Genomic DNA, 288,358 nt, shown 5'->3' with positions numbered 1-288,358 from the left:
GGCACCAATAACACTGCACGCCTGCAGGAGGGGTGTACAATACCGTTTAATTGGTTAACTGGTTAAACAGTAGATGTATCCAGTTAACCAATTAAAGGGGAGGGCATCCGGAGAGACCATTCCAACCCAGGCTAAAGCAGCCTCCACAGCCAACTGTCCCCTACCCCCTGCCTGTGATGTCCTGGGGACCAGGGCTGCTCCAGCCTGTCCAGCTGCCCCTCTCCTGCCCCCTGGCCACTGCAGATGGGGACTGCTCTGGCTGGGCTGGAGCACGCCTGCAGAGCTGGAATAACCCCCTGCTCATGGTGAGTGGGGAGGCTGCTCCAGCACCTACCAGTTGCACAGTTAACTATTAACATGCCTAGTCTGAAGTCAGGAATTTGATAACAGCAAAATCGACCAGACAACGGTACGACAGACTCCAAGGGCAGGAAGTTGAAGACAAACAAATTCAAACTGGAAATAGGATGTGGTGTTTTTAACAGTGACGGTAATTAACCCTTGGAACCACTTCCCCAGGTCATGGTGGATTTCCCATCCATGGACATTTCTAAATCAGGATTGGACGTTGTCTAAAAGATCTTCATAGGCAGTCCTATGACTTGTGGTATGCGGAAAGACAGCCTAGATGGGGGTCAGCGACCAAAAGAGCAGGAAGAGCCATTTTTTCCAATTTTGTAAAAAAACTCAGTAATTCAAGAGCCGCAGCACAGTTGAATACAAGACAGTTCTTAATACATAATGACAAATCATACTTTTTGTAACCTCTGTTTTAAGAGCACCGTGCACAGAATGATTTGTAATGCGATACACGACTGCAGGACATTCACAAACTTTTTACCTGTTCTGCTTCCTCACACTTTACATGTATTTTTGTACCACTGTCTTCCTGACTTTCACTCCCAAACCTTCTCTCTCTCTGGAGGACACTAAGGGAGGGTTATTCAACATTTTGAGATCACATCTCATTTGCTATTGAGATAGGAGTTCATCTGGGGGGGTTAGACATTCATTGTTTCTCAAAATTAATCTGGAGGCTTTTTTTACTTTGCAATTATAATTTCAGGAGCCACAGGTTGCAGACCCCTGGCCTAGATGATCGTAAAGATCCCATCTGGCTTTATAATCTATGAATCCTCAGTGCCCTTTCAGGAACACTGAACATTGGGAGCAGTTTAGGCTGAGCGTCTGGGACTAGGAGGGATCCGGTAGTAAGGCTGTTGAGGATCCTCTTGGCTGGAAGCAGAATCCTGTGCTCCATGCTGTCTGTTGCCTGATAACAGCTTCCTGCATTCCATCTGGAGGGTACCTCCTCTCATTTCCCCAGCCAGCTTTGCAGCCAGAGTCAACAATGAAAGCAAATACACAGCTTTGGCTCCAGGATAGCATGAAACTGATAGGAGTGACTGGTGAGAAGGGCAGGGCTGAGGGAAGGGCCTCAGTGGGTGTCAGGGAAGTGCCCCTTGATGATGAGCTGGGCAGGGCATGGGAAGAAGCAGGGATCTCTCTCTTATGAGCTGGAAGCAGCTGGACGCCATATTGGGTGTCACTGTCTCTCACCCTTCTGCCCCGTGATGAGCAGATGACCTTTTGGGAGCCTTGTTCTGCCACTATGGGTAACACTTCTCAGAGGAGGAAGTCTGCCCAGAGCAGAGGGAGTCTAAATGTCTCTTCCCTCCTTTCCTCTCAGCCCCAGCCCTGCTCCATCTGTTTTTGTAGGTGGCATCTTTCTCTCCAGCTGGTACTCATAAGGCCCGTCACCAGGGCATCCAAGTGTCAAACATCTGACATTTGCATGCTGTGGCTGTTCGCCTCTCCCCATCCCTGGAGCTGTTCTTCTCTTTGAATTCCACATGGGGAGATGCTACTCCCAGGGAAGGCCTCACTGAAGACATGGCTCATGCACAGAGATCTGAAAAGGCTTGGTCCAAGCCTCTCATGGAAGATGTGTTGTACAGCTGGGGTCCCATCATCAAGTACACTCTGCCTGAGCTCTTTCATCCCTGGGGAGCTTTGTGTAATTCTGTTCTATGCGGGAGATTCTCCAGACCACTCAGGGCAATTTTGTGCCGGGGCTTCTTAGTCATTTGTTCCTTCAGTCCTGAAATTGGGCTTATTGCACAGAGTTGGGAAATTTCTGGTGGAGTTTTATAAGGGCGACATCCACGTCCTCACTCTGTGGAATCCTAAACACCTTAAAGCTCTGTCTCCGCTCCTGTCACCAGTGAGATAATGTTGTATTCCCATGGTGAACTGCAGATTTTACAGGGTTTCCATTGGTTAATCACCCCATCTTTGGAGATAAGAGGCTGTGGAAGGTTTCCTATCTCCCAGCTGTCATGGCACTTTACTACCAGGTTTTGTCTACTAAGGAGAGACCCTGGCACAGGAAGATGTACCAGGTCAGAATCTGACAATAGTGTCTTCTCCCAGGGCTGAAAGTGGAGTGAGTAATTGCTATTTATTTTAGGGTTTTATGGTGCCATTCACATAAAACCAACAGCAATGCCAAAGTCCTTAGCAGGCTTCATAGAGACTCTTGCATTACTTCTCTTTCAGGATCAAAACTCTTTAAGTTAGAGTGTGGGGTTGCTTTTAGGAAGTGATAAGAGTTTGTAAGGTGTGTGAGAGCTTGAGAAGAGAAGGGGGAAGCTCATACTGTGAGCATCACGTATTATGGAAAGGCCTTCTCCAAGAAGAAGGTTCTCGATTTGCTTGATCACCTCTGGAAGACCATTCCATGTTTTGTCCCTAGCCCTCCTATGCTTTGCCAGGGATTTCGAGATTTTTCTTGCCCTGGAGAAGTACAGCTGTCATGGCGATTCACAGTTGAAAATTTGATTCCTGATGTAGATGATCCATTAATTGTTTTGAAAATTACGACCAAGGCCTTAAACAGGCCTCGGAGTGTGTGGAGGGACTTGAGCACAGACCTGATATGCTCGTGTCATCCTATGCCATGAAGGAAGCGTGCAGCCACATTCTGCACCAGCTTGAGCCTCTGCATCATCTTGACATTCAGCTTCAGATACCATGATTTACTGTAACCCAGTCTAGAGGTGACAAATTAGGATTAGGAAGGCCAGATCCTTATCTGTGAGGAAGGGCTTAAGCTGCTGAATGATCTGAAGGTGAAAGATGACATTCTTGGAAACTGACACCACCTGGTGATCAGACAAGACTTTATACCATTCTGGCCAATGGGAGCTACCTGCCTTCAGAGCATTTCCTGTTTCCAACTAGAACTCCACTGGGTTTTGCTCAGGTTTCGCTCTTCGGCCAAGAACTTACTGCTTGTTGGCATTCAGATACCTTAGTAATGGCAGGGGTTGCAGCCCCTGAGGATGAGATAAACTCTTGTGTCCTTGGCATGCTGCTGGCAGTTGAGCCCATGAAGTCTCACTTAAGTAGTGAAGCAAAGCAGGGATACTGTGGATTCAATAGGACTCAGAAACGAGACCTTTGGAGTGAAAGAGCCACTCCCCCTCACCACTCTGGGTCTGCAGGAGAGGAATTATCGTGGTGCTGGGCTGACTACTCCAGCTCCATCACATAGGTGCATTAGTAGTGCATTGTAGTCCATGGTATCAAAGGCTGCAGAGAGGTCCAGTCAAGTGAACAAGGAGATCTAACCTGCATCCATGGCCATTAGGGCTACGTCTACACGTGCAGCCAACATCGAAATAGTCTATTTCGATGAATAACGTCTACACGTCCTCCAGGGCCGGCAACGTCGATGTTCAACTTCGACGTTGCTCAGCCCAACATCGAAATAGGTGCAGCGAGGGAACGTCTACACGTCAAAGTAGCACACATCGAAATAGGGATGCCAGGCACAGCTGCAGACAGGGTCACAGGGCGGACTCAACAGCCAGCCGCTCCCTTAAAGGGCCCCTCCCAGACACAGTTGCACTAAACAACACAAGATACACAGAGCTCACAACTGGTTGCAGACCCTGTGCCTGCAGCATAGATCCCCAGCTGCCGCAGAAGCAGCCAGAAGCCCTGGGCTAAGGGCTGCTGCCCACAGTGACCATAGAGCCCCGCAGGGGCTGGAGAGAGAGCATCTCTCAACCCCCCAGCTGATGGCCGCCATGGAGGACCCAGCAATTTCGACGTTGCGGGACGCGGATCGTCTACACGGTCCTTACTTCGACGTTGAACGTCGAAGTAGGGCGCTATTCCTATCTCCTCATGAGGTTAGCGACTTCGACGTCTCGCCGCCTAACGTCGAAGTTAACTTCGAAATAGCGCCCGACGCGTGTAGACGCGACGGGCGCTATTTCGAAGTTGGTGCCGCTACTTCGAAGTAGCGTGCACGTGTAGACGCAGCTTAGAAGTTTGTCTTTAGCGCTCCTCAAGCAGTCTTTGTACTGTGCCTGAAGCTAAACCCTGATTCTGAGATATCTAGTATGTTGCCTGTTGTCATATGTTGGAGCTGTTTTCTAAATGATTTTGCCAAGGTACAAGAGGTTGGAGATGTCATGATAACTGCAGAGATCTTCGGGATCAAACATTGGCTAGTTCATGATTGGGTGAAATATTGCATTTGCCAAGGGATGTGGCAGGCGTGCTTCTCTGAAGGGGCATGGACCATTTCCAATGGGAGTAGGCAGACTGGTTATTCTTTGGCTTGTGCCAGCCAGCCAGGGCATGGATATGTTTCTCAGGTAGAGGCTCTAATATGCTTCAGGGGTTTTTGAGCTTTGGCCTGCGTGAGTGGACCAGATTCAGTCATAGGTTGTGTGGCAGGTAATAGAAATCACATCAGGGAGGAATTTCCTGTCCCAATTAGCTCCACAGGTATTTGGCTGATCTTATCAGTGACGTATGCTGACAGCTTTTCCCAATGGTTAATGCTTGGCTCGGGAGTCTGGATTATGCAGTCTGGGTTGATTGGCTGGTTCACTGGATGAAAGAGCTCTGATGGCCTGGATCGTGCTGCATTAATCATTGACAAGCAGAAGGCTTGTTTCAACTCTATTACTCCAGTGGCCTAGCCCTGGAAGTTTCGTCTGTGTTGTTGGCTGAGAAATTCAGAATGTTTTTCTGCCTGTGTGCCTCATCGGCTGTCAATCATCTGTCAGCCAGACTGTCTTCTTGGTGAGTGCGGGACCTGAGGGGGGAGATGGAGGGAGTGGAGGGTTGAGTACTGACAGTAGTGGACAAGAGAACGATTAGTATCAGAGAGGGAGCTGTGTTAGTCCGTATCTTTGAGCACAACAAGAAGTCCTGTGGCACCTTATAGACTAACAGATATTTTGGAGCATAAGCTTCCTCTGATGAAGCAGGTCTTTGCCCACAAAAGCTCATGCTCCAAAATATCTGTTAGTCTATAAGGTGCCACAGGACTTCTTGTTGTTCTCTTAGCAGAGTGATTGTATTCTACTAACTCATTGGCGCTTTGGCCTAATGTTTGTGTGGCTTTTTTCCTAGGATGAGTTCAGGAGTCTTCAGCAGTGGGCCGGCTTTGGTTGTTCCTTACTCTTGTGAAATACCTGTGCTCTCTGCCTGGCTGAGGTAGTGGTCAGATGATGGTGGTGATGGTGACATCTCCAATATCCAGTTATAAAGTGAAGATAGGGTTCAGTATATGTCTGGTTACATAGAGAATTCCAGGGTGTCCATGTGGTTACAGCTAGAAAGGAAACTCCTTAGCAGATGAGTGACTACAGGCTGGTCTGTCTCTTTCCTTCCCTCCCTCTACTTCTGCCCAGGCAGCAAGCCAGATCTACACTATCCTTTGGTTAGGCAAGGAAGTGTTTAACGCTTCCTGAGGGCACGCCAGATGTACCAAATGCCTGGTGAGCCATGGGCCCCACTTCACACTAAACCAAACTTCACCTGGGAGTTTAGTCAGTGAACACTCACAGGAAGCCTCTGCCTTGTGCCCATTAAAAGCGGAATTGACGGACCAAGCCCTGGGGTGGGTTGTGTCAGCTCCACAGCTGCCAGATCCTCAGTCTGTGTAAACGGGCAGTTTCTTTTGACTTCAATAGAGCTCTGCTGATTTACAACCCTGAAGATATCTGATCGGTCGTTGTGTGTTCCTATCATGCTCTTCACAGTGAGCACTGATTGGCATCCACACGCCATTGCACTGTAGGAGAGGAGAGAAAGAAGAATCCTGGATCTGGTAGAAACTGCAGAGGAATTTGAGGAGGCACAAGGCCCCATGAACTGCCCAGCTTGGGGGCTGAGAACCTGACTCTTGTGAAAAGTACCACTGAAGGTTCTTTCCTGGAGTAAGATGGCTCCCACAGCAGTCACCTGACATTACACTAGGTCACTGATTTAACATCTGCCAAAGCGGGTCTTTGCCCACTAAAGCTTATGTTCCAAAATATCTGTTAGTCTATTAGGTGCCACAGGACTTCTTGTTTTTGATTTAACACGGACGTGGACAGCCAAGGGCCACCTCCTAAATCCCCAGCAACGTTTCCTGTAGTGTCTGGTTTTCCTTGGGTGGATTCTCAAGGAAGTCATTATAACCAAAGACAATGCTGCAGTATTCCCCACAAGAAAGCCAAGTCACAGCCTGCAGAAGTGTCCTGCATCTGGTTACAGCAGCTTCAGTGACGGTTGCTAGATTTCCCAACCTTCCCACTTTCCTCACCTGTCACCAGTGGAATTGGCTGAGCTCCATTTGTTAATATTTGATAGGGCATAACTGCTCTCTGAACTCAAAGCATTAGCTCACCAAGAATACTGAACATAATTTAGCTCTGTAATAAACTTGTGCAGCAATCTGCACCTTTGGTAGTTGGAAGGAAATTGCAGAAAGTGTTTAATTTGGGCTTCAAGAGCCAGTTCCATCTGGAACAGAGTAAACACTGCAATCAAGAAATGTATTTGACCCTAGCATTGGGTGTCCTGAAGGAGGAAACCCTACACAGCAGCCTTGAATGCTTCCTCTACACATCAGTCTCACCTGCATCCTAAGCCAACTGTGGGGTTATTATTATGATAGGTCCAGAGCCACGGTCAAGGATCAGGGCCCTATTGTCCTAGGCAGTGTAGAGACATGTCAGATAGGATACCACGGGCAAACAAAGAGACATACAGGATGGGCGGCTGCTGTAACAAAATAAATAGAGCTCTGGCCATTCCAGGCTCCTTCTCTGCACCTCTGTGAACCAACATCCCCATTACCATTCACTGTCCCCTTGTCTTTTTCTGAACTTGTCTACAGTTGTGAGCTACAAGCAACTTCTCTAGACATAGAGTTTGATAAGAAGAAAGTAGCAGTGTCACAGAGACACAGATTTTTTTATCGCAGAAAGGACTATTAAGACCCTTTAGTCTAACCTCCAGTATGACACTGGCCAGAGAACCACCCCCAATAAACTGCATCAGCCACTTAATTGTGGCATTTCTGTTTCAGGAAAAGATCCAGATCTGATGTGAAGACTTGAAGTGATGGTGAATCCACCACATCCCTAAGGCTGGTGTTCCAGTGGTTACTGGCCCCCATGTAAAAAATAGGCAGCTTATTTTTAATCTCAGTGCATCCAGCTTCATGGTCAACCTTTGGATCACATTATGGCTTTTTCTGTTAGAGTAAGGGTATTTCTACACTACTGGGAAGATCGACCCAGTTGTGGTCAATCTTCCAGAGTTTGATATCACGTGCCGGGCAGAGATATGTGAAATCAAACTCTCTGGGGTCAGCAGTCGATCCCTGTAGTCCTCAATATGGCGAGAAGTAAGGGAGGTCTATGGGAGATTTCCTCTCGTCGTCCTCCCTCTCTTTAAGTCAATTGCTGATAAGTCGCTTCTAGCTATGCAATTGCTGTAGCTAGAATTGTGTATCTGCAGTCAATTTAACTCCCTGGTGTAGACCAACCTTTTAGAATTGTCTGCTATCACAAATTTTCCCCCCATGTAGACCCGAGGAGGCTGTGATGAAGTCACTTCTCAACTGTCTTTTGCATAAACATAATAGATCGAGCTGCTTACCACCTTCATGTTTTCTAGACCTCCAGTCACGCTTCTGGCTCTGTTTTTTAACCCTTTACAATTTTTCAGCATTTCTCTTAAAATACTGACAGCAAAACTGAACGCACCATTTCATCAGTGGTCCCACTCATGCCCCATGCAGAGGTCATCTTCCTACTTCTACTTGTAAGCCCTTGTGTATACAGCTACAGTCATATCTCCTCTCTTTGCAAAGCATTGCACGGGGAGCTCACACACCAGTTGCCTCCCGTGAGCCTTCAGTCCTTGTCAGCATCAGTGCATTCTGGAATATGGTAGCCCATCATTACATGTGACCTACTTTCTTGGTTGCTAGCATGACTTGCAACTGGCTGTATTAAAATGCATATTATTCAAATGAGGCCTCTTTCCCAAGCAATCTGGGGTAGGCTGTATAACTGGTCTGTCCCCATTGTTATTTAGCCATTTTTGTGTCATCTGAAATTTTACCAGCAATGGTTTTGGCTTTGCTTCCGGATTATTGATAAAGCTATTTAACAGCATTTGGGCCAAGACCAGAGCTCTGTGGGCCCCTGCTAGGATCATCTGCATTGCATGACTATCCCTGTTTACAATTACTTTGTGAGATTATGATATAACCATTTTAAAAATTCATTTTATCTTCTGCTGCTGCAAACGGTGGTTGGAATGGGAATGACCAGCCAATGCAGACAGATCTGAGTTAGTGCCCTTTACAGACAAAATACATACTGTCTCCATCCCCGGCCTGTGTTCGGACGCTTACCTCTCACAACCGGCCTTCAAAGACAGTTTCTGCAGGTTGCTGCTAGCAGGACAATTCATTTGGAGCAGGGTGGTGCTCCTGAGAGCTCTGGGGCCTGCTGGACACTGCTCACCCTGAGCTCCTGGGACCAAGAGGCCAGATACCACTATGCCCTTTACTCATGGAGGAGGCCTGTCACCCAGCACCCCTGTCACCAGTTTATGCCTTTTGTCCTTGATGTGACTTCACTTTGGCCTACTGTTAACAGAGCTCCACGAGTGCTGACTTCCAAATGGAATGGACATCAGGACATGGTTATAACACAGGTGTGTCCAGGTCATCCAGTGCCTGTTTCCAGCAGCTGTTGCACTTCAGTCAGCTGCACTTTTGTCCTCTGTGATGCTGGGAGCTTTTGGTGACTTTTGTCAGTTGCCAGAACTCCCTGAGAGTTGTGTACTTTTGTGGCCACTCAGGAGAGATCAAATGCCACCCAGCTGATCAGCAGCTGGGTATTTTGTTTGTACCAGTGGTACACATTCACATATGCTTTGGGGCACATAAAATTTATTCTGCACACGGATGGAAAAAAATCCGCTGAGCTGGAAAAGATTAGAAAGACCACTGGCTGGTGCCCTGGGTGATGGGCTGCTGCTTTCTGACAATACCCCACAGGGAAAGGAGCTAATTGCAAAATCTCTAGGGCAACTGGGGGCTGCTTAGAACCTTCTGGGGTGGACTGTCTCACAGAATAAAGCTAGGAGATGCAAGTTACCCAGCTCCTGCAGGAAAGGACCAGGACTCTGGGCTGCAGATATTCTGAGATGCACAAGGAGCCATTTTAAGGCTTTTTGCCTGCCCCGGGACTCATTTGCCATATGCACACAACTTCTGAGCCCACCTGTTGATGTGCAACTTAGGACATATCCCATCTGGGCTCTTAGCTCACGGATGCACTGGGATGGGACTCAGCTTTATAATGACTCTTTTCAGTGTGACTCAGAGATCAGTGCTCCGAAACTGGGAATGCCTCCAATCTAGGGGAAACCGAGGCCCCTCTCAATGCTCTCAATCACAGTTAGCAGTGCTCTCGGGATGCCTCCAGAGCAGAATGCACCTCTAGGCAAGACTCTTTCCTCTGGGAGTTGCAGCATGGGGTTAAGGTCATGCCAATTAGTCTGAATCAGGTTTTGAGAAGCTGTGTTGGCATCGAGTGTGGGGCTGCTACGGCTCATAAAGGTCCCATTGTTAGGAAAAGAGTGGGATTAACTGAGTAGCTGCTGGAGTTTGGGAGGGGGGGAAAAACAGGCTTTTCTGCTGACGCATACTTGTGGGGTTTTACATGAGCTTTGTGTCACTGAGGAGGCTTAGGAAGGGGAGTTATCAAGTCCTTTGGGCTGGGTAAAGGCCCACAGGTGGGTGGCATCGGAAATCCCCCACAAACGAAATCAAAGCAGCAAGAGTGCCTGGGTGAGGAAGGTCTGGCCCTTTTGGCCCCCCTGCAGTCTTCTTACCTGACAGTGGCTGAGATCAGACATTAATGGCTGCTTTATTATTACCTTTCCAGAGACCGGCTTCTGGCAATGGCCACGTCAGTGGGGACCTTCCCAGCTGCTCAGCTGATGCCAGTATCGGTGTCCCAGCTGACAGCAAATACCACCAGTGAAAGTGAGGAGAGCTGCGTCTTCAATGAGGAGTTTAAATTCATCCTTCTGCCCGTGTCCTACGCGCTGGTCTTTGTGGTTGGTCTGCTGCTCAATTCCTGGGCCTTGTGGATGTTCATCTGGAAGATGAGGCCCTGGAACGCCACCACCACCTACATGTTCAATCTGGCTGTCTCAGACACTCTGTATGTACTTTCCCTCCCCACCCTGGTCTATTATTATGCTGACCGCAACAACTGGCCCTTTGGGGTTGGACTCTGCAAGATTGTGCGCTTCCTCTTCTACGCCAACCTGTACTGCAGCATCCTCTTCCTCACCTGCATCAGCGTGCACCGCTACGTGGGGATCTGCCACCCCATTCAGTCCCTCAGATGGGTGAAGACTAAGCATGCCCGGCTCACCTGCGTGGGGGTGTGGTTCATCGTCACCATCTGCCTCATACCTAACCTGATCTTTGTCACCACCAGCACCAGAGGCAACGACACCCTTTGCCACGACACCACCAAGCCTGAAGAGTTCGACCACTACGTGCACTATAGCTCCTCCATCATGACTCTCCTCTTCGGCGTACCCTTCCTGGTGATTGTCGTGTGCTACAGCCTGATGGCTAAGAGACTGTGGAAAACCAGCATGCCCGGCTCCAACCAGAGCATCCCCTCCTACAAGAAACGCTCCATCAAGATGATCATCATTGTAATCACCGTCTTTGCCATCTGCTTCCTTCCCTTCCACATAACGCGGACACTGTACTACTCTGCCCGGCTGCTCCAAGCCAACTGCAAGACCCTCAACATCGTCAACTTCACCTACAAGATCACACGGCCACTGGCCAGCGTCAACAGCTGCATAGACCCCATCTTGTACTTCCTGGTGGGGGATAAGTACAGGGGAAGGCTGCGCCGAGCTGCGGTCAAAATGCCCAGATCAGAGCACACATCCTCTCTAGCCTTTGCTGCACAGCTCAAAAAGAACGGCTTGTCCATCTCCCAAGGTGCCACAGACTCCAGGACTGATTCCTAAGTGAAGGGAGTGAAACTGACCTCCAGCGGAAGCAGTGAGGGGTACTGAAAGGGCCAGAGCCCAGGCAGTCAGTCTGCCTATAGGCCAGCGTGTGGGGCCAGGGTTAGGGACGCAGTGGACTTGCAGGGTTTGGCTCACTCCAGAACGGTGGTCTCCTCCATCTCCTCCTAGCCACAGTAAATTATTTCCCCACTGTGCTGTGTCGGCTTCTGAGCGTCATTCTGGCCCCCAGGTTTAGCCTCTGAATGGTTCTGAACTAGGCTTACATTTCTTGTCCCTGAGCATGCCCCTCCCCTCTCACACAGGCTGAACACCTGCGTCCGAGCCAGGGACATTCCCTGTCTTACCACAGCTTGAGAAGACTGCTCTGAGTAATGCCACTGGGAGGACAGAGAGAAGTGACCCCCTATGTCCTGTAACATCCACCCTCTAAGGAAGCAGGACTGTCAAAACTGAGAAGCGAATGAAAGCCTGACAGCAGTGATTTCTCTGTTTCAGACGTAAGTGGGGACAGAGCAGTGGGAAAAGAGGGGATGTGGTGGCACCGCTCTGATCAGAACCCCAAGGCTGAGGGCTGAGAGATGAAGGGTTCTCCCATGGGAAAGGAGCCAGCAAGTTACAAATCACTTAGGAAAATTAGATGTCTGCAAGTCACCAGGGCCTGATGAAATGCACCCTAGAATACTCAAGGAGCTGATAGAGGAGGTATCTGAGCCTTTATCTTTCATCTTTGGAAAATCATGGGAGACAGGAGAGATTCCAGAAGACTGGAAAAGTGCCCATCTATAAAAAGGGGAATAAGAATAACCCAGGATACTACAGGCCAGTCAGCTCAACTTCAGTGCCAGGAAAGATAACGGAACAGGTAATTAAAGAAATCATCTGCAAGCACTTGGAAGGTGGTAAGGTGATAGGGAACAGCCAGCATGGATTTGTAAAGAACAAATCAAGTCAAACTAATCTGATAGCTTTCTTTGATAGGATAACGAGCCTTGTGGATAGGGGAAGAGTGGTAGATGTGGTATACCTAGACTTTAGTAAAGCATTTGATATGGTCTCGCATGATATTCTTATAAAAAAACTAGGCAAATACAATTTAGATGAGGCTACTATAAGATGTGTGCATAACTGGCTGGATAACCGTACCCAGAGAGTAGTTCTTAATGGTTCTCAGTCTTGCTGGAAAAGTATAACAAGTGGGGTTCTGCTGGGGTCTGTGCTACAACCGGTTCTGTTCAATATCTTCATCAATGATTTAGATATTGACATACAAAGTATGCTTATTGAGTTTGCAGATGATACCAAGCTGGGAGGGGTTGCAACTGCTTTGGAGATAGGGTCATAATTCAAAAGGATCCTGATAAATTGGAAAAATTGTCTGAGGTAAACAGGATGAAGTTTAATAAGGACAAACACAAAGTGCTCCACTTGGGAAGGAACAATCAGTTTCACACATACAGAATGGGGAGAAACTGTCTAGGAATGACTACAGCAGAAAGGGATCTAGGGGTTATTGTGGACCACAAGCTAACTATGCGTCAACAGTGTGATGCTGTTGCAACAAAAGCAAACATGATTCTGGGATGCATTAACAGGTGTGTCGTGAACAAGACACGAGAAGTCATTCTTCCGCTCTACTCTGCGCTGGTTAGGCCTCAGCTGGAGTATTGTGTCCAGTTCTGGGCACCACAGTTCAAGAAAGATGTGGAGAAATTAGGGAGGATCCAAAAAAGAGCGACAAGAATGATTAAAAGTCTAGAGAATGTGACCTATGAAGAAAGGCTGAAAGAATTGGGCTTGTTTAGTTTGGAAAAGAGAAGATTGAGGGGCGACATGATCGCAGTTTTCAGGTATCTAAAAGGGTGTCATAAGGAGGAGGGAGAAAACTTGTTCTTTTTGGCCTCTGAGGCTAGAACAAGAGGCAATGGGCTTAAACTGCAGCAAGGGAGGTTTAGGTTGGACATTAGGAAAAAGTTCCTAACTGTCAGGGCGGTCAAACAGTGGAATAAATTGCCAAAGGAGGTTGTGGAATCTCCATCGCTAGAGATATTTAAGAACAGGTTAGATATATGTCTATCAGGGATGGTTTAGACAGTAGTTGGTCCTGCCATTGGCGCAGAGGCCTGGACTTGATGGCCTCTCGAGGTCCGTTCCAGTCCTAGTGTCCTATGATTCTATGATAAGTTACCACAGGACACAAAACTGGCCTCCAGAAGCCTTCTGAGGGAAGCCCAAGTAGGTTGTCTCAAGCAGTCTGGATTCCCGTGCCCAACGGCCTGGCCCTTTGCTGGCCATACGTTCAGCCAAAGCGGGTCTGTCAGAGCCGCAATTTTTCTGACCATGCTCAGAGCTCACTAGGTCATGGCCCAAGTCAGTATTTGTAGGGATTCGTGGCTGCCATGCCAGCTGTGAACTCCCTGTGGCAGAAGGGTATCTCTGGGATTACTGACCATCACTGACTTTGCCTGTTTTGCCTTGCTTTCCTTCTGCTGCACTAAGGTGGGGGAAACTGAGTCTGAATCAGAAGTGACAGGAGCTGAGCTGCTGGGGTTGTTGCAGGCACCCCACCAAGAGGCAGCCAGGGTAGGCAAAGGATCATTTTCCTGGCACTGGCTCTAGCAGTGCAGAAGAGAGTTTGGGGCTGGCTCTGGCAGGATGCGGCGGAGGAGGTAGGAATCTCTGTAGAGTTAAACCCTGCACAGCAGCCATCAGATTGTGTGCATGTGTTGTAGATGCTGTTACATGTCTCTATCCCTTTGACAATGGGAGGGCATGACGCACCGTGTAACTAGGAGAGAAGGCACCACAGCACATTTGTCCTTCACTCTCCTAGCTTCAGGTGCGTGGGCACAGAGCCCTGGGCAATGAAGCTGATGAGGGCAACTAACTGATCTGTGAATAAAATGTTCTCCTGAGCAGTTTTCCTGAGGCCCGGGAGAGGACCATTTCCCTTCCCAGGAAAGGAATAAACAGGAGAGAATCGGCAGGAGAATGTTTTAAATCCCTCATTAAAGATCCATTTGGCTCAGCCTGGCTGTGAAGTGTCCGTTACTGGAAGCTGAGGAGGGAAGGAAGGAAGGAATGCCAGGTGACACGTCTGCCCCGGCCCAGTGGCTTGGCCCACTTCTGTAGGCCCTCAGGAGAGTTCACAGCCAGTCTCACCTCAGGCCTCCTGGAAATGGCCGGAGTGAACTTTCCCCTGCAGTCGGAGTGGGGAGCTAGCTAAGGGCACAGCTGCCTCCAGATAGGTCTGGTAAAGGGAAGGGTATCAGAGGACAAGGCCCAAGAGGGTGGTTTCCAAGGCCTAAAAGAAGGTCTTAGGTGATTTGTGAAGTAGGTATAGTACTGAATAGAGACTCCAAGCTCACCATACTCTGTGCCTCCATTTCTCCCGCCGATGGTATTTCCCCAGCCCCCTTGTGGGCACAAATACTCCAGTACTCAAGGAGCACAAAGGCCTGTGGTGGGGAGGGGGCATTTCTCCTGTTGTTTGCTAATCTTTCCCACTAGACCATACTCGAAATGGGTGTCACCCACCACCATGCCCATCCTGTCTCCGAGCGTCTCTCCCAGCTCAGAATGGCCTTGTTTACACAGGTTCTGACATTTCAGCCTCTGATACGTGCCCCTTGGATTCTGGCTTCTTTCCCACTTCATGGTGAGAGTCAAGGAGCAAGGAAGGTTCATCACTTAATGTTCTGTTTTCCTCAGCTAGGTATTAGCCAAACTCCAGCAAGCATTTCTAAAGGCAGTCATCCCTCAGCCTGACAAGTCCCTAGCATGACCTGGCTTGGTACCTAGGTTGCTTAGGACATGTGTGTTTGCATTTAATACTAACAGTGCAACAGCTAAGCCAGGTAATTGGGAGTGTAAAGTACTTTGAGGCACTATCATAGGATATTAACAAGCTCTTTGGAATCTGTTGCCTTTATTGGTGTTTACTTTTGAAATGTTTGCACAGCCCTTGTGTTGACTTCTGCGGGGGCATTGGGTTATGCTCGCAAGGGAGTACCCAGGTAAGGATGTGACATGATCCAGTGATTATGCTGGATCCTTATGACTACTACAGGAGGTGGTAATGGAAAATATCTTCTGCACTCTGGAATTCATGAGCCCAGCCTGCCTGCTGCGGGGAGCAGATCTAGAGGAGAGAGAGGAGACATACACAGGGTAGAGCCAATGACAATCTGAAAGGGGAGCTGAGAAGCAGCTCTCCGCAGGATGAGGGTCATACCACTCTGCCTGGGCCCTAGGGTGATCTTTGCTTTCAAAACTGCTGCCATCTACATACAGGACACAGCTCAGCAGGATGCCCCCAGGCCTGAGCCCAGCACTGCACAGGGCACCACCCTATCACCCGATTTCCCAGCAGCAAAGCAAAAACTTCAGGCTAACAGATGGTTTTTGTCCCTCATGTTTTCTGCCATGGCGGCTGCGGGGTCAGGTGCAGAAGCTGCCTTCTGACCATGAATACTCCTGAAAGCCAGAAACAAGCTTCCTAGTGGTTTATAATTGGCCTGGTCCTCTCACTCCTGTGTGGGTGCCCTGCACCAGGTACTGCTGTTCTCGTCTCCAGAGATGGCTGCATTTCAGTGGGTGCACGGTCATGCAAATTGCTTTGGGAGCCCTAGGAGTGGGGGAAATTCCTACCATTCTTTCAGCCCTGTTGTCTCAGAGATTCCCTGAAAAGCAGTTCCTGAGCCGTGCAGCCTTGAGCCGCATCCTCCAGGGTTTAGTACCAGCATGTCCCATGAGCGGGGCTAATCCATGCATTACATTGCCTGCCATATGGGTGGCCTCAGACACTGCCCCACTCAGAGGCCCTCAGCAGCTGCCCTATCCAGCAGGCAGCAAGCTGAGGCTTTGCTTGCAAGTGGAGTGGAGCTCTGCAAGAAAGTTAATCCCAGCCTTAACGCTGGGCCATCCCCGTGCTACTACCAGCTGCCTGACGTTACTCACTCTGTTTGAGAAAAAAAACACTAAACCCTGGGACCTGAGCTACGTGCCATGGGCTGGGTAAAGATGCTCCGGTTTGGGGAGCTACCATGTGCACTCCCCTGGCATCATTAGAACTGTCTCACTGCAGAGACCAGAGTTAGGCCAGGGCACTCAGTTCTTCCATAGGCCGTCACTGTCCCCAGAGCTCCAGGCACGGCAGCAGAGCGGGATGGCCCAGCTGAGAGGCATGGAGTTCGCTCAGAGCAGAATTCCAGGGCCCCAGGCAATTGGAAAGGAACCCCGTAGTAGACACTGTGATCTTAGGATCATCCCTGGTATGCCCTGGGCTTGACAGTCACTTAGGACTTCCTCCCTCTTACCCATTAAGCTACTCCTTGCACACGGGCCCACAAAAGACCCTTTGTTATTTGTACAGTAGGAACAGCAGGTGAGCTGCCCCCTTGACTGCTCAAAAGAGCTGCCTTCAGCAGGGACCAGCGAGTGCACCCTTGGGCTGGGTGCTGCAGCAGCCAGAGAACCACACGTCCCTTCTCCTAAGAAGAGCAAGAGGTGTTGGACAGGAGTGTGTGCTCTGTGCTTGTCCCTATCTCTGTATGTCACCCTTCGGGTGTGTAAGGAGCAGTGCCAGTTTGCATCCATGTCTGCAGATGGAGGCAGACATCCAGGTGCACAGTTATGCTTTTAACCCATAGCTAGGTGTGTGGGCTACAGCTTGGTGCTTCCCCTCTTGCAGAATTGCCCCCTTCCTCACACAACATGGCCATGTCGGTAGGAGAGTTAACAACCATGTTCAACCCACACTTACAGAGGTGAGCAATAGACAAACCCCATTCCATTGGCACCCCAGCCGGAGAGCCACAGGAGGACCGGCCCCTACAGCATAGCTCGGCCCTTGTGTTTTGTCAGAGCCAGTATGGAACATCCCATGTCCCACCCCTGCCCTTGGAAGACAACACTCAAGCTCAGCACCTCTCACTGCCAGGATGTTAGCTAGCTCTGAGAGCATCTGCATTTTCTCTGGTTTCATTTTCTCTGAGTCACACCTGCCTTTACCCTCTGGCTGGGTCAGTGCCACTTGTGGGCCCCAGAATCGTTGTTTGGTCAACAGTCCCCTGGTATGCAGACTGCCTGTCCTTGCTGGGGTTCAGGCTTTGGTCCCTTGGCTTGAAGGGCAGCAGGTAGAAGCCCCCTGGTCCAACCAGGCTGAGTAACCTGTCCTTCCCAGCCTCCAGCTGAGTCCTGAGGCTACCAGGGGCAAGGAGCCCCAGACACTCCTTGTGGGAGTACCTCACCTCACGTGGCCTCCTATCTCTGATACTATTGATAGTCTCCTTCCCCCCTCTCTAACGCTCCCCTCACCTGCTCTAAGCTCATTTGACTCCAACCTCCACTCTCCCTTCCTTTTTGTGGCAAGGCTTTTAAAAGGCCCCTGGCAGCCTCAAGTGGGACCAGCTGGGCCTAATTGATTTATAGCAGCCTCTTCTCTCACTTTGCCTGTGATAACACCTGATTAGCCAGGGCTGTTTCTGCCTCTTAGAGCTGCCTCTCTCCCCTTGTAAGCTAGCCCCCTGGCCTGGCCCTGTCATAACCCCTAACTAACCTCTCACTCTCCCCAGGGAACATGTTTGTCAGAGGTTTGAAGAATTACTCCCCCTCCCCGACACACACACACTTTCTCTCTCTAGGCTTTCCCACCACACACCTGATCATTTTTCTTGCTCTGCTCAAATCCCCTGCCCCGTGGTTCCCAGACAGCACTGCATTCTCCCAGGTGTGGTCACCCCAGAGACTTGGCTATCGCTGTGCCAGGACCTAAGCGCATGTCCCCGCACAGCTCCCTATGCACTGGCCTTTCCTGCTGCTGATTCAGAGACGGGGCCAAGAAAGTGTGGGGCTGGGATCTATGAGGAAAGAAAGTGGTGGGTGGCACATACAGGGGATGGCACAACTCAGACAGGGAATAAGACGTGTGGGGAAGGGGAGATGCAAAGGGAAAATCTTGTGCATCCTGGCTGTATCCTGGCCCAGAAATCCCCTGCCTATACATCCCTCTGCAGTGTGGGAAGTCATGGCCCCATCTTGGTTCTAAGGCTGAGGCAAAGCTGCCTTTGCGAGCCACCCTAGGGAGAGCTCTCCAGCCCAGCACAGCGATGACACGTCCTATCAGGGGTAAACGGCCCGGCATGCCCACTACCGAGCTACATGTTCAGGAGACGCAAAATCAAACCCACCCAGGAGGCTCCTTCCTACACGGGCATCAGGACAGACACAAGGCCGCTGGGGGTGTAGCTGCCCAGCTTTCCTTAGGCAAGGAGCAGCAGCCAACTCCTCTGAGATCCTCAGTGTCAGGGTCTTGTCCTTCACAGCCCCAGCCCCTGCCCAGCTCCTCTGTGACCCTCAGTGTCAGGTCCTTGCCCTTCACATCTCCTGCCCCCTCAAGACCCTCAGTGTCAGGGCCTGCCCCTTACAACCACCCTGGATGGCACTGGTAATCCTGCTTTTCACATTAGCCACAACCAGGGGCAGTCCCTCCATTTTCCCTCCTCCCTCCCCTCTTCTCCCCCTTTCTGTCTGTCTCACCCTCCCTCCAGCCCTGCCCGAGCTGGAGCCGAGGGCAGAGTTTAGCCTGCAAGGTCGCATTCCTCGGTTGCATTAGCAGCAGCACAAAGCTACTATTTGTCTCCCTCCAGGGGAGAGGGGCCTGGGCAGAGGAGAGAGCTCCTCACACACATTCCCCCACGTCTGCCTGCTCATGTGCACCCTTCCCCTCCCCTCCAAACCTCAGCACTTGTCCTTCTTGTGCTCCTCCCTTCCCCTTTCCTGAGGAGACCTCGGGGACTGAGCAAGCCAGCTCAGGCCTTGCCATGGGAGCGAGCAGAAAGCACACAGGAAACGCTGGGCTACGACAAGCAGGGAGCTCCCGCCTTCCTTCATTCATCTGCTGCAGGGAACAAACAGAAGCAGTGGCCGGAGCAGCACTGAGGGGACACATGAGCGAGGCACCAGGGTAGAGGGTGAGCAGTAGCTGGGGCACAGCTGAACAGTATGTCCCTGAGAGCCCCCATCCTGTCAGGTAAGCTGCCATTCCCACCTCCAAGAGCAGGCAGCCCTTGAGAGTCAGGGTTTGGCTGCCCAAGGTCCTTTGACTTCTCTCTGGCCTCAGTCACAGGATCCTCAGCTCATCCGCCTCCGACAGGCCATACTTGGCTTTGTTCTCATTGAAGAGCTTGAGCAGGGAGCGGATGTACAGCGCGTGGTACAGATCCACCGTTTCGTGGCTCGGCTCCTGGATCCTGGGCACCATCACAGGTTCTCCTACTGCCAGAGCCAGAAAGAGGGTGGAAGAATGAATTCTAAGCGCCTGGAACAAATTAGCAGTTGCCGCTGGGGGAGGTGACTCCCTGCCCCTCTGGAGCTCGGCCTTGGAAAGCTAATACCAGACTTCCTAATGAGTGAACTGTTACTTACGGGCAGTACCACAGACACAGCTCCAGTGCCTGGCCACAGGCGTGGAGTAGAGAGGGAAGAGAACTCACTGTGCCCAGGATCGTGCCCACCCACTGCAGGCTTGCAACCCCCCCAGGCCCATTCTGCCCATGGCTGGATTTTACCCCTCACACAATGACGAGCTCTTGGCTTCCAGACCTGCCACAGACTCAATGGTAAGCGGAACCCTTGGTCAACTAAGACAATCGTAACCACCCCACCCCTGCCGGTGCTGGGGCTTTTGGAGCAGAGTAAGGGGATACTCACTGACTGTGGTGATAGGCTTGGGGTAGGGCAGGAAGCCTCGGGAATGGATAGACGTTAAGCCCCGTCCATAGAAGAAGCAGGGAGCAAAGCCCACCAGTTTCTGGAACCTCTTCTGAATGCCCCTCATCCAGCTGCCCTCCTCAAAAACCACCTGTCGGAAGAGGTCATTCTCGCCAAAGGAGAAGGCAGGAACCAGGTGCGCCCTGAGGAGAGAAAGCATTGCCACACAAGCGCCCTCTGCAGCCAGCACGCCTCACGCTCCTGAGGTAGCACTTGCTACCAGTGTGAGGAACAATCTCTGTGCCGGGGGAGCTGAGCACCATGGAACCAAACTATAAACTCTGGATCGAATGGAATCCACTCAAGCCTGGCAGTGTGGCCACACCCCGCCAGCATCCCTGCTTTCAGCAGCACCTACACCCACTGCTGCACGTCAGCATGATGGGACCCTGTACAAACCTGATCCTATTCAACCAGCCTTGCTGAGACACACACACCATCCAACTTCCTGGGTCTACTGGAAAGTAGTCCAGGGATGGGCAGCCTGAGGACATCCCAGCAGGGGAGATTCCAGGCCTTGTTCCAAGTGGCTGGCTTGGTGGATCCTGGGCATGGCTAGCCCGGCCCAGTTTCCAGGAGGCATTACCGGAGGAGGTGGAGGCCTCTCAAGACAGTGTCTGGCTGACAATACTCACCCATGCTGCAGCGCCATCCGAACAAAGCCTTTGCGGTTTTTGAGGATTAACGTGGTGAGCCCTGGCTGGCAAGACAGCGACTCGGCCGCACCTCCAATCACAATGGCCACAGCGTTCCCGCTGCCGTTCCGTGATAGCTGGTAGCCTATCGCCCGGCGCGTCACGGGGCACAGGCCTAAGGAGCAGAGAACCAAGGGGGCATGAGGAGAACCACAGTGGATAGCAGCTCTTGGCCCACCCGTCTGAGAGTCCGTTGACTCACCAGCTGACTTGAGGGACAGGCCCCTTGGCCCAGCCTCTGAATGAGTTTAGGGGCTTGGAAAACTGCCAATGGTTCAGACTGGGGGAGAACATCCCAGTGAGCGAGAGCAGGTGGATGATCAGGTGCCCTCCACTCAGGCATTCAAAAGCCACCGGGGAGTTATACTCCTTCCTTCCTCCCAGCACAGCGAGAGAGGAGCCCTGAACCCTGCTCAGAGACACCCATGCTGTAGAGGCAGATCTCTCTCTCTCTCTCTCTCTCTCTCTCCCCCGCCCCCCCCCCCCCCCCCCGCACCCAGGAGCCCAACATGTGGAATAAGAGCGACCCCTGGTGCCCACACACAGGAGCCACGGAGCCTCTTGCTCTGGAGGCTGCAATAAGCTGAGTGCAGTTTCCCAAAATAATTCGGCCACGGAACATTTTTGGCCTTGGACTACATTGATGGAACACATACAATATGTTCTGGGGAGAAGCGGGGGGTGGGGGGGCGTTTCTTACTGAAAAATTGCTGCACGTAATACTCAAAAGTTGATTTAAAAGAGTTAGGTTTTTAGATGTCCTATTTTACAAAGAACAAAAAATAAAAGAAAAAAATCTGAATGAACAACTAATGGCCTTCTGATAGGAAGAGGGTTAACAATGCTATAATTCAATATAAAAATTCAATATTGAGTATAAGTGCAAGACACCAATATAACAGCCAAAAGAAAGCGTGCTAGTGTCAGTCTTTTGCACAAAACTACAAAGGACGATATTGTTGATAAATGGACTGTCCTTTAAAGCTTAAAAAAACATTTTTATGAAAAAGAAACACAAAACAAATGAGGTATGGAAAAATATTTCTAAGTTTTGTGTTTTTATAAATTTTTTATTTTTATAAAAAACTGCTGGAAAATAAAAATAAGTAACATTGACGGGTTTTTTTTAAAATGGGAAGAGTGTTTTTGCATCTCTGTTTCAGCACGTCACATAGTAACAACTATAGTATTTTGAAGGCATTATAAAAATTAATATACAGTAAACCTTCGAGAAGCACCATTTCGCTTTACACTGAACTCACGTTAACGCAAGTTAAGTGCAAATCAAACCTGCCCCCTCCCGCCAGCCCCTGGCTCCCCCAGCTGGGAGAGCCTGGTGGGCACACAGCTGCTTGTGGCGTGCTTTCTCCCAGCTGGGAGAAACCGCAGTGCAAGCAGTTGTGTGCCCCCTCCCACCACCAGCTGGGGGCTGCTTGGCTGCCTGCCCCACTTCCCCCAGCTGCCTGCTCCCCCAGCCCGGGGACTTCTGGGGCTCTCCCCCTGTAAGTTACATGAAATATGATTTACATGGAGGTTGCCCAGGGCACAACCCCTGCGTAAATCAAGGGTTTACTTTACCTACATTCTAAATACTATTTAAATATCTTAGTGTTTTGATAGACCCATTATTTCTTATTTAATATTTTAGAAGGAAAAATATCACTAGCCTTGAAACTTTTTCACAGCACACCTATTCACCTCGCGAGTAACATCAGTGTTCCACAGAGCACAGCTTGGGAAATGCCGGCCTAAGGGCTCAGCAATGCAGAAGCTAAAATGGGACAGTCACTAAGTCCCAGTCCTGAATGCCCCAGTTCGCCAGCAGCCCAGGGAGGCTGTGGGATGCAGCAGCTCTGCCAGGTAGAATGCAGTTTTCCAGGACTGGCATTTTGGTGTCACTTTCAGTGACTGAGCCTGGGAACTGGTACTGGGGAGCAGAGGGGAGGGTATAAAGTAGGGCACACACCATGTCCAGGCCGCTTGAGACAGAACAGTTGCTCAGGTTTTTGAGCTTTCCCATGGAATGGTGCAAGGAACAACTCCTAGAGAAAGCCTCCGTATGCTCTGGCACACCCGAGCTCTGTCGCATTCCTCTGTCTTTCCTTCCCTAGGGCCTGGCTCTAGCTTGGAACTCCAGACTCAGCCCAGGCTGAGGGGCAGTGGCAGAGCAGGAAGGGGCAGGCTCAAATAGTGCTGGGTTTGAGCCAGGATGGACATGCAGGAGCAGAGCATTGTGGGAAAAGCTCGGTGAACCACTGACTGCACTATGCCTGGCCCAGGTAGCAGCATCAAGCCAACACTTTGGCAAACACTAAACTTTGCTTTAGTCTCAGGAAGCAAAAACAAAAGCCCATGAGACTAGAATTGATGTTGCCAGCCCTGGAGTTGGTACCCAAAGGGGCCGAAAAGGGCTTTGGCAGATGCTGCAGACGGAGAGGTCTCATGTGACTGGTGATGGAAATTAAAGGTGAGGAGCAGGCTATTTTCCAGCTCTGCTAAATTTCACATTTTAGCCACATCTGCAACACTTCCAGGGCACTATGCCAGGGACACCGTCTGAGCATGCTCACCCCCACTCATCAGGTATTCCCTGAAGACAGGCAGCCGGAAGTTGCCAGCCAGTGTGGCCAGGAAGGGCCTGATGCCAGGGAACTTCTCAGAGAAGCCAGTGGACTCGGTGATGAAGTTGCAGAAGGCCCCAACACAGAGGATCCCGTGGGGGTGTGCGCCGATGATATAATTGTGGCTCGGGAGGAGGCTGTGAGTCTTCACCAACTGGAGGGAGAAGATACACAATCAGCGAAGGGGGCAGGCATTTGGTGTGGGATCTGGATCCCTGCACGCCAACCCTGCTGGGGTCACAGGTCCCCAGGCCCTGCTGGATAAATACCCCACCTGGTCTGCACACGCCCTCCCAAACAGACGGACAAATCAGCTTTGCTCAGTAGTTTACTCCCCCGACTCAGAACAAAGACGTGCACTAACAGCTATTGAACTGCTAAATTTTGTGTCAGGGAATCAATTCGTGCAGAATCATCTGCATCCAGATGTGATCCTAAGGATCCCATGATGAGCAAGGGGTCTGTTTCAAATGTCCCCTGAGGGCAGCAGCAGGTCACATGAAAGTGGATACATGATGGGGACCATATTCCACAGTGGAATTCCCACCAAATATTTTTAAAAGAAATTTCTATTCACTTTACTGATAGCTCCATGCAGGATCTGACCTGGTAGCTACAAAAATTGCCTGTGCTGTTTCAGGAGTAGTGGACAAACAGGGCTCCCAAGAAACTGCCAGCAGCCAGGTTGCAGGACGTACAAAGAGAGACATGAGAAATTTCTTCAGGCAAAGGGCCCAACGGCTTGTCCAATGATAGCAAGGGCCTGGCACATTTGTCCAGCACAGCTCACCTGAACAGGGAAATAATCTCGGAAATGGTTCCAGATGGGCCAGTTCCGCACCCATGCAGACCTTCTCCCCCCTGCAAAGCAAACAAGAGGGAGCAGGCATGGGAGCAAGGCTCAGAACATGGAGCTCACACAGATATTGATGGTGTGAGGATAGAGTCTCTGCTCGCTGGTTATCCAGCCAATCCCTTTATCCCTTGCCTCTCAGCAGCTCAGAGCTAGTCAGGCCACCAGTGACTGTGTAATTTTTTTCTTTTCTGTCACAATTTGCAGAGCTGTGCCACTTGTTGGAAGGAGGGAGGAAAGAATGGGAGACATTGTATTGTGTGGCCTGAAGTCAAGGCCCTGCCCTGGGATGTGGGAGACCAAGTCCCCAGTTGGCCTAATTCAGAATGATCTGGAATGAAACACTCTGCTCTGAACTGGCCCTGCAGCAAGGTCTTCCATGCCACAGGCCAACTCGCTAATCGCAGCATGGAAACGCGTGTTCTGATATGAAGACAGACACACTGGCACAAGTCCATTCTACGGCAGTTATTTCTCAGTCAGAGGCATTGTCCTAAAGGTCATTTTGGTCCAGCTTGGAACAAGAACAGGTTGGAAGTTGCCACGAAAAGGCAACTCTAGGCCTAGTCTCTCACAGGGCCAGTGTCTCCTTGGGATGGTGTGGGCTGCTGCACTCTGGCATCATACAACAGCTCTGCTCTTCCGCAGAAGGTCCCACTAACTGGCTCCCTTTTCTTACTTTGGCCCCATCTCCAGCCCCTGGGTATTTTGCAGACGTAGCTGCGCCACAATCCAGGTAGGAGCAATGACAATGGACCACCACCACCAGCTGCAGCTTGGAAGTACAATCCCCAAGGAGACCTCATACAGAGATCATCATTCAGAGCCATGCTGGGGATCACTGAAAAAAAAAAAACCGGATGCTTTTGGGGAACTCCAGCTCCTCTGTAGCTGGTCTTTATCACTAGGCCGGAGTAATGAAGAGGAAAATGGGAAACTGACTCCTTTTGGGAATCTTAAGTGCTCTAGCAGCTTATGCCCCAGCTGATGCAATGTTTCTCTGTGCATATTTGACCCCTGCTTGAACAGATTGCCACTGCCCAGAACAATGTCATAGGCTCTGCACTGCTAACAGATAAAGGGGAGTCTCCACTGAAATATGTGCTTCTCTACTATCCCTGCCGCTGCTGCTGCTGGGAAGTTGCTAGGTGGTCATGGATTTGTTACAATAAGAGAAATAGAATAGAAAATAAATTAAACAGAGTTTCAGGAGCTGTCAGGACACATTTTAACCACCCATAACACTAGGCAGTTGTTATAGGAGGGCCAGTCACTAAAGACTATTAAATAAACAGGTAAATAATGAGAGGGGGAAACAAAGATAAAGAGTACATGAAAATCTTGGTGCACACTCCTGTACACATTATGGCTTCCGCTGCGTAGGTGTCTGGACCTGTTTCCTAGGAAATGCCTTCAGGGTGGGTGTGACCTAGGCCTGGAGATCTACATATACAGATCATATGCTCAGGATGTACATGCAGGGGGTTGGACTGACTCCTCCAGCTGTATCCCCTCTGTCCTGCTAGGCATGCATATACACAGTAAATTAGGCTGTATCTTCCCCTACCTTGCTCTGGGGTGTCCCAGTCAAAGATTATCCAGGCAACATAGAGTGCAGAGATTGGCCAAAAACTGGTGAAAACCAAATAAATGAGGAGAACCAGGAAGACGATTCCTGAGGGAATCAAAAGCCAGAGATCAGTGCACATATCCCAGTGTTGATATCTCTCCTCGCCACCAGGTCCCATTCTCTAGAGACCGAGTTTTCACTGCACCAGCCCATGATGGCCTGGTTCTACTGTGGGGTGGAAGGAGTGCCCACAATGAATCCCATCCTCCTCAGGCCAGTTCAGACCTGGGCACACCTTCCCACCCCCTCCAGAAAACAGCACATAACTGTCACTAGGTCCTAGGCCAAAATGCCCGCTCAGTTGTGTGCATTGTAAGCCTCTGTGCTGCATCAGCTAAAGCAGAATAATAGCCAGACTGGCTTTGCTCACTAGGAAAATTAGAGGCCCTAATTCAGGGTGGCCAACACATGGCCTGCAGGTCAGGATCCAGCCCACAGAGCCTTTTCATCTTGCCTGCGGAGCTGGCAGCGGTGCCATTTTGAAAGCTGTCTGGGTGGCTCTTAACTGCATGTGGCTCTTTAAGGCGCCATTTGCGGCTCCAGACGCTGCTGCTGCCGCTCACTCACTCCTCCTTCAGCTCCCTTCCCTCCCACGCTGGAAGAGCAGGACTCAGTTTAATTGGTAAAACTCAATTTAATTGGCTGGCAGGAGGCATCCGGCCGTTGGACCAATTAAATTGCGTCCCATTATTTCAGCGCGGCAGGGCAGAGCACCGCCTGTGCTGCACACGGGGAAAGAAGTAGGAGGGCTGGGGGAGCTGTGCAACCGTGGTGAGGAGGAGACGGCGGCCTGGTGAAGGGGCAGCAGCACTCGGAGCTCCTGTGTGAGATAAATTAATCCTGGGTTTGTGGCTGCGAGGGGTTAAGCCGGGGAGGGGAGGGGAGGGCTGCTTGGGGCTATTTTGTGATTGGCCCCTGGAACATGTGGCCCCCCAATGAAAAGAGGTTGTCCATCCCTGTCCTAATCCATTAGCTACGGTGCTCTCTGGGGAAACAGGCTATGGTGTAGCCAAGATCCAGGCCTTTTAATTACTGTCCTCTTCAACTGCTCTGGGCTGTCTAAGCACCCCAGTAGTAAAACCTCAAGAGCCTGGTCTGTGCTGGAGCCACGCTGATGGCGTATTACGGCAGCTGATTTTCCTAGTGTAGACGCAGCCGGTGTGGGAGCTTCCCCAGGTCAGAAACATGCTGATAGTGCTGAACATCAGCCTGGACAGCAGAGAAGCTTCCAAAGGGGACGTCGGGTCTGGCCAGACAGCTTCAGATAAGAGAAAGCCTGCGGAAGCTGAACCCCCTGACTCCCTCTGCTCCCCTGTATATCGTGTACGCGGACCACAGACCACTGCCAGCAAGCCCATGGAGCAACTGGGGAAAGAGCATGAGAGAGAGAGACTGCAGTAACCACACAGGCGGGGCTGTGTCACTTTGCTCCCCTGTGCCGCATGCTGACCCCTGGCTGTTCACAAAATGCTGCCTGCCCACCGCTGAGCCTAATGGTGGAAAGCTTGCAGAACACGTTCAGGTGCGTATTACCCTTTCTATTGCAGTAGAGCCTACAAGAGCCAGTCAAGAATCAGGACCCATTGTAGAAGCTCCTCTACAAAGATCTGAGAGATGGTCTCTTCCCCAACAATTTATGCCTGGGGCTTAGGGGCAGCAATCTCTCCTTGAGGCAACTACAAATTCAGTCTCTGAAAAAGCTGAAGTAATTTACCACTGACCCTCCCCTTTTCTTTTAAATCAATGATTCTGTAACAAGCATTAATTTGATCTGATTTGCAAGTCACAATCCCGAAACAGAATTCTGCAGAATAAAAAAAAAACTAAGCTCGCGGAAGGTTTGGTGCAGGGCATGTGTCCGTAAGTGAGCCCGGGCACCCCCCAGCCCCTTTGTAAAAGGGAGGCAAGTTGGAAGAGCTGAATTCCAGCTTGAGAGTCTGATCTGTTTCAACATTGGCTGTGCTCAGATGCCCCAGTCACACCAGGACCTTGTCCTTCAAAGCACTGTGCAGACACACAGAGAGTCTCTGCCCTCCAGATTCCACACATTCAGCTTTTTTGGGGAGGAGGTGGGCACACAGGAGAGGGTAAAAATTCTGGGCTTTTGTTTTCAGGTGCAGGGCAACCACATTGACTAGTGTTTTGGGTGCTCAGCATTTAGAAACAAACAAAAACAAACAAACTACCCCAAGACCCATTCCTATAACTCCTGAGAAGATGGACTGGTGCCAGGACCAATGTGAGTACAGCTAGGCCACACCTGTACCTATACCCTTTACTCCCAAAGCATTTGTCATTCAGCGAACCCTCAATGCAGCCCCAGAAGAGGAGCGCAGCAAATGGCCCTAGAGAGCGCACTCTGCTGCACGGCCATGCAGGGAAGAAGATGCTGGCTCAGCACCACACAAGACCTCTGCTCTTACAAAAAGTGCCATGGGGTGGTCTTATGAGGTCTCATCTGAAAAGCCTCCCCCCCGAGCAGCAAAGATCTCGTGCTCTCTTCACTCCCCTTGGGAAGGCAGCTGCTCCTGTCATTGCGGGACAGGAGGGGACAGTGAGCCTTGCACATGGAGGATCCCATTCCCTTGGGCCTTAGTGCTGCATTTTCTGGTGTTTTGAATTTTTGTGACGTTATAAACCAGTGATGTCTGAGAGGAATTCAAAGATGGCCACACTTGCGGTTGTCGTCTTTCCATATTTGTCACATTATAGGATACAAAACTTTATTAAATAATGTTAGAAAAATAAATACCGTCTGACCTTTGAATTTGCATGAATCTGTGAGCTGATGTAATAATCACAAGCACAAGTACGGCAGCATGGCTTATTGCAGCAAAGAAAGGCTAACTACAGAAAGGCCTGTAACAACCCCCCCCCCACCCCCGGTGTGGCTGGGAATGACACAGCTCCAGCTGTCCCCTGTGAGTAGCGCTCAGACGGTGGGGCTGCCCTCACACGCTAGCGGGCGTGATACCAAGCCCCCATCCTTGCCATGCCCTGCAGTGCTCCCACTTAATGAGGGCGCTGTCAGTGCCCGCAGGGGCTCCCCGCTGGCTGTCAGGCTGCCTTGCCTGGATGAGCGTTTGTGCTAATCACCTTGCGCACGTGTGAAGAATTCAAAGAATTCTTATTTCTAATGAGTTTGGTGTGCATGTGTTCGCCACAGCCGTGTCCTGTTCGCCATGTGTGGTGAGTAGCGAACATATTGGACACCGTGGCTCTAAACCGTGGCACTACGGATAAATTAAAAGATCACACGGACCCCACTGCAGAATGTGATAGGTCAGAGAGGTGGTGATTAGCACGCCCCCTGCTGCCAGCTGGGGCTACTCACCCATGAGCAGGAAGCTGAGGACCCACTGCAAGACGGCAAGGAGCTGGATACATGCTCGGAACTCCCGCTGCGAGGGCCAGGGCACAGTGAGCAGAGTGTGCAGGGCGGCCTGAATGCTGGCACGGCTCCCTGCAAAGCACACGCACCTTTGGCTTGCGCTTGTGATCAATCGCTTCCTGAGCCCCCAGCTGGTCATGCTGCACTTACCTACTGAGAGGCTTCTTCCCCCTCCCACTCCAAAAAGCACCCAGGCCCCAAAAGCACACTCAAGACCTGCACCACTGCAGCCTGACACACGAGCACCGATGAGCAATCATGTAGCACTTTAAAGCCTGACAAAATAATGTAGTAGATGATGAGCTTTTGTGGGACAGACCCACTGCTTCAGATCTACAGCCTTTACCAGAACAGGCTCAATATATAAACCACAGAGGTCCAAACACTGTTATCAAGGTTGAGAGATCAGAAAAATTGTTATCAAGGTTGGCAAATCAGATAGAAGAGAAGAAAGAGTGGAGGTGGGGCATGGGGAAGTTGAGTGTTAGGTCAAACATCAAAGTATGTGACAGAGTCCTTATAATGGGTCAGGTAATTGCTGTCCCTGGTCAAATCACGTATTCATGTGAATTTGAATATGAATGTTAGTTCCGAACACTCTCTCAGAAATAACCCAGACATTATAATCAAACCAGCTGACAAAGGGGGTGCTGTTGTCATCATGCATAAATCAGACTATGAACAGGAGGCAGCCAGACAGGTCTCCAACACCATATTTTAAAGACCTCTTTCCTCTTATCCCACTTTGCAATTCCAAAAGCAACTACACCACCTATTAAGGAATTACCTGCTTCTATTCACAACCTTATTCACTCAGACACACCATCTGAGCCCCACCCTGAATTATTCTATTTACTTCCTAAAATCCACAAACCTGGAAACCTCAGATGCCCTATCATTTCAGGTACTGGCACCCTTACTACCGGACTATCCAGCTATGTAGACTCCCTCCTCAAACCCTATGCCACCAACACTCCCAGCTATCTCCGAGATATCACTGACTTCCAGAGGAAATTACAAAACATCAGAAAATGTCTTGACAATGCCATCCTTGCCAGCATGGATGTAGAGGCTGTCTACACTAACATTCCACATGAAGATGGACTACATGCGATCAGAACACCATTCCTGAAGCTATCACAGCAAATCCGGTGTCTGACCTCTGTAACTTTTTTCTCACCCACAATTATTTCCGATTTGGCGACAACTTATACTTTCAGATTAATGGGCACCTGCATGGTCCCACAATATGCTAATATATTTATGTCTGACTTGGAACAACAATTCCTCAGCTCTCGTCCCCTATTACTCCTCCTTTATTTATGATACATTGATGACATCTTTATCATTTGGCCCCACAGTGGAAAGACTCTGGAAGAATTCCACAGAGACTTTAATGATCTGCACCCCACCATCAACTTCAGCCTTGACCACTCCACACAAAAGATACATTTCCTGGACACTATAGTACAAATCACTGATGGCCACATCAATACCACTCTCTACCAGAAATCCACTGACCACTTCACTTACCTACCTGCTTCTAGCTTCCATCCTGCACACACCACATGAGCCATCATTTACAGTCAAGCCCTGAGATACAATCGCATCTGCTCTGCTCCTACTGACAGAGACTGAAAACTACAAGACCTCTACCAAACATTCCTAAAACTTAATTACTCACCAGGAAAAGTAAAAAAAAAACAAATTGATAGGGCCAGATGAATACCCAGAAACCAACTACTCTAAGACAGGCCCAGAAAAGCCAATTAACAGAACACCACTCATTATTACCTACAGCCCCCAACTCAAACCACTGCAATGCATTATTAAAGACCTACAACCTGCTCTAAATCATGAGGCCACACTCCAGAAGGCCCTAGGTGACAGGCTGGTTCTCTCCTATAAACAATCTCCTAACCTTACTAGGATTCTCACTAGCAACCACAGGCTACACCATAGTAATACTAATCCTGGAACTTTTCCTTGCAACAAGCCCTGTTGCGAACTTTGTCCACATATCTATTCTGGAGATACCATCTCTGAACTTAACCGCATTAATTACAGAATCAGGGGCACATTTTTCCCATTCCTCAAATAACATTACATATGCCATCATGTGCCAGTAATGCCCACACCCCACCTATAGTGGGCAAACTACAAACACTCTTCACCAAAGAATGAATGGACATAGAGTAGTCATCAAAATCTCCCAATACACAAACCAGTCGGCCAGCACTTTAATGGAGTGGGCCATTCTGTTAGAGACCTGAGAGTTTGTGTTCTGGAGAAAAGAGACTTTAACAACCATCTACAGAACTAACATTCATATTCAAATTTGACACATTATATTGTGGTTTGAACAGGGACAGCCATTACCTGACCCATTATAAGGACTCTTTTACATACTTTGACCTAACTCTTAATGTTCCCACCCCATGTCCTCCTCTTTCTGCTCTTCTATTTGATTTGCCAGCCTTGATAGCAAGTGTTCTGGTTTCTCAACCCTGATAAACATTTTTGGACCGCTGTGCTTTATATATTGAGTCTGTTCTGGTAACGCTATGATCTGAAGAAGTGGGTCTGTCCCATGAAAGCTCATCCCCTTATACATTATTTTGTTAGTCTTTAATAAAGTGCTGCATGATGGCTTTTTTTGTTTTGATAGAATACAGACTAACACAGCTCTCTCTCTGTTACTACAAGCACAGCTGTGCACACACACAACACCCTCCAGCCCCAGCCACAAACTGCTCCACCCCCACGTATTTTCACCCCATTCCCCATACACCTGCAGGTCCTGACACACACCCAGAGCCCGTTGCACATGCGCACACAGGGTCAATCCTTCAGTGGTTGTCTCCTATAATCCAGGCTCTCAACGTGTAAGGAAGAGGAGCATGAAGCTCAGGGCAGAGAGGCTAGAAGAGACAAGCGCGCAGGAGAGAAGGCAAGGACCAGTGGGGCTCATGTGCGGGGATGCGGGTGAGGATGTGATGGGCTAATACAAGTGCTGCTGGGGGAAGGAAGCCTATTCTAGGCCATTCTCAGGTCCTGAGGGGAAATGGGGCCTCCTGCAGAGCCTAGAGACATGTCTCTTTGGGTCTGTTCAGCCTCAGGGGGAAGGAGTTTGGCAAAGCTGGCCAGACTCCCAGGGAGGCCAGATTCCATCCAAGGTTGGGGTCATGCTAGGGAAGTCTGAGTTTGGAGCCATGAGAAGCAGCAACAAGTCCCATCATGCAGAAGCGTCTGAACTAGTGACAAATGAGCCTAGATGTGCAAAGCTCATTGTCCCCCCTGTCCTGCAATGGCTGATAAGGGGGGCCTCAGCCCTGCCCCCGGCCTTGATTCCTGAAATAGTTCAACAGCACTGCATTGCTTCACTTCTCCTCCCCCCAGTTAACCCTGGTGAACGATTAACTCCCATGCACGGCAAACACAGTGAGAGGTTTTCGATCCCTCCTTCCCTCTGGGCTGGCCCCAGATCCCACATTTCATGTGCACAGCCATCCCCTCCTTTCCGTGGAGGGGCTCAGTGCCTGCATAGGGAATTTGAGCTGAGCTGTGAGAGCCTACAGGTACCAAATGACCCATCACACCAAGGCCTGACCACAAGGCTACCAGCTCACAGGACGCTTGGAAAGGTTGCACAGATCCACTGCCAGCCTTCATATGGCTGGGAAAATAGCTTTAGCAGGTGTCTAATTCTAAGGACACCTCTGACCCCTTCAACAGAGGTATCTACATGGCTAGGACAGAGGGGCCCTGACATACAAATCTCAGTGTTCGTTCCTTCCAGAGACAATTCCAGATCCTTGACAGGGGAGTGGAATTTAATTGAATATGAGATCTCTCATTGGGCTTGAGCACATTCTGTTCTTCCTGAATACAGTTTACCGAGTTGTACCAAACCATCAATTATCCCTGATAGATGCCAGTTTTCCCAACATACCACGCTAGCGCCCAGAAATTTCATACCCCACCATAATTCGGCCCTTTAGGTGATTACAGGCCAAATCTGACACACTTTACTCAGCTCTTACTCCTGTTAAAATCAGCGGGAATCTTTCTGGAGTAAGCGTTGTTAGATTTGGATTACATCTGAATTAGAACGCCATCAAGAAGGAGAATTTTCTACCCTTAGTAGCCCCTACGTTCGTGAACTACCTGATGTACATTTACGTCAATTTCAGAGACTTCATTCCTGCAGCTTTTGGGGGGATTTTTGCCTTGTTGCTGTTATACAATATTTATAAAAAGCCTTCATTTTATGAAGCCGTCTAAAACAAACTTATAACAACAAATACTAATCAACTGATCCGAAATTGTAACAGAGAGGTAGCTGTGTTAGCCTGTATTCTAACAAACCAAAACAGCAGAAACGTAGCACTTTATAGATGTGAAACATCTCGATGTAGACATAGACATGTCAGTCTATACTGGAAATGAGATCGATCTGAAGAAGTGGGTCTGTCCCACGAAAGCTCATCACTGAGTAGATCATTTTGTCAGTCTTTAAAGTGCTATATTTCTGCAGTTTTGTTCTGATCAGAAACTGGTAAGTCTAGAGCCTTATAAATAACTTTAAATATGCACTGCAATTTTCTTACCACTACGATTTTGGGAATAGGCTGCAATAATTGTTTTCATGTTGATGACAAGTTCTCGCCCAGACTTTGGATCCGCAGCTTAAAATGCAGGTTTGCAAATACCAGCCTGTGACACTGATTGTGTATTTGACTGCTTTGAAGCTCCACCGTCTGACTGAAGGTAAACTGCCTGCTCTGGAGGGGCGGTGGACAAACTCTGCCCTTCATTTGAAAAAGCAAGAAATAGTATATAGAATTAAGAAGGAAAAGGAGGTCGCAGAGGGTCCCAGGTGGTGGTTTCCATAAAGAATCTGCACCTTTCACCCACTTACACAAAGCTGGTCCTGGATATTTTCATCAGAAGACACTTGCCTGAGTCTGCATCCCCTACTCCTGCATGGAATGGTACTTTCCTGGGCGTGTCAAAAACTACTGCCCAGGGTTTTGAGATGGGATTCTAATTAACAGCACGTTGAAAATGCCAAACTGAATCACCATTTGGTGCAGGAATGTAGCCTTCGCCACATTGGCTTAGACAGTTGAATATATTGGGAATTGGTCAAGAAGGAACTGCCTCACTCCCTTCTCCTACAATGCACCTGGCAAATTGGTCAGGCTTCACAGAGGGAACAGCTCCTTCCTGCTCCCTGTAGCAGAGATTATACCTTGACGTAGAAGATCTCATTCCTTGTCCAAGCTATCCTTGAGACTGTGAGTGCTTTTCCTGTCACCTATCTCCTAAGGTGTGCTGGATGTACATCCAGAATCACAGAAGCAGAAGGAAGACACTATCTGAACCCAGAATGAGAGTTGTGGGCAGGGGTATCCCAAGATTGATCTAGCTCTCAATGACATCAATAAGGATCTTTCCAATGCCTTCTGAGTGTTGGAGTAGACTCCTAAGGATTGTATATATGAGATATTCCAGGTCAGACACTGCACAAAGTTGCCACCAGATGTTCTGGCTCTTGGCTGTGCTCTGCTAAGCATTCAGCTCTTGCTATTTCAAACTGTTTAGGTGATCTGAATACCTAGATGGACACTTATTGTTCCCTCTTTTTCACCTTATACTTCTCTGGAGCTCTCAGGCACAGAAGTTTCAGGTTTGCTTTTAAAATATGGCACAAAGATCTTCTAAACTGGCAGATTGTCAGTTCAGAAAAATGTCACCAGTACAAACAGAAAACAATTTCTTGTTAATAGGTGGAGTGAACCTACTGAGACAGTAAAAGTAGATTGCTCTAATGTCTCAACTGCTGTGTGTGGTACCTTTGTTTCAATGGCCAAAGGCCTAGTTAGTAATACCCCAGTAAAAGAGTACCCAGGTATTGGGCCACAGATCACTCAGGCTGTAGCCACACTTGGTCAAAACTTTGAAATGGCCATGCTAATGGCCAAATCCGAGGATACTAATAAGGTGCTAATATGAATATTCAGTGCTTCATTAGCATGCTTAAGTGCTGTGTTTCACACTCATGTTGCCAAGCCACACAAGTGAAATGTGGCACTTTCAAAGTGCCATGGCCAGCAGCATGCTAGTGGGGCACTGAATATTCATTTCAGCCCCTCAGTTGTATTCTTCGATTTGTCCATTAGCATGGCCATTTCGAAGCTTTGGCCAAGTGTGGCTGCAACCTCAGTGTTGAATAGGCTGCAGGTGCTGAAAGGGATAATGCTGAAGTACTAGCTATTGTCAGTCTTTGTTAAAGGATCTTTACCAGATAAATGAATCTCAGCATTTAGCCTGTACTGAGGTGCCAGAGACTCATCTTTGGCCACTGGCCGCCCTTCAGGTTCAGAACTTGAGACAACACTAACATGCTAACTCTTGTACCTTGGTTCACAGGATCCAAGAAAGGGGGAAACTATCTTGGTTCATGTTTTGAGTGATGCTCCTTCCTCCTCTAGCTTGAAGAAACTGATTCATGGATCGACTAGACAAATGGGATCTGTGCCTCAGAGTTCAGCGTGGAATCACAGCTTGCTGTGTTGCTAGCTGAGGTCGGGGACAGTGGGGAAAACTGAGCTGTAGTTACATCTTGATTCTCCACATCCCAGGAGGCTTTAATAGAGTGCTCCAGAAGAAACAACATGAGGTGGGAATCCCTTGACTTGGAAGTCCATTTAGGAACAGTGGCAGATAGACCAAAAAAATTTCATTGTGTGCACGGGCCGCATGCTTGAAACACATATGCAACTCTAGCAAATTGGGTATATCCTGGCACAGGGTTACTTTCTTATGATCCAATTGCGAATTTATAGGTCAGCCAAAGCAGCACAGTATTGAGGTAAGAAGTCCAGGTGTATTACTGATGACAGCAGCATGGAGCAATTCACAGATATGCAGAATCTGCTCCTACACTATCTACTTTAGTAACAGTGAATTTTGGACCTCTTACTCAGCTCCCCACCAGCACTCTGCCAAAGAAGATTAGAACTCTATGGCTGTGTCTACACGGGCACATATCTTCGAAATAGCCGTATTTCGAAGATTACTAATGAGGTGCTGAACTGAACATTCAGCACCTCATTAGCACTAGGACGCTTCCGGCCGTGGCACTTCGAAAGCACGCAGCTCGGTGTGGCTACACAGGGTCCTTTTCAAAAGGACCCAGCCCCCTTCGAAATTCCCCTTATCCCGATCACTGATCAGGATAAGGGGATTTCAAAAGGGGCGGGGTCCTTTCGAAAAGGACCCCCGTGTAGCCGTGCGCTTTCGAAGCGCCACGGCTGGAAGCATCCCAATGCTAATGAGGCGCTGAATATTCAATTCAGCACCTCATTAGTAATCTTCGACATGGCCATTACAATGGCTATTTCGAAGATTTGTGCCTGTGTACACACACCCTATATTTCATAGTTGGCACCAAAAGAAGCTCAAGAATGAACATAAGCCTTCCTTAAAGATACCTTTTCCCAAAAGGTAAGTGGAGACAACTTAACTGAGCTTTTTCAAAGATGAACCTCAAAAATCAGATGGAAAATGCCTAGTGGCCTGCTCTGTACCCAGGACAGACCATGCCAGCAGACATGAAGTCAACCAGTTATAACATGGCTTTCATTTAGAAACCTTTCGCAATCTCTGACACGCATGCAAGGCGAGAGGGCAGCGTACTACAGAGCTGCTGGCAAGCATATTCTCTTCTTAGAGTCACTACAAAGTAAAGCCACTATTGCAGTTGCAACTCCATGCCAAGCATTGGCAGAGTTGTTGTCACCTAATCTATCCCCTCTTCTCAGGCAGCAAAGGATCATTATTCCTTACACCTTCTTAAAAAATTCAATATTGTCCCTCAACTAGGCTTAAATAACCCAGGCAAGGAGGCCTCAACTATTATTTGTCTTGATGATCAACCTAGAACAGGGGTCAGCAACCTTTCCAAGGCAGAGTGCTGAAATTTGATCTTTTGACCACTTTGTATGGTCCAAGGGCCAGTGATACTTTTAAAAGTCACTAGTAGTCCTTAAGACAGCTCTGTTAATAAACTGTAGAGCTTTACCATTTAGGTGGTGGTTGGTAGCATTAGCTGGTCTTTAGTGAATCCTCAGGGGACGTGGCTTTGTGCAAGCTCCTGGCAGTATGGGGGAGAAGTGGGGCTGAGCTCCCGCCTTGCATGCCAATGAAAAACGGTTCATGTGCCATTCTTCGCACCAGTGTGGGGGCTGCTGACCCCTGGCCTAGAATTTCCCTTTAGTATCACCTCAAGTCTTAGTTCTATCTCTACATCCTCACAACTAACACTGTTCTCCCCTTGTTATTTGCCTTTATTTCAGTCATTGGTCAAAAGTGGGTCTTAAAACAAAAGCAATTCTTTTGTATTCTCTAGTGAAGTGTTATAGCCACATGAAGTCTGCATTCTGAATTTAAACAGATGGCTGCAGTGCTGCAGGCTGACACTGCTACTGTAGCAGCTGTACTGAATCTACTGAGACACTCTGCCTTCATTACAAAGCCTCTGTGTTAGCTCCCAAGGGAAGAATCAAGAGAACAGACACTGGAAGCAGCCCCACTGACTGGCTGGTTGCTCAAAAGGCCCTCTTTGTAACTACAGCCCTTCACAAAAGAGGAATCATATGTTGATAAATTCCTGCTTCAGAGCCCCAACTAATAACTTGCTGCTGCAAATTATCATCTGAACACTCACTATCCACCAATGGCTAGGACCATGAATGGCACACCAGCATGATGCAGGAAGATAGGCAGGGGAATGGGACTGGGGCAAAGAATTTTACATCAAGGATTAAGCAGCACAAGAAATTTTATTTTTTAAAATGAGAAAAATAAATAGAACCACCAATAATAAAAAGAGCCACTTTCAAATTAATACCTTCTGTGTTCCAGGTACTCCCTCTGATTAGGAGGACCAAGGAAGCTCTGCTCTGACCCCTCACACAAAGGCTCCCCATGTGATGAAGATTTGCCCCATGACCATCCCTCCATGACAACCGCACTCTAATATTTAACGTAAAGACAAACTGTGCTGTTCATGGTCCTTCTGCAGGTGACCCCCCACAGCGGAAACCAAGGACCTCCCCGCACATGTACAGCTCTACACCCCGACTAGATCACAAGGAGCGCTCAGTCAAGACTCTCCTGCCCTACTGATCCCTTCCATGGTCAGCCCATGTTCTGTCGGTTGCCATATCCCCTTGGATGCGTGTCTTTCCAATCATCCCAGTCTCGTTCTTTCTGGAGAGTTTTTTCATCATCCTCTTCCACCTTTTTCTCCTGCTGCTCTTTCTGCATCTCCTCCTCTTCAAGATCTGTGGAAGGTTAAGAAAGAAAGTGACTACTCCTACCCCACACAGTGAAACAAACAAGGAGAGTGACTACCCCCTACTTATGTTCTTTGTAGTGATGTCTCCTGGAGTAAAATCTTTAGGAACAAAGGACTTGCCATATGGAATCACCCTTGCAGTTCATCTAGCTTGGTAGCCTGTCTGTGACAGCAGCCAAGGCTCAAGGTTTCAAAGAAAGATGCCAGAAAGCCAGCAGGAGCAAAGGAGACACTCTGGCACAAGGGGTGGGGTTGTTACACACTGCCCCACCCCAACGTGTGGCTGAGAACCTTGGGGCTACAGCAGTGATTCAAAGAAGGCGGCTCCTACCCACTACTGCAGTGTCCAAGACACCTGCGTCCTTTTAAAATGATGGCAGGGCCACCTACAGTAGGGTGCGGAGCCCGACCCCCATTCTATTCCAAGCCCTCCCTCAAACAATGAAGCTGGGAGCAGAGCAAGCTGCATCTGGATCACCCTACTTCCCCCTGCTGCCTGTGAGTGCTAAGGCAGGCCTCACACCTGCTGCCAGTGCCAGGTACCCTGTGAGTCCTGCAGGCCACCCTGGGCCCTGCTCCTCCTCTCTCCCCCGAAGCACCGGGCCCTGGTGGATCGATGAACCATCCAATGGATGTGATGGCTCTGATCAGTGGGCCTTGGCACACCTGCCCCTTTTGCTCCTCGCCATCGGTGGCCCTGCCCATAGGGGATGGCAGCAAAGTTAAAGCATTACAGGACCCTGCTGTCAGGCCCTGCTGACCTGGGATGGGGGCCGGGGGACAAGATGGCGACTGTGTGCTGACTGGTTCATAATGGAGTGCTACACCAGCCCACTTTCACCTTTGGTCTAATCCTTTTCTAATCCCATTAAACTCAGAGACGATGTGGAAGTGAGTTCCAGCAGTCAATTATGTAAAAAAAAAAAAGGATTTCCTCACCAGTTTAATATGTTACTTCATAATTTATATGCAGTAGTGCCTACACTCCAGGATGTCATGGTGCTAGTAATTGCAGCAACATACAGATAAGTTCTTTGGGGCAGGGACTTTCACTTTACATGTTCCCTGTTATTGTATTAGAAGAATGAGCGCTCCATTATATTTCCTTTACTTATTGTGTATCTAGTCTTTTAACTATTACATCCCCTTTTATTCATTTCCTCTCTAAATTGCACCATGTACTTCTTCAAATAGATGCCTCACTAAAACCTTTCATCATTTTCATTGCCCATATACAAACCCATCTATTTTCGGTCAGTCCATTTCAAAACAAATGGAATAGTACATTCAGTTCTAAGAGAAGGTGTGCCTTGATTTATACCACAGAAATATGTTTTCATTATTATTTGCCCTCCCACTGTTTACACTTGCTTGCATTATTTGCTTTTGGACTGCTGTTGCACACTGAACAGGTGTTTTCATTGAGATGTCTGCAGTGATGCTCAAATACCTTAACTGAGTCATTAGTTAATTAAGAACCCAGTTACATGAATGATTCCTCAAATGATTCCACCTTACTTTTTCTACCACTCATCTACCATCGTGTTGCTCATTCATTTAGTTTTGTTAGGTCTCTCTGAAGTTTCTCTCAGCTTTTGCTAGTTTCTTCTTCTTCCTTCTGTTTTCCGTCTCAGCTTATTTCACAGCCAAGATAATACTTGTGTGTTACCACACCAAGTTTTCTTAAAAGCTTCTTGTGACAGCTTTGAAAGACTAGTTACAATGTATCTGGATTCTCAAAAACTGTCTGATTATTGTGTTCAACAAACTTATAGAACATTAGTAGAGCGAGATTTTTCTCTTTTCAAAAACTGGTTCAACTTGTCATCGTCACATGATGTTTATCTGTTTTATGCACAGTGTTTTATAATTGTGTGCAATTATTGTTTCAACCAGTCCTCCTAGTTCTGGAATAGTGCATCCTGGTTGGTAACACCCAGGATCATTTTACAGCCCCATTTACCTTTTCTTTACTGCTCCATACCTGTTGTTGACTGTGGTATGCCTTTATCAGGCAAGATATCCTGTTTGCAGCGCTGTTCATACCAATCATTTACTGTCATAGTAGGTAGGCTAGGGTAGCCTGCTCCTAAAACCCTACAGAAAGAAATAGATAGTTAACACAACTACATACACAGTTCACATTCTACGTCACATTAACCTTCTGATGCAGCCTGTTGTTGCAAGTAGCCACAATATATCAAGAGCACATAGTTTGTCCAGGGCAGCCCCATCTTATCAAGCACATTCTGATCACCCATTCAAATAATCCTTAGTCTGCCTGTTTAAATGTACCCTCATGTTTCGTACCATCTGTTATTTTCCCCTTTTATGTTGAAAGCACGACCCTGTAAGTTCTGTACAGGTACCAACAACTCCCACCACACTCCTGGTCAGAGAGAGGATTAGATTTAGTATGAAAACTTCTTCCCTTAAGGTACTGCAGTGTACAGAAAACTGTTTGGCTGATGATCTGCCCAGAACGTGATGGCATTTCAGGGGCGGTAGCTAATAAATTTGCAGTCATTTGGGATTTTTCTGCATAAGGAGTACATGAACCAGGCAGAAAAACAAGAAGTCCTGTTGCACCTTATTTACTCAATACTGCTAAATGCAGGACTTCTTGTTGTTCTCAAAGATATAGACTAACATGGCTACCTCTCTGATACTATGAACCATGCAATTATTAGAGAGGTGAGATGAGCTTCGGTCCATGCACATATCAAATTAACAAAACTGGCCTCAGAATGACAGCCTCAGAAAAGAGCTTACGACAGACTGCAGAGAATTCTGTCCTTGCACATGCTCCATTTCCAGTCAAAGGCCTCTGATCTAGTTAAGGCAACACAAATCATTCCAATTTCTCCACTGGCTTGACTGCCATAGTTTATAGTTGATTCTTTCAGGGTCTTTAAAGTGTGGATCATCCTGACCCTTGTGCTATTAAATATTTCCCTCTCCCTCAGATCAAACGTCTTTCATTTTCTTACGGATGAACAAAAGTGTCACCAAGCAACTGTGCTCTGGAACCCCACAGAGAGACAGCAGGGACAGACAAGGCCACTTTAGTCATCACTCAGAGTCCTACAATCTGCCAAAATCTCCTGTCGATCCTTCCCATCAGCACCTCATCTTCCCTGATCTTAATTCTGCAAGGACAGAGCCTAAACCACCTTCTCAATAGGTCTGTTCCACCAACTACCTGGATTTAACTTTTTGATTCCATAGCTTCTGGCCACAGTTGTTTACCGTGCCACCTTCGGAGGACGTGAATGCACAGCCTTGCTTTAACTGCTTCTCTAAAGAGATTTCAGATTCTCAAGCACTCTGCTAATGTTTCACTTTCTATGATATGGTTTTCAACTAATGTGTTCATTTTCTTAAGGCTCCTGGCCTGACAATATCCCAGGCTTGCTAGGCAAAGTCAGGGTGTAACTGACACAGGCTTCTGCTGTTTTTAGCTCAGTTTCATTTATTTGGCTTGTTCATTTTTGCATTTAGTGGGCATACCTAGCATCAATTTGCCCATGTAGAACACCAGTTTGGACACTTTCATTGTTTTCCCTTTCCTGTAATTTTTTCCACTTAGTAACTTTACACACATACCTTACTAGTTTGCTTGGTATACTGTGTCACTGCCCCGTCAAGATTATTTAAGCTCACTAGGAACTGCAAAGGGGCAAACACTGAGCTCTGGAAATGTTTTTCCCTCCTTTTTCAATTTTCCCCTCACAAACTGGGCATTAAGTAATACAGCTATTAAGCTAGAAATGTCTCTTCCTCCATCTCTTGTCTTGCTCTGTCCTACCGTCTATAGTGTAGCCTTGTGAAGTCCTTTATTTAAAAAAGCCCTGGTAACAGAGAAAACTGGTATTATACTACTTTGCCATCTTTAGGGAAGGAGCTAAATTATTCTAGGGTCTGCCACTATGGCTCAATGTAGTGATTCCCAACCTGGGGTCCATCAGGATATTACAGGGGGTACATGTGTGATGGAGTGGGGGGAGTGCATGTGAGAGTCAGGCTGGATGTGTGAGAGACAGGCAGAGCAGCTCTCAGTGGCTAAGGATGACCCCTGGAGCTGTAACCTAGAGCTGGCAGGTAACACCTCTGACCTGAACAAAGAGCAGGGAGGAGCCGAGCTCAGTTTGAATTGGAGGCGGCAGTGAGAAGCTGGGGGAGAGGGAACTTGAAGGCAGCCAGCCAGCCTGGTGAGGCAGAAAGCTACACTCCAGAGGGGCACCCCTTGGGCTCCTCTCCCCAGGATGGGTTGGAATGACTGTCTCTGATTGCTGCACTGACTGTTCTCTGTGCCTCTGTCACCTAATAAACTTCCTATTCTACTGCTGAGTGAGAGTCACTCCTGCCTGCGGACGGGGTGCCGTACTTGGGGACCCCTGAACCTCATCACAACATGAAAAAAAGATAAATGAAAATAGAAAATAAGTTTAAAATAAATTGTAAAGTTATACAATCAATTACTATTTTAAAATTAAGTATCTTCTAATAATGTTAACTGCTGTCCCGAAAATTTATGTTGTGTTTTCCTTTTATCATTTCATGAAGTATACACAGCAGCTAGAATTGGCTTTGATGGGGTCTGCGAATGGTTTGCGGGGGCTGATTGGTGGTCCAAAGGCAGTTTTTTGGGGGCTTAATTAGGGGGTCTGCACCAGTGAAAAGGCTGGAAACCACTGGCTTAATCCATAATCTCTCTCACATCTGTGAACTCCAGATATGGTGTTATTCTGCACAAACAGTTGCAATTAAACACTTCCTTGAAGGACTTGTGCCTCTCAGAAACACCAGTTCAAGCCAGTAATGGCTAGGATCTTCTAATGTGTGTTCAGATACACACACTGTACCTCGTTACAGAGAGGTAACTGTGTTAGTCTGTATCTTCACAGAACAAAAAAAAGCAGTCACAAAGCACTATAAAGAACAACAAAATAATGTATGAGGTGATGCGCTTTCGTGGGGCAGACCCACTTTTTCCAATCTGGAAACAGTTCACTTTCAGCACTATTTCCAGATCTGAAGAAGTGGGTCTGCCCCACGGAAGCTCATCACCTAATATATTATTTTGTTACTCTTTACAGCACTACGTTACTGCTTGCTTGTTTTATATAGTTCCTACTTTGGGACAATGTACATTTATCCCATACAGCTGCAAGGGATATAAACATGGTTTGCATTGGAACTAATAGGTGGCATCTACACTAGCTCTCAACTTTGAAGGGAGCATGGTAAGTAGAGTGTCGGGAGATTACTAAAGAAGTGCTGTGGTGCATATGCAGCACCTCATTAAGCTAATTCTCCCCCGCGGCAACTTCAAAGAAGCAAACTTCCAAGTGCCGGCTCACGTGTAGCACAGAGAGATGCTGCTAAGGAGGATCGTCTTCTCTGACTTACGGGGAGGAGGGTGCACAACAAAGCATACTGGAGCCCATTGGTAAAGGAGAAATTAAAGAAAAAGGAAAAGCGAGAGGCGATATCACACTTCCATTCCCCCCTCACAAAATAAAAAGTAATCATGCTGTAGTGCTGGTCTTGAAGAAATATTTCCTTTAGATGGGGCAGAGTGGCTTAACCCATCTGAGCCTCTTGTAAGCACATTTCAAGCAGCACAGAGCTCACTCTTTCCTAGAAAACAGAGCTATGTGACAGTGATGACACCTAATATTATTATAGTGAAACATACTTAGCCTGGATGGTGTCCCGGGTAAGAATGAAGGGTTTCATTGCAGTCCTGGGCTGCCGAGAACTTTGAGGAGACACTGAAGCCTTGAGAGGGGAAACAAAAGGCAAACAGATATATCTTCAGAATAACTTCCCCTGCATGTTCTCTATTACAGAGGATGAGAGAAGTAGCATCTTTACAGTCAGAGAAACATATTTAAGTTATGTCTAAGCTGCAGCTGGGAGGTGCAATTCCTGCATACAGTATACAGACTTGTACTACATGTTGACTCTCTCGAATCTGGAAGTCTCACAGCCGGCAAACTCCATAATCTGGCATGATTTCAGTTAGCTGGATGACCACGTATCACGGGTGTGGCCAAGATTCCCGTGGTCCCAAGGGTGTTGGACAAGAGAGGTTTGACCCGTAGCTCTGTTACTGTCCTGAAAACAGCACTGTGGGTGTTTTGGCACAGGAAGCAGCACAAGCTTCTGGTTCAAGTCCAAACCTGCTTGGTTACTCGGGTCCAAGTTCTTACAGCTAGCCTGTGCCACTCTAGTATTTAGCATACTTGCTTAAGCAGACCAAGTGTGCTTTGTCTGCTGGTGCTGGGAATCACATTGACCAACTGCAGTGGAGACGTACCATGAATTCCAAGCTTACCCCATGCCAAGCCATAAACTACGGAGTTGAACTTCAGCATGTGACTTTACCTCCCTGTGTCTAAAACATAAGGCAGCTGCAGCTGAGCTAGACTAACACGGAGGAAAGAAAGTTATTTCTTTTTGGGACAAAACATGGCATATTTGCCACCTAGTAAATCCTATCATGAGGAATGACTCTGCCACCTCCGAGCACTGTGGGGTTATGTCTACATGTAGCCAGACAGCCAGCCCCCTCTCAGACCAGCATTGCTGGGAACACAAGGGAGCCAAAACAACAGGGCACTTAACATAAATTCCAGCACAGCCTTTGAAGCTGTGAGAAGCACAGGTGTGCTGCTACAATGTGCCTCTGGGAACATATACAACGATTAGGCTCACAGCAGACAGAGAAGCTGTGACAGACATGGCTCTTAGCCCCTACTAAATAACGTGATGCACACACACCCACATCCTAGGTGGGAAAATATTTACCCTAATAAAAGAATGTCCAGTAGTCGAAACTTATTGTTTCTCTCCCTTGCAAGTGTAAACTACTCTTGCGAGAGCTGGCGTCGCCCAGACAGACCAGCCCCAATTTGGCATAAGAAAGGAGAAAGAGAATAAAGGAGTACAGAGGTATAAGTATGGGACCTACAGCACCATGATTTTTGAGTGCTTTTCACTATCTATCTGCTGGTCAGATAAGTGACAGCCTCCCAAGGCTTCTGCTGCTAAGAGGGTCCCTGAGCCTTGTCCCTTATTCGTCTTTCCGCGGAATTGAGTGACCGATCCTGGCTTGGCACCGCTGGAATCGAGAGATGCAAGGAGGGTAAGAAGCACCCACACCTGATCTCCTATCTTTAGTGTACACATATTTTGAAATAGAGCTCTATACTTTGTTTTTCTTTCTTTGGGATTGTGGCTTCAGCTTTGTAACTTGTTTGTGTGTGTAACATCTATACATTTAAATAAGTAGGCACTAGCAATTTTGTAACCACATGATTAGAATCTAGTTTAATAAATTTTGGTAACCATTTGTGCATAAGCCTGACTTGTTTCTCTGGTTTACTGTAAAGCAGCCAACACAATTAAAGAACCTCAGCCGTTTTGGCTATAAAGCCTGGCCATTAGGTGAGAGTACTAAGAGCCTAGCGTTGAGTTGTGCCGCCTCCACGGGGCAAACTCTTGGGGCGCCTGTCAGTCAATCCTGACTGCCCACTGCGAAGGAGCTCTGAGCTCTAGCAGTTAAAGTCACGGGTGTGGAAAGGCTCTTAGTGCTGCCATTGGGGCACCTGTCAGTCAGTGTTGACTGCCCACTGCGAAGGAGCTCTGAGCTCTAGCAGTTAAAGTCACGGATGGTATAAAACGGGCATAGCTGGCACCTCACCAAACATCCTTGGCCATCGGCTAACACTACACTACAGAGTTATTTCAAAACAACAGCTATGATTTCAAAATAACTTTGCAAGCATCTACACTATGCACACACTATTTTGAAATACATTTAAAATAGCAGGCACGTTGTTTCAAAATTGGTAAACCTCATTGCAGGAGGAATAGCACCCGTTTTGAAACAAACCATGATGGCATCCAACCGCACTATTTCAAAATAGGCACTGTGTCCCCAAACATGCTATTTTGAAATAACTGAGTGCTATTTTTAAAGATTTTGTGCACAGCTGTGTTATTTCATAATAACCCTATAGTGTATATGTAGCCTGGATGAACAGAGTGCTTCCACCCCACCTGATAGTAGAGGAATACAGCCAGGACGTTGAAGAGCACAAAAATTTATGTCCCAAATAAAGCTAGAACATTTTATGCAATACCCATTTAATGTGTTTCCAATTCTCAATAGCCAGTATTTTAAGTGAACAGGACAAAGCTTAAATTCAACAGCAGCAGCAATTTCCACGTTAAAGCCACTTCAGCAGCATGACATCTGTTACTATTCAAAGGGGTCACTCCTTTCAGATGCACCTGGACATTCTGAAAACTAAAACTGCATGCTTAAGAGATTACTTGATTATTTTAACTGTTGCAGATTTATCATCTTAAGAGGGGAAGCACCAAGTATGGAAACACAGAAAATCCTTTCCCAACAGTCCTTAATATACCTTAAGTCTGATGTGTAACACTGCTGTATCAAGCCTTGACTATCCACAACTAGAAAAGATCATGCCAAATTTGGTCCTCACTTGTTAATACAGACAAAGATCCATTAGGCATAAAACAAATAACTCCTCCCCAGTTGTTTGTGAGCTATGAAAAATTTCAACCCATGACTTGGCATATGAATGTACACTAAGCTCTGGCACTGAAACCATTTTGTTTAAATCTTTATGTCCATCATCAACCTCAGTTGCAAACAAAATCTGTGAGCCCCACAGCCCAAGACATATGCCAAAGCTCATACCTGTTTTAGTGCATTCCTTCCTCTCAAAATCACCATTTCCTGGTCAATGCTCTCAGTTTCTTCCAGGCTTATAGTGATCCACTTCTGGATATGCAGCAGATAGAATTCCCGTATCTGTTCCTCCTCTGCCTGGCCACTCTCCACAAAAGCTTTCATAGAGGCCAACCTGCTCTCCACCTCCTTCTTCTGCTTATATCTGTCTCAAGGAGGGACAGAGAAGAGACCGTTTAAGGAACAAAATTATATACAATATATTCATTTTAACTGAGGGTACCCTGACACACTTGACTGTAAACCCAAGAAAAGGCCAGGGTGTTGTCATAGGGCACATCCCAGCAGAACTACAGTAGTGGCTTCCTGGGAAAAGTATTATCTATTAGTAAAATAATATATTTCAAGTCAGCACCTTATGACCAGGCCACTCTCTGGAGACCATCAGCAAAGTGCTCCATGGTCTGAGAACTCTAACATGCAGTACAAGGAATGACACTCTTCCGAGCCCACTCAGCATCCACTTGGCACAGGAATTTACCTTCAACTAAAGATCTAAAGGCCCTCACTTTCCTCTGCCAGGCTACCGAGCATATATAAACAGTCATATGCATACAGCTCACTGAAAGAGGGAAATCTGCTTATTTCCCTTTCCCCTACCCTTCATTTGGTTATGATCCTACTTTGAGATGTTAGATCAAGTTTAGACTGCATGGTTTTTTAGAGAAAATATATATCTTCACCTACCACTGAGTGTGCCCAATTTGTTTCTGGTAACAAAAAATATACAGAAGAGAAGTTTTTGATGGCTCATTGCTGCAGCATGGGTAAGGACAGAACTTGGCTGCAGACAGCTCCACTTTGATGCTGAAGATGTATTAGACCCTTATTTAGAAGATAAAAAGGTTACAGAGGATCCTATAGGATGCAACACTTCCTAGCTAGAAAAGAGTTCTGGGCTTCAAAATCTGAGTCCTAGAATTCAAAGTGCAAAAGGACACGAATTAGAAAAGAGGGAACTGTTGGTCTACTTACCAGAATTATTTTTAAATCAAATGTGGTTCTAAGCCTAGCCCCTTCTGCCCTATTTCAGTGATTAACAAACTCAGATAGGGAATTGTTTCTGGGGTGCTCCGAATAAAACTGTAAGAACCAAGAAGTGGGAAACTAATGGGGTTCAAAAGGCAAATCATTCACTCAAATTGCTTAGAAAATGCTATACAGAGGAGTTGGAGAAGCACAATGCTAAGCAACAAAAAAAAGACTCCCAGCAGTAAAAGGTAAGTGACTCCATCCTAGAAAGCCTCTGTACTTGAAAGCAGGGCAGTCCTCTTCAAATAAGTTACAGTAAAACCCTGATATATGCGCAATCCGAGTCCACGTATCTTGGGTTAACACTACTGCTACCCCAAACAGAAGCAAGGAAACTACTCCTGTCGGGGCGGCAGCCTGACTCTGGGTGGCAGCAACAGTTTGGAGCGGTTACTCAGTCCCTGAGAACCAGGTGGCAGCCTGGCTCTCAGCTCCCCTCTGCTGGTGGCAGCTGGGAAACTGACCAGCACAATGCTCCTGTAAGTGCAGGGAGCTGCAGTCTGGCTTGCAGTTCCCCTCCCTCAAAGGAGATGTGAAACTGACCAGTGCTGTCAGTTTCTGAACTCCCCCAGTTAGGAGAAAATTCAGCTTACCCTGGGTTGCCAAGAGCGAAACGTCCACCTAAGTCAGGAGACTTCTGCACTCCAAAAATACATGTTTTATAATTACTACCAAGACACTAGAATTCCACCACTTTCCTGCCAGGTTATTGTTGATAGCCTCCCATTCACATTGGGAGAGAGACTAAAGGATGAGGGGGAAAGAGTGGAAGGAATATGCAGGTTTGGAACATAAAGAGGTGCCATTTGTCAGGACTGAGATTTGTTGGTGGATCCACATAAGAGAATCCTGTCCAGTTTGCTTGCACTATGCCTTTTTTTTTTTACAGAAGTCAACATGATTCCTCACTGTTGCCATCAGACCAATGGAAATGCCAAAATTCCCAGACTGAAAACAGACTGCAGCTTGCCCACTAATACTAACTGCAGAGATGATGTCAGTTTTTCTTTTCATAGTTTATATAGCTTTTTTGGTGCAGGTGAGTAGCAGGCATTTTTTTTCTTGGCGGGGGCAGAGGGGAAATCTAGGGCTGGGGGAGCCTGGTTGGGTGGGTCTCAGTAAACCCTCTGACTGAATGGATGTTTGGGTTGAATGGACACCCCTCCCCTACATTCGTCCATTAGATCGAGGGTTTACTGTACTGTTTCAATTGTTGTACTCCAGTTTATGCTGAAAATGCAGCACTACCGAGGATTCTGGTTTAAGTGTGTGGTGTTTCTACTTTGACAGTGGAAAAAGCTCTGAAAGCAACCGGCTCAGTGAAATGATATTATTTCATCATCCCAAATCCATTTCTTTTTTTAGAGTACGAACTCCCTGGGGCAGTGATGTCTTTGTATTTGTAAAGTACCCAATTTAATGGTTCCCAATACCACTGGATTCTATTGAAATATAATAATATTCTAACCCCTGGATTAACATTCTTGAATTGAAATATAGGCTCTGGTAATACTTCATTTCCTCTTGTTTATAACTTTAGGTTTCAAACTGGTAAATACTTCACAAATAGTTCCTCTCTGTGGAAGATGGGGTCGTAGTTACTAGTGTGATTATAACTACTTAGAAGTTGTAACCAACAGACCTATTAATGAATACTACAGTAAATCAAGGATTCTACTGCCCAGGGAGAACTTAATAGTATTAAACGGTATGTATGGTGAATAACCTGAAAACTAGAATGCATGCATTCAACAAATGAATGAGTAAAAACAATTTTTCCACTTCAATTACAATTCAAGCTATTCTCTTTCCTATTTTACGATCTTAATTTCTATATCGTAATGCACATTTTGTACTGTGAATTATGCTACTTGCCCACCCCTTACTTTGTATTTGCAACTGACTTAATAACAAAAGCCATGGCCCACCTTGCAATTTTTGCTTGTCTGTTAGATGCCAGGGCCACCAGACTGGATTGCCTGCCAGCTGGCCCAGCCTCAGAAGTACTCTCTGAGGGCTCATTTTCATTGGGACTTTCTGGTGTTGGTGGAAGGTGGAACTTGCCAATCTTATAGTTCTTGCAGAGCTTCAGAAAGTTCATGAAGTGGGCACGAGCACTCTGCACATGCTCTAGCCGCTTGCTGAGATTGACCTGTTTGAGCGTGAGGGCTCCCAACAAAGCAGGCAACAGCAAATACTTCAGATCAGCAGATGCAATCTCTTCCAGGTCTTCATTTTGGCTGAAAGACAACAGGCAGAAAGAGTGATGAGATATTCCTATACCTCTGCCCTATTGGGTTCATGTCTATGGCATATATAGAAATGCTGTAACCTCCACATCTCAGAAAACAGGGAAAGAAAGAGATGAGTAGAAAACATTTCCTCAGATGGAGGCAGCTCCCAGAGAGCAAGCTCGAAAGCCTGGTCTAAACTAAGATAAAAGATGAGTTTTTAGGAGGCATTAGCAAACAGTTTCTAATACCATGCCTTTTATCTTGGCCTATGCAAGGCCTCACAGTAGGAATGCTCACAGCAAACAATGCTCTTTAGCAACTGATTTGGGTCTTTCTGCATCATCACATTCTGTAGTTTGTTATGCATTCCCAAAATAGCTGTAAGCCAGACCACTGTTTAACAGGCCAGTTTTATTCTCTAACATAATTACTTGTTCAACAGGACCAGCAAGGGAATGGAATACAGGCTGAACATCTCTCATCCACCACCCTCGGAGCCTGACTGATGCCAGATGAGAGAATTTGCCAACTCATGGGAGGTCAATATTGTCTAGCACAGGGGTGACCAACAAGTTAGGGTTGAAAAGCCACAGATATAGTGCAAAGAGCCATATTTATACGCATTTATTTTTATCTATCTATAGATTTATATTTATACAGATAAAAATAAATATGTAATACATGCCTCAGTGCCCCCCCCAGAGCCAGGTACCCCCAGCCCACCCCAGCTCTAACTCAGTGCCCTCCCCATGAGTCAGGCACAACCAACTGCCCCATCCCCGCTCTAACTAGATGCCAGAGACTCAGAGCCACCACACGCTTCTCCAGTCAAGCACTGGGGCACATGCATAGAGTAGCAGATGGCACTCCCTGCATGCAGCTCTGAGGAGGAGCTGTATCTAATGGGTCAAAAACCCACACGCAGCTGGAGAACCATGGGTTTGGCCACTCCTGGTCTAGCACATTACCAAAACTTTCTCCGCTTACTGGGATCTTAGAAGACATTCAGGGGTAAATTGCAGCTAAACAGCAGCACAGAACACTGACAGCCAGGACTGGTGGCTGTAAACAAACTTTATGGGACACAGGGAAACTTGGCCACTCCCATGGGAAGAGCATGTCCAACCAACTAAAATTGTGCCAGATTATGGATGTCACCAGACGAGAGCAGTCAGGATTAGAGAGATTCGCCCTGTACTTCATGCCACTATGAAGCAATGTCTCTCAGCCACAAAGTGGTAGCTGCATTACAGGGTATTTTCTCTACTGCAGAGAAATGCTATTCGTATTTTTGTAAAACAATCGGATTTTATGAAGTTGAGCAAATACACAGATCTTACAATTGTGCACAAAGCCAACCTGCTCTGAGGCTCTTTGAATCATGTCTTCATCTTCTTTAAAACATGAAACACTAAACAAAGCCAGAGCAAGTTTGAAGGCGATGGATAAAATCTGGAACAGCAAAGTGATTAGCTTAGGAATGAAGCTGGGTGTATTGAAAACATGTAGATGTTGTACAGATGTAAGACATGGGTGATAACGAAAGATTCGAAGAGAAGCATACTAGCATTCAAGAGCAGATGTTATAGGAAGATCCTGACATAGGATGGATGCAGGTCACCAGGAAGAAATTATATAGGAAGATATAGCCGAAAGAAAACCTAATGCAGAATAGTAACAGAGAAGAAGCCATGCTAGTCTATATACTATCAAAACAAAAAAGCAGTCAAGTAGCACAATAACAAAATAATTTATTAGGCGAGCTTTTGTGGGACAGACCCACTTCTTCAGACCATAGCCATACCAGAACAGACTCAATATTGAAGGCACAGAGAACCAAAGATAGTAATCACGGTTGACAAATCAGAAAAAAAAAAGTCATCAAGGTGAGCAAATCAGAGAGTAGAGGGGCAGAAGGGGGTGGGGAGTCAAGAATTAGATTAAGCCAAGTATGCAAACAAGCCCCTATAATGACCCAGAAAATTCCCATCCCGGTTCAAACTGCATGTTAATGTGTTGAATTTGAATATAGAAGAGAGTTCAGCAGCCTCTCTTTCCACACTGTTGTGAAAATTCCTCTTCAGTAAGATGCAAACTTTTAAGTCATTAACAGAATGGCCCACTCCATTAAAATGCTGGCTGACGGGTTTGTGGATTAGGAGTGTTTTTATGTCTGTTTTGTGCCCATTAACTCTTCGTCTAAGAGAGTTTGAAGTCTGTCCAATACAGAAAGCATCTGGGCATTGTTGGCACATTGTGTCAACCCTGATTACCATTTTTGGTTCTCTGTCTCTTAAATATTGAGTCTGTTCTGGTATGGCTATGGTCTGAAGAAGTGGGTCTGTCCCACGAAAGCTTATCACCTCATGCATTATTTTGTTAGTCTTTACAGTGCTACTTGACTGCTTTTTTGTTTTGATGCTAATGCAGAATGTTATATAGTGCAAGTTACAGCTATTTTGGCATACCTTCAGAATGAACAATGAGCAAAAAGTTAAGACCCTGGTATTTGGCATAACAGAGGGCTTGAATAGGAGAGGCAGACTCCATAGACAATGGGTACATGAAACAGTAGGTTGGCATGGAACTAGTCTACACAAACTAAGCAACTCAGCACTGAACAAGGAAAGACAGAAGGAAATAGTGATGAAGGCATCAGATTTTAACAAACGCTGAGCCCTCGGCTGTTGATGATAATGATGACCAAGCTGCGCACAGAAGTAGGGTCTCTCCCACCCATCACAAACAGTCTTCCTGGGATTTTCCTTCACACCGGCTGCTGAGAACCCTGATGGTCTGAAGAAGCTGGATGCAGGGGCCCGAACCAGGGGAGTCCCAGCTGCGGACTCTGGCGATCTGGCCTAGGGCAGGGATACGTTACGGGGCGTTCCTGCTGCGGACGCACCGGTTCTGGTTCCGAGCCGCAGCCGCGCTGGGAGGGCAGCTGCCGCGCGGGAGGGGGGAGTTAAAACCGGGGAAGGGTTCGAGGTCTTAGGGCCTCCTCGAGCCGCGGCCTGGCAACACCTGCGCTCCCAGCGAGCCCCGAGCCCCCGCCCCAGGTTCGCGCACGGGACCAAGTGCCCCGCAGCGATCGGTCAGCACAGGCCGGGGCCAGGCGCCCTGGGGAGGGGGCCGCAGAGCCGGGGAAAGGGGTTCGGACCGGGGCCGTGTGCTCGGGCGGGCTCCCCTGCGGCCCCAGCCCCGGCTGAGGCACCTCTGCCGCGCACCTGAAGAGGTCGAGCTGCGCCACGCCGTGGGCTGCCTGCTGCAGGAGGTCGAGTCCCCGCCGGACCTTGTCCTGGAGCGCCGGGGCCCCCGAGGAGGGCTCAGTACTGGCCTCCACCTCGTCCAAAAGCCGCCAGCCCGACTCCAGCAGCTCAGGGAGCCGCGGCGGCGACTGGGCTGTCCCCGCCGCCATCTTGGGAAGGAAGATGCTGCTCCCGCGCAACCACTTCCGGGAGTGGCAAAGGCGCTCCCGGCCGCCATGTTAGTAGAGGCGACGCCAATGGACGCCCCGGGACGCCATCTTGAATGGTGAAAAGAAGCGTGTTGCCCGAGCCTTGTGCCTGTAAAGTGAGGATAATCTCACTCCCCCGTCTGTATGTGCCTGGAGCTCCTGGGCAGCGCACGTGGCGGGCCGGGCGCTGTGCTCTCTGGGGACAGGCCCAGGGCTGCCTTGCCTGGGAAAGTGAACTTGGTGCTGGCAGAAGGTGCTGAGCCCTCTGCCTCAGGGGCAGGACATGCAGGCCCCATACTAACACCCCTCCTTGGACTGCAACCACACCTGGAACAACCCTACTGATTCGTGGGTGTGCATGTCTGATGTGAACAGCTCTGCTAGCACGTGTTACTGTTAATTGTATAGTGGTTGAGCAAACTGCCCGACTCTGTGGTCCCACAAAATCTCCAGAAAAATGTGTACCTTATCTGTAAATTACCCATAGGAGCAGCAGCAAAAAGAAGACTGTCCTTTCTTCGGCTTTATTAAAAATCCTTGACCATCTTCACGTTAAGGAAATGTGACTTACTGAGCATTTTGGATCACTACCATGATCTAACAAAGCCCAACTGACAAATTTGCTTTGAACAATACACACACTCTTTTAGAAAATGTTAGAAGTATTAAAATGAAGTGAGTCAAAAACACTCTGAAGCTAAAAGTGAAATAAAATTCCTAGAAGTGGCTGGGATGCTGTTAAGAAAAGAAAAATTATGGACTCTTCTGCAATTATGTGTGCAGTACTGCTGGATAAAAAGGAAACCAGGAAGCAAGGAGGGAACCAGTATAGCTAAGTGCTAAAGTTTAAGAAGTTATTTATGCCGAAATGAAAACTGTAAATTTGTCTCTCATGAAGTCAAGAAACAGGAGCGTTAATTAGTCCACTTTATTAACTGGAGATCAGAATCAAAGGATCAAAAGGGAATTTGAAGAGCAAATAGTAAAATAATTTAATTTGTCTTAATATTTTAGAAGTAGGAAGTCTGAGGCTATGTATATGCTATAATCTTGAATCCACTCACACAAGGTCAAATTAAAGCCACTACAGTAATTACTCTAGTAGCTTAATAGAAGAGGGGCAATATGGAAAACAGACCCAAGGCTCAGTTCCACATGGTTTCCCAGAGGGAGCCTAGCAGCTTCTTGAGGCTTCTTGCCTCTATGCGCCCTCCCAGTTGAGAGCAGTGGGAAAGTGGCATGGGACTTTTTGCTTTTCCACTCAGTCATGAAATTGAGAAGAATGGCAGAAGAATATAGCATCTGTGCAGATACTGCAACCCTAATAATGTCAGCCTAAGTTTGCCCCTTCCTGAGGTGGTTTTATGATGTCAGCACAGCAGAGGAGTTATACCAACAGTTGGAGCATTTCAGTCTGTACACATCCACTATTTTGTTGACAAAAGCTGACTTTTGTTAACCAAATTGTGAAGTGTAGAGAAGGCCCAAGCAGAAGTCAATAGGACCACTGGCTTATGAAAACTTTGAGGGGATTGTTAAGGTAAGGACGTTACTGAGAAACTAAATGACTTCTTTACTTTAGACTGTGACAGTTTCAGAGTAAGCTTCAAACTTTAGCAGCCCCCACTGAGCTTTCAGGACTCTTGCCCTCACTTCTTTAGGAAAAGTTGAGACCTTGTTCCACACCCTTCTGAGTGAAGGGTTTTAAAGCTGCACAGCTGCTGCCTTACACTATGATTTCACCTGCAAGCCAGTCTGCCAGACTATGCTGTATTTCTACAAGGAGAAGGACCAGTATATTGTCATCAGTTACAAATGACTACACAGCTTTATTTGTCTATCAGTTACAAATGACTACACAGCTTTATTCTTAAATTGAAAGTAGTACAGAAAAAAAATGTATAAACTCAATAAACATACACTAAACATACCAGGATACATCCACAAGTCTTAGAGGCAGAGCTCTAAACAGATGCCAAATTTACATCTGCAGATATGTCTGTTCGTAGATACAAAGTGGGTATCAGAGGAGCCATAGGGCTCTACTAGGAATGGCAGTGGACAGCAGTGGTGAAAGCAGCTGCATGTCTGGGCTGCTGCTTGCAGGAGCCAATGCTTCATGCATGCAGCTCCTCCAGCCTGGTTATACCATTCCTTAGCCCTGTCCACTGGGGCAGGCACCAGCTTCAGTAGCAGCTATCCTAGTCATGTTAATCCAGGAGCATGCAAATCACTGAGGCTGGTGACAGACCCCAGGGTTAGGCCAAGGGGTGGTAAAACCACACCAAGGGAGATGTCTGCATGTTGGCTCCTGTGGCCAGATGCATAGCTATTTTCTCCACTGCAATTTCCAGTATATCTCTGCAGCTCCTTGGATATTTGCATCCACAGATACAAATGTGGTAGCCAAGCAGGGCTCTCTATATGATGCCAAGATCCTTCCAACCCTTCAGCAAAAGTGGATTTCTTTGAGATAAAAATATTGCTGGATCAGAAAGGAGGTCCAGGGACATTTTAATTCAGCCTTTTAATGTCCCCCGCTCCCTTATTTTGTCTTTTAGTCAATGGAACACCTGTTTTGAACTATTATATGCAAACTACCACAAGAGCTGGCACCTCTCTAGAGAGGATTACAGCAGAGGTGGGGAACCCTCTGGACCATGGTCTGGATCTGGACTGTGGCTTGGCTTGAACCAGACTCTGAAGCTCAAGGCTCCTCTCCATAGCATCCAGCCCACAGCGGGGTCGAGGATTTGGAACCCTGAGCCTTGTGGGCTGGATCAGAACTCCAGCAGTCTTGACATAATTGCTGGGAGACCTTGTAACAACTGCTGTGATTGGCCAGAATGCCAGCCAATCAAAGCAAAAGAGGGTAGTGCCTGGGAGCAGAGGGAGGGGGTTCTGAGCCATGTGCATCCAGGGATGAGCAGGTAAGCTGCACTCCTGTCACCCAGACCGTGTACCCCTTGACTGCTCCTGCGCTACCCTCCCATCCAGACCCCCACTCCCACCTGCTTCTTGCACCCTCCTCCCTTTCTCCACCCTGACAGATCCCACCATCCCGTCCGTCCTGCCCAGACCTTCCACCCCTCTCCTGCACCTGACTCCTGTCCAGACTCCCTACCCGCACCCTTTTCCTGCCTCCTCCCTCCCAGACCCCTCACTCCACCCTGATCCTTCCCTCCCAGATTTTTCACCTCCATCCTGAGCCCTCCCTTCCAGGCCCTGCATCCGAACCCTTCCTTCACTCTTCCTCCCACCTAGACCCACACCTCCTAGCTTGCTCTTGCACACTCTCCCACCCAGACCCTCATCCATCTCCTACACCCCCTGCCCAGAATCCCCACCCTCAGCCTGCTCCAGCATACCACTCTGACCTAGATCACACACTCCTGCACACTCCCTCCCACCCAGACCCCGGGGACCACCTCAGTGAGGTTTTTTTTTCTTCTTTTTGCTGCTCACTTGTGTGGCCACTGACTAATCTGTCTACGAGTCGGTGGCCCCCAACCTGAAAAAGGTTCCCCCGCCGGATTTCTAGCAACGAACTTTCAAACCCTGTCCCCTGCATACACACTCTTTTTAGTTCCTGGCGGAATAGAGTATAATTATACATAAATCATTCATGTATTTAATAATACAGTGGTCCCTGAAGGTACTGAAAGGGGTTGCAATCATCTGCTTGAGTGGAAGCTATGAGTTTTTGGAGACAGCTATTGTGCTCTGGAAAAAAAAGGACTATGAAGCCTGGGTAATTTAGTGAACATATACAAACCCTTTGTGGGTTGTTCTTCTAGAGTCCAAGATCAGAAAGACACAAAAAATGGGTGGCTTGAGTGTTCCCTCTTCTTTTTCCTTTACCATTTCTATGAAGGTTTTGGTTAAAATATATTCTCTAAGGGAAAAGGGACTTTTTTTGGCTAGTAGTAATTTTGGTGCTTAGGATGAAGTGTCTTTGTTTATTTAAAAATTTATTGTGGTACTGATAACATACTAAAGGGGAAAGTTTTGGATTATGTCCAGTGTCTCTCCTTTGTGGGAAGGCAAAGGATCTCAGAAAGAGATTTTGTTTTTTTATTTTCTTGTCTAATTATATTTCAGTGCAAGAAAGCAATTGAAACCAGCAAATACTTGGAAAACCCCTTGGGGATGTTCAGTGTCATAGACCAGGAACATCAGAGAAAGGCTGTTTCACCCCCCAGCCCGCACCCTTTTTTCTCCTTCCAGAGTTGGTTTTGGTTGATGCGCCTGACCCAGGAAGGAAGGGTCTTAGTTTGCCAATAGTCCATTTGAGGTTAAAGAACCACCCTCTTTTCTTTTCTTTCTGCAGTAGCAGAGACCGATATTCAAGGTCCTGGAAATCCCCAGTTATGCCCTTAGGTTCACTGAAGTGGAATATAGAAATCAACAGTATGGCTGCAATACCATGTATGGTACTAGTCACCCCATCTCAAAAAGGATATTGCAGAACTGAAAGCAGAGTGAGCGAAGAGCAATGAGAATTTTCAAAGATGTGGAAAACCTCATAAGTGGAGTTATTGAAAACACTAGGATTATTTACCTTACAAAAGAAATAAATACAAAAACATATGAAAGTACATAAAATAATCAATGGTGTAGGGCATGCAGATTGCATGCTTCCATCCTCCTTGTTTTATAATCTAAGAACAAAACAGTAAGTGAAATTAAATAGTGGGAAATTTAAAACTTAAAAGGAAATACTTGTTCACGTGTTTTTAACCTGTAGCATTCATTGCCAGAGCAAGAGATGGAGGCCAAAATCTTGACAAGATTCCAAAAGGAATTGGGAATTTATATAGCTATCAAGAATATTCAGTTTGTTTCATTACAATTATGTTTATGAGTTTACAGTAATCTCGAACTATTAGAAATCAGGCTGATACCTATGTGGGGTGCAGATAGCTCCACATATACCCACTGCAGTGTTCTTATGACATTCTCTGAAGCGTCTGCTTTTCGCCAGTGTGACAGGAAGCCTTGTTTCACTTTAGTGCCTTATATGGGGGCAGTGTATATACCTCAAGCCGTTGGCGGACATGTGGAGATGATCTACTGTGAACAATTTCAGTTACAAGCCTTGCTACCCATCTACTCATTTTAGGAAAATAGGCAAAGTAGCAGGGTACCCATCTTAAGTCAATGTAACTTTTAATGCAGGGAAGATCTAGTCTTCTGAAAACTAGTTTGCTTACCTTTCCCAACAATGTTTGCTCCGATTCCCTTCTGACAACTCTCTGGAGATGTTATTTGTTACAACATCACTCTCAATTTTCTCAATGAGGAAATTACCATACAAGCGACACCGTACCCTGAGTCCTGTTGTGTGATGGGAGAAGAGCAGGAATAGTTTTTCAAGCAACACTCTGTAAGACTGAAATATCCCATATTGGCTGTACTGAAAGCACATGTTAGACACAGACACGTGGTCCACTGACTTGCTTTGCCTGTTACCCTTCACCAGAGGGAGCTAATTCATTGCAAGAGGGAAAGAGCAGGAGATGTCCGACACAACTGCTGCTCATTGATTCCATGAGAAAAGCCCACCAAGACCAAAGCAGCCTTTGATACTGGTCTCTCAGGGTGGTGTAAGTCTTCCATATACTATGTCCCAGGGATTAAAGTAACGCTTGATATGGTGTGGGTTTAGATTTGTGGCTTCTCCCTTCCCTTGAAGGAGACAGAAACAACTATTTTAAGATGCTACAGCCATTTTACCTTGCTGCTGCTGTATTAGAGCAAGTATTTCTGCATGGAGTTACTTGGAGGATTTTGCTGTGCTGGATTAAAAATAATAAATAGCTCATCATCTAAATCAGACATAGATAATCCAGTAGAGACATAGATTCAGCCATGGAAAGGTATAGATTTTTTAAAAAGTAACATTTCTCTTTAATTTGTGTAACTTGTTCTCTAAACAAATCCCAAACCTCTTTACCAATGAATTATACACTCTTCAGTTAATCATTTCACCCACTGCATAAATGCAGCCATCTCTAGGGTGGGACACCCTAACAGACTAGGGCCTGGTCTACACTAGGAAGTTAGGGAGAACTCAGCTGTCTTAGGTAGATTTTCTAAGCAGTCAGTCTGTACTACAAGGTCCATTTCAACAACTTTGGCTGCGTCTATACTATGAGATAAAATTGATTTTATTAAAATTGATTTCTTAACGCTGGGTTTTATCCTTTCGATTTTGAGCATCATCTCCCCACATGCTCCCCACAAAATCGACTTACTGCTGCCACACACAAGTAGCTTCAATCGAGTGCTGCAGAAGTGTATTGTAGGAACCTATCCCACAGTTCCCTGAGCCCTGTTGCATTCTGGCCCCATGAGCAGATGTGGGTATATGACGACATCTTTCCACATTTCATTCCCCTCTTTCTCCTGCCATATTAAGTGTTTAAGTAGACACGGGTGCTACACTGAAACTCGAATGAATCATTCAGTTACAGCTCAGGGCAAGTAGAAGACCCCAGACTACAGCCTGGTTTGGACCTGCAAAAGAAGACCCTTAGGACAAGAATATTTCCCGCTGCAAGCCTTATTTCAACAACTGTGGTAAATGTACAGCTAATACATTATCTTCATTGACACACGTATGGCTCAGGGTGGCTAAAAGACCCTGGCTACAGCCAGTCCCCAAAATTATGACCTCTGAGGGAGACATCCCCCGGGCAGCTAAAAGACCCCCAGCTACAGCCAGCCCCCCAGAATCGTGACCCTCACCGCCCGCAAGCTGCCTGGCATCTTGCACAGCACGTCCTTTTACTGGTTCGGGGTCAAGCCACTTGATATGGCTGGGCGTGGGAATGTTCCAGACTGCGCAGCACCTCTGGGGGAGGGAACTGAGGCGGTGTGGGGGTCAGGCAACATGTAAACGGCTGAAAAGAAGTTTCTCATCCTACCAGACAAGCACGACTCCCACCCACAGCCTAGCTCACACATGGAACGGTGGGCAGCGGCTGGCGCCGGGCAGCACAGAAAAAAAGGAGCAGGGGTATACACAGAACCACAGACCCCACAGCTGCATTCCTAGCAAAGAAAAAGAAAGAAGATTTGTCATCCTCTCATGACCCTACAGCCACAAGGTGCCAAACTGTAACGGTCTTCTTGTTGCCTAATTCCTGTGCACCTGAGAGCAATGGAGATGTAAGGAGCCAGAGGGGAGAACTGTGGGGCACATACGAGACATCTGTAGAGGCTAATGAATTTGATGTAAAGACATGGTGCATCCTCACTACCCTTCAATTGGAATTTTAAATTCAAACTGAATGCTACACCCGTCGGGTTACTATTTTAGGATTTCCATATTATGTTGATTTTAGTGGTCCATAAATCGAGCTAATGGAATTTACAGTGAGGACAGGCACTTGGAAAAACCAGGCTGACTTAAAATTGATTTTATTTTGTAGTGTAGATGCAGCCTTTAAGTGCTCCTAAAGTTGATTTTGGTATTCCTGCTTTTCACAGGAGTAACACCAAATTGACCTTGCATAGTTGACTTCAGGGCAGTGTGGATTGAGCATTGTGAAATTAGACGTTGTCGGCCTCCTGGAGGTGTCCCACAATAACCCAACGTGACCATTCCGGCCACCACTTTCAACTTCGCTGCTCTCCATGTATGCAGGAAACACCTTGGGAAAATTTGAATTTCATTTCCTGTTTGGCCAGTATAGTGAGTGGAGGAGGCAGGCAGCACGTCTGGCCATAAATTGCCAGGGTCACAGATAAGCTCCAGCAGGAAGCATGCAGGAGAGCCAGGACCTTATTGCAGCATGGGGGGGATGAAGCTGTGTGAACTAGCTCTTAGTCCAGCTGGACTTGCAAGGGCCACTGATTTAAGGGTCAGCTTTGTGCACAAGAGCCCTTGTTTAGTTTTAAGAATACTGTTCTTTGGTCATGTCTCTTAGGAGCCATACGTGACAAGTCAGGCTGGCTACAAAATGAATGGGAGTCTCTTTAATCCTACCCCCCTGCCCCCCATCCCATAAAACACTTGCAAATGCAGCATCATTCTGCAACCACATCCCCTTCTGATTCTTATATATTTTATAATCTAAGACAGGTCAGGCCAACTCACTGCATGGATGAGAGCCCACCAAAATAATTCTCTTCCTGGTATTACAGTTAGTACTGAACCCGATTCCCCGTCCTGGAGCTGGGAGCGTGATGCCATTGAAGGTGCCAGTTTTCAGAGAAGACCTCAAATGAAACTCCTAATCCCTCACTGTACTTTCTGAGGAATCATCACGTTAAATCCACGGTCCTGGTCAGATTCCACTTGATATTAATACTAGCTCCCCACATGCCTCCTGCACGTACATTTGGCTAAAGGATTCTACTTTATGTCCTGTCCTAATCACATCTGCGTGCTGAAACTGTTAAAATGGCTATCATGCTCCACAGGTGGCTGTTTTTCAGTAATCCAGTCAATGATCCTTACATATCCTCAGCTAAGCAAACCTCACAGGACAGTGGTGTGAGGCTAACATAAATAATCCTCAAATCCCTTGGAATAGGGAGACAGAAATGGAGGTGCACATATGAGGCAGAGGGTATGAGGAGTTGCTTGGAGCCCTTGAAATAGAGAGGGATGAGACAGTGGCCCACAGGGAGTTTATGGCATGAAATGGAAAAATATGAGCTGATTGGGTGTACAATGAGCTTAGCCCACAGAAGCTATGAATTGTGAAATTACTCCCACCTATCAGTTCATAAACAGGCTCAGACTCCAAACCCACTGCAGTGGCACCACAACAGGACAGCAACCAAAAGAGGCAGCAACATTGCCATTTTCTTCCCTTTTCTTTTGGATGTGGAGATGGGGGCTTGGAGCTGCTCTTTCCTTTTCCTGATGTATATAGCTCCTTCAGCCTATTAGAGATCTGCATATTAAGGATGGCTCAGTAATGATGACCCTGTAATTTTATGTCCTGGACCAGCTGGACCAGAGAGGCATACATTTGGTATTAAGTTGAGTCCTTAATTTCTTCCACCTGGAAGAAGTCTTGTCTTTCTCCCTTCCTACAGTGAGGAAGCCTCAGCTGTTCTCAATTTGGTAGGATTTCCAAGTCTGTGAAACAACTGTCCCTATCCCCAAAATCAATGTATGTCTGAATAGTAGGAGCAAACCTTCCCCAAATGAAGCCAGGGAAGGTGCTTATGGAATGGATGTCACCATGGGCAAGTATTGTTCATAACAGAACCTGACCTAAAATGCAGTTGTTAGCATGTTGTAGCTGAGTTGTTTTTCCAAGGACAACTGTGTATGGAGAGAGGGGAGTTGTATGCAGAGCTGAAGCTTTCGGGAGGAGGGTAAGGGGCCTAGCTTATGTAGAAACCAGGAAGAGAAAATGAAGGCTACTCCCATCTTTCCTATCACTGGTCTTTCTGTGTCTACTAACTGGGACTCTTCCTGAAGAGTAAATCCCTTGCTCAGAACTAAAGGAAATCCTGAGATATGCATATTCTCTTTTGGGCTCAGTAACTGCTCACCAGGTCTACCACTCTGTCTTTGAAGTGGTGCTCAGACTCAGAGTACATGTGCTGGTGGTCAGAGGTTGAAGGGATATCTGTGCATGGGATGAGAATTAACAACTTGAGGTTTGTAGATGCTATAATTACGCTCACCTCATAGAGCTGGAAGGAACTGCAGGAGGTCATTGGGTCCAGTGCCTAGATTTTTTTTTTAAATCTATTTGCCCCAGGCCCCTAAACGGCCTCCTCAAGGGCTGAGCTCACAACCCTGGGTTTAGGAGGCTAAAGCTCAAACCACAGAGCTCTCTCTCCCTCCAATCACTGAGGAAGATGAGGAGAAGCTAGCAAAGATAGTGCAGGTGCTAAACGAGGAAGGGAAGCAGTAAGGACTGATTATGAATATTGATAAATCAAAAACAATGGTATTTGGAGATAAGGAAATAGGAAGGAAGATCAGCGTAGACGGGATTGAACTAGAGAATGTAGAGAAGCTCACATATCTGGAGAGCAACATAACATATATGATCTAGACTGTAAGAAGGAAATAGGAAGTAGAATAGCAAAAGCAAGAGAGAGCCTGAAGGCAACAGATAAGACCTGGAAAAGCAAAAGTGATTAGCTTAGGAACTAAGCTGAGCATCTTGAAAACGTGCATATTCAGCAGTATGTTGTAGGAATGTGAGACACATGGGTGATAACAAAAGATTCGAACAGAAGAATATTGACATTCGAGAGGAGTTTTTATAGAAAGATCCTGAAAATAGGATGGATGCAGAAGGTCACTAACAAGGAATTACATAGGACGATACAGACGAAAGAAAATTTACTGCAGAAGGTTATACAATGGAACTTACAGCTATAAGAGCATATTTGCGGAATGAATGATGAATGACAAATCAAGACCCTGGTATTCAGAAGAGTGGACTGTTCGAGTAACAGAGGCAGACCCCACAGAGAATGGGTACATGATATAGTAGATTGGCTTAGTTTCTGTAGACTAGCTCCACACGATTGTGCACTGGCCAGGGAAAGCTGAAAGGAAACAGCGAGAGAGGTATCAGACACCAATGGGCACTGAGCCTATGGTTGTTGACAGTGATGATGGTGGTGATGCTCAGGCAGAGACCCACTTCAGCATCACTCCCCTTTGCAATGTGTGTGAGCAACTTTAGTGTAGATTTTCTGGGGTGAGGTCAAACAAGCCTGGTGGAGCATTATCAACATTAGCCCAATTGATCCAAAGGTTAGATTAAAGGAAATAATGGGATGTTGATACTGTGCCCTCCCCTTTGAGTTGCAGGAGGCCTTGTCTACAGTGAGCAAGCATGTCTGCCCAGCAGGGTAGGCAGGATCCTACCTCTACTGTTGAATTCTCAAGAGTCAGGCCCTTGCCCTGCTGTGAATTAATCCTATTTTCACTTGCTTTTCAATAGGTCCAAAATGAATTTGATTTTCAGTGATGTGCTGAGTGAATATCTTTAATGGGATCAACTTCTGTCAATGGGGAACTCAAGAGGCCTCCTTCAGATCTCTTGATTAGATTTACAGACACTTAAAGCAGGAGTGGCAAAAGTATGGGTTACAAGCTGGATGTGACCTGCATTTCCTTTATGTTCAACAGACACAGTTACGACTGTAGTTATTAGCGTGAAGTGTACCTGTTTGAATAGAGACTGAGCACTGCTTAGTGAGATGTATCTTTGAAGGCTACCCCTTCATATTAAATATGGAACATAATACGCAGAAGCAAAAATATTCTTCTGCACATAAATGTAATCATTTCCCAAGCTCTTGTTCACACCATGAAAAGCATCCACCTGCACAAACAAACATATCTACAATTTGCTCTATATCATGCAAATTAGGGACTGTTTTAAGATTTGTGATAAAATGAGATTTTTACTCTGTGTCCTCCACCTGCAAACACATACAAAATTAGTTCTCTGGGTCTGTCAGACTGCCATGAGTGCAATGCGGAGGGGTGAGGACCATGGATCCACTACCACAGAGTAATTGATGAACTGGAGGCGGTGGGAGGAGAGACAAAAGCATGTTTACCTAAGTCAGACCCAGTGCAGTAGGTATACTTAGAAGCTGCCTACCAGATCAGGTCCCATTCAAAAGCTGGACAGAGGAGGTAGTGGGAGTGCCTGTGCCCACTTCAGAACCGTTAGGCCAGGAATTAGAGCACTCACCTGGGCTGTGAGAGACAGGTCTGCCGTTCTGCCAGTGACCCAGAAAAGATTTTTGAGTAGGGGGTCTCTCCAGGAACTACGACCATATCTACACTAGCAAAATCCTCTTCTTCCTTTCAGTAGAAAGGGGACTTCGAAGGTGGCGGTGTCCTTTTGAAAAGGACCTGTCTGGATGAGCTACGTGGCAGTTTCGAAGAGCCATGGCCAGTGGCAAGCTAACGAGGCGCTGAAATGCATATTTGCACGGCCATTTCAAAGATTTGTGCTAGTGTAGATGTAGCCTATGAGATATGGTGATGTGGGGCTCCCTCAACCTTTGGCTGAAACTGTTCCACTATGGTTAGTAGTAATGAGTCATTGGAGCTGGGGGACTAGACACAGGGTCTCTCACCCCCAGGCTGGAGGCCCTAGACCTTGGGCTACAGACATCTTCATACACTCACTCTCCGCTTCAACCCACGTGACAGCTACTAAGTCCTGTCACTCTTCAGTATTTGCACCCTTTATTCTGTCATGTTCCCCTCACATAAAACAACCACTTTAATCACTGCTTATTAATTAGATCCTCCTGCAACCCCTAGTAATTATTGCTTTTTTTGGAACTGTCCCCAATTTGCTAACATGTCTGGTGGGGAGACCCAGAACTGAATGATACCTTCAAGGTGCAGCTTCACCAGACAAGTTCACGATCCTCTAGCTACTCCAGAAAAGTGATGCCTTTCCCGATTAAGCACACAAGACTCTTTTGTTTCAAACCACTAGAAAGGCACATCTCCTGTGATTTTCTACTCACATTGCTAGCATCGCTGTTATTTTGCCATGCTTAGTGCATTTCACAGCTCCTTCCATTTTTATATGATTTAGTATTCACAGATTTCATTAAACACTATTGACTTGTATTTCCAGGTCAAGGTATTCCTATCGTAGCCATGTCTTCTGCTGGCTGGATCTGGTAGTTATTCAGCAGGGAAGTGGTTCGGGTGGAGGCATTTGAGTTCCTAATATTAATTAAGCCCCAACATTACCTCATTGGAATAAAAAGGAGTGTAGGTAAGTCTGGCTACATTTGCTTGCTGCAGGCTCAGAAGGCCCAGCAGTTCAGTCACAGTGGGAAGCAATGTTCTCTTTATGAATAAAGTTCTGCAAAGACACACACTGCACCAGAATGAGTTCCAGATTTGAAGCTATTGTTTAAAAACAGAGAGTTAAGTTTCTAACCTTCATAGCGATGAAGAAAACTGTCTATCTGGGACCTAAGCAAAGCAGATGCAGAGATTTCTGCCTGAGGCTGCAGAAATAATAACAATAATGGGTTAAAAATGAAATCTAATTACATACATTTCATTGTAAACAGCTATTTCACCTCTGAATATTTTCACTTCTAGCACATCTGCTCACCTCTAACTACTTCCAGAACTCTGCTGAGATGCAGCTATTCACTGTCAAAACAAAACCTGCAGCACATTTAGAGGATAGGTACAATCCAGTGTACTAACAGACTGCATGACACAGGGGACTGAAGCAATAGGCTGGTTCATTTCCATATTTAATTCAATTAAAAACTCACCACTTAAAAAAATAAATGTATCAGCAACTGTCACAGAATCCCCAGGGCCACAAGAGCTTTTGTCATAAAATTTTAATCTAGTTTACTAGTGTGCTTTACACCACAGATGTCCTTTTAGAAAAGAGAAAAATCCTTAACAGTCAGAAGAGGAGGAATCTCTGAAAGCCTCCGCTGGTGTCTTTCTGCTTTCATCTTGGCATTGATGCGTGTCCTGAGGGAACTGAGGCTCTTGGGGCTAGCACTAACTGGGAGTGTGACCCACAGACAAGAGGAGAGAGTTTGACCTGTAATTTATAAAGCTTGGAAACAGCTATGGATTCATTTTCCCACATGCAAGCTCACTGCTAACAGGAAAAAAAATCCCAGAAGAATGGGCACTTTGCTGGTATAGGTTGAACCTCTCTAGTCTGGCACCCTCAGGACCTGACTGGTGCCAGAGCAGAGAATTTACCAAGCCGCAGGAGGTCAATATTGTCTAGCAACATTAACAAAACTTCCACTGCTTACTGGGCTCCTAGAAGCCTCCCCAAAACCAGGATCCTGATGTTGAGAGAAAGTGTGATGCAGCAGAAGACAATAGACGTGTACCTGTTTTTAAATTGAAGCAGTTGGTGGCCTTGGGTCATCTTACCACCCCACAAGTGTACGCTCATGATTTCCTCAGCATGTGTATGCAGGAGCAGCACTTCATTCTTTCCCTACATCCACTCTCCTCTCTCCCCCCATGCTCTTTTCCATTCATGATGGCTGGATTTCACACTATCTTCAAAAGCTTGCCACAAAGACACAATAGCTGCTGGCAGCTCAGGGGAGAAAGATCTGTGCATAGAGAACGTAAACTATTTGTCCAGAGCTGGAGACTGAGGACTGGGACAAACCAGGTCAGCCCCAGAAGGCAGCCATTGGTCTCGCTCTGGAGCAGGTGAGGCTAAAGACATTAGGCCTGGAATTTTTCCCAGGAAATGATAATATGAGGACTTCTACCTTGGCCCCTTTTCTAGCCAAGCTCACAGACCTGTGAGTACTTCAATATGCAGACATGATCTGGAGAGTCTCAGTGCAAAGGTCCTTTAGTGCTTTCCCAGTGCATTGGCTGCTGTGGAGCCTCCTCCATTACTTGCAGACGTATCTCTCCACTGTCCGCTGGCACTTCTTGCACATCACATAGCAGCACCAATAGTACTTGCACTGGCACCTCTCCAGCACGCTCTCAGTGTAGGCATTGTAGCCACGCCCGCAGCACATCAGGTTGCAGCTGGCACTGCCCACCGAGGTCTTGTTACATTGCCTGCCCAATGGAAGCGGATGAGGTGATTTAGGGATGTGATGGCACAACTGTGTTAAGGTGCTAGTCATGGCACAGGAATTGAGAAGGGGATCAGTTTAGGAAACAATTTACTCAGCCTCCAGGGAAAAACATACGTGGGCACCAGAGAATAGTTTGGGAGGTGCCGTTTCTCCCTGAGGTCGTGACACTAGAGTGATGAGCAGTGCGATGGAGGAAGGATTATGAAAATATTAGGGTGGAGGACTAGACTATTCTCAAAATTTAGCAGGGAGGGAGGGTAAATGCGGCTCACTCCACTCACTGAAAAGCAGGTTCATATACCCTGCAGCAGGTCTGGGCTGAGGAATTGACTATATGGATCTCTATGGCTTTTACAGCAGAACACTGAATACTGGGGGGAGGGGCAGGGGGGAACCTACCATCCTGTACCCAGAGGAGATAAACAAGCTCTTAGGGATTCATGAGAATCCCCACAGTTGCTGGGTCTTCCATCTAACTAACTGGCACATGCTTGCTCCCCACCAGTCATTCAAGTTTTAATATCAACCCTAGTGGAACAGACAGAACTGTAATATGGATGGGGCCCAATCTACACCATGGGAGGCCCCTCATAAGATCATGCCAAATGACAAGGAGCATCCTCTCCCCTTCCTCAAATTGTCTCCAATCTGCTGTGAGTAATGTGATCACAGGGTTTGTCCATGGCAGGGTGTGTGTAGCAAGATAGGTGCTAGAAGTTTATTAAAGCTGATGGGGGGAGATTTCAGAGCCTCTTGCAAATACACCTTCCCTATGTACTCACAGCCAAGCTGACAATGGGACATGTCATGTGTGTTATAGCAGAGATTACACTACTCAGTCAAGAAAGGAATTATAAAGAGACTGATTCTAGGCTGGACTGCAGAGGTAGAAAGAGAACCACCTATGTCAGAGGAAAGTTACAACACCTGTAGCTGGTTCTTACCTGTCCTGAGTCCCCAGAGACCCCAGTTTAGGATTCTTTGTGCAGTAGTCTGGAGAACTGACTAGATAAACCAGTTCAGCCTCTCTCACTGGCCTGATGTTCAGTTCTCTGGGCACCAGCTGCTTTCTGGTCCCCATGTGCCGGTGGGTCACCTTAGTGGCTGCCAGGTACTTGGATTTGAGGTCAGTGGCTACTGCATTCAAATCTTGCAGCCCCTTCCAACAAGTCTTAACTGAGCAGGAGCCAGAAACACCATGGCATTTACACTTGGTCTCCAGAGAGTCAATCAGTACCTGGAAGGATAAAAATCAGTAAGGAACCCAAGTCTGGAATTCATCCTTCCCTTCCATATCCCATACAGCCCAAGATCTCTGAAGAGGATGCAGAGGAGGCTTCAGGAGATGAGAAAGCACTGCCACTCACTGGCACCCCAAGAGACCATACCTCATGCAGCTATAGGGCAGTGGTGTCCAATACGCCACACGTGGTGACCGCAACAGCTGGATGTGGTGAATGTGGCTCAGGAGAGCTGCACTCATAGGGCACTCCCCTGGCTGCTGTACGTATGCACCCCACAAGTGCATGGCAGCAGTGGCAAGGAGGCTTCTGTAGCTGGCTGGGGACGGGACAGCTCATGCGGTTCAGCCAAGCGGCACGGCTGAGCAGCTCGGGTGGCTGCGCAGCACGGCTCAGGGCATCTGGGCACACCTGGGCAGCTTGTGTGGTGTGGCTCCAGTGGTGGCCCTGGTGAGTCATCACCAGTTTGTTTGGTTTTTTTTTGGGGGGAAGGGTGTCTGGCAGGGAGTGGGGACATCAGGTGGAGGGGCCTGTGGCGAGTGATTAATTTCTTCTGCACACCGCCATAGGGAATACTTTTATGTGTTGCCAAATGAACTCCTGCATCCAGACTAACAGGGAATCCCGGGGCTCACTTACTATGATATATTGTCCCTCCAATAAGAGGGTATTCCTAGGGACAATGGGGCCTGAAGTTTACCCCCATTCATTAGGGGTGTGCTGTAGGCAGTTTCCCATCTCGCTCCAAGTAGTCTGGGTACACACAGAGAAAAAGTAGTCTCTGCATGCCATTTCTCCATAGTATTAAGCAGGAGGGGTAGTAGCTAGCTGCTCCATTTTTGCACATTTGGTGCCAGCTGTGGATTCCTGGCAAACTGGCAGCAAGGCCCTTGGTTGGGTTAGATTAGGTTTGGTTGCCACAGGTCCATTAGCAAGTCAGAATGGAGGTCTGCAGATACATGTAAGGCATGTGAGGAGTGTCTGAGTGCATCACTCATTGTAAAATTACTTTAACCCTTTGATTGCCTCTCCTATTTATTCATGTGTGGTCTCCCAACAGTCTGGCAAGAGGCTCTAGCCCTCCTTTGCACAACTCAGCCAGAACATCCCAGTTATTTCTTAAAGGAGGTGCCCTGAATGTGGCTCTCTTGCCAATTTCTGTGGCAAGTGACCATACCCACCTGTCGGCCCACTGCATTGTTATGTAGATTCATAAGCCTGGTGGCTTGTCCCCCTGCTTTGCTGGACTTCATGGGACCATCAGCAAAGGCAGAACCCATCTGGAGGCCATAGTGGAGGTTGTCCCCACAGCCACCCCACCTGAAGTCTGGCCCAGGCATCTCAGAGGGTACAGATCCACAGGAGCAGATAGGTAGTTCCCCTGAGGCACAGGCCCGGGCGATGGAATGACTGACTGCAGCAGCTCCCAATGCATAGACAAATGCAGATTCCCTGGTGCCTATGAAGAAAAAGGAAGAATTCCAGAGAGTCACGAATCCCAGAAATGCCTGTGTGGTTCCTAGTGCCACAGAGCTTTCTTCATACAGAGAACATCACCACGTACTGTTCACATCCATCCCCAGTGTTCATACGTTTGATGCTCACTATGTGTTTCACAAGGATCTCAGCCTGGTGAGAGTGGCAGCACAACAGCAATCAAAATTCAGGACCTGTGGCGAGGGGTCATGAGGGAAGCATCTGCCCTTGGCTGATAATGCAGGCAACACTGATGGGCTCCACAGCAAACAGTGGCTAGCTCTCCTCAGCCTCATCACCTGGGTGCTTTGAGAGAGCAGTGCTGTTTACAGTTAGTACCTGAGTTTTCTACAGCTTTTTCAGCACCACATCTCAGTGCACGCTTGCACATGCTGAAGCAGGTCTTTGCCCACGAAAGCTTATGCTCCAAAATATCTGTTAGTCTATAAGGTGCCACAGGACTTCTCGTTGTTAGTGAAACCTCACAAACTCTTCACACAACTGTGGGGCAGGTCAGCATTATTCTCCCCATGTCAGAGAAAGGGAAAGCGAAGTACAGGGAGTCAGAGCAACTTGCTAAAGTCACACAGCAAAACAGCAGCAGCTCCAAAAACAGAATCTAGGACGACTTATTCAGTGCTTTAACACTCACCACTATGTCTCCTCTGACAGAGGTATGATTTCTGTTATATTACTACATTGCCCCCTATTAGAGCCAAAGCCCTATCATATTAAGGAGACAGAGCCCTGTCAATACCTCCCAAAAGGCCTGTAATACTGGTTCTGAATGTAAACTAAAGCTACACCCCCTCACCCCACCAGCAAGTAGCTCCTTTCCCAGGAGCAAGAGTGCTAAATTCCTGTACCAAGTCAATAGCAGCTGGACAAAAACAAGTGTAAAAAATATACTTCTTTTGTGTCCCCTCCTGTCTGCATCTCACACTGAATCTATTCTTTTTGCTGTATTTTTTCCACCGTTTTGTTCTGTTCTTCACTTTCCCCTGGGATTAACTCTGCCTTTCTTTGTGCTGGGGGAGGGGGGGTGTCTCTACCAATTGTACTTTTTTGACTTAAGTCACCCAGACTGAGAGCTAGCTTGGAGATTGCACCCTGCAGTCTCTTTGTGTGCTCCAGGCCAGATTCTGATCTCAGTTAGACTGGTGTGAATTCTGTATACCTCTAGTGACCTCAGTACTGTTAATCCAGAGTATTTGACATCCGCATATAGCCCACTGACAACAATTGGAATTTTGCATGTGAAAGAACAGCAGAAGAATGAAGAACTAGAGACAAGCAGACAGAGTATAGACATTCTAGATGATAGAGTAGAGCTGCCTTTACCTTTCGTGAGGTCAGGGGTGAAATTGGGTGCATATTCAATGGAAGAGCAGTTCCACCTCATATCGGAGAATGTTTTCTGACAGACTCCCTTGGTCTCTTTGGCTGCATACACAATGCTATGCATGAGCTCCAGGTTTCTTCGGCACAGCTGCAACTGGTCTGGGACTAGGCCATCCAAAATCTTACAGTGCTGGGTCTCATTCCAGGCTACCCTGCTGCCATTCACCATCAGCCCTCTGTCATGAGAGCAATTACCATAGCAGAGTGAGATGGGGTAAAAAACCAAGGCCAGCCCAAGCTGTAACCAGAGATGTTACAGTGGGTGAGAGGGGAGATAGCCTAGAAATAAACCATGTGCTGAGTCCTGGTAACTGGTTACTGGGCCTCTCCTCTCTCAATCAGAAATCCGGTTACCCGCCAACTAAGTGAAAGCTGTTCTTTAACACCCCCAAAAAGGAAAAGAGGTGGTGCGTCTCAGAGTTGTTCCTGGTTGGCAGGTATCAACACTGATAAAATAAATATAGCTGCTACTATTTGCATCACTGCATAGACACGCTTAGGAGATGCATCTGGACTGAATAGATTTGACAGCACAACATCTCTGGCCCCTAGCAGCACCCTTTCCTATGAAGCCTGGGATACACTGTAAGCCAGCAGTGCATGTGTGAAGCTGGTCCTGCTGCTGTCAGTGCTGTAAGCTGAGCTGCAGGCTCTTCACCCTTACAAGTGTATTCCCTACTTCTGTGCAGCCAGTAAATGTGAATAGTATCCGGGGTTTAAAATCTATATTTCTAGTTTCCACTGATCAAAAATACCATGAGTGACCAGCACATCTGCAAACTGGGCTATAAACCACCATGTTGTCGTTGTTCTATATACGCCAAGGGGCAAACTGGAGTCAATGGTGTTTCCCACCGACCCACCCACAGGTTGCATTACCACATGTGACTCAGTGGCTCTGGGCAGTAATAAAGATCAGCTAACACTTGTATCCTGAGGGGCACGTCAGTTTGAGTTTTGAGGGCCCATTTAAATAACAAGACAGAAAAGCCATCTTTCCTGGCCCCAAAGGCAGCAGTGGCTACTCGGCCAGAAGGGAAAAGGGCCTGGAAGGACACAGGCTTAGGTTTAAAATCCAGCCAGGGAACTAGGACAAGCAGCCTTGGCGAGGAGCTGCAGCAGGGTCCCCAGCCTGAGGAGCAAGGCATGGGAGGTGGGCTGCCTAGGCGGCAGAGATGGCCAGCTCCCCTGCAGGGTGGGAGGGGTCGACCCCAGCTGCCCTGACCCCGGGGGTTAGCCCCGGCAGCAGTATAAGGACAGGGCTTGTCCAGCTGAGGTGCGGAGCCCGGGCAGGCACCGCTCAGCAGCCGGGGGCAGGGCGCGTTGCTGGGGGCTGCAGGCCGCGCCCCACCCCCTGCCCCAGGAGCTACTCACAGCCACTGGATCGCCGCGGAGAGTCGCAGCTGCCAGAGCAGCGCCAGGCTGAGGCTGAGGCGGAGGCGGAACGGCGCGGGGCGGCAGGAGCCCATCGCTGCAGCGGGCAGTACCTGCGAGGGGAGCCGGGCGAGTCCGGAGTACCCGGCGGCCATCGGCTCTTAAAGCGGCCGGGGCGGCGCCCCCCGGGGAGCCGGACAATGGGAGTTTCGGGTGCCATTCACACGGCGGCTCCGCTCCCGGCCGGACACGCGGGGTCGTTCGCAGCTTCGTGTCAAAGCCACACAACCCGCCCCTCCCTCGAAAGGCGGCCGAGCCCCCGCCCCGGGGCTGCAGCCAGCAGCCCCCCGCCTCGGCTGTGCCCGGCCGGGCTGGGGAAACGGGCGCAGAGCACGGGGACGAGCGGCCGGACACTGACCGTGGCCGGCGGATCCGGCGTTGGGAACACGGGGATCGGGCCGGGCCCGGCCCTGTACTGCCCAGGGCTTCCCCCAGCTGCTCCTCGTGCCGCGGGGCTCCGCGGGGAAAGCCCCCCGGGCGGCGCGGCCCTGTGCGCATTACCCCCCCGCCCCGGCACTCACTCGCGTCAGACGGCCCCTCTGCACTGGGCCGCTGAGCCTTATCTGCCTGTCAGCGGCTGGGGAGCCAGCCCAGCGACGGGGGGCGCTGCCCTCCCCGAAACCCGCGGGAGCCCCTCCGCTGCCCGAGCGACGTCACGCGGCTGCCTCTCGCCCCAAGTGCGCGAGCCGCCCCGGGCCGCCGACAGCCGGACCCCGGCGGCCTCTTCCCGCCGCGAGCACGTGCAGGAGCCCGCGGCTCCTCGGCGCTCCCGGGCCTTGGCCAAAGGCGCGAAGCGGCTCTCGGGGAGGTGCCCGGCGGGGGGCGGAAAGCAGCCGCGTCTCGCTGGCGCGGGTGGCGCGAGAGAGACGGGCCAGTTCAAGGCGTGCTGCCGAGTCCGCTGGGGGTAATGTGCTTCCTCCATTGCAGAGCCGAAGGTTTAGTTAATCGCCTTTTGGGAAGCTTCGGTTTCTACCTCCCGCTGTGCCTGACCCCCAGAGGTCCAGGAAATCATCGGGCTCCATGTCAATGGTGGCAAGCAGCGGGAGCTGGACCCTGGGCCGCGGCTGAGGAAGAGGCTTTACAGACATAGGAGGAGTGGCTGTAAAGCCCCTGGGAGGGCCGGGGGACCAGCAGCAGCCGTAGGAGCGGAGTTGTTACTACAGTCGTTTGTGCCCTGGTGGAGATGCAGATACACACGCTAACACTTCGTACCCTGAAGTTACTGTTTACAGTCTGAACAAGATGCATAGCACAGGAGAAGGAAAGGAGGGCGACAAGAAAAGGGCACATGGTTATGTGCGCACAGCTTGATGGCTCTGAATAATTTAAATGTGTTTGCTCATCAGTAAACACTACCCACTCTCCCCACCCCTGCTTCAATCCAGCCATAATTAATGGGTGCATTTCCTGAGGCTGAGCGCTGAGGGATTTGCAGGGAGGAGAACGAGGAAGTGCCCTTCCAAATTAGCTCAGGCAGAGCTGAAACTGCTTGTATTTTTTTAAAACTGATTGAATTTCAAGTTGATGTGGGGTCCCTTAGAGGGAGCTGGCCAATGCAGCAGGAATGGGAACTGAACTCCGGCAGGTCCGAGTCACAGCCAGAGTCCCTGTCCTACTAGATCGTCTGGAAGAGGTTTTGCATTCTTCCTGAAAGGAGATTTTTTGGATTAAGCAACAGGCACTTTATGACACAACTTTTGATTGCAGCCATTTATATAGCTATTACAGCATAGAAGCTGAGGGAATGTCTGTCAATGGAGCCATGGTCTGGCCTCTATATGGGACATCTAAGGGATGGAAAATTTCTGTTTCAACGTCTTTTCATTCACAAGAGACAAACCAGACCAGTGAGCAACAAAGCAAAACCCTAGGCATTTTTTGCATATTAAATAGGAAGAAATAGCTCAAAGGTATAGCTGCTGGCAAGGATCAGGCCCAACTGTCAGACCTTGATAGATCATTATTCTTGGAGATAGACCTTGAGGCCCAACTTCTGCTTCCTTTTCTTTTTGAGGCTGTTTTTTGTTTGAAGGATGTTCCCCCCCCCCACCATTGGATCCAGTACGACCTGGACATCCCTTTCTCTCTGCTGTGAGAACAGCCTCCAGGGTAGCTCAGTGACAACACTCAGCCCCAGTTTAAACAGCAGGACTATCCAGATACATGAGTCAGTCAGACGCATGAACCTTCTGAACCTCTCATGAACCTTCACCAGCATGGAGAATCCCAACCCCCTGGGAAAGACACATGGGGGCCAAATTACCACCAAAAGCACCAGCTCTGGCCCATGTTACCAATAAAAACAAGCTAAATCCCCACCTTAAAGGGTTGGAAAAAATGAGAGAAGCCCAAAGATCCCCTCTTTTGGGTTCGGGGCTAGGAGTTTGGGCTCCCCAGTGATACCCTTCCTGATATTCAGCATAGGGATTCCTCAGAAGCTGACTGAATGTGGGAAAGTCCTGCTAACGGCCATTAACTGCTCAGTGTTAACTCCTTCCCCTTTCTTTCCTAGAGACTCTTTGCTCCACCTGTTTGGCTTGCTTAGGACAGTGTTAAACTTTTTGAGACCACAGAACATGTGAAAATTTCCTTCAGAAAAAATTCAGACAAAACCCAAACAAACAAAAAACCAAACAGCCACATACTCAGCAAAAAAAGAAAAATGAAGTAATTTAATCAGGTATCACAGCAATGAAGAAGTAACACTGTATCTAGTTTTAATAACAGAAAATCCATATGATCAGTGTATGATATCAAAAAAGCATCAGATGCTCACAGCACACCTGCAAGTTGTTCACAGAACACCAGCGTTCTGCAGAACATAGGTTAAGAAACTCTGGCTTAGGGTATTAGGAGCCGCTTATAGGTTTCAAAATTGTATGAGGATCAATCTGCAGAAGTTGAGTGCGATTAGAAGTGCTACTTGGAGACACCTACTTAGGGATGTGTCAGACCAGTTTGGGGCAAATTCTCAGCATGCTGCCAGCAAAAAAACATTTCCAATCTAATCCTGTTAAAGCACCTTTCCACAAGCTGTGTGAAGGAACTGGGCTGCTGCAAAGCAGCTTTCACCAGAATGCTGGAATCTGTACTACTGGTACACAGGATATGCCCTAGCATGGAGAACAGGGATTCTACACAATGTACAGTCCTAAAACAGTCTGACTGAACTTCCTACATGATGTGCACCAAAACATCTGCCCACAGCATGACCAAACTCGCTATGGTGCTCCTTTTAGTTTCACAGCACAAGTAACCCCTTTCCTCCTCCACTGGCCCATACCAGCCACAAAAGAGCCAGCAATTATCCAGGCGAAGACGAAACTGTGGCTTTTGAACACAAATGTGAAGAGTGGGCTCTTGTATGGATGCGCGACCTGGCATACTAAAAAGTATTCAAATCACAAGCTGCAGATATTCATAAACAGATGCCTGAGGTACATCCTTCACATCAAATGGCAAGACTTTGTCACAAATGCGGAGCTTTGGAACAGAGCAGAACAAGAACCACTTGACATTCAAACCAAGTGAAAAAAGTTGGGGTGGCTAGGCCACACTCTCAGAAGAACATCATCCAGGATAGTCCATCAAGCTCTCACATGAAACCTGTGAGGAAAACGCAAAAGGGGATGACCTCAGACAACGTGGAGAAGGTCTACTGAGATTGAAGGACAACTGGGTTACTCCTGGAAGCAGTGAGAAGTTTTGTCCTAAGACAGAGTGAAGTGAAGGAGACGTGTAGATGACCTTTTGTCCACTTTCTTGTGTGGAGTATGAGGGTTAAGTAGTAGGAGTGGCAGGCAGGCAAATGCTTGACCAAATCAGTATAAATAAATAAATGGAGATACACATTTTGTAGAACTGAAAGGGACCTTGGGAGGTCATTGAGTCCAGTCCCTGCTCTCTTGGTAGGACCAAGCACGAGCCCTTTTCTTTGTTAAATCTATTTGCCCCAGATCCCTAAATGCCCCCACCCCCAAGGATTGAGTTCACAACCCTGGGTTTAGCAGCAATGTTCAAGCTACTGAGCTAGCCCTCCCTCCACTGCACAATGATGCTCCTGCTCTGATGGACTGAGTTCCACAGCTTGGTACCCTACATAAAATACCTCTGCCTCCAGTACCCCAGAGTGCACACTGGGAGAGTGACAGCTGAAGCCCCTCAACTCTGTGCAGCCGCAGCACCAGTAAATGGAGATCAGGGCAGGTCTTGAACCACAGGGGGCTTTCTGGATTAGAAGCAGTACGTTGAATTGCACTGCTGCAATAAGTGAGGCCCTCCAGAGCCATGTATGCACCTGAGGGTATGTCTACACTTATGGACAGGCTGGGGGTCGATCTTCCCAGGCTCAACTTAGTGCTCCTAATGGGCGCACAAATAGAATTTAACGATGCCACCATTGATCCCACTACTTCTGGCAGGCGACTTTGCAGGAGAGTTTCTCCATCACCCTTTTGCTGTGTGGACGGTAGCAAAATATCAATTTTATATAAGTTAACTCCAGCTACGCAATTCTCATAGCTGGATTTGCCTATCTAAAAATTGATTTTTCTTCCTAGTGTAGACCAGCCCTGAGTAAAAACCATACATATAAATTTAGAAAGACAAAAAGGGACAGAGAGGAAAAAAAGACATGGCAGAATATAAATGAAGACATGTCTTCACCACAGCATTAATGCGGGCTCTTATCCGCAACAGAGTCATTTAATATCCCTGTTCAAACAAGGGATGACGAAAGTATTGCCAATGGAAGAGATGTGCTCTGATGGAGCCAGCAGCCATGTGAAGTCAAATGCTAATTTCTTTGGGCAATATTCCCAGTTTTATGACTTCTGCCTTGCACTTCCTCCCTCCCTCCCTCCCTTGTTCTGTGATCACCACTTTAAATGGAAGGAATCTTCCCTTTCTGGGCCATAGTTAGACAGATAGTTAATATCATCCCAACCTCCTTTTGACTTGCCATCGTGTGAAATTAAAACGATGCCAGAGCTTGAATGGCTGACCTTCCCTGCTATTTCTGTGGTATGAAAAGGTATTTAGTGCTTTGTGCCTGAGCAATGATTCATGAGGGAGGTACCTATGGGGATGGGAAATGAGGTCACTCCCAAATAGAAGGGCTTAAATTGAAAGAGGGAGAGAAGGTACAGCTGATACTGCATTATTGCTGGAATCAGCTGGTTTCCATCTCATAGCCTTACTTCTCCTGGGCTTTCTTATGGGATTGGTTTTTGAATCACAGGGCTTTCAGGGAACCCTGGTGAACTGTGGAATAACTTTTCAGTAGAGAGGAGGGAGGGAGAAGAACCCAAGGAGGGGACTGAGAGATTCAAAGGGAGGAAAGCTTCTTTGCAAGGCTGCCCAAGAAAGGCACAGCTAGGGGTCTGTGCAAGGACCCCTTCTTATGGGGGTCAGCAGACACCTTCCTGCATGTGCATTTCTGCTTCCCTGTGTTCTAGGAGGAGGAAGAGTCTGGGCCAGCTCTACTCCTTACATCAGGGCACAAGGTAGTTTTCATTGACCGTGTGCTCTCCGCCTGATCTTGCTTTGGGTTCTGAGACTGACATAGGGCTGAGGGGTTCGTATCAGGGAGAGAATGCCTCTTCTTGAGCAGCAGAGACTTGGAAAATCCTCCTTAAGCAGGCGACGTCCTGGTGGTGAAGGTAGTTTTGTGCTGCAACATTTTGTAGACAAAATAGTGCCAGGCAGTGTGCTGGATCTGGCCTGTGCCACAGTCCTGCAGTTTAAATTCCACATTAAAGACTGGACTTTTACCAGAAGTGGGTGCTAAGCTGCCTATTTAATTTGTAAGTACGTTTTCAGTGACACAACTGAGAACCTTCTCCAACCTTCCCGTCTTTCCTGACTCCTCTCTAGCGCATGGTACTCACAGAACACTACAAAACTAGCATCAGACACACAGTGACATACGTTCAGTTACAGCAAGGTGGATTTCTTGCCCTTTTCACTGCCCTGCTCCACAGGATGGCTCGGAAGAAATAGAATGAGAAAGATAGAGAGACAAGTCAGCTTTTCTTAGACTGGTACTTAATTAACCCAAGCCACTGACCTAGGCAGAGCTCCAGCACATACCTCAATGCAGTCTCTTCCAGCGCCAGCCTTCACTTCTGCCCTCATCAGTGCAGCTCTTCTCCCACCATGGCTGTGTGGGTCAGGAAACTATAAGGGAAAGGGACCATCCAGCCACCCATTGATTGCTCTTCCTTATGAAAGGTTAAGACATTGGATAGGTTTTCAATGGCTGTATGTGGCCTGCTGGCCACATTTCCTTGTTAGAGGCAGTATAACCTACTCCCACTAACAGGAAAATGTGGCGAACAGACCGATGGCAGAAAAGTTCACCTATGAAAGAAGCCCTGATGGAAGGCCCTGGAAGGGAACAGGTGAGGGAAAGTTGTGGTCTGCATACCTCTGTGCATTTCCTAATCCAGACAGACCCAAGTTGAGTTCAGAGAGCCCGGTGAAAACAAAGACCTGGGGTTTCCTTATTGCTCTAGACGTATTCCAGGCACCTCAGCCTCATCTACATTTATCATACCTCCCTCAGGAGGGTGGCAACTCTTGCCTCTTTCAAGGCCATGACAGGTACATCATCTCAAGTGTGATGAGATTCACTGACTGGTTTCAGATGAAATGCCTGTAGGGGTGCCCAGGATGAGCTCTAATTCTTATCAAGAGGAAAATATAAGACAGCGTAAGGGGACTGCAGAGGACAAGACAGCGGGTTAAGCTGCTGCACAGCAAGAGATTCTCAGTGGATTCCAGCTTGTATATCTCTGGAGATCTGCCAGAGGGAGTCACCTCCCACAGAGCCCCATGGCAGCCATGGCATAATTCCTGGTTGGGGGATGGATGGGCTTCTTGTCAGAAAGAACATCCCATGCTCTGCAGGTGCAGGAAACATTTATCTTTCTCATTATTTGTAATAGTTTCAGCATCCTCCACTCAGCTGAGATACTTTTTTCCAATTAAAAGTCTTCTCAAGGCTATCAAAGGTAGCAATGTGCATGGCTGTCATTTGTTCCCCTTTACGTTTGGGCAGCAGTTGGGCATTGCCCCATGTTGTCTGAGGACTTGAATATTGTCGTCACGTGCAAAACCTTTTTCTCCATCTTGGACCTTTTGCTTCTATCACTTTGAATTCAGGGAGTTTATGCAGGACATGAATCTGGTCCATGAACTTTATCCTCTCTGGGACCTCTGAGAGGCAAATTGCATCCCTCAGTTCCATGAGACATTGGATAGTACAGACACAAAAAGATAGGCTCCCAAAAGTTAGAACTGGAAAAGCCTTATCTACCTAGCCTGGTCTCCTGTGGGCTGAGACAGGAATTATCCATACAGTATATCCTGTAGTGCTTTGTCCTGTACAATATTAAATTATTCAAGCAAGGCACTGCCATCAATTCCTTTGGGTAATAAATCCAAGGTCAAAATGGGGCCTGATTGCCAATCTACATTTTTTCTTTGCTCATTTCCAGCCTGTTGCTGCTTGTTATGCTTCTAGAGTCTGTAAATAGCTTTTCTCACACGCCACAGGCACACGTGTTTAGATAAAACAGCAAGGCATCCAGATGTCACTTTAAAAACGAATACATTTTTAGGGCCCTAATAGAATAGAATAATGGAAAGGGACCCTCATAAATGTATTGGTCTTTAAAGTGCCACCGGACTCCTCGTTGTGTTTTCTGAAGCAGACTAACTACCCTTCTAAGACCTGTGTTTAGGTGGTTTTTACTTTGAACACATCTCAGATGTGCAGCACACATTTCTCTTTAGTTATGCTTCAAGTACTTCATTCTGAACCACCCTTTTCAGTGTTTTTTAAAGAAATTTCCTCGTAAGTTCCCCTTTGAGCTCAAGTGCCGTATGCTTGTCCTAGGTCCAGAGGCCTGTGTGCATGGTGGTGAGCGGGGAATTTGAATAAACTCTCTTCATTGGATTTGGAATTTTCTGAACACGAGAAAATGGTTTTTCAGCAGTGCCGAATTGTCAGGGTGCTTTTTCATGCTGGTATAACTCAAAAACAACTGGGACAACTTGAGGGATAACTCGGTGGTTAGAGCATTGGCTTTGTAAACCCAGTGTGGTGAGCCTGATCCTTGAGGGGGCCTTTCAAGGTTGGGGTGCAGGTGATATTAAAAAAAAATCTGTCCAGATGGTGACGGGTCCTGCTGTGAGTGCAGATGCCTCAATTTGATGACCACTTGTCGTCCCTTCTGGCTCCATGAGATACATATATCTCTGTGTTTCAAACCAACTCAAATCCATCAGTTCCTCATCTCTGAAAGAGGTATGTTTTGCTGAGCTTGAGTGAGCCATGGAGTGATCAGCGAGTGAAGCCACTGCCCTGGTATGCCTACTTGGCTGTTTTACGTATCAGTGTAGGAATCTATCCCATGTAGCTAGTCCTGTTTTCAGAATCACAGATACCTGGAAAATTTCATCATCTCCCGACCAGTTGGCAATCCCCTGCCTCCCTCTGAGCCCCATTGGAAGGGGTGCTGTAGTTCTGGCAACCTCTGAGCTGGGGCCGAGCCCAGCCAATTTCAAAGTCATTGTGGTTATGCTCATGCACCCAAAGCTCCTTTGCTCCCAGCATCGTGTGCTTACTGGGACAGCATCTACACTGGCTCTGCTTTTCTAAGATCTCCCACTGGTGTAGGGATTCCTTGTATAGGACAGTGCCTGCTCTTTAATTATTGTGCCACCTAACCCAGCTCTGCCCTGGTTTCCATGACACTGGTACTAGGGAAACAAAAAGCAGTCAAGTAGCACTTTAAAGACTAGCAAAATAGTTTATTAGGTGAGGAAGTGATGTGCCAGGGAGAGGAAGGGTGGGAGATTTTAGGAGATGTGGCAGAGACCTAACATTACTGGATGAGTTCACCGGGCTCATTTCATAAGTTCCCTCTAACAGGGCCACCTAACCCCCAGGAAAGGTATTGCCACCAGCACAGTGCCTACAGCCCAGCAGCCCCACAGCCTGCCCCAAGAGCGTACACAAAGGAAGGCTTAGAAAAATACCACATCTGTGCTAAGTGGGAACTTCACAGGAAGGCTCCTTTCCCTCAAATCCTGGCTGTCGAGAGGAGACTAGATGCAGCGTTGGTGAACTGGATAGATACTAGGGTAAGGGAGAGTTAACTAATAACACCAGAAAACTGCAGTCCTGCAGCACCTTCAGTACTAACCCATTTTATTTATTAGGTAATGAGTTTACCTATCAGCAGCTGTCACTTGGAGAAGATGACAGAGGAGCAAGTTTCCCAGGGGACCTTGTGATGGGATTCCTAGGCAACGGGAAGTTAGTGCCTCATCAACATACCTCTGAGCTCTTTGTATTCCTGGCAAAGTGTGAGGCTGCAGGCCCACCCTGAACACTTGAGAAGGGGGTGTGAGAGAATTCCTTGCATTCAGAGGGAGGGAGCAGGACCAGACAGGAAGGAGAACCCTTGCAAGCTGCAGGAAAGTAAGCACTTAGGATGCTAAGTGGAAGGTGACTCATTCTCAGCTGCTGTGTACGGTGAGCCCTGCTCCTTGGTTTATGTGATTCTCAGAGAAACTCCAGGGGAGCTGTATAACTAGAACGAGAAATGAGTGTGACTATTAGGGTTGCATGCAAACTCTACCTTTATGGCCACTATAAAACTCTCCTCATCTCCATTTCAATGAGGCTGTAAAGCATGAACTGATGATCTGAGGCATAGCAGCTCCAGACCATGTTGTCACCAGAACAGATGGGCTTCTCCATGTCCTCAGCCAGGGGGTGGCTTATGTCCCAGACATGCATCTGGGCCTGGGGTCCGTGGCAAGTGTAATTACACATTGCTTTGTTCAGGGGTCAGCGCCTCAGAGCTCCCTCACCCTAGGCAGGAATTCCAGGGGAGCCCCCAAGAGTATCTGGTCAGGAATCCGGGTGTGATTTTTTTCACTTCTGGCACAGAGATGGTAGAATTAGTGAGAGAATAGGTGGGTTTGCATAGGTTTGACCCAAGGTACGGGAGAAATCTCGTAACGACTCACCAAAATTTGGTGCTGTTAAATCTACATCCAACTTCCAACCCTGATCTGGCCTAACTCAAGAACCCCAACCTAGTCACTCATTATCTTAAATTATGGGTAAGCTCGCTCCTAAGACACAGGCTCAGAAGCCATACAAAAACAAAGGTGAGGGTACCATCTAGGGGGGATAGTCACTTCCCCAGCTTTCCCAGCTGTTTGATGCTGCAGTCTGCACAATATCAATCAAGGCAAAATGGGAGTCCACTTGGTACCCATCAGCTAGTCCTGCCAGAAGCAATTGCGGGGCCCAGGACAGAACAGTCAGTGGGCCCTTTGCACGCACAATCACACCAGGCAGACACGGTTTGCCTGACATTTGGGCAGTGCTGGCTCTTGGAGGGAGTTTGGGTGTAGAGTCTAGTTTGTGGCAGGAGACTGGGCTGTAGGATGCAGCCTCTGTGGGAGAATTTGGGCATTGGGATTGAGCTATGGGCTTGGGAGCAGGAGAGAGCGAGGGGGTCAGCGCTCACCTCAGGTGCTCCTGAAAGCAATTGGCGCATTCCCATGTGAGGCAACCAGGGGTCTCCATGGGTCGCTGCCTGGAGGCACTGCTCCTGCAACTCTCATTGGTCACAGTTCTCAGCCAATGGGAGCTGAAGAGATGGTGCTCAGGGTGGAGGAAGCTCACAGAGACTCCCCCCAGCCCCAGGGACATGATGCCAGCTGCTTCTGGGAGCGGTGTGGAGAGAGGACAGACAAAGTCTGTCTTAACCCTGCTGCACCTCCAGTGGTGGCAGCTGGAGGCCCCGGCTCTTAAATCACCTGGGCCCTTCGGCAATTGCCCCAATGCGCAGGGTGTCATCACCTAGCCCTTCCCACTTTTACTGCACTTCTGCATTCAGTGCTGGCACTGGCCAATTGCAATTTATGGATCAAAGGACATTTTTAGTTCGTGCATTACAACTGGAGGCAGAGCTCCTGTTCCAAGCCCATTCCAGGGGGCACCGAAATAAGAACATGGCTACACAGAGAATTGTACAGTGCTCTGCATTTGAGGATTTCAACCTGTTTTGTATATAACAGACATGACATATTTATATCTCTTTCTCAGTTCAGGTGATTCTATCCCCAACATGCACTGATTGCAGCATCCCTTCCAACAGGCACAAGGAGCTCAGTCCAGTTTGTCACCTCCCAGGAGACGAGCTGTTCTTGGAGCCATCCTTTGGTTGTACTTGGAACAAACGGTCTTAGCTAAGTAGTGTTTGTCAAGAGCCAGGAGGGGAGCGAGATCTCAGACTGGCATCCTATGCTCTGGTGCCCTGGATTGATACCTGTTTGAGTCATTCTGGCTCAGATACACTCCATCATGGGTTTCACTCCACCCACACAGCCCAGGTACAGCTGAGCCCTCACGTAGCACTGAACTAACATTAGCTTATTCACATGTGCATCGGCTCTGCTTTGTGGCAGTATTTGCAGGCAGACAGGTCCTAGGGCTAGTTGAGACAGGGCAGTTTTTCATAGGCTTGGAAGTAGCTGCTGTCATTGGTTACTGTGCAGGAGCAACTGGCAAATGTTGCTTGTTTAAGTGCATATCTCGTCTATACATCCCAGGAGATCGACCCATTCAGGGCTGATTTTCTGAAGTTCGATTTTGCACATCTGGTAAAGATTAGAATTCAGAAACTGGGCTCGCAATTCAGCTGCTGAATTGTTCCCAAGTTCAGTCCACTGGAACGTGCTGCCTCCTGAAAAGGTGACTCTGTGCACCCTGCCTTTACATATAAATCTTGCAACGACTGTCTGACAAATAAGGGCTTCCTTCTCAACCAGCTGAGATCAGTTCCTCTTTCCAACCTGAGCCAGAGAACAAGCAAAGGGTAATTGCTAAAAATACCCAGTCCACTTCCGTGTCACATGCCAGCCGGAGAGGGTTTTCCCAGCTCCAGAGGGAGGCTTCACTTTCCTACATAGACTCTAAACAAGGGTGTTTTTCACAGGATGGAAGGGGCTAAGGGGAAGTCATGAAGAAAGTGAAACGGAACCACAATAACCACTGCCACCTACCAAAGCGGTTGGTGGTGTTCTTGTGACTGATCTGTTTGTCTCGTCAGGAGGGGTGGAAGAACCTGTACAGCTGGATAAAAAGCAGGGGAGGGAACACTTGGACACTGGGACTATGTCCAAAGCAGCTAGTCTGAATAACGTCTCCTAGGGAGGCAGCTGACGGACTGGAGCAGTGATCAGTCATTGGGAGATCTCACAGAAAGGCGAGCAGAGCAAACTGCAACCTGCCACTAGGCTTGTCTAGGCATTTGCGCAGAAGTGGCACCCATTCCTGATTAAACCCATGTCACCTCACACCGTGTTAAACCTGTCAAACTTCTGCATGCAGGGCAGGTCCTGCGTGATGGGCTCGATGAAATAGAAAGGAAAAAGGTGCTGAAACACCTGGACATTAAGGGAATTGTATTAATTAAACAGCATGGAGGGGGCTACAGAGAGATCCTGCTAGGTAAAGGCAATTGCTTCTGTGCAAGGATGATCAAACTACTTTACTGCTTTTTTGTATTCATAAAATATTTGATAATAATTCTCATGAAATTTTCGTTAGCACATTAATTACATTGCATTGAATAGGAAGACCAGAACAAAGGGTGATGGAGAACAGCTAATTGGGGCCCTTTGGGCTGCATGGATTTAACATTTTAGATGCCCTTCAGGGCCCTGTGTTACTCTCCGGCACACACCACTGGCTGGCTTGGTGCATCTCACCAAAGAGCATCCCTGTACACAGGAGGCAATGGGGAGAGATGAGCTGTGCTGCACAAGCAAGAGAGGGGAAAAAGAGATGCATTGCTGGGGCTCCTTCTCCCATCCAGCAGCCAGAAGGGACCTGGGGATGCAAAAAGAGTGATCCCCTAGCCCCTTGGTGACTAGCGGGAGGCTCCTGGTGAATATCCCATGAGATGGCAGTAGCTGAGGATGCTGTGTTGCAATGACGTAAAGTCACCGACACTCCAGCTGTGTCAGGCTGTCATGTGGTGGTGACTCTTCCACCCCCAGCGCTGCTCAGGAGTCAGGCAGTTCCCCCATCTCTGATGTTGTCCAGTCAAATCGTCTTTTTGGAAGTGTCTCTGTATACAAGGGGAAAGCATCAGTTTTCCCCTCCCCAGGCTCCCTGATGGGGAGGTAGGTGACCCAGCACAGAAGAGACCACAAATGTTCTAGGAGGGAGGGGCTGCCTCTCCCTCAGGGCCAGGCCTCCTTCCTGTTTCTGGTTTGCTAGATGAACTTGTGGCTTCACCACAGACAAGATACTAAGAAGGGGGCAGTGGGAGGCAGTGACCTGCCAAAACTGGCTTTTACAGATAAACTCACACAGGGACTAACTCATCGTCCTGAGCAGCCAGCTCACCCAGATTACTGTCACAACAATGCCCCCTCCCATGGTGTAGGCACCGAACGGCAGGGGACTGTTCCCAGCTCTAACTGAAAAAGCTGGAGCTGTTTGTAACGCTGCTCAGGGAGGGAACCCAATGGGATGGGACACTCTTACAACAAAGACACCACTTCCCACACTGCTGAGCCCACACCTGCCTGCAGCAGCACAATCTATTGCCTGAGCTACCTGACTGGTTGCTTCTTGGGGTTCCTGCTCAGCCCTTATAGTAGAAGGGCTGTAGTAGAAGCTCAGCAGGTAGGATCTAGTTAGGGAACACATGCTAATGGTAGGAGAACAATTCTGCATTTCCTGGGCCACCAGGCTGGGATAGTGAGTGAGTGAGATTTCAAACACCAGGAGGGAGATGCTCAAAGGAGACCGCAAAGCAGGAGAGACTTTGCAAATAGCTTTCATGCCAGTCTCCAGTGAGGAAATCTCCCTCCCATCGAGACACCGCATGGGTTGGGCTGTGGCAGGTTCTAGTCCCTACTGGGCCCCATCACAGAGGAAGGAAGTGCCATGAACAAAAAACCCCAGCACCTGTAATTAGAAACAGCTGTCGGGGAGTTTTGCTAAGTCACCCAGAACAAGCAGTGGTGTTAGGAGATAGTGAAATGGAGTGGCAGTGTACATGAGACGGAAATACAATCTTTCTCCCATTTACAGAGCATCCAGTGGGGTCCACTGAGCTCTCAGGAAGGAAAGCAAATAAATGGCATGGCAGATTCTCCTGTGCTTAATGCACAGAACAAACATAACCTGACTTAGAAATTCCTCATGGGAAGAACAGGTAAAATTAGAGGAAAAAGCTCATAATTTTTTTTTGCCAAGATCCTTTGATCCCTGAACATAGTAGGAGAGTCCTTCAAAGTCTCCCACTCACCCACCTCTGTCACCCAGCCTCTAGCACAGCGGTTCCAACCTTTTCCAGACGGGGACCCATTTTGACAATTTAGGAAAACTTGGTGACCCAAGGCAATTCAAAAATCGCAGCTGGGGAACAGGGCTGTAACTAGCTAAGTTTGCATTTGAGGCAAGAATATAAAATTGTGCCCCCTCATGTTTATATATTCATAGTAGTTATTTCACAGAAAGTGGGAAAATACATTAATAATAATAAAATAACACTATGTTTGTTATAGTTTATTATTTTATTATTATAGTTGATCTGAGTTGGGGGCGGGGAAGACCCTCACCCCAAACCGCTCCCCTTGGCTCCCCCAGCTTAAACCCCAAACTCAGGGGCTCAGGGAGTCACTCAGGCTGGAAGGGAACCCTCAGGGGCTGGGGCGGGGGGGTCACACAGAGTTTGGAGGGGCTGGGTAAGAGTCACACTTTGGCTGGTATCAGAGGGTTAGTTAGTCTGTATCTTCAAAAACAACAAGAAGTCCTGTGGCAACTTATAGACTAACAGCTATTTTGGAGCATAAGCTTTTGTGGACAAAAACCCACTTCATCAGATGCATGAATGTCGGGGGCTGGGGGGGCAGTCAGAGGAGCTGGAGGGAGATACAAACAAAAAATGAAAACTACAAATCAGCTACATAGAACAGAAGCTGGGGGCGGGGAAGGGGAAAGGGAGGAAGAGGGCGAAAATTACTTACTGCAAGAGTCTATTAAGTGGCTTGCCTGGGATGGCTACAAATATCAAAGGTGGAGAGGCTCTTTGTAATGCATAATTGCTTCTCTATTGATAGAGACAGATCTTGGATGTGGCAGTGTTAAGGAGCTGCTTTAAGAGCCACATGCAACTCCTCAAGCTGCTGGGTAGCCTTAAGAAATCTAATCATGACCCGTGCTTGGGTCCCTGCCCATATGTCGGGAATCCCTGCCCTAGGGAGTTGCTAAGTTGATGGAAGAATTTTGCTGCTGACCTAGTAAGCGCTGCATCAAGGGTTAGTTCAGCTTGACAAGGTCTTTCAGAGTGTGAAATTTCACACCTGTGAGTACTGTAACTAGACTGACCTGAGTTTTAGGTGTAGACCAGGCCGAATTTATGGGGGGCATTTCACATGACTCTGCAGACTGGGGAGAGAAAGGGTAGGGTGGGCTTCTAGCTTACTTGTCATTATGTTGTTGCCAGGTAACAAGTGTTTACTTTACCTACTGAAAGGGCAGGACAGAAGCCTAGAAAATGCTGAATAACAGTTCTGTGGAATAAAGTTCTGTTGTTGTGGAGATAACGGTCTGCTCATAACCAGAAGAGGATGTGTTCAGCTGTGGAACAAGCCAGTGGGGGAGAGCCATTCAAAAAGCATGAGGGGATTCTTTCTAAATATGCTTCCAAGTCTCCCACAATGAGCTGCTATCCCTGTGCATGCATGCATGCATACACTCACGCACACCCCAGGATGGAGCGATGGGCCTGGGATGCTACAGCGTATGTCTAGGCTGCTTGCCTTGAGGGAGCACAGCATATGGATTTGATTTTGAATGCTTTATTGTCTTGTTTGTGAAGTCTTTAAATAGCAGTGGAGGGCAGGTGCCTAAAATATAATAAATATGCTTCCTACTGTGCACTGTCCTATACTTCTGTAACACTGTCTGCTGTAATCTGTTCAGTCCTTGTCTCCTTATGTGAATGATAAGGAATGGGATCCACCCTATTGCTTTTGAATCCCAGATACTTCAGCAACTTCTGATGTTTTTTCAGAAGACAACATATCCCACAGATGAGAAACAGAAAGCACAGAGCCATCACCACCAGGTAGCTATTTCCTGTCTGATGAGGACAAAGCCATGTGGGCTTGGTGGCTATCTTAGCTGAGAAGTTCCTGTTCTTGTCCTGGTAAGAACACAGAGTTTCATTCAAATCCAACATACTCACATTGGCAGCTTGTAGAATTTCCAACCAGCTTAATGTACAACAGCTAAAGGGATTACCAGCTACAGTCAGATAATTGAGGCTGCTGGACCATCTCAAGGCGGAAGGTTTCTCTAAGGCCTGGAGGTTGTTACTGCGAATATCCAGGTTTTCCAGTGGAGAGCAGACAAGGTCAGGGGGCAAAACACTCAGCTTATTGTCCGACAAGTCCAACATTTTCAGCATTGTCAGACATGGGAACCCTGTTTTGTCATCTCCCATCTGGTTTCCTCTCAGCGAAAGCTTTTGCAAGGAGAATTCCAAACCAGCCAGAGCTGCTTTTGGCATGAACAAGTCTCTGTTCTCAGACAGATCCAGGGAGATCAAAGAGGTTTGGTTGAACATGTAAGGATATAGCCTCAAAATGTTGTTCTTCCGTAAACTCAGATACTTCAGTGAAGGTATGTCACAGAAAAGTGTACAGTTACTGATTTGAGCTGAGTTAGGACTTACTTGGATCTCTCTTGTATCAGCACTCTGGCTCTCACAAAGCTGGAGGTTGTTGGAACCAAGATCAAGTATTTCCAGTTTGGGCAGAATACCAAAAAACCACAGTGGCAAGGAATGAACAAAATTGCCTTGAAGATCCAGTGACCGCACTGACAGAAAGGCATTATCATGCCTCACCCCTGGCTCCTTGCTTTCCATATCACTAGGAGGGGACTCCAGAGCTATATTATGAATACAGTTCCTAGCCATATTGAGATTCTGGAGGGAACTCAGATTGTGGAGGAAAGTAACTGGGAACAAATGCAACTGGTTACTGCTGAGATCTAAGTCAGTTATCTTTGACAGTCTCCCTGCTGCATTGTAAATATTCAAAGATATATTATGTCTTGCCATCTCATGATACCACAGTCTGAGTTCGGCTTTGTTAGTGGAACTTGGTGTCAAAGAGACCATGTCATTATCAGAGAGATTTAAGTGTGTGAGGCGATGCAATGTAGGGAGCTCGGGAAAGTAGATCAGTTTGTTATGACTCAGATCTAGCACTTCAAGCTGATAGTGTTCCTTTCTCTCCTCTGTAACAAAGAACTCCAGGGCATTGTAGCTGAGATTTAAAATTTGCAGCTGTGTGAGGCTGAAACCCGAGATACAGTGAAGGGAATTCATGGCTAAATTCACCACCTTTAGACTTACCAGAGCCTCAAAAGCTCCTCCTTCTATTTCCGTGATGTAGTTGTTGTTAAGGTTGATCTCTCTCAGCTTTAGAGCTCCCTGGAAGATGCCCCCTGGCAGCCTGGTCATCTTGTTCCAGGAAAGATCCAGTTTCTTTAAAGAGGTGAGATTGCTGAAGTAAAAGGCTGCCATATCACTGTCCAAATTATTTGCAGAGAGTTCCAGGACTTTTAGACTCCCCAGCGACCTGAAGGCTTTTCCGTTGGTGAAGTAATTCCTATCAAGGTGGTTTGCAGCTAGGAGAAGAGAGTGAAGATGAGTTAGATGAGTCAAGGCCATTTCTGACACAGTTGCCAATTGGTTGAAGCGCATGTTGAGATGCTCTAGCTGCCCTAACTTTGACGTGCAGCTTTCCGTCAGGTTTTGGATGAAGTTGTCAGAGAGGTCGAGCTGCTTAACCCCATGGCCAGGCTTCTCTGGAAATGTGTGGAGGCCAAGACCTTGGCATGAAACCTGATCTGAACTCTATGGAAAAACAAGGAAAGCCATCAATGGGAGTGACAGAGCTCAGCCCACACCTCATTTCAGGTGCAGGTCTACTCCTATCATGTGCACCTTACTGCTGTCTGGAATTTGGTTGTGCACCTCACTACGTGCACCCTTGAGTTCAGCGTGTGGGCCATGGTGGGCTGAGATTAAGGCATAAGCTCTTTGACATACAGTTTGCAGCACAATCACAAATCTGACCTCATGGGTGGGAAGCTCTTTCAGGTCTGTTGGGTTTTTTTATTGTTTCTGATCTGGCTTTCTGAGGTGCACTGGGGTGCACCTCAGAGAAGCCTCTGGAGAACCCCAGGTCACTGGTTTGTGCTGTGGAGGTCCTCCAGCCTGGGGGATGCAGATGCACCTATGCTGGGCCAGCAGATCGCAGCTCAGGCTCAATGAAGAACCCCTCAGCACCTCTGGACCCTTCCCAGAACAAAAATAAGCCACAGGAAATGCAAGGAGCACCCGACTGCTAGGCCAGCACTGATCTCAGCCACCATCATCACTGACCATCATCAGGAAAGATCTGTGCCTCGCTAACTGGGCTGCACAGAGGTTTGCGACTGGGTGGAATCTGCCGGTTGCATCCCAAAATCTGGGGTGCATGTTCTGATGGCTCCTCTATGCTTTGCTCCCCCAGCACAGCCCTCAGACAAGCACATATTCAAAGAGGGGCTGAGGAGGGGAGAATAGTTCCCATCAAGACCTCTTATCTCACAACGAGATAACTACATCCCCTGGCAGCCACAATCCTCCCTCAAGTGTCAATTTATCCATTCCACCTCCTCTAACGACAGCTTATCACTTAGTGAGCAGGACAAACCCAGCAAAGGGGTCTGATCACCAAACAGGAGGCAGTGCCATGACCCCTACATCCCTTGTTTTAAACAGTCTGCTGTTCACTTCAGGGAATGGCTGGAGCCAACTTTAGGGTCTGGGCATAAAGAAAAAAAAGATGCCTAGTAGCTAGTGCTTGGACTGTCATTGGGCTCCTATTCCAAGCTGGCTGGCCACACTGCTTTGCTGTTCAGGCATGACACATGGGGAGTAAAAGCTGGATGGGTGGAAGGAGGAGGAGAAAACCATCAGTCACATGGACTGCAGAGGCCCAGATGGTTTCCCTCTCTCTGTGCTCAGTTCCCTACGTTGCAATTCTATAGAACCAGCGTTTCACCTGCTATTCCGCAAAGGGGAGCCACATAGGAGATCAGTCACAAAAAAAGTGGGGGAGGAATTGAGAATGCAGAGTGACAAGATGTGCCCAAGGTAGTTAGCATTTCCTGGCCCTATACAAACAAGCACCGTGTAGAGCCTTGCTCAGACACACGACATCCAAAACTATGTCCAAGCCAGTTTGTCTGGTAGAAAGTGCTGAAGACGAGGGGTAACGATATCGCAGGGTGACAAAAGAAAAGCACCTGGGTCCAAAGCTAATGGTCAAAGGGAGGAGATTACAAGGCAGAGAGGCTTGAAGACAAGGTCTCAAAGTCCTTCCAAGAGAGAGTCAAGAGCATGCAGAAGCAGGAACACTAAAGGGACAAGATGCTAACGGGTTGGCTGCCAGGCTGGGGAGGTCAGAGTTTGAGGTAAGATTTTTCAAAATCTGGTTTTAAACTTTCATTTGTCCTCTCACAATCACAGCAGGGTATGAGCAGCACCAGCATGCCCTGTCTCAAACCCAAGAGGGCATCATTTGGCTGTTAAACCACAAAGGATCCCCTGGGTAATTAGCCTTACCTGCTGGCATGGCAGAGGCTTTGAGCTCACCTCCGCACGAGGCTGGGCTTTGAGAACAGGGAGCAGCCAGAGCAGCAAATATCTTCTTTCCACTAGCCAGCGTTCAGTAAGCAACATGATGGGCTCCAGGAGCAAGCAGCTCCTTTCCACCACTTCTGCGCGCTCATCTGGGCTAAGGGAGAGAAGGGCTCCTCTATAAATAGGCTGCACTGCAAGCTTGGGGAAGAAGATAGTGTGTGGGAGTCCAGTGATGGTAGTGGGAAACTAAAGATATAAGCTTCTAATGGGGAAAAACAGTGAGCGAAACCACAAGGAAGGGAAAGAGAAACTAGCCGTCAGGGAGCACGGATACCCCTATACATGCTTCCAGGTGATCATTTGAAATCATAACGGAAATAAACACCAGAGAATGGAGCAGACAAGGCCCAGAGGAGGAGAGGAGTTTCTGTGGGGATTCCCCATTTGGAAACCACGTGGTTGTCCCGGGGTTTGTGCTGGAGTCTTATGTGCAGAACGTAGCCAAGGCACCTCCTGCTGTGTTCTGGCTCAGAACTCACAGCTAAGCCTGGTCATTTTGGCCCAAGTAAACAATTAGACACCAGAAGAAATGGTGGGCTCTGGCTAGCACCTGAGGACAGGGGGCTACCAGACTCACTGTAAACTGGAAGCACAGGGCTTCCTTTGCTCTCCAAGCTGGAATAATTACAAGGTGGAAGGTGTTTGTCATTTGAAGGGATTCAGGGAATGAAGTCTCTTGCTGTGGTAATACACAGCCCTGGAGTTGCGTTCAGCACAATGGGCCATGTCTTCGTCCGTGGCGTCGGGAACAGAGCAGCTGGGGAGGAGGTGAGGCTCGAGTGGCCCAAGAGAGGGAATTCCCTACTCCTCTGGGCTGCTGCAGCTCATGCAAAGGGGAATTTTCTAATAATACCTGACTGTGCTGGGGAGTAAATGCACCAAGGGTTTTACCATCTAGCTGCCATGGATGAGTCACTCAGCAAAGTCCTAAGGTGAAGTCCAACTCACACCCTCACCAGGGGTTTCCTGCACCTGGAGTATCCCATCGGGTCCACTGGTGCTTCCACTAAGGGGTGTCCAGCCTTCCTGCCCATGGCCTGCTTCTATCTGCAAGATCAGAGGGGCCTGCAAGGAGATGGAGCCAGAGTACATCAAAAGGGAGGACAGTGCAGAAGAGAAGGGCTCAGTGAGGTTTAAACTCCTGGTATTTCCTGCCATTGCCCCAGACCAGGGGTCTGCAACCTGCGGCTCTGGAGCGGCATATGGCTCTTTGAGGACTTATTTGTGGCTCCCAAAACTATAATTGCCAAGCTTAAAATAAAAACAAAAAACAAAACAACCCCCTCAATACAAACAAAAAAGTCAACAACAACCCTCCTGATTATTTTCAATAAGCGGTGAATGTCTAAAAGCCCCAAAATGAAAAAAATGCATCGAAATAGCAAGTGATATGTCATCTTGAAACACTGGATAACTCCCCCAGCATCACTGGTTCGAGAGTGAAGTCAGAGAGACAGTGGTACAAACACACATGTAAAGTGTACGGAAATAGAAAACGTAAAAAGTTTGTGAACGTCCCGCAGTAAATATGTATCACATAACGAATCATTGCAAACAAAAAAGTGGTCCAGTCGCACTTTAAAGACTAACAAAATATTATTATTAGGTGATGAGCTTTCGTGGGACGGACCCGCTTCTTCAGATCTGTCCCATGAAAGCTCATCACCTTATAAATTATTTTGTTAGTCTTTAAGGACTGTTCTTTGTTTTCATAGTATACAGACTAGCACAGCTTTCTCTGTTACTATATAACGAATCATTGTGTGTGCGCTGTTCTTAACCTAGAGGTTACAAAAAGGGTGGTTTGATGTTATGTATTAAGGTCTGTCTCATATTCACACGTATTGAGGCTCCTGAATTACTGAGCTTTTTACTGAATTTACTGAATTTTTTTTTTTTAAAAAAAAGTCTCTTGAGATTTTGGTTGCCGACCCCGGCCCCAGACAGTAACAAATATATCAAAAGGGAACCAAGCCCGAGCCAACCACGTAGCCTTGAGAAGCAGCAGCCACCTTTCATCTCCAGTGCGCTGAGAACAGAAGCCATCACTGGAGCTAGCGGGCAATGAGTCTGTAACATCTCAGTCCAGGGTTCAGTGAACAGGGCCATGTCAATTCTCGCAAAGTTATTTTGAAATAACTGCGAGCGTCTGCACTGTGTACACGCCATTTTGAAATAAATTCGACATAGCAGGTGCGTTATTTCCAAGCTGCTCCCGATAGCTCCCCTGGACCCTGCCCAGGGCCCTAAGATGCAGGCGCCTTTCTGGTCAGGGGAGGAGACCAAGGACCTCCTTGTGGTCAGGGGGATGAGACCATCCTGCAGGATCTCCAAACCCGATGCACAGGAATGTGGCTGGCTATGGCTGCATGGCGGACAGTCTGGCCACCAGGGGCCATATCTGCACCCACGAGCAGGTGCGGATGAAAGTAAAGGAGCTCTGCCAGGTCTGTGCATGGACAGGGAGGGCAAGTCCCAGTGTGGGGCAACATCCATAAGCTGCCCCCATGACACTGACCTGGATCGTTTCCTGGGGGGTGGTCCCATACCCACCCCGGTCCACAATCTTGGCCAGGACAGATCCATTGTTGAGTTGGAGGCGACCAGTGATGATAGTGAGGAGGAGGGGCTGGTGGATGAAGACTGGGAGCTGGACAAACCTAGCCAGGCAACCCTGGGGACTGCAGACCTGACTGCAGAGCCATCCCAGGTGTTGTTCGATGCAGGCGATGGACCATCCTGTGAGTGCCACCATATTAACCCCCATTCTCCATGGACACCCATCCTGCCCTGCCACCCCCATTGCAGGCTGGTGGCCTGGGACCTCCATACCTGCATGAGCAGGCCCCCGACAGTCGACTTCCAAACTGGTTCCCCACGGATCGGTACCTGTCGGATGTGGTGAGTTTCCAGAAGGCGATGGCGACACGCCTCTGGAGGGGGATGGCGGCCCTCTGGTGCATGTCCCATCATTGTAGGGTAGGAGCGAGCCACTCACAGAGCTTGAGGAAGGTGTCCTCCTTCATCCTGAGTTGTGGGGCCATTGCCAGTTTCCCCAGTGCTCCAGGATGACGTGGTCCCACCAGTCTGAACTGGTGTCCTGACACCAGATGCCGCGTTTGATCCCCGGCCTTTGATCCCCAGCAGGCAGCCTCGAGCAGGTGGATCAGCTCCCACAGATACCTGCGCAGGGTCTGCCACCGAGGCGTGGGGTGAGTTTCTTGTGGGTCCTGGGAGTCAGCCTGCAGCAGGTGCTCCGTGACCCATGGCACGAGCAGCTGGGGCCAGAGACTGGCTGGGGCCAATTCCGGCTCCACGGTAGGGAGTGCAGTGGTGTCCTGAGGCAGGGCGACTAGAGCACACAGTGACACAGTTTTGCTGTCCTTTGCAGAGGTAGTCAAGTGAGCAGGGAGAGCTGAGGAACGGCTGTCTGGGGTGCGGGGGGGGGGGTCCATTTAAGCCTCATACATAAAACAACTGCCGACCTGATGCCCTGCCTGAACTCCTCCCTAGTGGCCTTAAATATGATTCAGCGTCCAATGACCCGGCTACAGGAACTGGTCCTATCCTGGTGGGGCTTTGTATAGAGTGGAACCCGCCTGGGCTGGAGCTGAGGGGGTATGTGGGTGATGGGAGGGGAAACTCTCCCCTGTACTATCGCTAGATAACTCCTCCTGGGTGCTAGATGGTGAGACGCATGGCTGGGAAACAGGACTGCCTGGTATTTACACTGCCCTGGGGGGAGAAAGGGGAAATGGGAGATTCTCCTACTGCACAGTGCCAGATTATCTCCCCTAGTGCCTGCATAAGGCAAAGAAACATTTTTTGTAGTCACATATCCAGGGTCACTCTGCCTCCTACTGGCTGGTCCATGTATAGCACAGGGAGAATGTTTGGCTGCCGAGACAGCTCCTGGGACATTTTGCTAAGTGAACCGTTTTTTTTGCGTTTTACTCAGTGCTGTTGACTTCCCAGCAGCAAGCAGCACTCCAGAATCATTGCTGAGTTGCACACGAGCCTATTTTGCAGCAGTTGTTTTGCGGAGTCCTAGCAGGCCATCTTCCCAGCTCCTGGTATCTTTGGTGAAGGAGTATGGTGTGGTTTTAAAGGGAGGGAGTACAGTGGAGCCGAACTGAGCCTGCATGTTACATTTGGCTGTCCTCTTGCTGCTTTATATTGTGGGAAAGCTCTTTTGTTTCTTCAGGCACAATGCAATGCCGAGGCTCTGATATACCTCGGTGAACAGACAGCATTCTTCTGGGTAAGTAAAGAATCCTGTGCAGGTTCTAGTTTCCGGAATAGAAAACAAGATACAATGCATTTAATGCATCCTTAAGAACAACAAGAAGTCCTGTGGCACCTTATAGACTGACAGATATTTTGGAGCATAAACTTTTGTGGGCAAAGACTCGCTTCATGCATCTGATGAAGTGGATCTGTGTCCATGAAAGCTTATGATCCAAAATATCTGTTAGTCTATAAGGTGCCACAGGACTTCTTGTTGTTCTCGAAGACACAGACTAACAAGGCTACCTCTCCGATGCTTAATGTGTTCTTGTGGTCAATCCTCAGTGGATACAGGAGGACACCTGAAGACATCAGCTCTTCTAAACCTTGCTTAGGCTAGAGCCACACCACCATGGAAGATCAACTCACTCAGGGTTGATCTTCTGGGCTTTTGTTTCACGCATGTGCAAAACAGCGCTTTCCAGGGTCAAAATCAACCCCAAACTCCTTGCAAGGGGCAGGGATTAAGGAAGGTCGATGGGAGAAATGCTCCTGTCAACTTTCTTCTGTGCTGACAGCCATTGAAGTCGACTGCTGGCAAGTCGATATTAGCTATGCAACTGGCATACCTAAAATTGCGTATCAGCGCTTGACCTCTATGTCTAGTATTGACATAGTCTTAGTCGCATTGATTCTATTGAAGACCTGACTAAGATCAAGAACATGAAGGCAAATGCAGACCTTCGCGATAATAAGTCTTTCCTGTTTAGAGACAATCAAATGATGTCACAAAATGAGTGCACCTCCAAAAAACATGGAGTCAGGAGACACTGGCTTACAAGCAATTCCTAATGACCATCTAACACAACTCCATCCAGCTTCACCAACTTTAGCAAGCAGCAGAGAGGGAAGAGAGTACAGGGAAGGGAACAAAGTTTACCTCTCTACCGATCTAGTGATATGGGTGACATAACTCCTTAGCACAAGACCCGTGCTCTGTGCATCCCCTAGTCTTTTTCCACATCCCCAGAGTGGCAGATGGGGAACCCAAACAAACTTCTCTGCACACTTTTAATAGTTGGGTTGGGCCTTAGTGTGAAAAGTTAACTGAAAGTCCCTGATCAGGCTCAGGCACACTCATGCACTCCTTGGAGAATCCCTGGCATTTCCACCCAAAGGCTGGGAATTCCCTATGTCAATCCACATCATACTGCCTTTTGGAATAAGTAGAGATGTCAGTGCCAGCTCCAATGACAGCACGAATGGTGCTGGGCATTTCAGTGCCACCTGGAACACAACCATTCTCAAAGAGAACAGTGCCTGGGGTAGGCTCCATCCTGGGAAATGTCTTTGTGCCATCAGAGGTATCTTGTACCTGTGCTGAAGATAGAGCCATGATAAAAAGAAAGCTGCTTGGATTCCTGAATGCTGAGCCACAGGAGTAACATCTTTCACCAGGAAAGCTGAACTGAGCTCTCTGGAGTGGGCTAGAAGAATTTACACACACAGAGGGGATCCCATCTTTTTCCAGTATGTTCTGGATTGAAGGCGGATGTAAACACTGCTATGTGGAATCAAGCAGCGGCAATGTAGCCCACAGCTTTGAGACGGGCTCTCCAACAGGAGGAGGAATTGATGGTGGTGATGGTATCGCTGGAGATCTGAGCTAAGAGGGGTATGTGCCAAAGGCGACAGCAGCACTTGTAAGGAGTCCTCGAAGGAAATGTGTCAGTGCTGGAGAAGAATGGTTCCTGTTTTCTTTTCCTTGGCCTCTCCGTAAAGTGGATGCTTCCTCTTCTCCTTTTTACCCTGGGGCAGGGTCACATGGAGATCTGGAAGCCTGCTTTTTGCTTACAGCATCAACCAGCACCTATTCTAATAGGATTAAAGGAGTCTTCAGTGACATAACAGACCATTGTGCTCGTGTGAAATGTCTACATGGAACTTGTATTAGAGGGGTAGCTGTGTTAGTCTGTATGCGCACAAATAAGGAGAAGTCCTCTGGCACCTTAAAGACGAACAGATTTATTGGAGCATAAGCTTTCCTGGGGAAAGACCCGCTTCATCAGATGCCTCTGGGTCTTCGCCCAGGAAAGCTTATGCTCCAATAAATCTGCTAGTCTACAAGGTGCCACAGGACTCCTCATTGTTTTTACATGGAACTTGTAATACTAGGTGGTGCCAGATGGGAAGTTCAGCCCCTGCAGGCATCAGCCTTTGTAGAGTGAACCTTGGGCTCAGTACTGAAGGAAGTGACAAGGCAGGAGTGGCTAGGTGCATCTCTGGCCTTTTTATAGAAGAGCTAAGCACAGGATCTCAGGACTCTTCTAGGGGTATCAGGGCAGTCGGTTTGGATGCTTGCAGACTGAGCTACCTGGCTCCCTTGTAAGAAGAATACAACACGTCATGTCATGCACCAAGACACTGTGCGTGATTCTCCCAGTCAGGGACACTGGACATGTGCATCAGTCTCGGGGAAGGTGGCAGAGCAAGGCGCGCGTCTTTTGAAACCTATTTGGGATTTGAGATCAGACAGGGTCCTGGAGGCAACCCAAGACCAGCACGCCAACTAACTAGTTGCTCACAAAAAACAACAACAATTGGCTGGGACTATCTGTCTCATAGACCAGAGAACTAGGGCTGTTAATTCTCGGTGGCAGTGGCAAAGAAAATGAGGTGCTTGTGGGGCGCACTCCTTTATACAGATGGTGCCAGTGAGATCATCCAAGTACGAGTGTGCTACCGTCTCTACCAGGGGCCACAGTTTTTCTGTTGCAGCGCCGTAGCTCAGCATGAGAGGAGCTGAATCTCTTAAGTGGAGGTACGGAGAACCTGCTCTTGTGACCTGACTGCTTCTGGGTGTTTCTGAGCCAGAGCTAGACCAAGGTGGGTGAGCAGTATCTGGCCAGACATGCTATTTGGCCCTAAATCCTGGGTCTGGCTGTTCCAATGGTTTTAGCAATGCAGCCTTGACAAGGGAGAGAAAGGAAGATTGCATTAGTGCTGTCATGGGCCAATATGCTTTGCATACAGAAATAAGCTGCTGCAGCAGTGCCAACAGCCATTGTGGACCCCAGGGCAAGGTGGGAGGAGGGGACCTAGCTCCACACTCCAGAAGGAGCTGGGCCAAAGGCAGTTGGCCGTGCTCCCCCAGTCCCTCAGAGCAGCTGTGCCACAGCACTTCCAAGGGGCCCAGAGCTCCAGCTGCTGCTCACAGTAGTGGTGGTGGTGGCTGGACCTCCAGGCCTGGGGGCAACTGCCCCTTTTCCCTCCTCTATTACCAGGCCTGAGCTGATGACTTCATGTTTCCTGTCTCATCCCTCCTTCTCTGAATGGGTGACCTGTTGGCAGACCCAGGGTACTGTATAGCAGGGGTCAGCAACCGCCCCGAGGCGGAGTGCCGAAATTTGACCTTTTGACCTCTATGTATGGTCCAAGTGCCAGTGATACCTTTAAAAGTCACCAATAGTCCTACTTACAGCAGCTTCATTCACAGATAAATTAAGCTGCACAGCTTTACCGCTTCGATGGTGGTTGGAAGCATTAGCTGGTCTTCTCTTAATCCACAGGCTCTGAGCAAGCTCCCGGCTGCATGGGGGAGGAGGGGCGGGGCTGAGCTCCCTTGTTGCACGCCAATGAAAAAAAATCGGCTCACGTGCCACTCTTCACACCTGTGCTGGAGGTTGCTGACCCATTACACAGCATCTGTAAAACAGGAGCAGCACAAAATAGAGAGCCCAGATACTTCAATGGGACTCCCTCCCTGCAGCAAGTTTGAGATGCCCAACATGGTCCAGAGCAAGCAGCTGGGCCACACCACACACCATCACATCTGGCCCTGACTAGCCCCATTGCTGGCAGTCAGTGGACAGCCATGGAGACTGAGTCCCCCTTTCACACTGCAGGGCCCTTCAGGGCTGGGGGCAGAGCACATTGGCAGGGAATGAAATGTCCATCTCCCACCAGTTCAGTCATCTCACTTGCACTGGAAAGGCTCCTGCTTTTCACTAAAACCTCTCCCCCAGAACCAGGCTAAGGTTCATTTCCTTCTTTCACCTACTTAAAGCTCATTTGCATCTGGCTGGCCTCTACCTCTGAGGGCTGGGATTCCCCAGTCACTCAGAGAGCCCATGGGTGACCCAGGCTTCAAGCACAGGGAGCTCTCATGTACTCATCTGAGGGAATGGGCCATGAGTGCCAACTGTGTACTGCTCTACTTGAGCAGGTCCTCGTGCTCCTCAGGCCATGCATCAGGGAGTCATTGTTCATTTGAAATGGGCCAGTTATGCTTCTCTCTCAGGCTGGCTCCCATCTTACTAGTCACTTCCCAGGGGATGATTGTTTTCAAGAGTGGCCCTTGCCATTTTTGGTGTGCTCCTGCCCTAAGCGGCCAACCAGCAAACAAAAATGGCCTATCAGAGCTGAAGAAAACAAAAAGCCAAGTGGAATAGCAGTACTGTGTCCCCTGGAAGGGGACAGTGCTCGCTTGACCCTGAAACAGCCCTGCGCATAGTGTCCTCTGGCTCCACTCACGCCCAATAGAGGAGAGAGAGCAAAGGTCAGGACTCTACACCATTGCATCTGATGAAGTGAGTCTGTGTTCACAAAAGCTCATGCTCAAAACTTTTCTGTTAGTCTATAAGGTGCCACAGGACCTTTCGTTGCTGTTACACCATTATAGGCAGGGCTTTTTCCCCGAGAAAAACAGGGAGTGGAACTCAAAGTCCCAACCCCCGCAAATTCCTCCCCTGCCAGAACTGTCCCCCCAGGCTTCACCCCAAGCAACCACAATCCATACCTCCTCTTGCCCCCAGCCAGCTTAACACCCACCCCCGCCCAGCCCCAATCGCCCCCAGGCTTCACCCCCCGCATTCCCAGCCCCCCTCCCAACTCTAAATCAAGGCCCTTCCCTGGACCCAGGCACCCCCCAGCCACACCCTCTAACCCCAACCCCCTCCACTCCTGCAGGGCCAGGCACTCCCAGCTCCCCCACTCTAACCTCATCCTCCTCCCCACCCCCAGAACCAGGCACCCCCAGCTTCCCTCCCAGCTCTAATCAATGCCCTCCCCTAGAACCAGGCACCCCCAGCCCCGCCTAACCCCAACTCTTACCCCAGCCTCCTCCCCTCCTCCAGAACCAGGCACCCCCATCCCCCAATCCCATCCTCCTTCCCACTCACCTTTGCAAGCCATCTTTTTCTAGTGGCTGAGCTGGCTTGCCTATGTAAAGTGGCAGGGGCTGCTCACAGCACCCTGCTGTGCTGAAGCAAGGAGGACTCAACCTAATTGGTTTAACAGCTGGCTGTTAAACCAATTAAGTTGAGTCCTTGCTTCAGCACGGCAGGGCGCTGTGAGCAGGAAGCAAGAGTGTCAGCAGCAGCCCCGAGCCACATATCAGCTCCTTAAAGAGCCGCAATACAGCTCACAGAGAGCAGTTGAAAAACGGCGGCGCTGGTGCCAGCAAAAAAGGTGGCGGAAAGCCATTCCATGGCATTCCAACAGAAAAAAAGCCCTGCTTATAGGAATGCAGCACAAGGGAGCTCTAGCATACAGAAATCTTAAGGCAGGCCCCCAAACTGATGAGATGGACTTGACAGTTACATGATTTTAAAACTATAAATCCAGAAGGTTCTTTCGTCTGCTGAGCAGTTAGTTCACATTTTCCGTATTTTCTCCACAACCATAAACATTCATTTCTAAATAAAGCCGTGATTCTCATGCAGTCTCAATCCCCCATCGTTGGAGCTTTAAGAAGAATCTCAGAGCTGGAGAGACTCACCGTAAAACTGTGAGACCTGGCAACATAAACTGCTTTCAGACAAGAGACTCTTAAGAGTAAGTATTTAATGTGTGACTGAACTAGGTCAGACCAGGAAAAAGCTTTATTTGCAAAGAAAATACTGACAATTTACATAAACTTACATCCCAGTTTATATACATTATGTATAGTTTATATACAGATTGTGTCTTGAATGAAGATGCTGACTTACAGCAGAGCATCACTGTATCATGGTGCAGCTCACACAACAGTAAGATGGATGCTGAGATGCTGTATCTTTGACCACAATTCCTCTGCCATAACATTTTCATTAACAAGCCCAAGTTTAGTGTTGCTGGAATCAATGATTTCTAAAGCTTTCACTCAAAGGAAATGACACAAACTTCATTGTGTAGGGAGTACACTTGCAAAGGTATGTCAACAACAAAATACATTATTGCTTCCTGTTGCACTCAAGGGGGTAGAGTTTTGAATCCAGGAGCCAGAAATGCTTTTCTGCAGGGTGAGGGGGATAATAAAAAGAATGGGAGGTGGAGGGGAATCTAGCTGCATGATAGACTAAGGTTCAGCCTTCAAAAACTAGATGGCTGGCACTAGCGATGTAAAATCCTATTTAATGAGTCAACTGGTTAACTATGAAATGGGTTGGGGGCCGCAGACAGGGGCTGCTCTGGCCGCAGTGGAGCATCCCCCACCTGCGGCAGCTCTGTGGGACTGAAGCAAGCCCCTGCCCATGCAAGGTGGGGGCTGCTTCAGCCTCTACTGGTCAACCAACTAATCATTAACATCCCTAGATGGCACTGCTTATTCCAAGTCACCAAAGGCTTGTACCCAACATGCCCAGCAGGCACAGTCTGCCTTAAAAGAGAGAGCTGGAAGAGACAGAGGCACACTGCAATGAGACTTACCACACGGCTAGTTGTTTCAGCAGGGATGAGCGTCTGTAGGTAGCAAGTAGGGTCTAGTCTGCATCCCAAACAGATCTGAAAGCATCTCAGTGAGATGTCTAGCCTGAACGCAGCACTTGTGGATAAAGCTTCAGTTCAGTGGCATGACCTTTAAGACTACCACAGAATACACAGTTGCATCTCTTTCCTCTAGAAACTTGTCCCATTGTTGCTGTGTGCTAGAGAATAGCAGCAGGAGTCTGTTCGGGGGCAAGAGGCTCTGGGCACTAAAGCTGGAAAGACCAGTAAGTAGCTGGACACCTTTGGAACCTTGGCACTAATTCTATCCACGGTCTAGCCAAGAGGGACAAAAGAGCAGAATTTGTGGGATGGGGAGGATCTCCCAAACCGCGAGGACTCCTGTGGTGGTGAGCTTCATTGGTTTAATTCAGAATGGCTGAACACAAATGCTGGCGCCCTTCCACCTGAGCCTATTCACTTCTGTAAGGGGAACATTGCAAGCCCAGTGTTGATGAGCTAGGACAGTCAGGAGAAGAAGGGCCATTTGAGTCCTCAAGAGACTAACAAGGCTACTTGTTTATCTGTGGAAGAAAGGCACTTGGGGAGAGCAAAGGCAGCATGCCAAATCATCACTGGTAGCCAGCCCACAGCTAAGAGCATCTACTGCACATATTTGCTTCTTTACACAATGGTCTGAATGTAGCAGCGTTTCCAGTTTGCTCGTATGCTCATGTTACTCCAACATGCTGAGGCTGGAAGGAGGGAGATCATATCAGGAAAGGAACAACAAGGAATTTGCCATGCACTTATGGCTTAACTGCACCTCTCAGGGGAGTAGTAAGGCCTGAAGTCAAAAGCTAGTTTCCACTATGATGCATTTCTCTCATGGGCGAGCGCTCCTTGGAATGTGTTCTTCTCCTTATACAGGGCTGTCCCTACGAGTGATGGTGCTCTATGCAGCCCAGCATCAGCACACCCTGCCTTACGGGCAGAGCAGCCACTCCATGAGGGCAAGGAGGATGTGGGGACAAAAGCTGTAGGAAGGTCAACTCTCCCAGACTGGATGCCGTTTGCTGCAACAGCGCCTGATGCATTTGGTCCAGGAATGTTGGCAGCCCTGAAGCAGGGCAGATGGAGGCTTGCTTGTAGCCGCAGGGTAGTGGGCAGGAAGCTAGGGCAGCGGCAAGCGATGTAACCGTGGGCCAGAGGACGAAGGAGGAGCAGCAGGTGGCCGTACAGCCAGCTGGAGAAAAGCGGTGCTTTGAAGGGAAAACCCAAATTTCATGATGCCCCACACAATTACGCGTTTTGCATACAGAAAGGGATAGGGTGAACATCCGACCTGTACTGGGCGGGATGGTCCCATATCTGGGATGCCAAAAGGGCGTCCCAACATTTTTTAAAAGGGACGAATTGTCTTGCGGGCTGCTGCCCCGCACATTTTCCGCCAGTAGCTGCACAGGCACAGCTGCTAGCAGGAACCACTTCCCTGAGCCTCTGGGAAGCAGGGAGAGTATGGGCGGCTGCCATGTCTCTGCTGCTTCCCCGGGGCTGCAGGGGAGGGCTGGTGGCTGCCGCTTCCCTGGGGCTCCAGGAAAGAGCTGGCAGCTGCTGTCTCATTCCTGGCTCCTGGGGGCTTGAAGGAGCTGCCCCTCCCCTCCATAGCTCCCTGTCCCATATTTGGAACAGGGAGATATGGTCACCCTAAAAAGGGATGGCTCTGTCCTTATATGCTGACATCACTCATTATGAAGGGGGAAGAACAGTGAAGCTAAGGTACTGCAGGCTGAAGATTATAGGTTGGAACCTTAGCTGACCAATCCAATTATTGCCTTTGTGCTGCTGACAGAGGTTCATCTCCATATGTCAAGAGGTTATCACTGTTGAGTAATCCTTACTCATAAAGGGAAAGGTTGCACTAGATCGATTGTTCAGGATTTTCATCTAAGCTCCAAAAACTAGATAGCTCTTGCTAGAGATTAGCTTATCACCTCTTACTGCACTTTTTATGATAGAGGAAGGCAGACAAGAAATGAAATATTCTTCTCTAGCATAGAAAAAAATAAAGCCCCTAAAAACCAGCACATAATTGCCCGTAACACTGAAAAGATCTCCCTGTTTGCTTGTGTAATTTAAACCTGAAAGATCCATTTCAGGGGGTGCTGCAGAGTGTGTGTGGGTGGACAGCTGTGTTTGCAGCACGCTGCACTACGAAGCCTATGTAAATATTTCCTCATGCGCAACATGTGAATTTTGTAAAATCACACATTGCTGTTGCAATACCACCATTTCCAGGAAATTCCCATTAAGGCAACTTAAATCTCTGGGCATCTGGCAGGAGCTGGAAGTACCAGTGACACTAAAAGCTCTTGTGGTCGCGGCTGTCTAGAGTCTCAATACCGGGCTTGCAAAATGCAGAGAGATTTTTATGTTCACTATTTTATTTATGACTATGTTTTAATGCTCCTCTGATGGTCACTGCATTTACAGCCTGCTTCCACGCCTTATAGAGAAGCACTCAGCCTACTTATTCTTACAGTACAGAAGATGACTGTAAACACTGATTAGGGCTCATTCTCACCTTTCATACCTCAACACTATTGCCCTAAAGTAGGGTTCTCTCTCATAGGTGGAGAAACTCCGGTGGTTTTGTGCCCTTATCAGTGTGCAGGGGCAGAGGTGCATGAGCACCTAGACAGAACTCACCGGGAAGTCCATCTTTTCTCTCCTTCTGCCGCTGCCATGGGTGCTACAGCTAGTGCAACTTAAAAGCAGGAAACCCATATCACTCTCGCCACGAGCCTCACTGGTGAGGACCACAGAGCAGAATATCAGTGCAGTAATATTTAAAACACTGATACAAGAAATGGCACGCTAGCCTTTTTTCCTCACAATGGTTTCTCCGCTATCTTTCCAATACAAGCCTCCATGCAAATCACAGGTGACCTTGCTCTTCCTCTATCCACATAAAGAAATAAATAGCTCGGCATCAGTTTTCTTTGTGGCTGGATTATAGAACCCCCTCATACTTTTATGAACAGCAGCACTGTGCAGTTCTGGAAGACTCCATGTATATGCCAAGTTCATTTAAGATGTTGGTGCGTCTCCTAGCCGTATGGCACCAAAGAAAGTTGTTTGCTTGCTCATGTTGATGGAGATGTCAGCATGGACCATTTTCACTGCAATCTTCTGCCTGGCTTTGAGGAGACAGACCCCAGCTGTGTAGCAGGTGTTGAAGTTGGTTTTGCCTGTCTCAATACTCCGGGTGCACTGTAGGAATGGCTTTTCATCCACCACCACTTCATAGCTGGCAAAATCTGTGAAGTTTATGTAGTACACCTATGAAGCAGGAGGAAGAAATGGTGTTATGGAGAGAGCAGAGGTATGTTTGTGCACCAGAAAACCACCCACTTCTTGCAGCAAAATGTGCACCTTTCCTCAATTAAACATGGATCACTCCCCTAGTTCCTCTGTATCTTCATCTACAGTGAGCTTGCTCACTCAGATCAAGCAGCACATAGAAGACCTTTATATGCCATCTTCTACTCCCCAAAAGCAAAGATCTAGGTGGGGATCCTTACAGGGACCAGCAAACTCTCTAATAAAAGAGAAATGAAGTGATCCTGTAAAGTAAAATATATTTAAAATATGCCATTAACAGAAAACTACAACCAGATCTATCATTACAAATAGCTTCTCCTTTTAAAAAAGAGCCTATTTTAAGCTCAGGTTCTTCACCTTTCAGGATCCCAGAGTCTCCTATAACCTGCCATTAATAGTTCCCTAGCATGAACTATCTGAGGTGCTTCCAAAGTCATTTGCTGTTACTGAAGATAAACAGAGTCCTGAGCTCAGACCTTAGCAGGTAAATGAAAGGGAAAATTATCTTAACATTGAACATGTAATATTAATAGATCTGCCATTTTTAAGTCAACCTACTGATTCTGTTACTGATTTGGATATTACAGTTTTAACCTTGTTTTCTCCTGCAAAAGCATTTCCATTCCTTTTAAAATATTGATACTGAAGGACGTATGCTAGATGTTTGTATAGGGAATGGTAATCTCAGAGAATAATGGCAATGGATGATCACCTCCCTGAGGAAGGGAAACCAGGCATCCTGGAGACAGTGGCTATCTGTTAGTTTTCCATAGTCTGCAAATTTTCTCTATACGTTGTCGCTGAAAAGAAATCCAGCACTGCACAGACACTGCCGAGTAGAAGTTCACCTCCGCTTTGCAACTAGCATATTGCCCCAAATGAAAGAAAAGTTAGCTCTACTTTCTCCTTAACAGACTGCACAGGACAAAGTCTTCTGTGCTGAAACGTTGTTGCCAGCCATTGTTAGTGTGAGTTTAAGGGAGCAATTTCACTGCAATTTGCAGCCTATATATTGATGCACAACTCCACATTGCCTGGACTGATCGATGCTGGAGTCCGCAATGCATGCCCTGGAACCATTACATGCAGAGACAAGTCACAAGAAGATGCAGTTGATAACCCACGTTTGGAGTATTTTAATCATAGAAGCCCTTTTGCCAGCTGCAGACTGGTAAAATCCGTTCCAGTATCTATACAGCTTTTCTCTGCAGAGAACACTGATAGGGAATTTAGAAGCTCTGTAGCTGACTAATATCCTGTAGAGTTGGGGAGCTCCAGGACATGGGTTTTCAGGATATTGAGACCAATTAAACAATCCTTTTCTTGCATAACACTTGGGTGCAAGAAACAGTTCTCTGGAAGAGGCCATGTTAAGAAGCATACTGCATCCAGGAGTATTCCAAAGCCATTTTCATATGCTGCACCCATGTCTGGAGTGAACTGATGTAGCTGTTTAACAATGCACAGTTGTGCTACACAACCATTTTGGAAGAATACTGTATCTATGTGAAATGATAGGAATTTTGGAGGTGGAATGGAAATATCTGACTTGAAATTTGCCCAGGACACCAAAACTAAGGGTCATGCTTATATAACAGTGACGGGGGCTCTTAAATGATTGTGAGTAGTCATGACTTTGGTTTTACAATCTCTTAAGAGAACGCGCCACCAGCAGCAAAGTGACCTGTTGCTTCCTTCGGGGCTTGCTGTTCATTTCTAACTTGGAATGTGGGTAATCGCACAACAGAATGCATGGAGAAAAAAACGGGAGGATTTATGACACATGGAATTTTGTATTAAGTCTGCATATATTATCGCTATAGCCTGTATTCTGGTACAATACACGACCCTGCAATATCCAAAAATCAACATCTTCTTCACCTACTCACACCCCAGACATCACATGGTTAGAAGCACACAGGATTTCCCAGCCTTTGCTGGCTCTCTGGAGCCCCCTGGTGGTTCATGCAAGGCTTTATATTTTGAAGACAGGAATAGGAGTTAGGCCTAGGACCGTACTCACTTCTACCTGACTATAGATGAAGTATGTGCCGTCCACCAGTACCTCCAGTTCTCCACTGCGTGCATGCAGCTTAAACACCTTTGGGTTCATAATGATGCGAGACCAGTCATTGAGCACTCCACCTGAAAGATCTCAGTATGAGAAAATGGCAGTCACTCAGTACCCGTCAGAATGAAAAGCGCAGTGCCAACATAAACACAATTATACAGATTACAGATAGCTTACATACACAATAAATATATTAAAACACTGAAGTTGCAAAGTCAAGCACTCAAAGTTAGTAAATGTCAGAATTAAGGATGTCAATAGATTAATTCAGCTCCCTTCTGTGTCAGCATTAGGACTCTGCCCTGGGCCTTATTTGCTGCACACCATTCACAGTCTGAACTGACTACAGAAGGATGATTTCCTCCTAAGTGTGTCTGTGTCACTTCATCTGAGTTCCTCACAAACATTAAATTAATTTCTCTTCACAATACTCCAGTGAGGAGAGACGTTATTCTCATGCCCATTTTAGAGGTAGGAAATTAAGACACAGAGTGAATAAAGTCAAAATGGTCAGGTGTATTCTGATTTGGGGTGCCCAACTTGGGAGACCCCAAAGGCCTGACTTTTCAAAGTACTTCACATTGACGTAGCACTTCCTATATTTAAAGAACAGCTCCCACTGACTTCAACTGCAGTTCTGAGAATTCACCATTTCTAAAACTCAGGCTCCAGTTGTCTCATGTTGGGCACCTGGAGAATAAAGGACCTCATAATTAGTGGCCTCCTTGCTACAGGAGGTACAGTAGACCTTCTATGTGCGCAACGGTTGCATTCCCACAAGCCCTCACGCAACCCCAATTTCACGTAAGTCAGGGGAGCGACTTTTTCCCCAGAGGAATGCACGTTCTGCAGCCGGGGAGGCAGCAGGGGCAGCATTGGGAGCTCCTTTTGAAAGGTAAGTGCTAGGGTTGGTGGGGGGTAGTTGGGGAGGGTTAAGCCTGGCTGTGGGTTGGGGCAGTGGTGGGGGGGGGCAGGGAGGGGTTAAGCCTGAGGTGAGTTAGGGGGGTGAGGAAGGTGGAGTTGAGCTGAAGCCGTATATGGGGGTGGTGAGCAGAGCCCTGCTTGGGTGATGAGCTGGGCCACAGGGGGTTTGAACCGGGGTGGGAAGATGGAACCAGAGCTGCGTGCAGGGGGTTTGAACCAGCGGGGGAGGGGGGTTTGTGTGAATTGGAGCCACACGTGGGGGGCTGGGGAGTGTTGAACTGGGGTGGGGGGATGGAACCGGAGCTGGGGGGCAGGGAGGGGTTGAACCAGAGCCACACGCGGTGGGGAGGGGGTTGAACCGTGGCTGGGGGCAGGTGTGGGGGGTGAGCAGGGGCCATGTGCAGGTGGTGAGCAGGGCGGGGGTGTGTGCGCGCATGTGTGGGGTTAGGGTGGGGCTGAGCAGGGGCCACGTGGGCCAGAGTTGTTGAGCCAGGCCAGGGGAAGTGGGATTTTGAGTTGCGCTTAACTCATGTTAATGCGAGATAAGCACAACTCGAAAATCACCCATTTCGAGGGGTTCCTCTACCAGTTTGGTATAAGTGACTGATCCACTTGCCATATTTAAAGTCCCTGGCTGAAATCAGGAACCTCTCCATGAAAGTTTGGTGTAAGTGACTTAGCATCACATGGGAACACTAGCAGAGAGAGGTGGAATCCCATTCTCCAGGGCAGTAGTCAACTGTCTTTACAATGAGATCATGAACTTTTTTTCTTGAAACCCCCTGCCTCATTGTCTACAGAATTTCCAACTTCTGCAATAAATGAGGCAAAGTCCTACAGCTAACAGCCTAATTCACTACATCACCCTGATTCATCCCCAGAGTTGTTATATCCTTTGCACTGAGTGAAGTGAGGTCACGTGGAAAGAACAGAATGTGAATGTGATCAGTAAATAAAGAGTGCCTCTCAAATGCATAAGTACAACAGGGTCAAATTAAGTTTGTATGGGCAACTTTAATTCTGACATTTTCCAACTTCTGAATGCTTGACTTTGCAACTGTCACATTCTTTTTATGTGGTTCTTTTTGTATTTAATCGTTTAGACATCTTAAAAAAATCAAAATCAAAATAAAATTTTTATCATGTGGTACTATACTGACTAACACTTGAGTCTTTGGGGCTGGACCCTTTAGATTCATAACACGGATCTCTACCACTAGATCGGCTGGAGTAATTGACAGTAGTAGTAGGCTGTTATTCTGTGTGAGCTAGCCACCAAAGGGGGATGTGAGACACCACTTTACTGGTTGTTTTCACAGCTATTTGCTGACAGCAGAGGAGCACTGGGATCCACGAATACTGTTTCAACTTGCAAGTTCTGTGGGGGAAGTGCTCTACCAGTTATAGTCTGTTCTATTGAGCTCTCCCATGCTCTTTTGTCCCAGTCCCTCTCTGCTCCTATCCCCTACCCATCCAACGTGCTTTCCACCCTCTTCTCTCATCTATATTCAGGCTATGGTGTTTCTTCCCTCTCCTTGAGGCTGCTTGGATGGCAGCAGGGGAACCTTGGAGAGAGTCTGTTTGCTCTCATTTCTGGTGCCAGGCACATGGGCCCTGCAAAGCTAGCAGCATAATTCCTGTTCATAAGATGTGTGGCACAGAGCATGCTCACCGCAGATGCCATGGAGCTGTGTGACTGGAGAGCAGGCTGCTGTAGCTACTGTGTTTACTATGGCTGGCCTTGCTTAAATCACACTCTGTATGAGACGACTGGCAGACAACTAACACTATGCTGATCTTTTTAGAAATGCTCCAGAAGCGATCCTGGCAATTACAAACTAGTAAGCCAAACTTCAGTACCAGAGCAGAATCATCAGGCATGTGGATGAACACCATTTGCTAGGGAAGAGTCAACAACACAGGCCTTTGGGAAATCATGCTTATTCAAGCAGAATTCTTCAGTGACGTCAGCCATGTGGACAGAGGAGATCCAGTGGATAGGGTGCACCTGGACTTTCAGAAAGCCTTTGACAAGGTCCCTCGCTGAAGGCATGTAAGCAAAGTAAGGGGTCATGGGAGAAGAGGGAAGATCCTCTCATCGGGACAGGAAACAGAGCACAGTATTAAATGTTCTGTTTTCAGAGTAGAGAGGGGAAAATGGTGGGGGTCTTCCGAAGACCTGTACTGGGACCAGTGCCGTTCAACACATTCATAGAGGGCCTAAGAAAGCGGGTAAATAGTGAGGTCGCAAAATTTGCAGATGATACAAAATTACTCAAGATAGTTATGTTCAAAGCAGACTGCCAAGAGGTACAAAGGGATACCATGAAACAAACTAACTGGACAACAAAGTGGCAAATGAAACACAACGTTAATAAATGCAAAGTAACATGCAGTGGAAAACAGAATCCCAACTATACATACAAAATGATGTGGTCTAAATGAACAATTACCACTCAAGAAGGTGATCCAGGAGTCACTGTGAAAACATCTGCTCAATATGCAGCAGCAGTCAAAAAACCCATCAGAATTTCAGGAACCATCAGGAAAGGGAAAGACAGACAATATTGTAATGCCACTCTGTAAACCCAGGTATGTTCATACCTTGAACACTGCATGTAGTTCTAGGTGCTCCATCTCAAAAGAGACATTAGAATTTGAAAAAGTATAGAAAATGGCAACAAAAATTATTAGGGACATAGAAAAGATGAAAATGACTGGGACTAATCATCTTAGAAAAGAAAAAACGGAGGGGGATATGATAGAAGTTTATAACATCATGAATGGTGTGGCGATAACGAATAAGGAAGTGTTATTTACCCTTAACATAACACAAGAACTGAGGTCATCCAATGAAATTAATAGGTGGCAGGTTTAAAACAACTATAAGACAATACTTCAACGCACAGTCAGTCTGTGGAATTTATTGCCGGGGATGTTGCGAAGGCCAATAGTATAAATGGGTTCAAAACAGATTTATCTAAGTTCAGGGATGATAGCCATTGATGAACCTATTAGCCCAGATGGTCAAAGATGCAAACCCATGGTCTGGGCATCCCTAAACCTCTGATTGTGAGAAGCTGGGATTGGATGGTAGGGGATGGAGATGGATCACTTGATAAATTGCCCTGTTCTGTTCTCTGCCTCTGAAGCATCTGGCACCAGCCACTTTCGAAAAACAGGATATGGGGCTAGATGGACCACTGGCCTGACTCAGGATGGCCATTATTTTCGTATGGAGTATCTTGGAGTACCACTACATGGGAAACAGGCTAAGTATTCCAATGACTTGGCTTGGGTCCAGGCAAAAGAGTACGTAACATAGATTTGCTTCCCTCCCAACACGACCACATAAATTAACAGGGAGAATGGAGGCATCTGATGAATCTTGCGATCCTCCTAGAGGCTGAGAAAAAAAGAAGCCTTTATATAAACTGGAGAGAGATATAAGATTAGTTTTGATGGGGAAGAGAGCATAAGCTCAATTTTACTGCAGGATCAAAATTACTGGAGGGAACAGCAACACATACAGGATCAATTTTACCAGCAGAGGACAAAAGGTCAAATTTGCTGAGAATGATTAAAGGGAGAAAGGGTCAATATTCTAGGTGAGTTGGTGTGAACAGACTTAAAAGTTTGGGAGAAGAGAAGATCATCAATTGGTTGGATGGGAGAATCAACTGGCTGAGGAGTGGATACTTAGGACAGATGCAGATGGACTGATGTGCTTGATAGACTGGAGGTCAGAGACTTGGGGAGGATGAGGTGAAAAAGTATGTAGGTAGAGATTTGGTTTGGAGTCTAGGAGAGAGAGAGTCAAAGTCTGTTGATTGGGAACTCTAGGACGGGAACAAAGACTTGACTAGGGATTGAGAATGTATTGATGGGAGTGGGAGATGCAGAATGGAGTAGGGTGTTAATGGGCAGAGGATGGATTGTCAAAAAATGGAAGCAGACACAGAATGCATTCAGAGTTTAAGGGAGGACAGAAAGAAGACAGGGGACACAGGTGGCAAATTGTATGGGCCTGGAGTGCCTCAGCAACAGGAATATTCCTGAACCGGGACTGGGATCCAGCAAAATTCAGGGCCAGGGAGAATCACAGAATACTGGAACTGGAAGAGACCTCAAGAGGTCATCAAGTCCAGTCTCCTGCCCTTACGGCAGGACCCAGAACTGTCTATATCATCCCTGTTAGATAGTTATCCAAAGTGTTCTTAAATATCTCCAACAATGGACAGTCTACAACCACCCTAGATAAGTTATTCTAGTACTCAACTATCTTGACAATTAGGAAATTTTTCCTAATGTCCAACGTAACCCTCCCTTGCTGGAATTTAAGCCTTTGTGAATTGTCCTATTATCAGAGGCTAAGGAGAATAATTTTTTCACCCTCCTCCCTGTAATATCGTTTTAGGTACCTGAAAGCTGCTATCTCAGCTATCTCTCAGCCTTCTTTTTTCCCCAAACTAAACAAACCCAGTTCTTTTAGTCTTCTCTCATGGGAAATATTTTGTACATCTTTACACATTTTAGATGCTCTTCTCTGGACCCTCTCCAATATCTCAACATCTTTCCTAAAATGTGGTGCCCAGAACTGGACACAATACTCCAACTGAGGCCTAATGAGCGCAGAGTAGAGCGGAAGAATGACTTCTTGTGTCTTGCTCACAACACTCCTGATAATGCACCTCAGAATCATGGTTTTACTCATACTCAGTTTGTGGTCCACTATGACCCGTAGATCTCCTTCTGCAGTGCTCCTTCCAAGAAAGTCACTTCCTATTTTGTATGGGGGAAACTGACTGTTCCTCCATATGTGCAGTACTTTGCATTTGTCCTTATTGAACTTCAGCCTGTTTGCCTCAGACCATTTCTCCAGTTTGTCCAGATCATTCTGAAATCTGGCGCTAAGCAGTTGCCACCCCTCCCAGCTCGGCTCGGCATCATCTGAAAACTTGACAAGCGTAGTCTCTACGCATGCCCTAAATCAGAGACTCAGCCTTGCCCTCCTATCCTGTGTGCTCCACCTGTGTGTCTGTCAGCCCTGCCTGCTGCCCCAGGGAGATTTAAAATGACCCAGAGCCCCCACTGCTACCACTGGCAGGGCAGGTTAGAGTGGATTTCTGCTGCTCACTCCCTCCAGCTACCAGTATCTCCCTGCCGCCCACAGATGGAGATGACAGGAGAGAAGGAGGGAGAAGTGTGTGCATGTCATCTTCCTTCCTGGCCGCAGAGCCTCACCTGCTGCCAGCTGAGCAGCAGGAAGCTGTTCTAGCCCCACTGCACTGGTGATGGTAATGGAGAGGGTCTCCAGGGCATTTTAAATTGCTCGAGGGCAGCAGGAGAGCTGGGGGACACACAGGGAATGGGAGGGGGTAGGGGGATCACATGGGGCAGCAGACAAGCAGCAGCATGTGGAGATCCTGGCCCCCACAGAAGTTGCTGTCCCATGTAAGGTTGGCACCCCTGCCCACTCCCTCCATAGCCTACACCCTCTGCCCACTCCTTGTCCTTTCCCCAAAAACCTACACTCCCACTAGCCCCCAAACTTCCCCCCCAGAGCCTGCACTCCAGACCCGCTCCTACACCAAAACTTCCTCCCGCAGAACTCCACCCCCATCTCTCCTGCACCCAAACTCCCTCCAAGATCTTGAATCCCCTGCTGCACCCCTAGTCCCGTTCCAGCTCAGAGCCTTCACCCAGCACCCAAACTGCCTCCCAGAGTCTTACGCAGGATGGTGGGGGGAGTTTGTGTAGGGGAGGGGTGTGGGCTGTGGGCATCACCAAAATTTCTGCTAACTTGTTGCCCCGACTGGCTGGTCTGTAGAAAGGAGAACGGGGACTGAGGATTGTTTAATTGGTCTGAAGAGGCAGATAATTTATTTGGAGGTTAGCAGTTGGGCAGAGGATGGACTGGGACAGAGAATTATTTGAAGAAACTTGTGTTTTTAAGGATTGTGGAGAAGAGGATGAATTGATGGGGCTGGCAGCAGCAAAAAGTCTCACTGTCACCCTGGGAGGATAACAGTGGATCATATACAGAAGACCATGACTAGTGTCTTATATCATGCGGTATATTGCATAGAGAACCCAGCTATGAAACAGAGTGCAGGAATGATTGACAAACTCTTGTCATTCTTACCATTCTTCACTTGAATTGCTGACCCTTGGCCCTGGAGATGAACCACAGCTGGCTGCAAATAAGAGTACCACAAGTTAAAAGTATCCAGAGGCACTGCTTTATTCTACAAAATAACTTTTTTTTTCTCTGAGGAGTTGATAATTAGGACATAAAGTTGTCATTGCACACCTATAGAATACTGCTGGCTGTGATTGCCTCAAAGCAAACCTGTACACAAGCAAGCAGGAGGACTCCATTCGTTTTCTTTCTGTCAATTTGAGTGCATTAATTTTACATTCAAAAAGTACAATTCATATGCCTTTAGGGTTTTCTATCTGAAACTCCTTAGACATCAGGAATTCTTTCTGTAAGTGATGGAGTGGGTTAGAATAAACGCATGACAAGAAAATTTTTAAGGTATTTAAGATGGTGAGAAATAGTAGCAAACTATGCACTGAGAAGCAAATCAGGTGCCTCCTCTGACATTTCCAATGGTAAAAGTGATTCTGGTCAGTTATTTTAGCATTTGTGTGAGTTCAGTCACCATACAGCACAAGATGGTCATTCACTCAGAAAGTTACCAGAAGATGGACAGTTGGAATATGTATACCTATAAAATGAAAAAGAAAAAAGAAATCTAGGTGACTCAACAGACATTTGCTCCTAAAACAGAGTTAACCAACCTGTGTCTCGCGGGAGCCAGCTTTGTCTGTGGCACCTGCAAAATGCAAAATGCACAAAATAATAATGGCACTTGAGAAACTTCTGCAAAACCAGTTGTAGTAAATCTGCCTACTGAGTAAAAATCAGGGGGTTTCTTCACAGCAGCTGATCTCAAATGAGGAGGAAGAAAGACAGTGAGTGACGCAGAGCTTAATAATTAGCAGGTCTCCAAACAGGAAAAACTGCCTTCCACCTTTCATTTTGGTTTGCAATTTTATCTCATACCAGGAATGCCTAAACTATAGTCAACCTGTTTTCATTAACTAAAACAAACGGCAGCAACCTTCATCTTAACTATGAGGGTGAATCCAAAGACTGCAGATTCCATAACGTTATCTTTGTGAGACAGATCTCTTGGATAAAGACAAGGACGGCTGTGGACTGCACTGCAGAACTAAGGACTTCAAGTTGCCTATGAGCTGCATTCTGGCTACTCTTGGTGTACAGACTGAATGCCAGCTTTTTTCCCTAAAAGTCCCACGAGAGAAAGGATGAAAGCTCGTCTGTCTGCAGGAAGGAAGCTTCAATGCTCTGAAAGCTAAGATGACAAATTAAAGTAATACATACAGAGAGTGAAGTGAAAATGGGAAGTGTGGGAAAAATATTTTCACATGACTACTCTGGGACTAACCAAACAGTTGTCTCCGACAGCATCTTTCCTGATCCATGTCCTTCCCAATGATTCACCACATTAGATATGTGGATTAGGACAGATTAGCCTGTTGATCAAGATTACAAGCAGGACAGTGCCAAACCAATCCATCTCACAACTCACATATAGGAGATATAGCTGAGTGTAGCTCAAGGGTCAGTAACCCCCGGCATGGGTGCCACGAGTGGCATGTCGATGAAAATCGGCTCATGTGAAAGGCAGAAGCTAAGCACCACACCTCCTCCCCCATGCAGCCGGGAGCTGGCTCAAAGCCATGCTGCTTGTGGGTTAACAAAAGCCCAGCTAATGCTACCAATCACCACCTAAATTAGGCGTGTCCAACCCACGGCCCGCGGGCTGCATGTGGCCCTGGACAGCTAGTAATGCGGCCCCACAAGATCGTAAACTTTTAACATTATTATGTGATTTATGTACATTAACTATATTATATATTTTATATGAGGCCCAAGACAATTCCTCTTCACTCAATGCAGCCCAGGCAAGCCAAAAAGTTGAACACCCATGACCTAAATGGTAAAGCTCTGCATCTTCATTTATTTACAAATGAAGATGTTTTAAGTAGGATTATTAGTGACCTTAAAAAGTATCACTGACACTCTGACAGTATATAGAGGTCAAAAAGATGAAGTTTGGCACTGCCTCAGAAAGGTTGCTGACCCCTGATGTAGACTATAGTACCAATGAAATTCAGGCTCACTGAGAAGCTAATGGGAACAAATGCTTTAACATCTTCAGGCAGAATGCTTAGAAATTTGCAAAATGCGTGACAGACAAAAATGAAAACTTGGCTCTCCTGTGAGGTAGTTAAGTATTATACCCATTTTACAAATTGAGAAATTGAGGCAAAGAGAAAGGAAATGACTGAAGACCATACAGGGAATTGAACTAACACTACCTAGTTCTTCAGTCCCATGCTCCAATTACTAGACAATGTTTCTTCTTGCAGACATATAGAAGTAACTGATAACACAGACCTCTACATAGATATTAACTTAGTTTCCCATGGCTGCTCAGGATAGTGGTGCATGGCAGTGATTGCTACTTTCTCTCAGTGGAATGACTATCAATGGGGAATTTCAATAGCATCTTGTTCTTGCAAACAGACCCAATGAACAAGTGGAATCTGTAGCAAACTAAAACAATCACATAATCCTCTTGCCTTCACTGTTTGTTATCACTCATTGCGTTATGTCAAAACGTAGTCTATGTTCTTTGGGTCAGGGATCAAATCTTATTTGTCTATGAAAGGCCAGGCTTACCCATGCACTGCACAGCACCAGTTAGTGGAGCAGTGCTGGTTATGATAGCTGGGGCAGATGTAGTAGCTCATGTTCAATCTGTCCAGCTGAGCTGGTAAGGACAGAAGTTTTTTAACCCCCTTTTTCTCCCTCTCCAGTTCTAGCTGGAAGTATTAGTGTCTACGTCTGCCAAGCAGAAACTCTGAGCAGCTTAGAAAATGAACCTTCTTAGATACTGTGATAACAATGCAGCCAGAAGTTAGAACTGAAGGAGAGGTCTTTGGGTGTTCTATTTGGTTTTCATGTCACTCTCATCAGCATGTTATTTCCCCTCCTCACTATGGTCTGCACAGCACCTGTCCAATTAGGATTGAAAAGAACACCTACCTGAAGGGCCCTGGAGCCCAGGTGGTCCCTGGGGACCTGGAGGACCTGGAGGACCAGGTGGTCCCATTACAGTTGTGCCTGGAATTCCAGGGATCCCTGGGATTCCTGGGGGGCCCTGGGGTCCAGGAGGTCCTGGTGGCCCCTGAGGACCATTGGGCCCTGGAGGACCAGCCTTTTTACCTGCAAAACACAAGAAAAAGTTTAAGCTCCTCTGCCTTCTGAGCAAGTCACAAAAAAAGTTCCACGTTGTCCTCTCTGAACCCATCCATAAGACAGCAGCAGGTAGCTTCCTAGTGAGTGAGATGAAGGAGGAGTCAGGATCATGTTTTCACATTCTGTTCCAACAATAAGCCAAACCACAGCTGGTGAGAGACAAGGTAAAGAAAGTAACTGAATATGAAAGAAGCAGGTCCCTTATCAAACAGATTACTTGAGGTATATATAATTTTAATAAGGACTAAGCGTTCTACAAGGCTATTGTGTAATTTAGATCAAAAAGGAGAGAGAGAGAGAGAGAGAGAGAGAGAGAGAGAATCTATTGTCCTGGACCAAGAATTCTGAGACAAATATGGAGCTGAACCTTCTGTTCTAAACATCCAATTCACCAGTCTGCTTCGAAATCCTCTTGTATTGTGTTCGTATGGGAGAAACGTGCAATGAACATTAAATTTGGATGTTGTAGGTTAGCAGCTATAGGAGGGGCCAGCAACCTTTCCAAAGAAGAAAAGTCATGAGGTTGATTTTAAGGAGTGAGAAGGTCAACATACTTGTATCGACCATCTGATGAGGCGTAACGCCAAGTTCAAATTTAAAAGGTCTGATTAATGCTGTTTCCACAGTAGCATTAAACTGATTTTATTAGCCTCCAGAGATGTCCCACAATTATCCCACAATGCCCCACAGCTGTACCATCTGTGTGCTTTCACCTCTGCTGCTCTGCAGGTGTGCACAAAGTAGGAAACAGAAAACTCAGCATGTTGAATTCATTTCTTTATCATTAGTGTGGCGATCATATCTAGCCATGAAAGAGCCCCAGCATGCAGCCATCAGAAAAGTAAAGGTCTCATTTCTGCTGGTGGGCTAGGCCCTGCCCCACTACACCACATGGCAGCTTGGCTGTTAGAACCAGCCGGGGTATATCAGACAGCAGGACGATATATCCTGCCCTGCCTGGGGCAAAGGCTTTTTCCTGCACAGGATACAACAGGGGAGGCAGAAAAACTTCTTTTCTGTGCTTCACATTTATGTTGGGCACCCACCTCTGGCACCATGCAGTCAGGAGCCTAGCCCCCAAATGAACCATGTGGCTAGCCCTCCCCCAGGCACCATGTGGCTGATGGGCTAGCTCCTACCCCACCACACCACACCACATACTGGCTGTGCAGTGCAGACCATGTTTTCAGGCAGTAGTATGTCCCGGCATGCACAGGGTGAAGGCTCCTGCACCTCATATTTTCTGTGTGCTCACCAAGAGCTGGGGGGCTGGTTCCCCCATGGCAAAGATTTTCAGGGGCTGGCTGGTCCCTGTAAGACAACACGCACTGGGGGATGGCTCCCCCAGTGGGAAATATTTTTGGGGGTGTTGCCAGGGGGTTAGCTATTAATAAACGAGGTAACTGCACCATGTCAACAGGAGCAGGAACTCACCCCTGCCGGCTAAGTTTAGCTGGGGGGCCGTTCCCCAGCCACACCTATTTTCAGGGCTGGCTCCCCACATAGGTACACCACCCCCGTAGTACTCTCCCTTCCCAAAGTGTAGTGGCCTGTTTGCTGTATTCCCACTGGGGAAAAACTGAGGGACCTTTTGACATGATTCCCTCCCTGTGCTTCTGCATGTGATCTGGTTTTGATCCACTATTATCGCAAACACGTGGGACTGAAGTTCCTTGCCTTGTAAAAGGTGTTCTTTCCCTGGGGGAAATCTGAGGCACCTGTTGACATGGCACAGTCAGCTGTGTGCTTCCAGAGCACAGTTTCAAAGAGGGACTCAGAAGCTGAATCCCACCACCCATTTGGCTTTCTTTCCCTTGAGATTCCCTACTTTCCTTCTTTATGAATAACATTATGTCTTCCCCTATTCATATGGATCCAGATTCTTCCAGTGTTTGGTGTTCTTTCATGGGGGGTGGGGGGGGGAAACTAGTTGAGCAGCCTGTTGACATGGTTCAGTCATGGTTTTCTTTCCCCTGGGATTAGTTTTCCTTCTTTCCTTCTGAAAAATGGCTGTTTTCAATGGGAGGGGAATGAGGGCAATTCAGTCTGGGAAGATGACAGTGGATGCTCTCAGGACAAATTTGGTTAAAATTTCCATCATGTGGATGACTCAAATTTTCTCATCAGGGAAAGAGACTTCTGAAAAATGTCTGTCTGTTTTCAAAGGGAGGGAAATGAGGGCAATGCAGTGTGGGAAGATATCACACACCCACAAATCACTTGGCTCAATCTAATTCATGACCTTCCCTCCCCACCCTTCCACTCTCCGATTTGCTCACCTTGATTATCTTTTTCTGATTTGTCCTCCTTGCTTACTGTTTTTGGTTCTCTGTGCCTTAAATATTGAATCTGTTCTGGTCTGGCTATGGTCTGAAGAAGTGGGCCTGTCCCACGAAAGCTCACCTAATAAACTATTTTGCTAGTCTTTGAAGTGCTACTTGATTGCTTTTTGTTTTGATAGTGTATAGACTAGCACGGCTTCCTCTCCGTTACGATCCACAATCACTTGTGGGGCATTTTTTCCCCCCACAGAGCACCACCGAAAAAACCCAGAATGCAATGGGGCTGAGGAAATTGTGGGATAGGTTCCCACAATGTTCTGCGGCAACCACGAACTTCAACAATTTAGTATCAGAGAGGTAGCCGTGTTAGTCTGTAACTTCGAGAACAACAAGAAGTCTTGTGGCACCTTAACAGATGTTTTGGAGCATAAGCTTTCATGAGCAAAGACCCGCTTCACCAGATACATGAGTGGGTGGGTGGTTTCAGATGGGTATTTGAAGAGTGGGGTCCCAGTAAAAGGAGGGCCAGAGCTGACAAGGTCTATTCAGCAAGGTGGAAATGGCCCAGTATCAACAGTACTTATCAAAAGAGGAAAAAACAAGTCAGATCAGACAGGGGGACGTGAACCTTTGTCGGAGTCTAATGGGGAGATATTAACACCCAGGGCAGAGAAGCTGCCTTTGTAATCTGCGAGCCACTATCAGTCTCTGTTTAATCCTTGGTTAATGGAGTCAAATTTGCAAATAAATTGCAGCTCAGAGATTTCTCTCTCCATTTTATTTTTGAAATTTTTTTGTTTCAGGACTGTCACCCTTAAATCTGCCACTGAGTGTCCAGGGAAATTGAAGTGCTCTCCCACAGGCTTCTGTACATTACCATTCCTGATGTCTGATTTATGTCCATTTATTCTTTTACGGAGAGACTGTCCAGTCTGGCCAATGTAAATTGCAGTGGGGCATTGCTGGCACATGATGGCCTACATTATATTAGTAGATGTGTAGATAAGGAGCCCCTAATGGTATGGTTGATGTTAGGTCCTGGGATGATGTCAGTGGTGTAGATATGTGAGCAGAGTTGGCAGCGAGGACTGTTGCAGGGGTTGGTTCCAGGCCTAGAGTCACTGGTTTGTGATTCGTAGTGGCTGGTGAGGATTTGTTTAAGGTTGGCAGGCTGTCTGTAGGCGAGGACAGGCCTGCTTCCCAAGGTCTGAGAGAGTGAAAGATCATTGTTCAGGATGGTTTGTAGATCACTGATGATGCGCTGGAGAGGCCTTAGGTAGGGGCTGTATGTGATGGTCAGTGGTGTTCTCTTGCTTTCCTTGCGAGGCCTGTCTTGTAGCAGGTGGCTTCTGGGTACCCGTCTGGCTCCATCAATCTGTTTCCTCAACTTGTAGGAAGGTGCAGATACTCAACCCCGATTTGATAAAACCCACTGTCACAAAGTCAACTTTATTTCATAATGAAGACGTAGCCTCAGTTGTTCAAAAAATGGTTGCCCACAAAAGGGCAGCCAAAGAGTTGTATGTACCTCCAGAGCCAGAGATTACACACGTCTGAGCTACAGCCTTCTGGAAATGCAGGCTGGGTGACTAGGATACCCTTGGAAATAATATATAGGCTGAAAAATACTCTCCCGATGAACACTGTCCCAATAGCTTATCCACAGTCTGGGGGCACTGAATGGAGAAGAAATCCCATTGATTTCTTAGAGGAAAGAGAACACAGTGCACTGGCTGGGCTCTCTGAGTACCCCCTGCACATAAGTGAACCACCTCCCCCTGGTAATAACTGCCTACTTCTGATATATGCTACTCTAGTTAGTCCTATAGCCCAAGACATGCGAAGGGTTCATCTAGATTTATACCCCCCAAGATATTGTGTGTATGTGTGGCTATAGGGGACCACAAGCTAAATATGAGTCAACAGTGCGATGGTGTTGCAAAAAGAGCAAACATGATTCTGGTATGCATTAACAGGTGTGTTGTGAACAATACTCGAGGAGTTGTTCTTCTACTCTACTCTGTGCTGGTTAGGCCTCAGCTGGAGTATTGTGTCCAGTTCTGGGCACCACAGTTCAAAAAAGATGTGGAGAAATTAGAGAGGGTCCAGAAAAGAGCAACAAGAACGATTAAAGGTCTAGAGAATGTGACCTATGAAGAAAGGCTGAAAGAATTGGGCTTGTTTAGTTTGGAAAAGAGAAGATTGAAGGGAGACATGATAGCAGTTTTCAGGTATCTAAAACGGTGTCATAAGGAGGAGGGAGAAAACTTGTTCTTTCTGGCCTCTGAGGATAGAGCAAGAGGCAATGGACTCAAACTGCAGCAAGGGAGGTTTAGGTTGGACATTAGCAAAAAGTTCCTAACTGTCAGGGCAGTCAAACAGTGGAATAAATTGCCAAGGGAGGTTGTGGAATCTCCATCACTAGAGATATTTAAGAACAGGTTAGGTAGATGTCTATCAGGGATGGTTTAGACAGTACTTGGTCCTGCCATTGGGGCAGAGAACTGGACTCAATGGCCTCTCGAGGTCCCTCCCAGTCCTAGTATTCTATGATAATACAATTATTGCTTACGTTTTTCTTTACTAAAAACATAGGAAATTAACACTGCCCAGGGAAAGAGAAGTTACTCACCGTAGTAACAATGGTTCTTTGAGATGTGTCCCCGTGGGTGCTCTACGATAGGTGTCGGGCTCGCCCCGGCGCCACAGATCGGATCTTTCCAGCAGTTTCTGCCGGACCACGCATGTGCCGGAGCGCGCTGCTCCCGTGCGCGCTCCCGGCCACGTGCGCGATCCGGTCCCCGCCAGTTCCTTGACCAACCGCCTCGGATGCTCCTGAAAAACACTAAACAGAGATCCGAAGCGGGGAGGATGGGTGGTGGAGCACCCACGGGGACACATCTCGAAGAACCATCGTTACTACGGTGAGTAACTTCTCTTTCTTCCTCGAGTGTCCCCGTGGGTGCTCCACAATAGGTGACCACCCAGCAGTAACCCAAGAAAGGAGGTGGGTAATCGGGTTATGTGCAGCTTGCCCCCGAAAGGACCGCTGTCGAGAGACGGGTATCCTCTTGGAATACCCTGCGTAGGGCATAATGCTTGGCGAAGGTGTCATAGGATGACCATGTCGCCGCTCTGCAGATTTCTTTTAGCGCAATGCCCTTGAAAAAGGCTGTTGATGCCGCCACCGCCCGGGTGGAGTGAGCCCTAGGCGGGGCCAGTAAAGGAGTCTTTCTAAGTTTGTAGCACATTTTTATACAGGATACGATGTGCTTCGAGATTCTCTGAGAAGAGAGACCTTCTCCTTTTGATCTGGGAGCGAGAGAGACTAGGAGTCTATCCATTTTTCGGAAGGACTTAGTCCTGTCTATATAAAAAGCCAGCACCCTCCTCACGTCCAGGAGGTGTAGGCGTGCCTCTTTGTTGGAGTTATGAGGCTTTGGATAAAACGAGGGTAAGACTATAGGTTCATTAATATGAAACTCTGAAGAAACTTTCGGAACAAAGGCTGGTTGCAGCCGTAAGGTTACCGCCTCCTTCGAAAATACTGTGCAGGGTGGCGTTGCCATAACTGCCGCAAGCTCGCTCACCCTGCGAGCTGACGTGATTGCAAGAAGGAAGGTCGTCTTTATCATAAGGAGATGGAGGGAAACTGTGGCTAAGGGTTCAAACGGTGGTCCCGTTAGCGCGTTAAGCACCAGGTCCAAGCTCCACGAAGGTGGAAGCGGTTTCCGAGGGGGGTACAGGTTTACCAGCCCCTTCAGGAACCTGGTAACCATGGGATGGGCGAACACCGTGGGCCCTTCCTCTTCGTGTCGGAAAGCCGATATAGCAGCAAGGTGGACCTTCAAGGAGGATAGGGAGAGTCCGCCTCTCTTGAGGTCCAGTAAGTATTCTAATATTACAGGTATAGGCACAGCAAGGGGAGCTAATTGCTTGGTAGAACACCATGCAGTGAATCGAGTCCATTTCTGCTTGTAGGTCTTCCTGGTGGAAGTCCTTCTGCTACTTTCCAGGACTTGTTGCACTCCCTCCGTACATGTGCTCTCTATGGAGCTGACCCATGGATTAACCATGCTTGAAGTCGCAGGCTTCGGGGGTGTGGGTGCACTTTAGACCCCTGGGCTTGCGTGAGCAGGTCCGGCTCCACCGGAAGGGGCATCGGTGGGCGGTCCGACATGCGCAGGAGTAAGGGAACCATTACTGTTGATCCCAAGTTGGGACTACTAGGATCATGTGGGCTCTCTCTCTCCTGGCTTTCTGCAAGACCTTGTGGATGAGCACTGTGGGAGGAAATGCGTAGAGCAGGGGGCCCTTCCACGAGATCGCGAATGCGTCCCCCAGGGATCCCCGTCCCAGTGCTGCCCTGGAGCAGTATTGTAGGCACTTCTTGTTGCGATGAGTGGCAAACAGGTCTATCTGGGGAAACCCCCATGCATGAAAAATTGGTCGTAGCAGATCGGAACAGATCTGCCACTCGTGTGTGAGCGCGAAGTGCCTGCTCAACTGGTCTGCCTGCAAGTTGTGAGCGCCTGGTAAATACGAGGCTTTCAAAGTTATATTGTTGGTGATGCATCAGTTCCACAGGCGGACTGCTTCCGCACATAAGGCACAGGACCGAGCTCCGCCTTGTCGATTTATATAAAACATGGTGGAGGTATTGTCTGTATTGATCCCGACTACTTTGCCTTGTATATGGTCTCGAAAGTGTTTGCAGGCGTTGAACACTGCTCTGAGCTCCAGTATATTTATGTGCAGCTACTGTTCCGTAGGGGACCACAGTCCCTGAGTCACCTTTTCGCCCATGTGTGCTCCCCACCCTATGTGGGAGGCGTCGGTGGTGAGAAAGATAGATATTTGTGGTTGATGAAAGGGTACCCCTGTCAGCATGTTCTTGGGGTTCACCCACCATTGCAGGGATCTGCACACCTCTGTCGTCGGCGACACCACCCTGCGGACGGTGTGTGCTGCCGGTTTGTAGACGCTCGCCAGCCAGTGCTGCATGCTGCGCATATGCAATCTGGCGCTCTGTACTACGAACGTTGTTGCTGCCATATGGCCTAGCAGCTGTAAGCACGTTAGAACCGGCACCGTGGGGCTGAAGGTGACGACTTGTACGAGGGAACCAATGGCATGAAAGCGGGCATCTGGTAGATAAACCCTTGCTGTGATGGAGTTTATGCGTGCCCCTATGAACTCCATGTCCTGTGTGGGGTCGATCTTTGACTTCGCCAGCTTGATGACCAGGCCCAGCGAAGAGAACGTGCCTGCTGTAACGCGTATCATGCGTAGTACCTCTTCCTTCGAGGCCCCTTTCAGTAGGCAGTCGTCCAGATATGGGAATATAAACACCCCCTGTCTGTGCAGGTAAGCTGACACCACTGCCAGGGTCTTGGTAAATACTCTGGGGGCCGAGGAGAGGCCGAACGGCAGAACCTTGTATTGGAAATGTTCTTTGCCGACCATAAACCGGAGAAAACGTCTGTGAGCCGGGTGGATTGTTATATGGAAATACGCGTCTTGTAAGTCGAGGGCTGCGAACCAATCTCCATCGTCCAGTGCTGTAAGTATAGAGGCGGCTGTGATCATCCGAAAGTGTTGTTTGCGCAAGTACTGATTGAGGCCTTGAAGATCTAGGATGGGCCTCCAGCCTCCTGTTTTTTTCTCTGTAAGGAAGTATCTTGAATAGAACCCTTTCCCTTGGAGTTGCTCCGGCACTCTTTCCACTGCCCCTATGAGCTTAAGATGGTCTACCTCCTGCTTGAGTCTCGCTTCATGGGAGGCGTCCTTTAGATGGGGCCTGGGTGGAGGTCATGGCGGTGGGAGCGACTGGAAGGGGATCGCGTAACCCGTGGCTATGATCTCCAGTACCCATTTGTCTGTGGTGATCTTTTGCCACTGGGCGTAGAATGGTCGGAGGCAATGATGGAACATTAGCTTTGGATGAGATTGCGCGATGGTAGTTTTTTTTGATAGTGCAGCCCTCGATCTGTCCATCAAACTTGTTGCCTTTAGCCCTGCCCCGAGGATGCACGGCTCTGTTGGGAACATCGCCTGGGAGTTCTGTACTGTTGGTGCTGTTGATGCCGCCCTTGCTCGTAGCGAGCACGCTGGGGTTGATACGGGTATCGTCTTTGCTGAGGGTAATACTTTTTCTTCCTGTATGGAGGGGTATAAATCCCCAAGGTTCTGAGAGTAGCCCTTGAGTCCTTACTGGAATGAAGGACTGAATCAGTTGATTCAGCAAACAACTTTTGTGTGTCAAAGGGGAGATCAGCGATCTTCGCCTGCAGATCCCTCGGGATACCCCATGTCTGAAGCCAGGATTCCCTGCGCATGACCACTGCCGTAGCCGTTAAGCGTGCCGCCGTATCTGCTACGTCCAGGGTGATCTGAACTCCTGTCCTCGAGGCTGCGTAGCCTTCCTGCACAATGGCCTTCAGCACCGGCTTCTTATCCTCTGGAAGCGAGCCCATGAGGGTAGTCAGCCTGGAGTAATTGTCGAAGTTATGGTTCGCTAGGTGTGCTGCATAATTTGCCACTCTCAACAGTAGGGTAGAGGAGAAGTAGACCTTTCTGCCGAATAACTCTAGCTTCTTGGCATCTTTGTCCGTTCCCCCTGTCTTGTACTGAGAAGTTTTCGACCTCTGTTGAGACGATTCCACCACCAGAGAATTTGGTTGTGGGTGACTGAACAGGAACTCCATGCCCTTCACCGGGACGAAGTATTTCTTATCCGCTCTCTTGTTTATAGGTGGAGCAGACGCAGGGGTCTGCCATATCGTGGTAGCGGACTCCATACCTGCTTCGTTGAGCGGAACAGCTATTTTGGAAGAGGCCAGAGGTCTCAGGTTTTTGAGGAGCTTATGGTGCTTCTCCTGCACCTCTGCTGTTTGGATGCCTTGCGTAAAGGCCACCCTTTTAAACAGCTCTTGGAACTGTTTGAGATTGTCTGGGGGGTGGACGTCCCCTGGGGCCGTAGCCTCGTCGGGGGAGGATAGAGAGGAACCACTAGGGTAAGCCTCTCTGGATCCCTCTGGGTCCTGTTGACGGTGATACATCTTCTCACTGGAGGCTTGCGAGGGGAAATCTCGGGGTCCCAGAATCAACTCCCCCTGAGATATTTGCGTTTCCGTCCCCGTCCGCAATTGCCCTCGGGGATAGTGAACCGTCTGAGGGGACCTGTCCCTGGGGGTATGCCTATGGTGTCTATGCCCCGCATGATAGGGGCGACCATGGCAACACGGGCACAGTTCCTGGGATGGAGACCTGGAACACTCTCGAGGCGCATACCCCCGATGTCTGGGGGAGCAAGATCGTCTGGGTGATTGAGACAGTGGTGAGACTGATTTGTGATAGTACTCCAGGGGGTCAAATCCCAGAAAAGGCGAGGGTGGCCCGAGCCATGGTGACGCTGGCTGGAGGAACGGGGAGGGAGGCTCAGGGTAGATTGGGGGAGACCCCTGCCTCCTTGTTGGAGTTCGCAGCATAAGGGGAGGGCTTAGAGAGAGCAGCCCTGTCTGGAGAAGGGCTGCGGTGCCGGGCTTTCTCTGCTGCCTTTCCCCTCCCCTGTGGGGCTGACTCTGCCCCTTTCCGCGCCGGGGATCTCGGCCCCGCTGTCGGCGCCGTGCTCGGCACGCTTAGCTGCGGTGCCGCGCGGGTGGTCTCCCCCGGTGCCTGCAGGCTGCGTGCCTGCGAACTCTGCACCGTCGGCGCCCTGGGGGTCTTTGCCGCTAGCTGCGGTGCCGCCGGTTCCAGCGCTTGCCTGGCCGCCGCTCGCCTGGCCGCCACTCTGCCCGCGGTGTGGGCCGGCTGTTTGATTATCGGAGGCTCAGCCTCTGCCACATGCGCTTCCGCGCCGCCGCCGCTCATTTGTGATTGCGGCTGGGGGCTATGTGCTGCACCCGTTCCGCTCGCTGTGGCTGCTGACAGGGATCGGGTTGGCGAGAGCGTCCTCCGTTTTTGCACTGATGGGGGAAGGGAAGCCGCCTTCCTTTCATGGGCCCCTGCGGGTCCCTCTTGTTGGGGCCACTCCGGCACGTCTGGCTGGAGGGCCTTATCAAAGAGCAGCATTTTTAGCCGCATTTCTCCGTCCTTCCTTGCTCTAGCCATGAGCTTTGCGCAGAAGGAGCATTTTTGGGTGACATGAGATTCCCCCAGGCACCTAATACACTGACTGTGCCCATTGGAGGCCGGCATAGCTTCGCGGCATGACTCACACTTCTTGAATCCTGAAGAGGACATTGCGGTGAGTCTTTGAGTTGTTAATAGGGTACGTAGCACCTTCTCTGTGCTTGTTCCCCTCTCGGACCCAGCCTGCTGTGGCAGGAGGCCTAATGGCCTTACGTGCCCAAGCCTCCGCTGCTCCTCTTGTTACTAAGGCTTTTATATACTTTTTTTTTTTTTTTTTTTTGCGCACAATAAGAAAAATAACAAGCTAACTTAAAGACTGAAAGACTGAAAAGAAACTCTAAAAACACTTAAAACATTAAATACGCTGACTCTGGCCGCAGCCTGAGCGGATTCCGTCTGCAGCCAATGGCGGTTAAGAAGGAACTGGCGGGGACCGGATCGTGCACGTGGCTGGGAGCGCGTAAGGGAGCGGCGCGCGCCGGCGCATGTGCGGTCCGGCAGAAACTGCTGGAAAGATCTGATCTGCGGCGCCGGGGCGAGCCCGACACCTATCGTGGAGCACCCACGGGGACACTCGAGGAAGAATCTTAATTCAGTCTCTTTGTGCACACATATAAAGAGGGAAATTAAGAGATTTCAAAATTTGGTTTTGTTCCAAATCAGGACAAAAATGGCAAAACCTCAGAATTTTTGCGAAACAAAATATTGTGAAAATATTTTTGATGATAAAATTATACCACGAAAGTTAAAATGTTGAAGTCAAAATGAAGCAAAGATGATTACCCATGAAAATTTTGATTAAAACTGTGTGAAATGTTTCAATTCTATCAAATCAGTATTTTCTGATAGGTGATTTCTCTCTTTAACATTTTTGACCAGCTCTATTTTTCCCCACCAAGCCTGCGTGTCATTCAGTGCACCAACTGGGCAGAGTCTGGGGATGAATCAGAATTGCTTACGAATGAGGCTGATTTTAAGTCCCTGCTTTCTTTGTTGCAGAAGCTGAACGATGTGCAGTGAATAAGGTACGGATTAGAGGTATACAGGAGATGGTTTTGTGATTAAGGTACAGGTTGAACCTCTCTAATCTGGAACTCTCTCATCTGACAATCTCCGTAATCTGGCATAATTTAGTTAACCAGGCGACCACTTCGCATGGGGGTGTCCAAGTTCCCTGTGATCTCAAAGTTTTTTAACAGCCACCAGCCCTAGCTCTCAGTGTTCTGTACCGTTATTTAGCTGTAATTTAACCCTAAATGTTTTCTAAGAGCCCAATAAGCAGTAGAAGTGTTGGTAATGTGCTACAAAATACTGACCTCCGGTCATCTGGCAAATTCTCTCATCTGGCACCAGTCAGGTCCGAAAGATGCCAAACAAGAGAGGCTCAACCTGCAGGTGAATCCAAACAGAACTAACTTCCATCCATAACCTGCCTATGTGATACTGAGTAAGTCATTTAAACCAAAAGCATGGCATGTGGCTGCTAGTCAGTTCCACGTCCCTCATTTTCTGCGTGTCCAACTTGAGACACCTGGAGGCCTTTCCCCCTCAGTTCCCCTATCTGTAAAATGGGGATAAATAATGCTCTCCAAAACTTTATTGGAAATAAATTCATTATTGCTTGTCAGGCATTCAGACTGAGACAGTAAGTACTTTGTATTAGTTGCAGGCTTTGCAAGATGTGCAGTGAACAAGGCAGGAGCTACTAACAGCATGACGAGGATGCCAATGCTGAAGAGCTGTCTCATTCCGGGAGCACTGTCCAGCTTGCATGCTGGATGACGCAGTGATCCCATGGAAAAAAGAGAACCAAGTAAAGACCATCACAATGCATATGTAAAAAGAGATCTGATTACGGCTGTCTGTTCAACTTCAATACTAGCACATCCTAACGTCTCAGAGTTTGATATAAACAGTTTTCTTTTAATGAAGCCATTTTTAAAAGAAAACTCATATTTTTACAGCAAGTCTTACTCTAAAGAGTGTTACAGACTTATAGGAATCTTTTTTACTCATTAAGGAAATGCAGCCATCTCCGGGATAGAATAGAAATAACTGTTTATTGGACCACAACAACAGTACAGGACAGGAAATAAAGACTACTGGAATTGTTTCTAAGGAGGCTACTGCATTTCCTTCTCTGCTTCGGTGTGCCCTAAGCACATCCCATTGTCTAGCAGTTAACGAGGATGCCCAGAATTGGAGCTGCTGTGCTATTTACCTACAACTGATCACCCTACCTTTCCTGAGTTGTCTGAGGGAACATGCAGGCATTTTTATTTTCATTAGGTGGCGCCAAAGTTTGTTTCTTGTCTATCTGAAATGGGAGTTAGTTATTAAAATGAGCAGTCTACATGCATCTGATGAAGCGGGTCTTATCCCATGAAAGCTTATGCTCCAAAAAAAGCTGTTAGGCCATAAGATGCCACAGGACTTCTTGCTGTTTTTGCAGATACAGACTAACATGGCTACCCCTCTGATACTTGTCACCATGCAAGATGGTATTTGTACAGCTTAGTGCTGTATACTGAAGTGACAGCTAACTACTTTTGTGAAATACTAGAAGTTCTCCCATTCTCTCCCCTCAAGTTCCCTGTGCCTGCTCTTGTATTTCGAGTCACAAGAAAATTAAAACCAAAATTACCATATTTTAAAAGCAGAAATTTGATTTAAATTACATTATGGAAGAGTATCTATTTCAGGAGGATAGACAGAAGGTGTAAAATCAGACAGTGATATTGTTGCTAATATTTCTGTTCCAATTAGCACATATGCCTATTCCAATCTGAACTGGCAGGTAGATGAGTACTCTTTCAATATCCCAGCTCTCCTCTCCTTTAGGAGAATCACACACTTTTGAAATTATCTCCTTCAGTCAAAATTCAAATCCTTACACGTTTCCCCTAAGGCATTTTTAGTACATTTCCTTTGATTTCCATTATTCTCTATTCTAGACTACCTTAATATGCAAATATGCACCTAAACCAGGTCCACTGTTGTCTGGAGTTCAAGATATATATGAGAATTGCATCACCTGGAAGATGGACAAGAGCACTCTTCAGCTTTGGTGAAAAGGGCAAGAAGGTGATGCGTGGGGATGACACAGATAGTGTTCTCAATGTCACAAAACAAGTTACATAAGCCACCTGCTTGGGCAGAATTCCACCCATACTTGAAACCCTCTGCCCACAGGAAATGAGCCAGAGTTATTGAGAAAGAGACATAGTGAGAGCAAGCACAAACACATGTATGCTTGAAACTGTGCACATAAAGAAGAAGAAATCACAACATGGAAATGCATTGGAATATCCTTTCAAAAACTCCTGAAAGTATTCAGTGTTTGACTCTGCGCCAAAAGTGAAAGCTGATCCTTCTGGTTAAGTAGATGGCATCTGCCTGGCTCCTGCACAGCAGACAATGCCTTGCGTAGAGTTGCCACAATCCATAAATCTAGCTAGATTTAAGGGATTCCTCACGCAATCACCAAAACTCTCACAGAATAGCTTTATAAAAAGTATGCCTTGATTAACTGATTTCCAGATTACCAACTCTGCCTTCAGCTGAATGCACCAGGCTGCACATAGACATTGTCTTTCTTAAAAGCAGGGAGAATTGAGACTTTTACTGTTTTGGGACATGCCAACTGATAATCACAGTTTTTGCAAAATATATCAGCACCACAGAAAATGAAAAATATTAATTAATACAGCACTATAGTTTTCTTCCTCTGCAATGCCAAAGCTGTTAAAATGTCATAATGATCACTTTCTGTGAGCCTTTAGTTCTACTGATGATACATGAGAAGGATTAAGGGTCCACATTTTTTTTTTAGACTAGGTCTTTAGAAAGACAATAGTTAGGGCGCCTTTCAGAGAAAATGTACCAGAGTTCCCAACTGCATTTAGCATCAGCTACTGTTTCAGATTGTTGGTCAACAACGATGAGGGTGGGGCTGAAATCAAAGGGTGGTGGGACTAAGGCCCATTTCAGCTCCTACGCAATTTGCTGGGAAGAGGTTGGCACTGCCTCTGAACCTCAAGCAGGTGCCCAGCAATGCTGCAAGATGCTGTCCTACAGTTCTTTAACCTGGGACTACAACATGTACATTTTGAAACTGTCACACCCTATGTTAAAGCACATGCTTACCTCCATCCTTATTTGGCAAGTATTTACATATAATATTTGAAATTAAGGACACAAATTCACTGGTGAATAAGTATGGACTTAAGCATGTGCTTAATTTAAATGTATGCATAAATGCTTTGCAGACTCACATCGTAGATCAGAATTGTGCTCTCTCTGAGCCTGTGCATCATATTTGGAGGTATCCTAACACCCCACATAACATTTTTGCCCCCTGCCAAATGTACAACATTCTGTAAATGTGCACCAGAGCTTACAGAGCACACAAGAAGGGTACTTCATGGGTTGCGAAGGGAAGAGTAATGGTAGGTAGGTAGGCATTGCTTCTCTGAAACCAGTTTCTTGACATCAGACTTTTGAGAGGGAGTCTATTAAGCAACTAAGGTTTTTTTTTTTTTTTTTTGATTTGTTAGATTCCTAATGGGAAGTCTGTGCAGAAACAAATACTTCAGAAGATGGTTGCATAAATAGCAGCTCTCAGGTGCTATCCCACTACAGCTCAACTGGGCTAAAGTGCTGGGTGACCATCTGTCCCGGTTTCAGTGGAACAGTCCTGTATTTGGGATGCCAGGATGGTGTCCTGATTTATTCTGTCAAAAGGGCTAATTGCCCCATATTTTCAGGTGGCTGCCGCCCGCTTCCCCTGGCTGGGGGGGCCGGGAGCTGGACTCATCTGCGGCTGCCCCACCCCCTAGCTTTCCCTAGCTGTGGGAGCTGGACCCATGCAGCAATGCAGCTGTCCCCCAGCTTTCCTCGACTGGGGAAGCCAGAGTTGAACCTGTGCAGCACAGCTGTCCCCAACACCCCCAGCTTCCCCTACCTGGGGGAGCTGGAGTGCCAGCACGGTGTCCTCCAGCTGGAGGAAGCTGGGAACTTCACTGGGAGGGTGACAGCCCCCACAGGGCAGCCACCTCCTGACTCCCAGGTAGGGTAACCATATATCCCGTTTTGGCTGGGACAGCATCATTCACCTTGTTCCATATTTGGGCAGGGGAGATATGGTCACCCTATAAAGTGCTAAGTTTCTTAATTAATACAAAATAACTTTTAAATAACCACTTTTAAAATAAATCACTGAATATTTTGAACAGCTTGAAGTATGCGGTATTAGAGTTTGAGCTAAAGCCTTGAAGTCAGTGGACTTTGGCTCATAACCATAAAGACATGCTGGCTAAAAAGTTAAAGTTATAGCAGACGAAATCTATGCTGAAAATCACCTTTGTGAAAATAACATGATGAAGGACAAACAATCAATGATGGCTGAGTCATGGGCCAACCTAACTGTATTTGCAAACGTGAAAGCCTGGGAATTATTTGTATATTATGCAGCTAATTACAACTGCATCCATTATTCTGCCTTTTCTGAACAGTGTTGTGCCAGCTTTTAGAGGAAAAACATCAGTGAATATCTATCTTTCCAAACATGAACTGCTCAATAACACAATCACTGCTACAGAAGAAGAAAATTAGAAATGAGGCTAGATATACCTAGAATGATAGTAAAGATGCTATTTGTTTGGTATCCGTATTGATCAAAGAAAGTTCACAGACAAAAGTAGCTTTTCATTTACTAGAGAGAAATAACTACAGCGAGCAATTAAATTGGAATCTTAACTTACCTTTTTTCTTGTTTTTAACTGAACTTGAACCTACCAAGAGAAAAAAAAGATGACAATGAAATTCACAGTAAGTGTTCCCTCGATAACAATAAAAAAAAAAATTAAGAAGGTGGCTGAAATGCGATTTGAAGCAAAACAACCTAGCAAGGTAAGCCAATGCTGTGGAAGGCATAGCCTTATGGTCATATGATGTATCAGACCCAGGCACTTTTGTGGAATCTTCCTACTGTGCTACCTTCACTCAGACTGATGATCTGTAAACTATGATAGTTGATACCAGAATTAAATACAGTGAATTATGGTGAAAATTTCTAACAGAATTTCTCTTGGGTTAACTAAACCATGTTTCTGAGACACAATTCTACGATGGAAAATACTTTTCACCTGTGGGGAGACAGCTATATGAACACAGGTAACCAAATTTTCACCTCAGCCTCTAAACTGCTCGCAGTTTTGGACATAGGCTTTGATTGTGCTCCCAGAGAATCTGTTTGGCTACGTTTACACTACAGTGATCTGTCGATGGAAGTTACAGTTGGAAGAGCTCTTCCAACAAAACCTCTCTTGACAGATCACATCCACACACAAAAGTGGATTGAAAAAGCCATCCGCTCTGTCAGCAGAGAGTGGCTGGACTGCCCGATTGCTTTCTCGACAGAATGGCCAAGTGGAAGCACAGCAGACAGAGCTGCCCAGTGACCCAGAAGCCTCGTCTGTTGATAGAGGGCCCCTGGAGCATCCACCCGGCTTTTTTGTTGACAGATTCTGTTAAGAAAGGCATTCTGCTGTGGGAGAGGCAGAAGGCTGTTGACAGAAGTACCAAGTTCTGTCAACAGTATGTCAACAGAACACATTTTTAGTGTGGATGCTCTGCAGGTTTTGTTGACAAAACTCCAGTTTTGTCAAAAAACCCTCTAGTGCAGATGTAGCCTATGTGTAAAAGCGGGGTCATGTGCATGCAAACATTGGTACATGAAACTGCAAGCACAACTGCTGAAGCATGGCTGAAAATCTTTTAAAAACGTGACTGACGAGTTTAATTTTCAAGTGTTCCCTTTTAGAATGAACTTGGTCTTCAGTATAACTGAATGTTTTCGTTTACGACCCATGTGCGTGACATATGAATTTCCAGTATAATTTAATGGAATGGACACTTAGAGTGTCAGCATTTCCAATGGTCAGTAAATCACAGGATTAATTTCTCATCAGTGACTTTGTGAAGAAAACAATCTTAAGAATGCCTTGCTCAAGAACCTTCACCTAGTCAGGTAGGAAAGTGTTGGCCTGATTCTTAAGCACCTTTTTACACTCCACATCCCTGCCTCACTCACTCTTCCCCACAGCCCTTGTTTCTAAACATTTGAGGAGTTCCAATAATAGTTTCCCCACTGTGCAGACAGGTTGAACCTTTTTTAGAACTAAGTAATTAACACCATATTCCACTCCTTGCCAGTGTCAAAGCCTTCACAAAACCCTCCATTAAAAGCTTGGTTTACTATATTCACTTTTGCCAAAGGGAAATCAGAGCTAGTGCTTTGAAAGCTTTGAGAAACTATTGTGTCTCTGAGATTCTCCAATAAAAAGCTTTCTTGCTAATCTCTCTATTAGATTTTCTAGCACCTGTACAGAAGGCCAGTGACCTAACATAGCTTAGTCTTTTTGTCCATGGGTGCACTTACACCTGCTGCTACAAAAGGGGAAGGAATTTCGTCTATGGTAAATTAATGAAGCAGTGGCTCCCGGACTGTCGTCTGTGGAACACTTGATAATGATCGGTCAGAAAATGGATGGTCGCAGGATTTGGTCTCCTCTTTGGTTCCAGCTGCTATCATGTGATAAAAATGCTGAAAATGAATACACTATTTCCTAATATTACTTGTTCACATAAGCTATTGTACTTTCCACATGGGAGTTAACAGACTGACGGTGGGAGTGAAGATGGCCTGTGTATCCCAGAGGGCAGCATACATGAGAAATTCTATTAAGGTGTGGTCCAAAGAAACCACTGCCACAAACAATGAGGAGGTGGTGGAGATGGAGGGAGACATGGGGTGGGGATGGAGAGACTCCAGCTGTGCCATGAATCAGGACCTTTTCTGAGACTCCACTGCAATCTAGCACGTGCTACAAATGGATGGGCCAGATGAAGGAGAAGGTAAGTGGTGTCTGCACATATTTTTCCCTACAATGCTGAAATGTAAAGATGGCACCCTTACCACCCCCAAATTAGCAGGACTTGGGTATTGACTTTTCACTGTTTGACTAATACAATAAAAGGCAGAGGTACAACCAACATGTAGAGGAGTTTGGAAGTGGGCATGATCCTGCTGGGATAGTTATGTGCACAATTACCCATCTGCCCATAGATTAAAAAGTCATATTTGGCCATAAATGCAAGGTAGTTTAAGATACCAAACTGGAGTCCGGCTGAGGAAAGACTCCAGCTCCAAAGGTACTACCAGTACCTTAAGATATCTACATTTTTGAGGTAAGGATGGCATCAAAGACGGGGTCAATTGAGAACCTGTGGAAGACAGCTTTGGTACAAATGCAGCTGGTACCGGGCACTTGGCATGGGAATTAGTTTGCTTTTATCCCATCTGTACTTTGGTGTAGCTGACTTTCATGTTATGATTACGAAGTGTTGTTTGGGGATGGGCTGAGAACTCTTCTCAGCAGTGTCTTTGATGCTTCAGATACAGGTACCAAGTCTGTCTTAGAGAACTGGTCGTCTTTGTTGTTGCAGTACTGGCATCACTTGGAGCCCAATGGAACTCCCTTTGAGACCTGAGGTGTGGGTAGCCTTCTTGTACTTTGGTGACCGAGGCCTTCTGCACTCCTTACATCATTCTACTTGGAGAGAGACATCCTGGAGGACTTCAGTACCACAGATGTACTCAACCCTGCAGTATCTCCTGCATCTCTAGCAGGCTCTGCTGACTGAAATTTTGATGCAGATGAGGCACTAGTGGTACTGGGAGATATATCTAGAGTCGGTTCTCAACCCCTGGATCTAAAGGTGAGGGTAAAGCTTGCTCCATCTTCCTGTTTTTTTAGAGATTTACGTTTGAAGGACATGCAGATCTTGCACTTGCTGGGGACACAAGTATCACCCAAAGAGCAGAAACACTTGAAATGCCAGTCACTGATGTGAATAGCCTTAGGGTAGGAAAGGCATCTGTTGAACCCTGGGGAGCCTGGCATTCCTGAGTCAAACAACAGCAACAACAATCTCTAGAAAGGAAAGCTCATAGCAACTATCTAATTTTTTATGGAACCCAAGCCCTGCCAGCCTGAGTCTGCTGACCTGAGCCAGCCAAAGATTTTTGTGACCCATGTGTCGCAACAGTCGCAGTCAGGTCAGGAGCACAGCCAAGGGCGGGACTGGAGTCCCCCAAATCCACAGGCTGGGACTCCCGACCTGGTCTCCATCAGCTCTGCTGCAGCCCATCCCCCTCCCGTTAGTGGTGTGTGCTCCTGCCCTGGGCTCCAGCCTCAGCACTACCCCTGCTGGAGCTGTGACTCATGGGGGCTGGTCTGGGTGGAGCTAGTGCTGGGTCCTGAGACCGGGGCACGTTGTGCAGCACTGGTGGGAGTGGGGCATACTTGGGCAGACAGACACTGAGGTGGAGGCAGGAGGGAAGGGTGGTCTGTGATACCCCAGAGGTGCCACCACCAAGGCACACCCCAGTTTGGATGGCCCTGTGCCTGCCAGAGTCCCTTCTAAGCTGCATGGTCACATGGCGGTGCAGCAGTCTAATAAACCCCACAGAGGGGCTCACGACTGCTACACAGGGGCTCGCAGCTGCTGTGCAGGGAGCTTCTGCTGGGGGAATATGCCTCTCCCCCGGCCATGCCAGCTCCCTCAGGGGCCAGAGGACAGGCTGGGGCAGTGAGGCACTACTCTGGTCCCAGCAGCAGTAGGGCCCGATTAAGGAAGGGGTTTTAGGGCCTGTAGACCAGACCTTCCCTAGCCTGGACTTTAGGAGCCTTGGCTCTGTTAACCCCTGCGTTCTGGGGCATTTCTTCCTGGCAGGCTGTGTGTGGGGCGAGGGAGTGACGGTTCCATGCACTGCCTCTCCTTTTCACCCTCCCCCAGCTGGAGCTGCATTGCCCAAAGCGTTGGAAAGCTCTGTCCCCACGTTGCTGTAGCCTGGAGGTTCTGCCCCCACAGCTCCCATGGGACAGGAATTGTGGCCAGTGGGAGCTGGGGTGGGGGGTGGAGGGGACAGGGCTGCGCCAAGCCTGCTATTCCTTCCAACATCAAATGGGAGCTGCCTCAGGTAAGTGCCCCACACCCCAATCCTCTGCCCCAGCTCCAAGCCCCCTCCTGCCACCTAAGTCCCTATCTCCCCTCCAAGACCCTGCATCCCAGACCTGAGCTTGATCCACCATCCTAGCTCCCTCCTAAACCTAAACCTAAACCTAAAGCACTGAGCCCCCTCCTGCATCTTAATTCCCACCCAATCTCCTGACCTAAACCCACTCACACCCCCCAAATCCCTCGGCCTCAGCCTGGAGCACCTCCCTGCACCCACAAAATGCCTCATTACCATCCCTCATCTCCCCTAAACCTGGAGCTCCCTCCCATAATCTGAACCCCTCAGCAGAATGTATTTTGTTATGTGCATCAATATGGTGGTGATGTATTGCATATGACCTCCATATTGGTGCACATAGCAAAATCCATTCTGTACAGAGACAACATTTAGAGGGAATATCGGTACCTGCTGATCAGTAAGTGAGGGTAGGGAATGGTGGGCCCCACATTTCTTCTGCCCCACTCCCCAGTTCCCCTCATCATTGTCCCATCCGAAAGCTGGCAACCCCCGCCCCCAGTTTTACTGTCCCAGCTATATCACTGATTAAGGTATTACGCCCATTGAAGCTACAGGCTCATCATATGCTCCTTTGGGTCCCAATTCAGTAAGGTACTTAAGCATGTGCCTAGACTTCAATAGGGCTCTTACTAGATGCATATTAACCATATGTTATGGTGCCCTGATGCATCAGGGTCATAACAGTAAATATAGTTTGCTAATGATAAAAACAAAAGACTTTACTGAACAACTTTTTGGCTGTAAAACTCTAGCAATTGTTAAAGATTTGCAGATGCTGTTATTTATTTAATTTCATGTTTTGCATAAAGGGAATCTCCAATGGCAAAGCAAATATAACACATTCTAAATAAGAACCTAACAAAAACCAAAGCAAAACTGAGTTCTGACCGGAAAAAGAGAGAAGACAAACTGATAACACAAATAAAATAAGTTCCTCAAAGGGCCCCTTCACCTCCTTTTCTCTTTCTTGGGCAAAAGGGGAATAAGATGGGCAACAAACTGAAGCCAAAAGACAAAGGAGAAGCAAAGTTCATAGATAAGTTCTTTTAGGAAATTGGTTTGTCGGTCATTGACATTCCAGCAGTAGAATACCAGAACTCAGGAATGCTTACAAAAGTAAAACAATATGTCAAATTAATAGTTCATAACTACACTCAAAACTGAGGAGACAACATCCTTCAAGTTGGATTTAAACGCCTCAATAATTATAGTGCCATATACTTTATTTTCCAAGATTTTCAGTTATTGCAATAAATACATAGTTGAGTAATCAGTCTATCATTTCCACCGAAGGAAATTTTCAGTTACGAACTCTCAAAGTTAACTTACAAGGATTATTGACAGTATACTGATGACAGTAAGTGTTAATGACACATTATGAATTTGAAGAAAAAAGACAACAATAAAATTTTTAAAAGCACTCATTTTATTGAATGGATGGGATGATGATAGGTCCTGCTGTGAGTGCCAGGGACTAGACTCAACGGCCTCTCAAGGTCCCTTCCAGTTCTATGGGATAGAACTGATTTTGACAAAAATGCTACATGGGAAAAAACCCACAAGTATTTTGTATTGGAATTTCAAAAATTCATTATTTAATGAAGCCAGGTCTACACTAGGCATTAAAGTTGACTATAGACACACAAATCTAGCTACGGCAATTGTGTAGCTAGGATTGACTCATCTGCAATAGCCTTTCCTGGCCATCCTCACAGAGGGCGGTCAACAGTAGAAACTCTCCCACTGACCTCCCTGTTGACCTCTCTTACTCTTTTGTGATATTGAGGAGTACAGAAGTCTACTACTGACCGCAGAGAGTTTGATTTTGTGTGTCCTTACCAGGTGTGCAAAATCAAATCCTGGAAGATTTGACCCTGACCAGATCGATCTTTCACACAGCATAGACATGCCCTTAGTGATGCCTCACATACACATCTGGTTCCAATTTGGAATGAAAACAAATTTTGAAATGATGGAATTTTGCATTAAATGAAAATTCTGAGTTTTGTACAGCTCTGCTTTCTGAGGCACTTCGGAAAATGGGACTTAGGCTCCTAAAGGTGATCAACCTAACATTTATTCACATTTTAAAAAGTGACTTAATAGCAGTTAGTAGCCATTTTGGGTAATAAATCTTCCCCAGAGCGCTTCATAAAATACCCACACAAACATGTGGAAGTATTCTTGGTTAAACAGGCTCAGAAGAAGTGTTGTCAAATACACAAACTAAATATTGAAAAAACACAGTATTTTCTTTAATGTTTAATAATAATTTGATTATTAAGGTGACGGTGTCCATTTACGAGACACACAGTTGACCGTCAATCACAATTTAGTTCTGTCTGACTGTTCTCTTCTCAAGTAAAGTCAAGGGTTCACTGGCTAAATCCCACAATATCCCAATGGAGGTTGTTTACTGGGAAAAGCAAATGCATCACTCAACAACAATTTTTGCACCGTCTTCATCTTTGGGAGAAGGGAAGACGTAAACAAATGAGGTGCACCTACAAGATAAAGTGGGGAAAAGCCCCAACTTCTTCTACAATAATGGAGGTTTCCCTAGTTCAACTAGCAGTAAAATATAACCATTCATGAGGCACCTACTCTGGTTTCAAAACTTCATTAAATATATTTTACACAAATTTATTTTTCACTAATGCCTAAATTAGTATTTAGTAAAATCCTCTTCCATACCAGGTTTTAAAGGATATGATGCAACATCGCTTTTTAGGAACTGAATCCCAGTCTGCTGTTACAGTTGTTATGGGGAAGTGTCACTTTCAGAAATTTCTAAATGCCTCTTTTCACATCACGGCATCTCTGTTGAGCAGGTACATGCTTTGCTGGATTAGGGTCTTAGTGCTTAACAACTTGATGAATTGAGCCACAGATGAAGGGAGTAATAGTATTTCTCTGGGATGGAGAAATGAACAGGAAGTCACTCGGAGTCAGTAACAGCAGAACAAGTTGACTGGGGCACCTGGCCAAAGCATACAAAATAAAAATTTTATTTCTGTGATTGAAGAAAACTGTGAGAAAAACCTGAACACATATCTGCTCGCTCCAAACTCAAATTTTTCTGAAGAATAATTTTAGCTTTGGAAAAGAATTCCAATGGAAAATTGAAATAATCGTCTCTCACTGTCCACATGAAGGAATTTGTCAGTTTCCCTGGGCAACAACCTTCCAACAGGGCTACCAAAGAGGAGCACCTGATCTCTATCTTCATGGGTCTCAGGGTCCCCTCCAGCATGCAGGGCTACAGAGGCAGACAGCCCAGCCACTTAGCTTCCCCATCTCCCGCCAGCTCCTAAATGTTTCCCAGCTTTTTGCTATTCTGGCCCTGGAGCTTGGGGGGAGGGAGGCTGAACATCCCATGCTCTGCTTCGCCAGCTTGAGGGCTGAAAGGCTTATTCAATTTCAGTTCTGAAATTAACAAAATACATTTAGGTGGGAAGCTGCGGAGCCACATATTCTATTTTGGTGAAACCGAAACAGACTTTTTCTTGTAATCCTGGCCAATAAAATAAAGCTGTGCCTTTGACTCTTGTCCCATTTTGGGAGAATGTTTTTTCAATATCACACACATATATATTATATATATTTGTATAACAAGCCTTTCATCTTCTTGCCAGCTCTAGCAATTTTACATATTAGAGATATTAAAACAAAGAATAAAACTTTCACTAGCATTATAAAGCTGCCAAACAAATCATCAGATCCAGGGGAAGGACACTTCATTATGGAAATGTGAAAGAGTTCTGAAGAAACAAAAAGGTCAGGTACAGTGCAGACAGCTGCACTGAAAAATTTCCTCCATTGTTCCTGGGAGGAAAAAAAAAGGGAGAGACAGAAGTTCATGTCTACATGGTACTGCAATCATCCCATTTTGTGTTCTCTGAACTCCATGATTAATTACACATACTATAGAATTAATCATGATCATTCCAACTATCACTGAAGAGCCTAGCTATAAGCCCTCTGAGAAGTAAAGAAAGAACTGTCAGAGGACATAATTGAAACGAAAAAAAATATAAAAGGATGGAATGTGAGTACTGAGTATTTGTCTCTTCAGACTTTTTAGTCGTGAGAGTTTATTTCATGTTATATATATCACACTATTAGAACTATAAACAGAGTGAAAGTACAAATAACTGTGGTGAGCCAAACACATTTGAAATGCATGGAACCAATTAGCTTCAAAGACGAATGAGAGGAATGAGAACCACATGGGATGTCAGTGTTCACAGTCTATATTACAACACACACATCTGTTCCACGCACGGCAGAGGGAGATGCTAGATCTGTGCAAGCAGATCTTTCCACAAACACAAAAATACTTCTGACATGAAAAAATCCATTAGCAGCAGCTTTAGGAGCTTCTGAGCCCCTGAGGTTTGCATCTGTTCATCTCCTGAAGGAGATGTTGAATATTTCAGCTGGGGTATTCATCGGTCACATGACTCCTCCAGTACAACATAAGATACTCCTTTGTCTAGCTTTCCATCTTTGCTCATCCTGGTTAAATGTTTCTGATCTTTCAAAAGTTACAAGAAGATGCTGCTAATGTTTCCTTTTACTTGGGGATGGGAGGGTAAAGGCCACGGTTGTGTCAGATATTTCAGTAGTTCTGTTCTACTCTGAAAAATAGGTAGATATCAGGCTCGAACATTTTACATTTTATCTACTAATTGAAAGATTAATTCTTTTAGCCATGGTGAAAAATATCCATGGTCTCATACCTTTCCAAAGTCACAAACCAACCATTTAAAGAAGAAAAACAGCTGTGTACATTTATTGGGTACTATATATCTAACATTTTTATCAGTTATCTAATAGGTTTAAAATTTAGCTTACTTCTAGAGCTGGTTGAATAGCAGGAAACTATATTTGTCAAATATATTTATTTGATCATTTTCACCAGTATTGATCAGTGACATATGTCTGACCAGCTTTGGAACTGGATGATAAGCTTATAAACATTAGTTCTTCTTCCAAATACAGTAATTTGCCAAATAAAAAGGTGGGAACTGTTAAAGTGTTTTGGCTTATGTGCAATGATTTTAGACCTTTTTACTTTAACTTTCCTGAGTGTCCCTCTACAGACAAGCCCTAAGAGATGCAGCACAGAACTTTCAGCCCAGAACCAGAAGAAGGAAGTTAAGTTGGCTTTGTGCCTTCTCAGAGAACCTCTGTACCTTCCTAGTCCTGGGCTGTGCTGAGAGCTTGAGATGCCCTCAGCATAACATTAGGCAGTCCTGAAGACCTTTCCAGGATAGAGCAGCCTTCCTGGGCTGCCCCATGCACCACAGTTGCATCTGATGAAGCAGGTCATTGCCCTCGAAAGCTTGTGCTCCAAAATATCTGTTAATCTATAAGATGCCATAGGACTTCTTGTTGTTTTTATGGACCACAGTCCTGCTCAGAATCTCCAAAGGTAGGGCTTGTGAGAGGGTCTTCAGAGGACAGAGTTACATACAATCTGTGGCAATGGAATTTTCCCCAACAAGTTACTGGGGTTTATGGCCCTTTTATGCAATTCTAGCACTCTTACTGGGCATAAGGGGACCAAGCAAAGGTGAGGGAATCTGTGTGTGTCCATATTGCTTACAATTGTTCCAGATTGTGGCACACTTAGTCTAAGCAGTATCTTTCTCCCCAAAAAGCTGTATTGAATTCAGCAAAGTAAGATTCTTCAACATGAGCAAAATGTGAGAAACTGAAGCTATTAGTGACTAAATTGCTTGTTTATATCAATTGCAAGTAAAATCAAATCAAAACCAAATACAGATTGCACGTAAATACACAATTTTGTCTCCTTTACAAGGAACTGTAAAGGTAAAAACCTAGCTGCTGTGGAGAGTTAAGAGGTCAGAATAACAGCCACAGAAGAGCTGTATTTAAACACTTGTGAATATTTTGACTATACTGCTAATTTTAGAAATCTATCTTCAGCCAAAATCCCCCCTCACTCCAGGAAGTCCATTGCTTCATCTTTCCCTTCAAAACAATGGAATACAACTACTTCTGAGCATCTTTAGCACTGGAACAGTTCTTCAGAGAGATAAGCAGTGGAGGAAGGAAAGCAGAGATAGTATAAAACATCTGGGCTGGATTAAATATGTTTGTTTTTTTTATAAGGAATAAGATGAAGCAAGGTTGTTGCCGAGCCCCAACAATCTACTCTTGACTCCCATGTTTGCCTTTTTACTTTTCCTTTCCTCTTCATCCCAACATCAGAACCTGCAATGCTGTGGCCATCTCATCTTACTGGGTGAACAGAATTCAACACAGCAAGTTCGGTTTTTATGACACATTGGACATGGTCCCTGCTGGCAGGGACAGATGATTGCAGACTCTGTGCTTTTCTTTCTTATATGGAGTTATTCTACTTCAAACAGCAAGATGCATCTAAGCATTCAACACAATGTTCACCCAAAACAATCATTTTCCCTCTCTTATCATCCCAAAAATGTGCTGCCAAGTTTGACCATTCAAGCACCTCTATACTGCATGATTCTGGAGCAGCACAGGGACTGTGGACTATGGTTCTGGCCTGTAAAGGGGGAACTTGGTTACACCCCTGATTTTTATAGTAAAACACGTATTTTATTTAACTCACTCTGGAATATTCTGTTTACTTTATTTTTGGTTAAATCATCGTTGAATAAAAAAAGAGAACTTGGCTGGCAGAATTTGAAGGTACAGCACAGCACAGAATAGCTGACAGCAGCAGAAGAGCATGTCACTCTAAAAAAAAATCTGATTTTGAACTGCTCTCTGGATCATCCAATCTTTCAAAGCTAATTTCTAGAGCTGTTTTGAGAGAGAAAGCAGCAACACATGAGATGGCAACAGAGAGCCACTCATAGGCCTGCTCCACAATGAGAGATTAAGTAAAATGTAAGGGTCTAAAGTTGATTTTATAAACCACCAGGCTACACCACAGCGCTCAATAGGTCGCTCTTAAGGGGCTCTAAGGTCAACTTTTGTAATGCCAAATTCCCCGGGAGTAAGTCGAGGAAGTTCATTTTACAACGTCAACCTATTCAAGTGCAGAAAGCAACATTATTGAAATCAATTTTATTAGCTTCCGAAATTGTCCCACAGTGCCCTTCGGTGTGTCCTTTCTGATCATCGCTTCACATCCGCTGCTTTCCAAGTGAGCAGAAAGTAGGTGACAGGAAGCAGTGGTCATCACCCTGGGAATTTTGATTTGATTTCTTTTCCACCCTGCCCAGTGTGGCGAGCAGACGCGTGGATCACATATCTGCAGCACGCTCAGCACACCTCGTAGCCATGAGTTCCCAGGATCGCAAGAGAGTCCCAACATGGATCCACCAGGAGATCTTGGACCTCAACACAGTGCAGGTGGAAGAAGTTCTTCCTTCAGCTCACAGCCAGGAACATAAATGCTGATATTTATGTGAAAATATGGCAAGGCATGATTCTGACAGGCTACGCCAGATATGCTCAGCCGTGCCGTGTAAAAACCATGGAGCTGAGACAAAGTTACAAGAAGGGCAAACAAGCTAATGGTCAGACTGGGGCATCTCCTCAGAAATACCAATATTATGAAGAGCTTCATGCTATTCTGGAACCAGATGCAGGCTCTTCTCCCACAAGGTGCATCAACACCTCATTAAAGAGTGTTCCTCGGCTGGATTTTGAAGCACAGTCTGGTTTGGACAGCGAGGTCCAGTCAACTGCAGAAGCACATCCTGCAAACCAGGAGCTGTTTCTCGACTTGGAGCCCATACCCTTATCTCGGGCGATGGGCTGCTCCAGCTGGTGTGGGGCCCTGGAGGCCCCCATGAGCGCCCTTGAGTGTGCAGCCATACTGAAGCTGGAGACAGCTTGAGAGCAGCATGCTGACCTCTGGCAAGGGCAGGCATGACGCAAGCAGGAGTGGCGAGGGGAAGCCCTGCCATGGGCCACCCAGGAGAAGGAGGCACCCACCCTGCCTGGATAACGCAGTGCATTCCCTTGGTGGGGCTGCTTTGTCCTGGGCTTCCTGCTTAGGGATGCACAATCGCTGGGGGCTTCCAGTCACACGCCACTCCTTGAGCGGCGGCTGGATTCTGCTCCCTGTCTGAGCAATGGTTGGGAGAGGAGTGGGACAGGGAGGCCGGCACAGACCCCTGGAGGAGACACCCTAGGTGCTGGGATGGTGCCTGGTGCCAGTTGTTCAAGAGTTCTGGTAGATTGACTACCGATTAGAAGAGAATTTACTGTATCTGTCAAAACCAGTGTGAGTAATAAGGCGAGCTGTTTCCTTGGGTAGCATTCCAAATTGCAAAGATCAGAACAGAGCAGATTATCTTAAAGTGCACTCTGATAGCATCAACATTCAACTGAAAACGAACAGATTTCTTTCCTTGGATACATTTTTCTGGGAGGCTTGGAAGGGTTTAAGATGTTTAAAAGACACAAGTACCCAAGTTAATCATGCGTGCACACATAGATGCAGCCACCATGAGAATATATATGACAGACACCATGAAGGAGAAGGAAAAAAGAAAAGCCTACTGATGTATCTTTATCAAATCCAAATTATTAATGCACAATGATAATTTTAGCTCCCTGGAATGACCATACAAACTGAACTCTGAATTTCCTGAGTTTGAAAGATTTGTTCTATGGATAATTACAGCACTCCTGCAATGAGTACCACTGAGTTACAGATATGCATTCTCAACTCTAATAAAAGTTTGTTTTTTTTTGCCTGTGACGATATATGACAAGCCCAGAAAAAGAGAATATCGATGCACATAATGAAAAGCTTGTCTAGATTTAAACTATGGTGAGATTAGGCTCTCTCTAAATTATCACCCCCATTGTACAGAGAAGTTAAGCAAAGCCCAAATTTACAGAGCTAGCCAGAGTAAGAAGCAAAGCCGCCAGTCTGACTGGATCTCACCTCTCAACAGCAACTTCTGGAAAAGGGAAAGACTTCACGGAATTCTTACCAGAATGCTGGACAAGTACTTGGCTTGGCAGCTCTATTACTACATAACACATAAAGGCCTCTAATAAAGATAAAGGGCTCATTGTACTATACAAATATATAATTACCTCTGTACCAAACTGCTTGCAATCTACATGGACCAGACAGATAAAAGACGAGAAGTGAAACAGAGGCAAAGAAACTGAAGTGATACGGCCAGTGACAGAACTAGAAGCCAGCTCCTGACTCTCAGTCCAGTCACCTGTTCACTATACCCTGTAGCCTCCACCTTTCATACCAGCCTCTTAGTAGTAGAAACCTGATAAATCAGAAGCCCACTGTCGGAGCATCCACTCTTCACAATGGCAACTCTTGCTAGCCATCTTAGGGACTAGCTCTGTCATTAGGTGCCTCTCCCATAATCCTGGGATCCACTTTAATCCAGGAACCTCAGTGTCCTCTTTATGACCTGGGTGGTGTCCTCCCTGTCTCTTTCTGAACTGCAAAACTGTCTGATTCTTCTCCTATCTTCCTGGTGGCTGCTAGCAACAATGGCAATGGAGTGGTTGGAGCAGAGTGTGGTGATTTCCATGACTCCTTTTCCTGTGCATTTTCCCACCATCCTTGTTTCCCCCTTGTGGGGTCACCCTAAAGTCTGTTTAAATCATTAAAGTATTACTGTCCTGATGATACCTCTTGCCCAGAGGCCAATAGCAGAACCCAGGCCCACCTTCATTTTCCAGTACAGGGGCCCTCAACTCAGTAGTTCCGGACTCTGCCCTTTCAGCCCTGAATGCTCCTTCCCCAGACTGCTTCCTACTCCTTCCTGGTTCTCTCCTCCAGCTCGGGGAGCACAAAGTCCGTCCTTCCTCTTCCCAGGGACGGCTGCCTCCAGCTTTCACCAGCCTCCACCTGTTCTCCATTCCTGGGCTTTACAGGGAGAGATGATTTCCACTACTCCTCTTTCCCTGCGTATTCCCAACAAAAACACAAACAAACAAAATACCCCACACTTTTGATGTTGCTCCTTGGAGCTTTCCAAAGCTACAGCAGAGTGCAAGTAACATCATCCTGGTTAATTTTTACTGTTGCTAGAAGGGTTTTGAATGACAGTCTAGAAACTGATCAGCCTGGTCAATGTTCATTGTTTTCTATTGCTAGAAGAAATTCTATAATCATTTAGTCTGACCTGCTGCACAACACAGGCCAGAGAACCTCACCCAACCATCTCTGCATCAAGCCCATAATTTCTGTTTGATCTAGAGTATGTCTTTTAGTAAGACATTGTCTCATTTTACAGATTTCATGCGATAAAGAATCAATCTAACCCTAGATAAGCATTCCAATGGCCAAATTCTAACACAGGAACTTTGGTCAGATCTCCCAGCCTCCATTCCTCCATTCATAAAATGGGGGTAGTGATAGTTGCTTTCTTCAAAAAGATACAGAGGTCTCAATATTTCAGAAGTGTTATAAAAGTGCAGGGTATTTATTAAGGGCAGATCATGGCTGAGCTGTGACAAACTCAGGACATCGACGTAGAGCCATATACTTAATTTAGAACATGTGTTTTTGGGAGGGGTTAGGCACCAACGTGTCTTCAAGTTTTTTTAGGAAATTTGTGCTAGCCAGATGAAAGCAGTCTGAACCATGTTGAAATATTAAAATCAGGGTCATGCAAACTTTCTGAAACATGCAGAAGCTGTTTTCAAAGAGGAAAGAATTTCTCTGCCAAATTCCAAAACAAATCAGGAGGGACTGTGCTTGCCAAGAAAAACAGATTAAAACAAATTTGGAGTTGATATGTTGATAGCCCAAAACATTCAGAAAATACAAGGGAAGGAAAAAAAAAAAAACCCCGAAAACCTGGGGAAACCTCTCTCAGAAAAAAAGCTATTACTCATTAAACTACTCAAACACCTCATCCAATTTACTCCAAACTTCTCGGGGTGGGGTGGGGGGGGGAAATTATGCAGCCAAAAAGATTGTGTTTGTAATTTCAGACAGAATAGACTGGTTTTATTCACATTAGTGGCAGAATTTCAAAGTAAGCCTTAGAACTAGAAGCTAATTTCAATCCCAACTAGAACAACAGAGAAGAGTATGTCAATGTAATACAAAGCACACACCTTATCCATCTACTAAAAATTACTCACCAGACCCAGAGATTATAAGATTGAAAATGGTGTACGAAACAGAGAGGTGACTTGTAGGATGAACAGACATTCACGGTATTTACATTTCGTTGTTTATTTTGCCTCAGAATAAATTTATGTTCATGGAATATTTACCAATAGTCACTGTGCATTAGAAACACACCAACATAAAAACATGACTGTGTGGCCATTTTGGTATTTGAGGTGGCCTTTAAGTGCTCTTTAAAATCTCTGGCAGACTATTTATTAATAATAATCACAATACAGAAAGGTGAGAAGAGCATGAAAAGGCCAAGACAATCCCATCTGAGATCATATTCAAGTGACTGACCCTTGTTTGATCAAAAATGTTACTATCCTGCACACCAAAAACAACCCTAGCATCAGCTAATCACTAAGATTTAGAAGAGATGAACCGTTTTTATTTTAGAACATAGGAACAGCCATACTGAGTCAGATCATAGATCCATCTAGCCCAGTATCCTGTCTTCCAACAGTTCCCAGTGCCAAGTACCCCAGAAGAATGAACAGAACAGGCAATCAAGTGATCAATTCCCTGTCACCCATTTCCTGCCTCTGGCAAACAGAGGCTAGGAACACCCTCCTTCCCCATCCTGCTAACAGCCATTGATGGATCTATCCTCCATGAATTTATCTAGTTCTTTTTAAATTCTACTATAGTCTTGGCCTTCACAACATCCTCCGGGAAGGAGTTCCACAGGTTAACTGTGTGTTGTGTGAAAAAGTATTTCCTATTGTTTGTTTCAAACCTGCTGCCTATTAATAAATTACTTTTTAATTAATGTTCAGCAGGCCAATACTTGTAAGTCTAAAGATAGAGAAGTTACTCACCGTAGTAATGATGGTTCTTCGAGATGTGCACCCGTGGGTGCTCCACGATAGGTGTCGGGCTTGCCCTGGAGCCACAGATCGGATCTTTCCAGCAGTTTCTGCCAGACCGCGCATGCGCTGGCGCGCGCCGCTCCCCTGTGCACTCCCGGCCACATGCGCGATCCGGTCCCCGCCAGTTCCTTGACCAACTGCCTCGGATGCTCCTGAAAAACACCAAACAGAGATCCGAAGTGGGGAGGATGGGCGGGTGGTGGAGCACCCACAGGGACACAACTCGAAGAACCATCGTTACTACGGTGAGTAACTTCTCTTTCTTCCTCGAGTGTCCCCGTGGGTGCTCCACGATAGGTGACTACCCAGCAGTAACCCAAGAAAGGAGGTGGGTAATCGGGTTATGTGCAGCTTGCCCCCGAAAGGACCGCTGTCGAGAGGCGGGTATCCTCTTGGAATACCCGGTGTAGGGCATAATGCTTGGCGAAGGTGTCATAGGATGACCAGGTCACCGCTCTGCAAATATCTTTTAGCGCGATGCCCTTGAAAAAGGCTGTTGATGGAATGAGCCCTAGGCGGGGCCAGTAAAGGAGTCTTTCGAAGTTCGTAGCACATCTTTATGCAGGATACGATGTGCTTCGAGATTCTCTGCGAAGAGAGACCTTCTCCTTTTGATCTGGGAGCAAGAGAGACTAGGAGTCTATCCGTTTTTCGGAAGGACTTAGTCCTGTCTATATAAAAAGCCAGCACCCTCCTCACGTCCAGGAGGTGTAGGCGCGCCTCTTTGTTAGAGTTATGAGGCTTCGGGTAAAACGAGGGTAAAACTATAGGTTTGTTAAGATGGAACTCTGAAGAAACTTTCGGAACAAAGGCTGGGTGCAGTTGTAAGGTTACCGCCTCCTTTGAGAATACCGTGCAGGGCGGCATTGCCATAACTGCTGCGAGCTCACTGACCCTGTGAGCTGACATGATTGCAAGAAGGAAGGTTGTCTTTATCGTAAGGAGGCGGAGGGAAACCATGGCTAAGGGTTCAAAGGGTGGTCCCGTTAGCGTGCTGAGCACCAGGTCCAAGCTCCACAATGGTGGAAGCGGTTTCTGAGGGGGGTACAGGTTTACCAGCCCCTTCAGGAACCTGGTAACAATAGGATGGTCAAACACCATGGGCCCTTAGTCTTCATGCTGAAAAGCCGATATAGCGGCAAGATGGACCTTTAACGAGGAGAGGGAGAGCCCGCCTCTCTTGAGGTCCAGTAAGTATTCTAGTATGACAGGTATGGGCACTTCAAGGGGATTTAACTGCTTAGTGGAACACCATGTAGTGAATCGAGTCCACTTCTGTTTGTAGGTCTTCCTGGTGGAGATCCTTCGGCTACTTTCCAGGACTTGTTGCACTCCCTCCGTACATGTACTTTCTAGGGAGCTGAGCCATGGATTAACCATGCTTGTAGGCGCAGGCCTCGGGGGTGAGGATGCACTATGGACCCCTGGGCCTGCGTGAGCAGGTCCAGCGCTACCAGAAGGGGAAGCGGTGGACGATCCGAGATGCGGAGAAGCAAGGGGAACCACTGCTGTCGATCCCATGTGGGGACCACTAGGATCATGTGGGCTCTCTCCCTCCTGGCTTTCTGCAGGACCTTGTGGATGAGCACCGTGGGGGGGAAATGCGTAAAGCAGTGGGTCCTTCCACGAGATCGCGAATGCGTCCCCCAGGGACCCCCGCCCCAGTCCTGCCCTTGAGCAGTACCGGGGGCACTTCTTGTTGTGCTGAGTGGCAAACAGGTCTATCCGCGGAAACCCCCATGCCTGAAAAATCGGTCGTAGCAGATGGGAGCGGATCTGCCACTCGTGTGTGAGTGCGAAGTGCCTGCTCAGCTGGTCTGCTTCACGTTGTGAGTGCCTGGTAAGTACCAGGCTTTCAACATTATATTGTTGGCGATGCACCAGTTCCACAGCCGGACTGCTTCCACACATAAGGCACGGGATTGAGCTCCGCCTTGTCGGTTTATATAAAACATGGTTGAGATATTGTCTGTATTGATCCCGACTACCTTGCCTTGTATGTGGTCTTGAAAGTGTTTGCAGGCGTTGAACACCGCTCTGAGCTCCAGAATATTTATATGCAGCGACTGTTCCGTAGGGGACCACAGTCCTTACGTCACCTTTTCGCCAATATGTGCTCCCCAATCTATGTGGGAGGCGTCGGTGGTGAGAAAAATAGAAATTTGTGGTTGGTGAAAGGGTACCCCTGTTAGCATGTTCTTGGGGTTTACCCACCATTGCAGGGATCTGAGCACCTCTGTCGTGGGCGACACCACCCTGCGGACGGTATGGGATGCCAGCTTGTAAACGCTCGCCAGTCAATGTTGTAGGTTGCGCATATGCAATCTGGTGTTCTGTACCACGAACGTTGCCGCTGCCATGTGGCCGAGCAGCTGCAGGCACGTTAAAACCGGCACTGTGGGGCTGTATGTAATGACTTGTACCAGGGAACCGATGGCGCGAAAGCGAGCGTCGGGTAGATAAACCCTTGCTGTGATAGAATTCATGTGTGCCCCTATGAACTCTATGTCCTGTGTGGGGTCAATCTTTGACTTCGTAAGGTTGATGACCAGGCCCAGCGAAGAAAACGTGTTTGCTGTTACGCGTATCATGCGTAGTAGCTCCGCTTTCGAGGCCCCTTTCAGTAGGCAGTCGTCCAGATATGGGAATATAAATACCCCGCCTGTGCAGGTAGGCTGACACCACTGCCAGGGTCTTGGTAAAGACTCTGGGGGCCGAGGAGAGGCCGAACGGCAGAACCTTGTATTGGAAATGTTCTTTGCTGACCATAAACCGGAGAAAACGTCTGTGAGCCGGGTGGATCGTTATATGAAAATACGCATCTTGTAAGTCGAGGGCTGCAAACCAATCGCCATCGTCCAGTGCCATGAGTATAGAGGCGACTGTGATCATCCGAAAGCATTGTTTGCGCAAGTACCGGTTGAGGCCTCGAAGATCTAAGATGGGCCTCCAGCCTCCTGTTTTCTTCTCTGTGAGGAAGTCTCGTGAATAAAACCCTTTCCCTTGAAGTCGCTCCGGCACGCTTTCGACCGCCTCTATAAGCATCAGGTGGTCCACCTCGTGCTTGAGTTTTGCCTCGTGGGAGGCATCCCTGAGATGAGGCCTCGGCGGAGGTCTTGGCGGTGGGAGCGACTGAAAGGGGATCACGTAACCCGTGGCTATGATCTCTAGTACCCACTTGTCTGTAGTGATCTTTTGCCATTGTGAGTGGAACGGTCGGAGGCGATGATGGAACATTAATTGTGGATGACATTGCGCGATGGTAATAGTGCAGCCCTCGACCTGTCGGTTGAACTTGTTGCCTTTGGGCCTGCCCCGAGGATGCATGGCCTTGTTGGGAACGTCGCCTGGGAGTTCTATACTGTTGTTGCTGTTGATGCCGCCCTTGGTCATAGCCCCGTTGGTACTGAGCACGCTGAGGTTGGTACGGGTATCGCCGTTGTTGAGGGTAATACTTTTTCTTTCTGTATGGAGGGGTATAAATACCCAGTGTTCTGAGTGTGGCTCTTGAGTCTTTACTGGAATGAAGGACCGAATCAGTTGACTCTGCAAACAACTTCTGCGTGTCAAAAGGGAGATCAACAATTTTTGCCTGCAGATCCCTCAGGATACCCGATGTCTGGAGCCAGGATTCCCTGCGCATGACCACTGCCGTAGCCGTTGAGCGTGCCGCCGTGTCCGCTACGTCCAGGGCGATCTGGACTCCCGTCCTTGAGGCTGCATAGCCCTCTTGCACGATGGCCTTCAGCACCAGCTTCTTTTCTTCTGGAAGCTAATCCATGAGAGAAGCCAGCCTGGAGTAATTGTCGAAATTGTGGTTCGCTAGATGTGCTGCATAATTAGCCACTCTCAGCAGCAGGGTGGAGGAGGAGTATACCTTTCTGCCAAATAGCTCTAGCTTCTTGGCATCTCTGTCCGTTCCCCCTGCTTTGTACTGGGAAGTCTTCAATCTCTGCTGAGACGATTCTACCACCAGAGAATTTGGTTGTGGGTGACTAAACAGAAACTCCATGCCCTTCGCCAGGACGAAGTATTTCTTATCCGCCCTCTTGTTTATAGGTGGAGCGGAAGCCGGGGTCTGCCATATGGTAGTAGCAGACTCCATGATTGCTTCGTCGAGCGGGATAGCGATTTTGGACGAGGCCGGAGGCCTCAGGTTTTTGAGGAGCTTGTGGTGCTTCTCCTGCACCTCTGCTGTTTGGATGCCTTGCGTGAAAGCCACCCTTTTAAACAGCTCCTGAAACTGTTTGAGGTCGTCCAGGGGGGCAACATCCTTGGGGGCCGTAGCCTCGTCAGGGGAGGACAAGGAGGAACCACTAGGGTAGACCTCCCTTGAACTCTCAGGGTCCTGCTGCCGGTGGTACACCCTCTCACTAGAGGCTTGCGAGGGAAAATCTCGGGGTTCGAAGATCAGCTCCCCTTGAGACAGCTGTGTTTCCGTCCCCGTCTGTGAGTGCCCGGAGGGGTACTGGGCGGTCGAGGGGGACCTGCCCCTGGGTGTATGCCTGTGGTGTCTATGCTCGGCGTGATAAGGACGACCGTGGCAGCACGGGCACGGTTCCTGGGATGGAGACCTGGACCACTCTCGAGGTGCATACCCCCGATGTCTGGGGGAGCGAGATCGTCTGGATGATTGAGACAATGGTGAAACTGGTTTGTGGTAGTACTCCAGAGGGTCAAATCCCAGAAAAGCCAAGGGTGGCCCGAGCCATGGTGAGGCTGGTTGGAGGAACGGAGGAGGCGGCTCTGGGTAGGCTGGGGGAGATCCATGTCTCCTGGTCGGTGTATGCAGCATAAGGCGATGACTTGTTGAGAGCAGCCCTGCAGCCCTGTCCAGAGAAGGGCTGCGGTGCCGGGTTTTCGCTGCTGCCTTTCCCCTCCCCTGCGGGGCTGGCTCCACCCCTCCCTGTGCCGGGGATCTCGGCCCCGCTGTCAGCGCCGCGCTCGGCACGCTTATCTGCAGTGCCACGCGGGTGGTCTCCTCTGGTGTCTGCAGGCTACGTGCCTGTTGGCCCTGCACCGTTGGTGCCGCGGGGGTCTGTGCCGCTTGCGGCAGTGCCGGCGGTTCTGGCGCTTGCCTGGCTGCTGCTCTGAATGCGTGGGCCGGCTGTTTAGTAATCGCAGGCTCAGCCTCTGCCACATGCGCTGCTGCGCTGCCGCTCGCTTGTGACTGCGGCTGGGGGCTGTGAGCTACGCCCGTCCCGCTTGCTGTGACCGCCGGCAGGGATCGGGCTGGAGAGAGCTTCCTCCATTTCTGCACCGAGGGGGCGAGGGACACCGCCTTCCTTTTATGGAGCCCTGTGGGTCCCTCCGGTTGAGGCCTCTCTGGCACATCTGGCTGGAGGGCCTTATCAAACAGCAGCATTTTCAGCCGCATTTCTCTATCCTTTCTGGCTCTGGTCGTGAGCTTTGCACAGAAGGAGCATTTCTGGGTGACGTGTGATTCCCCCAGGCATCTGATACATTGACTGTGCCCATCAGAGGCCAGCATAGCTTCGCGGCAGGACTCACACTTCTTGAATCCTGAAGAGGACATTGTGGTGAGTCTTTGAGCTGTTAATAGGGTACTTAGCACCTTCTCTGTGCCTGTTCCCCTCTCACGGACTCCAGCCTGCCGCCGCAGGAGGTCTACTGGCCTTCACGTCCCCGGGGTGCCTCCACTCCTCCTCTCGTTTCTAAGACTTTCTACTTTTATATATATATATTTTTGCAATAAAGAAATAAACAATTTAACTAAGAACTCTGAAAGAGAACTCTAAAGCTCTGAAAAGCTCTAAATACGCTGACTCTGGCCGCAGCCTGAGCAGATTCCGTCTGCAGCCGATGGCGGTTAAGAAGAAACTGGCGGGGACCGGATCGCACACGTGGCCGGGAGCACGCAGGGGAGTGACGCGCGCCGGCGTATGCGCGGTCCAGCAGAAACTGCTGGAAAGATCCGATCTGCGGCACCGGGGCGAGCCCGACGCCTATCGTGGAGCACCCACGGGGACACTCGAGGAAGAATTATTTCCTTTCTGATTGCTCAAATCCTCTCTTTACCAAAGACAAATAACATGGAAAGAAAAAGCTGGCAAAAGTAGTATTAGTCATTTGAGATGCTGTTTAAATACTTTAAAAGCCAAACGTAACTAACAAAGAGCAGTTTGAGACATAAAGATGACTAGATTGATAAATCTAGTTTTAATTTTAAAATACTGGGAAGATTCTATAATATAAGCAGTATTTCTTCCTGTTGACTGAAAGAACAGTAAATAAAAATCATTTCAATTAATAGATACAGAAATTAATTTTATAAATAGTAAATAGCTTCAAAACTTTAAAAATCATACTTTCATCCAAAAAAGTATTATGCATGCTTGCTTAGCAGCACCTAAGATTACTAGAACTGAAAGAGATTAGAGTTTTAGAAATTAGTTCTAGTTTGTTTACTTTACCAACAATTTGCAAGCTGAGGTGATGAAATTTAGGAACCTTCAACATCTGATTTTCGTACATGCTCAGTACATACAGTTCCAGAATGGGAACTTGAGAGGTGCTGAAATTTCCCCTCCCCCTTCTTGAAACAAGTTTAAGTACTCTTCTGAGAGCTAAGTTTTAATAATGACTTTCTTAGCATATCAATATACTACAGGTTTTAAGGATTATTTTCCCTCTAGAGTTACACTTCTGAACAGAAATGCATTAATCTCATAAGCACTTTCTCAGAGAAGTACATTTGCAATATTACATCAGTAATGTGTTCTTACGATTTCCGGCATAACAAAAGCTACCTTAAAAAAACCTCAGTATTACTTTCCTTAAAATAGTATTGAACTCTTTCTTCAATGAGGAAGACTTAGCATACAATTTATACTTGTATGCTATGTGTTTAAAACTTAATACATTTAAGTTGAATAAGTAGAAAAACATATACATTTTCGATAAACTGCTCTCCACTGCATGCTTCTCCTTAAAGCATACATGGCTACCCAATGCAGAAAGCAGCACATTGGGATAACAATGAAAATAAAAGGCACTGAATTTTAAAAATCGATAAAGTACCTTGGGAACACCCTCAGTTACATTAGAACGACTTACAAAACATTAGAAAATAACACTTTACTTCATCCATTTAACTGCCGACTCCGTGACCCTGTGGAGTCACTGCACCCTTTACCTGCCTTGTGAGGCTGCCTTCAACATGCTCCATGACTGCTATCATACAGCTCCAACTTTTAAAGTGCCACCTGAGCATCTCACAATAAGTAGCCAGCCCCTCATTGGCTTTCCACTGCTCCCACACTTTCATTGCATGACAGAATGCTAAAATAACTGTGACATGTCCCATCAGATCTGGTTGATTGCCTATGGACCCTGCTATGGATTAACTGTGGTTTCATTTATTGACTCAACCGTTCAGTTGCTCAGCTGTCTTTTAACCATATCAGTCTGTCATGTTCCTACAGCTCTTCCTTCCCACAAACTCTTTTTGCTCCCTCATTTGCTTCATTTCCCCTTCCCTTTCATCACTCTTCTCCACAGTTCCCATCAGCCCACTGTACTGTCTTCTCTTTCCCTCTGTACCCTGATCCACAGCAATCTAGCTCATATATGTACAACCTCTTCCCTCCTAACATCTGCTGATATCTCTCAGCGTCATGTTCAACGCTGTTCCTTCAGCCTTGTTATCTTTCTGGTCCAATAGCAGTACTTCTTCAGCTTTCAATGACTTCCAGGCCTACAATCCTAGTTGTATGTTCACCACTTTTGACTCCTTCCCCAACCCTCTCCACCTCCAGTCCCACTTTCCCTCTCTAGCATGGGCTGCACCAGCTGCTTCACTGTAACAAACAACTATATTTGACATCAACTCTCCCTTTACACTTCACCTACTCAACAAGCTCTCTGTTATGGATCCTGAGACTGGTATCTTGTTTTTCTCCTTTGATGATTGTATCCGTCTTCCTCTCCCATCTCTTGATCTTCCCTATATTCAGTCTAATCCCTGTTCTCAGTCATTTTCACTGACCTCACACTTTCCTCAGACCATTGCCCCTCGTGGTACAAACATGCATTGACCTTTATCACTGTGGAGCCATACTCCTCTCAAAACCTAGATTTTCATGACTAGTCTTGCCTGCTCTCCTCTTACCTCTCAGATTGCTCTGTCAGTGTCTTGTTTAGTGGGTGGTTCTCCTCTCCTCCCTTTTTCAGTGGTGATCCCTAAAGCAGGTTGGGGAACCTTTTTTTGCCTTGGGTGCCACTGACCATGGAAAAAATCAGTAAGGGGCTACACAAGCGAGAAACACCCAAAACCAAAACTGAACAAATAACTGCCCACCTCTCAACCAACCCCCCGCTAAAAAACCCAACACTTTACTGTCATGGTCCCTGATGGGGGAAGTGGTGGGAACACGACAAAACAAAACAAAAAACAGATATTCCCTTCACACATCAGTCTGTGGGCCAAGCGGGGCCAGGGCTAGTAAATTTTGTGGGGTCCTCAGGGTCTACAGTGGAGCCAAAGTGAAGGGTTCAGTGTGCAAGGGGGCTATAACTACCATCTGTATGCCAGACACACTCAAATCTCATTCCCTGTTCTGGACTTGTCTCCCTCCATCCACACAAGAACTTCAGCTTGACATTCATAAAGAGATTTCAGAAAAAACAGGCTAGCATCTGAAACTTAAAACAGATAAATCTGAGCTCACGACCTCTCCCCCTAATCCACTCTGCTTCCCCTATTTTTTATTTGTGGTGGGTACGCCCCCTCCTGCATAAGACCATAAGCTGGGTTTCATTTCCTTTGGCCCACACGAACAGCCAGTGTTCAAATCTTGCTGCTTTCCATTATCTCCTAAGATCTGACCTTTCTCTTGTGCCTGCTCTTGTCCACATCATTTCATGCCTCGATTACTGTAAATCCCCTTTCTAGCATTGTACATCTAAAATATTAAGGAACTGATTCACCTCAGTGCTGTATCACATTTATGCCTTTAGAATTACATCAGCATAAAACTGAAACAATGTGGAGGAGAATTAGGCCATACATTTTTGATTAGTTGTAATTTAAAAGAATCAAACTAAACACACTTTTATTCTGAATGTAAGCAAAATAAATTTCAAATAAAAGAGAGGTTTGAGGTTATTTTTCTGTGACAGTATTTAGAACAGGGTTTTCTATAAGACTGGGAATGAAAACCCCATTACCAGCTTAACCATAGAGCCACTGTTGCTGTGTCAATAATTACCTCAGATGGAATTTTTGGGGAAAAAAAATCTTGGCTTTGACTCCATACAGCTAACTCCAGCCAAGTTTCTTGGGTTCATATGACAGCCTGCAGCCTCTCTTATTTAGGGTGCTCTGCTATTCCTAGATATGGAGGACAGCAAAATGTGTCTCCCATAGAGCCCTTTGTTTTCTTTCGGCTTTTAGGCGGGAATCCAAACAGTGCTCTTTGTTAACAGTGCTGACAGACAACCTCACTATTTCTGTTATCGACAGGCTAAGAGTTCTAAATCAAGAATCCAGATAATTTTTGGGCTTGTTGGCTGGGCCACAGAATTTATTTTCTTTATATACCACTGCTCCTGACTGCTTACTTCATCAATATCACACACTAAAATTCGGCAAGTTAAAGAGCAGTAATACAGCTGTGTTTTTAGTGTTTGTTTTATTCAGTGATTGCTTACAGCAATACACAATGACTTTTTAAGTCACAACCCAGGAAGATAAACAACGCACACATGTTGTGAATTCCACAAAAACTGATTCCCAAGCGATTCCTCACCGAGATTCTGACCAAGTGCCCTAAAGGTTCTGCTCCATCTACAGCATTCCCTGGAGGAGTGTTTTAAACGAACTCCCCACTACAATCACCCAAATGAAATTAAGGACAGGTATGACACTGTCTGCCCACTAATTTACCTCATGTCTGTTAGAAACCTACTTGTTTGTGCCTTCCCTGCCACACACACACTTCTATCCACTTATTGTAAATTTGTAGAAATATTAGGCAGGCATGTTGTCAGAAAAATAAAATCTGATTAATTACATATGTGTGTGTGCATGCTTTGGCACATTCACAAAATAGATCTAGAACTGTGCTAAAAGCTTGAGTGTATCATTTCCATCTCTTTGGTCTATGAATCTACAAAAAGGGGCTCTGTACATAAGGCGGACTGCTCTGTACCTTTAGTGATTCTGGAATCTTTGCAATATTCGCTCTCTTATGGCCCTTAGAAGCAAAATGATACTTTGTTGAACTTTTTGTGTGTCTCACAATTTACCTGTTTATATTGCTTCAAACCAAATTAACACAAGGTTGTTGGTAGCTATATTAATGAGAGTAAGCGTGAAAGAGTGATAAACACAATGAATGGCAAAATTAACAAAATCCCACATAAAATACAGAATATTTTACCACTTAAAAACTGCATAACTTCCCACTGGTCTTGTTCTTCTGCACTGTGAAACCTAAGTTGCTTTCACTGTGTATAGCATACCTAGTCTATAATTCACTTGCCTGATTGCTTTTATACCAGGGCATATAAATCAGGGTGGATTACAGTTTCAGTAATTTGATCCCCAGGAAGGTGCCAACTGATGGAATGATGTGGCTAAAATGATAGAAGGGTCACAACCTATTCACTGAAAGGAGAGCTCAGCTGTGAATACTCTAATAAGGATTTCTGATAAGACAGACAATTGAGTCTCAACTTCAGCAGTGGAGAAGTCGTCATGAACTACTAGTTTAACTTACTATTCGTGATAATGAGTACATGAAATGAGCATCATTCCGAGTATGTGTTTCAAATGCCATTAAATTGGTGCCGTTGTAATGTGTGTTTGTGACTTATTGGTACTGAACATGTTTCTCAAAAATAAGTACCAATTTCATCATCTGAACTTATGTGCCTAACCCAAGGCATCTGGAAAGGTCCTGGTTTTCAGAAAGGGTTTAGCATTCCTCCTCCGAGAATAAGAACCCCCTGCAAAGTATCCCAGTGAAGGCCCTCAGAAACTGAGGGACCTGAAATCACTAGTCATGTCTGAAAACCTTCCCAACGATATCAGAGGATTCTTATTCTGTATTTTCCCCCCTCCTTGTAATCACTGAAAGTCTCTCACAAATTAGAATCATAATTCTAATTATGATCCTCGAGAAGTCATCAAGTCCAGACCTCTGCACTCATTCCAGGACCAAGCACTATCTAAACTACCCCTGATACGTGTTTGTCTAACGTGCTTTTAAAAATCTCCAATGATGACTTCACAACCACCCTAGGCAATTCGTTCCAGCGCTTAACTAGCCGGACAGTTTGAAGTTTTTTTCTAATGTCCAACCTAAACATCCTTTGCTGCAATTTAAGTCCACTGTTTCATATCCTATCACCAGAGATTAAGAACAGTAATTTTTTCCTCCTCCTTGTAACAACCTTTTAGGCACAAGAACATTATGTTCCCTGTCAGTCTTCTCATTTCCAGAGTTTACAAAACAAAACAAACCAAAACAAAAAACAAAACAAAAAAACCCCCTCAATTCTTTCTATCTTCCCTCATAGGTCATGTTTTCTAGACCTATAAATTTTTTTGTTGCTCTTCTCTGGACTTTCTCCAATTTGTCCACATCCTTCCTGAAATGTGGTGCTCAGAACTGGACACAAGATGCCAGTTGACACCTAATCAACATGGAGGAGAACAGAGGAGTTATTTCTCATAACATTCCTGCTAATACATCCCAGGTTGATGTTTGGATTTTTTGTAACAATGTCATTCTGTTGACACACATTTAGTCTGTAGTCCACTAGGACCTCGTAAGATCCTTTTTCACAGTATTCTTTCCTAGGTAGTGATTTCCTATTGGTCCTTCCTAAGTGGAGTACTTTGCTTTTGCCCTTTTCCGATTTCATCCTATTTTCTTCAAACCATTGCTCCAGTTTATCTAGATCAGGGGTTGCCAATCCCAGCACGCGCGCCACTCCTGGCTTGTGAACTGATTTTAAAGGGCACGTGGTAGGAATTCAGCCCTGCATCTCCTCCCCCCATGCAGCACTGGAGGGGGCTGAAGCATGGGGCTGGTGCCAGAGGCTGAAGCCCCTGGCATGGAGCCCCCACTGCGGTGCAGGGCTGGGGTCAGAGCCCTCACTGCAACAGGGGACTGGAGCCCCCACTGGAGCCCCTGCTGCAGTGGTGAGTGTGGTGTCATCCAGGATTAAAAGAATTACTCAGTTTTCTCAGGGACTGGGACAATAAGGACCAGGTGTATGTAGGTATGTGGTGTGTGGGTGGAAGACTGAAGGTTTTGGGGTTTTTTTGGTAAAATGTTGATTTTTTTTTGTGGTTTTGTTTGTTTAATTTTCAGGCTTGTTCAAATGACTCCAAATCTGGCGCTAGGGCAAGAGCTCCCGCTGTGGCATGGGGCTGGAGCAAAAACCCCGATGGCCCCTCTGGAGCATGGTTGGGCTTAAATGCCCAACTCAAGTCCCTGGGAACTAGAACAATGTTGCCCTATCTCGGCAGTATTGCCTCTTTATGGTTAGAAACAGGACAGGTTGCCAAGAAAGAAAGGTTACTCACCATAGTAACGGTGGTTCTTCGAGATGGGTCCCTGTGGGTGCTCCACATTAGGTGTCGGGCTCGCCCGGCGTCGCAGATCGGATCTTCCAAGCAGTTTCTGCCGGACTGCGCATGCGCCGGTGCGCGCCGCTCCCTTGCGCGCTCCTGGCCACGTGCGCGATCCGGTCCCCGCCAGTTCCTTGACCAACCACCTCAGATGCTCCTGCAAAACACTAAACAGAGATCCGAAGCGGGGAGGATGGACGGGTAGTGGAGCACCCACGGGGACACATCTCGAAGAACCACCGTTACTACGGTGAGTAACCTTTCTTTCTTCTTCGAGTGTCCCCGTGGGTGCTCCACATTAGGTGACTACCCAGCAGTAACCCAAGATAGGAGGTGGGTAATCGGATTACGTGCAGCTTGTCCCCGAGAGGACCGCTGCCGAGAGACGGGTATCCTCTTGGAATACCCTGTGAAGGGCGTAATGTTTGGCGAAGGTGTCATAGGATGACCAGGTCGCCGCTCTGCAAATGTCTTTTAGCGCAACGCCCTTGAAAAAGGCTGTTGATGCCGCCACCGCCCTAGTGGAATGAGCCCTGGGCGTGGCCAGTAAAGGAGTCTTTTTGAGTTCGTAACACATTTTTATGCAGGATACGATGTGCTTCGAGATTCTCTGCGAAGAGAGACCTTCTCCTTTCGATTTGGGAGCGAGAGAGACTAGGACTCTATCCGTTTTCCGGAAGGACTTGGTCCTGTCTATACAGAAGGCTAGCGCCCTCCTCACGTCCAAGAGGTGTAGGCACGCCTCTTTGTTAGAGTTATGAGGCTTTGGATAAAACGAGGGTAAAACAATAGGTTTGTTAATGTGAAAATCAGAAGAAACTTTAGGAACAAAGGCTGGATGCAGCCGTATGGTTACCGCCTCCTTGGAAAAAACAGTGCAGGGTGGCATTGCCATAACTGCCTCAAGCTCGCTCACCCTGCGAGCTGACATGATTGCGAGAAGAAAGGTCGTCTTTATCGTAAGGAGGCGGAGGGAAACCGTGGCCAAAGCCTCGAACGGTGGTCCCGTTAGCACATTAAGCACCAGGTCCAAGTTCCACGAAGGTGGAAGCGGTTTCCGAGGGGGGTATAGATTTACCAACCCTTTGAGGAACCTGGTAACCATGGGATGGGCGAACACCGTGTGCCCTTCCTCTTCGTGTCTGAACGCCGAAATGGCGGCAAGGTGGACCTTTAACGAGGATAGTGAGAGTCCTCCTCTCTTGAGGTCCAGTAAATACTCTAATATTACAGGTATAGGCACCGAAAGGGGGGCTAGCTGTTTGGTAGAACACCATGCCGTGAAGCGAGTCCATTTCTGCTTGTAGGTCTTCCTGGTGGAAGTCCTCCTGCTACTTTCTAGGACTTGTTGCACTTCCTCCGTACATGTGCTCTCTAGGGAGCTGACCCATGGATTAACCACGCTTGTAGTCGCAGGCTTTGGGGGTGCGGATGCACTATGGACCCCTGGGCTTGCGTGAGCAGATCCGGCGCCACCGGAAGGGGCATCGGTGGACGGTCCGACATGCACAGGAGTAGGGGGAACCACTGCTGTCGATCCCATGTTCGGACTATCAGGATCATTCGGGCTCCTTCCCTCCTGGCTTTCTGCAAGACTTTCTGGATCAGCACTGTGGGAGGAAAAGCGTAAAGCAGGGGGCCCCTCCACGAGATCGCGAATGCGTCCCCCAGAGACCCCCGTCCCAGTCCTGCCCTGGAGCAGAATCGTGGGCACTTCTTGTTGTGTTGAGTGGCAAACAGATCTATCTGGGGAAAACCCCATGAGTGAAAAATCGGTCGTAGCAGATCGGGACGGATCTGCCACTCGTGCGTGAGTGCAAAACGCCTGCTCAGCTGGTCTGCCTTCACATTGTGAGCGCCTGGTAAGTACGAGGCTTTTAAAATTATATTGTTGGCGATGCACCAGTTCCATAACCGGACTGCTTCCGCACATAAGGCACGGGACCGAGCTCCTCCTTGCCGATTTATATAAAACATGGTGGAGGTATGGTCTGTACTGATCCCGACTACTTTGCCTTGTATATGGTCTCGAAAGTGTCTGCAGGCGTTGAACACTGCTCTGAGCTCCAGTATATTTATGTGCAGTGACTGCTCCGTGGAGGACCACAGCCCTTGAGTCACCTCTTCGCCCATGTGTGCTCCCCACCCTATGAGGGAGGCATCTGTAGTAAGAAAAACCAATATTTGTGGTTGGTGGAAGGGTACCCCTGCTAGCAAGTTCTTGGGGTTTACCCACCATTGCAGGGATTTGCGCACCTCTGCTGTGGGCGACACCACCCTGTGAACAGTGTGTGCTGCCGGTTTGTATACGCTCGCCAGCCAGTGCTGCATGCTGCGCATGTGTCACCTGGCGTTCTGTACTACGAACGTCGCCGCTGCCATGTGGCCCAGCAGCTGTGAGCACGTCAGGACCGGCACCGTAGGGCTGAAGCTGATGACTTGCACGAGGGAGCCAATGGCCCGAAAGCAAGTCTCTGGTAGATACACTCTCGCTCTAATAGAATTTATGCGTGCCCCTATGAACTCTATGTCCTGTGTGGGGTCTATCTTTGATTTTGCCAGATTGATAACCAGGCCGAGCGAAGAGAACGTGCCTGCTGTGACGCGTATCATGCGTAGTACCTCCTCCTTCGAGGCCCCTTTGAGTAGGCAGTCGTCCAGATACGGGAATATAAATACCCCCTGTCTGTGCAGGTAGGCTGACACCACTGCCAAGGTCTTGGTGAAGACTCTGGGGGCCGAGGAGAGGCCAAACGGTAGGACCTTGTATTGAAAATGTTCTTTGCCTACCATGAACCGGAGGAATCGTCGGTGAGCCGGATGGATAGTTATGTGAAAATACGCATCTTGTAAGTCGAGGGCTGCGAACCAATCTCCATTGTCCAGTGCTGTAAGGATGGAGGCGATTGTGATCATCCGAAAGCGTTGCTTGCGCAGGTATCGGCTGAGGCCTCGAAGATCTAAGATGGGCCTCCAGCCTCCTATCTTTTTCTCCGTGAGGAAGTACCTCGAGTAGAACCCTTTCCCTTGCAGTTGCTCCGGCACTCTTTCCACTGCCCCTATGAGCATGAGATGGTCTACCTCCTGCTTGAGCCTCGCTACGTGGGAGGCCTCCTGGAGGTGGGGCCTGGGTGGAGGTCGTGGCGGTGGGAGCGACTGGAAGGGGATGGTGTACCCCATGGCTATGATCTCCAGCACCCATTTGTCTGTGGTGATCCTTTGCCACTGGTCGTAGAATGGTCGGAGGCGATGGTGGAATAACCGCTTCGGATGACCTTGTGCGATGGTAGTGATGGCGCAGCCCTGGATCTGTGTGTCAAACTTGTGGCCTTTGGCCCTGCCCCGAGGACGCACGGCTCTGTTGGGAATGTCGCCTGGGAGTTCTGTACTGCTGGTGCTGTTGATGTCGCCCTTGCTCGTAACCTCTGTGGTACTGAGGATGCTGTTGCTGGTACTGGTACCGTCTTTGTTGAGGGTAGTACTTTTTCTTTCTGTATGGAGGGGTGTAAATCCCCAGGGTCCTAAGTGTGGCTCTTGAATCTTTACTGGAATGAAGGACCGAGTCAGTTGATTCAGCAAACAGCTTCTGCGAGTTGAAGGGAAGATCGACTATCTTTGCCTGCAGATCCCTCGGTATACCCGAAGTCTGGAGCCAGGCCAGGACTCCCTTCGCATCACCACTGCCGTAGCTGTGGAGTGTGCTGCTGTGTCCGCAACATCCAGGGCGATCTGAACTCCCGTCCTCGAGGCCGCGTAGCCTTCTTGCACGATGGCCTTGAGCACCGGTTTCTTGTCCTCTGGAAGCGAGTCCAGGAGGGAGGTTAACCTAGTGTAGTTGTCGAAATTATGGTTCGCTAAATGCACTGCGTAATTTGCCATTCGCAACAGTAGAGTGGAGGAGGAGTAGACCTTTCTGCCGAAGAGCTCTAGCTTCTTGGCATCTTTGTCTGTTCCCCCTGTCTTGAATTGAGATGTCTTTGATCTTTGTTGCGATGACTCCACCACCAAGGAATTTGGTTGTGGGTGGCTGAACAGGAACTCCATGCCCTTCGCTGGCACGAAGTATTTCTTATCCGCTCTCTTGTGGACAGGCGGAATAGTCGCAGGGGTCTGCCATATCATAGTGGCGGACTCCAAGATTGCTTCATCAAGTGGTATTGCTATTTTGGAGGAGGCCAGAGGTTTCAGATTTTTGAGGAGCTTATGGTGTTTCTCTTGCACCTCTGCTGTCTGGATGCCTTGTGTGAAGGCCACCCTCTTGAAACAGCTCTTGAAACTGTTTGAGATCGTCCGGAGGATGGACGTCCCCCGGGGCTGTAGCCTCGTCTGGGGAGGAGAACGAGGAACCACTAGGGTAGGCCTCTCTGGACCCTTCTGGTTCCTGTTGGTGATGGTACATCCGCTCGCTGGAAGCTTGCAAGGGAAAATCTCGGGGTTCCATGACCAGTTCCCCCTGAGATACTTGAGTCTCTGTCCCCGTTCGCGATTGCCCTCGGGGATACGGGACCGTCTGTGGGGATCTTTCCCTGGTAGATTGCCGGTGGTGTCTATGCCCCGCGTGATAGGGGCGACCATGGCAGCATGGGCACTGTTCTTGGGAAGGTGAGCTAGACCACTCCCTTGGTGCATACCCTCTGCGTCTGGGGGAGCGAGATTGTAGAGAGACCTGGGACACTGGAGAGAGCGATTTGTGATAGTACTCCAGCGGCTCAAACCCCAGGAAGGGTGAAGGTGGTCCCAGCCAGGGCGAGGCTGGTTGTAAAAATGGAGATGGGGGCTCCGGGTAGGTTAGGGGGGACCCCTGCCTTCTGGTTGGAGTCTGCAGCATAAGCGGAGGGCTGAGACAAAACAACTCTGCAGCCCTGTCTGGAGAGGGACTGCGGTGCCTTGTTTTGTGTACAGCCTTCCCCCTCCCTTGAGGGGGTAGCTCCGCCCCCTGACGTGTAGGGGATCTCGGCCCCATCCGCGCCGAGCACCGTGTCCTCCGGTGCCTGCAGGCTGCGTGCCTGCGCGCTCTGCACCGCCGGTTCCCCGGGGGTCGGTGCCGCTGCTTGCGGTGCCGCCGGTACCGGCGCTTGTTTAGCCACCGCCCTGCCTGCGGTGCAGGGCGGCTGTTTGATTATCAGAGGCTGAGCCGCCTCCACGTGGCTCTCCGTGCTGCCACCGATCAGCTGTTGCTGAGGCTGGGGGCTGTGCGCTCCTCCTGTCCCGCTCGCTGTTGCTGCCGGCAGGGATTGGGCTGGGGAGACTTTCCTCCGTTTTTGCGCTGATGGGGTGAGGGAGGCGGCTTTCCTTTTATGGGCCCCGGAGGGTCCCTCCTGCTGCAGCCGCTCCGGCACGTCTGGCTGGAGGGCCTTGTCAAAGAGCAGCATTTTAAGCCGCATCTCCCTGTCCTTCCTTGCTCTGGCTGTTAATTTTGCACAGAAGGAGCATTTCTGCGTGACATGGGACTCCCCCAGGCACCTTATGCAGTGACTGTGCCCATCAGACGCTGGCATTGCCTCTCGGCAGGACTCACATTTCTTGAATCCTGAAGAGGACATTGTTGGTGAGTCTTTCAGTTGTTAATGGGGTACTTAGCACCTTCTCTGTGCTGTTTTCCCCCTCTCCGATAGCCTGCCGCGGCAGGAGGGCTAATGGCCCTAGGCTCCTGGCCTCCGGTGCGCCGCTTGTTACTAGGACTGGACTGAATGCCGTCCCACTTGTTGTTTCTTTTTTTGAAAATAACAACTGGCTAACTTAACAGTAGCCTAAGAACTTGAAAACTTTAAAGAAAAACAGTTAAAACCATTGAATACGCTAACTTGGCCGTAGCCTAGTCGGATTCCGTCTGCAGCCGACGGCGATTAAGAGGAACTGGCGGGGACCGGATCGCGCACGTGGCCAGGAGCGCGCAAGGGAGCGGTGCGCACCGGCGCATGCGTGGTCTGGCAGAAACTGCTTGGAAGATCCGATCTGCGGTGCCGGGCGAGCCCGACACCTAATGTGGAGCACCCACGGGGAGACTCGAAGAAGAACAATGTTGTCCATATGCTGAGGGAGTATTAGTGTTACCAGACTTCAGACTCAGGTGACTTATCTCAGAAAGGTTGCAGACCCCTTCTCTAGATCATTTTGAATTTCAATCCTATCCTCCAAGGCACCTACCATCACTCTCAGCTTGGTGTCACCCGAAAACATTGTGAGTGTCCTCTGTGACATTATTTAAATCACTGATGAAAACATTAAATAGATCTGGAACCTGAACTGATTCCTGTGGAACTCCACTTGTTACGTCCTTCCAGCATAACTGTGAACTACCGATAACTACTCTCTGGGAATGGTTATCCAACCTGTAATGCACCAACCTACTAGTAGGCCTCTCTAGGTTGGATCTCCTAGTTTGTTAATGAGAAGGTCATGCAAGACTGTAATAAAAGACAATGAAATCTAGATATATCGCAGCTACAATTTCCCCATGTCCACAAGGCTTGTTACCCTCTCAAAGAAAGCTATCCGACTGGTTTGACATAGTTTGTTCTTTACAAACCCATGCTATTATTTACCGCTTTATATCTTCTAGGTGTTTCTTAACTGATTTCTTAACTATTTGCTTCATTATCTTTCCAGGTACGGAACTTAAGTTGGTTAGTCTGTCGTTCCCTGGATTGCCCTTATTCCCCTTTTAAGGGATGGGCACTACATTTGTCTTTTTCCAGTCCTCTGGAATCTCTCCTGTATTTCATGACTTTTCAGAGATAATAGCTAACGGCTCAGATATCTCCTCAACCAGCTTGTTGAGTATTCTAGGATACATTTCATCAGGCCCTTGTGATCTGAACACATCTAACTTGTGTAAGACATTTTTAACTTGTTCTTTCCTACTCTTAGCTTCTCAATCTATCCCATTTTCATGGGCATTCATTATGCGAAGTATCCAGTCACCACCAACCTTCATGGTGAAAACCAAAACAAACAAGACATAAGGCATCTATGCTATTTCCACATTATTGGTTATTGATTTTCTCTTTTCGTTGAGCAATGGCCCTATCCTGTCCTGGTCTTCCTCTTGCTTCTGATGTATTTATAAGAATATTTTCTTTTTAACCTTTGTGCCCTGCATCTGATGAAGTGGGTCTTTGCCCATGAAAGCTTATGCTCATACATTTAGTTGCTTTTATTACCCTTTATGTTTCTAGCTAGTTTGATCTCATTTTGCCTGTTGGCCTTTCTAATTGTTCTCCACACTTGTCTTATTTGTTAAATTCATACTTTGTGATTTGACCCAGCATTATTCGGCATCAGGATAGTTGTCCAGCCAAGCTGTGGCCTCCTCAGTGCTGTGATGCAGTTCTTTTAGTTCTTTGACCTAGTTTTCACTTTTTGTAGGACTCTCTTTTTGGTTGTCTTTAGATTATTCAACATCTCTTGGTTAAGCCAGGGTAGTAGCATGCCATACATCCTATCTTTCCTACACAGTGGAATAATTTGCTCTTGTGCTCTTAATAATGTCAACTTTAAATACTGCCAACTGTCTTCAATTGTATTTTTCTTTTAGATTTGCTTCCCATGGGATCTTACTTATGAGCTCCGAGTTTGCCAAAGTCTGCCTTCTTGAATCCATTTATCTTTATTTTTTTTTCTCCCTATTACGATTCTTTAAAATTACGAACAATACAATTTCATGATTGCTTTCACTTAATTTGCCTTCCACTTCCAAATTCTCAACCAGTTCATCCCTATTTGTCAAAAACCTAGAACAATCTCCCCCAGGAGCTTACTCCACCTTCAGAAATAAAATAAAATAAAATAAAATAAAAATAAAAAGAATTCTCTCTAATACATTCCAAGAACTTGTTGGATAATCAGTGCCCTGTTGTGTTATTTTCTGTGTATGATTTTGTTAGTTATTTAAAAAAAGCCTTATTCACCTCTTGTTCATGGCTAGGTAACACCACCAACTGGTACGATGACAAGAAATGGAGTACTTAGTTGCCACATTGAAAAATCTGCTGACATCAGGATGGGCAACCCATCCTCAAAAACTACCACCAGGGTGGTGGTTAATATGGTAACTTTATACCACATCTCACAGTCAAGTTTTCCCTACAGGTACAGGTGGGTTTCTGTAGTGAATCTCACACATCCGAGCCTGAATCATAATACACATTCTTGAACAGATTCTGACATTCTTGAACAGAACCCTATGTTCTTCTGGAACCCATAAGCATGTTTCAATATTACACATAACTCTTGCATCTCCAGATATTCCTTTCACCTGTACACCCCTGAACTCACTTGGTATGCACGTGGGCATAGCACCTAACTACTATAATGACCGGTGCGCTGTAATACGTTAAAATATTGCAAATGAGGTTTCTATCTAATCTCTCAATAAGCCAGGAGGTCTAAAACCACTGGAATATTATCTGAATTACTGATGTTTTCAGTAATCTAAACTATGGAGCAGTGTAGAATGGAGCTGAATTGGAGGAAAGGATCACAGTGAAAAACAGAGTTGTACATGCATAAGAGGACTCGTGGTCACTACATTGTGATCACTGTGACTTAGAACATTTCTTCTTGATCTTCTTGTTTTGTAAGGTGACCAAATGCACATCTATCATTCCCAAGATCTAGCTTTCTTAGGTTCTGTTACAGTAAGCTAATTTCCTTTTATATTTAATATGTGGAGTGGGATACTGTTAAGGAACTTAGGCAGGGTCTCTTAAGATGGGGATTCCATCAGTTCTCACACACAGGTTCCTTCTTCCTGACTGATGTATATCATAAGGTCTGTTATTACCAACATGTCCACCATTTAAGAGGCAGACAGTGCTGCGGACATTAATCTCATCACCCTTGTTCTCACTATCTGACACTGTTTCAAAATACCGGATTCTAAAATCCCTGGATTGAGATGTTATTCAGTGCCTGCCATCAGGCTGGGATCTCTGGTTACCACAACTCGTTGGGATATGGAAATGCTTCCTTGACACTATAGACTCTCTGGATTTCCACCATTCCAGATCTTTCTACAACACTCAGAAAGATAGCATCCTGGGGACATATGTTCCTCAGATGCATTCCAGGAAGAGTCACCAAAAGTCCTTTAAGTGGAACTTTACCCTCACAGAACAGTGCTTGGGTAAAAAAACTCATGCAATGGAGTCTGAATGGAGACCACACTCAAGATTTCTTTATGGTCTGTGCCTGAAAAACTTTTGTCTTTTTGGGAATGTTCTGAGGCAGGAAGCTCTTACCCTGGTGAACCTCTATCATCAGTCTCAGAGGGATCAGGAACTGAAAAGATGGATAATTTGCTGGTTTTGTAATTAATCACAAAACCTTGAATTAACTGTTTGTGGATGTTTTGGGAAGTTCTTACTCCACTATGAAAGATTAACGTGTTGTTTAAATAGGGGAATAGATGTATGCCTGTCCTCCAGAAGAGTGTTACCTGCATGACCCCCTACATTTTTGTGAATGTATTTGCAGTACAAGAGCGCCCAAACTGTAAGGCTTTGTATAACAAGGCAAACTAACTGTAACAGAAACATGTAACACCTATGTGAACGGCAGAACAGGATGTTTAAGCAGGGTCAGGTGTTATATAATAATGTCATAAGCCCCCTGGCAAAACTGCCACTGGGAGGGTAGGTAGTGTTTTTTGTTCCTCTTTTGAGAAGTGTTATATATTTGTACAGCACCTTTGGGTCTAAATACTACTCTCCGATTCTTCCATTTTCTTGGGAACCACAAGAAGTTTGAGTACTTTTTGGTGGATCTTTCAACTGGGGACTGGCTCCTCTATTCTATTTATTCATCGCTCAACATCAAAGCTTCTATTATCCTCACTAAGTCTCTCTGGAAGAATTCAGGGACTCTGGGGGATTTCAGGTGGCTAACACCTGGAGTGCTTGAGTAATTTTTATAGTGAGGGTGCTGAAAGTCCTGAACAAAACTGTAAACCCTCCATATAGTGGAAATCATTTAAAAGTCAGGGGGTGCTGCAGCTCCTCCTGCACTCCTTGTTCCAACATCTAACACAAAGGAACTTACTGGTCTATGCCTCTTGAGTTGCATGGCTCTCTCTCTTAAAGAAGGGCAAATGAGCAGGAAAAGTTGATGTTGGGAGAGTTATATATTAAAACCCTATATCATCATTACATGAAGAAGAAATAATGGACAAGTAGGCACTAGAGTAAGAAAGCTTGAGGCAAAATAGTTTTATAGTGCATAATCACAGAAAACAATGAGTTCTCAGCACAACCTGCTTTTCAGCATAGGAATATACTCAAGGTATTTCTTTCTAAGAGGCAAAAAGGAAGGAAACAATAGAACAAAAAAAGCAAATTCACATGAGTATGACAGTTGACAAACCATTTCCTGACAAGAGAGACCATACCAACTCCCACTGATAAAGTCTGACCCTTATTAGAGGGGCAGAGCCATGCAAAGTGGCATATCTATTTTCAAGGTGTCAGGTAAACCTACTGATGCTGATCTACCTCCTAATATCTCAGCAAGGAGAGGTTTGCAGTCTTAAACAAAAATGTCCTGATCCAATGAAGTCAACACCACTCAGCCCCCCATACAAAGCTCTCCTAAGTGAGAAAGTTGCCAAGAAAGGAGGCAGAGCATTAGCTGTTCTTAAATCAAAATTTGCTGAGACTCTTCCTAGCCTCAAAATATAGGGTAGGAAAACCACTGTTTCTTGCAAAATTTAATATGAAAAATCATAGAATCACAGGGCCGGAAAAGACCTCAGGAAGTCATCAAATCTAACCCCCTGCTAAAACCAGACCACTCCCTATTAAATCATGCAAGCCAGGGCTCTGTCAAGCCAGAACTTAAAAATCTCTATGGATGGAGTTTCCACCATCTCCCTATTCGAGTGCTTCACCACCTCCTAGTGAAATAATTTTTCTTAATATCCAGCCTAGACTTTCCCTACTGCAACCTGAGACCATTGTTTCTCATTCCGTCATCATTGAGCACCACCTCTCTCCATCCTCTTTGGAACCCTCTTTAGGTAGTTGAAGGCTGCTATCAAATCCCCACTCATTTTTCTCTTCTGTAGACTAAATAAGCCAAAATCCCTCAGCCTCTCCTCATAAGGCACATACTCCAGCTCCCTGCCCCCAGTCATTTTGGTCACCCTCCACTGGACTCCTCCAGTGCATCCACATCCTTTCCGTAATGGGGGCCCCAGAACTGGATGCAATACTCCAGATGCAGACTCAGCAGTGCCAAATAAAGGAGAATAATCACTTCCCTAGGTCTGCTGGCAATGCTCCTACTAATGCACCACAGTAGGTCACTAGTCTACTTGGCTACCACAGCACACTGTTGGCTTACATCCAGCTTCTCATCCACTATAACCCATGTCCTTTTCTGCAGAACTGCTGCTTTGCCAGCCGCTTCTCAACCTCTATCGGTGCATAGGATTACTCCTTCCTAAGTGAAGGACTCTGTACTTGTCCTTGTTCAACCTCATTACATTTATTTTGGCCCAATACTCCAATTTGTCTAGGCCTCCCTGTCTCTAACCTCCATCATATTGACCTCTTCTCCCAACTTGGTGTCATCCACAAACTTGCTAAGGGTGCACTCCATCTGCACATCTAGGTCATTAATAAAGACGATGAACAAAAGCAGCCTCAGAACCAACTCCTGAGACACTCCTTTTTATATTGATCACCAGTCAGACATCAAACCCTTGATCACTTCCGGTTGAGCCCCATGATCTAGCCAAATTTCTATCCACTTTACTGTCCATTTATCCAGTCCATAGTTTTTAACTTGCTGGCAAGAATATTGTGAGAGACTGTATCAAAAGATTTGCTGAAGTCCAGGTATATTACGTCCACCACCTTCCCCATATCCACAGAGCCAATTTCCTCCTCATAAAGGCAATCAGGTTGGTCAGGCATTACTTGCCGTTGGTGAATCCATACTGAATTATTCCTCATAATTTCCCTCTCTTCCAAGTGATTCAAAATGGATTTATTGAGGATCCCCTCTGTGATTTTTCTGAGTACAGAGGTGCAAGTGACCAGTCTGTAGTTCCTTGGATTTTCCCCCATTCATTTCTAAAAGATGAGCACTGCATTCGTCTTTTTCCACTTGTCTGGAACCTCCCATGATCGTCATGAATTTTCAAAGATAATGGCCAATGGCTCTGTGATAACACGAGTCAACTTCCTCTGCACCCTTGGATGCATTAAATCTGGCCCAATGAATTTGTGTATGTCCAGCTTTTCTAAATAGACCTTAACCTGTTCTTTCACTAATGAGGACTCCTCTTCTCCTCCCCACACTATGCTGCCCACTGTAGCAGTCTGAGAGCTGACCTTGTCAGTGAAGACAGGGGCAAAAATGCAGCATTTCAGCTTTTTCCACATCTTCTATCACTAGGTAACCTTCCCCATTCAGTATGGATCCTACAACGTTTAGGAAGGGAAAATGAAACCAGGAAACTAGGACTGCAAGGATCTAACTGGTCAAGAGGATAAAAGCAGAATAGGCTGTAGTTTTAAGAGAGGAGTTTTTCCTCCCAAAATGGCCTGTTGACATCTGCTTTGTAAGACATTATGTCTGTCACTATTTAGAACACCATCCCCTCCAAAAAGCCAGAGCACAGAATTGTCACTGAAGTTTCAACTATGCTGCTCCCATATTTTGGCTTCAATAGCCTGGAGCCAGCAGCATTTTCACTGTTACTCTGGAAACAGCGATCTAACACTTCAGACACAGTTTATGTAAAAGTGGACTAGCTCCACATTCTCTCTGTGTTTTTTTGAAAGCACAACTGTTGTTAATTATCAGTCCCTAAATGATTTTGCTAATCTGGGAGCTACAGTGGTATGACGACAGAACAGACATACCTAAACAAAAAGGAGCCACAAAAAAAAAAGGAGGTGCTATTTGTGGATTAAAACACAATTAGCGGGCAGGTAGAGTGGATAGTAAACAGATTATTATAGATCATATAATAATGTAGAAATAAATAGGCATCAACAAAGCTCAGTAGTAAACAGAATAAGTCAGTTTCTACAAGAAAAGAAATGAAATGGTAAAAAAAATTAAAAAGTTAACCATAAAGGCCTCAACTGCAGTCAAGGAACACTATGTGAAACTCAGGCTGGATGGCTTGTTTGTATGGGTGGCTTTAAACCACTTTTGCACTCTATCTCCATCTTAGGGCTCTTCTGTATTGGAATGAAGAGAAATAATAGTCTTCTCTAACTTACTCTGGCTGCCCATAGCACTAATGGCCATTCTGAGAGCTAGGGGAGAAAGGGTGCTGGCCACAAGGAGATGGAGGAAAAAAAAAGGCCTTGCAATATAGGGCCTGGCTGATTACTTAAAAAGGACATGGACAGGTGGTTCACTCCTGTGACAATCTCCACCTTGGACTAGATTTTGATGGAGACAGACGGATTTAATTGGAGTTTGCATCCATTTTGATGGTTGGTTTAATGGGCGCTGTGCCCTAGAATTGCATCCTCCTAGGACTGTGGTTAATCAGTGTCTTCAGTGCTTTGTAATAGGGGTGGGAACTCAAAATCTGTGCCTTGACTCGGGGAGACCAGAAAATCTGGCTCAGTAGGTCAGGGTGTTAGGGAGTCCCAGAGAGCAAGAAGGAGAGTGTCAGTGTCCTGATCAGCATATCAGGGAACATCCCAAGGGGTCTTCTGTAACTGCACCCATCACATCGTGATTCTTACTGTATTTACAATCTCTTACCCATACGCTAAACTTCCTGGTCAGAAGCAAAGATTTGGGAGTATAGTAAGGTCTCTGGGATCAGAGCTGTATTTTCTTTTATATTTATAGAGCATAACACACATTGTAGGTGCTACTGGAAACCTATAAATATTATAGCCAGTTTAATAATAGACTGGATGGATTATGATAGCAGCAAAGATACTGTTTTCCACACTTTTGAGTATCTTGGATTCTTACTGCTTGTGTGGGTCTGCTTGAAGATTTACAAATTAATTCATCGCTAATGTTAATGAGCTCTTACAAGAGCGCATCTTTTCCCTTTTGGACTTTGAACATTTATCTTCTTTTGTTTTTAAAAGATTCTTCAGAGAACAAATGTTTCAAACATGGTTTATTTAAACAACAACCAATTTAGCATTATTTATGGTTTCTTTGTATTGCTCAACTCTCTCATCGTTAAACTAGTGCAGAAGCCAATATCACAAAAAACGTGACATTCTTCCTTTGTGATTCATTGGACACTTCTCTCCCTCTTTCAAAAAGAACACCAACAAACTTTTCACTAGCCTAAAATTAATCTTTGAATTCAGACAGAGGGAGAAAATAACCAAATTATTTGCTAGGTAGAGGAGTTGCAGCTGCCTTGGAAGATAGGACTGAAATTCAAAATGATCTGGACAAACTGCAGCAATGGTTTGAAATAAACAGGATGAAAATCAATTAGGACAAATGCAAAGTACCCCACTTAGGAAGGAACACTCAGATGCACACATACAAAATGGTAAATGACTGCCTAGTAAAGAGTACTGCAGAAAAGGTCTGTGGGTCACAAAGGACCAGAAGCTAAACATGTGTCAACAGTACAACACTGCTTTTAAAAAAAACACGCAAAATACCAAAGTGGGATGTATTAGCAGGAATGCTGCAGGCAATACATGAGAAATAATTCTTTTGCTCTCTTCCATGCTGATCAGGCCTCAACCGGAATATTGTGTCCAGTTTTCAGCACAAAAAAGCAGTAAAGTAGCACTTTAAAGACTAACAAAATAATTTATCAGGTGAGCTTTCATGGGACAGACCCACTTCAGACCATCACTATACCAGAACAGACTCAATATTTAAAGGCACAGAGAACCAAAAATAGTAATCAAGGTCGACAAATCAGAAAAAAAAGAAAAGAAAAATTATCAAGGTGAGGAAATCAGAGAGCAGAGGGGCAGTGTGTGTGTGTGTGTGTGTGTGTGTGTGTGTGTGTGTGTGTGTGTGTGTGTGTGTGTGTGTGTGTGTGTGCGCGCGCGCGCACGCGATTAGATTAAGCCAAGTAGGCAAAAGACCCCCAATAGTGTCCCAGAAAATTTGCATCCCAGTTCAAACCACATATTAATGTGTCAAATTTGAATATGAAAGAGAGTTCAGCAGTCTCTCTTTCCAAAGCACTATGAAAAATCTTCTTCAATAAGATGCAAACTCTTAAGTCATTAACAGAATGGTCCACTCCATTAAAATATAGACTAACTGGTTTGTGGATCAGGAGTGTTTTGAGGTCTGTTGTGTGTCCAGTTTTGGGCACTCAAATTTCATGAAATATGTGAACAAAGAGAAAGTCCTGAGAAGAGCAACAAAAACGATTAAAGGTCTATGAAACACAACCTATGAGTGAAGATTGAAAAAAAATGTTTTTGTGTAGTTTGAAGAAGAGAAGACAGTGGTATGAAAACAGTTTTCAAGAATTTAAAAGGTTGTTACAAAGAGGAGGCAGAAAAATTATCCTCGATCTCTGAGGTTCAGACAGGAAACAATGGGCTTAAACTGCAGCAAGGGTGGGTTAAAGTAGGACATTAGGAAAAGCTTCCTGCCAAGTTAGATAAGCACTGGAATAACTTGCCTAGGGAGGCTGTGGAACCTCCATCACTAGAGATTTTTCAGAGCAAGTTAGACCAACACTTTCTGGAGGTGGTTTAGATTGTGCTTGGTCCTGTCATGAGTGCCACAGACTGAGCTAGATGACTCCCTAGGTCCCTTCAGTTACACCTACACTACAGCAATCTTTTGAAGTAAGTACTTCCAGACGATCCCTTCTGAAAGTGTGTGTCCATACATCAAACAGGGATCAAAAGTATTTTGAAAGAACTTCCTAGTGTTGATGTGGCCTTCTAGTCTTATGGTTCTCTGATTCCGTTGAAATCACCCACTGCATCTCATCCAAATAAAACATATTTGTCAGCATTTTGGGGAGAAAAGATCCTAGGGATTTCACAGTGGTTTAAGTTATGTCTTGGAATATGGCCACGATGAAACAACTATTACGGTGAAATTGTAAAATCATTTGGGGGAGGAACAATTTATGGGGTCTGAGGGCTAAAAGAGGAAACCTAACAATAGATGGGAAAAACCAAACTATCAGCAGAGTTTGGCTAGCTTAGAAAACATCATTATATAAATTGAATACCTTTATTTTTTCTTGACTATGGTGCCAAATGGAGTGATCATTTCTCTGCATACTTTCAGATGTCATCAATATGAGTTTCACTCTTATCAAGGGAAGAAGAAAGCACCTGGTGGCAGTGCCAGGTTGAGGCAAAGGTTTCCCCTTTTGCCTAACAGATGACATTTTACTATTACAAAGTGAAATTACTGACAGTTTTATGATAACTTAGTTGGGAAAGCTCATTAAGGGACACTTTCCTCCCCTGTTCCAATTTATTGTCAGTTTTAAACCATTTAGCGGGAGAGCAGCAATATTAACAGTAACAGTTTTCATAAAAAGGAAACATTTAATAGCTGTGGTTTTGAATCAAGGAGAAAACAGTTTCAACATTTCAGACTTCTCTACGGCTCTCAAAACTCTCTTCAGCTCCCTCATCAACGCTGATGTCAGGGTCTCCTCTCTCTGATTCACAGTTGAAATTTAGACCTTTCTTCACCAACTTATAACCCTGATCCAAGGTCCTCTCCCATTCCTCTCAACAACTCTGGCTTTAGGGTGGTCAAGACCTTCTGGAGAAAATCCAGGGAATCTAACATCTTTCTCCACTATACATTTCATTCCTACCTCAAGTAGGCTACCTTGTAGCACATTCCCTCCTTTGGTTCATAAACCTATAAACCCTGTTAACTTCTCAGACTTATTTTAAAACCTTTTCTACCACCTTAACCTCTTTTCCCTTTCATACAGTAGCTTGCTAACTTTGTCCATCGAGAACTCCTCACAGTCAGCAAAAGTATCTTGCTTGAGTTCACTGTCTGCACACACACACCTGAAGTACAATACATATGTACATAAACACTCAACGATCATTAAATGGCGTGGAGCTTGGACTCATGTTTTGCATGACCATCCATGGCATCCCAATTACATTCTATTTCCATTCTGTAATGCAGTGCTGTTGCTCAGACTGCACACCACCTATTGAACATTGATTTTAAGGAAGTAGGGAGCAAAGGCAGTAAATGACTGTTAGACACCAAGACGACCCTTATTGACTCAGCGAGGATTTTAAAAATAAGTACAATTGGGGCAAATAACAATGGGTTATAGTATTAATTTGAATATAATTTATTACACTGGTGGAGCGTGGAAACAGGAACTTTTGGTACTTGTGAGCTGGAAGCCAAATAAGCTCCAGGAGGCACTGCAATGAGAGACAGTAGCTGCCTTGTTAATGTACACAATCCACTGCATAGCCACTATCTGGAAAACTTGCTTGTGAAAATGAAGTATGAGGAATGAAGGCAAACTCACCATCAGGTCCTTCACTACTTCTACTCCTTTTATTTCGGCGGCCGTGCCTGCTTTCTTCTTCAAGATGAAACTTTTCTTCAGGGAGGAAAAAATTCAGCAAGGCCAGCTGAAACAGTAAGATCATCAAAGTGAGATTTCTCTACCAACAAATGAACACAACCACACTGACTGAACTCCACTTCTTCAATAGAGATTTGATTCTTTGTTTCAGCTTCTGAATTCTCTGAAGAAAAGTTTCTCAAACATTAACTAGCAAAACAGCATAAAATGCTTACCTGGTATCTGAGCTCCTGATGTACCCTAGTCAGGATTATCAAATACTGCTCTACCTCAGTTTTCATGGTCAGTCATATGTCAGACTTGTAGCAAATATGATTTTCCTATGTAAAGGCTACACTTCTAGACCACTGATGAGAGAACAGGTACTCAGACTGAGGAGTCAGTTCAGTGCCTGTCCTGTCAAATAACTCAGTGGCCAAAGTTCTTTTATTTTCTTGTTTGCAAACGACAGATAACGCTTCTTTATCTTGCAAAGGTGCTATGAAATTAATTAGGCCATGTTTGCTCCACATTTTGAAAATTTTAAATGCTGAAATATATACACTTATTACATGGAGAATGATAGTGACCCCAATACTTAGCTTATCTAGATTTCTCCATGATAAAAAAGTTTCCTTTATAATTTTTTTTAAATGAGCTCTAATATTTATGTGGTTTGCAACAGTACTTTGAAGTTTGGCAGTAGGACAGTCCTGGAGGTGAAGATGTGCCTTTTGCCTTTTCCATGAAAATTCATATTCAGATTGTGCTGAGCTATAAGATCCTGAAAATCACCACTTTGTCTGTCTTTTCCCAATAGCACTTGCTACAGATTGACTGCTAAAACTGCGTAACATATTACCAGCACTGTATATAGAATACCCCCAACCCCTCCTGAGCCCGTACGTGTAGCTGTACTTCCCAACAGGACAGAAGAAAAGTCATCCTTCATCTCCTCCTCCCTGGTATTTTCCTCCATCAAAGTACACTTTGGCACAAGTCAGGTCTGACAATCCTCTGGTCTGCAGGCCAGATCCAGCTCACCTCTTAATGTCATCTCACCTAGGGCAAATCTGCATGTCGCAGGCCAGAAGCCCTGGCATTTCCCTGTGGCCCAGTCCCTAGGTGTAGGGGAGATGAGGGAAGCCTCATGCATTGTGCCCACACTCAGCACCAGATCTTCAGCCCCCACTGGCTGGGAATGAGAGTCAATGGGAGCTGCAGAAGCAGCGCCTGCAGGCGCAGCCCTCATGCACCGTGCAGAACTGCCTCATTCCTCGACCTAGGGGCTGAACATGGGGTCAACTTCTGGGAGCAGCACAGAGACAGGGCAAGGAGCTTGCCTTAGTCCTGCTGCCCCAGATAACCACCACCCATCTGGAACCCACACCCTGAACCTCCTGCCCCAGGTCAGAAGCCCTCCTGCAGCCTATCTTCCTGCCAGCCCCCGCATCACAAACCCATGCCCCAGCTCCGACTCCACTCCAGCACTTCAGATCCTTTGGCTCCAGCCTGGAGCCCCTTCCTGCATCCCAAACCCCTCATCTATGGATTTACCCCAGAGCTCATATCCCCACCCACAGCCCTCACACCCCTACCCCAGTCAAGAGCCTCCTCCTGCACCCTGAACCTCCCATTTCTGCCTCCTCAACCTCTGCACCCTGCTGTGGGCTGGAGCTCCGAGCGCTGCCTTACCTCATTGTTGAGGAGCGAGCCCTGAGACTCCTTCCTTCTCTTAGGGTTGTGTGTGGCCCTCACCTGAATTTTCTATGGGTCACTGGTGTTTGATAGAGAAAAGGTTCTCCACCCTGGCCTAGGGGAAGGTGCAATATGCTGGGAACCAAGAAACCATGATTCTTACATTCACCTCTTCTATTGATTGGTATTATTAATTACGTATATGCCTTTAGCATCTCATTACTGAGGAAAACTACATCTTACTGAGAGGTTAAAAGTGTAGGCCATTTTGCCTGTGTCTGTGACTCTTACTACATGACTTTCGACTTACAAACCAAATGTGGTAGGAGTTTTAGATACAATAGCCGCATTCACTATACAACTTGTGATACATTCCTAACCACCACTGCCTCATTCTGTGACTAGGATAAAAATGCAGATTGCTGGAAAATAGTACGTGATCATGTAATTAAAGGTTATGTTATAATACAATATATGAGCAGATTTATGTTACAATAAAAATATAAATTCTTCAAACAGGGATTAATTCTGTCAATATATGCACTATTGGTACATTACGCTCAATAGCATCCAATGCACATGTTGCTAAATTAAAACTGATCTGCGCTTGTTCCATAATCTTAAACCGTGAAATTTTAATATTTGCAATGAAAATGACAAAGTTGAGAATAAAAAACAATGTGTCTCAACTCTGAGGCAGAAACAGGCTCCCTATTCATAGCATATCTGCCCTTTATCTCACTAGACAGTTCAAGAGAATGCCATGTAAAATGTCAAGACACAAGTCAATTATCATAGGAGGAGTCTGAAATCCACACAGACTTTCACTCTAGTAGCTGAACCTCATTTTCACAGATTTAAGTTCCCTTTTACATTAGAATATTACTCTTACCCATTTCAAGCCATCTGTAGCTGTTAAAAAATGCTGAGTTTAAAAAATAAGTATTCCATACTAATTCTTTAACCCAGAACTTTCTGATTTTCTACAATAAGGTGAGGTAGCAACACACAGAGATTGTGGAGATCCTAGCTGGAAACAATTAACTGGCAATAACCATATCTGATGCAGTCATCTCTAATCGTTCTTGGATTAATTTGTTATTCCCTTGCTAATTTATTAAGCTCCCTCACTGGCCCTTAGCCATTGTTAGGGCTGTACATTTGTCCTAGCTTATTCGGTTTTGTTTTTTTAACATACAGCAATCATTATAAATGTAGTAAAACTCATGGGTTTAGGGATTCTGATTTTTGATTACAAAATATGCAAATGAGGGAGCAATGACCACCTGCAGCAGCACCTTACATGCCAGCCCGCTGCAATCCTAACCTGCTCCAGTGAGGTGAGAAGGCCCCAAGACAGGAGGGGTTAGAAAAGAAGGCGGCACTAAGCTCACTCCAGGCATGGGCAGTGATTGCTCTTGGGTCCCCAGCTTTGAGCCCAGCTACCCGTGCCAGACCAGGGAGCTGACAGCTTCCATGGACCCCTGGGCAAGGTGTGTGTGGGCTGGCTCTGCACCATGGAAGGGGTGGGGTGGGCAGCCAGCCCTCAGCACTACCCAGAGGGCAGCACTGGCACCCCCACCCCAGTCCTGAGAGCCACATGGAGCACATGCTGCTCCAGTAGTGATTTAAAGGGCTTGGGACTCCGGCCACTGCTGCTGCTACACCCCTTTGAATCACCAGGCCTGGGGAAGTTGCCCTCTTTGCCTCCCCTGTCCCCCCAGACATTGCAAATTGGCATATGGGATTGCAGTGCCTTTGCTCAGCCATTTGGCTTGCTGCCCCGCCATCGCAACCAACGGAAGGAAGCAGGCAGTAGAGCCAAATTTGAGAGACCCCGTGCAATGTAAAAGGCAACTTAAGTCTGTGAAAATGATCTTGTGACTCTGTGTGCCTCAGGCTTAGCTCAAAGCCCCCACCCACACTCCAAAGCCCTTGGCCCCAGCCTAGAGTCCGCAGCCCACCCTCCTGCTCAAGCCCAGTGAAAGCGAATGAGAGTGGGACAGCATGAATGACAGAGAGCGGGAGAATGGAGTGTGTGGAGTTGGGGTCAGAGAAGAGGCAGTGCAATGGCCTTTGGGTTTGTGTGATTATGTTTGTATGGTTGCCAACTGCTTAGAAAGATCAGTTATTTATTACTTTCTCTGCTCTTGAACATCAGCTACTGATAATGGGAGGCATCCTCCCTGACTGAACTGACCTGATTTCTCCTCTCTTGATGTTCACAACTCCACATTAACTGCTGACAATGGGCCACATCCTCTGTGACTGAACAGACCTTGTCAACACTGGCCCTCCCCTGGACAGACTCCTCCTTTAAACCCTCCTCTGGAACCCCCACACTCATGCATCTGACCAAGCAGGTCTTTACCCACGAAAGCTCATGCTCCAAAATATCTGTTAGTCTATAAAGGTGACACAGGACTGCTTGTTGTTTCTTCTACTCTGAAGCTTTGTGAAGAGAATTCACTATTCTCTATTGTAGGTCTCCCTGAGCACTGGCATTCAGACATCTTCATAGGCCTTTAAATCTAATTGAATCCAATATAACAGCTTCCACCTGAAGGAGGAGGATCTTTATAATCTGATTCAAACTACCCTGGAGACAAAGATTTATGTAGTAACCAACAATTCACGTAAAATACTTTCCCATTAAAAATACAATAATTAGTAGTTACTCAAACAACTACTTTTTACAATGCAAAGTTAATCTCATCATCCTGAGGCACATAGTGTCACCTGCAGTACAAAGCACCATTTCAGTCATTCTAGGTATCGCAAGAAAAGAAGTTATGTTCATAATCTGGTAGCATTTCCACCATGCATCGGCTCATAAAATACTGATTTTCATGAAATACAGATGATTTAGAAACCAAACTTTAAACTAATCCTTTTGACTTGTCATTTATTCCAATCATCTCTTCCACACAGCAGACAGAAATGGACATGTCTAAGCATTTTATTTGCAACTTGAGAAGAATACTGAGAAATAAATGGCACAGGATGCAAATAGCACTGAAGAGTACCAAATCTGTTACCAACCTGCACAGGAAAAGACACAAAGTTAAGAGGTTAAATAAAATGGAAGGAAAGGACAAATTCCTTCCAGGAATTACTAGTTGAAATTCTTTGGCCTGTGTTATGCAGAGGTCAGACAAAACGATCGCAATGTTTCCTTTCTGGCATCAGTTTATTTCTTGATCTCAGAGAACTCCAGGAGATTAACCTTGGATTGACAGAGTGACATTCAGATGAGATCAGCTCAGTACTACTCTTACTGGCATGCTCCTGGTGTAAACGATTCCCAAATGAAATTAGCTCAGCACACCTCCAACAGGCACTGCCACAGTAAGTGAAAACCATCTAAAGTAGCCTCAGCACCAGCCACCCCTACTGAGAACAAGTCCAACTATAGACGGGTGTATGAACTCCTCTATCTTGGTTAAACCTGTGCAAGTGCCTGCCTATCAAGTTGAAGCTACAGATAAATCATAGGAAAAATTAAACTCTGATATCTATGCTGCCACCCAAAATCTTCAGGATTAATAAAGGACGGCTTGTGTATTTACAGCATGAACTCCTACACATTTTCACAGCCGACTAAGAATATGAGATACAGAAGCCAGCTCATACTGAAGTGGGTTTCTAATTGCCAAATGACAAAACAGGAAATAAAGACTTATTTGGCATCCAAGCCTGTCCTTGCAACAGCCAGGATTATGATGCATTATGCATGGGCTATAAACTCATGTCACTGGTGTTAAAGCTAGATTTCAAGAAGAGTAAGATACCTGACCACATAGGACTGTGTGATCCCCTTAAGGAGATCACCCCACCCCAGATTTTACTTATTATCCCCCCATCTGCCTCAAATTACATTATATAAATTAGCATATGGGGGAAAAACATTGCTCTTTAGCAGAAGACCAAATACTGGGACAGGGGAAGGAATCAGAAAATTCTGGATTTGAGTGAAGGAAACTGTGATCCAATGAGCAATTTAAATAGTACTTGTCAACTTTTACCTGTTCATGGAGAAAGATTCAACTCCAGTCTTCACAATTCCTGATAATGTTTGCTTCTACAACTGTTAAATGGATCTTTACCGCAGGGACATGTTATAGAAAAAAGAAAAATTAGCATCCCTGATCAGTAAAACTTTAAAGGTTAAGCTATCAGAGATAAAGAATGTAATAGGATTGAAAAAAGGATTAGAGCACCCACAGTCATGACTGCAGGGGGAGCAATTTAATCAAGGTGATTAAATTCACTTGATTTAAAAAATAATTTAAATCAGACTGAGGTATTGTAAAACTAATTTTAAACTTTATATTATTGTAATTTAAGATTAAATTTATTATGAACTCTAACTTACAAATGAAAAATGCTGTTTCAATTGCTACCAGTATTTGTGTATCATATTTGAGCTGTATAAAATTGCTATAAGAGGGGGAAAAAAAAACACCACAGAATAATTATTAAAACACTCTTTTTCTGCAAACAAGCACATAAATTACACAGTGATATACAGTAAGCCCCCCAATTTATAAGTAGGTTGTCTGCCTGAGCAACCACACAAGTCAAAATTCACGTAAATTGGGATGGGCCCCCCATCTGGGCTGTGCCTGGCTCCCTGCTCCCATGAGTGGTAGAGAGCCCAAAGCCAGGCACAGCAGTACTGGACAGTTTACCTCTGACTGTCCACCACTCCTGGGAGCCAGAAAACTGACCAGCACAGCAGCTCTGGTCAGTTTCCTGGCTCCCACAAGTGGAGAGGAGCCGAGAGCCCAGCTGCCACTTAATTCCCTGCTCCCCGCCACTCTGTTGGAGGCGGGAAACTGACCAGTGCAACAGTGCTGGTCAGTTTCCCAACTCCTACAAGTGGTGGGAGGGCAGACTATGGGGTGGACCGGCACAGCAGCGCGGCTGCTCCTCAGTTTCCCCCAGCTGGGGAAGCTGGAGGCTGAACCTGGCAGGCGGAGCGCTGCACCGCCTGGCTGACTCCACTGCTGATTTCGACTCGCGTTAATCCAAGTCACACGTAAGATGAAATTGCGTAAATCGGGGTTTTACTATAATTTTACTCACAAAAATAATCCTGTTGACTTCAACTGGACTACTCCTATGCACAAGCTTACTTTTAAGCATAACTGTTAGGCGCACTGGGACTAAAACTGCACTTTTGTTAAAAACATTCCATTTAGAATCTTCATTATTTCTAAGCAAAGGTCCTACGGTGTTAATCATTAACATTTAGACTTCCCATACATTGTCAAAATTACAAACATTTTCATGAGCTGTTATGCTTTTGTAAATGAAGTACTTCCTTGACTCCTCCCCACTGCTAACATTTTTTTTCTTTCTAGACATTCAAAAAAAAGATTTATTTTAGGGGAAAAAAAACACATTTTCCCTTCAACAGTAAATATTTTTTGTAAATGACCACAGATGAACATTTTACCACAAGAAGTGGAAATGAGGGTGTGGTATTAAGAACAAACCACAATTTGTTACTATTACAGCTGCTGCTGACCACGTACTTCTTCTAAAAGTAGGTTAATAAAAATAGTTTTCCGGGGGGAAAAAAACAAACAAAAATAAACGATAGGAGTCTGCAGTATCTCCCGCTAATGTCAGAACTTAGCTCGTACAAAAGCCATATCCTGTGGGGGTAAAAACCATGACATGATGAATCAGGGATATATTAATGACCTTACTTGCACAAATAGGACTACTGCATGGGTAAGAACTACTCATATGGAGATCAGAATGAAATCATTGCCTGGACAATGGAGAGAGTTGTAGCCCTAGTCCACTAACTTAACCCTGCTCAGGAGAGGGAGCATACTGGAAACAGGGAAAGGCAGGCAAGAAGTGTGGCTAGAGCGTGATGTATTCTTGCAATTCCCAGCTACCCAGTCAAGTTTTGGGCAGCCTGCAGGCTTTTCTATCCTGCACTTGGGAACAAGACACAGATAGAACAGGAGCCAAACTCCCAGACAGCCTTCTGTATCCAGAAGAATTCGTGTAGTTTGCGGGTGGAAAAGTTATTGTGAAGAAGCTACGTCAAAAGGATTATTAATATTGGTTTTATTTACATTTTAAATGGAAACATGACAAAGCATATTTGTTGTACAGTCCATAGTAAATTATCGTCACTATTTTATAGGGTTATAATCTATAATATTTTTGAAAGGGTGAGCATTGCGACCTGCTAGACAAGGGCTGCAATTCTTCTGATACTCTCCAGGAAAAATAACTGTTTGTTTACAGCAGGCGTGTCCAACCCGCGGGCCGCATGCGGCCCTGGACAGCTAGTAATGCGGACCCACAAGATTGTAAACTTTTAACATTATTATGTGATTTATATACATTACCTATATTATATATTTCATATGCAGCCCAAGACAATTCCTCTTCACTCAATGCGGCCCAGGCAAGCCAAAAGGTTGGACACCCATGGTTTACAGGGTCTCAGTCTCTGTAACTCTCCTCTAATTGCCCACTCACCATCTTTATTACAGGCAGTGTGGAAGAGCTCTGGTTGTGCCCTCTGGATCCCATGCTTCAGGGCAGCTTCCTTTCATTTGCCTAAGAGGTTCCCAGCAACCCTCCCACTGCCTCTGGTCTTCACTTCCTGAGCCAGTCTCATTACAGGCAAGTCACTTGTATAGGGCAAGACCCTTCCAACGGTCCTGGCTCGACATCTCTCTGTTGGAGCAGTTCTCCAGGGTGTGGAGGAGAGTAGTGGGCTCCAGCCCAGGGATCCTAAATAGAGGCAGTTGATGGGGTTTTTCCTCCACCCCAATTACAGCAGCCTTCTCCCTGGGCTACTTTTCCCACCACTCCGCTCTGGCACATTCTACTTGGTACCAGGCTGGAGTTTTCCCTTTCCTCCAAACCTCAGTTCTCCCAGTCACTTCTCTCTGGTGTGTTCCTCCTCTCCTTCCCCCAGGTTCCCTCAGGTAAAACCTTTTAAGGTAGCTCATCAACCTTAACTAGCTACAGGTATCTACTTAGCCTGCTCCAGGCCAGCTCTTAATGAACCTCAAATGCTTTTTATTCAGGGAACAGAAAACCACTCACCCAGCTCCCGGTGCCTCTGCCCTCTTATCAGTCTCCTACAGTGTGATGCCTTTGATCTGCCACATAGAATATTCCTTAAGTATTTTCTAGGACTCAACAACCATTTACCAGGCTACTACAAATCCTCATTTATTAGTACCTTACTTTAGAATTTCAATCATCTTTTTAAAAATGTTGTCGCTTGGTAACTTGGCTGAACAGAAGGAAAGGTCGGACAGAAATCACACTGCCAATTAGAAAAAAGGATTTTTTTCCTATACCAAACCCCATTAATATATTGGAATAGTAATAAGTCTTTTTTTTTGGTGAAAATAAAAGGTGATGAGTTATTTTAAGTTCACATTTTCTCCAAAGAACAGAACAAACTGAAGTTTTCTTCCACTGTTTGAACTGGCCTTTGTGTATGAATCGCAGCAGGGCTGATGGTCTCACCAGGCCACTGGGCAAGGTTGGGAGGAGAGGCTGCTCTGCACCTTGGTAGTCAGCCCTCAGCACTGGCCAGACCACAGCATCACCACCCCACCAGCTTGTGGTGCTCTGGCAGTGATTTAAAGGTCCCAGGGCGCTAGCTGCCATCACTATAGTACTATCTGGATGCTGGGAAGTGGGTGGAAGTAAGTCCACCCACTGCTAAGGCCCTTCCTCAACCTAGTGAGCATCTGGGAGCTCCAGGCCCTTTGTATTACCAGGCCTCAAGGACAATTGCCCCCTCTGCCTCCCCCTCACCAGGCCCTGTCAGCAGTCCTCATGAAGCATCAGCAGTTCCTAAAGAAAGGTGCTAGTAACAATAGCTGGTGTTTCTACATGTTACCTTAATCATTAGAATTATGGAGCAGGTGTCTTGACCTCAATAACGGTGGCGTCTTTCACTAACTTCTGGTAAGGGTGTAAGGAAAAGGCTGTGCTGATTTAGAGCAGGGTTTTCCAACCTATGGGTCCCAATTACATTTCAAAAGCGTTGCTGGCTAGGCTGGGCAGCTCCCCAGGTGGCTATTAAGAAGCCATTCACGCTCCTGAAGTGGTTCTCAACTTCTGAATTGGATTAACAGCTGTCAGGCAGTTAAGACAATTAATTAAATTCAGAACCATTTCAGCTGCAGGGCAGAGAAGTGCATACCTGAGGAGCACTGCCTAGCTCAGATAAGGTGGGGGCCCGAGTCCGAGGTTGCGAAGAAGGGAGGGTAGAGCTGATCAGTTCCCTGGCTTCCAGCCTCTGCAGGAGATGGGGTCCCTGTAGACCCCAGCAGAGCTCCCGTAGCTGGTGCTGCCGGCCGGAGCTCTGTGCCCCCACCAGCTTCCAGCTGTGGGGGTTCCATGTGCCTCCCCTAGCTCTCTCCAGCCTGTGAGTGACTCCTAGCCCCTGAGCGTGACTCCCCTAGCCCCCTGCAGCCCCTGAGTGTGACTTCCCTAGCCCCTGAGTGAGGCCCCCTTAGCCCCCTTCAGCCCGAGTGACTCCTAGCCTCTGTGCGACTCCTAGCCCGACTTGGTTTCTAATTAAACGATGAATCCAGCTACCCACTCCACAAAAAGAAAATTGCAAATTCTCAGACTGAAGAAAGTTGGCTCTCTTTAATTCAGCACCTGTAGAAACAGGGCAACTTCTTTGGAGGATAGGGCCATAATTCAAAAGGATCTGGATAAACTGGAGAAATGGGCTGAGGTAAACAGGATGAAGTTTTAATAAGGATAAATGCAAAGTGCTCCACTTAGGAAGGAACAAATCAGTGTCACACATACAGAATGGGAAAGGACTGCCTAGGAATGAGTACAGCAGAAAGGGATCTAGGGGTTATAGTGGACCACAAGCTAAATATGAGTCAACAGTGTGATGCTGTTGCGAAAAAGGCAAACATGATTCTACGATGCATTAACAGGTGTGTTGTGAACAAGACACGAGAAGTCATTCTCCCGCTCTACTCTGCGCTGGTTAGGCCTCAGCTGGAGTATTGTGTCCAGTTCTGGGCACCGCAGTTCAGGAAGGATGTGGAGAAATTGGAGAGGGTCCAGAAGAGAGCAACGAGAATGATCAAAGGTCTAGAGAACATAACCTATGAAGAAAGGCTGGAAGAATTGGGCTTGTTTAGTTTAGAAAAGAGAAGATTGAGGGGGGACATGATAGCAGTTTTCAGGTATCTAAAGGGGTGTCATAAGGCAGAGGGAGGGAACTTGTTCTTCCTTGCCTCTGAGGATAGAACAAGGGGCAATGGACTGAAATTGCAGCAGGGGAGGTTCAGGTTGGACATTAGGAAAAAGTTCCTAACTGTCAGGGTGATCAAACACTGGAACGAATTGCCAAGGGAGGTGGTAGAATCTCCATCACTGGAGCTATTTAAGAAGAGGTTAGATAGATGGCTTTCGGGGATGGTCTAGAAAGTGTTTGGTCCTGCCATGAGGGCAGGGGGCTGGACTCGATGGCCTCTCGAGGTCCCTTCCAGTCCTACTCTTCTAAGATTCTATGATTCTGTACACAAGGAGTATTTCAGCACTTACTAGGATTTCCTTTCTCATGTAACTGACAACTTCAGAATGTTTGAACTACGCAGCATACAACTCCACAGTATAATGAACAGATCACTAGTTGTTTTGCCCAGGCTGAGGTCTGACCCTACTTTAAGTTTAGTTTTTAAATCAAGAAAATCACTGCGGAAGGGATAATATAAATGCAGGGGTGGAGTAAGACCATAGGGTCAGGAGCCCAAATAAATAAGGTGACCATATATCCCTGCCCCCAAATATGGGACAGGAAGATATGGCGGGAGGGGCGGCTCTTCCCAGCTCCAGGGAACCAGGAAGGAGGCAGCACCCACCAGTCCTGCCCTGAAGCCCCTCTGGAATCTGCAGCTGCTAGTGCTCCCCAAACCCTGGGGAAGAGGCACCTGCCCATGCTCCTGCTGCTTCCCCGAGGCTCAGGGAAGTGATTTCTGCACAGCTGCCGGCGAAAAATGGGGGGGGGTCCCAAATACAGGACAATCCATCCCTTTTAAAAAAGAAGTCGGGATGCCTTTTTGGTGTCCCAAATACAGGACCGTCTCGCCTAATTCGGGATGGATGGTCACCTACAAATAACCTATACAACATGCCTTACAGGGGTGACTCAGTTACACATTTGTATATTCTTCCTTAAAAAACAAAACAAAACAAAACAAAAAAAAAATCACATTCCAAAGAATGCTTCTGACTGCAATAACACGCAGAACCATAGCTAGAAAGGCTGAACAGTATTGCTCTGGAATGTCATGAGAACACAGTAAGAATGACCAAAGTAATACCGCCTGCAGTTACTCAGAGAAACTAATTTGGTTTTATTTAAAAAACCTCAATTCCAAAGTTTACAGAAAAAAAGATGCTTAAACATTTTATCTAAGCAGGGAGAACAAAGCTAGTAAGCTTTTCTCAGGACCTGAAATCAGATACACCAGGAAGATTTTTTGGATATACACATCACATATACCACAGTCCTCATGCTGTGGTGATAACGACTATCAAGATTTAGCCTCCTAGATACCACCTTCTTTGAAAAAATGAGAAGTCCTGTGGCACCTTCTAGACTAACAGATTTTTTGGAGCATAAGCTTTTGTGGCCAAAAACCTGCTTCGCCGAATGCAATGTAGTGGAGATTCCAGAGACATGCATAATTAGACCTGTCTTTGGAATCTCCACTACATCGCATCTGATGAAGCAGGTCTTTCCCCACAAAAGCTTGTGCTCCAAAATATCTGTTAGCCTAGGTGCAGCCTGGCCCTCCCTGGGGCTGGCCCATGGTGCTGTCCATGGGGACGGATGCTGCTTGTTGCTTGCAGCTGTGCCCTCATGCCAGGGGTGCACTCCTTGGTGGTGTCTGTGGGGTCAGGCCATTCTCCATGTGGCTGGCCCACTCCCAGCCATGGCAGGGTAGATGGGCTGCAACTGCCCCTACCTTCCCCAGGGCTCTGTGCCCAGTCCAGCCTCCCATGGGGCTGGCAGCAAGCTGGCGCCCTTGCTGGGGACTGCCTGCTGGGTCTCAGTGGGATATGCTGCTAGATGCATGCTTGCACAAGCTGTGTCTGCACCTTGGTGTCCTACCTGGGCCAGCCTGATGAGTCAGGCAGCACGCCCCATGTGTCTCTCTGCTCCCACAGCCTGCAGCGTGTAACCTGTGGGGTACTCACCAGATGATGCCCCAGAGGTCCACAGAGGCTTTGGACAACACCTCGCTGAAGGGGCCCAAGTCCACGGTGAGTGTGATGGTCCCCTGGCTAGACTTGGGGTCTGTGTTCAGCTCAGGCTGTGCCCCTGGGTGGTGTCCCCAGCTGCTATGGCTCTGGTGGCAGTGGGAGGGCCTTCTCCACACTGTTCACAGCTATTGTGCAGGAAGCACCACCCTTGCCCCTCAGGAGCTGAAGAAGTTGAGAGTAATAGGGGCAGGTGGCTGTCACTGCCCCCAACCCAGGACCGCAAGTACCCCTGCTGCAGCTCCTTGATCTTTGCCCACACCTGCTCCAGAGTGCAGTCAGGGTGTCCATGGTCAGCTAGAGCTGCAGCGAGGCGGGCGTATGCCAGGGCATCGTGCCTCTTTGCAGATGGGTCTAAAAGAATGTCCTCCTCGGCTTACAAGCTGAGCAGGGCCTCCAGCTCCAGGCCAGTTCAGGATGGGGTTCTGCACTTGGCACCCAAGGATGGGTCCAGGGACCCCTCGGGCTGTTTCCTCGAGGGCCCTGGGTGAACTCGGGGTGCTGAGTTTTCACCAATAGGTCTTCATCAGTGGGTCTGAGGTGTGCTGGGCAGCCACCGAGCATGCTTCTACTTGCACTCTCTCAGCTTGCTGCTAGTGGATTTGTGGGGCTCTCTGCAGCTTTAAGAGTGGCTGGAGGCAGAGGACATAGAGTTGTGATTGCTGCGGACAGGGCATCCCCACTGGCCAGCTGGTCGGCGCTATGGAGGACCGTTCTGTCAACAAAAGTTACCCCCAGAACACCCACAGGGCTTTTTTGTCAATAGTCTATCAACAAAAGCCTTATGCCTCATGCCAGAGAGAGAGAGAGAGAGAGAGAACGTGTCAGCAAATGTGCTGAGTTTTGTTGACATGCCGTCAACAAAATGCATTTTGTATGTGAATGCTCCACAGGTTGTCGACAAAACTTTCCAGCATAGCTGTAGCCCACAATATTTCAAAGTAATTGAAAATAAGCACAACACTGGTGCTCTTGCATTATTGTTTTTTAGCATCATGATTAGTTTCTATTGTCCATTTTCAGTTTTGGAGATTTTTCGTGTGAGAAAGACTATTACATAACTAAGATCTTTATAGATATTCTTTGCAGGTAATACAGTTGTTTTATGGTGTTCTGAAATACTATGTCAAAGCTAATTTTGGAACAGCTAACTATGTTATTTTTAATCTGGTACAGTCAAAACTAAGTATAGGACAACATAGGATATTACAAACTGAAAGCATGTGTCTACTTTTCTGGAAATTATGTATATTTAAAGTCTTTGGAGGGTTTTTGAGTTTTTGTTATAAAATACAAGAAGTGAAAAGCCAAAATGATTTGCTTTTTAACACAACAGCAACACTACAAAATCTTGTCTGAAAACTATAATCACGTCTTTGCAAAGTTATTGTAACTTAAAGATGACTTTTTTCACAAAATACATTATGAGGAGTGAAGCACAGGTGGCTCAAGCACAGGAGTAGCAATAATGCTGAAATAAAACATGTGTAATGGACCAAAACTTTCGTAAACCACTCTTTATATCCCGTCTTAGTTATTGGAATCTCCTCTTTTATCAGCCTCCCTAATTCCTCCACCTAGCCCCCACAAACACTCTTCCACTGGTTTTCTGTGTTGCTGTCTTTGTATGAAGTCCAAGTTCTTGTCTTTACCTGCCAAGCTCTCCATGACCCTGCTCCTCTTATCTTTTAATTTTACTCCTGATGTCAGCCTTGTAATTCTGAGCATTAACTGTGTACACAGAGGTCTTTGTGTGATAAACGTGTTGCCCTTATGTATGGAGTGTAATTCCTGAGCTGATTAGAAAGACCACAACCCTCTACTTATTCAGATTCATCTACCTTCAGTATTAATGAACTGAATAATCTTTGCATGTACTTAATATCCCAAAATACTGCCAACTACAACTCCCACATATTTGAATTAGAGACACAGCTAGACACCAAACAATAAAGAATTCAGTGGGATTTTATTGTCTTGAATTTAAATTAATTAATTTAAATCTGTCTGAGGTACTTACCAAATGTAAACTAACATTAAGTCCTTATACCCCATCACTTCTGTATCTGAATTCCGTATTTCGTTTTTATGATAACAGAATTGCCCTTAACTCCTGTTTAAGACAGCTCCCCAAAGCTCATTCCATGCAATCGGCGAAACAATGCCCCCTCAAAATTACTTTCTATATGCATAGACATTATTATATTCCACTCCTCCATTTAAGACAGGGGTTCTTAACCTTTTTGCCCTCACACCTTCGCTGAAAGTGAACTTAACGTTTACACCTCCCATCCTTCCCCAAAGTAATCAATGAACCAATCAAGACAATTAAGATGATAAAGAGATTTTATTTCTAGCCAACTCCTCACATCCACTAAAAATATAAAAATAAATAAATTTAAAAAAGTTCTTCAGGACCACCTTACTGAGATGGCTGTTGCTGCTTTCTGTCAGTAAGGACAGAAATTCAAGGGACAGTCTTGGACAATGTTAGGCGCATGTCATGCCTGGCTCCAACTAGTTTCTAGCCTTTGTCTTCACACTGACCAATGTTCAAAATCCAGATTCTCAGAGAGGGGTTACAGAAAGTGGAATCAAGGCTGAAAGAGCTTTCTCTGCCAAAACTGGGTAGGCAGCTATTTGAGATTTTGACTGGAGAATCCTTGCTTCAGCAAAGCTTTGCTCTGCAAATTGATGAGGTCATCCCTCTGCATGTCAGCATCATCCATCAAGTCCAAATTAAAGGTGAAAGGATTTCAAATCCACTAATTTTTCAATTTGTCTTTAACAAAGTAATTATCAAAAGAGTCCATGAGATTTTCCAGATACCTCAAAATATCACCTTGAATCCAATCTGGGACCGTCTCTAACAAACCCTCTCCAGAGAGAAGAACGTTATCCAGAGCAGGAAAATTTGCATAATTGTTCTTTGCCACACTTCCCTTCCAAACAGCCAGTTTTTGCTGGAAGGCAGCAATCTTCTCATTTGCATCCAGAACAGTCACTTCCGACCCTTGAAGTCAAATGTTGAGGTCATTCAATTGTGAGACTATATCTGCAAGACAGGCCAATGATGCAATGAAACCTTGGGTTTCAAACTCTTCACATAGTTTGTTTTCCATTTCTCAAAGAAACATTGCTCTCAGTTCTAACCTCCATAACATGAGTGAAGACTCTTCCATGTGAAAGCCAGCATACTTCTGTGCGATATAACAATACTTCACGAGCATCTCCGACTTCTTGGCGAATATTTTGAAGAGTCTGTGGTTCAAAGCTTGAGATCGGATGAAGTTCACTGCTTTCACAGCGCTATCCATGGCTGATTTCAGTCTTGGACAAAGAGTTTTTGACGCCAATGCATGACAATGTAGAAAACAGTGGATGACCTCCAACTGTGGGGCCTTCATCTGCACCAAAGCTCCAAAGCCAGATTTCTTCCCCAGCATGGAAGGTGCACCATCAGTGCATATGAAGCCCAATTTCACCTTCCAGTCCAGTCCATTTTTTGAAAAGAACTCGTTGATTAGCTGGTACACATCAGCAGCTTTTGTGGTAGCCAACAGGGGTTCACTCTTCTTTGATGCACGTTTTGGTGTCGTATCTCACAAAAGCCAAGAGCCGACTGCATTGCGCCTCATCAGTACTTTCATCCAATTGAAGTCCAAAGGGCAGAGTCACTGAGTTCCTCCATGAATTGATCCAAATATCAGATGACATACCCAAAATTCGACAACTGATGATGTTGTTTGGCAGAGGTATTTCAGTGATCTGTTTCCTCTGTTGCTTTCTGAGAACAACTTCAACCATTTGAAGAGCACAAGGATTGATCAGAGTCTGACCGACTGTGTGAGGCTTTTTGTTCTTTGCGATGAGATATGCCACTTTGTAGGAGGCCTCAAGGAGTGGTTTCTGAGTAGATCCAAAACCCAACTTGGGTAAAGTGCCTGATGAGTGGAATTGAGCTTTCTTCTGCTTCAGCGACTCCAGCGAGTCTCCAGAATTTCCTGGGTGCCCATTTGCAAAATGCTCTCGGAGTCTGGCAGACCTTACGTTATCATTACAGAGAACTCCTGCACATAAAAACCTCTGAGGCTTTTTTGGTTCAATCACGGTCAAAAAAGCACATGAACCCAAATTTCACATAATCCTCACTGTATTTCCTTTGACATTTTCTCATCTTCTTGAGGGGACACAAAAATGTGAACTAAACTATCGATCGTGGTAGAGTTAAATGCAAAAACAACTACTCACGCCGAAAACAGACTGCTAACTGAACCAGTGCGTGTGGACAAAGTACATGACAATACACCATGATGCAAGAGAAAGTGGTACGCCTGACCTTGAACAGGTGTGAACGAGGTGCGGGATGTGTGTGAAGATTGTAGTAATTCTACAAAGGCGCAATACTGTGTTCGAGCTAATTTTTTTAAAAGTGTCAGCCTTAAGGGAAAAAATATCACCTCTTGTTGCATCAGCCAATCAAAATGTAACACTGTTAGCAAGATGTTAGTTTCTGCTGTAACCAGTTTAAAGCTGTTTGGTGGAATGCAGTCAAATAGCTCTAATGGTGAAAGTAGACACTCTCTTAAGTGTCCGATCTTGCCCCAAGGTCCCCTATATTTAATGAATAAGCAATTAATGTTAGTAATTTTAATATTAATTATAAAGAATTCTAAGCTTTAGAATTTTATACAGTGAGAAAGCAATTGCAATAAATTTTCTGGGAGGCACCTCACACCTCCCCTGTATCCCCTCTGCACCTCCCCTGGGGAGGTGCGCATCCCTCACGTTAAGAACCGCTGATTTAAGAGAAAAAGACACCTTTCAGCTGTTGGTAGATGAGGTCTGCCTCAAACACTCCTTCAGCAACAATAAATAGCAAAACAGATTATCTGAGTGCAGACAACAGACAGAGTGTATATGGATCAGGATATGACATATTAGAAATAGCTCAGCTGTAATTTCAACATTTTCAAAGAAGCAAATATCTTTTAACTTTAAGCTTAGTTACACCACAAGGGCACTAAAGCTTACTGAAGTAGTCTGAAAGGCTAAACAGGGAACTTCCTTACATTTGTAATCCTTACCTTTTGTCTCAAGGGAATTTGAAGGATGGGGCCCAAAGGAATTATGGAGCAAAACCCATGGAATACATACTTTGATGGCTTTGTGATGGCTGCATGATGCTGCATGAATGCTGATCTGCTCACAATAAGATGCGAGTACTGTGTGATATTGTCATATTGGATATCAATAATACAGAAAAATACTTCTGCTCTCTTACAGATAGAGCCTTGGGGGAATACAAAATTTGTATCCACAGCCTCATCTGTATTCGCAAAAATGAGCTGTGGATATCCCCATTGACGTCTATGGATCTAGATGCCTGTGGATTTAAAGTGGAGATGTGCAGATTTGCAGGGCTCTACTTAGGTATTTCACAACAAATTACTCCCATATAGTGTCAATTTCAGTTTGAAAATTTGAGGACTTCATGAGTGGGACATATGTGCACCCGTGTGGATGTATAAACCTAAATTTCCATAAAAATAAAAACTGCAGGCCAGGATGTGTAGTAAACAGATGATTCCTATATGCCTTGCTACCCACATGCCTATATATTCTGCGATTCAAGTATTTTAAACAATTAGCACTGTTCAGTGGTGGGCAATGCTGCAGTAGAATATATTCCACCCAAAAATACTAAGGAAGGGAAATATGTGAAAAGAGTTGTGCATTCCTCTGCACCTACAATATTACTCCTTACAGCTTTCACATACATCACCACCATGATACCAAAAAGTAGTAAGTACATTACTAGTGACTCCATCAAGCTTTAACGATATCTTCTACTTTTATATTGCTTACAACAGTAAAGAGACAATTTGATTGCCATGCATTCCATGAATTTGGGAAGTTATTCTTTCTTGATACTGCTGAGGTCACTGTTAAGGGTTTGCACTAGAAAGCAAATCTGAAGGAGCTGGGGGTCTATATTGGGTTTCATATTCATTAGAGATAGGAGCGAAAGCCTTATGAAGCAATTCAGTGCTTTAGCAACAGAGATCCTAGTGTTCTGAGTAAAAACCAAAATTTTCCAATAAAAATATAAAAAAAGCCATTTGTCCATTATAAAATGAAAAGCTGAACTTTAGTGCCCTAGCAACACAACACATGGGCATCAGTGGAACACAATCTTTTACTGATACACAAAAGAAAATTTATTTATGAAAGACTCCTTTATACAGCTTTCTATATTAAGTGAACCACCAGCTGCTGGGAGCTGACACCAGTGGGGCTCAGGTAGTCAGTCACAGCAGCCAAGGCTAGGGCTGTCAGTCCCCTGCCTATCTTAAAATAAGGGACAAAGTTCTCTGAAAGTTCTCCTGGCTATCTGAGTTTTAGATTCCCCAGTTTAGCACTGGACCCAGTCTGAGGGCATATATATGGAGTTACAGTGTAAATTTAAAGCACATTTAAAAATCAACCACAAGAGGGGGAGGTTGTACAGCCTGACTAATTGACACTGGTACAGCCAATAAAATGTAATGTATGTTTTTATTATTTCACAAAATAAAAATTAAAGATTCTCTGTAAAAAAGCAAATTTTGTGCTTTTCCTTGGCAAACAGATTTTTAGGATCCTTATCTTTGAATAGCATTATGGGCAATATGAATTTATTTATTTTACTTTGTAGGCAACAATGAAATTATAAATTGCTGCACAGACAAATATTGCAGATATAACCAATATACTAGGAATCAATATATGAGGAACATATGGACCCAGGACAATCCTAGAGTTTTAAATGTGACACAAAATGGATACAAAGAAAAAAAGATCCATGAGAAATAGCAAAAGGGATGTTTTCTACAAAACTACTATAAAACAAACTATAAAATATAAACTTGAGCACTATGTTTGTTTTCTTTATTGCCATTTAAAAACCTTTTCATAAAACAAAAACTTTATGATACTTGTTAATACTGGACTTTAACACAACTTTAACTAGAGTGCAGCTATTATTGTACCACAATATTTAAAAAAAACCTGGAGTTTAGTGAAGTTGTTCCATTTTCTCTTAAATATAAAGTACTTAAGTAGTTCCTTATGAACCCATACTGGCACTAAGGAATTTTAGTTTGTGTCTTAATTGTTATTTTACCGTATTTCTGAGATACCTTCCAAACTGATGAATTTCGATTTCTCATGTTTTTACCTAGTCACTGCCTAAATGACCTAGAATTTGCTTTCCTGAAGTTTACTGCTCCTTTTTTAGTGCCACATTTAGTGAACCCATGCCTTAGAATGCTGAATTCAAATATCCCTAGCAAAGATCTCTCAGTCTGAGTTTTCCTCAGCCTTAAAGCTGGCCAAGTTTTCCAGTAGCTTTCCACTGCAAAAATATTTAGTGGAAAGCAAAGTGTTCAGGGTGAAGTGTCAATTCTGTCAGATTTTGATGGAAACTCTAGTCAGCCTGGCTGTAGCGTGACCAGCTAGCAAGTGGAAAAAATCCAAACCGGTCATAGGGGATAACAGGTGCCTCTATAAGACAAAGCAACAAATAATAGGGACTGTCCCTATAAAAAATGAGGACATGAGGTCACCCTACCAGCGTGACTCCTCAGCTGCCTATCTGTCAGGCCTTCAGACCTACCTGCTCTGCACTGAAGCTCTCTGGTGACCCTAAGAGGCTGGGCAGCAAACCAAAAGACTCCATTTTGGTTCTCCACAATGGATTTTTTGTGAGTTTTTTTCCTCCATTAAACTTTCATATTTTTAAGTTTTCATTAAGAGTCCAGAAGGCTTCAGGTTTCTTCTCCTCCCACAAGGGAAACTCTGTTCTCTCGACAGCTCCACTCGGCTTGTTTATACTTGTAGGAAGACGATCTAGAAATGTTCCTGCGGCAATTTTACTTTCTATACCAAAAAGTTATTACTTAATCCGGATGGTTATAATTCACCATGAACCGGCACTCCCCAACAAGAACTGGCTCTCTCACCCCCAATCATGATAATGTAGTAGGGGTCTACAGTCACTTTGCTATTTCATTCCTGGCACAGAACAAGTTTCTTTGGTTAAGGATAAGAAGTAGGTTCAACACGAAAATACAGAAGACCCTCAATTTACAAGGGGGTTAAGTTCTTGCACAACCCCACCTAAGTCAAAGTTTGGGCACCTCGGGAGAACCAAGAGCCTGGCTCTGGGCTGCCCACCACTCACAGGACTAGGGAAACAGACTAGCGCTCATACACGGATCAGTTTTTCCTGCTCCTGTCAAGGGTAACAGCCTGATTCTTGGTTCTGCCATCCCACTCCTCTCAGGGGTGGCAGCCAAGAGTCAGGCTCCTGATAAGATCCTGTTGGGGAGGCAGATGGTCCAGTCAGTGGCGGCAGCTGAGAGTCAGGCTCTCAGCTGGTGCTACTGACAGGAGTGGAGAAACTGACCAGGACAGCAGCCCTGGTCAGTTTTCTGGCTCTGCAAGCAGATGGGAGCCAGGAACCAGGCTCCTGCCTGGTTCTCAACTCCCTGCTGCTTCCTGGAGCCAGAAAACTGACCAGCGCAGCATCAGTGGTCAGTTTCCCTGCTCCTGTCAGTGGCAGCAGTCTGACACTCACTACTCCTCACAGGAGTGGGGAAACCTATCCTGTCGGGGCAGCAGCCCAATAGGCTACCACCCTGACAGAAGCTGGGAAACTGACTAGCACAGCAGCACTGATCAGTTTCCCTGCCACTCAGAGTCACGTCATCAGAGATACCCCTGGACATAGTTAGGGGGATACTGTATATCTACAGTTCTCCATTTATTGTGTAATTCATATTTTCCTTTGTATACATACACGCACAATTAACTATCTTTCAAATTCCAAACTTCAGACAATCATTTCTTCTGACTTATTCTACTCTCTCTGTACACTCATCCCTCCCTTTACGAGCACAATTGGTTCCTAACTTTCTGCTCCTAGGTAGAAACTCATAAGAGGGACACTAGATTCCTATTAAATTACATGTAAAAGTCTCTGATTAGTTCCTACGGCTCCCAACTCAGGGAGGGAGTGGCAGCAGGTGGTGCTGCTTTTGAAAGGTGAGTGAACCTTGGGTTGGGGAGGGTTAAAGGCTGGGGGTAGTCTGGGGCTGGCAGGGGGTGTGTGGCTGTTTGGCTGAGAGCTGGCTGCTGTGGTTTGGAGCTGTGGGGCCAGCAGGGGTCTGGCCACAGAGGGGTCCAGGCAGACGCGGGGGCGGGGTCCAGGTGGGGTGGAACAGTCTGGCCACGGTGCAGTACAGGCGGCCACAGGGGGGTCTGGCCTTGGGGCTGCAGGGAGTACAAGCGGCTGTAAGCTCAGGCTGTGAGGCCCGCGGGGGGGGCGGGGGTCAGGCTGCAGCGGGCTGGGGGTCAGAACAGAGGGGGTTGGAGCACAGGTAAGGCTCGTATGAGCGGGAGAAGTTCACTCAGAGTGAACTAGGGTAGGTAAGTGTGTCCCTCGTTTAAGCGAATACTCGTAAATGAAGTACTCGTTTAATGAGGGATAAGTATTTGCCACATACAATGAAGCAACAACAGGGTTTCATATTGTACTCTGAAGCGTGGCAGTTTCAAGTGGTGGTGGTCAGATAATTGATGGTGGCATAGTTTTTGCATATACTGTATGCAAAATAATTCCAAAATCCATTCTTGTCCCAGGACACATAAACCCTGCCATCCCAAACATCTTGGTCTTAATCCACATTGCCTATTTGTAAATCTTTTTTAAATTAAACTCAATGGGACTTCAATAAGTGTAAAATTATTTTAATTACCACCATATTTTGTTTTCTATAATATCCTTACACTACCACCATTTTGAGAGATAATCAGACACACAGATGAAAACGGTCCAAGGATACCTTCCCCAAGAGAGCTGTTTGTGCACACCACTGTACATAAAATCATATTTTATACTACTATCTTAATGTATAACTGAGCTAACAACTGTCATCTTGCATTACCCCTTTGCTTAGCATAAACTGATTGCCTCAAACAGAGATAAGTGTGAACCTGTTCCTTATTTGCACCATCCCAGTTCAATGAGAACACATCCTCTGTCGCTTACATTTTTGAAATCTGTAAGTAGTCCGTCATACCTGACGATGATGTCTTCAGCTTGCACAGACTCATCGGTTGTGGACTCGCATGTGGTGGAGGAGTCCAAGCTTTGAACAGCATGGGTGTTCACAGTGGGGGCAAGGGAATTGTCCTAGCTCTGTTGGTGTGGTTGCTGCTGCTGCTTTCTTCCTCTCACGAGCATCAACAAGGCGTACGTGTCGCTGCTCTTCAAAGTTGTCATACGCGTGTCATATGAGAGCACGCCAGCCTGTTTGGTCTTTTGTATGCTGCTCTAGCTGATCTGGTTTTAAACCAGCATGAGCAATGTTGGCCTTCACACAGTCTTTATATCTATTGCAAGGTCTACCTTGATTCCTTGTGCCCTGGGAGAGTTCACTGTAGAGGAGTTGCTTCGGGATTCTTGAATCCTCCATTCGTATGACGGGCCCTGTCCAGTGAAGCTGGGCTTTCAGAATTATGGCTTCGATGCTCATAGTTCCTGCTCTGTCCAGGACTTTCAGGTTTGTTAACTCTGTCCTGCCATTGAATGCGCAGTATTGACCTCAGGCTGCATGTGTGGAAGTGCTCAAGCAGTTTTATATGTTTTTTGTACAATGTCCAGGTTTCACAGCCATACAGGAGACTGGTCAGGACTACAGCCTTGTACACTTTCAGTTTAGTGGACTGTCAGATATTGTGCTGATTCAACACTCGCACTTTCAGATGTCCTAGTGACCAGCTGGCCTGGCAGATTCTGGCATCGATTTCTTTGTCAAGGGAGCCACCATTGGCTATCACACTGCCAAGGTACTTGAACTCCTCTACTGTGTTTAACTCTGTTCCTTCACTAAAGGTTGAAGTGGGGAGAACAGCAGCTCCTGGAACAGGCTGAAACAGCACCTCAGTCTTTCTTTGGCTGATGGTCAAACCAAAGAGGCGAGCGGCATCAGCAAACTTGTTGATAATGAGCTGGAGATCAGACTCCTTGTGTGCCATAAGCACAGAGTCATCAGCAAACAGGGCTTTAAGCATGAGCCTCTCAAGCATCTTGGTTTTAGCATTCAGACGATGAAGGTCGAAAAGTGACCCATCAAGTCTGTATTTTATGTAGACTCCGTGGTCCAGGTCCCTAACTGCGTGACTGAGGATGCACGTGAAAAAGAGGTTGAACAACACTGGGGCCAGCACGCACCCTTGCTTCACACCACTGGATATCTCAAATGGATCTGAGGACTCGCCATTTGAAAGAACAAAGCCAGTCATGTCATCGTGGAACAGGCGTATGGAGGTTAATGAATCTCCTCAGGCAGCCAAGTTTTGACAGGATAATCTGCAGATTATCTCTGTTGACGGTGTCAGACGCCTTGGTCAGGTCTATAAAGACAGCGTACAGATCCAAGTTCTGCTCTGTGCACTTTTCCTGGACCTGCCAAACAGCAAAGATCACGTTAATGGTGCTGTGGCCTGGGCGAAAACCACACTGTGCATCTGGTAGGTTCTCCTCTGAGATGCTGGTGATCAGACGGTTAAGGATGACTCGAGCCAAGATCTTCCCAGCCGTACAGAGAAGGGAGATGCCCCTATAATTTCCACAGTCAGCTTTGTTGCCCTTGTTCTTGAAGAGTGAGATGATTGTGGCATCCTTAAAGTCTTTGGGCATGTCGTTTTCCTCCCAGATGCTGATCAAGATGTTGCGAAAGGCTTCAAGTGACACTGGTCCTGCTGATATGAAAATTTCGGCAGGGATACGGTCCATCCCAGGGACTTTGACAGAGCTGGTCTGGCTGATTGCCTTTTTGATCTTAACCATTGTAGCGGGCAGGTCAAGACTGTCTACTGTGGGTTTCTCAGGGATCTGGTCTAAGGCTACAGGGTCAACAATGGAGGGTCTGTTGAGAAGACTGTGGAAGTGCTCTCTCCACCTATTGTGATGCTGTTCTCCCTCAGAAGGGTCACGCCATCTGCAGACAGGAGAGGTGTAGTACTTGGCTTTGAAGGTTTATATATAGCTTTGATAGCACCAAAGAACATCTTGGAGTTCTTGGTGACAGCGTAGTATTGACTTCATCAGCTTTAGTCTCCCACCACTCATCTTGCATTTTGCAAAGTGCCATTTGCTCCTGGCTCTGAAGGTGTCTGAAACAACCAAGTTTGGAGATTGAGGACTGATCATTTTGCCACAGCAGAAATGCATTCTGTTTTTCCTCTAAGATCTTCATGATGGCCTCGTCATTTTCATCAAACCAGTCTTGGTGAACTCTCTTTTTAAGTCCTAGTATTGACTTGGCTGACTCCATCACCAAGGTTTTGACCTGGTCCCACTTTTGTGTTGGGTCTCCAGTCAGAGATCCATGGGACATCAGCACTTCATCAAGGCAGGCTGCGAATTTCTCACGATGACCAGTATGTTGCAGCTTCCTGATGTTGAAGGAGGGTCTGACCACCTTGAGCTTCTTGCGGTGCAGTGGTGTGATGTGCAGCATAAAGGACTGATCTGACGAGTCTATGATCAGTCCAGCACTCAGCTCCGCGTACAGCCCTGGTGATCTTAGAATCATAGAAGAGTAGGACTGGAAGGGACCTCGAGAGGCCATCGAGTCCAGCCCCCTGCCCTCATGGCAGGACCAAGCACTTTCTAGACCATCCCTGAAAGCCATCTATCTAACCTCTTCTTAAATAACTCCAGTGATGGAGATTCTACCACCTCCCTTGGCAATTTGTTCCAGTGTTTGATCACCCTGACAGTTAGGGACTTTTTCCTAATGTCCAACCTGAACCTCCCCTGCTGCAATTGCAGTCCATTGCTTCTTGTTCTATCCTCAGAGGAAAGGAAGAACAAGTTCCCTCCCTCTGCCTTATGACACCCTTTTTAGATACCTGAAAACTGCTATCATGTCCCCCCTCAATCTTCTCTTTTCCAAACTATCTTAATATCTCGAATGTCCCACGTGTGACTGACGACATAATCAGGTGCCAATGTTTGGATCTCGGGTGCTTCCATGTGGTCTTGTATTTATCGGCTTGCCTGAAGAGAGTGCTGGTAATCGTCAAGTTGTTTTCTGCACACAAGCTCAGCAGAAGGCGGCCATTGGCATTCATGTTACCAACACCATGATGCCCCAGCACCCCTTTCCAGGCCCTACAGTCCTTGCCGACCCCGGCGTTGAAGTCACCCAACAAGAGAAGCTTGTCACTAGGAGGAGCTGCTTTCACAAGATGGTCAAAATCCTCATAGAAACTTTCTTTTGCTTTGTCGCTGCTAGTCAGCATGGGGGCATAAGCGCTGATAACTGTAACATGGTAAGAGGTGTAAGGGGGAAGCGGAGCTTGACCAGATGCCCACTGACGCAAATTGGTAGGTCAGGAAGCTGGTGCAGAAGTGATGTCTTGCTGGCAAGTCCCATTCCATGGATTCTGTCTTCATTTTCCGGCCTGCCTTTCCAGAAGAAGGTGTAACCTCCTTTTGGTTCGCAGATGGATGCTTCCTCTGGCAGTCGGGTCTCACTCAGGGCGGCTGTGTCAACGTTATAATGTGCCAGTTCTCTTGCTATGAGGCCGTTCTCATCTCAGGCCTCATAGCATTCTCCCTGTCCAAGAGGGTGCAAATGTTCCATGCTGCAAATATAATTTCTCTTTTCACTGTTTTTTGACCGCTGTGAGGGTAAAACTGGCAGCTGTGGCATGCTGGTCATTTTGGTTGGGACAAGCAATTTTTGGGACACCTTTTCTAGTCCCCTCCCTCATTTTGAAGGTGACCAGTGCTGTTCCTAAAAAGGTCTGCCCAGTCACCTGGGATGCTGCCGAACTCCTCTGTCATTCCAGGGTCAGAGTCGAGTGACCAAAGTCCACAGGTTGCCTAGGTGCAGGTTTGGAGCTACAACTCCCACCTGTCACTTTGCCTCTCTGCCATGGCTGCAGGACCTTGAGGTAGACAGAAGTGATGAGAATGTAAAAAGAACCTGTGCAGGAGAATGTTTAAAGTGGAAAAGCCGTTGCACAGGGCAGCTCCACTCTCCTGACCTCAGAAGCCTAGTTCCAGTGGTACGAAAAGTCGTCACAGCCGGGACTTCCTAGGCTGCAGTGGAGGCCATGCTGTCTTTGGTGCCTTGTTATGCCCTTCGCTCTCCACAGAGCGTTGCAGAACCACCTTCCTGGTCGCTGGATCTTGCTGTTGATCTCATCCGTCCAATCTGCTGGGGCCAACTTTGCACGCTGGGATAGGCAATTCCCTATCTCACCGCAGGTTTCTGACCTGCCGGCTACACTCACCTGGTTTAGCCCGCCTGTCGAAGTGGTTTATCAGGGGGTGTGGCCACTGCATGCTACAGCTTCTTGGAGCCACAGGTGAGAGCTGGGTGCCAGGTGGGGACCAAAGGTGCACGAACTGCCCCTGAAGAGACATGACAAGTGCCCACACCAGAGGTGCTGCCCCTCCCTAGACACCCCATACACCCCTCCCCCAGGTTGCTGGCCCCCCCCCACAACACAGCAATCAGCTCCAGCCTGGCTGATGGCCATGCTGCTTGGTCTGGCCAAGCTCCTGATCCTGATCCTGGCAAGGTTCCCAGCCGCAGGCCCTCCTGTCGCCAGACTCCTGGCCACCAGGGCTTTCTGGGTCCCGGAACCACAGGGTCCTAATTTAGAAAGGAGGGTCAGCCTGTACAACTGAAAGGCTAAGGTGAGTCTCGCAGAAATGATTCACAACATATTTTTCATGGAAAAAATAGCATAGCCCTCTATTTGATATTCATTTACCTATTTGATTTGAAAGGTCCATCTCTAATTTAGACTTCAGCAATACCCACTATTTACTCTGGCTTATGAAAAACATACAGGGCATGAAGATTACATTAGGAAAATTTAGCTTTATATCATTCACAGATGCAAAGAAACAATTATGCTTCCATCTGTACTTGAAGCTCACCACAAGAAGTATTTAAAAATTGCACTGACACATGGTGGGATTATTTTGCACAAACACATTTGCAAACATTTAGCCCTGTTGAATACATATGGATGACATCTGCAACTAGACAAATAAGTTCATATCAGAATCTGAAATGCCAAGCAAAAGATCCTTCATAGCAAGATGATACAGCCTCAAGGTACTTTTCCTCTTTCTACTTTGAGCTGTGCATATAACTAAAATTTTGGTGCACTGATCATGTATCCATTCTTTGCAGGTATGTCACAGAAACCTGGGGAGGAAAACAGCATAGGATGAATTGGGCCTGATGATTACATTCCTGTAGACTAATCCCTAGTTTAGTTTATAAATAGAAATAGAAGATTCCAAGTCAAGAGACCATCCCATGCACATAAAAATCACAAAGTACCTAACATGTACTCTGCTATGAAGCACGAATACAGTAGAACTGAACATTGGTTCTCATTAGGCTGAATTAACAAACCTGAGAAATCACAGGAAAAGATCAGGACCACTTTCAAACGGAACAAGAATCTTAGGTATTGAGGAGCGACCATGTGCCCCAAACAAGGCAAACCCTTTTCTTTTTAGCTCTAACTGAAGGAATCTGAAGCAAATTAATTTGCCCCTTGAGGAAAAAAAGGATATGCCAGAAGCAGCAGCCAAAAGGAATTTCCTTGATAGGTCATCAGCGAAAAAGGAGTATAAGGAGGTCCTGCATGCTTCTAATAGAGGCAGAATTAACCACATAAGGTATGGGGTATGTGTAGCTGCCTATAAACCTCCACAGGCTTTAGAAATTTCTGCTTGATCTGGCCATGGGGCTGTGCACCTAACAGCGGTCTGTTAAAACTATATATTTGAAGAACACAATCGCCACATATTTCCTCTCCAAGTATGTGTCATTTTATAAACCTTCAAACCAAAAATCTTTGTCTTCTTTAGACACAGTTAATAAATGTTACTTATTCACATGAAATCTGGTTTCTAAGATAAAATGAAACCGCAGTTAGAAAGACCAAATTCATCCCCAAATAACAGGTATAATTCCTGCTGAAATCAGCACCTGCTCTTTCCAATTCTGAATTTAATGCAGAAGAGTTATCTCCATCAGCAGTCCTTTTGGGCTCACTTTATAAGTCCATTTGATCTGACTGTCTATAATTAAATTCCTGCAAAATCATTCTGGTGTAGTTCTTTTCTCACAAGCGGAGACTCCTTTAACAAATATGTTGCATACTTTATTCAGAGGGTATCAGACTGTTGACACCCAGACAAGATACAGGTGTGAAGGAGGCATTAATAAATGGATCAGGCTACTGCCAAACTTCTCCATCTATTCCACCAGTTGGCACTGACAGAGGAAAGGCATAAAAACAAACACTAGTTAAATTAAAACAAATCAGAGATAACTTTAGCGTGAAAGATCTCATTTAATTTTTTGATGGGAGAAAAACTATGGGGTTCCTGTCCCAGCTTTTTCTTTTGTAGGTGCAATGTAGGAGCACTAAAGTAAATAGAACTTTTCAGGATACGTACTACTTGAAGTGCTAACAGTACAAAGATCACTTAAGGCAAGGAGACCTGTGATAAATTATTTCTTTTGTCTATGAAAGGAAAGTCAGTCTTATAAAAATTAAAAAAAGATCCTGCAATTAAGGAAGTGCTCAAATTTAAGCACAAGTCATTCCATTAAATTAAAAGATTGGGGACTCTCAAACTCGAGTGCCAGCAAGGCCCCTGGGTTATGCGGGATCCACAAATATGTGAGAAGAGCACCTCAGACCAAAAATATGTTTTGTAGACCACAAATTTATATTCATCTGAGAAAGGTTAAAACTGCCTATCTCATGTTCTAGATGGCCTTAGCATACACAGCAATTTCATGTGGCTTCTGTGGGTGGGGGAAGGGCTTGCATGGTGCAGTGGGGGGCACTCCATCAGGGAGCTGGGTTGGGCCCCATGCTGGCTGGGAAGGGGAGTGGGCTGAAGTGGCCTCACGCTGTCTGGGGGAGGGGTCTGTCAGGCAGCTGGGCCAGGCCCCATGCTAGCCACGGGGAGGGCTGAGGTAGGCACAGTCGGGGGGGGGGCGATGGTCTGTTAGGGGAATGGGCTGGGCCCCGCACAGGCCAGGGGAGGGATGGGGAGGAAGAAACATGGTAGAACCTTGCCCAGACTGATGGACGGACACAACAAAAACATATAAAAGTGAGAGTCAGTATTTATTTATACGAGCAGAAAGAAGGGAAGACCAGCAAGTTATAGCTATAGAAGGAGATGTCATAAGGCCTTTGCTATGGTTGCAGCACTGCTGCTTGTTGGAGAGAGTGTAGATGCCCAGGATGTGCAAGGTGGCATGGGAGGTCCTTCATGGAATGGAACACCTCAATTTTGGATGCAAACAGCTGCATCCTCTCAAATGGGAAGTCTTCCACCTTGCGCTGAAGCGCTTTACAAATTCCTGAGGCGTGTAGCCAGGAGCATAACAATAACTGTGGTGGTGGTAAGAGCCATTGTGTCACCAACATCCAGCCCCACCTCCAGGGCTAAATGGGCTCTCACTGGACCCTCTTTAATAGATTGTAGTAGCAAGCTTTTATGTTCTGGTAAGTCCTCAGAGAGTTGCTGTAACTTAGTATCACTGGGGTAATCGTAATTGGCCAGGAGTGCCAAATCGTTTGCGATCTGGAACTGAATGGATAGTGACAGATGAGTATCTCTTCTGTCCAAAGAGGTCTAGGGCAGGGATTCTCAACCTATTGGTCATGATTAGATTTTCTAAGGGTCGCCAGCTGGGCTCTTAAGAAGCCATTTGTAGCCACTTGACTCCTCCATGGCTTCCAGTCCCTGCCCTGTTGTGCTGAAATGGAAATCAATTTAATTGGTTTAAACAGCCAGCAGCAGAGCTCCTGCCCTGACACCAAGTAAACTGAGTAAATTTAAGCCTGCAGGGCAGGGAACTGACCCCCTGCAGATGGGAGGATGGAGTAGGTGGGCTGGGAACAGCCAGGCAATGAAGGAGATGGCCAAACAAAGGAGCAGCGGGGGGTTGGCAGCAGCAGCTTGGAACTCCCCTATGATGTAGGTGGGGGGCGGATGGCTAAGACAGGTTTAAGCCTGTGGATGGGGATGGGCCAGAGGGGGCTGAGAGCTAGTCAGGGCTCCACGTCCCAGCCAGCTCCCACAGTTCTCCTGTGGGGTCCTCTGCACCCCACCTGGGATCCCACGGCTGGCACTGCCAGACAGGGCTCAGCACCCCAGCCGGCTTCAAACTGTGGGGATTTCCCCCCAGCCAGGGTCCCATGACTGGCACTGCCGGCCAGTGTTAAGCTGGCTTCAATCTGGGCGGCTGTAGGCGTTCCCACCCCATGCCAGCTGGTGCTTGGCCAGCCAGGTCTCTACGCCCTAACTGGTTCCCAGCTGCAGGGCTGCCAGGGTCCCTGCCCACTCCCTGGCTTTCGGAAATCTTATGCAGGACAAGCAGCCCTGTCTGGGGATCCCATGGGTGGGGCTGCTTGTCCTGCATCAGTTTTCCAAAAATCTGGCAACCCTAGTTGAGAGGGGTTTAAGTCTGGTTGGTGGTGGTGGGGCAGTGGTATTGGGTGTGCTGAGAGGGGTTTAAAATGGGGGGTGGAGGGGTGTGTTTTTCCCCAGGGACAACCTCCCCTGCCTCCCTTCACTCTCTTATTTTTGGATTACCTCGGGTCACAAGGTCTTCCTGAATTGTCAGAATGGATATCCATCTCAAAAAGATTGGGAACCGCTGGGTTAGAGTGAACAACCTTTGGTAACTATAAACAACCACAAGACGGGGTGTGTATGCCTCTGAGTAAACAATGTATATTACATGCATACAATATAATGGTACTGTATTCTCAAACACAGCGCTCTTGCCTTATCCCTATAAAAAAATCCCACGTGCTTGTTATAAGCATAAAAATGGCAGATGTCCATGACATGACCGGGCTGGATGTTCCTAGGGACTCGGCCATGCTTATTCTAGAGGAGCTCAGCACCGGGGGAAGTGATCTCACCAGGAAAGCGCTCCTCTTGCGAGAGTCCCAAGCAGGAGAGGGTGAGCACTGCTTTTCCAAAGCGATGGAAGACTGAGCTGTTTCCTTGCTGGTGTTTTTGAGAGATCCTGGATATCAGGGTGAACCAACTTTTTACATCTGGTCCCACTTGTTGTCCCTGCAATTAGCAGGGTTCCCCCCACCTGTCTAATGGAATCCAGATTGAAGGAAATGCCGGTTATGATGTTCATAAAGAAAAGAAAAAATGCCCTTGCAACGTGTGTGAGAAAACAAGTAGGTAGAATGTAAAAACTTTATTAGTGGGTATATAAATGTGACTACACACACATAAAAACAGTCACGTATGTCAATATTTTAATGAGATGGAGGAGCCTCAGACCCAGCAGTCGATCGGGCTGCACCTCCCTGAGGAAATGTCATGTCCCACCCCCACAACACACTTTGCATACCCTGCTACACGTGTCCCCTCAGAGGGCTGTGGGTGCTTCTCTAAGAGTCTCCTCTGTCCTGTCTTGCCCTGCCCTGGAGATTATTAAAGGCTGGGCATTTTGGGGGGATATGGGCTTCCTCCAAGCATGGGGTGCACAAGGAATAACCATTCAAGTACAAATGACACTTCTTGAAGCTAGGGGACCCAGCATAGTGTCTGTTATGTGTTAAGGAAACATGAGGAAGAACTGCTACTTGAAAGGACTGGGGCAGGCTAGAAGAGGCTCACCCCAGCCCCGCCTCCCCCCCGCAAACTGAGGAATTAGGAGAAGAGGTAAGGAGAATAACTTTTCCTCTACTTCTTTCTTCTAGGGAGAACTTAGCATGGTTCCATTTCACACACACTACATAGGTGCCAAGGTCACTGCGAGACAGCAGCTGTGTGAGTGACACAACCCAACACTGGTACCAAAAATCTGATTGCTGGTGCGAGGATGCACTGAAACCTGAAGTGGAGCACTCGCAAGGACGTTGCTTAAGAACTATGATTATTTTCATATCTATCCCAAGCACCAACAATAAAAAACTGACTTCTGTAGAACAAAGGCTAGTGGTTTCCACTCATATTGAACGGCACACAATTTTTCTAAGTAAATTGGAAGTGAGAATTAAAAGCTGCATGATATGACATATAAATACATTGGTCTTCTACTTAGAGAATTAAAACATACTTCTGATTAATTTTATGCTCCAAAATAGAGTTATTGATAAACATTTCTACAGATCTCAAAACTGTAACATGCTAAAAAGATTGACGGGTTCTGTTCAGGATTAATGTGCATTCCCAGGCCTGTGCAAGAGTAACCAGACTTGCTTTTCTAAGGGCTTGTCTACACTTGCCCCCATCTTTGAAAAGGGGCATGTTAATCGGAGTGATGGGATATTACTAATGAAATGCTGTGCTGAATATGCAGGACTTCATTAGGCTAATTCTCTCCCACGGCACCTTCGAAGCGTCAAACTTCGAAGTGCCGGCATGGGTGTAGCCGCAGGCACTTCAAAGTGCCTTCACTTCCCAAAATATTGAGGAGTAAAGGGACTTTGAAGTAGCACGGACACTTCAAAGTGCCCGGAGATACACGCGTGCCAGCACTTTGAAGTTTGACACTTTGACGTTGCCGGGGGGGCGGGGGGGAGGGATTAGCCTAACGAAGTGCTGCATATTCACCACAGCACTTCATTAGTTGTTATCTCCTGTCATCCTCATTAACATGCCTCCTTCGAAGCTGAGGGCAAGTGGAAACAAGCCCTAAGTGTTGCAAACTCCCCAAATTTACTCTCTCTCAAAAAACTCATGACCACTGGGGATAAAATAAGAAATACACTGACCAACTGTCTGATAAGTTGAATATCAACACACAAATCCATGTTTTGATATAACATTGGCAATTGCGTATTAAGATCACCTGTTTGAGCTAAATGGTCAAAATCAGGATTCCTTTTGTATGAAACATGCAGTGTTTGTGGATGCAAGGAACAAACTGTATATTTCTAGCAGGACAAGCTATATTTTATTGTGTCAAACAAGCAAGTATATAGTGTTAGACAAGATGTTGCACAGTGTTAATAAAGTTTATCCTATGGCAGCTTCTTAGGACATTAGGATTCACTGTGCTAGAATAGCCAGATGTTTCTCCTCAGCCATTTCAGTCCAGATGGCGTACAGCTGTTTGACAGCTGGTTTTTAATGAGTTCTTTTGCATGAAAAGGCCACTGGAGAAATGTTCGTTTCCAGAAAAAATGGCTATATTGGTGCATAGTAAAACTCATTCCACCCATGACCATAAAAAATTAGAAGGTGCACTTTATGGCGCCTGCAATATTTATTAATGCACTCCCACTTTGCTCGGAAGCTACCGAGACACAGTAAAGTTACTTTTCAGAAGTGTGTATCTGTCTAATACGCTCTTAATAATATAGTTAATTGGAGCCCACAAAATGTTAAATTTTCTCCCATCTGCCCACCACCCACAGGAGCTGGGAAACTGACTGGCACTGCTGCACTGGTCAGTTTCCCAGCTCCCCGGAGTGGTAGGCAGACTGGAGGCAGGTGCCAGCTCTCTGCCACTCAATCACATTCACCCAATATTCACACAACTTGAGAGCGTGTATCTCAGCATTCTACCGTATAGCAATTGTTGACCCCAACCAGCTACCCCACTGAATTAAAAAAAAACAAAACAAAAAACAAAAACAAAAAAAGCCACCACCTCCCCCAGAATCAAATGAAGGAAAAGTATAGCCATGGTCAGCCTTGGAGAAAATAACATTCTGGGCAAACTTGTATTGGGCCATCTCTGGCTCCCATGAATCACCTCCAATTGCCTCAGCCCCTGCATGCTCCTCTCATCTCCCCCAGGCTCTGCTGCCTCCATCGCATACTTAATTTGTATTAAAAGAGAAACACAAATTAAGCAGTGGCTGGCTGGAGAGTGGCAGCTGTTGGCCAGGCATCCACCTCTGAAGGCAATGCCACAGCCAGCAGCAGCACAGAAGTAACAAAGGCACGGTATATGGCACGTTGCCACCCTTACTTTTTGTACTGCTCCTGTGGCTAATGGTGCTGGGCACTTGACTTGCAGCTCAAGACAAGCTCCAAGGTATTGCATGATGACTGCACCTTGCTAGAGCCTACAGCAGGGCTGGGTAACCTTGTCTGGCTTGGGGCCACTGAACAACAAAAAATAAGTCAGGGCTAAAATTGAGCGCAGGGGGTAAACAGGGGGACAACCCTCACTGATGTGGTCCCCGACACCTTACTCCCCTCACGCCCCAGCTGTTTCCTGTTCTCTGCCAGGCAGAGCCCATGGGCCAGATCTGGCCCTAGCTTGCCTGACTTGGATCTGCAAGGCTTGGGGCTCCACAACCCCCACCCTACCATATGCCAGATGCTGAAGCCTTGAAGGCCAGACATGGGCTGGATCCAGACTGCAAACCAGGGTTCCCCACCCTCAGCCTATAGCCATTACAGTCCTCTGACCACTCCTGGATCACCCAGGGTGCCATTTCAGATTTTGGTGGTGGCAACTTTAACTGATTCAAGAAGGATACGATTATTTGATTGTACTACTTTAAATAACGAATTACAAGGCACAATATGGCGATTAAAGTAATACTAACTACTTCAGCAAGGACAGGATAGGTATTTTAGAACTCACTACTCACAGAACTAAACTTAAGCATAAGAGGAAAAAATGATGAAATACACAGACAAGTCACAAAATTAAGCAGTATTGTAATCTTTAACAAGCTTTCAAAGAATACGATTACAGAGAATGCACGTTCATTGCAGTTTTTGCAGGAAGTATCAAGAGGTAACTACAGTAACAATACACATGCTTGAGAGAGTATGTTGGGGAAAGACTCGGAGAAAAAAACAGTGTTGCAGGGGGGAAAGAGAGTGGGGAGGGGGAAGTATGTGCATGCCTGTGTCAGTTGGACAGAAAATGTCTCTAAGTAGAGTACTCACCAGCCTGAATGCTTATTCACACAGCAGCAGCCACTGACGGTACCCTCTCCTGACCCAGAGGTAGCAAGACAGACAGGGTGCCCTCTCTCCTGCCACCCCACAGTGAACAGAGTGGCAACACAGGCAGGGGATACCCTGATTTCAGGCCCTGCCCATTTTCCTCCCACCCCCATGCATTTGGCCAGGAGTGGCTTCATGCACCAGAAGCAGCTGCATGTAGCAGTGGACTAAGGGAGAACAGGGGCACCCTATTCCAAAGTAGTTTCCTGGTTGGTCATCCAGATGCACCCCTGCAACGGAGTGCAAATTTGCATAGAGCCCACACGAACACAGCGCCTTAGATAGCTGTCCTCCTAACCCTACCCCTGAGTACATCCTTTGATCACTTCTGCTAAAAATGATCAGAAATACACACATATAAATGGTCACCAGGTTTTACAATAATACCAAGATGAACTGAGAAAGTCATACTTCCTTCAGGATGACAGCAATACTTTCTGAAAGTATTTTTTGCAACCATCAGTGTTGTAAACATTTTTTTAAAATGGAGAGTTTAAATTCTGCAGTAAATTTTGCAGGCTCTTGAGAGAAAAATTGGTTTTGGCTATGACAGAGAAATCAGGGCAAGTATACAAGATTTTAAAATGATATAAAATGTACCAATTAGGATTTGAGAAAAAATATATATTGGTAATTCTCAAGTTTTCACCATCATTTCTCTTTTTTAATCAAAGGAAATGAGCTCGCATTAAACCTTCATATGCATTAGCAGTGGAGTCAACAGCATTCGCCGGCCCCAGGACAAGATGGAGGTGGGAGGACTGTGCACCAAGAAGGGGTGGGGCCAGGGACAGGCAGCCTTCACTGCTACCCAGATTGCAGCGCACCCCCCAGCCCCACAGCCATGCAGAATACCCCATCCAGTGATTCAAAGGTGCCTGGGGTTCTGACTGCTGTAGTCCTCGTTGCTCCTTTGAAGCTCTGGGCCCCAGGACAACTGCCCCCCTCCCTCCTATCAGTATACCTGTGCAATAGAGACAACACACACAGATATCTGGCATTAATGAAGTACAGTAAACTCTTTCATATCCAGCAGCCCCAGGACCAGGAGGTTGCCAGACAGCCAAATATTCTGGATACTAGAAAGGAATATCTAGCAATACATAACACTAAAGGAAAACAAGATTAGCTATTAAGAAACAACAAAAATGTATACAGAATGCTTTATTTACCAACAGTAGTATTGTACACCGTAAACTTACACTGTATTTGCTGTATTTATTTGTACTTACTTTCATTGTATTGTAGATATGGAAAACAACTGAAATTTACTTATGGTTAAAATACCAGTTATTTGAGAGTTTCGGATGACAACGCTGGATATGAAACAGTTTACTGTATATACAGTTATTGCACCCTTAACTATTTTACTAGTCTTTAACGTGCTACTTGACTGCTTTTTGTTTTGATAGTGTATAGACTAGCAGGGCTTCCTCTCTGTTACTATTTAACCTTGACGTGTCAATGAGATGGGTAAATTTGTTACAAAACACATAATTTATTCATCTACTGAGAGACTGATCCAATTAAAACTGGAAAGTGATCTGACAACATTTCTAGAGGAACAGGGGCTCTAAGCGGAGACTTCTTCTCCCCATACACTTCTAAGTACATTTTCTTCTCAACTTGGCTCCTCACTAGCAAGAGACGGAAGCTACAGCTACCTCACCTTCTCAACAGCTCTATGCTGGCTTAACACCAGCAGAGGGCATGGAGCACAGGGAAGGAGAGTCTGCTTCAGCTCACTGCTGGCACCTGAAGAGTGGTGTCTAACATTACTCTTTGCAGGAGAAACCACCACCAGTCTCTGCTGCACTGATCGGTGCACTTGCGAGAAATTAGTTAAACAAGTGCACCACACAAATATAAAAACACAATCTCATGTAGTGATTTCCAATAATTCATTTCTAGAATTTAAATAAATTAAAGACAAGAGCACCAGTCACCAAAGAGAAAAAACCCTGGTAGCCAAACAATATTTCGTAAAACGAGATAGAAATTCAGTTTCTTCTTCTAAAAGTAAGCCCAACAGACGTGAAATTGTTCCTACAGGTTGAACCTCTTTAGTCCGGCACCCTCGGAACCTGACTGGTGCTCAGTGACAGAACTTGCCAATACTGTCTGGCAGCTTTACCAACTTCCACTGCTTACTCGGCTCTTAGAAGATATGCAGGGGTAAATGAGAGCTAAATAACAGCACTGAACATTGAGAGCCAGGACTGGCAGCTGTAAACAAACTTTATGGGACCATAGGAAACTTGGCCACTTCGTAAGTGTATATCTAGGTAAATAATATCATGCCAAACGTTGGATGTTTCTGAGCAGCAAGATTGTGCTGAACTAGAGAGGTTCAACCTGTAGTGTTAAACTTGAAGGACTTTTGGATACTTTAAATTTTTGAATAGCAAATCCTTGAAATTAGGCTGTAGCTGAAGTCTACCTTGGCAGCTTGACCATTGCTTACATACAGCTTTTACAAACTGTAGTCTTTACCAGAGCAGACCTTGTGCACAGCACAGGTTTTTCAAGAAGTGTGTTCAGGGTAATTTATAACCCTTGCTCACTATAACAAACTTCATGAACTAATGACAGATTAAATGATCAAATAAAATAATTTAAGTAGCCTGAATAAAAACCGCACACAGCAAATATATTTTTCTCTCAGATTTATTCTGCAAGACAAGGTTTTTAAGACTTCTCTGATACTGACGATGTCCCCACGCTGGCTAACTTTCTATAACTTATTGCCTTTAGGCAGGTCATTGGCAGTGGAGATTAAATCTGGTTCCTTTAGATTGAAAAAAAAAAAAAAAAAAAAAAAAAAAAAAAAATATGAACCTTCACTGCCTGATCTTAAAAGACTCAGCTCTGTTGACTTTAAGCCAGCCATTAATGCGGACTTTTCTGCACCTCATCCACAAGAGAGCCACACTTTAAATTTCCTTTATGTCTTCCCTTCAGCATTTAACAAACCCTGAGACAACTGCTATCCAACCTGTGCTGTAAGCCTGTCACTGCACCATTTTCTAAATCATCCCCTTTTAACACAAAACACCACACCAAACATCCCCAGTGTTCCAAGGAGTAAAAGTTGAAAAAAAGGGCAGTGGGAGGAGAACAGTTTAGGTGGGCAGAGTTAAGGTAACAGCTTGTGCTGTACCATAATTGTGGCAACAGGACTTGAGCTGGTAGGTAGAAACGTTATGGCTTAATCTGGGATATTCTTGCTTTTGTAGTTTTGTCAGGCATAGTACGTGCATAGCAAACCTACCTCTATCCAAAAGCATTCTATATTAACATTTTTGTAAATGTTATGCAACAAGTAGCACCTATTAGTTGAAAGATGTTTCAATTAGATCCTTTTTCAGAGGGGCAGGAAAAAGTGTAAGTATAGATTGCAAAAGAAAAAAAAACCCACAATCCTGGCTAAAATTTACAAGGTTCAAAATGAACGTCCTATTCAATTATTTTTCTCTGATGGTATTGAAAGCAAGAGTAGTTCTAAACTTTGCTGCATTAAGTCCAGATCTGCATCTCATCTTCTTTGAACAGATCCATCCCTAACAGATTTATGCAACACGTGAGCAAAATTGTCAAAAGCGCATGAATCATAAGTCAGTTAGTGAAACAATCAACAGTGCCTATTCGAAGCGTGCCATGTAACAGCGTACAAAAAAGTGTGCTGCCTTTGCTTTTGAAGCCCACGTTTTTGAGATTTGGACATATTTCATGTTTTGTAGTCTTAGTAAAACAGCACAACAAATGTCAGGAATCCTGTAGCAGTACTAAATCAGAAAATTACTGAAGGACAAAACTAAGTATATATCCAAGAAACCCATTCATTTCTTTTTTCCAAATTGACAGATTGTTGCTTTGAATACAGCATAAACTCTCAATAGTACAAGTGTTCAACATGCTGTCTAAATTAAACTGCATATAGCACACTTTTGCTTTCATCTTTGTCACTAGTGTGAACAATTCATAACAAAGAAAGCAAAAAATAAGTTTTAATTTGGATGGGATAACTCCTTGTAGCCTTAGAAGAGAATTAAAATAGGCTTACATTAATATAGTCAGACTACGTTTTTGATAGCAATGTCAGTGATTATTTCTTGATATCAAGGGTGTATAATCTCAAATTTATTACAGGTTGAAACTCTCTAGTCCAGTATTCTCTCATCTAGCAACATCTACAATCCAGCATGATTTTAGTTAGCTTGATGGCCATTTACCATGAATACAGCTGAGTTTCCTGTGGTCACGAAGTTTGTTTACAGTCACCAGTCCTGGCTCTCAATGTTCTGTGCTGTTATTTAGCTGTAATGTATTCCTAAATGTCTTTTAAGAGCCCAGTAAGCAGTGGACGTGATGGTAATGCTGCTAGACAAGTGACCTCCTGTGGTCCAGCAAATTCTCTGGTTAGTCACTGGTCAGGTCTCCAGGGTGCTGGATTACAGAGGTTCAACCCATTACTATGGCCCTGAGTTTGTGCAATGCCTAATGGGTCTGTTCTGAAACCAATCCTATTCAGCATATTCATAAGTGAGCTGGCAAAATTTACATATGATACAAAACTAAACACAGCTCTTCCCAGGCAGAGTTTGAAGAGCTATACACAGAAGGATGCCCCAAAACTCGGTAACTGGGCAACAAAACGGGAGATATTTAAAGATAAATAGAAAGCAATGCATATTGGAAAACATAATCCCAACTATACATAAAAAGTTAGAGTGTAAATTAGCTGTTACCATTCAAGAAAGGGCTTGGAGTCATTGTGGATAATTCTCTGAAAACACCTACTCAGTAGGGAGAGTCAGTCAAAAAAATAAATAGAATGTTGGAAATCATTAACAATGGTACAGATAATAGGACAGAAAATATCACATTGCCTTTATATTACTACATGGTACATCCATATGTTGAATAATGAGTGCAGAAGTGGTCACTTTATCTCACAAATGTGTAAGATGTATTGATATACAGTAAAATTCCTTTAACCTGGCACATCCAAGACTGGACAGGGGCAGGATTACAAAATTTTCCAGACTATTGGATGTCACCATAACCCTCACACCTGAGCACAAAACCCCAATGTCGCAGCTCACCACTCCTGCTCATACCCAGCTTCTTCTCTACCTCAGGCTCCTGCAGCTTCTGCACGCCCCGGCTCAACTCCACCCCTGTCCTCCCTGAAGCTCTAACCCACCCCAAGCTTAACCCTTCTGCCCTCCTCCCACGGCCCCAATGCACCACCCAAGCCCTCCAATTTACGTGAATTCCGAAGTACGTGTATCTCCGGGGGGGGGTTGCCTGACCATCAGGATTTCTGGACATCAGAAGATGGATTAAAGGAATTTTACTGTATGAAAGATGTATTCCAACTGGAAAAAATTCCAAAAAAAGGGACCAAAAAAAGTACTAAAATTCTGAAATGCTCCTGTGCGAGATGAGATTAACAAGGCTGGGACTTTTCATCCTGGAAAAGAGACAAACAAGGGAAGATATGATTGAGGTCTATAAAAACATGACTGGGGTAGAGCAAGTAGATAAGGAAGTGCTATTTTCTCCTCATACCACAAGAACTAGAGTTCTTCAAATGAAATTAATAAGCAATCGGTTTAAAAACCAACAAAAGGAAGTATTTCTTCACACACCGCACAGCCAACACATGGAATCCTTGCCAGACGATGCTGTGAAAGCCAAGACAGGGTTCAAAAAGAACGAGATAAATTCATAGAAGATAGGTCCATCAACGGCTATTATCCAGGATGGACAGTGAGGGTATTCCTAGCTCAAGGGTGGACAAATACGGGCCTGCAGGCTGAATCCAGTCCCCCAAGGTTAGTCCCTGGCAGGCCCCTACCTCTACATTTACCTACACCTCTGCAGGTATCAGGTGACTGTAGCTCTCAATGGCTACCGATCACAGTTTCTGGACCATGGAAGTGGCATCTCAGTCCTCTCTACTTCCTGCCACTCCCATTAGCTGCAAACAGCAATCTGAGCCCAACAAGAGCTAACCTTGGCACGCCACCACATTTTTCTTGCCCATCCCTGCCCCAGCCCGTTTGCTGGAAGCTGGGAATGAATGACAGGAAAGAGATCATTTGGCACTGGCCACAGTCAGAAGAAACAATACTGAGCTAGACAGAGCATTCACCTGATCCAGTTTGGCCATTTTTATGTTCTTATGACATCAGGAAGTGCTGCCAACCTCACAGAGGCTGCAAGACAGGTAAAGCTCCAGGAAAACTCTCTCTTTGGCTACTTTGAGTGGCAGCATGATTACCAAGGAAAATACCACTATATCAAACACTTTAAGGCTATGTCTACACGTGCACGCTACATCGAAATAGCTTATTTCGATGTAGCGACATCAAAATAGTCTATTTTGATGAATAACGTCTACACGTCCTCCAGGGCTGGCAACGTCGACGTTCAACTTCGACGTTGGGCAGCACCACATCGAAATAGGCGCTGCGAGGGAACGTCTACACGCCAAAGTAGCACACATCGAAATAAGGGTGCCAGGAATAGCTGCAGACAGGGTCACAGGGCGGACTCAACAGCAAGCCGCTCCCTTAAAGGGCCACTCCCAGACACAGTTGCACTAAACACCACAAGATCCACAGAGCTGACAACTGGTTGCAGACCCTGTGCATGCAGCATGGATCCCCAGCTGCCGCAGCAGCAGCCAGAAGCCCTGGGCTAAGGGCTGATGCACACGGTGACCATAGAGCCCCGCAGGGGCTGGAGAGCGTCTCTCAACCCCTCAGCTGATGGCCGCCATGGCGGACCCCACTATTTTGATGTTGCGGGACGCGGATCGTCTACATGTGCCCTACTTCGACGTTCAACTTCGAAGTAGGGCGCTATTCCCATCCCCTCATGGGGTTAGCGACTTCGACGTCTCGCCGCCTAACGTCGATTTCAACTTTGAAATAGCGCCCAACACGTGTAGCCGTGACAGGTGCTATTTTGAAGCTGGCGCCGCTACTTCGAAGTAGCGTGCACGTGTAGATGCGGCCTAAGAAGGCTATGGGCTGCTGGTCTAAACAAATATGCTGGTCTTTCAGACTAAAATTTTGGCTTGCTATACTTTCCCGTACCCATTGCCTTCTTGGCAACACTGTGTGTTCTAAGTCTCACGGCCTCCCAATGCCATTCAAATTCCAACTTAAGGTCCATTGTTAGTAAGAACTCAAATAACTGATTAAGAGGCACACTCTAATAGTATGTAACAGCCTTGCAAAAGTGTGAAACAAAAGGACTGGTGTTTGCACCAGTGTAAAAAGATAGTTTAGACTAAAACATGCCAAATACAAGGATAATTACACTAAACTATGAATTATGTTAGAAAGGATCCCAGAGTTCTTTCAACATGAGCTTAAGAAAAAACACTTCTGATTCTGATTGTATTATTGGCAGCAAATGCACCAGCTAGAGCACTTTGGTTACAGCTGTAAATCAGATACATTCAGTTACAATGATCCACATATACAGTAAACCCTCGACTGAACAGACTAATGGGGAGAGAAGTGTCTGTTAAACCAAAAAGTCCATTAAGTTCAAGGGTTTACTGCCCCCCTGTCCCTCTCCCTCAAAAAAAAAAAAAACACACACACCACATGCCCACGACATTCTGCTGCTGGAGCTGGACCCACTGCCACAGCTGGGGGCCTCGCCACAACTGGAGACTCCATTGAGGTTGGGGGCCCCCACCACGATTGGGAGACTCCACTGCAGCTGGAGGGAGGAGTGTGTGGCAGCTCTGGCGGGTGGAAGTGACAGGTCTGCCAGCCTCAGCAGCAGTAATCACCATACCCATACTCTTGGGGAGTGGATGGGGATTTAGGATTTTAAGGACCATGGTTAAGTGGACTTTGGTAGCAAGCGGGGGGCTGATGGATGTCCATTGTTTCCAAAGTCTGCTAAATCAGTGTTTGTAAAAATCAAGGGTTTACTGCATATACAAAGGGGAAGCAAAACACTGCTTGTTTGCAGCAGGTTTCCAAGCTACCGAATACAGATCCTAATATTAAATCTGTCATTTCCAGGCGTTTGTGTAGCATGTAGCAGGCATAGTGGAAAGACAGTAGCCAGACAGCCTTCTGTAATAAAGCTGCATACCTAAGAGGAAGAGCAGAAGAAAAACCCTATTCTAATTTTTTAAAAGGATTTTCAGGATCATAGAGTGAAAGGAAACATGGACAGGATGACAAACTTATAAAATCCTAGGGAGCAGAGGTGATACAGATTACACCTCCCTGGTCTGGCATAGTCTGGATCAGAAAGGTCCTGAACAAGAGAATTTGCATGACCAGGGGAGGTCTGCTGTCTGACAGCTCCATGCTCCTGGGGGCTGCTGCAGCCCTGACCCGTGCTCCACAGGGCTGCCCCTCCAGCACCCTGCACTGCCACAGGACAGGCAGGGGGCTCCAACTCTGGCCCCCACACTGCCGCAGAGCAGACAGGAGGTTCCAGCTCTGCTCTGACCCAGGCCCTGTGGACACTGGTTCCAGCTGGGCTGCCAGACACCAGCCCATGGACGCTGGTCTGACGCCAGCCCTAAGAGACTCTGGTCCTGGAACATCCATGGTCCTGCCGGATGAGAGAGTCAATCCGTAAAAGAAAAAAATCAATTGTGTTTCAACTAAGGCAAACTATACTGCAGATCTTGGACTTTAGTAATAGAAGATTTACAGAGCACCAGAAGAAAGGGGTCAAATTAGATATATTTTAGAATAGCTTTTTTAAGTCGATATGATGCCTATCAGCATGTCCCAACACCCACCTAATCAGTCACACTTCAACCATTTTACCCACACCCCCTAAGGTGGGTCATATTAAAAAAACCTGAGTGCTGACACAGCCTATCCTGCTGAATTATGTGAAGAAGCAAGCAGCGAAAGGTTGATGTAAATAGTCTCATGGATTAGTTGTTATATGTCTGGCCATGAGCTATGCTTAAATTATGCTGATATATGCGTAGCATATTATGCATGTGCCAAGCAGAATACTGAATGAAGTTGGCAGAGATAAGCTTCTGGTGCCTTTGAGCTACGTAATACTTCTCAACACATTCAGTTGAAGGTCACTTACTATTTTCATCAAAAGCTTCTCAAAACATTACGAAGTTTAATTTTCACATACTTTGTGGCAACAAAAACAGTAGAAAAGCACCTACTGTTACCCTTTGAATGACGTTTTTATCTATGCATATGTAAGTATTCAATGGATGGGTTGCAGAAAAATAAGAACCGTCTCAGCTATTCAAACTTCCAGGTAGAGGGACAAGACAGAGAAAAGTAAAGCGAACAGAAAGCTGTAAGTGCCAGAGGTGCGTGTAGTCCACTGCTTTAAGTAATCCCCTGGTTCAACTCTTAACGTGTACTACTTCTGTTCAGTTGCACTCCTAAACCTTTTGAAAGAGTAACTTACATTATCAAAAATTGAGCTCCTCATCAACAAAGTCAAAGGAAGAGCGCTCTCCTGTTAGACTGCTCACTGGATAGCAAAGCAAACAGCAGATTCTTCATTTAAGCTTTCCTTCCACTTTTCTTCTCTGGCCAAGCGTAATTCTCTAAAATGGCAGTGGTGAGCACGGTGAGATGTTGATTGATGCTTGGCTGCACATGTGTGTTCCCACTGTGTGCCACCCCAACCTGCACAGGGAGCTGGCATGGCAGATCTCAAGGGAACTCCCCAGTGATCACAAGATTTGTTAAGGGTGATGGCATCCAGCCAGCTTTACGTCAATGAAGCACGGTACTGGTATCCCACAGATTATACTGGACCATCAATACATGTATGCAGATAATAGCCTAGCTCAGTAAATGGCAGAACTTTGTTTCTCCCTAGGCCAGACAAAAACTACTCTGAGATGCGTCTTTATATGCTGACAAAAATGTTACTATTGCCTTTATGATATAATTAGTTACTCCTGCGATATATTAATGTTATGAATTCTACATTACACCAACAACTAGCTCCAAATCTATATTCTGTTTTTTCAAAACTGGTTCAGAAAGAAATCAGCCTGGAGTAGGACACTATGTGCTATAAAAATTCAAGACAGCTCATCCAATAAAAATGAAAAATTTGTATTCACGACTCAAAAAACGTCAGTATTTTTGGCTTGGAAAATCCTTATGAACACTGTGAAACATGCCACTGTCACACAATCTTTTTTATGTAGCCTTAGGCAAGTATGGTTCTGGTTGTTTTCAGTCTGTTCTGTTTATTTCAGCAGCCTGCCTACTCAGACAAGTAAAAAACTTTTTCTTGTTTGTTTTGTTCTAACACTCGAAAACTACATGAGTTGATCAAAAAATGGGGTGAACAAGTTATAAACACAACTAAGCATCCGAACGGATAAAATAGTCACAGAGAAAAGTTAGCAAAGAGTAATTCCGGAGACTTTTTAATTTACATTCTGCTTTCATTTAAATTGTATTGACATAGAACACAGGTGCACAATTTTAGACTTCTCATACAACAGGAGACCATCTTCAGGTTTGAATATTTTGCTACAAGCATAGTCCTGGTCTAAAATGCAGTGTGGTGCAGGACTCCACAAGCAGGAGGAGGGATGCCAATGAGGAGCCCAGGAAGAAAGGAAGAGAAAAGTAAAGTAAAGATTAGAAAGAAATTTGATGACAAGAGAGAAAAGGAGGAATAAGGAAAGAAAAAAGGAGCTTCTAAATTTGGAGAATTTATGGAGAATAAATGGAGAATCTGCATTTTGCTGTTAAAAGACAAAATATTCTAAATATCCTCAAGGTGAAATAAAATAGACAATTTCAATTCCACATGCAAAGTAGGTGCAGTGCTTCCTGTTGCTAAGCCTGAGTTCCTATGACACAGAAAAAGAAAAGACAACTGACCCTCACATAAAATGCCATGCAGTGGGTATCTTCAACTATAGGACATTAATAAAACAGTTTGAATAAAGAATGTAGCACACAAATTCTCTTACTTTTAGAAACAGAAGTAGTACTACTAGCAGTAGGTCTGCATATGTAAGTGAGGAAAACAAAAAGTCCTACCCTCTATACAGTCAAACTAGGGAACAATGTAGTTTCGAGAAGTTTTTAAAACTAGTTTTAACAAAAAAGGTATGGAAGTTGCAGGTGCAATTAGCAAGCTGTGCAAGTCCCGTGTTTGGCAAGAGCTGCTACAGTGTAGTCAAAAATCAGTGGAATTGAGCTCTGAACTGCAAACAAATTCAGTAATTTTGGAAAAAGAGAACATTACCTATGCACAGTGTCTAAAGGAAAGAGTAAGACTGGCAATAGACTTTGGCAAGTTTTGCAGGGGAAGCACTTTGTATTAACACAAAATAAAGTAAAGTGCAAAGATCAAAATAGAGGACAAACGTATTTTTTAAAAAAAAGATACCATTGCGAAGGAAAGAGGGCTAAAAATAGAGGATTAATACTGCAAAACATCTGACTTCTTGGAGTCCATCTGGGCTCTGATGTCATTACCTTAGTTGAAAAGTTGTTGCAGTTTTGGGTGTTGCTTTAGAAAATAATCCATACATGTTGACAGTTGCTACAGAGCTCCCACGAGAGATCCAAGAGGCACAAGTGTGGCTGGTGGAACAGTGAGACAGACTCCTTCAAGCTGTTCAGAAAAAAAGGGATATTACTTACCCCAAGTCCAAACTGTTCTATTATTCTTCCAAGAACTTAACCTTGTCATGTGAGATGAAAATTAATAAAGAAAGAAGGACCTTAAAATGGAGGTAGCAGTTTCAGTTATATTCAGCAAAAAACAGTTTAACAACCTGGGATAATATGTTTATTTTGTGAGAGTCAAATCAAGACCTTTTAAAGTTCTAGAAAATATTTGAAAGGTTAAGAGATGACAATAAGGACAGAACAAGACTTAAGTACTATGTTATTGAACCACCTCCTTTACTGCCTTTCCCCTCCAACAGAAGGTTTTGGTTTAATCATAGCTGGACGCCTTGCTTAAGATGCAAATAAGTTAACTATTGGAAAGCAAAAATTCTATAACAGAAACACTCAAGTTCCAGTAATACCCTAGTCAACAAACTAAATTAGGGATTGAATAGTTATTAAAAGCATAAGATCTACAAATTACAGTAAGTAAGGTACATAAATTGCAGTATGGTCAATACACTCTCTCTTTCTTCCTGTCCTTGAACCACTACAAAAGGGAGTCTGAATACAGTGAAGGCAACAGAACATAAAGGACTGTTGACCAAGTTCTCCATTAAGAGCTCTTTCATTAGAGATTTTCTTAATGGAGAGAGAGGCAGAAATGTCTTATACAAATGGTTGTTCATAACACTTGTAGTCATAAAAAACAAGGTTCTGCTGTTTTAACATTTGCATCGTTTTTCAGTCCTACACCTTAAGTAATGGATAGGAAATACTTTCATTTTAAGATAATGCATATAAGATACTAACTATAGGCATAAATTAAAACTGACAGCCATTTTACCACAGAATCACATAAAAAACATTAGAACTGGAAGTGACCTTGAGAGGTTATTGAGTCCAGTCCCCTGCCCTCACAGCAAGATCAAGCACCATCTATAGTTTCTCTACCATCCCTGATAACCGCCTAAGCTGCTCTTAGATGTCTCCAGTGATGGAAATTCCACAACCTCCCTATGTAGCAACCCTAAATAGATACGTATATTTTAATAGAAACTTGAATTACCACGCATCTTTGTATTTCCCTGTATCTCTTGATAGGACTCAGACACTTTGTATCTAACTCCATATTGGCCGCGCCTACACTAGCCCAAAACTTCGAAATAGCCATGCAATGGCTATGTGCTGTTAGGAATAAGGGGATTTTGAAGTTGCTGGGGTCCTTTCGAAAAGGAGCCCGTCTGGATGAGCCGCATCAATTTCAAAGTGCCACGGCCGCCGGCATTCTAAGGAGGTGCTGAATATGTATTTCAGCGATTCATTAGTAAACTTCGAAATGGCCATGCAAATTTGCATGGCCATTTCGAAGTTTCGGGCTAGTGTAGACATAGTCATTGTAACTAAGACTCCATTTTGAGGGATACGGTCTCCTGTACTAGCCTGTAAACCTTGCGCTGTCTCTGTGTGAGGATGAGTGTGTGGGAAATGCATATGAAAAGTGTGAATGCGGACGCTTACTAAGTTAGCCTCTGGAGCCAGCCTGCCTGGACAACAAAAACTTGGTGGCTGAAGAACAATGGGAACTGGATTCTGCAGCAATGACCCACCTGTAGAGGAAGATTAAGTGCCACGTGTAGGTAATGAGTCACACAGAAACCTCAGCCACGGCAAAGGATCAAACCCATCTGCCATTCACTGGTGACTCATAGTGCCAAGGGCAGTGGGACAGAACCAGAACTATGGACTAAAAGCCATAAAAGATGTGCGTACCACTACAGAGTTGGATTCTTCTCCTCGTCAACATCGGAGCATTGATCCAGATCAGCAGAATCTGGCTCCACATTCACATTTAATCCATCCGGCCAGTGGATTAAAGTGAGCAACTTGGTAACTATAAGCAACCACACGATAGAGATATATATATATATATATATATATATATATATATATATATATATATATATATATGTATGTATGTATGTATGTATGTGTGTGTGTGTGTGTGTGTGTGTGTGTGTGTGTGTGAGAGAATTAAGTATATTATATGCATATAATAGGATTGCGGTGTATTCTCAATAAATGTGGTGTTCTTGCCTTTTCCTTCTGAAAATATCCCATGTGCTTCTTATAAGCATAACACCTAGGCAATTTATTCCAGAGTTTAACCACCCTGACTGTTAGGAGGAGAGAGATTGCCATGTTAGTCTATATACTATCGAAACAAAAAAGCAGTCCAGGAGCACTTTAAAGACTATGCTACTGGACTGCACATTTGTTTTGACTGTTAGGAAGTTTTTCCTAATGTCTGACCTAAGTCCCCTTTGCTGCACTTTAAGTCTGTTGCTTCTGGTCCTGTCCTCAGAGGCAAAGAACAATAATTCCTCCCCTGCCGCTTTGTAACACTCTTAGATACTTGAAACCACTATCACGTTCCTTCTCAGCCTTCTCTTTTCTAATCTAAAGAAGCCAAGTTCTTTCAGTCTTCCCTCATAGCTCATGTTCTTTACACCAGTGTTTCCCAAATTTTATTTGGTCATGGAGCCCTTTTAAACGTAAAATAATTTCGAGGAATCCCATTCCCAGGCTCTACTCACTTGGTCCCCAAACCCGCCCTCCATCTCCAGGTTTCACCCACCTCAGCTCTCAGCCCACAAATCTGCTCCCCACATGCCCAAGCTTTACCCCCAATCCTGCAAACTCATCTCCTCACATCTAGGCTTAACCACTTTCAGCCCCAAACCCACCTCCCCATCCCCAAGATTAACCCGCATCAGCCCCAAACTGGCTCCCAAGGACTAACTCATCCATGGCGCTGGCTGAGCCTATGCCAGGCAGCCGCATGCACCCAGTGGAAGGAAGGCTGGCATGGACCGTGTTCCACTGGCAGGGGGTGAGCTGAGGCACACCCACTGGAGGGGTGTGATCACTCAAGTAGCAGGGCAAGTGAGGGGCTCTATGCAACTTCCCGCCCTGATGCTGATGAAATAATGGAACTAAATTCAGTTGATTTAATAGCTGGTTCCCTCCCACCACCTGGCCAGCCATTAAATCAATTAAATTTAGTTCTACTGTTTCAGCAGCAGAGCAGGGAGCCACAGAGGAATTTTCTCGCAGAATGCTTGTTTTCACTTTATGGAACCCCAGGGTTCTAAGGAACACCATTTGTGAAACACTGCTCTAGAACTTTAATCATTCTTTTTTGCTCTTCTCTGTATCTTCTCTAACTTCTCAACATCTTTTTTTAAATGTGGTTCCCAGAGCTGGACACCATACTACAATTAGAGGGCTAATCAGCGCAGAGTAGAGTGGAAGAATGACTTCTTGTGTCTTGCTCTCAGTACACCTGTTAATGCATACCAGAATCATGTTTGTTTTTTCTGAACCGTATCACACTGTTGACTCATATTTAGCTTGTGGTCCCCTTTTATCCCTCGATCCCTTTCTTCAGTACTCCTTCCTAGACAGTTGCTTCCCATTCATTATGAGGATCCATAGCCTAAAAGGTATGATTGTTCAGCTTCTCATTCTTTTTGTGCAAGTTCTGCGTACAAGAGAAAGGAAGAACAGAGAAGTCAATAATGGAATTTCTTAATAAACTATAGATAGTCCATAAATCCAGTTTGTTGTTAGAAACTTGAGGCACGTAAATGTTGTTGTACTGTTTAACCAAGGAAAGGAGGCCTGTGAATTATATGGGTTTTTCCAGTGAACTACAGATATCAAGCCCTCCTACAGGTTTACATGGACAATCACAATAGTTTGATAAAAGATCAATAAGTAGATCAAAGAAAATGGATCACTACTGAAAACAGAAGTGAACTCAGTGATTAGTGGAAGAAATTAAATGAATAACCAACCATTCACTGGAAAAGTTGGGAGATGTCAACTTGCCAATTTTACATGACTACACTTTGAGTCAACTATAAAAAATTTCCATACGCTTCTGTTGGAGTGTCTACTTACTGTTAACGTGTTAGCACCTAGGACTACTACTGTAGGTAACAGATTAGAGCATGGTTTCCCAAACTGGGGGGGCATGAGGCAACCCAGCCCGCCCCCATCATTCCTCCCATCCGAAGAAAGAGCTGGCCTTTGCTTCCATCTCAGCCCCTGCCATTTTACGTGGGTGACAATGATAATGCGGAGGCAGCGGTGAGAACATGCAGGGAGTTGGGAAGTTGGTTTAAAACAAGCAGAGGTACGGATAAGGAGATATCGCCAAGTATCTTCATCGCACATCTGGAGAGAGTGATGGACAAGATCAAGGAAGAGGTAGAAGGGATATCTGTGCACAGGAAAAGAATTAACTTGAGGTTCGCGGATGACAGTTATCATTGAGAAAGATGAGGAGAAGCTAGCGAAAATGGTGCCGGTGTTAAAGAAGGGAAGCAGTATGGACTGATTATGAACCTTGATAAAACAAAAACAAATGGTATTTGGAGATAAGGAAATAGGAAGGAAGATCAGTGTCAATGGCATTGAACTAGAAAATGTAGAGAAGTTCACATATCTGAGGAGCAACAATGTATGATCTAGACGGTAAGAAGGAAAGAGCGACTAGAACAGCGAAAGCAAGAGCGAGTTTGAAGGCGATGGATAAGATCTGGAAAAGCAAAGCAATGAGCTTAAGAACAAAGCTGGGCATCTGGAAAACGTGGGTATTCAGCAGCATGTTGTAGGGATGTGAGACAAGGGTGATAATGAAAGATTCGAAAAGAAGAATATTGGCATTCAAAAGGAGTTGTAATAGAAAGATTCTGAAAATAGGATGGATGCAAAAGATCACCAATGAGGAATTATATAGGAAGATACAGCTGAAAGAGAACCTGCTGCGACAGGTTATAAAATGGAAGCTACAACTATTTGGACATATTTGCAGAATGAACAACAAACGAAAAATCAAGGCCCTAGTATTTGGCATAATGGATGGTTCGACTAGGAGAGGCGGACCCCACAGAGAATGGCTAGATGATGTAATAGATTGGTGAGGAGCTAGTCTACAGAAACTAAGCCACTCTGCACTGGATAGGGAAAGATGGAATGAAATAGTGAGAGAGGTCTCAGACACCAACGGGTGCTGAGCCCACGATCATTGATGATGACGAAGACCTGGTACAACTGCTGTAAAAGCACACAGCCGGCGAAGACCCATGTGGAGCTAGCTGCCTTCTGCAAAGGAGACAGTGTGGGTTGGGAAGGGTTGAGGAGGAGGATGGGATTAGACAGGAGGCTCAGGGTGCCTGGCTCAGGTGAGCGGGATGGGTAAGAGCAGGAGGCTGGTGGTGCCTGGCTTTGTGGGATGGGAGGAACTTGGGCAGGTGGCTCCTGGGGCTTGCAGAGCTTGGGCGGCTGGCCGGTTTGTGGGACTCGCGGTGCTTGAGCAGCTGGCCCTGGCATCTCAGTGTTCAGGTGGCTCGGGCTGGAGGCTAGCCCCAGCAGCACAGGATGGCGGGTGGGCAGCTGGCCCCAGCAGCACGGGGGTTGGGCAGCTGGCCCTGGTAGTGTGGGGCTTGGGTAGGCAGCTCAGGCAGCTGACCCCCGGCCGGCGCAAGCGGCTAGTGAGCAGGCAGCTGGTCCCAGTACTGCATGGCTCAGGCAGCCAGTGGGTGGGCAAGTGGCTGGCTGACCTGGTGGCATGGGGCTTGGGCAGGCATCTGTCAGCGCAGGTCTCAGGTGGGTAGGTGACTGGCGCAGGCAGCTCTGATGGCTGGCACGAAGCTCAGGCAGCTGGGGCTGCATAAAGCACCCAGCAAGGTGCCACGAAAATCTATTTGTGCTTATTTTTAACTTTAAATAACTTTTTATAAAATCAAGTTTGTGTTTATTTTAAATTACAAATTGAATTTGTTTGGGGGGGGTGGATGATGATGAGGCAGTGGCGGGGGCGAGGGGGGTATGGGGGGGCCTGATGCGGAAATGTTTGGGAACCCCTGGATTAGAGAAATATGTACCTGATTCAGTTTATGTTGTTTGAAACCACTTTGTGTTCAGTGATTTTCACCCTTTCCCCTGTGCGGCCAACTCCCATAGTTTTTGTTTGTCTTTCACAGATGAGATTAACTTACAAGCTACAAAAGTGGCCAGGCACCAAAATGGAGAGAGAAAGAAAGATGTTGGGAGGAACTAAAGATAGTGCTCTGAAAACATCCACTCAATGTGCAACAGTCAAAAAAGTGACCAAAATGATGGGAATAATTAAGAAAAGAAAAATATGAAGAAACTATTTGTCATCTCAAATACTTCATGCAAATGTGATCATCCCCTCTCAAAAACATATTGGAAATGGAAAAGAATCAGAAAATGGCAACAACAATAATTACGGGAAATAGAACAGCTTCCGTTTCAGGCGCAACTAATGAGACTGGGAGTTTTCAGCATGAGGAAGAGCCAGCTATGGGAGGATATGATTGAGGTTTATAAAATCATTACCGGTGAAAGTAGATAAGGAAATGTCATTTACTCCTTTTCACAACACAAGAACTGGGGTGGGGGTGGGGTGTCACCAAATGAAATTAATAGGCAGCGGTTTTACAATGAAGGGAAGATTTTTCTTCACAGAACACACAGTTAACCCGTGTAACTCTCTGCCAGAGGCTGTTGTGAAAGTTCATGAATTTATCTAGATCTTTTTCTGAAGGACAGCTCCATCAATAGCTATTAGCTGGGATGAGCAGGGATGGTGCCACTAGCCCAGCAGTCAGCAACCAAAATAATAAGAGCAGCCTTTTCCCCCAATCTGGTAAAAAACTCTAATTCAAGAGACGGAATGCATGTGCATATGAGATAGTCCCTAATAAATAACGTCAGACCATACTTTTTCAACTCCTCTTTTAAGAACAGGGTGCACACAATGGTTTGTAATGTGATACATGTTTACTGCAGGATGTTTACAAACTTTTTACATACTCTATTTCTACTACTGTCACCCTGACTTTCACTTCCAAACCTGCGCTTTCTCTGGAGGATGCTAGGGGGAGTTATCCAACATTTCGAGATCATATCTCATTTGCTATTTAGATAGGAGTACATTTTGGGGCTTTTAGATATTCACCATTTATCGAAAATAATCAGCAGGGTTTGGGGGGTGGGGGGGAGAACTGAGGGAGTCTTGGCAATTACAGCATCAGGAGGCAAAAAGAAGTCCTTAAAGAGCCGCAGGTTGCAGACCCCTGCCCTAACCTCTGTTTGCCAAAAGCAACAGGGAATAGATCATTTGACAAATTACCTATTCTGTCCATTCTTCAGGGGGAACTCAGCACTGCCCACTGTCACAAAACAGGATACTGAGCAAGATGGACCTTTGGTCTGACATTCAGTTTTACCAGGGCCATACAACAGACAGAAAACAAATAGCAACTTCTATTAAAAAGAGCAGCAGCACAAGTAATATTTCCCACCTTTTTCTTCTGCCTAGAGCAAAGAAAGTCACTTAACATTTCTAAGTAATCCTGACCTACACCCACAAATTAGGTTGGCTTAACTGGGTTAGGCTATGTCTACATTTGCCGAACAAAACTTTTGTCATTCACGGGTGCTTAATCTCACCACCCATGAATGAAAAAGTTTTGCTGTGGCAAGTAAAAGTGTGAATGCTGCTTTGATAACCAAGCTGTCTGCTGTGGACAAAGCAAAACACCCTAGTATAGGGTGGAAGTATTTTGTCAACAAAAGTGCCAACAAACAGGCCATTTCTACATAGACCACTTCCTTTAGAAGTGGCATGCTAATACAGGGAGTGAAAGATGCTAATGAGGTGTGGATGAAAATTCCCTGCGCCTCATTAGCATAATGTCACGTGATTTGGAGTCTGGAAGATCATTCTTCCGGACTCCAAAACACCATGTAGAAACGTGGCCACTGGGGTGGGGCCTTCCAGAAGGAAGTCCCTCTACCAGAGGCCCCTTCTTCCTGAAAATTTTTGGGAAGAAGGGGCCTCCGGAAGGAAGACTTCCTTCCAGAAGCTCCCCAGGGGGCTGCACTTCTACACAGCATTTTGGAGTTCGGAAGAACGGTCTTCCAGACTCCAATCACGTGACGTTATGCTAACGAGGCACGGGGAATTTGCATCTGCGCCTTATTAGCATCTTTCGCTCCCTGTATTAGCATGCCACTTCCAAAGGAAGTGGCCTGTGTAGAAACAGCCACAGAGTTTACACCTGCTGACTTTTAGCCATGCAGCAGTGTCAACACAGAGTTGTTGCTAAAAGCAGCAAAGTGTAGGTATACCCTTGGTCAGAGGTGCTAAAATCTACCCTTCCTTCCCCTTAGTTTTGCCAACCTAAATCTCTGTGTATACAGCTCTATGTTGATGGATGAATTCTTTTGCTTATCAAACTAGTGCCACTTGGGAAGGTAGATGATGGTCTCAGAAAAAGAATCCTTCTTGTCAGCACATGTAGCATTTACCTGTGTGCCACAGCAGCCTTTTTAGTGTAGAGAAGCCTATAAAATTTAAAAGTGAGCAGTAGACCCTTTAAAAAAAAAGTGTTCTTGCCTTCTTTGGACATCATAAAGAAGAAACAAGTACACAGACCCAACTGTTCCTCATCCCCCCATTCAGATAATCTTTCAGAACAGGATTTAAGGAAGGAAGTGATTCAGTTATCTTACAGTAAAGGAAGCACACAAATATCAGAGAAATGGAATGGCTACATAAAGAAATTAATGAAAAGTCCTGTGGCACCTTATAGACTAACAGATTTATTGGAGCATAAGCTTTCATGGGCAGACCCGCTTCTTCAGATGCATGTAGTGAAAATTCCAGAGGCAGGCATAACTGTACAGGCACATGAAAAGAAGGGAGTACCAATCAAGAGGAATGCCAGAGTTAACAAGGTCAATTAAGTCAGGGAGGATATAGCCCATTTCCAACAGCATGGGGAAGTGTAAGCATCAAGAGATGAGAAACTGCTTTTGTAGTTGGTCAGCTATTCTCAGTCTTTGTTCAATCCTAAATTGATGGTGTCATTTACAAATGAATTGCAGCTCTGCAGTTCCTCTTTGAAGCCTATTTTTGACTCCCCCCACCCACCCCCGCCAGGCTGGCTACTTTTAAATTTGCTACTGAGTGTCCAGGGAGATTGAAAGGTTTTTACATGTTACTATTCCTGATATCTGCTTAGTGCCCATTTATTCTTTACCTAGAGACTAATTAAAAATTAAAATTTTTTTAAATACTTTTTTCCCCCCTTCCAGATGATTCAAGTTTCCAGAAATCATTAAAATTGGAAAATGATGTAATGCAACACTGAAGAGGACAAAACAGACAGACAGACTGGAAAAACAAGAGAAAAAGACAGCAAAATCAGAGTAACACGGGGAAACAAAACCCACTACTTGAAAGAAATTTGCCCGAATTACTGTATTCAATGCAAGTGACAAATATGGAAAATAAATACTGAGGCTCAATGGACATGAAATTAGATCAGATCACTAGGCTATAAAACGATATGGCCAAGTGTTCAAAAGAATCAAATATAGGAAATGTAATGCTTTTCTGTACCGCTAAAGAGGCAAAATGTGGAACACTGCATTCAGTTCTGGATTTTCTCCCCTTTCAGAAAGATACTGAACTTGAAAGGAGGAGAAAAGCAGTCACTGAAAAGCTGTAAAGAACTTAAAAAAAAAATACAGAAAGTAAAATATATACAATTTGAATGAGGAGTGAGACATATGGCAAATCTAGAGTTTGAAATCAGTAAATACCAGGGCTGAAGACTTATTTCCGTTGGTAATACTAGAGGTAATGGAATTACATAAGGGACAAACTGGACTATGGTAAACCCTCCAAATACCCAGCTTCAAGTGGCATGTAACTCATTTTAACACAAAAGTTAAGCACAACTTGAAGCTGCTCTGCGGCTGTCAGCCTGCCTAGCTGCCCACAACTACAAGCAGCTATGCAGGCTAAGAGCCCCTTCTCCCTACCTTCCCTCAGTGGCGTTGCTGTCAGGCTCACAGCCACAAGGCCAGGGGACAGCGAAGAGAAGGGGCCAGGAAACTGTCCAGCCCTTGTGGGCTGTTCAGTTTCCCAGACCCACAAGCGGCAGGGAGCTGGGAACCAAGAAGCAGCCTGGCTCCCGCTTCCCCTCCACTTGCAGAGCCAGGAAACTGACCAGGGCAGCAGCCTTGGTCAGTTTCCTGGCTCCAAGGAGTGCAAGGAGTGGCAGGAAGCTGGGAACCAGGTTGCAGCCTGGTTCCCAGCTGCCCCGCACTAGGGGGAATTGGGAAACTGACCAGCCATGAGCTGGTCAGTTTCCCTGGTCCTGCAAGCAGCAGAGAGACAGGAACCAGGTTGCAGCCTGGTTCCCATCTCCCCCCCAACTTGTGTGAAAATTTGAGTTATGTGGGCGTTACAGGAACACAACCGCTGGGTAACTCACGGGTTTACTGTACATATCAGGAAGAGCCTACTATGATGTACTGGGCTTTCAAATACCTTTGCAAAAGAAGTTGTGATATCTTAAACTAGACGAGACAAAGCTCGAGGAAATATAGTAGAAAAAACGATATATTTTAGACAAAATTCATTTATATGTAAAATTTGCATCTTCTCTATATTCCATGTTATGTCACCTAGACAAGCTGTCTCGTTTTATAAAAGATGAGACCCCAAAGAAACTTGTCTAACAGATGAAGAAATAAATCCTGGCTTTTTACTGCATCTTAGATAGTCATGATGACTGTTAAATGAAAAACAACAACAAGCACCAACCTGAACAGAAGGCTAGGTGAATGGGACTGGCAACCAACACAACAGCAAATCCGTTTTCCGAATAGGGAATAAATGCTAGCTCTCCTCTAAATTTTCAGCTGCTTTCAAGTGGGTAAACATTACTGCGTTGGTAATTAAACAAGTACTAATTAGATTGCACAGATGTGTGTATTATTGCCTTAATATGTATTTGTATTTGCACTTTGCAGACAGGGCCCCCAGTTCTAACTGATGCCTTTACAAACCAGAGGTCCTGCCAAGAGGCCAGGGGACTGGACTCTATGACCTCTTGAGATCCCTTCCATTTCTATGAGATATGTATGTATAAATATACATAATTATTAGCTACTATGTAAACAAAAAGGGGAGTTACCTAAATGAAATGTATTAATTCTGTCACATTTGCATCACAGCAGCAATGTCAATTAACTTTAATATGCTTCATATCAAAAACTTGGCAATCTCACACTGTAATTTGGATCAGTTCTTTCGGAGTTTTTTTCCCCTTGTATTTATAGATATTTTTAGATTCTTATATCCCGTCTTCATAATGGAACACTAAAATGCAGACTGATTTATTACTAAAGCAGCAAGTTGCTGTTTTCCTAACAGCTTCAACAAATTTGTTCCACCTGTTCAGTTATTCTCTCAACTTCTTTCTTGTGGTTTCATTGAAGTTTTTAATCCAAACCTCAAAGGCTCTAAACTCAGCAGTGAAAAGACAGTCAGGATCATCACGTGATCTGAAAGCTACTCTAAATTACTGCAACTTATTACAAGTAAGTTGATGCAGACAACACGGTAATTAAGGTCAATGGTTTTGGACACATATGATCTTCAGAAGATACTCTATGTGGTTACGTCTTTTCATCACGCCCAGAAGCTCATTACACTAATCTGATGGCTAGTACCAGTTACCTCAGTTACAATGCGGCTTTATTCCCAATCAGTCAATGATTCAAAAGGGTAAGAGGTATAATTGTTCACAATACCCACTCAAATTTAATAAAGCATTTATCCATCAGATGCCACAAAATAGTATATGCCCATAAGTATGGTCCATACATATCTGGAACAAGTATAAAGAATTTTCTGGTGTGTGTGGGATAACTTATTATAGAATGTAAATTATCTAAAGTATAGTTGCCTGTTCTAAAACTTGAAAGTTACTTTCCAAAATATTTAATATATAAAATCACAAGCAGCTTTCTATTGAAGGCCACCTCTGTAAATAGCTCCATGGGTTAAACTAACAATTACAGCTTTCAGAGCACATTATACTCTTGGTTTGTGACAAATTAGTACATAAAGGTTAATTTCTTACTAGTAATTCAATTTCTACAAGCCCCATAATCACTTCAGCCAGGGAGTAATGAAATGAACAGATGTTCAAACGCATCTCCCGAGTTTGTGAAAATCTCAAGTCTTCCCCCGTTACTCTCGGAAAAACCCAATCCCATAGAATTTTTTGCATTTTGTCCACTTTCTCTCCCAGCCTTTTAGTAGAAATTGCCACTCAATGTGTCATGACACTCAAAAAAGCAAAGAAGAATTATAAGAGACAAGATGCTACATATAGTTTTATCAGCTAAATCAAAAGTATAACAGTGTTAATTTTTGACCGCACAATATCAACAAAACTATGGTAAGCGTAAGTCAGTTTAGAGATAGGACTAAAAATAATGAGGCACACAAAAAGGTGTGCATGAGAGAGTCAGAAGAATTAAGGTTATCCGGGGGGGGGGGGGGGGGGAGAAAATCAGAGTATGATAAAACAATATAGAACAAACAGCATAAATTATATACTTTGTTTCATACTAGGAATGTTTCAATGAAGCTAAGACGTAGTACTGAAGAAATTGATGACAAGGGTCAAATTTAAAATTGGCAACACTTAGTCCCCCCTCCATTTCATATGGGGGTGCACTAACCCACTCAGACATTCAGTCATGGTCAGCTTGGTAACAGTGGGTGTCTTGTGAGTTTGTAATTTTGGTCCAGAGCTCTGACCCAACAGTCCACAATCCTCATCCTGGCTTTGCACAACCTATTTATTCCTTGCAGGCTGATCTTATTACTCTTCTAGGGCCAAATTTTCTGCAAAATATCATCCTATTGCAGGAACAACTTCTCCTCATTGGACCCCTAAAGTGTTCCGTTTCCTGCCATTACAGAAATGGTAAAACATTTCTAGTAGCTCAAAATTTACTGAGCTTATACAGCAATGATAATTTATAATGAAGTTGAAAACTTTTATTAACAAAAGAGAATGGGTTAAGTGAAACCAAGTAACAGAGAAAAAGACAGCGATAGCTGCAAGCAAATAAGAGTGAAAACATGCTAAATCATGCTTTAGATGCCAGAGACCGTCTAACCTCATTTCTAGTTGTTTACTGGCCAACCTAGCCACACATATCAAATTACTTGGTTGCGTTGTCTCCTAAGGTGAATGATCCAGATGGGATCACTCAGTTTAGAGTCACAGAACTGGAAGGAACCGGAGAGATCATCCAGGCCACCTCCTTGCACTCATAGCAAGACTAAGCACCATTGATACAATCCCTGCCAGGTGTTTGTCTAACCTGCTCTTAACATTCTCCAGTGATGGACCTTCCACAAACTCCTTAGACAATTTATTACAAATGCTTAGCCACTCTGATAATTGAAAAGCTTTTCTAATATCCACACTAACCCTTCCTTGCTGCCATTTAAGCCCATTGCTTCTTGTTCTGTCCTCAAACTGTTCTTAACTTCCTTTCTCTCTCCTCCTTATAAGCACCTTTTCTGTACTTGGAAACAACTATCAAGTCCTCTTTCAGTCTCATCTTTTCCAGAATAAACAAATTTTCTCTCCCCGCCCCCACACCCCCAATTTGCCAAAATAGATCATAGTCCTTAGGCTTTTAATCATTTTTTGTTGCTCTTCTCTGGACCTTCTCTAATTTGTCCATATCTCTCCTGAAATGTGGCACCCAGAACTGGACACAATACTCCAATTAAGGCCTAATCAGCACAGCATACAGTAGAGAACTACTTCTCATGTCTTGCTTATAACACTCTCACTAATACATCCCAGATTAATGTTCACTCTCTTTCTCCCCCCCGCCCCCAAACACTACTGTAATAGTTGATTCATATTTACCTTGTGGTCCATTATGGCCCCTAGATCCCTTTCCACAATATGCCTTCATATGTAGTCAGTTCCCATTTTCTTAATATGTGAAACTGAGGGTATATTTACACTTGGAAATAACATTGAATTTACTGAAGTCAACTTTTTAATAGTAGATTTTATGAAGTTGAATTTGAGTGTCCAAAACTGCTCATAAAGTTGATTTAGTGTGTCCCCACCATGCTGCCTAAGTTCAACTGTGGTAGCAGTGAATTGTGGGCACCTATCCCACAGTTCCTGCAGACCCATTGCATTTTGGGTTTTTGTGCCAGTGTCTTGTGGGGGGAAAAAAGTCACCATGGAGATTTTTTTTTTTTTTTTTTTTTTGGTGCACAACTTCTGGATCAGTTCAGGGGATTACTAGAACAATTTGGTATGGCAATTTTTATGTTCCTACCATGATCATCAAATTATGGGACATGAAGAAGAGAGACTGGTAGATGCTAAATCAACCAGAATTCAAGAAAGGTACAAGCAGAACTACAGAGAGGCAAACCAAAAAGTGAAAAAGCTAGCGAGGGCAGACAATAAAGTTTCCATGGAGGACCTTGCAACAAAAGCTGAAGATGCTGATTGAGGGGAGCAAGGAAACATGTACAGAATCACCAAGCTTGTTGTGGCAAGCATCGTGGCAGGACCAGAGCCCCCATCAAGGACAAACAAGGGCAGTTACAGACATCGGAGAAAGAACAAGGAGCATGCTGGACAGAACACTTCAGAGAATGTTCTGAATAAATCACCACCTGAAGAAGCAGCGGACATCCAGGAAGCTGAGGAGAACCTGGATATTAACATTGATCCACCAGAGAAAGAAGAAATCAGTGCAGCCATTAAATCCCTGAAAAACAGCAAAGCTCCGGGACTCGACAAGCTGAACACAGAGTTGTTTAAAGCAGGCCCAGAACTTGCAGCCACCACTCTCCAACCATTGTTTACAGCAATTTGTTAAGGACAACAGATACCCAAGGACTGGACCTAAGGAGTTGTCATCAAGATTCCCAAGATAGGAGCACTCAGCAACTGCAACAGTTGGTGCGGGCTCATCCTTCTATCCATACCCAGCAAGATCCTAGGCAAGGTCATCATCCAGAGGATCTCAGATGCTGTCAGCAAGTCTCTGAGGAACAAGCAAGCTGGATTTCTCAAGGGAAGGAGATGTATAGACCAGATTTTCACCCTGAGACCGTTGTACATAAACGTTGTCAGCTTCGAGAAGGCTTTTGACAACATGCAGAGAGAAAGCCTTTGGCGCATTCTCAGAGCCTACGGAATCCCTCTATAACTGGTCCAGCTCATCAAGAGCTTTTACACCAACTTTACATGCTGCGTGGGATAATGCAATCTGTCTTTCAAAGTCAAGACTGGGGTCAGACAGGAATGTGTCATGTATGCATTAATCTTCAACACGATGATCGAAAGCAGGTGCATCAAGTGGTATCACACGGACACCCTTTTTCACACTGGAAGACCTTGACTTTGCGGACGACTTTCTGTTTCTTTCCCACACAGTAAGAGACAACACCTATGCACCTTTGGACACCAGGCTGGACTAAGAGTAAACCAAAAAACCCTAGAGATTATGACTCTCAACACAGATCCACCAGCACCAATGAAGATAGATGATGCAGTTTTACCCAACACAGACAGCATCATCCACCATGATGGAGGCACCAAAAACAACATCCAGAGCAGACTAAGCAAGGCCAGAAATGTTCTCGGAAGTATGAGCAACGTATGGAGATTTACACAGTGCGGTGTCCATACCAAGCTCAAGCTGTACCAGAGCTGCGCCACATCAACATTATTATATGGCTCAGAGTGCTGGCAGATGACAGAGTGCAACCTTACCAAGCTCTTGTCCTTTCACACCACTAGCCTTTGCAAGATACTTTGCATCTTTTGGCCGAAGACAATCTCCAACCACGACCTGTTCCTGCAACACCACCAGGACAATATGACCACTACCATAATGAGAAGATGCTGGAGATGAATAGGGCACATGATGAGAAGGGAAGCAGATGCCATTGTAAAGATAGTAATTCACTGGGTGCCTGAAGGATGACAGAAACATGGGAGGCCCAAGACAACATGGCAGCATACTGTTGAGGCAGACATGAAGAGAATGAACTACAACTGGGACACACTGGAGAGAATGGCCAAAGAGACAGAAGTGGAGGACCTTCATTGCTGCCCTACACGCCAGCAGGCATAATAGGCTTTAACTAACCAACCACAAACATCTTTAGATATAACTGTTAACAATGCTAGTGGGACAAATACTACCACTTTTCAGTTTTATTCTTGAAACTTTTGTTGGTATCTTGATTCCACTCTGATCTCCTCTCAGGTAAGTGTCATGTCAGCAGGAGAATATGCCAAAAAAGTAGGCACAGCAGGACTTTGCACATTATATCCTACTGAGTCAGCAACAGGCTATAAAAATGAGTCTTCTGAAATCCAACACCTGATCTCCATCTATACTCATTCAATGCCCAAACCAAACAAACAAACTATATTCCATCAAAGACAAAAATAATCAATATCCTAAAGTGCTTACAGTCCTAGTGGAAAGTACAGTGGTGTGTTTGACATAAAATCTGGAACTGGGACTCACCGTATAGCCACCAGATGCAAATGACTTTGAATCCTGCTCGGTTCATCAGGAACTAAAACTGGGGACATGTGGGTGAAATGCCCTACAACCAACTAGAAAAAATTAGATGCATGCAACATCCAGACATTTCAAATTATGTTATCTGGATGAAAAGTTGAAATTTCACATATTTTTGAAGAATGGAAAACTTTGAAAAAGTTTATGGAATCCAATGAAGACCTAACTTCCTTTGCAACTTGAGACCATTACTACTTGGTCTTTCATTTGCAAGGATTGAGCTTGGACTTCTAGACATAAAAGAAGGCAGTCCTTTAATACAATGGAAGTAGTAGCAGTCTAATAACTATACGTGGTATAGCCAGAGAGGTCCCATCCATAGGACAAATCAGGGCAACCACTCTAGGCCCTGTGCTTTTGGGGCCTTGTGGCAGCCAACCCAACTGTCCTATGGATCGGAAGGACCCAGCGGGCCTGGCACATGGCGGCTGCGGCGTCACCTCTCCCTGATGCATTTACCATTCAGGCAGCAGAATCCAGAGTGGCCAAGCAGTCTGCTCCACTCCAATCCTACCCTCTCCACACCCACTGCGCAGAGCTTCTCGGCAGTGGCAGGAAGTGCAGAGTCCCAGCCCCAAGGTGATCCACTTTCCACCATCATGGAAAAGCAGGGTGCAGTGGGCCAGGAGGGCAGTGCAGCAGACCACAGCAGGCTGCCAGGCTGCTGCAGCTCCCACTGCCCATGCAGTGGTGCTCGACCCTTGCTGCTGCTGCACCAAGCCCACTATAATCCCTGGGGCTGCAATGTTCAAGGAAGAGGAAAAGTGGGCAGGGCTGGGGCAGAGCTTGGGGAGGGTGTTGCTCGACCCTGCACCTGAGGCAGGGTGCCCAGGGTCCCCTCTCCAACCCCCATCCCAGCGGGATGGCCCCTGTTATAGCAACTAGAGGGGGACCAACAGCCAGGCCATGCCCCAGGAAGGGGAGGGCTGGGGCTAGATAGCCCTCTACACCACCCAAAGCACAACACCATCCACCTTCCCCCGAGCACTCATTGCTGCCTGGAGCATGCCCTGCAGCATTCCATCAGTGACTTAAAGGGCTGAGACTCCAGTCAACACTGCTTCCACAGTAGCAGCAGCCAGGAGCCCTGGGCCCTTTTATATCACCAGGCCCAGCAGACCTGAAATGCGGACACAGACTACCTACATGGTTCATATACACATAATTGGCATGTTCCTTCTGCAAGCATTTCAGAGCCGCTCTCTGTCAGAGACATGGATTCTACTTGCACCTCTGAATGAAACTCTGCTATACCATTTGTGAAACTGATGAGTAACGGTTACTTCCAAGGTATGGAACCTTGGCTTTTTATAAGGGAACACATTAACAAGCAGTCAGCAGGAAAACTTCCCCTAGGCTACAGCGGGGACATCAGTGTCTCCCATTTTGCTCCTCCCATCTCCACAGTTCAGAGGGAAAAAAGTCCTCTCTCTTGTGCAGTCCACTAACTCTCTCTCATTGACTGTCTGGGCCACGGCCTAAACAGAAAATTGAGACAAGTACCACCCCAAAGAATGAAATTGACTGGCGGTATTCTACATCAGTGGTGTCCAAAAGGAATGCAAGGGATCACCACAGCCCCGACCCTCCTCCAGATGTCCTCCCACCCAGCCAGGCACATCCCCCCAGATTACTCCCAGAAGCCACTGCTGCACCGGAACATGGCTGTAGCCAGCCAGGGCCACAGGAGCTGCCTCTGCCGCCACACACTTGCCCCACCATGTGGTGAGGCGTGTGTGTGGAGCAGCCAGAGTGGCACCCCATGTGTTCGGCTCTCCTGAGCTGCACTTCACCACACTGCACTGCCCAGTTTGCCACAGGTGGAGAACAGGGAGTGTAATGGAGACCGCTGCTCTAGATTCTATGAATGCGAGAGCATTTCTGCTGAAACAGCTGCAAGCAATGAGCAGCCTATTTCTCCCATGGTAGTCTCAAATCTTCTATCTCTGTATGTCTGAGGTTGCTAGGCCTTGCGGCTGCCTACATGTATGTAGTCCAGCATGCAAGACTGTGTCTTTGTTCTCTTTAGGCATAGTTGAAGTTGGCCTATCATCCAAGCTGTCATCCTTTACACAAGTTGGTTCAAGTGCCTCTGCCAGTCTTGCACTCCTTAAGTGACAGCTAGCTATGTAAAAGGCTAAGGCATATTGCATATGTCCAATGTGGAGTGGCTCCAATAAGCCAGTGAAGAAGATGCGCAGATCAGGATATCCCAACATCTATGGGGAGCTGCCACCACCGACATGCATTTTGTCAACGCTCTTGGTGCTGTCACCAGGCTGAAAAGGAGCACAGCAAACTGGTAACGATGGGAGCCCACCATAAAAATGAAGGCGGCACCGGTGGCCTTTGAAGATCACCATTGTGAAAGCATGAGTTCTTTAAGCTGAGTGCAGCACTCCAGCTGCCCAGATACAGAGAAGGAAAGATGGAGGCTAGAGAGACCATGTAGAACTTCAACTTTGCTAGGTATACATTGAAGTCCTGCCACTCTAGAACTGGCCATAAGCCTCCTGTGGGTTTCCGAATCAGAAATAACTGGAGTAGAATCATTTGTCTGGGTCTGCAGGGGATCTCTTTTCTTGCTTTGCCCCCCAAATGCAGCAAGGTTTGCATCTCCTAATGCAGCAGACTCCAGTGGGAGGGTTGTGGGGAAATGAACAAATCACAGGGCATAACCATGTGCCAGGGTGTTGAGGACCCAGCAGTCCAATGTTATGGATGCCCAGGCCTGAAGGGAAAGAGAAAGGCAGTTGGAGGACCCAATCCAGTGTTGTGACTGGAACATGCATCCTCAAAACAGTCACTTCTGCCCCTTCTGGGAGCAGGTAGAGCTTGCCTGCATGCAGGAAGAGGTCTGATGATCCTGTCAGCATCTGACTGCCCCTCTTTGGGCAGGGGCCCTGCCTACGCTGCTGGAGGGGGCTGCAATTTAAAACACCACCTCTGCTACCTGTGGACACAGAGGCTTAAGGTCTTCAGGGTTGTCCAAGAGTCCTTGAGGCCATGCCCAGTCTTCTCTATTTATTCCCCAAATGGGGCATGGCCATTGAAGGGAAGGTCTTGGATAGACTACTGAATCTTAGAGAAAACAATAAGAAGTCCTGTGGCACCTTATAGACTAACAGATTTATTGGCGCATCAGCTTTCATGGGCAAAGACCCACTTCATCAGATGCGATCTGCGTATGTATCTCAGTGGTAAGACCTGAAGACAGGAGCCATGCCACTCACCTCATGGAGATGGCAGAGGTCCTGCCCTAGATGGCAGAGTCTGCTGCATTTGAGATCGCCTGCAGTACTGCTCACGCAGCCCTCTGGTCTTCATCAAGATAGTCCTGGAACTCCTTTGGGCTTCTGAGAGGGAGTCAATAACTTTGGCGGTAGACTGACTGACAATAAAATGACATTGGCCAAGAAGGGCCTGGTGATTTGCACCCCCCTAAACTGAAGACTCACCTGACCTGGGTGCTGCTAACATGGGTGTGGGTGGCACAAGACATGCTATGCCACTTGCAGGGCCTTTGTGGTTGATGGCATTTCGATGCATTGGACCCCTATGCTGTTATCCGGGGGGGACTGGCCTACTCACCAGAAGCTGAATCCCTACTCTCACTTGGAGGGAAAAAGTTGCCTTTCCTGTGTTCAGGGAGAACAGTCTCTGCAGACCTTCTTTTCAGAAGCTGGCGCTGGTCTGCCACTCTGATGACAGACCTGGCTGAGTGCTCCACGCTGATGTAGCAGTGCTGTGAACCAAGCCTGACGCCAGGATCAATGCCAACTCCATAAATAAAGCTTTAAGCCAGGGCAGGCAAGATACAACTGCAGGCCACAACCAGCCTGACAGCTGGCTGGATATGGCCTGGGGACCACCTCAGGAAGAGCAGCTTGACTGCTGTAAGTGGCTTCCTGCGGCTCTCTGCTCTGGTTACCGGAAGGGTGGAGGAGATTTCACGTGCTGCTCCTGCTCCCCTGAAAAAAAAAAAAAATATCAGCTTTCATTGGCCAGTTTATGATTTTCAGCCAACAGGTGCAGAGAGATTTTTGCTGTGGGGTGAGGAAAGTGTGTGCCCCTCCGGCATCTGGAGCAGAGTGCTATGTGAAGCAGGAAGCAGTTTGGAGTGGTCTGGGGCTGAAGTGGACAGAGAGCCTGCCTCAGAGTGCTGGCTGAGAGCCACTCAGGCAAATCTCCTAGCCAGAGACACCCCGCCCCCGCCCCCCCCCCACACACTATGCAAATCCTCTGCCCCTCCTCCTGCATCCATACCCCTTCCCAGACCCTCCACCCCCAAGCCCCTGCCCCAGATTGCAACCCAGACCCCTACATCCCCTTCTGCACTCTCATCCCCTGCTCCAGGCCACAGCCCAAGCCCCTGTACCCCAGTCCTCCGCCCTGGATTATAAACCCTTTCTGGTCTGGGTCACAACTCAAACCCCTGCACTCCCTCCTGCATCCCAGTCCCCTAGCCCCTGGTCACAGCTACCTCTTTCACCCCAACTCCCCTCCCACAATTCAACCCAATCTCCATCACAGATCCCACACCTCCTCCATGAATATCATGGGAGAATGTAGCCCTTGGCCATTTTCCAAATTCTTGGCATGTCTCCCACCTTCAAAAATTATTGCCCACTCCTGCTTTAAGCCTCAATGTTCAAGCACTCAAAGAACATTAAGAAATGTTTCTGGTGTGTGACAAAGCTCTTACAAATATGACACTTGTCACTAGCACAAGCCTCACCAAGACAGCGTAGGGAGCTGGTGTGGAGGAATGCTGAGTAGCACAGGCTTCTTACACCAGTCACAATTCTTAAATCCGGGGGTGGGGGAGGGGCATGACCTTTTCCCAAGGGAAAGTCCCTTTCTGAGACAGACTATAAACTAACATGCACTAAGGGAAGAAAATAAAACAGCTGCTTTCAACAAAGCGCGTACAACAGCAAGAAAGCAAATAGTTGCTAGAGCTCAAGAGCATCCCATGCACGATCACTGGCCGGTGAGAAGGAAATAAAGGGGGGAAGCTGGCAATACCCCTCAGACCACCCTACACAGGCATCACCCCATGGACAACAATGGCTACGTCTACACGTGCCCCAAACTTCGAAATGGCCATGCAAATGGCCATTTCGAAGTTAACTAATGAAGCGCTGAAATGCATATTCAGCGCTTCATTAGCATGCGGGCGGCCGCAGCACTTCGAAATTGACGCGACTCGGCGGCTCGTCCCGACGGGGCTCCTTTTCGAAAGGACCCCGCCTACTTCGAAGTCCTCTTATTCCCATCAGCTCATGGGAATAAGGGGACTTCGAAATAGGCGGTGTCCTTTCGAAAAGGAGCCCCGTCTGGATGAGATGTGCGGCGGCGAGGCACATCAATTTCAAAGTACCACGGCCGCCCGCATGCTAATGAAGCACTGAATATGCATTTCAGCGCTTCATTAGTAAACTCTGAAATGGCCATTTGCATGGCCATTTTGAAGTTTGGGGCACATGTAGACAAGACCAATGAGGGATAAAACTTATGTCTCCAGTGCACGTGGTAAACAAACACACCTAACATGGAATGGATGTGAGCAAGCACTCGAAGAACACTAAGAAATCTGTCCTGAACATTTTCATATAGACACTAAACCCTACCCTTCCTAGCAATACTGCTCGTAATCACCTACATGGAATGCAAATCTACAATCACTCAAAAAAGAAAAAAAAATGGTACTTACTTTCCTTTAAATGTCCTTCTTCAAGATGTGGGTGCAGGTGTGCATTCCAGAACCCATCCTCCATCAGCTCTCTGTGCTTGGGACGCGGTGCGAAGGAAATACGCACAGAGTGAGTGGTGCCACCCTGATATAGTCTGGGGAAAGCACTAAGGCAATAAGCTCTAAGTGCTGCCCTACAGGTACTGCTAGGCAAAGTTCTCTTGTTTTTGTGCATTAGGTGTGCGAGCACACCTCAGTGGAACACAGATCTGCATGCACTGCCTGAAGAACAGTAGTTACAGAATGGGCGAGTATCATTCCTCCCACATACGCATGCACAAATTTTTGGTTTTGTCAAATTAACATTTTCAAACTAAACATTTTGTTGAAAAATTCCTGATCCTTAGTGTTGGAGTCTTGCCTCTGACTCCCTTTGTAGTGCTGCAAAGCACTAACCATATGCTGTTTCATCCAACTGTAAATTAAAACACCACTCTGACATGGGAATGGTCATCCGTGCACTGTGCGCTCAGTGCCTACCACAAAAGCTCCCTTCAGTGTTGTTAGGGTTTCTGGATGCTACCACACTATAAATAACAAATATTGTTTTCACTTGTAGTACATCGCATATCACTCTGTTAGAATCATGTAGACATTTTGACTTCAAGATAAATGATTAAACTAGTGGAGAGAGAAAAACATGAAACCAGGTGTTTGTTTTGTTTAGCAATATGTTTGTTTTACCATTCACAAAGAACTTCCTTTCTCATGACTTTCATGTTAGTTCAGAGTAAAGGGCTTTCAAGCATTTCATGCAAGCAGCTTTTTCCTAGAAAGAAAGTATACAATCAATTACCACTTCTAAAACACTCTACTAATACTTTTTAATATAAAATTTCACTTAAACATGTAGAGTAAAAATATGTAAGTGTAAAATGCTCATTTTATAATTATTTTTATCACAAATATTTGCACTGTAAAAAAATACCATTTTCAATTCACCTAATACAAGTACCATAGTGCAATCTCTTTAATATGAAAGTTGAACTTACAAACGTAGCAAAACAAAACAGCAGTCATGTAGCACTTTAAAGACTAACAAAATGATTTATTAGGTGATGAGCTCTTGCGAGACAGACCCACTTCTTCAGATCAATGAAGTGGGTCTGTCCCACAGAAGCTTGTTGCTGTTTTATACTGCAGACTACACTGAGCTGGCAGGAAAACAGATCCTGCTCCTTTGCAGAGCATTAGTCTGATGTATCTCATGGATATCTGGCTGTCTCAGAAGCAGCATTAGCAAATCTAACATAGGCATTAAAATACACAAAGGAAAGTTAACAAGCACCAATAAGTCCACATTTGACTCATGACTCTGAAAAAATACTAATTTAGAACATTATTACAGGTGAAGTGGTGGCAACAGTTAAAATCAGCCTACTATACCCCTTTTTCCCCCATCACTATCACACATGCACCTATTCAAAATGTTACAAGCAGTCCTATAGTACCTTAGAGACTAACCAGTTTATCAGGTCATGAGCTCTCATGCTTAAAATAAGCTTCTTCAAGATGACTGGAAACCAAAGAAATGGGTCTTACCCACCTAATATATTGGTTAGTCTCTAAGGTTAGGGCTACAGTGTTGCCATAACTTGAAATAGCTTACACAATTTGCACATTGTATAAAGTTAACTTATTTTGAAGTTGGTGCCATCCAAATGGCACTGAATTTTGAAATAAGCAGCTATTTCTAAGTTTCCACTACTCCTCGCACAACAAGGGGTAGCAGAAATGAAATACCATGCTTGAAATAGTGCTGCTATTTTGAGTAAGGTATTTAGCTGCCAGAATGTATCCCGAAATAGCAACCACTGTACAGTCATAGCCTCAGGTGCTACGCAGAACTGCTTGTTATTTGTAAAGCTACAGGCAAACACATCTACCCATCTGCAACTATGCACCTATTCATTAGCTCATGTTGATTTAAGGTTTTTAGGCTTGGTTTTCTTTACTATAAAGTCTGAGAAGAGGGGAGGGAAAAAAAGCAGACATTACAAGTGCCAAGTTTCAGGTTTGGGGAGCTGTTTTCTTAAGTATAAAACAGACACGCCATAATTCTAGTGATTTCAACTTTTACCAAATCACCATAAAATCCTGATCTACAAGGGAAATTATTTCCAACTGCATACAAAACAAGGTTTTAAGTTATTCATTCTGTCATCCCTTATAAAAATTCTCAGTTGTAGGAAGCCAAGCAAATTTTCCTGCTATAAAAGCAACACAAGAGTCACAATGATCATTTGAGATATTATCTTAATGGCTAATCTCTTTCATTTGAGCACATGTCGTTCAGCGGGATCCTTGGAGGGTTTAGAAGAAGTTAATTCCAAAAGTATTTCCTGGATTAAATTTTATGGAGCCCAGAGGCATGAAGTGCATGCCAAGAATCACAAAGCTTTTTGCAAAGTGTTAGTTCCCTTTATAACATTAACCTATAGCAACTTCTGTATTTCAAAACAGTTAATTAATCCTCACCACCGCCAGTTTAAAGAAGTTAGGATTATCTCCATCTCTCAAATGGGAAAACTAAACAAAAGTAGTTTAGTGATTTGTCCCATTTCCCACAAAAGGTCAGGAAGCCTGAAGCATCACCACCACAGTGGATATTGAAGCGATGTCAGCCACATTTAAAAGATACCTCTAGCGCAGTTCCGGCTACAAGCTGTCCTTTGTCAACAACAGATTTAAATTGGTCATTCTTATCCTCCACGATGTCATTAAGAAGTCCATCAGTTTGCAATAGTTGCGATGGTCATCTTTTGCCAATAGTGCCCCATAGTTGGCAGCCCAAAACTGGGGAGTTGATGATTAACAGCCAAGCTGGGAAAGTACCACCAAATGTTCCTTATGTACAGGCTCCCCTGTTTTTTTTGTGGGGGGCACATTCTCAACTACAAGTCTCAGCTGTCCCTCTGGAAAACTACTTGAGTACAATCAAGATGTGACACGTGGGGGTGTGTCTAAAAGTGTGTACTTTTACTCAAGTATCCAGAAGTGAAAAACTTTTACTCAAGTAACCTTTTGGGTATTTTTTTTCCCACCTATGATTAATAAACCTCGCGACTGAGAAGATCCAGTCATTTCCACTCTTCGTCATTAGGAATCTGTCAATATTTTTTACCACGCTGGGTGATTACATTGACAAGCGTATTTGGTGCAGTGTGGGAAAATAAAATATCCATGCCTTTTAAGGCTACATAATATTTTTGATCAGTCCCCTCCCAAGTAGGTGATTTTGTGGGTGGCGTCTGCCAAAGGTTTCTGATTGGTTTCATTAGTGCAGTCAGAAGTGCTATTTTAAAGTTGAAGTTTGCAGAACGTGCTGGAATCCCAGGTGTTCTGCAAGAGGGATCTCTAAGCCTCTAGGCACCACTCTGAAAAGCTCGTGAAATCATTTAAAGTCAACAAAAAGTCCTCTGGCACCTTATAGACTAATATCTGTTATAGACTAACAGACATTTTGCAGCATAAGCTTTCGTGGGCAAAGACCCATTTCGTCAGATGCATCTGAGGAAGCGGGTCTTTGCCCATGGAAGCTTATGCTGCAAAATATCTGTTGGTCTATAAGGTGCCACAGGACTTCTTGTTGTTTTAGAAGATACAGACTAACTCGGCTACCTCTCTGATACTTGTTTAAAGTCAGTCAGCCAGCTATAGATAGTAGGCGCATGACGGTCTCTTCCAAGGAAGAGGAAAAGTAGGAGACTTAATATGCTGCTCTAGGCTCTCCCTATTCCTCAGGTCTTCTCTGTAGGCTCTAACACTGCAGGACACTATAGTGGTAGTGAAGATCTAATGCTCTCACTATACGGGCTAGGAGGTCTGATGCAGTACCTTCTATAAGTGGCCCATGAGTCTCTATTGGGCTATTGTGCAGGAACAACATAGGTAGGCCCATCCACCTATAAGACTGTGGTCTTTATGGGCACAACATACGCTCATGTTGTGCCCATCATAAGACCCCAGCCACAGGCTTCAATCAGGCAAGGAGGTGTGGTCAGTGCCATGGAGTGAGACCAAGACAGAATAGTTTTTTTGGTCACCTCTTTAGGACAAGCTGCTACTCTTTTCCTAGTTGCCTTTTTAGAGGAATGGGCCTTCCTTTGAAGAGGATGAGGTCTCTAGAGACCTTTTGTCCTGAGGGGGGTGCCAGACAGGATCTGAAGTGGGAGTAGACAAGAATGCAATTTCTTTAACATGAAAGTTGAACTTACAAATGTAGCAAAACAAAAACAGCAGTCGTGTAGCACTTTAAAGACTAACAAAATGATTTATTAGGTGATGAGCTTTTGTGGGACAGACCCACTTCTTCAGATCAATGAAGTGGGTCTGTCCCACAGAAGCTTGTTGCTGTTTTATACTGCAGACTACACTGAGCTGGCAGGACAACAGATCCTGCTCCTTTGCAGAGCACTAGTTTGATGTATCTCATTGATATCGGGCTGTCTCAGAAGCAGCATTAGCAAATCTAGCATAGGCATCAAAATACAAAAGGAAAGTTAACAAGCACCAATAAGTCCACATGGACTTCTCCATTGGAATGAGCTTGAGACATACACTAATCCATGAGGCTGGATCTAATGCAACCAAGAGTGATGAACTATTTGTCTGATGTGTCTGCAGAGCCATTGGCCATCATCTTTGAAAACTTGTAGTGATGGGGGAGGTCCCAGACGACCGGGAAAAAAGGGAAATGTAGTGACCATCTTTAAAAAGGAATAAGGAGAATCCAGGGAACTACAGACTCGTGAGCCTCACCTCAGTTCCCAGAAAAATCACGGAGGGGATACTCAAGGAATCATTTTTAAAGCACTTGAAATAAAAGAAAGTGATTAGGAATAGTTAACATGGATTCACCAAGGGCAGGTCTTGCCTGACCAAGCTGATTGCTTTCTAAGATGAGGAACTGCCTCTATGGATATGGGACAGGCAGTGGATATGATAAACCTTGACTTTAGCAAAGCCTTTGATATAGTCTTCCACGGTATTCTTGCCAGCTAATTAAAGCAGCATGGATTGGATAAATGGACTGTATGGTGGACAGAAAGCTGACAACGTCATTGGGTTCAACAGGCAGCAGTCAATGGCTCCACATGTCTGGTTGTTGGTTAGTATCAAATAGAATACCCCAAGGGTCAGTTCTGGGGCCACTTTTGTTCAACATCTTTATTAGTGACCTGGATGAGGGGATGGATTGCACCCTCAGCAAGCTCATAGATAACGCTAAGTTAGGGGAAAGGTAGATACACTGCAGGAGTAGGGATAGAGTCCAGAGTGACCTAAACAAATCGGAAGATTGGGCCAAAAGAAACCTGATGAGTTCAACAAAAACAAGCGTAGACTCCTGCACTTGGGATGGAAGAATTCCAAGCACTGATACATGCTGTGGACCAACTGGCTAAGTGGCAGTTTGACAGAAAAAGACCTGGGGCTCACAGTAGATGAGATGCTGGATACAAGTCAACAGTGTGCTCTTGTAGCCAAGATGGTTAACAGCATATTGGGGTGCATAAGTAGGAGCACTGCCTGTAGATCTAGGGAAGTGATCGTTCCCCTTTATTTGGCACTGGTGAGGCCACATCAGGGACTCCTGCATCCACCTCCAGGCCCCCATTACAGAAAGGATGTGGAGGGCAACAAAAAATGATTGGAGGATGGAGAACATAACTTAGGAGAGGCTGAGGGATTTGGGTTTATTTAGTATACATAAGAGAAGAGTGAGGGGGGATTTGATAGCAGCCTTCAACTACCTGAAGGAGAGTTCTGAAGAGGAGGAAGAGAAGCTATTCTCAGTGGAGACAGATGATAGAACAATGAGCAATGGTTTCCAAGTTGCAGTGGGGGAGGTCTAAAATATTAGAAGAAAAAACTATTTCACTAGGAGGGTGGTGAAACACTGGAATGTGTTCAATAATGTAAGTGGAACTGAACTGGTGGAATATCCATCCCTTAGAAATGTTTAATTCCCACCTTAACGAAGTCGTGATGAGGGTGATTTAGTTGGGACTGCTCTTGTTTTTATTGTAGTGTTGGACTCAATGACCTCCCGGAGTCCCTTCCTACCCTGATTCTATGAGACACTGGTCTCTGTCCCACCTATCGCAAGTCTTTAAGTTGCTTTAGTGAGTATATTTCTGCGGAATGTGCAACTCACCCAAGCTGTGGGTACGCTGAGAAGCCCATCCAAAAATCAGCATGATACCTCAGCATGCAAGGCAGTGTGAAGTCTGGTGACCCAGGCATAACTTAAAATAATGGTGGTTCACTTGTAGGGTGAGCTTTAAATTAGTTTATAAAATTTAGAGAGAAAAAAGCTATAGGAACAAAAGCTAACAAACTGCTGAACAAACTATTTTAGCATTAAATGAGCTAAGTTTGCAACACCCCCTGGGTGCTTTATCACAGGCCAGAGACAGCAGAAAAACAACTGAAGGGGTCAGATTGCGCATTTGCTGGGTGACACCATGAGATAGGTTAAGCACATGTGTAACCTGGACAGACACTGCTGCCAAAATTATCCGATCAAAGATTCGCGGACGCACCAATACCCGAAGTGAAGCACCCTAATGGATAACATTCAAAGAAAAAATTAGGTTTCTGAATCCTTAATTTTGTTCTGTAAGTAACAGAAGAGAGCTAGTCAAGCAAAAGCTGCAAATCTGAAGAATTCCATTAGACCAGCATAGGTAGGCCATAGCCATTACTTTCTCTTAGGGCTTTTCCAACACCACCACCACAGGACACAAATAAAGGTCCTTCACAACTTGCCTCAAAACATTAAAATATCGTTTTTAAAGCATCATCAAGTATGTTTGCATGTATCTTTTCAATACTAACTTCTCCATGAGCATTGTGTTTTGCATACAAAATGCATCTATACAGACTTTAAAAGTTTGGGACTAGAGTACAGTGTGATAAAGGAAAAAAGAGGAATCATCCAGTTTAGGCACACGAACACAAACATTCACCCTTCCATTCACAAAGCTACTGGCTAACAACCGTTAATAAACTTCTGTGTAAGGCTCAAAAGATAGATGGAGTCCTCTGTTAAAAGTAAGGACAGACCAGGGAAACATGGAGCTGCCATGGCTGGGGTAGAGTTGCCCCTTCCCAGGTCCCCACGAAGCCTAGCTCTCTCATTTCTGGACCAAGAAGTGGTGCCCCTCCCCAGCCAGGCTCTACTAGAGCTTCTGTGGCCACACACAGGCACTTCTCACCTGACTGTGAGCTTCTGCAGTGAAGAGAGTAGCCTTTTCACCCCAGGTTACCTGCACCCATCTCCAGAGCCCTCAGCCCCACCCTACAGGTACCTAATTCTCTGAATATATAGCACTGATGATATACAATTTTCTACTGCCTTAGACACATATGCTGGGTAGACAGAATCTATTACCTGTGTCAGCCCATCGGTCTATTTTGTAAATTGGCAAAACATTAGCTGTCTTATTGAAGGGAAGAGAAGGTTACTTGCCTTACGCAGTAATTGACGTTCTTTGAAATGACTGTCTCTGTGGACGCTCCACAGTAGGTGCTGGTGTGCCCCGAGCTGCCGATTGGAGTCCTTCAGAGCAGTACCCCTGGGGCTGTGCAGGCCTGGTGCATACCCTCCAGGCCTTCAGTAGCTTATTATTGTGCACGTGTGGCCGGCCTCCCTCCCTGTCAGTTGCTTCTCTACCTCAGAGAAAAAGAAAGACAGATAGGTCTGAAGTAGAGGGGAGGGAGGGAGGATCATGGAGCACCCACAGGAATGCTTGCCTTGAAAAATGTCAGTTACTGCACAAGGTGAGTAACCTCTTCTTCCTCGAGAGACATCCTGTGGATGCTCCATAGTAGGTGACTAAAGTAGTACATATATTTAAGGAGATGGTGTGCTTGAATCTGGAAGAACAGCAATGAAAAGAACAGCTTTAGCTAACGTTAAGAGCCAAGAGAGGTCTCTGTTTGAGAGAGTGCAGCGTCTAGCAAACGTGTGGTCAGTGGCAGCCTGACAAATGTCAGATACTGGGACCTTGCATAAGGCAGCTATGGAGACTGTTACATCCCCAGTGGAATGCACTTTAGTGTTGGTAGGGGGAATAGCATCATTAGAGGTGTACTAGAGTCAAATGAAGTCAGCAATTCAGTGTGAAAGTCTCTGCAGGGATATGACGCTACCTTTATGATTACCTGCAATGGATATGAAAAGCAGAGGTGAGGATCTAAATGGTTTAGTTCTCTGGGGGTGGAAAGAAAGTGCCCTTCAGACATCTACAGCATGCATAGTTATCTAGAAGGAGTTGGCATGTGCCTTCAGGAAAAACTGGGAAGGTGTATGGTTTGATTCAGATAGAAAGAGGATCGGCACTTTGGTGGGAACTTCGGGTGGGTGCATAAGGTGACTTTATTCTTGAAGAAGAAGAAAAAAATAGTATACTGAGTCCCAACCATCAGTGCAGCAATTTTTCCAACCATTCAGGCAGAGGCAATTGCAATAAGAAAGACGGTCTTCATGGAAAGATGCAGAAGGGAGCAGGTAGCCATAGGTTCAAATGGCTGGTGAGCAAAGGAGTTTAGGACCAGGTGACGACCCCGTGGTTCCAGTGGTGGACTGACATCAGGGTAGAGTACCTGAAGACCCTTTAAAAATTACCTGGACATTGGATGCGCAACGATGTGTCATCTAACCAGATATGAAAAGTTATGTCTACAAGGTGCACTCCTGATGAATCTCAAAGACCTGACTACCTTAGATGATGTAGATAGTTTAGAATGGTGGAGAGAGGGGTGCGCTAATGTGGAGGATGTGTTTTTCTGAGCACCAATGGGGACACCTCTTCCATTGTTGCAGATATGTTTTTCAAGTGGTCTGGGTTCTACTATTAAGTAGCACTCATTGTACTTCAAGGGTTCTAACTCTTGAGCTGAGAACCCTGGAGGTACCACGCTTTGAGGTAGAGCACGTGCAGGTTGGTGTGTGTTGTAAATGAAGTCTTGTATGGCACAGAAAGGTGGGGAGATGATAGGATGGGAGACTGACATTTTGGCGAGGAATGCCTGGGCCATGCTGGAGCTAAGAGGCTCACTCTGGCTTGGTCTCTTATTTTCTGAATACTCGGTTAAGCAGTGGACTTGGTGGAAATGCACAGAGAAGAGCAGAACCCCATTTGAGGAAAAAGGGCATCTCAGAGAGCCCTTGCCTATTCCAGCTCTCTAACAGAAAGTTTTGCACTTTTTGTTTGAGGGTCACAGGCTGATCCAGCTCTTGGAAGACAACTGATGACATCCTTGTTGATCTGCCATTGTGCTCCCTGGGCAAAGTTCTGCTTCTCAGCATTGGCCATAGTGTTCAGAGCTCCTGGGACATAGAATGCGATGAGAGTTATATTGTGCCTGAGGCAACAGTTCCAAAGGGTCATTGATTTTTTGCATAGCATGTGTTACTGTGCACCTCCTTGCCTGTTTCTATTATACATGCAGGCTATGCTGTCTGTGTAGACCATTACAGGCTTGCTGGAAACGAGGGATAAGAATCTGCTGCAAATGTTTCAAACTGCTTTAAGCTCTAGAAAGTTTGTGCAACAGTCTCCCTGTGTGAGACCACAACCCTCGGGTGGTATACCATGCCAGGTGTGCACCCCATCCAGTCAAGGAAGCATCTGTGGTCATGGTTACTGTTGATTCTGGAGTTAAAAACAGAACTCCGAAAAAGAGATTTTTGGACAATGTCCACTATTGCAAGGATTGTTTTAGCTTACCGAGATTGAGAAGGTATTTTCACAGGTGGCATACAATAGGTTTGTAAACTGTGCTAAGCCATCCCTGGGAGCAACACATGAAGAATCTTACATTCTTGACAACTTGGTTGCAAGGAGACAATAATGGACTGTGACTTTTGGGCTGGACTGTATTTTATTGACTAAATCTCTGATGCAGCGGAATCTGTTGTGGGGTAGACATGCAACGGCTGTGCTTACATCTAGCTGCACTCCTGTGAATTGTTTGTGTTGGAGTAAAAGTTGATTTCTTTGTTTATTTGCAGACCAAAGGCAAGGAAGCATCTGATGGTGAGAGAGATGCTTCAGGTGGAATCATGACTGGAGGGTGCTTTCAGGAGACAGTTGTCCAGAAAAGGGAAGAACACATCATGCTTTCTTAGATAGGCCACTGCTACAATTTTTGAGAAAACCCTTGGGGCTGTAGAGAGGCCAAAAGGCAAGACTGTACATTGATAAATGGTTGGTACCTAGGACAAATCAGAGAAAACATCTATGAGCAGGATGGATGGAGGGAGATATGAAAATATGCATCCTGTAAGTTGAGGGATGAAAACCAGTTCCTACTTTCCAGTGCAGGGATAATGATAGCAAGGGTCACCATCTTAAATTTCTGTTTATGTATTTTTAAGGGCTCAGATCAAAGATTGGACACAACTCCCCGCCCTTTTTCTCTGTGAAACAATAGTGGGAATAAAACCCTTTCCTTAAGTATTGAGAGGGGACGAGACGTATGGCTAAGAGTACGAGATGACATACCTCCTGTTGGAGTGTGAGCTTGTGTGAGTTGTCCCCAATGAGGGACAGTGTAAGGATTTGGGAAGGGGTGGTGTACCCTAGCTTGATAAGTTTGTAGAACCCATTTATCTGATGTTATGGACTGCCAGTTAGAATAAAATTGCTGAAGACAATATAAAACAAACAATCTATAAAGTGATAGTGACACAGCGTCATACAACACAAGAACTGGAAAGGGCCACAAGAGGTCAGCAAGTCTAATTCCCTGCCCTCTTGGCAGGGCCAAACACCATCTAGACCATCCCCCAATAGGTGTCTACCTAACCTGCTCTTAAATATCGCCAGCGATGGAGATTCCAAAACTTCCCTAGGTAAGCTATTCCAGTGTTTAACTGCCCTGACCGTTAGGAAGTTTTTCCTAGGCTGTTCCTACATGTGACTTGCTCTGAAAGTGGCATGCTCATGAACAGTCCAGAAGATGCTAACGAAGCATGGACGTAAATTTCTGATGCCTCATTAGTATACGGTCACCTGATTCAGAGTCCAGAAGAAGCTCTTCCGGACTCCAAAACAGATATGTAGAAGCGCGGACTCTTGGGATCTCCCAGAAGGAAATCTTCCCTCTGGAAGCCCTAATGTTTAATCTAAACCCCCCTTGCTGCAGTTTAAGACCATTGTTGCGTGTCCTATCCTTAGAAGCTAAGGAGAACAATTTTTCTCCCTTTTCCTTGTAACCCTCTTTGAGGTACTTGAAAACTGCTATCATGTCTCCTCTCAGTCTTCCCTTTTCTAAACTAAAGTAGTCCAGTTCTTTCAGTATTCCCTCACAGCTTATGTTCTCCAGACTTTTAATCATTCTTGTTGCTCTTCTCTGGACGTGTTATCCTATCAAAAGAAAGCTATCAGATTGGACTGGCATGATTTGTTCTTCACCTATCACCTTATTTTCTTCCAGGTGTTTGCATATTAATTCCTTAATTATTTGCCCCATCATCAACAAGAATGGACAAAGTGTGTCTTTGCCCACTAAAGCTTATGCTCCAAAACATCTGTTAGTCTATAAGGCACCACAAGACTTCTTGTTATTTATGAAGATACAGACTAACTCGGCTACCTCTCTGATACTTGACCCAATATCTTTCCTAGCACAGATGTTAAACTGACTGGTCTGTAGTTTCCTGGGTTGTTCTTTTTTCCCTTTTTATAGATGGGCACTTTGTTTGTCTTTTTCCAGTGTTCTGGAATCTCTAACTTCCAGGACTTTTCAAAGATGATAGCTAAAGGCTCAGAAACCTTCTCTATCAGCTCCTTAAGTATTCTAGGACAATTACTAAACCGTAAATTAAACTATACTAAAAATCTAAACTGAGAAAAAAATGAATGATAGAAGTTTCTGTGAGGAACACTGCAAAGCTCTGTTACCAGAACTTACAGTTTGGAGTATTTTATGTTACTTCCTAAAGAAGTTAATGATACATCTGCTCAATGTTATAGGTTTCTTTGATCAATAAAAATTTAAAGGTCTTGAAAGAAAAAAAAAAAATGAAGTCAACCAGGCTGAAAGATACCTGTATGTTTCCATTTACAGCACTCAACCCAAAGTTCATGCAGCCCTGATAATTAAAGGAATACAATTAAATGCCATATGCAACTGTAAATCGATTGCTGGGGATTTTTGTTTGTTTGATTGGCTTTTTTTTTTTAATATAGCTCTATTGCTTTTACTAAATCTTCTCCTTCCTGGCTTTACACCACATTTTTCTCCTTCCTAAAAATCAATCAGTGCATGTCCCTAAATGATTTTAGTGGTTCTTTTTTTGTCATTTCCTTCACCTCTGGTCTCTTGCCTGACAACAGACTATCTCCGCCCATAAAATTTACTCCTTTCTTTTGAATACTATACTTCTCTCCTATGTTGTTGTAACTAAACTGATTTATGTGAAATTCATACACTCTCTTATGCAGAAACCTGGTGCAATTGTAGATAAATATTATCTTTTTTGGGGTGGACCTGCCATTAATACTTATAATTCATCCACTGTTTGGCAGACATAGTGCCACTGAGAAGGATGTCAAAGATGAAAGAACATGTAGTAAAGAGGACTAAAGGAAAGCTCAGAACCCAAACAGAACTTTATTTGAGGTCCCAAAATCGAACTGGCTCTTATCAGAGTGAAGAGCCAGCAGACTTTCCTGAAATCTCTTCACCGTTAGTTAAAAGGACAGAAGATTCTTACGTATGTGAATGACCAGCTGAGAGAGCTTTCTGCATGCGTACGGTCAGCTATTTGACAGAGACGATTTCTTAAGGACCAATAAATAGTCAAGAACTAATTGGATTTGAGATTTTGATGGTGACAGGTGATGCTGTCAAACCCATGTGAAACTCTCATCCGTTTAGACAAGAACTTGGATCTCATGGAATCTTTTCTACTGGAACACAACCTACGATTAGGTTGTATAGTAACAGAGAGTAAGCCGTGCTAGTCTATACACCATCAAAACAAAAAGCAGTCAAGTAGCACTTTAAAGACTAGCAAAATAGTTTATTAGGTGAGCTTTCATGGGACAGACCCACTTCTTCAGACCATAGCCAGTCTGTTCTGGTCTGGCTATGGTCTGAGGAAGTGGGTCTGTCCCATGAAAGCTCACCTAATAAACTATTTTGCTAGTCCTTAAAGTGCTACTTGACTGCTTTTTATTATGATTAGGTTGTTACTCTGAGAAGCTCTAAAGGCCAGCATACCAGAATTGCCTCAGCCACACTGATGCTATTAGAATTAAGTTGGCTGCTTCCAGCTCGAGCTTTATTATTCCTGGGAGTAGCAGAATCAGAGTATGAGTAGAACAGAGCAGGGGTTCAATGAACTTCGAAGTATGTCTAATTTGGATATCAACCTCTACCCAACACCTCTGTCTTTCCACCCCCCGCCCCCCCCATACAACTGTTGATGCTTTCTATTCTTGTGTTGCATACAGGTCTATGTAAGGAAAATTCTACATTGTGCAAATCATTTCTTTTCTAATCTTCTCAACCGGCCACTTGTGACTATTCATAATCACCTGTGTGAAGTTCTCCTAGTACACTGTGTAAATCAGGAAGATGCAGAGCTATTAAGCTAATGGCATATAGAATACAAAAATTCAACAACTATTACTTCTCAGCACAGTGCAGAGAATCTTGCTCCTCCTAGAATAAGACACAATGGTTGAGTTATCCATTATTATTTAATTAGCAAGGCCTTTTATTTCTGCAAGAAATACCTTGCAGGCTCTGTGCACATCTCTCAAACATGTTTACGTGGGGAGACATTTCCTGAGAACACACTGAGCTCTTAACTTGCACATGTGGGTTCCCAATCTTACAGCAAGAGTCAAAACAAAAAGCAGTCAAGTAGCACTTTAAAGACTAGCAAAATAGTTTATTAGGTGAGCTTTCGTGGGACAGACCCACTTCTTCAGACCATAGCCAGACCAGAACAGATCAATATTTAAGGCACAGAGAACCAAAAACAGTAATCAACGAGGACAAATCAGAAAAAAAAATGATCAAGGTGAGCAAATCAGAGAGTGGAGGGGTGGGGGGGGGGAAAGAGGTCAAGAATTAGATTAAGCCACGTATGCGGACGAGCCCCTATAGTGACTCAGCAAGAGTCAGAGTTTCTAACAGTTATTAGAGATTTTGGCCCAAGGGAAACATCCTTGTAAGGGCAAATTCCCATCTCTTTGCAAGTTTGTAATTCAGAGACTGGAAAAAAAACAAAAAACAAAAAACACACATATCCACAAAAACAGTGCATTTTTTGTGCCAGTACATGCCGGTACTGAACATGGGCAACTCAGCAGCCCCAGCCGCAGAACTGGCCGGAGGGTTGGGGTGTGGCAGCCAGCTAAGGACCAGCTCTTTAAATAAAATTAACCCCCGCCCAAAAAAAAAAAAAAAAAAAAAAAAGCTCTGCACAAAACTACCTCACCAGCCCCGTCGATTTAAAAAAAGACTTTGGGAACAATGGATGTCCCCCGTTGTTTCCCCAAGTTCACTGGGGTCTGTAAAACTCTTAACATCCCCACCCCTACAGGCTTCTCCCACCAGGCACAGAGTGCACACGCGAGTGCTGTCTGCCCATGTATGCACAGCCATGGTGGAGCGCCCGAAGTCACAAAGCAGCTGCAGCCTAACAGTTTGCTCCGTTTTGTAGTTTTGATTTCTTTCAAGTCTACCTAGAACGTGAAGAACTGCCTGAATGCAACCAGTAAGAAAACAGAACAGCCCAACTTACCTTAGCGATTTGACAATTGTGACATGAGAGAATACCTCTCTTTAGCATTTATACCAACTTGATACCCAGTCAATGTTCCATCACCCCACCTTTTTTCTAAGGCTTAATGAAATATGTTTATACACCAAAGACAACCAAGAGGGCCTTTAATAAAAAGGCTACACCTGAGGAAGATATTCTCTATTTTTCTGTATGTATTTTCCTTATGAAGCTGTAATAGAAAATAAATTACACATTAGGAATTTTCACTAAGTAGACCATAATGCCTGAGGACAAGGGTGGAGTGAAGTGGGGGGCGCAACATGATCAGCTGCTGGTCTCAGGCTTATCCATCTCATAAAAAGTGTTGAAATGTGACGACTACACACATAAAAGAGTCACATATTTATATACCAACTAATAAAGTTTTTACTTTCTATGTACTTATTTTCCTTACACTTTTTAAGAGGCCTCCACCCCCTTTTTTTTTTTAAAAAAAAAAAATATATGGACATAACCAAAACTTTTGTCAGTTTGGATTCCATTAGACAGATTGGGGAGTCCTCCTAATTGAAGGAATGAAACGGGGGCCCTATGTAAAAAGTTTGCTCACCCCTGTCTCAGGAGGCGGTTATGGTTATGATGTATGATTCTGTCACCGGTATTTTTAGTAAGAGTAAGGAACAAATGGTGGAAAAATACACAAGAACTCAGAAGCCAGTGACCTGTCCCTGACTACTAAAAATACACTGGAGAGACAAAGCACACTGCCAGATCTTGCAGTTGCTCCAGCCCTATAACTGCCCCAATGTTCCAAGAAATAAGGTGCTTTTTCAGACCCTTGTGTTTCTTCCATAGTAAGTGAGCAATAGTTTCACCTTACATTTGTTGAAAGCAAAGCTTTAAAATCCATCACCAGCTGAGAATTGCTCAGGTTACAGGCAAAGGAACAGACTGATTCAAACAAATTTTAATGTTTTTAGCTAAACTCTAGAGCAAGTTTCAGGACTACCTGGGGGAAAAAAATACTAGCCATACAGTTTAATAGGGTTCTTACCCACTGACAATCTTGAAGTAATTTCTTAGAAAGAAGAGAGTTACCACAAAGGTTTCAAACTGGGCTAAATTACTGCAATCTATAAAAATGGGATTCTCCTTTTCAATAGGGGGTTAATCAACCTAAGAAATATTGCCTTGTGAAACAGGCTACATTAGTCTCCATCGTCAAGATTCTATCAAACACACAAAAGTAACCTGGAGGTGCTTGTCAATTAAATGACTTTTGCTGTTTTACTGAGTTCCTCAAGCATCTGCACTCTATAGAAGTAAAAACCTCAGAGAATATAGTGTACGTATGCCTTTTATCAGAATCACATCCACCCTGGATGATTTGATTCTTACAGAGTATTTTAGATACAGGAATGATTTTGTCCCAGTGGTTTTGATTCCTGGATGTGGGTGATTCTGATAAATAGAGTGCACTGTATTTGTATTCAGCCAAACAGTAATCCAAAATGTATATAGATTGACATTTGCTTTACCATCTGGGCTTTTTTTTTTTTGTGATGTTTTACCAAATTTGGTGGCTATACCTACTCTAGCACTTTACAGTGCATGTCAGCAAATGCAAGAATTAGGCAAAATTCAAGATACCAGAACCTTGAGTGCATGTTGCAGGGCTAAATGCCACATTAATGACCTGTTTAAAATTAAATATTGTAGTAATTTATTTGGATATAAGATATTTGAAGAATAAATTACTGTACCTTAAGCCTACATCTATGACACTACCCACTGTCCATTCTTTGAAAATGCACCTAGTTGGGAAGTGCCTACGAAACTCGAATACAACACAGATATGGAACTATTACTATTGTCACGCAATCTGATTTGAACAGCTTGTTTGTATTTGTATTATTTTAGCTCAGAAAACCACCTGTGCAGGGCCATAGCTACCATTCAAGGCATTACAGAACAAATGTAACATCCATGCTGTATAACAACATCAAAAATGGCAGCAAATCTAAATGTCAAAGATAAAGTTGCACCATCAGTTTGGCTTCTAGGTTAGTAATCTGGTAATGCAACAATAGTGGACCTCATTAGACAAAATTAGGAACAGAAGTTTCTCAACCTTTGTCCTTGTATCGCAAAGTAAATGCAGTTATACGTTCGATTACCCTCTGAGATAGGAAAGCACAGTTATTAAGCTGCCAAATCTCACTCCTGTCATGAAGTCATTTTTGGAGCTCTGCCGAACAAGGTTCCTGCCAAGAGCCTGTTCTATCCAAAGAAGATATCTATGCTGACCATTACTGCAGATTCCTTCCCAAAAATGCAGAAAATCTTTTAGAGGTCAACTTTCAATAAATAAATAAAATAAAATTGCACATATTTACAGCTGACTGAATGACTACTGATCAAGACATGCTGTAATCACTAGATTTGTATTGAAATAAGATTTCTGTTTAACTGTTTTTAAATGTGACAGATTGTAAATATGTTTATATTCATGGCACACTATAAAAATGTATGAGCGCTATTAATATTGGAAGCAACATCATGCATGTTTAAGGCTAGTTCAGAGACCAATTACCTAATTATTAAAAGTGCTGGGGAACAATGCTAGCTTTAAAACACTGGTAATTTTTTAAAATATCCTGTCCAATTTTATTATCTTCAGATGGCATTCATAGGCTGCTGCTAGCTACTACAGGTATTTATATATATAAAAGAATATAAGCAATAACTGCTATAACAGAGAGCTATATACAGTGTGCATTTAATTTAAACAAAACACTGAAGTTCCTCTGAACTTCAGATTATTATTTCAAAATATCTGCACAGGCTTGTGGTTGCAACATAACTTTTTCAAATGAGGCTAATGTTATGGTTTCATAAAACAGCTGGAAAGCTTAATCACAGTGAAGAAGTCTGTGTACTTTGCACAGTTGGTGTTGATTTTTAGTTATGGAGTTTTGCCCTAACCACACTATTTTACAGAATATAAAACAGCATGTCTTAAAAATTTATCTATTTTCCTCACAGAGACTGATGTAATCAGTTTTCTTTGCAAGAGGTTTGAAAAAGATGGGTGAAAAGGAAGTTAATATTCCTGAATATTATCAATTATACATATAGTCAAAGGCACCATGCTCTGAAAAGATACATACTGCTCAATTAACTACAGGTAGGCACTTCAAGGGCAAAAGTGTATACGCTGTCCCTGAAACTGGCATTTGCACACTCATTACTTAGAATATTAAAATATTCAATTGTGATGGAAATATTTAATTGCACAGCTAACGAAGAATAAATATATTAACTTACTTGTAGTATTGCAACTGCCCAGACTACATTTGGACCTCAATTCGTACCCGAAATCAATATACAACAGAGCACATGTGGCTTAACAACTTAATCAGGGTAAGTGGAATCACTGCTTTATTATTTCACGGTACACTTGTCCAGCAAGATAGCTTTTAAGAGACATCTCATTTTGCATGAAGGCCCCTGAGAAACTTCAAGCACACACGAATAATGTTGTACACCTGAACACAGTATGAAGCAAGCTAAAGATTTAAGATATCAAATAGTCAGGTTCAATTCATCTTATATTGGCAAGGCTTAAATAAGAGCATGAAAAACTATTAGAATTCAATTATATGGATTTTTATTTCAGTTAAATAGATAGCTTATTTTTACTGTTTATATAACTTCAAAGTTTTTCCCATAGTCAACTGCAGTTCAGATACAGTACATTAGACACACCTGCAGTCTTGTTGAGAATTGAATAGTGAAATCGATGCCTTACAGTGAACTGCCAAGTAATGGAAACTTTTGTTCCAAATTAATGGATTTTTTCCATTTATTTTCTGTGGAGGAGGGCAGCAATTGTAATATTTCCTACAACGGCTAAGGCAGGGCTTTATGCTTGCTATATAATAGCATTCTTCACTCTCAATTGTGAGTTTCACCCAAGTAGGAAAAAGTATCACTGGAGTTTATGCTCAGCAGGGACCACGATTCCTCCGCAGTGGTTCAAGCATTGGCCTTGTAAACCCAGGACTGTGAGCTCAGCCCTTGAGGAGGATCTTTGGGGGTCCTGGGCAAATAGACTGAAAACAACAACAACAAAGTCTGTCAGGGAGGGCGCTTGGTTCGCTGGGGACTGGACTCGATCACCTCTAGAGGTCCCTTTCAGTTCTATGAGATGTATATGTAAAAATACAGTTTTGAAGATAGTCACTCAGAGGGCTGACTTACTCTAAACAAAGGCTGGCAGTCTTCCCTGACCTTACTGACTAGCCATTGTTTATGGAATGGCTCCCCACTTTGGCAGACAACCAGATCCTGATGAATAGGGACCTTAGGCCCACTTCCGCTCAGTCTATGGCAGTACAGGATAGGCATCAGACTTCACCTCTGCTACTGAGATACCATGAAAAATGAGGGTGGAGAGAAAATGAAGAGAAGAATACACTTTATTGCCCTCACTCAACCTTTCAGCCAGTTAGGCCAGCAGCTGTTAGCATGGAGTCGGGTCAGCCCCTCCTCCCCTACCCTACTGAAAAACAAAGGCAACTTTTGCCTCAATATACAAGAAAAAGCAAGAGGAAAGCACGCCATACAAAAAGGGATTCCAGAAAAGTGGTACCAAGAGGAGGCAAGAGATTTATATAATCTCCAACTTACTATTAAGATGTTAAAATCTGAGAACAGTTAAAGAATGTTTATTTTGTCTAAACCATTATATCACTCTTTCCTCTGGAGAGTGAACTTCCCCAGTTGTAAGTGTGAACCTTTCAGAAGATGGTGGAGAAAACATGTTGTCATTGAGTAGGGTAATTTAAAGCCATAAAAAGTAGTAGAGGGCTCAACAACACTTGTTTAAGAAATCCTTCAATTTATTTTTTTTAAAAGTGTTAGATTTGAGTGAACAAGTGACTCTGATTAACATCAATAAGTATATACGAAAATAAAAAACCCCAACACAAACCATTTCCCCCTAAATTTCAATCCTGTACTTGAAATAATAGGTACTTGGAGCTTCTCCGGACTCTTATGAAAGTTACCAGGCATTAAAAACAAACAAGCAAGCAAGCTTTCACATGGCACTCAATCTCAAAGAAGAGCAATAAAAACCTAACAATTCTTGAATAGTAACAGAGAGTAAGCCCTGCTAGTCTATATACTATCAAAACAAAAAGCAGTCAAGTAGCACTTTAAAGACTAGCAAAATAGTTTATATTTGCTAATCTTTAAAGTGCTACTTGACTGCTTTTTGTTCTAACAATTCTTGAATTGCTGAAAAGATCTGGAAATTGTTCCAAGGGCATTAAGAAGGCTTCTGATGTTTATCAGGACAATTGTCACCCGAAGCACCCCTTCAGGCTTGTATTGTACTAAATGGCCAGGAGTCAAGGGAAAGAAAATAGGGGGAGGGGAAAAGGCTGGTCTAAACATACACAGCAACGAAGGGTCCTGTGGCACCTTATAGACTAACAGAAAAGTTTAGAGCATGAGCTTTCATGAGTTAACTCACTTCTTCACCAGCATCTGAAGCTTCTTCACCAGCTCATGCTCTAAACTTTTCTGTTAGTCTATAAGGCGCCACAGGACCCTTCGTTGCTGCTACAGATCCAGACTAACACGGCTACCCCTCTGATACTAAACATACACAGTAGCTGAAGTGCAAAACCCCCCAGGGCTAACAGCTTGAGTGTATAGCACTGTACGCCACTTCGGGAATTTCTACAGCTTATGACAAGGGTTTTCCTCCCTGCTCACTCAAGCCAACGGGATCTCTCACCCACGCATTCGCCCCTGAAATGCTGGGTCAAACCATCCGACTCCCCCGCTCGGATGGGGGGAGCACACACCCCCTGGGCTGAGAGAGGGCGTGTCCCTGAGCCTGATGCTTCCAGCAGGGAGACCAGGACCAGCCTGACCTTTCCCAGCGAGCCGTGCCGAGGCTGCGCTAACCGCCCACCGCAGGCGAGGGGCCGGCCGCAATCCCCGCTTGCAGGTGAGCACAGCCGCCCTCACCTGTCTCCCAGCCGGAACCGGTCCGCCCCCAGGAGCGGCTGGGAAGCCGCCGCTGCCGAAGGAGTGCGGGCGGGCGCCCCCTCGTACCGCCCCGCGCTCACCCCATTGTTCGCTTCCCGGGGCTCCTGACTCACCTGCTGGCGGTGGTCCGGGGGCTCGGCGAGGCGCTGCAGGCGGGCCGAGCCCGAGGAGCCCGGGGCGGCCGCGGTGCCCCCGTGGCGGGGCGGCGGCGCGGGCAGGGGGTCCCGCTCCCGGCGGAGCTCGGAGCGCAGCTCCAGGTAGCAGCCCAGGGTGAGGAGGTGCAGCGCGAGCGAGAGCGCGAAGAAGCCCAGGAAGAGGCGCCAGCTGCCTCCGCCGCTGCCCCGGCGGCCACAGGCGCAGCCGCCTCCGTCAGACCGCGGCGCCGCCGGCTCCCTCCGGCCGGAGCTCATGGTCAGCGCCGCCGCGGGCGAGTCCTGCGCGGGAACGGAGGGTCAGCTACTGCTCCATCCTGCCCCGCGCCGCAACCGCATGAAGCGCCCGAGCCGGGGGAGGAGCCGCCGGGGGCCACGCCACGCCTGGTTCCTAGTTCAGACAAGGCCCGGGGGCGGGGCCGCAGGGGACTCCGCCTTCCCTGGTCAGGCTCGAGTTAACCCTTCCCTGGAGGGCGGGCTCTGGCGGCTGACAGGTTAGGATGATGTGACATGTGGAGATACACATCCTCATAGAGCTGTCAGGGACCTCCGGAGGACATCGGGTCCAGCCCCCTGCTCTCTTGGCAGGACCAAGCACCATCTCTGACAGCTTTTTCCCCCACCCCCAAAGCTATCGATTTGCTCCACGCACGTAAAGTGTTTGCTCCCCGACTCCCCCAATTGCGCTACAAAGATGTTTGCAAGAGGGACCTCAGGGAGGTGGACATCGAGCCGGGCAGCTGGGAGGAGCTGGCTGACGATGGCAGCAGGAACTACACAAGGGCCTTCAGAAGGGTGAGATGAGGATCAGGCAGCTAGCAGAGGAGAAGCGATGGTTTATGAAATTTTGTTGCACTCTTATGAAATTTACGGACACCAGCATTTTTTACGTACTTTACGGACACGTCCAATTTCAGCAAGTTTTTTACGGACTGTCCATAAATTTACTGATGGTTGGCAACCCTGCCCCGGAGCCTTGGGTTCAGGCTGGAGGACCCAGGAGTCACTTGCCAAAAGCAGGGAAGGAGCTAACTCCCTGCCTAGGACCTCCTGCTGAGATGTTGGTAATTAATTATTTTGTAAGAATTTTAGGGTAAATTATTGAAACCTCTCTGGCCTGGCATGGTTGGGATGAAGCAGGTCTTTACCCATGAAAGTTTATGCTCCAAAATATCTGTTAGTCTATAAGGTACCACAGGACTTCTTGTTGTTGGTACCAGATGGTCCTTACTGTACACTTGTCATTGTCAGACTGTCCACCAGCCAGTTTGGGGTTGTAATTTTCCAGAGCATAGAGTTACCCATTTCCCCGTTGTCAAAGCAGCTCTTTTTTTGCTGTGTCTGCAAAGCAGACTGAAACAAAGTCAGCATTCAGCTCTACAAATATGTTTTCCATATCTAAATATTCTGCAAAGGAGTATCCTGTGAGGAGTGCTGGCTCTGGTCATGCCAGAGCTACCTTGCAATGCAGTCCCACCAACTGGAGTTTCAGTTCACTATCAAGAAGCACCTCTCCACCTCTGGAGCTAAAATAAATGTAACACCTGGCACTTTTTATGCCTCCTTGCTGTCATCAACTGCTTCAATTTTCTCATTTTCACTACTGCACACCTGGCTGCTGAAACAGTTGTTGAAATTCCACCCATACAGAAAGATTAGACACCCTGACTGTGAAACAAACATGAAAAGTTCAGTGAACTACTTGGCATCCATGCTTCTGCCAGCAAGATGATGGAGAGATTGATAACAAATGCACAGAATCATGAGAATTTTTTCAAAAATCATAAAAATAAGATTATTAGTTGAAGCAGAGGGAATTGTGACACTTGACCCCAAGCTCCCACAAAACCCTGTGACGAGTGCTGGTGTCCCACAATGTACCTCCAAATAATCCCAGAAGCCAGTGCACTGGCTTTTGTAGCAGGTCACACAAGAATGCCTACTGCAACATATATTTGCTGATACAACATCTAAGCATTATGGCATGTAACCCTGGCAAAGGCGACTGAGTGTGCACCTGCTCTTTTAACATTGCAATGGTTGGCAGCTGTGTGACAGTAAAACTTTATAATGTAGACAAGGGCTAGAGAGATTCACAGAAACTAAATAATTCACCCAAGGTCACGCAGGAATCTGTTATGATCAGGGAACTGTATATAGTTCTCTCAGGTCTTAATCACTGGATCTTTCATTTTATCACACCTTTATGTCTGTTTCCCACTCCAAAAAGTGTCTTCACTCACTGCATGCTAGTTTCTGCATCCTGTAACCTGTAGGTCCCATGCTGAAGTCTGCCATTCCATGAGGGAGATGATTGGTAATGCAGTATCAGGCTGTGCTGGACAGGAACAATGAAAGGTGATGATGCAGAGGCAGTGAGGGGGCCAATATTCAGCATTCTGTAGCTTAGATAATCAGGTAGTATAGGAGGAAAAACTGTGTTGTGGTCCTTTGGGTTATGAAAATTTAAAGAAAAAATCAAGGAAATTAAATGTCCAAAAACTTTATTAACACAGAATTAAAATTGTCTAGAGATGCCTAGAATGTGGAGAATGGCTAAACTTCAGCATCTGAAAACAACAAAAATACAAAAATTAAGGTCCACAACTCCCCACAAACTTTTGCCCTCAGCATATCAATAATATATACCAGCACTCAACTCTTACATGTGCTAAAGAACAGTTTGGAACAAAGTGCATAAGCACTGTAAGGCAAAATATAACATCTTCTCTTTGCTTCAGACTTGGTTAAAGAGAGCTCTATGGAGCTAAAAAGCTTGTCTTTCTCACTAACAGAAGTTGCACCAGTAAAAGGTATTACCTCACTCACCTCGTCTGTTCATATCCGGGGAACACAAGCATATTTAAAGTACCCAGTCATCTCCTGTCATATCACAATAACAGCTCTGCCAAGCTACTGCAAATAGTCCCCCTACCATGCAATACAGTTATTGTCACACAGTGAAAACAGTTGGAATGCATTCAGGAATGCCGGAATTCAAAGCTGTGGAGCATAACACAAGCAATGGCATATTCTCTTAGAACTCCCTTATGTCTCTTTACTGGTGCATTTCCACCTACACTGAACCACTCACTCCCAGTGGCTTGCCAACTGTAAGGGAGCAGCGTTAAAGTTGCATTGCAAAGGTGCCGTGTACCGCAAACCTCTGAAAACCAGGAAATATAAAGTTAAGTTTAGCCACTTTCCACATTCTGGAAGGACAGTGGGCACTAATGGATAATCTTAATTTCTTAACGTAACAGGTTGGGTAATATAAGGAGTTGGCCACTAGCAACAATAACTTAGAAGAAAAATAGAGGTTTTTATATTCCTTTTTAAACAAAAGGTGAGTCAGGTTGTAATTCTGCCACTCCCTAGCATGACAGAGAATAACCAGGAGCTAAATGATCTTTTTCAAGGCTATTTTCCCATCTCTTTCTCTAGGATAGCAATAAGAGTGTTAGAGCTGGAAAAGCATTATTAGATCACATAGTCTATGCCTTTCTCTAGGAACCAACACAGAAATGTAACCTATCGTAAAATTAATAATGGTTTCTTCACTAGTTTCTAATATCCAGAGCAAGAGGGCTTTCCATCTTTTCCCTGCGGAAACAACTCCACAGCCTGGTAACTTTTTATGAGCAAGATGTAACCCTGATGCAACTCTTCTGCTGTTAATTCCATTCCCGTCCTTTCACCTGCAACCCTGTGTACTACCATATCCTTCCTTGCAGGTGTCACCTTTCAGGTATTTGCAGACTGTTAAGTCCTAACTCTGTCTAGCTTGGATAACTCTTTTAATCCTTTCTTACTAGTCAGTCCCTGCATGCTTCTTCTCTGAACTTCCTTCAATTTGTTACTATCGTTCTACTAATAAGGCATCTAAAAATGAAATCAGTATTTCTAGTGTGACTGCCCCATGGTCACTGTGACATACAGGGTAAAATCCAAACCAATGAGTAGCTGTGTCGTTCTTGCCCTGTAAGCTGGCATGTCCTTGAGCATGCTGTGCTCCTGTAGCCTCCTATCTGAATTGCTCACAAACTGCCTCCAGTGAGTAAGTCACCACCAGCTGTGTCTGGGTGTGCTGCAGCCAGCCAGCCACAGCTTGTCCCTTACAACCAGATTAAGCATTAACACACAATCGTGGTTCTTTCCCCCAGAAACATGTGCTGTAGTGCACAGCCTTCTCCTGGACAGTACAGTATAAAGGTATGATGTCCATTATGCCTTTAAGGGGCTAACACACAACTTGTCACCTTAAATACTGTTACCCAGACACTTCAATTTACACAGTTTGGATCAGATACAACAATCTTATTAACTACAAAGAGAGAGATTTTAATTGAGACATAAAATAAATGTTTTGCAAGAAAAAATGCAGATAAAATGTTTACTAGTGCCTAACTTATTCAACTAGATAAGTTCCAAAGCAAAGATTTTTCACTGCTTACTTTCAGCAGTCTTAGGCTATGCTTATTTTATTGCTTACATTATTTTGAAATACCTTATTCCAAACTTGGTGCCATCCAAATGTCACCAATGTTCAGAATAAGGGACTATTTCGAATGTCCCATTGTCCCTTGTAAGACAGGGGGTACTAGAACCAGAATAGTGCACCCAAAATGCTATTTCGGGCACCACAAAAAGCTGAAGCGTTGCCACTTCAGGACACCTTTGTATCCAGAAATAGCACCTGCTGTGCAGCCATAGCCTTACTGACCTAACTTTTCAGGTCAGGACCCCTCACCCAGAGGCCAACAGATACTTCTTTGGCTCTTCAGATACAATTAGTGTGATGAGAAGGGAGAGAGAAGGGTGTCTTGGGGTATAGTTCATCTTTTCAGTCCCTGGCGCCCCTTCAAAAACATTTTCAGCTGGTAACGAGACAGATAGGCTGCGTCTACACTTGCATTCCTCTTTTGAAAGAGGCATGCAAATGATGGAAATTGAAAATACAAATGAGGTGCAGATTTACATATCTGACACCTCATTTGCATATTTTTCTTTCTAAAGAGATTTTTTGAAAGAAGAAAAGCAGTGTAGACACTGCTCTTTCAAAAGTAAACCCCATCTTCGAAAGAACCCTTCTTCCCATAAAAAAAGGGAAGAAGGGTTTTTTTTCAAAGATGGGGTTACTGTCGAAACAGCAGCATCTACACTGCTTTTATTCTTTAGAAACAAGGATATGCAAGTGAGGCACCAGTTTTGCAAATCTGCACCTCATTTGCATTTTCAATTTCCCTCATTTGCATGCCTCTTTCAAAAGAGGAATGCACGTGTAGACACAGCCATAGTGTTTGTGGAAGAAAACTAACTTAATGCTGTTTCCTTGTAAAGATGTAGCTTTTTGCCCCTGCCCCCTTTCGTGCCCCAAAATGGCTACTTATCAGGTAAGGTCCGTTAGCCTCTTTACATCTGGCTGAGATGTCAGCTTGCCCTTTGTGTCTGATTAACTGGTTTGGCCAATGCCAGGCTCAGAAATGGGGGCGGAGGTGGGGTGAGGGAAGTGGACAAAGAGGGCAACTGCCCTGGGGCCAGTGATTCAAAAGGGCCCAGAGTTCCTGGCCACTTCTACCACTGCTGCCCAAATTTATCTGGAAATGATAAAACAGTCCTGATTCGAGCTTATGCTTGTAACTTCACAAACAACACTGCTACTTGTATTCTGCCATGATATTACTGACCAGCAAATAAAGAGTTTTTAAGTGATGCCTCATAAAGCATACCTTGTCTAAACATTATAACAATGGCATGCCGGGTGTAAACACAGGCATATTCTGCCACAGCCATAAGTTCTCCTATCTTTCCTATTCCATGATATGATACCTCTGAACAATGGGACAGCCACCGTATTTGCTGACCCCAGAGATTGAGGAGAGACCTCCAGCCTTAAAAGCATGAGCATTTATAGCATTAGCTAGGGTTGTAGGCTCTTAAGTGAAGAGCTGTAACAGATATGTATCCTCAGTGCATCCAGCAAAGGGAGACATGCAGTACTTACTGAGCAATGCATTACATATGCTGCACCCAAACTGCATTTTCTCACATTCCTATAGATTTGGTTGAATATTTCTTTCTTCCCCTTTTCATCTCCTATCCCTGACAATTCTCCAGCTTCCAACTAATCTTCTTTCCTGGCTTGTTCCCTGCCTCTTCCTCTCAGGATTTCCTACTGCTGCCATTCTCTTCTACTCCTCCAAATGCCACATAACCTTTTAGTGTCAACAGTCTCTGCTTTCCCTGGTCTAAAACAATCACTATGTTTGGAAAGTTATGGATCTGCATGGATGCTATTCTACATGCCCCACCCCTTGTTTAGAGACATGCAACCCCTAATTCAAACTGACATAAGCTTAAGGTTAGATAACCTGGAAACATCTACTCAGATGTGTTGCTGCTAATTCCGTGAAGTTTAGCATTTGGGATCACAGCAACAGCTCCTTTAGCTCTCTGCCCCCAACTAGATGCTAAGATGCGTGTGAAAAAAAGAGTTTTGATTCTTACCAGAGAGAGAGAGAGAGATCAGGTGCATTGCCAACACTTTTTTACACATAAGAGCTAATTTTACAAATTTTCAGAGAAAGTACAATAAAAGCCTGGGGGGAGGGCAGAGGAGGAAAGAGGACACTTTTTAGCAAAAAAGGCAGAATCAGTTATTGAAGAGCACCCGGTGCCTCCCTTTACACCATACACACACCTGCCCATCACATATTGTGACGTAGCTAGATGGGTGAAAAAGTGCATGTTTCAAACAAGTTAATAAATGGGAAACGCGTCAATGAACATAACTGCAGGTTAACGTTCCGAGATCATTTAAGCTATTTGCATAGTGGCCTGAAGGCTTCTGATTAAGCTCAGTATTGCCAAACCTCAGTACTCAGAAGTCATGAGTCAGGATCCCAAAAACCCTGAGATTGGCTTAAAAATCTTGTAAGAAAAAAAACTTCATCCCCATTTGCTGTTTGGTTTTTCAATGCTTGGACACACTTGGATCATATTTTACTGTAGATGGAATTCTGCATCAACAAAATTAAAATTCTGCACAATATTTTAAAGTTCTTTTGATTTTATTTGCCAGTAAATAAATATAGGGGTTCTAGCACAGCCGTGGGGCCCACAGGTCACTGGATGGACAGTGGTTGGAGATCATCCTGCAGCCAGCAGGGCCGACAGCCACCCTGGGCCTGGTGGAAAGGTGGGAGAGGGGCACAGCTCCCTGCTCCCAGAAGGGGCAGGACCAAGGGTGGAAGAGGCGGGCTTGGGGCAGTCTGCCCTGCCCACCCCATGCTCTCTCAGAGCTACACGTGGTGCATCAGCACAGCACTGCTATAGCGTTTCAGCAGAAGCTGCAGGCCCCTTTGAAATGTAAGGCCGTGGGGTGATTACCTCTTTTGCCCCTGCCCCCTGTCTCCCCGGTTGGCAACCCTGCATGCAGCCTCTTCTCCTCCAGGGCACAGACTTGCTGGTGTGCCTGCGTCAGACTTGAAATGGTATGAGGTCCAGGCATGTCTCAGCAACTTCCTGGGATCTTGCTTCTCTTTTGCCAGGCGTGGGCAGGCAGGATCAGCAGTGCCAGATTAAGAAAGACGCCTTAGGGGCTTCAGCCCAGGGCTCCAGGTTGGGGAGTGGGGGGCAGCAGAAAGCTCGCTGGGCCACCAAAAGTACAGCTCTTTCTGTGGGATCCCTTAGCCTATGGCCATGGGCTGCAGCCCCTAAAGCCTCTGCTGGGGGAAGCTCAGTCCTCATGCTTCCTTGGCCTGCAGGCCCATTGGCTGGGGATAGGAGCTTCAGGAGGCTATTCCTGCAGGGTAGCACAGGGCAGCAGGGGTCTACCCCACCTCCAAAGAAGAGCTGTCCCAGGTAAATGCCCCACACCCTGGCCTGAGCCCTCTCCCACGCACTCAGGCCCCATTTCCTGCCTAGACTTCACACCCAAGCCTGAGGCCCAGCCTTGAACCTGCTCCATCTTCTAATGCCGACCCAGACCCCACATCTCCACCTAAATCTTCTGCCGTGCATTGCTTTTGCACCCTAAACCCCTTGGCACCAGCCAGAAGGCTCCTCCTGCACCCTAATGCCTCATTCCTAGCCCACGCCAAAGCTCACACCTCCAGTCAGCGCTCTCACCCCTTCCTGCACTCTGAGCCCTCATTTATTGCCCCACCTCAAAGCCCAGGGGGCTTAACCAAATCCAATAGTCCTGGGCCCCCAGAAGAGTTAATCTGGCCCTGAAGCTCAGCTATTGTAAATAACCACATATGGGCACACTCAAACCTGGGACCTCTGGAGTGCAGTTCATGAGCTTCTACCATTTAAGCTAAAAGCCTCCTGGCTCTCAGGCAGGTCTGTAAAGGAGACTCATTCTTTCGCTCTGTGAGTGTTCTAGGTACCACTACATAGAACACTCACCCACCCCACAGGCGTGTAGGTTACACCATATTATTATACATGAAGAGTCCAGGTGAAGGTGGCTAGATCCAGTGAAGGGGGTCTGGGAGGATGGGGAGCAGCAGGGGGCAGTTTGTGTGCAGGGAGCCTAGCATGTGGGGAGGGGGTGTCCAGATGCTGGGGAGTGGTGTTTGATGGGGTACTGGTGTTTGATGGGGCTGGCTGTAGATGGGAGAAGTTTCTGTGACTGGATCTGATCTGGCCCCAACTGCTCCTTGTGGAGTAAGAGCAAGTCCTGTCACCCACTGTTCCCGATCAAGCTGGGAGTAGCGTCTGAACTGTGTGCAAGGCAGGAGTAACCAGCCAGGGCATCTCCAGGCCTACGCTGATTGAAGTCTTCGCTTGCGGCTCCAGGCACCTGAACCATTGCCTCTGTGCTGCTGGAGAGGGGGCTTACCTGCTCTTGTTGCTTCCCCATCAGAAAGTTAGTTTTCTGCAGGAAAGCAAAGACATCTACGGGGACATTAATTCTGTGGGAGCACAGTGGCGTAGAATTCCACGAGAAAGAACCTCTCCAGTCAGAGGGGTTAGATATTATTTTTTTGGTAAAAAAAAGCTGATATTCTTACATAATCCCTTGTCTCCAGGAACTGGGGCTTTAACTGAAACAAGAAATATTGTGTGCTAACTCACTTGAAAAGATTACATGTCTTTTTTATCCAAACAGGCCACCGAGTTTACCTAGAGTTTCTTCTCCTGCATGTGGCCCTCCCCTGTGCTGCAGTGGCTCTTCAAAGCTCTAGGAATCGTCTATATGTGAGAGCACCTGACTTGTTTTGCTGCTTCCCCAGCAGGGCTGTAATTCCTTATATCTGACTGGGGCTCTCTGGTGACTGCCCCGCCCTTCTCTGTTGCATCACTCTCCTCTAGAGGCAGTTCAACATTAACTATTGGCTGCACCAAGGATGACTGTGTCCTTCCTGCCTCCTTCCTCTGCAGCTATCTGCTTGGCAATTTCCTGCACCCAGCTGTCCATGCCCTCCCCACTCGGAGAGAATCAGCAGCAGCTGTTCACTTATTTTCTTCAGCATTCTCAGCATCTCTCTCTTCTTCCTCTTTTTGCCCTGCTGCAGCTTTCACCCTCTACTTTCCCTCCTTCACACCCACCTTCCACAGGCTTTTGCTGCTGTTAACTTTCGTCTTCTCCTCAGGAGGTCCTGCTGATGCCACAGCACTTTCCTTAGACCCCTAAAGCTCTCTCAAACGGCCACAGGACCTTCTGCCCCCCCCACCCCCGGCCTGCCACGGAACCACTGACCTGCCCCCAACTGCCACAGAACCTCCCCACCTGATGCAGAACCTTCTGTCTCCCCCAGCTGCCATGGAACCTTCTGGGCTCCACACCACTGCCACAGAATCCATGACAGAGACACCTCACTAAGGCTGCGTCTACACTACAGTGTTTTTCAAAAGATGATCTTCCAGAAGGTCTTCTTTTGAAAGAGCGCATCCATACACAGAAAGAGGATAGAAAAGATCAATCCGCTCTTTTGAAAGAGAGCATTCAAACAGCCCCCACTCTTTGGAAAGAATGAGCCAGGGATCTATAAACCCAGCACCATGAGGACTGCTGTTTTGAACAAAGGGCCCCCAGAGTGCCTACGCACTCTTTTTTCTAAGTGAATCTTTCAGAAAAAGGTGCTCTTCCTCGTTCGGGAGAGAAAGAGGGCCTCCGGAAGAAGTGCCAGTCTCTTTCAAAAAGAATTCAAAAGAGCGCATTTTGTGTGTGGACGCTCTGCTTGTTCTTTTGGAAGAGGGCCTGATTTTTCCGAAAGGTCTTGCTAGTTTAGACGCGGCCTAAGTTAAAACTTTCTACAAAAGCAAAATGCTATCTCTTCACCTTACACACCCACGCCGCCCTGTATTAACAATACAAACAAATGAATATATAAACAGATTAGTAGATAAAGGCTCATAACAATAGCTCTCAAAATAGCACCTTTCATCTGTCTCTAAGGCTATGTCTATATAGCAGTGTTATTCTGAATAAGCTATTCCCAGAAAAGTATTCCAGAATAGCTTATTCCAAAATAGCAAAACTAAACACAAAATGCATTTCAAAATAGCACTCAGCTCATTAGGAATACGGGAATTTTGAAGTGTGGTGCTTGTTTCGAAGCACCTGCAGGCATACAGCCTGTCTGCATTTCGAAAACTGCTCTTTCGAAGGACAACTGGCTGCCATTATGCTAGTGAGGTACTGAATATGCCCGTCAGTACATCATTACCCTGTTTCAAAGTGCCTCATTAACATGCCCCTTCTGAAAGGGAGGGGCATGTGGAGATGTGGCCAGCTATTTCACAACAGAGTGTCTACACACAGTAGAGCCATTGGATGCACTATGACTTATTTTGAAATAGGCTCTATTCACTGTCTACACAGACCCTATTTCAAAATAGTATTTCAAAAGTGGCATTATTCCTCGTTCAAAGAGGTTTACCACTTTCGAAATAAAGCGTCTGCTATTTCAAAATTATTTCAAAACAGCAGTTGTTTTGTGTAGATGCTCGCATAGTTATTCCAAAATTGTGGCTGCTATTTTGAAATAACTTTGTTGTGTAGGCGTACCCTAAGTATCACACTTTGTAAATCATTTTGAAAGGTATTTTATTTTCTTAGTCTGCATCTTTCCCATCCCAGCTCTGGTTTGCAGTCATTTCCCTCTACCATTACATCATCACTTTTTTAATAATTAAAATAGCCAATTTCTATTAAAATTGTATTATAATCATCTGATTTCCTACCCCATCACTGGCACTCGTATAGATTTCCTTCCCGCACAGTATCAAGTGAAACCCCACCAAGCTCTTCAGCTCTTATTTGATTATCTTTCCAAAGCACTCCGCCAAATCTCTGTCACTTGCACATTAGCACACAAACAGACGATGCAGGCAGGGAAGACTGGGCAGGAATCTCTGGAGTACAGACGCAATAACCAGATCAGAGGTTGGGAAATTAGATGAGAGGGAGATAAAAGGGGGAACCAAAAGGATTAGGAAAAAGGGTAGCAGAAAGAGTAACACTATAGAGGTTAGGAAGGGAGAGCAATTAATTATGAAATTGAGATAGCAAAGAAGAGAAGTAGAGCAAAGAAGTTAAACAGTGTTCAACCATGTAAGAAAACAAGAATTCAATTGGGAATTAGGTTGGATTGCAGTGCAAAGAGATAACCTACTCATAAGTGTGTTATGTATCTACACTGAAACATGGAGATAAATGTATCTCATAGAGCTGGAAGGGACCTTGAGAGGGCATTGGGTCCAGTCCCCTGTCCTCACAGCAGGAACTATCACCATCCCTGAGAGATGTTTATTTTTAAATCTAACCTGCCCTAGACCCGTGAAAGTCTCCCTCAAGGATTAAACTCAACTATCGGTTTGTAAGGCCACTGCGCTAACCACTACGCTACTTCCTCCCCCAATCTACAGAGGACAAGAGTTTGCTACTGGGCTTAGTTGGCCAGTTCAAACTGTGGAAATTCATGGTTTTAGCTTTGAATGTCCACAATTCACTGCCTGATGTTTGTCATTGCACTTCCTAATCCCCCTTTCACCCACTCTCCCTTTGCAAGTAAAGTGAAAGGACTAAAGAGGAGAAGTAAAACTAAAGTGATTAAATAAATTGGCACCATTGAGGTGATCCCATATGTTTGTATCTCACAAAAGTTCAGCATGGAGGACTGCATAGAGAGGTGGGAATTGCAGGAACTATTCCACGGTGACTCCTTTTTTGGTGTGGGTAAGAGAAATTAATTCCTAATGGAATAAGAATACAACCCCAGGTTCTAGAGAGGATGAGTTTGAAGGTCTTATGACAAAAGAACAGCAGCCATAAAGGGGATGATGGATGGGATGACTTTGGTCTGAACATATTTTTTTCTAGTTTTATGCAGTAGATTAAATAATTAAGACCTTAAGTCTGGTTCATATAGCCCTTGAACCTGTACAGACACTCTTTTGGCTTTCGTGCTCTATAGGCTCTGGGCCCAGATAGCTATTGATAGTAGGAATGGCAATGAGCGAAGGAAGGAAAGCCTCACTCCCCATTCATTCCTAGAAGCATCATTCGAGTTAGAGATTTAAGTGAGTAGAAAGTTCTGTCAAAAGGCTCAGAAGGCAATAACCTACAGGCAGAAAAATTGCAAAACAGCAATTTCCTTTTTGGAACTCACATTGGATCCAAGTTAAAAGAGAGATTTGATAAACCACTCCCTTTGGAATATTGGTGGGGAGATTTGGAAGGAGAAAGCAGCCTGTAGGCCTTGTGAGTAATGGTAAAACTTAAGCTGTCTATAAAAGAGTCTTCATACAGTTCTAGAGAAAACTAACTGATGTGTGTTTTCTTTTAGCTGCTCAGTTACAATTCCAGCAGCAATTGCTCTACAGGCTCTGGATTTTTGGATTTGTGGGTTGCTAGATTCCTAGATTTGACTAGCCCATATACACATTTAAGTTCCACCTTAGAATGAAAAGTGATTGAAAAAGAGAAAAGTACATAATTTTTGTAATAAGCAATTCATTTGTGAATTCAAATAACATTTTGGATGTGCTAGCCATAATCTTGGAATCAATCTGACAAAGGCATCTGGTTTATTTTACAGAGATCTGAAGATGTTAAGAGTGGACTTTTTTGTAGAAAAAGCACATCATTTTTGAAATAAGCAATTCACTTGTGATTCTAAATAACATTTTGGATGTGCTAGTCAGATTTTCAGGATCAATAGGGTAACAAGGCATCTGGTTTATGTTACAGAGATCTGAAGATGATAAAAGTATCCACAAAAGTTATTGTCTTACTATATATACATTGAGATGAGATGTTCCCTTTAATATGTCTAGAACTCACAACCTGCTTTTCCAAAATGTCTTCTACCGCTTCAGCTGTTATTTGTACAGTTTCCAAAGATATACTGGGCATATTTAGTATATATCAGACAGATATACTTGTGATATCGCAACTACATGCAATATCTTTGGGAGTCTATATTGAGTTTATGTATGTTTTAGGTATCACTGTGGGTCAGGAACTGTGTGCAGATCAAGGAGGGAAAGTTTCCACAACTCCTCCAGGAACTAAAAAGAGCAGTGGTGGTGGCGGCGGCTGTGCGGCAGGGTGTGTGTGTGTGTATGAATAAGGCTAATCACTGAAATTATATACAGCTCCAGAGAGGCGTTAACTTTTGGGGTGACTTGCATATAAGGATTCAACTTGGTTTCTGCAACCAAGAGAGGGTGAGTTAAAATTGACACAGGACATTCTTTCTTTCTTTCTTTCTTTCTTATTCAGAAAACAGGAAGGAATTTTTGTCATAGGGCAACACTTATGGACAGGTTGGCTTAATAGGGCACCATAAAAAACTTCTAGGTGAGTTCTGGTAAGCTTTTAGCTTGTGCATATTACTGGTTTGTATATGCTTTCTCCATAATGCTTTTGCCTAGGAATAAACATATTTTGCTTTGTGAAGGTGGTTGGTAATTGACATATGTTGCAGTCGCCCCG

General features: G+C 45.9%; 6 protein-coding genes across 13 annotated transcripts; 1 reads left to right on the top strand and 5 right to left on the bottom strand.

Annotated features, from left to right (window-relative positions):
• The first annotated feature begins 10,281 nt into the window (after positions 1-10,281).
• P2RY4 (pyrimidinergic receptor P2Y4) lies at positions 10,282-11,403 on the top strand. The gene has a single exon (XM_075007878.1). The coding sequence runs from the start codon at positions 10,282-10,284 to the stop codon at positions 11,380-11,382; it is 1,101 nt and encodes a 366-aa protein (XP_074863979.1). The 3' UTR covers positions 11,383-11,403.
• Positions 11,404-19,504: 8,101 nt separating this feature from the next.
• LOC142020148 (diacylglycerol O-acyltransferase 2-like) lies at positions 19,505-33,994 on the bottom strand. The gene is made up of 8 exons (XM_075007787.1): positions 33,955-33,994; positions 29,288-29,416; positions 25,891-25,998; positions 24,261-24,331; positions 23,420-23,624; positions 20,790-20,964; positions 20,095-20,297; positions 19,505-19,659 (listed from the first exon to the last, which is right to left on the bottom strand). The coding sequence occupies exons 1-8, from the start codon at positions 33,992-33,994 to the stop codon at positions 19,505-19,507; spliced, it is 1,086 nt and encodes a 361-aa protein (XP_074863888.1).
• A 4,186-nt stretch (positions 33,995-38,180) lies between these two features.
• On the bottom strand, positions 38,181-54,186 carry IGBP1 (immunoglobulin binding protein 1). The gene is made up of 6 exons (XM_075007715.1): positions 53,996-54,186; positions 50,463-50,774; positions 47,452-47,647; positions 44,413-44,495; positions 40,696-40,808; positions 38,181-38,697 (listed from the first exon to the last, which is right to left on the bottom strand). Exons 1-6 carry the CDS (start codon positions 54,184-54,186, stop codon positions 38,552-38,554), a joined length of 1,041 nt encoding a protein of 346 aa, XP_074863816.1. The 3' UTR covers positions 38,181-38,551.
• Positions 54,187-68,601: 14,415 nt separating this feature from the next.
• On the bottom strand, positions 68,602-74,383 carry LOC142020204 (protein Wnt-11b-2-like). Its single transcript, XM_075007873.1, has 5 exons — positions 74,289-74,383; positions 72,855-73,090; positions 71,219-71,496; positions 69,741-70,033; positions 68,602-68,776 (listed from the first exon to the last, which is right to left on the bottom strand). Exons 1-5 carry the CDS (start codon positions 74,381-74,383, stop codon positions 68,602-68,604), a joined length of 1,077 nt encoding a protein of 358 aa, XP_074863974.1.
• A 15,951-nt stretch (positions 74,384-90,334) lies between these two features.
• Positions 90,335-94,201, bottom strand: LOC142019974 (transforming growth factor beta activator LRRC32-like). The gene is made up of 2 exons (XM_075007432.1): positions 94,085-94,201; positions 90,335-92,326 (listed from the first exon to the last, which is right to left on the bottom strand). Exons 1-2 carry the CDS (start codon positions 94,199-94,201, stop codon positions 90,344-90,346), a joined length of 2,100 nt encoding a protein of 699 aa, XP_074863533.1. The 3' UTR covers positions 90,335-90,343.
• A 10,036-nt stretch (positions 94,202-104,237) lies between these two features.
• EDA (ectodysplasin A) lies at positions 104,238-274,862 on the bottom strand. Of its 8 annotated transcripts, none has more exons than XM_075008024.1 (8): positions 274,369-274,862; positions 183,393-183,498; positions 136,988-137,017; positions 120,598-120,777; positions 118,260-118,294; positions 117,598-117,649; positions 110,481-110,611; positions 104,238-108,415 (listed from the first exon to the last, which is right to left on the bottom strand). In XM_075008024.1, exons 1-8 carry the CDS (start codon positions 274,663-274,665, stop codon positions 108,164-108,166), a joined length of 1,083 nt encoding a protein of 360 aa, XP_074864125.1. In that variant the 5' UTR covers positions 274,666-274,862; the 3' UTR covers positions 104,238-108,163. The 8 variants fall into 8 exon arrangements, with proteins under 8 accessions (XP_074864125.1, XP_074864128.1, XP_074864132.1 ...); XM_075008027.1 differs by having other exon boundaries at positions 110,487-110,611; XM_075008031.1 differs by having other exon boundaries at positions 110,523-110,611.
• Between the last annotated feature and the right edge of the window lie 13,496 nt (positions 274,863-288,358).

Source organism: Carettochelys insculpta, chromosome 13 (assembly GCF_033958435.1).
Source record: "Carettochelys insculpta isolate YL-2023 chromosome 13, ASM3395843v1, whole genome shotgun sequence".
In the NCBI taxonomy this organism is placed as follows: domain Eukaryota; kingdom Metazoa; phylum Chordata; order Testudines; family Carettochelyidae; genus Carettochelys; species Carettochelys insculpta.
Note: the sequence above shows the minus strand (reverse complement) of the source record. Positions and strands in the feature narration are given on the sequence as shown.

What these genes read in the sequence shown, in the direction of transcription:
- P2RY4 (XM_075007878.1), top strand. Translation starts at nt 10,282, where the DNA reads ATGGCCACGTCAGTGGGGACCTTCCCAGCTGCTCAGCTGATGCCAGTA.
- LOC142020148 (XM_075007787.1), bottom strand. Translation starts at nt 33,994, where the DNA reads ATGAAAACAATTATTGCAGCCTATTCCCAAAATCGTAGTG. An exon ending in GAGATTATTTCCCTGTTCAG is followed by an intron (nt 23,625 to 24,260) that starts GTGAGCTGTGCT and finishes TTCTCCCTCCAG; the next exon opens with TTGGTGAAGACTCACAGCCT. An exon ending in CGGATGGCGCTGCAGCATGG is followed by an intron (nt 20,298 to 20,789) that starts GTGAGTATTGTC and finishes TTCTCTCCTCAG; the next exon opens with GGCGCACCTGGTTCCTGCCT.
- IGBP1 (XM_075007715.1), bottom strand. Translation starts at nt 54,186, where the DNA reads ATGGCGGCGGGGACAGCCCAGTCGCCGCCGCGGCTCCCTGAGCTGCTG. An exon ending in AGACAAGCAAAAATTGCAAG is followed by an intron (nt 47,648 to 50,462) that starts GTGGGCCATGGC and finishes TCCTTGAGACAG; the next exon opens with ATATAAGCAGAAGAAGGAGG. An exon ending in CATACCACAGTCAACAACAG is followed by an intron (nt 38,698 to 40,695) that starts GTATGGAGCAGT and finishes AACCTTCCACAG; the next exon opens with ATCTTGAAGAGGAGGAGATG.
- LOC142020204 (XM_075007873.1), bottom strand. Translation starts at nt 74,383, where the DNA reads ATGGGCTCCTGCCGCCCCGCGCCGTTCCGCCTCCGCCTCAGCCTCAGC. An exon ending in TCCGCGGCGATCCAGTGGCT is followed by an intron (nt 73,091 to 74,288) that starts GTGAGTAGCTCC and finishes CTCTCATGACAG; the next exon opens with AGGGCTGATGGTGAATGGCA. An exon ending in ACAATGCAGTGGGCCGACAG is followed by an intron (nt 70,034 to 71,218) that starts GTGGGTATGGTC and finishes TTATCCTTCCAG; the next exon opens with GTACTGATTGACTCTCTGGA.
- LOC142019974 (XM_075007432.1), bottom strand. Translation starts at nt 94,201, where the DNA reads ATGTTGCTTACTGAACGCTGGCTAGTGGAAAGAAGATATTTGCTGCTC. An exon ending in AGCCTCTGCCATGCCAGCAG is followed by an intron (nt 92,327 to 94,084) that starts GTAAGGCTAATT and finishes GTTTTTCCATAG; the next exon opens with AGTTCAGATCAGGTTTCATG.
- EDA (XM_075008024.1), bottom strand. Translation starts at nt 274,665, where the DNA reads ATGAGCTCCGGCCGGAGGGAGCCGGCGGCGCCGCGGTCTGACGGAGGC. An exon ending in AAGTAGTGAAGGACCTGATG is followed by an intron (nt 137,018 to 183,392) that starts GTGAGTTTGCCT and finishes TTCTCTTGGTAG; the next exon opens with GTTCAAGTTCAGTTAAAAAC. An exon ending in AGCAATTCAAGTGAAGAATG is followed by an intron (nt 110,612 to 117,597) that starts GTAAGAATGACA and finishes TCTCATACTGAG; the next exon opens with ATCTTTCAGGTGGAGTGCTC.